The sequence below is a fragment of the Mercenaria mercenaria genome, chromosome 5, assembly GCF_021730395.1.
Source record: "Mercenaria mercenaria strain notata chromosome 5, MADL_Memer_1, whole genome shotgun sequence".
In the NCBI taxonomy this organism is placed as follows: Eukaryota; Metazoa; Mollusca; class Bivalvia; order Venerida; family Veneridae; genus Mercenaria; species Mercenaria mercenaria.
Window position 1 is genome coordinate 90,796,508 of NC_069365.1, and position 288,358 is coordinate 91,084,865.

The 288,358-nt window shown below is 34.3% G+C and overlaps 6 protein-coding genes and 1 long non-coding RNA gene across 16 annotated transcripts in view; 3 read left to right on the top strand and 4 right to left on the bottom strand.

Annotated features, from left to right (window-relative positions):
- LOC123557912 (uncharacterized) overlaps window positions 1-2,766 on the bottom strand; it is a 3,365-nt gene extending 599 nt beyond the window's left edge. The window contains exons 1-2 of one of the 3 annotated variants that reach the window (XR_008371127.1): window positions 2,402-2,766; window positions 302-495 (exon numbers count right to left, since the gene is read on the bottom strand). This is a non-coding gene — a long non-coding RNA (uncharacterized LOC123557912). Of the gene's footprint in view, window positions 1-301; window positions 496-2,174; window positions 2,330-2,385 lie in introns of those variants that run through there. The other 2 variants (XR_006687721.2, XR_006687720.2) reach the window with 2 other exon arrangements.
- Window positions 2,767-2,919: 153 nt separating this feature from the next.
- Window positions 2,920-19,889, top strand: LOC123557911 (complement receptor type 2-like). 4 transcript variants are annotated; one of them, XM_045349694.2, is made up of 9 exons: window positions 2,920-3,051; window positions 7,922-8,062; window positions 9,625-9,740; window positions 10,129-10,164; window positions 11,777-11,959; window positions 13,256-13,435; window positions 15,645-15,869; window positions 16,222-16,587; window positions 16,735-19,889. In XM_045349694.2, the coding sequence occupies exons 1-8, from the start codon at window positions 3,032-3,034 to the stop codon at window positions 16,233-16,235; spliced, it is 915 nt and encodes a 304-aa protein (XP_045205629.2). In that variant the 5' UTR covers window positions 2,920-3,031; the 3' UTR covers window positions 16,236-16,587; window positions 16,735-19,889. The 4 variants fall into 4 exon arrangements, with proteins under 4 accessions (XP_045205629.2, XP_045205632.2, XP_045205630.2 ...); XM_045349695.2 differs by lacking the exon at window positions 2,920-3,051 and adding an exon at window positions 4,026-4,180; XM_045349696.2 differs by lacking the exon at window positions 2,920-3,051 and adding an exon at window positions 5,756-5,909.
- A 24,475-nt stretch (window positions 19,890-44,364) lies between these two features.
- LOC123558638 (multiple epidermal growth factor-like domains protein 10) lies at window positions 44,365-59,098 on the bottom strand. Its single transcript, XM_053544763.1, has 17 exons — window positions 58,858-59,098; window positions 58,180-58,284; window positions 57,392-57,541; window positions 56,870-57,007; window positions 56,436-56,513; window positions 55,918-56,058; window positions 55,045-55,188; window positions 54,397-54,540; window positions 52,672-52,815; window positions 52,055-52,192; window positions 50,741-50,872; window positions 50,279-50,416; window positions 49,172-49,309; window positions 47,997-48,128; window positions 47,342-47,479; window positions 46,943-47,080; window positions 44,365-44,444 (listed from the first exon to the last, which is right to left on the bottom strand). Exons 1-17 carry the CDS (start codon window positions 59,096-59,098, stop codon window positions 44,365-44,367), a joined length of 2,319 nt encoding a protein of 772 aa, XP_053400738.1.
- An 11,551-nt stretch (window positions 59,099-70,649) lies between these two features.
- On the bottom strand, window positions 70,650-96,031 carry LOC123559224 (uncharacterized). 3 transcript variants are annotated; one of them, XR_008371128.1, is made up of 13 exons: window positions 95,893-96,031; window positions 84,812-84,952; window positions 84,032-84,229; window positions 83,421-83,666; window positions 82,740-82,949; window positions 80,724-80,909; window positions 78,545-78,685; window positions 77,680-77,812; window positions 76,667-76,798; window positions 76,000-76,054; window positions 75,150-75,163; window positions 73,757-73,799; window positions 70,650-73,471 (listed from the first exon to the last, which is right to left on the bottom strand). XR_008371128.1 is itself a non-coding variant. In XM_053544274.1 (13 exons), the coding sequence occupies exons 1-13, from the start codon at window positions 95,960-95,962 to the stop codon at window positions 73,429-73,431; spliced, it is 1,599 nt and encodes a 532-aa protein (XP_053400249.1). In that variant the 5' UTR covers window positions 95,963-96,031; the 3' UTR covers window positions 70,650-73,428. The 3 variants fall into 3 exon arrangements, 2 of the variants coding, with proteins under 2 accessions (XP_053400249.1, XP_053400248.1); XM_053544274.1 differs by having other exon boundaries at window positions 76,677-76,795; XM_053544273.1 differs by having other exon boundaries at window positions 76,677-76,798.
- Window positions 96,032-105,847: 9,816 nt separating this feature from the next.
- On the top strand, window positions 105,848-157,998 carry LOC123557913 (uncharacterized). 3 transcript variants are annotated; one of them, XM_053544275.1, is made up of 34 exons: window positions 105,848-106,033; window positions 112,231-112,386; window positions 113,143-113,352; window positions 113,980-114,216; window positions 114,553-114,771; window positions 115,807-115,995; window positions 116,830-116,964; window positions 117,947-118,087; window positions 118,453-118,593; window positions 122,496-122,639; window positions 123,253-123,390; window positions 123,964-124,095; window positions 139,136-139,273; window positions 140,411-140,548; window positions 141,584-141,724; window positions 142,043-142,180; window positions 142,686-142,812; window positions 143,283-143,416; window positions 143,720-143,907; window positions 144,530-144,617; window positions 145,263-145,339; window positions 145,865-145,901; window positions 146,222-146,319; window positions 146,840-146,965; window positions 147,185-147,339; window positions 147,949-148,084; window positions 149,194-149,343; window positions 149,914-150,028; window positions 150,548-150,621; window positions 151,265-151,396; window positions 151,900-152,022; window positions 154,049-154,194; window positions 154,826-154,961; window positions 155,659-157,998. In XM_053544275.1, exons 1-34 carry the CDS (start codon window positions 105,970-105,972, stop codon window positions 155,728-155,730), a joined length of 4,575 nt encoding a protein of 1,524 aa, XP_053400250.1. In that variant the 5' UTR covers window positions 105,848-105,969; the 3' UTR covers window positions 155,731-157,998. The 3 variants fall into 3 exon arrangements, with proteins under 3 accessions (XP_053400250.1, XP_053400251.1, XP_045205634.2); XM_053544276.1 differs by having other exon boundaries at window positions 143,283-143,404; XM_045349699.2 differs by lacking the exon at window positions 114,553-114,771.
- Window positions 157,999-158,148: 150 nt separating this feature from the next.
- Window positions 158,149-226,440, top strand: LOC123543877 (receptor-type tyrosine-protein phosphatase mu-like). The gene is made up of 30 exons (XM_053544277.1): window positions 158,149-159,624; window positions 170,463-170,618; window positions 179,323-179,532; window positions 182,956-183,192; window positions 186,010-186,231; window positions 188,333-188,521; window positions 189,582-189,716; window positions 190,166-190,306; window positions 191,227-191,367; window positions 192,627-192,770; window positions 194,017-194,154; window positions 195,684-195,821; window positions 196,639-196,765; window positions 197,192-197,325; window positions 197,659-197,846; window positions 198,269-198,356; window positions 199,015-199,091; window positions 199,767-199,803; window positions 200,130-200,227; window positions 200,515-200,640; window positions 201,065-201,219; window positions 202,154-202,289; window positions 203,207-203,356; window positions 205,658-205,772; window positions 206,299-206,372; window positions 207,429-207,560; window positions 208,099-208,221; window positions 223,160-223,305; window positions 223,442-223,577; window positions 224,485-226,440. The coding sequence occupies exons 1-30, from the start codon at window positions 159,564-159,566 to the stop codon at window positions 224,554-224,556; spliced, it is 4,026 nt and encodes a 1,341-aa protein (XP_053400252.1). The 5' UTR covers window positions 158,149-159,563; the 3' UTR covers window positions 224,557-226,440.
- A 13,111-nt stretch (window positions 226,441-239,551) lies between these two features.
- LOC123557914 (WSCD family member CG9164-like) lies at window positions 239,552-250,547 on the bottom strand. The gene is made up of 3 exons (XM_045349700.2): window positions 249,978-250,547; window positions 249,052-249,348; window positions 239,552-242,671 (listed from the first exon to the last, which is right to left on the bottom strand). Exons 1-3 carry the CDS (start codon window positions 250,351-250,353, stop codon window positions 242,304-242,306), a joined length of 1,041 nt encoding a protein of 346 aa, XP_045205635.2. The 5' UTR covers window positions 250,354-250,547; the 3' UTR covers window positions 239,552-242,303.
- Window positions 250,548-288,358: the final 37,811 nt, after the last annotated feature.

The window sequence follows — 288,358 nt, forward strand, 5'->3', positions numbered from 1 at the left end:
AACTTTTCTTGATTCATAGTCTAGTGCTTTATATTCTGAGCTAGGCATGCAAATTATCATAAGTGAAAGTTTCAAACCAAAACCAATACTTGGTCAAAATCAGACAGATCCATTTCAAATGTTTGTAAATGAAGTGCCTCCATTCAGGGTATCAATTTGGTTTCTGTATATTTTGCAAGCATGATTTTATTTATTGTTCTCCTTTATTTCCTTTTGAGTAAAATTAAAATCTAGCATGGTTTGAATTATAATAGAGTTTGCAAATTTAGGAAACATTGAGACTAACTTAGTCAATACATACTATTATACTTGAAATCACAGGCCAGACACCAGTACACCTACTGCCTTCAGTTCCATCAGTGTTTTGAAACGTTGGTGAATGGTCCTAGAACAACTCAGAATGGATTATCCACTGTCATTAGCATCTTTTGAATAAGCACATAGCTCAAGCCTGACCTCTGTATAAGCTGAAGATCTTCATCAGCAGGCTGTGACCTGATATAAATTATATAAAATTGCTCTGTAACCAGGTTTAAATATACCTTATTCCATTTATAAGAAGGAATATCAATCTTTAAATTACACATTGTCAAAGAGTTTGATAATATAGAAAATCTTAAACACTTAATCTGAGCCTTAGGTATACAAGATCAATGGTTATTGGGTGTATGTACATAAGCTTATAATTATTAGCTACATAATTTTGATATCTACAAGAATCTTAATAAAATTGTGTGTGGGTATGTATTATATAAACCACATATAAAATATATAAACATATAAAATTAAATAGCATACTCTGAAACATATGCATTGACAATGAACATTTAAAACCATTATCAAAATCTGTGACACTTCAGGGATGCCTTACAATTGAAATAGCTTTTTCTTTCATAATGATTTTCAAAAAAACAACAACATATTTTAGCATTTTATTGAGGAATTTCATATTATGTCTCTATTTAGATCTACAATATACAGAAGTGTACAGAAAAAGAAGGAAAAGCTTTAATATACAAATATATATTCTACTGATTGGAAATTTCTCATCATAAAATGCTATTATACTGTCATACAGATTTTCAAACTTCTGTTTCAAAAATATATTTTGTTACCATGCTTGTGTCAAAAATAGTTTTTATATAGTCCTGTCTCAAGTTATGATATATTACAAACCTGCAACATTTAAAAACAGGAATAAGCTAGGCCTATATATGACACCTGTTGTTTGCATCTCAAGTGAGACTAATGTTTATACTATTGTCTAACATAACATATTGGTTATTCAGAAGTCTGGGGGGTGAAAGTGCTGGAAAAAGCTTCAGTAAGCATTAACCTGCTTTCCGCTTAATCCTTTTCATTTTTGTTATGTTCAATATTTTTTCATGTAGCTGTATATAGACGAATAAAATATGTTTAAACCAAAGTGCTGCAAAAATGTAATTTAAAAAAAATGGAACACATTTCAAACTGAAAGTGAAAGTAGAAAATTAATGAAAAGTAGAACTAGGATCATGTAAAGCTTTTTCTCGAGACCCCCTCATGTAAATTTTCATAAATGGAAATTATACCTGACAGACCAATAATATTCATAGCACATATAAACAAGTAACAGGTACTTTCTATAAAGGTCACCTTGTTTGGTTATACTTTGTATTTTGTCTTAAACACATGTACCTCTAACTGTCCACATTCTACCTTGTAGAAATGTCAATCTTTTTTTCAAACACATTTTTTCTCTAAATTTGTTTTTGTTGTGTGTCTAACATACTTATCTAGGTACTCTGGTTAATGAAATATAATTAACTTTTATATTTTTTGAAATGTTGCATTTTTTTTTCATTTTGACAGCTCTACCTACTTTCACTTTCATTTTGCATTTTCAAAACAATGTACATGGTTTGCAGCACTTTCAACTCACAGAGTACCTGGCGAAATACGTTAGACACAGACTTAATTTGTAATCATGACAGAAATGACAAAATGCTTTTGAAAAAGAAGCTTGATATTCTACAAAATAGAATATGAGTATCGTGAACAAATTGTGTTGTTCAAAGTTTTAAATGCCTACAGTAGAGAATGCATAGCTATGTATGTCCCTGCAATCATTAATATGAAAACACTAATTGCAGTAGCATAATTAATATGTGAATCACAAAACAATGTATACTTACGGCTGCATATCTGGATTCCCATAAACATATGCCCGATAACATAAAATTGTCACACGTAGTGTAACAACATATGGCTGTGTTTACCTAATCCCATATTTGGTAAAGAAAACACATGCAATATGACGTAGTACCCTCGACTGTGTGTCTGATTGGTTCAAAAGTGACAGGCTTGAGGCTGATTAATTTTAATTTTGAAAATACACTGCCATACCTTTGTACAAACATACAATTTGGATATATCCCGAAACTGTACATGTTGTTTATGAACATTTCTCAACGCTTCATTTCGTCTCAATAAATGAATAAATCCACTGCCCCCAACTATGCACTCGTGTTCGTGGGAAAGTTCACGCGGCTCCTTGGATGTTTGGCCGCTTATGTCTTAAAAAATTACGGCTCAGCTGAGAAAAATCTCAAGACTTGAGAAAAAGTTTAACGAAAGCCAACTTGAGAAATTTCTCAGCTGAGACAATTCTCAGACTATTCTGAGAAAATCTTGAGCTGAGAATTTTCTCACTTTGAGAACGTTAGTGAAAGCGGGGCCTGGCCTTTTAAATTATCTTCAGCGTTTGTTGTTCAGTCAAAATTTTGATTTAATGTTTGTAGGTATGACATTTTCTCATAGTGAGTGTTCAGTATGATTTGGACTTACGACGTTTTATTTTTTAATGCAGAACCCAAGTTTTGGACATACGACACTTCAGATTTAGCAATTCTTATCACGTGACAACATTCTGTTACTTGATTGGCTGATTGTAATAACATTCTGTTACTTGATTGGCTGATTGAGATAAGACATACTGTTTCGGAAAAGATGGTTAAAATATGGAGATACGACATTTTGATATTTTCAGTACATGAAAACTAGACCACCTAGGTAAGTAAGGGATGTGTCAGGACAAACAGCATTTCAGATTTTGAAAAAAAATGGAGATACGACAATCGTTTTTCAGCAGGCGATGTCATATTCCAATTAGGCACCGCTATAAAGTTACTTCTTCAAGTAGACACTCGTTTATATGACTGAACACAATGCGCGTGGTTATGTGTTGGGGGTTGAGAGGTGTTACATTTTATACTGTGTATTCTAAGCGGTATTTTGCAATTTCTAACAGTACGTAAAACATGGTATCTTCAGCTTTAAATCAAAAAAGCTAAATAGTTTTAACAAGAATTTGAAACAGAGTTACCAACGTCCCCGTCAAAACATATTGCATGTCTTCTAATTAAGGAGGACAACATACTAACAATGTATATAAATCATAACTATATAACATATAATTCATGACGAAGTTATGTAGTTTGAAAGTGTCTGGAAATCTATAATCATTATGGCGAATGCTTTTCAATGTAAATATCTGTATTTTTATTCTAATGTTATTGTATTTCTAAATATTGAAATATTTCATCATATTAAAAAGGGGGTAAGTTCGACATAAAAAAACTGAAGCTAGGGGTATGGGTCTTCATTTGTGGCATTTTGTTTTATATTTCAAAATTCCTTTATGGATGGAAGAGTTCTGACGGTGGACAGCGGGAAGGACGAACGGAAAGAAGGAAAAACAATGTCCATTTCTATGCCCCTTTTTTCTCCGAAAAAGGCGGGAAAAAATAAAGTGTATGTGCGTTGTACTTAAATACACTTTCTACAAATCGTCGTTGGTTTTCCAACATAAAATCACTTTTGACATTTTGGTACTCTGAAATCATGGGAGTCCATTCAATCTTAATTTAAAAAAGACCAGACTCTGCCAAAACGTGTTAGCTACTTGTTTGCTTGATTGGTTGACACAGTAGGAGGGTGACCAATTAAAATAGATAATAAAATACCATATGAGAATATACCATATTAGCTAATATATACTGAGACCTTATTGATTGATATTTGATAAAAATAAAATGGGATATAATTAGATAAATGATCTCAAAATTTGGAATTCCAAACTAGAAATAATATAGATACAGCACATACATATTTTGGAAACAATGGTCGATAGATGAGCGAGGTATTTTTTCTTACTAATTTCCGTAAATACTCTAATGTGGTGTGTGTATTTTAGAACCAGTTTGTTTGAACCTAAGAGTAATGATCACCGTTTTCTAAAACTCTATCATCGCACTTTACCAGCTTGACTTATTTCTTATAAATCATTTATTACGCTAGCTACAAAAACTTTCACTTTGTTTTCACTAGAAAGAATTATTGTTTCTTAATTCGGACATAAAACCTACGGCTTTCAGACACTGGTGATCTCTGTTCAGAGTCTTTTTTTAAGCAGAAGTTTGAATTTATGTTGTTTTTTTTTCTATAAAAACATATTATTTTCTGAGCACTCTGAGCACCTTGGTCACAACGTGACAGTCATCTAATTATTGAATAATTTGTAACAGTTTTCAGGGGTTCAGAAAGGGATTAAATACGTTTCAAATAAAAAAAAAATATATCAGTAGTTTTTTTTTAATATACTTTATCACCTATGTCATATCTTTGGAATACACAACAGATATTAATCTCGGCCAAATTCGGCTAACATGAGTATGAAAAAGCCTTTATCCTATAAATAATTTGTTATGTGTGGGGGTGCTAAATGTACTCTCTGAACTGATACGTTTATGTTCGTAAATAATGACAAACGGATATAAATAGATAAAATGTCATGATCACATGTTACGAAAATATAACATACGTAGTTGGGATTCCGAAAATTAATCATTAATGATATTTGTAAATAATTATAATTAGCTTCTTTCAGTCTGAAATTAGACAATTGAAATATGTTACCCTGTGATGTATCTATAATTATAGTAATTTTCATGTGATGAGTACAAAATATGGTTGAAAGTTTAACTCGCGAAAATTAGCTTTTTAATTTACTTTATTTAATTTTTCCCGTTTGTATGTCTCACGTTCTGCAATGACAGTCTAGTAATACATTCTATAGAAAAAAGACTCATTCATGTACATTTGTATGTACAGTATTGAAAGTAGAATAATTGAAAAGTCTATATATACTGTTTATTGATATAACTTCCAACCAAAAGGGCTTACGTCAAAATATGGAGTGAAGTCTTGGAGAGGAGTCATGGAGTGAGATTTTGGAGTGACTTTGGTGTGAAAAGTTAGAATGAGATTTTGGAGTCAAAATCATATGTATTCTTATTGTTTTTTTTTTCATATCAGATATATTGATTACATGATGAAAGCCATAAAGAAGGAAAGTGGTGGAAAGAGAATGTTGTTGGAAATAGTGCAGCTACTAATGATGATAATTATGATGATGATGTTAGTTTTTGTAGCATCATTTGAAAATCTCACTCCATGACTTCACTCCATGACCCCACTCCAAGACTTCACTCAATATTTTGTCGTATGCCAGATTATTTCGATATTATTTCAAAATTTGCAAAAAACTGACGACATGCCAGATATCGTTTAACCATGTCAGTCATGTTATATGATACGTACTGTAACATAGTATATCCAATATGCGTAACCGACAATTAGTAAACAATAGACACGCTGTAAAATGTATTTCATATTTTTTACGTAACGTTCGTTAGTAAACAAAAGGATTAAATTGTATTAAATTGAAAAACTTATAAACGAGCTGAGATAGTGTGACAAGCTTTTAATATATACTTTATTGATCAATGAGACGAGTATGTTTGTAACAGAAGTTAAAATGATTAACTTCAGGTGCCAATTTGAACAGATTCAGATGCACAGATTAAAAAGTATGATATATATAATTATCAGGTATTTTTTAAAATGTTATTCAATGACAGTAATTACATGAAAAACGAGCCTACCCTTTCAAAGATGACACGCAACCTTAAATATAGTATGTTCTGATTTTATTAATAGCGTATTAAAAATAACAAAATGTTTTGTTTTGCCATAGAAATGTCTTTTATTTGTAATGTATTATAACGTATACATGAATATACAAAGAACCAGCCGTGGCATAAAAATGATTAGACTCATAAGTAACTTTGATGTGTCTGCCTCTTTTCAATAAGATTTCCCATGGAAGTAAGTGTGACGGTGATGTATTATTATACATGTATGCATTAAATTGGGGTAGGTAGATGTTATTCGGACCAGTTTGAATGTCTCGCAACCACTATAAAGTAATGTCAGAATTTAATGTCGTATAACATTTGTTGAATCGACATTAATGAAGCATAAGTATAGGTTATAGATAATGTATTGAACTTCTAATGCAATTAAGTTTGCCGAAACGGAGCGTAGCGTAGTGATTGCAAAACTTAATGCATTTGAAGTTAAATAAGTGTATATATAACCGACTTTTAGTTAAAATGCCCCATTTCATTTTAATGACAGGTTAAAGAAACAAAAAGTTCTCTCTGAAGTTAACTAAACCACGCCTTCTTCAGTCTCTTGGAATTCATTGGCTAGTCTTATCTTCACTCATGATGGAGAAGTACTATAACTTGATACAATGTCATTTTAGTGCTAACCTTTAGCAAAACAGCGGTTGATCCAGTGCTGGAAGATTTAAATTTAGTTATTATAAATACATAGTAGACGGCTCACTTATAGAGTAGTTTGTAGAACACAGGATTACATGTATATTCTTATTCAATGAAAATATAATATGCAGGTTTATCTCGTAATGATCTAACAGTAAAATTTAAGCAATTACATGTATAAATAAAACAAGACAAAGTAAGTTCACCCTGATTTATTTTTAGACCAGTAGAGGTAATTGATTTAGAGTGAAAGGTGCAGAAAGGTCAAACTTGAACTATGAAAGTACAGCTTGCAGTAAAATGAAGCTAAACACACAATTTGATATTTATATATTTGGTTTGTTTATTACATAGACACATTATTTCTTGTATGCAGTCCCTGTTTTTGTAATTGCTCCGCCTCCATGAATGTTAGAAATTTATAGAAGGCGGAACAATGAATACTCATTAATTTTGAACTACTTCATGATTAAGTGGATCAAATTCTTCAGTTATGAAATAATATGGAAATAAGTTGGTTACATTTTTGAAAATCCATCGCTTGTCATTGGATAAAAACAATGTTTGAACTATAAATTTTGTAAAAAAAGTCATTCCTGCCTATAAAACATACAGTTCATTTTCACTGATTTCTTAAAGTGTAAGTAGATCTGCTGTTGTCCGCTGCTGAACTAGCAAGAAGTCAGTATATTTTGATCTTTAGACATTGAGGCACAACTATTCTACTGGAAGTACCGGCTACTTTGTTCTGTTTTGCACACCTGACCCATAAGCTCAAAAGGAACTATTAATAGAATGAAAAATTAAGTACAATATTTAATTTTTGTTCTCATGAACCTTTCGAAGGAAAATCACCAAACTTGGTATGTAGCATTCTGGTGCAGATCTTTCTCAAGTTTTGTAGTTTGTCGGCCTCTTTAAAAGGGCAACCAGAGATAAAAATAGAAACACCTTCAAAAACCGTTATCTCATTAACTGCCTCATTGATCACAGTTGACCTGAAACATCCTTTTAACAAATCTCTCTGAAGTTTGTAAAAATGGTTCCGGTTGACCCATTTAAAGGAGCCTCAATTTTAAAATATAAAACAATAATCAGTCACTGCTAAATAAAAAATAAATAAGTTTAAGGACTTTTTGTCATAATCCGCAAGGCATTAAAGATGGCCAGAAGGAACGTGAAAAGATATATGTGTGCGGGTGTTAGCTTGTTTACTTTGTCTTATTTTTGATTGTATAATTGCTCTTTTATAGATTTTACAAGATGGGAATGGGTGTTGATTTCATGGTATTGCTTGTGTTTGTCACAGCAGTTATAAGCACACTTTTACAGTACAACATTGTTGGTGCCTCTGATTCAAACAAGTTTTACTGTCACGGAGATTATTGCAGAACGTATGTCATATGATTTGTTTTTATCATTATAAGTACATTCTTTTAAGGTAGTTATGCACGTTCGGATCGATTTTTTTTCTACAATGTAGAATTTGATTAAACTCTGTTTTTTTTCAAACCTTCAGAATATACTTAGAAAATTTAGCAAATAAAAAGAGATAGGATCGTGTACTTGATTTTTTTTTTTTTTTTTTTTTTTTTTTTTTTTTTTTGCTAGACTGATTTGAAAAATTTGGACTTCACGCAGTTTTTTATTATGGGAGTCTATGGGAAAATCATAACTTTCATAACATGTTTGCGAATAGAAAATTTTCTACAATGTAGATTTAAACGGAACTTCTCACAATTCTAGATAAACATATTCCCCTTTAATGTGGTGAAATAAAATATATAGGTCCGTGTGCTGATTTTCAAAATATTTGACCACGGTAATTTTAAGACATTAATTTGAATTATATACGTGTCAGATGTTTTAATCATCATATTGTAACTTTAGAAAGATAGTAGCAGTGACATTGTAATGAATTTATTTACAGTTGCCATTAATTCACAAAACGATTTTCATTTCCGTACGCTGAATCCAGGCTTTATTCTACGTTTTCCGGATAAATGACGTTACGCCATCACTTCCGGTTTATCAAACGTGCAGAACTACCTTAAGTGTTCAGAACGCCAACCGTGAGACAAAGTATTTCGAATAGAATACATGGACAAACTTACCTTGCATCGCCTTTCCCACATCGGTCATGGCCTTTTTATTCTTCTATGACTTAACGTATAATTTACGCCATTTTTCTACTAATAATATATATAATCTTTATATACAGTGTAAATGTTTACATTTGTTGACGTGATTATTATACGAAGTCACTGTAACGGTCTAGTTTGGGTTTCCAGACGATATGTTAGGAAACTAAATCTATATTACCAGTAAAGTTGCGACAATAAAGCAGTTTATTATATACGTGCATACCTGCAAATTTTCCATTGCAGATCAAGGAACTGTTTATAATGTCCATTCTATATTAAACACATCCTAATAACCTTAGTGTACTCCACGGTTTGAGATATATCCAAAACTGGCTAAAATGTTTGTGTTTAGACAAAAAGATCAACCTCGGATGGGATTTTCCAATCCCTGGAAAAGCCAGTACTCATGTCACTTAAGAAAGTGTGGTCGTGACCCGAGTGGGTCTCGAACCTACAATCTTCGAATTTAGAGGCCAAAGCATTAACTACTAAACCAATACTGCACTTCACATTTACTTTGTCAGGAAAGAAGATAGTCTTAAACATCTCTTCAATTTATTTGTTATGAAACTTTTCTAGACTACGTGAATTGTCAACCATTTTGAAGATATAAAAATTACTTTTGTATCAAGGTTTTGATACAGAACGGCCATGTGATTTTAAACCCAATATTGTACAAATTGGGTAAAAGTCAAGTTTTAGTCTTTCAAATTCATACGTAAAATCAGTTCAATCTAGGTGTGATAAAATATTTATTTGCCAATGCCAAAATGTAAAATAGTTCTAAAATATAATTGTTTAATCATTTTTAGGGATGAACCGACTGAATTTTGCAGCGAAACTTACAGAATATGTCGACCTTGTACTGATATTTTAGATGACTGTTTATCTTCACAGTTACCTAGAAACTGCTCAAGTACTTGTATCAGTAGGTATTGCTTTGTTCTCTTTTGTTCTTGTCTCTATGTATGTTTTGCATGCGATGGCATTTTTTGGGTTTTTTTCCTGTACATTACGTAGAAAATCTAACACACGAGTTCACATAAATGTCACTCTGCCGTATTATTCTAGGTACCTGAATCTAATTTCTCTGCCTGTATAACTCATATATTAAATTCTAAGTAAGATCTAAGGAAAATTGACGAGTTTAAGGCATCTGCACTCTTAAACACACCTATATCATTCATGGTCAGGTGAAAATTACAAAAAATGCTTAAGTTCTGCAAATGAACTAATATTGCAGAAGAATAACTTGAAAATAAATTGTTACATGGGGCATTATGAATGTATGCATGCGTCTAAATTTTGTATTTTAGGGCATAAAGTAGAACAGCAGATGAAAGAATTACAAGGTATATACAATTAACTTACTTCAGTGTTGTTATATTTTCTTGTCCTTTGGGATCATGGAGTCCATTCAACCTATGCATAATAGTGGTCCGCTTAAGCCGGTGCTAGGAGGCGTGAGAGGTGTTGCACATTTCATTACCTCTCGTGAACAGACTCAGTCAAACCGGATCTGCTATTATTCTTCTTGGTTGCATTCGTTGCTTCCAAAGGATCTTTTTACAAATGTTATTCTTTAAAAACAAAACAAAGACAAATGCGTCATTCAAAGACCGCAGTCGCGCCACATAGCCCTCCATATAGACTTATGTACGTATTAACGTATACATGTGCACAGCTATACATAAACTCATCTCTGCAGTAAAAACATAGAAGTAACAAAAAGCCACAAACAGACGTAAAGATTCGCCTTAGAAATTCCGTACAAAAACACATGGTTATATTAGTTTACTAAGCCCATTCGTATTCCTGTTTCCTATTACAAGCTGTGTATATAAAACTCTTCCCGCCAGATGAATTACTTACATACGTAAAAGAGACCACAAAGTGTAAAACACGAATATAAATTTTGTATTTTCGTTTGTTTAATACCGTTACTTATGGGGAAATTTAAATCTAGAAGGACGCAATGACATTTGCATTGTAGGCCGTATCTTAACTGAACATCTCTAGGCCATGGGTGCAAAATACTGATTGTTCACGTTTAATATATCGAAATGATGTTGAGGCATTTGATGACGTCGCGATAAGCTCAACATAAGGCTTCTTTCAGCAGTATAAAAACAAATCTGCAACAAACAGAATGCACTAAACTCCAATTAGAATAGAAGTAACGTGTCGAACACATTAGACATATTCCAAACGCTGACACAAGTGCTTTCTAGTAAGGAGAGCGTCTCACAAACAACGCCAGAAAAAAACATGGATGTATACCCAACAAGAAATGCTACGTTTCTAACCAAGGCAATCCACAGCAGTGAACACATGGTTACCACACACACACGCACAAACACGCACGCATGCATGAACACAAACAAACAGACATCAAGGGCAAAACGACGCTCTGGAATGGTCAGTGGCAATGATACAACTCTAGTGCTTACACTTACACCAGTTCATGGTGCATACACAACAACACTGTAGGAATAATGTAGTAAAATGCTTTGTCATATTCAAAAGACATTAAGACAATCAGTTAACTTATATGGAAAGGTCAAATGTACTGATAAATCTTAATATTTTAATATTAGTTTTATTTAGAATGTCTCCGCAATTCTTAGTTGACTGGAACTGATCTCTCTCAGAATATTAATATATTTTTTATGATAATATTTTTACAAAAGTGTTTGACAGCAGAGAGAAACGGTGTTAAAAGTCAGTAAATTAGGACAAGGACATGGTATTCAGACTGATTACTTTTGACTTTTAAACATCGTCCATATATTACTACACGTTTCATTAACATTGTTAACAAAAATCAGTGAAAGCGTAATCTTATACTAGTATATTATTTTACGATATGCATCTATAATTCAATAGGCGCGAATCTTTTTTAAACCCTTTTCTAGGTTTTCATCTGCCCTGTCCTTAATTACTAGCTTTTCGGAATATTTTTAGGAACCGCATGCCCTGTTCTGACTGAAATAACCCATGGGAAACATAATGGTTCCCTGACGGATACTCATAAACCTGGGGAGGTCATCGAGTATACTTGTGACAAGGGATTCCGACTACACGGCGATGGCTATAGGGAATGCAGACAATATGGGTACTGGTCGAATGACATCCCAACATGTAAAGGTATGGAATTATGATTGCTATATCGGGAAAATAAAGTATTGTTTTTTTTATTGTCTGCAGAGTAATGTTTTACGATTGTCGGCAGTATCTCGACTAACCTGTAAAATTCATTACACCGGCTTGTAGCTCTACATGTTTATATCTACTGATCCACAGTTTCAATAACAAAGTGTTTCTCTTAATTTCTCTGCAGATACACGACAATAAACTTGAAGTTTATATTATTCTTAAGAATTGTTGGAGTGGTAATAAGATTTTTTATGTTTTTGAAACATCTTTATTGGTTATCATTAATAAAGGGTTTGAGAGACAACTTTCATTGAAACATTCAGTCATATAAAACATTCGGAATAACTTAACTTAATAGAAACAACATCCACATGTAAAATCATAACACTTGAAGACAAGCTATTTTTTTTTATATTTTTTTTATTGCCGAAACATAAACACATGGATTTTTCTAACATGTTCCCTGAACATATTTTCAAAATTCAAATGATTTAGATCTTTTATATACCTTGTACCAAGATTTGTAACATAAAGATAACTTAAAGAAGAAAAAGAGTAAGTAAATCATGTGGGTAATGACTGATTGCTTTAGTAACTATTTTGCTATGACGATTACTTTTAACCGGATCGTGCTATATCTGAAACACATATGAACAATTTACATATTTACATAACAGATTTTTCCATCAAAATTATTATCCCAATAATATTGCAAAATAAATAGCACACCATAAAATTATTTCTACGTTCAATGCCGTAAATAAGTGGACCTATTATTCTCGTTTCAAATGCATTAAATGCTTGAATTTTATATATACTAATACCCCTCCCCCTCTCCCCCACACACCATTCGAAAAATTTTGATGTTTTAAATTTGTATTTGTATGTTACATTTACCTGTTTCTCACTCACATTGTCAGTGTATATATATATCAGTTTTAAATTCTTATAGTGTTCGCTGTTATCTTTGTTGATGTGATGACATTTGGAAACATTGGTGCTTTATTTCATTTCACGTTGAATAGCCTTATTTATGCGTTCTAGCTTCGAGTTATTGATTTGATAATTTATTTTTTCAAAATAAAAATTCTGCCCAATTAGAAGTAATATGAACAAAATACTTTTGATTTGAACTTGGATTAATTTTTGTATCTGGATACTTTTCTAGTTTCAAGGTAAAGGACACTGAAAAGTGTTTATACATTTACTAATTTCATACTGTCAGCTTCTTTCGACTTAGTGATGGATTTTACGTATACAGTGAATACATGATTAAATCTATTGCAGAACCGGAATGTCAGATACTACCCAGTGTAGCAAATGGGATGCACAATGGGTCTTCAAACACTTGGACAACAGGAACGGTTGTTGTGACGTCGTGCGCGGTTGGGCATCAGATGCATGGTAAAAGCACAACGGTTTGCAATAGTGACGGTGTTTGGTCGAACTCTCTGCCTGTATGCAAAAGTAAGCTCTTTTATATTGATATATCCCTCTCTTGTATAACGCCATATACTCGAAGTTTGATAGAGTGTTAGGTATATGTATAGGTTTGACGTTAGACGTTGGAATCTGCTCTTCTCTGGAGTGTCTAATCTGGCGGAATGCTTGGATAAGTTGGTGTTCAAGGGAAAGAATAGCATCAGTCGATGCCTGTCCTGTAAATCAAGAAACTCTACTGACATCTTGAGGTGAGGTCTGTAGGACAGAAGAAAGCTATGCGCCATACTATAAACCATCATCAGCTTTGTGTCGTCATGGTTCTGTTGAAGTCCGGCCTAGACTATTTATCATCTGGCTAGATTACAGTTAATAATTTTGTTATTACGAAGTACCGATTCGTTTGTAAACACACACCAGCTTGTGGATATTACTTTCTTGGCTCTTTACTCATTGTAGTTTGCAGTTGCATTGTTGTTATTATAATCCTTTTGGAGAAGATTTTACACAGTGTAGTTTCTGGTCAAAAACTGTATACAGTATAACACTTGAGTTTAAAAGTGTCATGACATGATTGCTTGTGGTCTCTTATCGTGTTTGGTGAAGGGAAATGGAAGGTATGTCTAGGTCACAGTTATTTTCAGACTTAAAAATGTTTTGGGCTGATTGCTATAGGAGTTTATGATTAAACGTATTAATTAATGGGTCAGTAGGTACAATGTTAATGTAATCATAACCTCGAGACTAAAAATTCTAAAATACGAGAAATAAAAGAACACTTTGACCTCTTGTTGACAACCTTATAAGAATGATCGTCTATGATCAATAAATTACCGCTATTGTTCCGGAGTCAGTATATAAAATTCAAGGTCAAAGTATTGTTTAGATTAAAACAATATCCGATCAATGACCGAACAACATTTTGGCGTAAAGAACAAATATTCCATAGGATGACTGCCAATAGTTTATCGATATATTCATTCTTGAAGGGTTATAGGATAAAAGAATTAGGCATTAAGGCTTTGGTTTCAGTAACTCCGGAACGCTTTGAAATTTATACAGTGATACCCTACGGTTATTACATAACCCCTATTGTTGAGATTTTTTGTTTGTTTTTGTTTTTGATTTTGTTTTGTTTTCATTTTTGTGTGTGTGTGTGTGTGTGTGTGTGTGTGTGCGTGCGTGCGTGCACACCTTTTTATTTCCAACGGGTCACCATGAGGGCATATGTGTTTCACAAACAACTCTTTTTAAATGTATTGAAAAGCCGAAGTAGTTTCTTCTAGTTTTAACCTTTCGTGAAATACTAGTTTAAAGCTTTGAAAAGGTATGATTGAATTTATTCATTTACATGTCTATTAAACTGATGTTTATCAAAGTTTTACCTTGTTCCAGACCCCTCCCATACACATTGGGGTTAGGGTATATCTATCATTAGTATAAGAAAGGGTTGAAAACCATCAACATAATTATGCCTTATTTTGAATAGAAAGCAAACAAAACAATGTCTTGAATCTGCACATTTTGGAAAATATTTTGGCGATACTGCAGGTGGTGGGCGCCACTTTTCAACAGTGTTTCAGTTATGTTATGGTAGGCATTCTCCTAGATTCTTCATCAGTGCTAACATTTTCTCGGCAGTTAACTTCCAACTTCGCTAAATGAATGAGAGGTGGAGCACGAATGATTCAGACACAAAGTAACTGTGTTCCTTTGTTTGTTCGTTTTGTCCTCATGTGTTGGCTTTGTGTGTGTGTGCGTGTATGTGTATGTGTGTTTGTGGTGTGCACGTCTGCGTGCAGTAGGTTTCGTTTTGGGGAGGCTGCGAGTTTGGTACGTGGCGTTCCCTGTTTGATATTTGTCTTTGTTTTTTATCAGTCGTTACGGAGAACATTTTCTCACCAGGAGATCAAACATACGATCCATGGACCTGTGCTCTTCTTACTTTGCTTAGCAAGAGGATGAGTTATTGTAATTATGTAGACAGATAAAGGGTAACATTAAACTCTCTTTTAGAATTGATATAATTGAAGGTACTGGCCTAGTATCGACTTGACAGAAGATTTTGCTTTGTGTGTCGTGTTATTACTGGGAATACGCAGAATGTAAACTTTGTGCCGATAAAATACGTTAGGTGAAACACATTACAGAGCCATTGCGGTGTCAGACTTGTTATCAAACCATTTCAATATATTCTAGTATATGCTTAATCTATAACTGTCATTTGTTGTTTTAGGGATTACGTGTATGCAGCAGCATCCAATTCGAAATGGCATATGGCTTTATTCACACAAAGCTTTAAGGCGGTATGTGTCGGGACATATATTACGGGCAGAGTGTGAGCAAGGATATGTAATGGACGGGCAACCTGAATGGAATTGTACCGACGAAGGTTATTGGGAAAGCAGTGGTAGTCTATACATGCCTGTGTGTTTTCTTAAGGGCAAATTAGCCACAGTCCGTAAGTTATTTCGCACCATACAAATTTTACAAATGAACTTATCGTAACACATTATGTCATTACGTTTCAATACCATTTTATATATATTAAATGCTTAGCAAAAACAACATAATTGTAATATATTTTTAGTCTCCGTTGTTATTAAATATAGAGATACTGATTTTTTAACTTGACAAATGAAACAGGACATTATTTTTCTCAAAATGAAGAAAAATATGAAGACAGTTTAATGTTCGGCAATTTATTTCAATGTTTGACTGTAGTAGCGGGACATGATACTTTTCCAGTTTTAAAGATTTGAAAAGAATCTAAGAAATTGTATATTGAGTTATAAAGCACTATCTAATTTCAGAAAGTATTGCATAGTATATTATAATAGCGCTTGGAGTGGCACTGTTTGTAAGCGTTTCGTCAAATGTTGGATGTCTTTACCTGTTGTTTCGGAAACGATTGATATGTTGTTTTAAACAACAAATGTATGAGAATATGGTACCCCAACAGAAAAATAGTGACATTGATATTGAAACATTTAATGTCAATGAAGAAAGTAGACGGTTACTTGATAAAGAGGTAATTTCACTGCGTGATCAAAAACAACCTAGAGAAAAAGTCGTTTTATCTGGAGAGAGCGACATACCAGCACCAAATACATATAACAGCCAAAGCAAGGAGCCCCCTGGCTCCTCTAGCAACACAGATACACCACAGAGAACCCCGGGTATGACTTGCATTTTATTTATGTCAGCTATATTTTGGTGTACAATGTATAGTAATTAGTCAACAATAATTGAAATGCAAATACTAAAATGTTTTAGTCCTTAGTTGTTGAAGTAATGTACATAAATACATATGTTATATTTTACAGAAAATGTTACTGTTAATATTTTTAACAACAACAACAACAACAACACTGTTCAAAACAGAACGATCTTTGATAGCGCAGATCAACAGACAACACCAAAAACCATACCTACCGCCGATGACACATCACGAACAACCCAAACAGCACCGCCAAAGACAGCCCAGGACGACAAAGCGCCTGTGGAAGAGTCCGGGATATCATGCATACCGAGCCAACCGGAATCATCTGGTGGAACTCTACCGAATCAGTCGGAATTATCTGAAGACATGCTTCCAAATCAGTCGGAAACATCTAGTGGCGCTCTTCAGAATCAGTCGGAATCGTCTGGTGGCAATTTTCAGAATCAGTCTGGATCTGCAGGTGGCACTTTTCCGAATCAGTCGGAATTATCTAATGGCACTCTTCCGAGACAGACGGGATCATCTGGGGGCACTTTACAGAGTCAGTCGGAAACATCTAATGGTATTCTACTTAGTCATCAGGACTTTGGTGCCACTGTTCGGAGTCAGAACAAATCATTGGATGATACAGATGATATTATGCAGCAAATGTCAACGGTAACTGATGCTCCGGATGATAACGAAGAAAGAAATGCTACAACGCCTTTTTTAACAGACAATAGACAATAGGCATGTCCTCGGCCAAAATGTAGTTATTCAATATAGTGAAATTGACGCTGGTGATACAGATGTCTAATGAATGTTTATATTATTTAAAGGGTCTGAATAGGGAAATGGGAATATTTCAAAGTTTCCAATACGGGAATTGCAACTCTTTTTTCCTGTTTGTACATATTACATTTAACAGTATACATCTTTTAATGTTAAATACATTATTCACAATTTTAAGCTGGAAAATCTGTTTGAGATACAAACGAGTACTTCAAATATTTCTATTTGACTTTCAATGATCATCAGTTTCTGCTAAAGTCCCTAAGGGTTTCAGGTTTTAACGGTATCTTTTCCGTAAATGTACCTTCATTGCTTGAAATGGTTCCACTAAAGTTGTAACTTGGGCTGAAAGAGTTACATCTGTGTTCTTGGGAGACATAACTAAACAGAACGTCAACTGTTGTTCAATGTTTTGTTATTTATATCGAAAACTTCGTTATTATTATTCTGTATGTTAATATTCACATTGTACATTATATGATCATTGTTATTGTAAAAGCCATTTAATTTATTGTTATTCTATGTTTCGTTATTGTTATTGTGTGTTTGTTACTGTTACTCAATGTTTCGTTATCATGGTTATTCATGTTGTTAAAAGCACATAACACACTTATAAGAATGTTTAAGATTACAATATGTATTGCTTTTTTTAGGTTGAAATAATTTTGTGCATATAGTGTACGGTTATATTTTGAAGATAAAACATTTTTTAAATGTTTAATGTACACAGTACTATGAGCGTTGACAGTTTAGCAATTCCTACTCAAGATCGAGCGTTAAGCACAATATCTTAAAGATTATATTGCAATACTAAATATCATCTTACAAAGGAAATATTAGTTTTACAATACCCTAAAGGAAACAAGAGTAACCTTTTTCAAAATATGCTTCTCATACATTAATACATCCAAAGAAATATTACAGTACTTCAGTCTGATTATGTAACTATGTAATATATATAGAGACTTACCCTAAGCCTTCTTTACACAAGGGAAACAATCTGTTTATATAGTGAAATTGTTGAGTGAACACCGTTTGTAACCCTAATCCTGTACATGTTATATCAGTACAAAGGAAAAGTAAACTATCTATGTTAAATGCCAAGCATGATAACACAGTTATGCATCTAGCAGTTCTGAAATTGATTTCTTCAATTTTCTCATATTTCTAGATATTTTCCCATACTTTGACGCATATGTATGAGTAGTTGAGATTGTTCTCTTTCCAGCAGTAGCCTTACCAACATACTTCACCATGTGAAATTCTGGGGGTTTTGACTTTTAAAAAAAAATCGTCTGTTTGTTGACAAATTTCATCACAGGGAATGTCCCACTTTCACCAGGGCAATCAATTATTTGATCTTTATATAGTTTTGTATTCAGGTTGCTAATCCATGTGGCAAATATGCATGCTTTTTCCATGCATAGAGGTAAAAAGGGCATAGTTTGCATGAGGTTCTAGGTCAATAGCCACCTAAGCCTATCATAAAGTCTAAACAGAGTTGTGTCCATTTTTTCCAAATATTTTACCCGGGATCATTTTTTTTCAGCTCAAATAACTCTTTTTCAGGAAATGATGTATTAATAATTTTTTCAGTCCTTGTATTTTGATGCAGGTAACTACACATATATCTAATATAGACAGCTCCTACTTGAAGTTTATATTTTTAGTTACAATGCCTAATATATATATTAAGCTATGATACAGATATATATCCAACATTGATTTTACTTATGTACATGATTCATAATCAGATTTTTAGATATGAGTATGCTATGCACTTGCCATGTATTACAATTGAATGATTGTGTGTGTTGCGTTTACTGCTAGGCATGTTGCCTTTGTATGAGTATAAACGTCAATCTCTCTATATTGGCAGTTAACCAATGATCTGCCGTGCATTATTCATTATTTATGTTCCAACCTCCTAAATAACGAAGACAATAGCTATCACATGGCACTGTAGGAACAATTATGTTTTTATTTTTCATGGAAATCACTGACATTCTATCAAGTGTAAGAGAGGGGGTACATGCATGCCATCCCAAACTGTATATATTTATGACATTGTATTATATTTTGATATTAATATCTATATTTATGAACGTATTTTTGCATTATTTGTCTATTGTTCACTGGTTGATTATATGAGCAACACCATGAGAAAACCAACATAGTGCATCCGCGCAGTCTAGTCAGAGGCCATGCGGTTCGCTTTCAAAGCCAATTGCAATTAGAGAAACCATTAGCGAACAACATGGATCCTGACGAGACTGCGCAGATGCGCAGGCTGGTCTGGATCCATGCTGGTCGCAAATGCACTATGTTGGTTTTCTCATGGCGTGGCTCATAGGTTGTATTTAAGTTGGCCATTTTTTTACTTTGATCTCGCTAGTAGAATTTTGAGAGAATATGCATAATAACATGGTAACTACTTTCAATTTTGTACATTCTGATTAATAAAGGGAGTTAATCATAAACAGTGAATTCAATAAAAGCTTATTTATCTGCCCTATAATTAGCATCTGGAATATCTGACATAACCATCATTGAACATGGGAAATAACGAGAAATAACATGAACATTATCATATGTATTGCATATACATAACAAACGATTTCTCTGACATATTATAAACAAAGCCAAACGTAGTCAAATGCATTTGTTATTATATACCTGAGGAAATTATCCATTTGAAAGACAATAACAGATATTTTACAGATGCTATGATAATAGCAGCGGCCTGAAAATCATAACAACGTTTTAAGATGTTTGTAAATATATTGATGCTATACCATAGCCATGTATAAGAATTTGATGTCTTTGTCTGCTGCGTTTACTGCTTAATGATTTTAAAGGGTCTTCCCGTGTTAGACGCAGTATTGTCATATTTTCTGGTCGTTTCGGATAAGGGAGAACATTCATTCTTACTTTTATACAAATACACTCAAACCAGATCTTATGTAGGGTGTGAAGGGCCTGCACTGTTCATTACTTATGATATGTAAACTCGATCAAACCGTGTCTATTATCTTGCTCTTCTTAACTATTTTTCACAGATTTTATCACCACAGCAGTTTTAAGTGACGTGAGGCGGTTGTAAAAACTCTCCCCGTACTAGGACTCTGTGTTGTTATATTTTCTTGTCCTTTGGGGAGGACATTTCATTTTTGCTGTAAGAGAATTCTTATTAAGCTGGTGAGAAAAAGAGCACTATAGAGACTATGACAGATACGATTTTGCTTCTGTGGGATCATGTGCATGTGTAATAGGATCCCACTTAAAGTAGTGCCGAAGGCGGGGACTGGGAAGGGTGTGTGATGTTGCACATTCCATTTCTTGTCTTGAATAAACTCGAACAATCCAAGTTTGCTTTTTGTTTGTTTGGTTGAGTTCTATGCATCCAAGAACCTTGGACTGAAATTGTTTGACAGTGGTGTTACTTTGAAATTAACGGTAAACAGATCATTTTGTAGAATTTACAATCAGCTGTAACAAAATTGTTCTGTTTATTAAGAATAATCTATTTAATATCCAGAACAATTTACGTATCTTGCTTACAGCAAACAAACGTTCGCACTGTCGGTATGACAGTCAATGAAAACGTTCATGTTGTGAAAATGGTGTTAAGATACAGTTCCAAAATAAATAGTTGTGTAATATGAATAAATTGTTTTGTTATCGGATAATCTTACCAAATAGTCGTCAGTCCAGTGTACTTAATTTTTTCCTGTATTTATTGAAACGCTCAATGATCAGCCTTAGTTGTAATGTCTAATACATTGAGTCTTGTCGCATTTTATATCTAGAATATAAGATTGTGTCTGAAGTCATTCGTCTTCAATATCTGATTCATGTGGGGAAGTTGGTAGGTACTTGCGGAGAATAGGTTTGTACTGGTACAGAATCAAGGAGCACTGGTTAGGTTAACTGCACGCCGTTACATCACTGAAATAATGTTAAAAAACGACGATAAACCCAAAACAAACAAGAGTTTGTAACAGATTTGCGAACATTTCCCGCCTAAGGCTTTTTTTCCCACAAAACATACTGCATGTCAATACAGCATCTTGGCATGAACAAAAAGTTACAAGAGTGTCAGAATGTCACAATATATGCCCGTCATGTAGATGTTACAGTAAAACATATTCTGTATAATGACATATCTAATTCTAACAACCAGTTTAAAAAGTTTCAAGAATAAGCTATTTATAGTAGCAACAAGACCACAAAAAACTCCTTACCAGGACGAGATACCTTAAAATACACCTAAAATTTGAAAGTAACGTCTATGTTGTACCACAGAAAAGTGGTCTTGATTTTTCCCTATGGTCAATTATAAAAAAGTTACAAAGAAAAGAAAGAAACATTCTAAGTCGACTCAATAACCCTTACCAGGTAGCGTTGTGTCAAAATACACCTAAAAATTGGATGTAACATGCATGTTGTACTACAGAAAAGTGGTCTCGATTTTTCTCTACGACCAGTAATAAAAAAGTTACAATATAAGCTATTTATAGTAACAACAAAGGGAAGTAATTCTGATTTAGTGACCTGGTTCTTGCGCATGACACTCCGTCTCATGATGTGAACAACTGTGCATCAAAATCCCTCCATGCATGAAGAAGAAATGCTCCGGAAAATGTAATTCTTGGATCTGACCTTTGACATCTAAGTATGACCCTGACCTTAGCCTGGATCTTATGCATAGCACGTCGTCTCATTATGGGAAACATTTGTACCAAGTAATTTCAAAATCCTTTGATGAATGGCAGTCATGAACGGGACACGAAGCAGACGGTGTTAATCTGTGACCTCTAAGTGTGACCTTGACCTTGGAGGTAGGGGTCTTGGTCTTGCGCATGACACGTCGTCTCATTATGGTGAACATTTATACGAGGTGTGACGGACTGAATGAAGGACAGAAGGACGGACGGACAGAAGGACGGAAGGACGCAGCCTATTTCTATGCCCCCATTTTTTTCTTCGAAAAAAGGCGGGGGACAACAAACAAACAAAGACCATTAGAGATGTGCCGCCACCATTGGCGTTTTTATAACCACATGTTTACAGCTTAACATTAGATATATCTGTCAGTGTCAAACGAAACTACCGGAAATCATGGCCGTGAATGGACATTTGCTTGATGAAAACATACATCCAGTATGAAGTGTACATGAGGAATGAATAATGTATCTGTCAATTAGCTGGAAAGGGCACAAGCTGATGATCTTGCTTTATTACCTATTTTTAGTTCGAAAGGATTGTTTTAACTTTGATAATTAGCACTATTTTCATGTTGGTTTTTATGAAAGTTATTACTATTGCTTTGCATAATGCAAAGGATGTAATTTCGCGAAACGATATTGTGTAATATAAATAAACATTGAAGGCCAAACTCCAGTAAAACGAGTGTTTAAATTTAACTTTGAACTCTCGTTGTAAATAAGATTTTGGAAAAGTTTCTTGTGTACTTAACAAACGTTCGTCCACTCATGCTCTTGCGGTCAAGACAGACCTTGCTAAAACAGCCACAAAAACATTACAGGAAACCTGTCCTAGAATATTGTAATTATTCTGGAAAATTGGCAAATCTGTTGAGATGAAAATGGTCAAGATTTAGATTAGATATCATTGCCTCTGTCAGACAAACTTGAAAGGTCTTGTCGGTGAACGGACATTCAAAAGATATATAAATGTAGCTTAGTGAAATATCTTGTGCCGAAATCTTTGAAAGTGGATGTAAATAAAGACCGTGGTCCCCTCTTCAATCCTTTCTAGAAAACTGAGTTAGTTTGTAATAGAATATATTTTTCAGTTCTGAAGGTCTTATTAATTCAAAGTATTAGCTTTAAATTTTATAGTGTCAAGTCATCCAGTGCACTATATCAAGCAACAAAATTACGAGATGTAATACTTGAGGAAAAATGAAATAGCATAATATCTTAATCTTTTTTTTAATATATAAAAAAAATAAAAATGTCACATAAATGAACATTACACAGAAGATTGTTAGGTTTGCATTTAATGTTACATCGAGTGGGTAGTTCATTAACCATTACCAAAAAATCATACTGATTGCCTTACTGAAAACCTCAGATACTTAATATTCTTCTGAATTCATTAATATGTTCCTTAATGGATCGAATGTTGAAATGTAGATATTCGTTCGATGATAATTGTTCGATCATAATGGCTAATAATGTGTTTTAAATGCATTGCCAATATTATCCAGTTACACTAAAATATTTACCTACTGACAAAAGTTATTGACAGTATGCCAATTCTTATTAAGATTTTGAATATGTATCATCAATATCAAGTAGAATTTGTTAAAAGTCATTCCGGTATAAAACATGAATCGGAGAGAATTTGAGGACCTTAGATTGTCTGCCCTATCAATGCTTAATTCTGATATCATCATCAAACAGCACGTGGACGTACATTAACCTATTAAGTGAAGTCTATATGGAGTAGTGGAGAAGGATTAATCAAAACTCCATGGCTTATAAGGGTTTATAATTTTCAGTGAAATAATGCTAATTGAGGAAGGAGCGTACTTTATTCACTGTAGATCCTTAAGGCAATTAGTGCCTTATCTAAATTCTGCTTTGCTATAGAAACATTTGATGAATTAATCGATAAAATTAAAGAACTTTAACATCTGTAATACTTCAAGAATGGCTTTTATTGAGGCATATTAAAATGTCATGCAACATGCTTTTAGTCATATTTAATGGGAATTATTTCTAGTTTTAAGTCTGGATTTATGCTCTATGCAAATGTGTTGTGTTGATAAGTTTTATTTACTCCAAGCCTGGTTAAGGTATCTTTTTAATAAAACCACTATTTAGAAACGTAAATATATTAAAAACTTTTCAAACGATCATAGCGTTAACATAAGAAATAAATAAAGTAAGGGGATTTACTACTGAATGCTAACACCTTTGGCGTCTTTAATTAAACATCATATTTGTTAATTTTCCCTCTTACTGATTCGGTAAAATCTATCGTATTAAAATAGTGCAAAGAATCAAATGTCATCTCTATGAAGCTTGGTTTATATAGCCTGATTACTATCAAATCAAATGTAAGCCTACACAGGTCTAGGCACAAGTATATCCATATATAAATAGTCCTTTTTCTTTCCTTTTGCATGCTCTATCGAAATAGCATCGTGTTTTCTTTTCAGGAAGTATTGAAAGCATTGTATGGAAATCTCAATGCTCCTATTGCATACAAAATAAAACTTTTAGAAAATATAATGTACGAAGGTATTTAATGAATCGTGTCTTTCTTACTTAACAGTTAACACCCTTTTATTTTTCTATTATTCAAAAGCGACATAGTTGTTTAAGGAACATAGCATTTTCACGTAATAATACAATGTTTGACAAGTTAACGCCACATATTGACATAGTAACATGGCTCAGTTTTGACAAGTTAACATCACGCGCTGACATGATCACAAAAATTGTCCCGATATTGACACCTGCAAAGATCCATATTGGAGGGTATTGCACTTTTTATTACCTCTCATTAACAGACTCGGTTGCGACCTATGCTTCAAACAATATTTTCACAGAGGTTTCGTATCCAAGTATCTGATCAATATTGCAATTCTTACCACTAACAAGGATATGATATCCGAGTGAATTGTTTGACAGAAATAATACTTTGCTGTCTTTACTTCTCTACAATGTGCCATCGGCTCATGGTGAACGGCATATTTAATATCTATCTGTTGAGGTTATGAGGTTATTACATTTCCGACCGCATTTTGCCGCGGACCTCTGTTAGCTTTCATTGCTAACAAAGGGTTAAACGTCATAGGAGGAAAGAAGAAATGAGATTAGATATGTAATCAAAATCAGTTTATTGGTTATTAAGGTCTAGATCAATAATATTAATATCTTGACAACATGAAAACCGAGATAATTTGAACCGTTTGACAGAAAGTCTGCTATCAGTAGTCCTTTAAATTACCTTGCGGCACTAAATGTATTATATGTTTGCTCATCAGAGGAACTTTCTACTTGATAGTATTACCATGGCATGTCCTAATATGTCTCAGAAATGACGAGGGCAACTGAGGTACGAATGAGTATTTTTTGTCTTAAAACATGTTAACTATTACTTTAATGCATGTATTGAGCATAACAACCTGTTATTGTCCAATTTATTTGACCTGTCAAAAAATGGACCCGGCTTTCATTATATTCTGTTCGAGCCTATATAAGATTAACATGAAAGCCGGGAACATGTTTTGACAGATCAATTAAATAGTAAATGAATGGAGCAAAATAATGGTTAATGCTTTCTGAACCTAATGTCTATCAGCTGTTTAATAAAGTTTTGTCTTCGTTGTCTGTGTATTTTTCTGTGCGCGCGTACCTATGTACACTGGCCATTCATAAACCTGTGTGTGCATACATTTGTGTGTTTGTCATGCGCAAGCTTATTTGTGCCGTGCTGTTTTTTGCGCCGTGGGGAGGCTGCGTTCTTAGAATATGACTTTATGGATATTCATTTATTTACCAACTTGTACTTTTTGTAAATACGTACGTGTGTATTACACATTGTCCAGAAGGATATTTACATTTAATACTTCATTTTCGGCAATGTTGGAAAGACGATTTTTTTCTTTAGATCAAACATTTATAAGTCGTTTCTGTGATCTATTTGTTTTAATTTGATAATATTAATCTTACACACAATAATAACATGTGATAATGTAATAATAATAAAGTTATTACTAGTATAAAACAAAGGACATGACTTAAAACAACATTTCATGAACAAACATAAACTAATCCTGAGTGGCATACACAATATGCAGTAGTATGAAAGGAGTGTAACTTCTAGACAATATCAATGGCTAAAAGTTTGTACAAATGCATGTATTGAGCATAATGGTTAAAGAATAGTTATTTTTTAATCCTTGCACCAAAACCCATATATAAGAAAAGGACAGGAATGCGTTGGAATTCCCGATTACATTTTAGAAGTTACAATTAGGTATTAAGTTTAGTATATATTTGTTTATTTTTCTAATCTTAACTGATTGTATTAAGAAAAATTGAGATGTGTTATATTCTTATTTTTAGTCGCCTTTAAGTTTAGAGGAAATAATTGCAGGAACTTAACTGAACGTTCCTCTATGAAAACAAACTTCAGCCATTGTATTCGCAACAATCAGATGAACAATATTTACCTTGATGGGGATTTTAAATACTATGTTACGATCAAATAAATGTATCACTTGAACAATTGACTATGTTTTACCGTGTTATTGAACAAAAGTCTTTCTAAAATATGGAAAATGTTTGAATGTTACCGATTAAGGATTATGTTTAATTCTGGTTATTCCTGCCTATCACTAGAGTTTCATAGCCTCTCCAATATAAAAGGAACTCCGGAATTAGCAGTCTTTACATGACGAGGACGTTTGCCTCTAACACAGATATTTATCAGTGATAATGTCCGTGAACGGACAAACAGACCCCTTCACCAACACAATCTATCTTACCCCCATTTTAATACTCGTGTTTGATCATTTTATGACTCAGTCTGGAGAGCGATGTACAAAACATTATCAGATCGAACATGTATCGAAATAGTATCTTAAATAACCAAAGGTGCAATAAAGCCTGATATTGTTAAAACTGCGTCTACAAGTCTAGTATTAAGGTAGATAATGCATCAGGGACTATGCAGTCTGAATAATTGAAAGTATTTACATTAAAGACGACTATTTTCGCGAGAAGCATTATTGAATTTCTTGAGTTTTGGCCTCTTTGATTTCCTTTAAATGCAATGCATACACTTTCCTCTTACGAGTTCTCATTTATTTTGTTCATAGTGCAAATTGATAGACATTTTGCTTTTAACAAGTAATGCGATTTCGAATGCACCGAGCGATGACAGATAGGGAGGTTTCGTGGCAGATGCGGTGCCGAAATTAAATTTGCAGTGCAATTTTTCTTATTCCTGGAGGTAAGACAGTCACTTGTAAGATTCTATAAGGTAAACACGTAGAGTTATATTAAAAACGAAAACCTTAGTAGTTAATCTTTTTAGTCATGAAATATTACGTTTATGTAATTGTTTATATCGGTGGCATTAAAATGTAACCAAAAGTAAACGATTCATTTTCAATCAAGTCATCTCTATTGAAATTTGCTCTGTCCTACTCTATATCAGCATGATCAAATACTTAACTGCGGTTATCCTTACCGTACATAACAAAAGAAACTAAACAGATCATGAATCATTATTTCGGCTCTATGCTCTAGAGTCTGCTAGCGGCGGCTTTTTTATTACATTATGTAGTTAAAGTATAACAATGCTGTTATATATCAGATATTTTTTCTATCGGATAATGTTGTCACATATGGTCTTCCAGTTTCGAATAAGGCAATTATAGTAAAACGTTACTGGAATCTTTCCGCAAATGATTTCTTTGCTCTTTGTAGTGAATTCTAACAATCGAGACTGTTACAAAAGTTAAGACATGCAATTTGGGATTATGATTTAGAGAAACTTTTAAGGGCTTGTTTTAGGGTCAATATACTGTTGTTTGGAATAATGAAGCGTTTATATAACAGCACGAAGTGCAACTTCGAAAATTATAGCACTTATGACCCAGTACAAATGCATGATGCATAAATTTAATACATTTCAATTTGCCTCTTCGTGGTAGTGGGCGTATTCTCCATTTAGCATTTGCAATCAAATCTGTTTTAACACCAAATTGAGTTTTGCCATTCTATCCATATTATAAGAGACGGCAATGAAAGATTAAAATATTCCGTGGTAGCTGTACTACGTCATACTGGAACATTTTTATCCTTTATATTTCTTTTGAGGAAATATGGTCATTTTTTATCAAAGTGGACAAATGTAGTTAAAACAGAATGGCATAGTGCTCCTAGCGTTAGCGGAGGATCACAATAGATATATGACCTTGCAAGTACCGTTTCCTGCCATTCTTTTGTATTGCACTTGAGTTAGCTTAGTACAATGTCATCGACTTTTGTCTATTTAATTAAGAGTAATAATAATGTCATATCAATATGGCAACAAGAAGAATTTTTCGAAGAAAGTCAGTTGAAATTTGTTTTACAGATAGCTTTTTAAACATAAAATATGCCAGTTGCTTCTTATTGTGATAATCTAGCTAAATACAAGTTAATCCAATATTAATCCTGGAACTTTCGCCAAGTGTCATTGAGCACATGAAAATGCTCAAAGATCAGTCAAATATATGTTAGCTCAGTTTTTATGGCTTGCGAGAAAAGGGCTGACGATATTGTCTGCATATTGAGATAAAACCTGTTAACAGCATGAGGTTAAATATATTTGTCAGTTCCAGACATAATTATCAGAGATCATGGCCGTGAATGAACATTAATTAGACGGAAGCAAACACCCGTTTATATATTTATTTCAGTTTGACAGGACTAAGTTAGCCTGGTGTAGTAAACGGTATCAGTTTCCCTCTGCTCTGTCATTTTATGATTACTGTTTTCTATGATGCCTGTGGTACAATAAGACAATAGTGTAGAACTTTACATACGTACAAATATTTAATATTTTCATTCCGTATGATTGATTTATGGCATTTGTTCGACAGAGAAAAAGGGTCCATATTCATTTATGAGAAAGCTGATACAAAAACTATAAAGATTTCTGCAGTCAAAACTACTGTGTACAATAAATGTCCTCGCGTTTCAGCAGTTAAATAAAAGTACACAAGAATTTTGATTTAGGAATGTCAGTAAGTCTGTTTTATTGCTGGAAATACATTATTTCATTTCTTTCTGCTGAAATGTTTACTGTTTTTAATCCCTTTATAGTGTTCGAGATTAATTTCTTGTTTTACTGTCTATTTGAAATTGGGTGTATAAATATTAACTCAGAATATTACAAACGTTTACTAACACAGAATGAATTGAAGTATCTTCTATTTCCCTAATATACAAACTGAAACATACCTTTAATTCAAGAATGATATAGTTAAACACATTATCGTTTCCATTTTTCACTAAACAAGCAGTTTACCTGTTGCTTTGCTGAACTTGAAGTCTTTAGTAAATTTATTAAATAACGACTATTTGACTAGGTGACCAGGAAAAGATATATTTATTGAATAAAAATAAAGAAAAGAAAAATAACACACAAACTTAAAATAAGTCTAAATAAAATACATTTACTTAGAGTACATAATTAATCCAGAAAATAATATCAAAAATAATCTGTGTATAGAAAATCAGTAAAAGTTAAAACCAAAATACATACATTTTATATTATATGCTAACGTGTTTTATATCAATTTACATTTTTACCGTCCGTGAACTACAAGAACAAATAACCAACAGTTTTCATCTTTTCTAATTTTTAAGACTGGAAGACTCAGATTACCACGAAAAGGTTTTGCTTTACAAATATGACATATAAAATTCTTCCAAATTCTTTTGATATTTCATCTATGATATACTGAAATACTGAAGCAGAACATTGATAGAGACATATGATTTACCAAAAACAGATATTGCTTTTACTAACTATTTCGTTAACTTACAAATTTAAGTACATTCTACATTTCGAAAAATGACAGACAGTTTGATGCATTTTGTATCTTCTAGTTTCTGAAAATTGCAGACAATTGTTCTTATAATATAACTGAACTCAAACATTTCCATTAGTTCAGTGACAGTATGAGTGTTTGACATTTTTTCATGAAATTTTATTTGGTATTTTCACTAGCACAAGGTTACTGATTGTGAAATAAAACTTATTTCTTGCCGAATTTTAGCGTAAATTTAAATTTAATTTAAAGACACTTCTAGTAGTTTTTCTCCATCGGAATGAAACGCGATAATTTAAGATAACCCAAAGTTGCCATTCACTACCTCTACGCTTACCTTCAAAACAACTACGTTGCAGTAATAGAAATAATTTGTCATTTGTAAAAAAATGTTTTTGTTTAAACAGATATTACGATATCTAAACCATTACCATAGTCATACTACAGCATTAAACTAACACTTGAATAGAGTTTTCAAGCTTCAATGACAAAATGTTTGTGCGATGTCGTAGCATGCATTTTAAAATAGAAACATTTTTTGGTCCAATATCTGTTACAATGTGCGGCTCATTCAACATTTAGTTTGAGAAAACTGATTAATTATGCACAAATGTTTGCGAAGGTCGACATATAACGTCCTGTATCTGGGTACATTTCGAGCACTGAACTTCCTACTAGTCTTGTCATCGTTAACGGCAATAGTAGAATGAACCATCTTTGTTTTGATCACATTTAAGATATATGTCTCGTCAACCATAGCCTAGAAATTGATCGACACTGACAACAATGACGACATCGTCGTGGATTCTTATTAATACCAAACAAAAGCTAGAAGTATAAATCTTTTATTCTGCATGTAACAAGACAAAATGTGTTTTCCATCTGTTGTCTTTTTGCTGCAAACACTGAAGCAGCAAAAGATTATTCCTCTTTTTTTCCACCATCATGTAAAAACCAGCTATTACCGAATAAATAGGTCATGCAACGAAATTCACGCGAAAGTGTAGTCCTTGTACAAATGCAGTAATGCACACAATTATTTGATTATTTTTGTCTTCTAATTTTGTAGTGAAGTGCACGCATTTCCCTTTCAACAAATCTTATTTAAAAGCAAATTGAATTTTGACATTTGATGTTTTCACCAGAAACAAGATTGTAAGAGACACACATGTAGTCATAGGAATGATTTATCAAGTGTTCAAAGGTAGTTGTGATAAGTTATATCGGAACATTGTTACCCTTTTAATATCTAATTATTGTTATATACATGTCTTTCCCCCTCATCCTTCACTTCAGTATATCTCTACATTGATGACTCGTCGTTTACTGTAAAGCTGTCCTAGTTTTGAAACATCATGTGTGATAAAAAGTTATTTATATTCTATGGTTTTCTGTCACAAATGGGAGTCTCCTTGACCGTGTGGTTAAGGACAATGGCTTCAAATCACTTGCCCCTCATCGATGTGGGTTCGAGACTTACTCGGGGCGTTGAATTTTGCATGTGAGGAAGCCATCCAGCTGGCTTACGGAAGGTCGGTGGTTCTACCCAGGTGCCCGCTCGTGCTGAAATAATGCACGGAGGGGCACCTTGGGTCTTTCTCCACCATCAAAGCTGGAAAGTCGCCATATAACCAATAATTGTGTCGGTGTAACGTTAAACCCAACAAAATTAATAAAAAATATATATCACAAATAGTGATAAACAGGGTGTTAACATTATAATAAAAGTTTGGATTATTCTACTAATTTTCCAGTTTCTTCTTTTTCTCCTGGTGATACATGTAATCGCTGGAACCTTCCACGAAGCTGTCTGAGGACATGGCAGAACCAAAATATCTTACTGAAAATGTTTCCTTTTAAATACTAAATATTACCAGTTTGGACATTTAACATTTGATGGATTGACATCAACATTGTGGATCTTTAAAAAGAGGAATTATATTCTGTAGGTATACTAAATTCAGTTTGAATTCTGTGTGAGAAACTTGGAATCAATACTGATTGGATTTAAATTTGACCAAGACAGGACCTGGACTATTTCATATTATAATTACGCCTAGTTAACATTTTCAAGCACCTGAATTGTTACTTTTCAAAATAAATTTGTTACTGCTAATAGTCGTTTGTTTCTTTTTCTGTTACGGTAACCTTTACTATTTTAAGTAATAACAAGTAAGCGTACCCTTGTAATGGTCATTGTGTGCAAGACTGTAGAAGACTGTAAGTGTGGGAATCTTCAAAGTGAATGTTTTTATAACGAACTGTTTTATAACGATTCAATTGTTTTAAAAAAGTTTGTTCAGAGAATCAGAAAAACCAAAATGGGATCTAAACAACACTGGGTGTATTTGCATGTGTTATATTATTTTACAAACTAAACTTATATCTGCCGGATATTCACACAATTCATGATCTTTGTACTATTTATTTTATAACACATTCTCTTGCTACAGTCATTCTGTTAAACTATTAGACTGTTAGACTGTCCTTTAACTTTCGAGCCTGTTGACGTTCATAACTTCACAGTTATGTTTTGTCTCCGGCCTACATGTGTCATTACTAAGTGTCTTTTATCCTCGTTGTCTATTTCTGTAGTTTTGTCCGTCATATACACAGACACTTATACTCTGCTGTAGAATTTTATTTTTGAGTGCATTTTTGAGTCGTAGCTATACGTCTATCTTCAGAATCTGCTCTTTCAATATCTTGCATACTGATCTAACTATATTCTAATGTGTTTTGATAATTCATGGAACGGCATAAAATAATTTACGTTAGATGACTGGAAATTGATTAGAAGTAGTAAAGTAGAAATCAAAAGGCAGATCAAATGCAGGCAATGCAAAATAATGTTTGCAGAGAATAATCATAGAAAAAAATATAACATTATTAATTGTATTTATCGCATTGCATTGCATGCGATAAAGAAATACAAATAGCAAGAACAGAAATTATACATGTATAGAAAAAAATATATATCTTCGCAATATTTCTGAAATTTTTATTTATAAACACCATAAGCATTTTTCCTTTGCAATATTGTCAACTAGAGTAAAATACTGATTTCGCGAGCAAATGTGAATCGTTTGACAGAATTATCAGTCTGTTGGCATCAAATCCCTGCAGTTTGTCCGCTGTGACTCTTTCATAGCACTTAGTCTAGCTATCGTTGGAATTACTAAGTGTCAATCAACGTCATCATATCATTCTTTACATATTTCGTTTAAAAAGGCTGGTTGAGTGAAACCACGAACCGAAATAAGAGTATTTGTATCTGCACTTAATGCATTGACTAAAATGAAGATCGCTGTGCTGTTTTCTTCCTTTCTAACAACATGTTTAAGAAATGTTGCGTGTTAGATAATTGATTAGACACGTAATCACACAGAGGCTTAATCAGAGTCTCATCATAAAACTTTTATTTAAATGACACCTTCCAGGAATAATGTTCTGTCGGAGATCTTAGGTCAGTAACTGGGATATAGAATTCCTCGCTCAAACTGTGTGGGAATTTTAGTATGTCAAATAATAAGATAAATATACGCAAATGTTACAGTCTATGTTAGTTAAAACGTCCATAATGATAAAACACGGATTACACATTATGTAAATAGCTCCAGAAAATGTGTCCCATTTACATCAGTGAAGAATTTAAAATTATATTGAAAGAAGTGTGACTCCGTTAATGATTAAAGCTGTTGACCATTCATTGTACACGCACATATTATGCACGTAGTGAGAAATATGTCAAAACTGTTTGTTTCCTGTAAGTGGGGGGATAAACATGTGCATCGGTGAAGTGGTGTGTTCAGTCGTATTTTCCAAGGACATGAAAGAGGGCCCATAAGTGGGAATTCGTTTGTAAACTTATACGTGTATCAAGTCTAAAATGTGTATTACCTTAAAACAGAAGTACGAACAAACATTGTTTGCTATTTTATCAAATAAACTAGTTATCAGCTATTTACATAATTCCTTCCAGCATAAACTAAATATGACGTAAGTGAAATATCAGTAGAGCTAACTCTTGTCTCCACATTTAAAATTATAGTTAACACAAAGATGAATGCAAAATAATCACGGTATACTCATCCAAAGACATACGAATTAAACATTTAACATACGTAAGATAGGACCAAATATACATACCGATTGTGAACCAAACTAAATTGACATATTGCGAACAGAGCTGTGTGCAAATACTCCAGAAACAGAACGAAATCTTTATCACTGGTTTGGGCATCTATATCACTTGACAACAATTGCGTTTGCGATGGTGGAGTAAATTTAACTAGATGGTCGAAGGGAGGCAATTAATACCAGAATTTATATTCCAAGCTAGAACAATATTACTTCGGTGACATTGTTGGGCATGTCATCAATATACATATCTTTATTTTTAGTTTTTTTTCTATTTGCATACGCACATAATTTTCCATTCTCATGCGAAATACTTGCTTAAATTTGTGCTTCTAAATCTTTCAATTATATTATACGTTGCGTGTTAATAGTACATTACAGTGTCAGCAAAATATCACTTGTTTTCAATCAGTTGATGTTTGATTAAATCACTCTTCTCTATTTTACCGGAAGCAACAGATGGCATGAGTTAAGCCTATAATTTCACCAGATTTGATAGTATAGACACTCTTGACAGCTGATGTGATTTAATTCTCAGCAGTTATGACGACATTAAATTGTCATTTAAAGCTGTTAATAGTGTACCCTTATAAGTTTGGCTAGAAAGTGGTCTACTCTAAGTTACAAAATACATTCTGTTAGATGCAGCTCCTGAAGACTATACAGCACTGTGAAAATTAAAATGTATTTGTTTCACAGTGATTTTGCTTTTGATATGTACATTTACTAAGAAATATATCGAGCTGAAAAAGAACAGCTCACTTTTCGTAAGATGTCTTCTCTTTCAGCAATATAAATATAGCTGTCAGGTGTAATATTGAGTGTTATTTGCATTTTTATTGAATACGCTTGTAAGTTTTCGTATAAATTACATTTTGCTTATTGGATACGATATATTCCGTATTGGTCGATGGATCAACTTTGGTTCGAGTCCCAATATTAACTTAACGGTAAACCCTGTTAAACGATAGATGTACATGCATGTTTTTCGACACCATTACTCGTTTTACATAATGTTTCCGTACATTTTTAAGTTATTTTAAAACCAGATGAATTGAATTCATGCCTGCTTGTATTGCTATCTCTTTTACTGAGTAAAATAGCATCGATTTGTCAAATATGTTTGTTTGAATGTGAACCCTTCATGATATGTCACCTTATTGTACAGAAAAAAATGTTAAATAACCTAAAACATTTAACTACTTGATGTTCTCATATCTGAAGGGGTGCTACACCAAACAATATAATAACCAATGAAAAGACAGCTACAAATAATTTACCAGAGGACAAGCATCCTTCTAATGAAAATTGATATGGATGTATTACATAGTTTGTGTTTACGTTTTATTTTTTTAGGCGGGTTAATGTGTACACGTGCTAAGTGGCTAGGTACGTGTATACATTAACGCGTACGGTCCTTTTATTTCGATGGGCGTCCGCATTATTTGGATATGGACTTTTGTACTATTTTATTGTTTAAGATCCCTAGACAAAAGGGTGATGTATTTTTGTTGCAATTATTTGTAATAATTAAACTGAAATCAATACTATGTAGTAAATGTTCTTGTATTGGAATACAAAAATAGATCTGTTGACTTTGCATCCACCATAAAAACTACCGCTAACATTCTAAGTGGGCTTCAATGGCCGCCGACTACCAGTCTCTTCAACCACACCGCTGTGAGTGCAAAACGGCGCTTTGGTATAGAGATCTTTATGTGTGAAGCAATCCTGCTGACTTACGGAAGTTCTGTGATGTAAAGCAGATGCCTATTTGTGTCTCAAAAATGACAAGAAGGGCACAAGTCTTCCTTTAATGCCAAAATAGTAGTCATAGGACCTAAACTATGTCAGTGTGACTCAAAATCTAATAAAACAAATAATATTCTGACAAAATCTTAAGAGTTTTTTAAAGAAACGAATGTTATAACAATGGGAGGAATACATAAAATGCCGGTTCTTTCGGTCATATAGTTTCAAGACAACCAAACAACTTAAGGTGCCACATTGCATATATAATGCAACTTGAATTCACAAATTTCACATCAAAATAATAGCCTCCCTGCCTCGATGTAAATGCAGTAAAGCACGCACTGTTTACTTACGTTTTGGATTTCTTATTTAAAATATGAATCCTTTCCTTATGTTAAGACAATGCACGCATTTCCGTTCAGGAAATTAATGATATATCTTATGTGAAAGCAACTAGAATTTTGACATTTTGTTCTTGCAGAACAGTCAAGTTTGCATGTACAAATCGATCACCAAAACCGACACGTTGATGATAGATCTGAAGTGATCGTGCGAAGTTTTGAGTATCAGATATTTTTACTTCCTCTGGTTCACTGGCGCCAGATCAGAACTGAGAAAGAAAATGCCTCTGTACATGTTATACCCTACCCCTAGGTATTCTATAAGAACCATGGTCATGAAGGGGAAAATTTACTAACCCGTTTCAATCGCGCATTTCATACTTAAAACACGCAGTTCGGTAAATGTGTACTATGGATATCAAACATGTGGTGATTTATCTTCCATTGTGTCCCGGTCACACTTTTTCAATACATCTTATCTTAGAAAAACAACACAAAGTTTATAGTGATTTCAACGTTACACAAAAAACTTGTTTGACCTTCCCTGTGAAGCTCCATTCTAGATTACATAACCATTCTGATCGGCTGTTGTGAAAATGTATGTCAATCGTCATTTTACTACACGTGTTCGCTAAAATGTTAAAATGCAGCATAAATGTGCAAAATGAATAAAATAAACAGAAAAGATGCAGACTAATGTACGATTTCAAGTTAAAGATCATATACAAGATGAATTTCATTCATCATTTCCAGTTTTAGTGTAAAATTGTATTTTTTTAAATTCTGTTTTTGTTTGTTTACATTTCCCCAAACATGTGCACACTGCCGTGACCTCTAGACCGGATGTTCATTAGGGAAGGTCAAGCAAGTTTTTTCTGTAACGTTGACGAAAGCATAAAATATGTTGATAATCTCAGCAATCTGGAATATTGAGACAAGGTGACTGGTGCACGATGGAAGATAAATTATCGCTTGTTCAATATATTAGGTACCCATTCACCGAACTGCCCGTTTAAGATGAGAAATTTATGATTGAAACGGGATAGTATATTTTTCCGTTCATGACCACGGTTCTTATAGAATACCTAGAGGGGTAAGGTATAACATGTACAGAGGCATTTTCTTTCTGTTATGGTGCCAGTGATCTGGTTCAACGGAAAGTTTGCCATAAAAGTAGCAGATGGCAGAGTGAATGATGATCTTAAGCAAGCTTCAGAATATAGCAGTTGGTATACAACAACAAAACTAACTATATTAATAGATCTCTCAGGAATTTAGTATTACAGAAAACGTTATTATACACAGACTACTATTTAGAACAATTTTACTTAATTGTTATTTTTTTATCTCAGACGCACAGAGTTAAATAAAATGTTTCATAATTTAATTAACCGATATAGTTATAAGAGCAATCAGAATGTGAAGAATGCACCCAAGATATTATTTTTAAATAGAAAAAGTGGAAAATCCACAGGTCTCTCAACCCGACTAAAACGAAAATGTTGCAGACTTGGTTTGCAGGCTCGTTAATTAAAGACTGTTTTGCAAGCCAGTAAATGCCTTAGATGAAAAAAGTCTTTTTATTCTTACCATGGCATTTAACTTAAGTATATGGAATCATTTCCGATGTTATTAATCTTTATGTGTATTTTCATTACCCTTGTCCGATGATTTCTGATTAGTGCTGTCAGTTTTCATGGTTCTTCCAATATAAATGTGGCGCCGAAATTGACCATGTTTATATGGCGAGAACATGTTTACGACCAGAGGTTAAATATTTGTCTTTCTGTCAGACGAACTTATCAGAGATCATGTTCAGGAACGGACATGTGTTAGAAAAACAAAATTTGTTCAATGCAATACAAATAACCTTGAGTAATGATAAATATTGTAAAATTTTATTTATACACTAAATTAAGCAGATCCAATTAGCTCACTTTGATACACAAATTGTTCAATGACTGTGACCAAATTCTGTATTTTTGGTAGATTTTCTCCTAGTGAAAAACGTATTTGATATTTGTCACTTTCATATTATATGAAATACATTTATTGTACAGTAATATACCAATAATTTATTCTATTCTAAATCATGTAATAAAAACTTCAGAAAGATTTGGATCGCTTCCGAGGCATGTGTTGTTGTTTTTTGTTTTGTTTTGTTTTTATTTTGTTTTTTTTTTTGTGGGGATTGTTAGATTCGGATCCCAGTCAAGGCGTTGTTTTCTGTAACATTCTGGTCACAAGTGGTGCATATGTATTCTTTGAGACTCGGATCCCAAGCGAGGCATATAAAATTCTGTGAAATTGGGATCATAAGTGAGGCATATGTATTCCCTGAGGCTCGGATCCCAAGCGAGGCATATAAATTCTCTGAAACTCAAATCATAAGTGAGGCATATGTATTCTTTGAGACTCGGATCCCAAGCGAGACATATGTTTTCTGTGAGTTTCGGATCCCATGCGAGGCATATTGTATCTGTGAGATTTGGATGCCAAGTGAGGCATATGCTTTTTTTTTGTGAGATTCGGATGCCAAGCGAGGCATATGTTATCTGTGGGATTCGGATGCCAAGCGAGGCACGTTTTCTATGAGATTCGGATGCCAAGCGAGGCATATGTTTTCTGTAAGATTCGGATCCCAAGCGAGGGCGAGTATTCTGTGATGACTGACAGATGGTCATACGTCCGATACCTCTGACCCCTAGTTAATATCAGACAGCAGGGTACTACTGGCTGACCGATCGCCGAATATAACCGAAATTCACTTGAAAATAAAACAAAAAATAACATATACACATTCTAATTCAAACTGTTCCGAATATGTAAAATGTCATCAGGAATAGGTTCTTAATTAGTGAACCATTTAGTATCAGTAGAAAAATGGATAGGCCGCTCGTGATGAAATAATGCACGGAGGGGCACCTGGCGTCTGGCGTCTTTCTCCACAATCAAAGCTGGAAAGTCGCTATATGACCTATAATTGTGTCGGTGCAACGTTAAACCCAACAAAAACAAAACAAAAAGATATGGTTACTGGCGAGCAGTACCATTACATCCGACTTTTTCTTTTCATGGCAATTGTTTAGCTTTCAAAATTTTGCATTGAAAATACTGCATGCATCACATACTTTAGTTATAAATAAATGTTCTCGATAAAACGTGCACTATCGTAGTTCCACACCCAACTTAATATCTATATACAGTTTCGGAAAATCACATAACAAATTGACAAATCAAAGGGGTCAATGACAGATACTGTTCTCGCAATATCATAGTTTGATATGACTTTAACTAGTATTTCATCCCGTTAACTCGATTAGAAATGATAAATGACGTCCGCCTTGGGTCACATTAAATTGATTATATACAGGATTTCGCCACTTCAGCAGTCAGTGTTACATCAAGCTGGTCAAAACGATTTGTTTGGCAATATACATTACGAGGAATTAGTTTTATTATCCGCTTGGTACAAAAACAAAGGCGCCTTAGTCTGAGTTGTCAATATGGTGATACATGTATCAGTTACAGGTAATATCTTAATGGATGAAATGTTGCAGTGGGCATCTTCATTTGTGCCAATAATGGCTAATAAGGGCAAACAACAAAAGGTATTCATTCATTGAGTGTAATATACATAATAAGGTTTCCGAATCGCAGTCACATTTATGATCATTGTGTATAGATGTAAGTGTATTTCTATGTACAGTTATACATTAAGGAGGTAGGTTACCTTCGCATGTCCAACCGGAAGCTAACGTGACGATTTACGACGACGTTTACGACAAACTAAATGTGTTTGTATATTCATTCTTCTGAAAACAAATCATGAACCTGTCTTCGATCTGATGCTTTATGGTTTAATAATGCAGAAATAATGAATAAATTGCCGCAGAAACGCTTCAAAACAATGTTGCCTTAAAATGACGTCATTGACGTCATGACGTTACGTGTCAGTTACCGCGCAAAATTAATAGCTTTTATCTTGAAAGTACGTAATTCTGTGCATTTTCTCTTAATTTTAACTATTTTCAAATAACCATTATTTGCTGAAATATTTTTATGAGTCTTTTGCTCTGAATAACAATCAATATTTTGCTTGTTTTATGTAGTTATATTGAAATGTTATGCGAAATGTAACAAAATGGATGATGGTAACCAATGTTATTTGGAATATAGTTGGGTGAAAGGTTACTTGTTACGGCCATTTTCAAATAAAAAAATCTAGCAGTTTGATTTGTAATATCTATTTTTCAGGTTCCATTGATAATTTGTTACTTATATACTAAAACTAAGATCTAAAATTGTTCAAATTTCAGTAGAAAATTGTGTTTTCTTGAATTGAATTGATGTTACCATGGAAACGAAGCCCGTGACCTATGTATCTAAATGTAAAATTCAAAAGCGTTGACACTGGTCTATTTAAGGAACACAGCTTCGGCTTTTTATTTTCATTTCAACAATATCCATGAGAATAATAGCAGCATGCTGAACGATTTTTCCATGAAAAATGCTACACGAGGGGCACTGCTATAAGTATTCTAAGCTGTGAAATTTGTTTGAATCAATGCAAATAACACGAAAATATAACTAACGTTAGAAATAATATGTTTTAAAGCTACATTAACTAGAAAGATAATCCAATTCAATATTTTTTATAAGAAATTACAACAAAAAGCAAGATATAAGCTATTTTAAACATCTCTGTTGCCATGGTTACTTTAAACTTTAAGAAAAATAGGATACCATGTAAAGTGCTTGGTATTTTGCTAATAATATTGCCCAAATATTCCATGTTGGTCATTAACAGAATGGCACTGAAGTTTTCGAAAACCCCTATTTTTATACATAATTGTTTAAAAATAAGAGAAAATGCGTTACCATGGAAACACGAGCCACGCGACATATACATTTTAAGCTTATATTAGAGAGCTAACGTGCATACTAGTAAAATTATCAATTATGCAGACTTCTACGGATATCAATGAAACTAAAATACACTGAAAAGTGTTAAATATCCGTATTTTCCTTCTTTTTTCAATATTAAATACCTTTGGAGGGTCATGTTCTTCAAACCTGGATAAAAATTGAACTTGAAGGGACAGAGACAAACGAAATTGAGATTGTAGCAGTTAAAACTTCATATTACACGAAGTACAAAAAAATGCTGCGGTTCAACTAATTTGAATTTACCCTTGTAACAAGGTAACCTACCTCCTTAAGTTGAGAAGTAGCACACAAAAACACACAAAAATAAATTAATTGATTTAGTTCACATCATTGTACATCTTGAATATATTAACATTCTGCAAACACATTTTGTTAAAATTTGATTAGAAAATATTAAAAGTAAATAATCAAACACACACATTTAACGCTGATTTAGACACGATGCAATGAAATATGTAAAAAGATCCACTGGAAACATATGATGCAACCAAGCAAAACCCTGATAGCAGACACGGTTTGATGAAGTCTGTTTATGGTTTGATTAAGTCTGTTTATGAGAGGTAATGAATCATGCAACAACCCTCAGGCCCCCTAGCAACAGCTTAAGGGGAACTCTATACGAGTATGAATCACATTGAGACCTCTTGCAAATCCATCAATGGTGCAAGCGATTCTTAAACGATTTGCAAGAAATTCGTACATGGTTAATACTTTTTTAATTTTTAAACGCACAAAAATAGCACTCAATCCTTATATTTACTTTTTTACAGTAGTTTGCTAGGAAAATAAGTGGTGTGCTTTGCTTGACAATCAGGAAGCAAAACAATTATGTCAGGGTATCAATCTTATGAATATCTAAATAGAACAACCGAAAAGAACCGCCTACCTTCAATAGTAATACGCCTTTCGTTAAAAATACACTTCTTTGGTTTTAATCTAAAATATCGTTTAATCCAGTAAAATCATCAAGTCGTGTCGATATGATTTTGATTTTGATCTTAACCGTCAGAAAACGAATAATTTCATCTTATTTAATTTTCTTTATAACTTGTAGGGTTTTTAATATGTTAAGCTAAAGTTTTGAGTGTTCATTACCCAATAGTACTTTTCCCTCTATTGCTTATTGTTTCCTGCTTGCAAAGGTTGACAAGTTTACACAACTTTTGTAAAGACTGACGCTTTTACACCACTCCCGGGAAAGACTGACGATTTTACAGAACTTCCACTGTAGCGTTTTATAGTTTCTGGTAAGGAGGTAAGGATTGTAATGATAAATTCAGATGCTCGCCAAACTCCTCAGTACCTGAAATAATATAAAACAGGTTTTGCATAGATGTGCAGATAAACACCTAAACCGAACAATGCATATATACACTTGTCGAAATTAATAAACCGCTAGTTATATATGATTATAATAAAATATTCATTTATATAAATTCGCATAGCGAAATAAATATAAATGTTTTGCCAGAGAAATATAAATAAGGGCAACCCTTTAAATAGGATAGAAATATACGATCACAGAAACGAACATAACGACGCGCTTCGAAAAGCTTGTTTGCCACGAAAGTTGTTAAATTGATTAAAAACCAAACGAGCAAAGTAATTATAACACCTCGCATATATCTTGCGTTAAATAAACCTAAAGAAGTTTAGCTTTAAACTTCATTATCCAATCCATTACCGTTATCTGCTCCAATAATGTCCTCCGCTATCCCGTAATTATGACCTTCACCTGTATTATCATCGGGATTTGTAGTCTCTGAAAAACACACGGGCTTTAAAATATCTAAATTATAATGTACTTTAATGTTTAATCTGTGTCATCTATGCCATCACCATTTATTCATTGTAATCATTCACTGTCGTCATCATCCTTATTCATCATCGTTCATTAATCATCATTTTGTTAATCATTATTCATCCAATCATCAGCATTCTTAGATAGCATACACATTATAATCCTCTTCAGTCATTATCATAAGCATTTTCCGTAATCATCATCGTTCCCCTATTAACATTCAGTGTCATCTTTCCCATCATTACACTTTTCATCGTTCCTCATCATCACTCATCATACAAACATTCATCATAAGTAATATTCCATCATCATCATTATCATCATCATCATCATTTTTATCACTCATCATTCAAACATTCTATCATCCCAGCATCATAATAAATATTCAATTATCATCATCATCATCATCATCATTTTTTCATAATTCTTATCAATATTGTCATAATTTATCATCACTCATTATGCATTTATCATCATAAACGTTCTTATTGGCATCCCTCGCCATCATTCATAAAATCATCATTCATTACCTCTTTTATTCATTTTCTCCATTTATTTTCATTACCATCATCAGTCATTATCATACTCATTCATCATCATCATCATCTCTTCCTTCATACAATAAAATAACTATAGACTAGTAGGCCATAGAATATCATCTGATATTTACAGGCAGAATTTTTTTTTATTGATCTTGGATTCGCCTCAATTAAGTTTCTGGTTGTGAATATCAGGTCAACCATATGGCTCACAAGTCAATAATCGTGCAATATTTAATTTTTACAGATTGAAGATCTTGCAATATTGCAGTTTTAAAACACAGGTATAAAACATCAAGGTCTATGTCCTACCTGATGTTGCAGGATCAAGATACGACACTGCCATCTCATTTACCAGTACTTCCTTGTCAGCATGCCTTTGAAAGATGAATTGGCAGAAGTAATATTTTATATCAGTTCATACATGTCATATTTTCGTTTGTTTAAATGTATTAAACTGGTAATATTGCCGAATAAGCATTTGTTTGATCTGATTCGGGCCGTATTTCAGTACTTTTTTGCAAAATTACGCTAGTGCTAACACGTTTTCACAATGTGAATAATGTGAAAATGAAATGAGTGTATTCGCTAAGGGAAATAACTATACTTTGTACAATGAAAATCAGATAATAACACACATATGTAATTACGAAGCAAGAATTAACTTTTGCTGTTTTTCAGTCGATTGTAAAGAAAGCTTTAAGTGTATTGGTACATTGTATTGCTCTAAAAGCTGCCTCCTGCAAAGCTGTTAATAATGTCGTAGGAGAACTCATCGTTGTATATGATAGTGATTATTGAAATACTTGCCATGTATGTTTTCTCCTGATTATGAACACTACCGCCAAGATCACGACTGCACAACGCCTAAGACACCGCCTACAATTCCGCCCACTTGTGACTGAGATTTTTGAGAGACCGCCACCGAAACTTACAAAGAAATATAGAATTAAGGTAAAGCAGTATAAAATAAAATTGATATCAAATTCTGGAAATGTTAAAATGGCTCACTCAATCAAAGACGACAACCAAAACAAAAGTCTGTAGGTCATATTCTTGTATTAAGCAATGACGATCTGTTTAAGGTCTATTCATAAAATTATGTTTATCGCATATTTACTAAGACGAATAAACTGTTTCTCGACTGTGTATTTATTTGAAAAATAGTGATGAGACGTCTTTATAACGTCAAGTACGCCAAAATGACATATAACTGAGCGTCTCCTCGTTATAATAGGAAGCATCTTGTCTATTGTACACAATAAGGGCCAAGTAAACAACTCTCCTTGACGTAATTACAATCAATATGGTACCAGACTGTTTACCTATTTTTATACTGCCATCATAATAATTCTTATGTTGAAACATCTAGTAATAAAAATAATCAGCAACTATAAGTTTGAAAAATAGTCTTACCCGCTCTTTACTCTATTGTGAAACAGTCACCTTTCTGATTTTCCCACAGCTGTTTAAATATTTTACCTAATATACTGGTGCTCCCTCCATATCCTTTCATACACTTAGAGCATTGTCTATCAGTTTTATTGCAAAAGGTAACATTCTCACAATTAGGGCTACACTGCCCCAAGCAATTCAAACCATACCAACTATCAGGACATTCTGACAATGGAATAAATTATTTATTTTTCTATTTCTTTTCCCTACAAAATTATATGTTTAAGTCTTAACTCAGGCCATACCAAATTGATTAACAGTTCTTCGGAAATTTTTCAAAAAATATGGGAGCGACCGAGCGAGCGAATTTTTTTTTTTTCTCAATTTTGATATTTTCAGAGGCGGGTGGATTTTCAATGGAGCGAGCGGATATTTTTCCCCGCTTGGGCCCTAGAGGAGGCGGTTATGATACACATGAAGTTAACATTTCTTTAAGAATAACACAGAAATCAAGTATTTACAGTGTGACTAACACAGTAGATAGCTTTTCTATATGTTTTAAAGACTACGTGAATGATTTTGAAAATAAATTCTTGCCAAAACTCACTTACTAAGGGATGAGTGTCTTATTTTTAATTATGATTGTTCTACATTAATCTGAAGGCGTGCCCATTTAACGGCAGAGGACGAGGAATATTTAAGACAAAACGGGCACCCGAGTGGAATAACATATCTTCTGAAACCCAATTAGATGGCTCCGACACATGAGCAACTTTGTGCCCCTAGTGAAAGTCCAAACGGTAATGGAGAGGGGAAAGTAATAAATCACTTGACCAATGAGACCAAACGGGCACACAAATGCTTCGACATTGCTCGAATCCCATTGGAAATTTATTTTTAACAGACCAGGCTAGCTTAAGTTTTTGTGGTAGAGGTTCATTTCAGTCAAAAACAGACGGACAAAGAATCATCCCAATATGGCCACTCTGAAAAGTACTGTTATTTGTTGTGCTTTGATTGACCCAGAATTTTGAGTTGGGAAGGTCTGTTTTTTCAGTTTCTTTCTTTCAAACAATTCGCAGCCAATTAATATACAAACAGGGAAATTGGGGTTACAATTAGAAAAGAAATTATTTTTATATCTACACTACTTATTTGAAAAGTTAACCATTTTTTAAATATATGCATTTTGATAGAATATCTGACTGCCGTACTAAAGAAGTTACGTTCAAAACGATTTGGGCCCGATACAATTTATGTGATGGATCGGTCAGGATCTGTGAACAAACTTTTTTTAAGACAGCACTCGGCTTTGGCTCTAGATCTAACATACTGAACTAAACAACTGATTACAAATGGTTTGAAAATTTTATCTGAACGATATTTCTATGTTTAATCCAAATATTTTTAATTGAATCCCCGTGCACGTCTTACAAGTCGGTCTTTGTTCTTTTCACTTTATTGAACAATCGTAGAACATACCTTCTTCATCACCTACCGGCACATCGAAGGCCATGTGTGGCACTAGCACAGATACTCCAGATTTAAAACAAATGATGAACAACACCATAATTCCTGACCTTTTGAGTTTGGGTCATTAGCTACATGTATAACGGACGCACGAATTCCGACCAATATCACTTTGACGCATTAAAACAGCGACAAAACCTGTTTTGCCGTTATCATTCCGGACCGCGTAATCAGAAAAAACAAATTCGGAGATTTTTATGTACGTGCGGGCGGGTGATTTTTTTTTCTTTTTCTCGGGAATGAAATTATTGATTCGGTAGTTCCGACGAACGACAAATCAATTCGGTATGGCCTTAATGTATAAAATTGTGTTTTAGTATCTGGCAGTAATGTCATGAAAACAACCTAATATGTACATAATAATTCGCATGTATAAGAAAATGATACTTTGAAGTTATTGTTTTTGTGTCTATGGCAATATATGGTTGTCGTGAAACTTTAGAATCAGTGTATTACATTTTGTATTTTGAATATGTCATGTAAACAGACTGGTGTATTCATACCCTGATCGCAGTGGATTCCAATCCAACCTGGCATACAGTCAGTACACTGTCTGTCAAATTTACTACATAAGATCATGTTCCCACAGTGTTGCCTACACTGTCCTCTGCAGTTAACTCCGTACCAGCCAAACTCACATTCTAGAAATAAAAGCAGGAACATCTATAATTTACTAGTAACAAAAAAACATCCAAAACTTTTGATGCTGCCACTAAGGTTGCAGTGTAAATACCATACTTTACTGAAATTATTAAGAACGTCTGTGGTGAAATTCATTCTATGCGTAAACCTGAGGACATCATATATTTATCTTGCTATTGATATAAAATGTTGCACATACTTATATCGTATGTCAAACCGAATTTTAGGTATCTAACGACAACTTGATCATTTAAAAGTACCTTCGTCACAACGGGTTCTTTGCCAGCCAGGTTTACACTCCTCGCAATGTCCATCTACTTTACGACAAGAAGTTTCATTCGAACAGTAAGGACTACAAATATGTGAACAGTTTACACCATACTGACCGTCTGGACACACTGAAAATGGTCAAATTTAACTAAACATTGTACACAAACAAATCACATGAGAGAAAACGTGTGTTAACAGAGAGATTCTCGTGTTCCGTGGCAAAACGTGAACGTATTACGGCCCCAAAACGGATAATTCAAAAAGAAATGACGTCAACGTGAAAAAACAACGTAGACTTTACGGCGCATTTCATGGAATTTAATGACGTTGAGGGACAATATTTTCATTTACTTAGTTTTTATGCGTTTCATGCTAGAATAGCGTTAGCACATGCTCTTTTCGTGTTATAACATCTTCAGAATCCCTCGGGTACCAACAAATTCCTTGGGATTCTGCAGAACGTGAGTTATAAAACATGCGTTATCCCTACATCAGAAATAACGCCACGCACTCGATATGAAATTTGAACGTTAATATGGTAAAATATTAACGTTTCACGTTCCGTCGAAACTTAAAATGGGTATGTAAGAATGTTATTTGATAAATATTAAATGAACATTTTCCATTCAATGTGTTAGAAAGTACCTAGTTCACATGAAAGCCCTGTCCACCCAGGTTTACACTGTTGGCATTGCCCATTTATCTTACTACATACGTTTTCGCAGTTTTGACTGCAAACTCCCAAGCACTTTTCTCCAAACCTTCCAACTTCACATTCTATCAAAATATTTAATAATATGTAATTGAAACATGAGGACTAAACAATCCACAATGTATAGAAATATTAACATACAGTCAAACATGTATAATTATAAGGACAATGCTTGGGAGAGCCAAACTGCAGTCTTTATTTACAGGTGCTCTGTATTTAAATGTTAAAATGAACTGTAGATGCTTAACTCCAAGAACTGAAACTGTTGGTCATTACAGAAAGGTGATCTTTAACAGATGTTTGACTGTAAAATGATTGATACTTCGGTGGTATTTTGACGAAACACTCATACTTGTTTTTAGATTGAATAATCGCGAGCGCTCAAGATAATATGCCGTATACTCGAGATAAGGTGTCGTTCGATCTGAGTTTGAACTATCTGTTCAAAAAGAAGATTGTCAAAGTGTCAATAGCAAAATGTTATTCCGTTTATAGTGGAGAAGACAAAATTACAATTGTAGAAACTCATTTCAGAAATTTTCTGACAAATAACATAGCTTGAAACTTCTTTCCGATCTTAGAATAATTACACACAATGATATTATTGTTCTTTTTGTGTCCCGCTATCAAACTAAATGACATTTTGATGCGTAAATATATGGCCGCCATGGCCATAATTTATTGTTTCTATACGTATTTTCACAATACTATATTGCAAATGTTTCTTCATGGAAGTGTTTTACCTACTATTTACTGTTCACACTACTTGACTTGTGAATAGACGTGGCCATCAACGACCGTGACTTTCGTCAACATGTGTACTTGCATCTGTCTGAGCTGTGAAACTCAGGTGAACGACCAAGAACCATCATGACTCTCTCGCTTTAAGATAAACTTATTTTGAGCGTTTTACTTATTATCTCGAGCGCACCACATCTTATATCGAGTTCACGGCATTTAATTTCAAGAGTGCGACCTCCTTTCCAGAGCGCACAGCATCTTATCTCGTGTTAATAATGGATCTGTTTGCTTGTGGGCTTAATAGCTGACACGTCTTTGAAATAAACCTGTTTGCATAGAAAGTGAAAATGAAGTCAATGTCTCCTACCATTTTTACATGCACTACCCTTCCAACCTGGCTCACATGTCCCGCAGTGACCGTCTGTTGTACTACACAACGTGGTATTGATACAATGCGGACTACATTCATCTAAACAGTTAACACCATACCGTCCAATTTCGCATTCTGTCAATTTGAAAATATTAGTTATAGCTGACAATGAAATCAGCTTCAAACCTTGCTTAACGAGCAGAATACTTTCATTTAAGGAATTTATCCAGCTTGCTTGCGAAAGATAAATGATTCTTCCTAATATGTGCCCACTTGTTTCTAATATAATGCCTGGAGGCGGGCTTGGTGTCTTTCTCCATCATCAACAACTAGAAAGTCGCTTTATTACATATCACTGCTCCGGTATGACGTTTAACCATTAAAAATTACTATAAACCCTAGCAGTTTTCAATTCAATCCACTTGTCTTGGTATTTGTATTGTATGTATGTTATATGTATGTATGTTATATGTAATGTATATCTTGATAAATAAAAATGTTTAGACCAAAACACTTGTGAAAATCAGTGCACTAATGTCCTTCATAAATTTCGATTCTACTCGCACTAAATGTTACTAACTTATAATCTAGCTAATAAAATATGAATAAAATCTGTGTTGATTATAATTTTAGTGATTTTTATCAATCATAAATTAAATATAAATAATACAGATAATGTGTACTAAGTTTTCAAAAAAAATATCGATACACATCAATACATTCATGTGCTAGAAAAGATTTATATCAGTCTCATTCAGACGACCACGCACGCCCGCTTAGCTCACTAGGGACAGCGCAGATCTACGGATCGCGGGGTCGTATGTTCTCCGTAACGATATGATAAAAGACATTCTGCCCAAGATCATTCGTCCTCCACCTCTGATTCATGTGAGGAAGTTGTCAGTTACTTGCGGAGAACAGGTTTGTACTGGAACAGAATCCAGGAACACTGGTTAGGTTAACTGCCCACCGTTACATAACTGAAATACTGTTGAAAAACGGCGTTAAACCCAAAACAACATCATTTAAACGACCACTTTCACTAATACCTTATTACAGTCTGTCTGATCACAATTAATGCAGAAAAAAGGACTGCGCCATTACCTTCATTACAAAGACCACGGGGTTGAAACCCTGGCTGACAATCCCCCTCACATGTTCCGTTGAATCTGTCACATGTGTCATTATTACATTTTCCGCATTTTATTTTGCAATTTTCCCCGTATGTCCCATTTTGACATTCTGTAAAATTACAATAGGGCTCAATATGTATATATGAGATGGGAAAGTTCTCTAAATCTGATATAAAACATGAACAAAGGCCCAATAAGAATATGCATTTTCTAGGAATGCAGCATCTCCAAAACAAAACCCACACCTCATATTAAAAACACACTCGTATCAAAGCATTATCAGTATAATTGTATTTATATTTCAATTTATATACGCAGGGTTTCTATACTTAATTACGTTAACAATTTCACAGACACGTTAACATATAGAGGGGTAAACGAGAAAGAGGTCTAGGTGCATATACAGCTAAGAAAAGTACTAAGCTATATTTACCGGTTTCACAAGAACGTCCGTTCCAACCTGCTTTGCACAGTTTGCAGTTACCATTACTTTTATTACAAACATCTTGGCAGTTGTCACTACAAACACTAGCGCAGTTCATACCATATGTTCCATTGTCACATTCTGAAATGAAATAAATTATATGGTAAATGATAATAGCATTCAACAAGGTATTAGGAAATACGTTTTAGTGTGCTTGCTTATTTAATAACATAAATTGTGCTGGTCAAGTTAAGGTAGTTCTACACAAATACTGTTCCACAACGTAGAAATTTATCACAGAATCATTGTACGCAAAGGAAATTCAGTCAATAAAATCTGATAGAGCCGTGTTCTTAATTTTTTGGTTAATGCGACTTGAAAATATCTTCTTTGGGAATATTGCACTTTAATGACATTTTCGCATATAGAAAAAGTTTCTTCATATAGATTATTAATGAAACGTTTCATAGTTGTAGATTTACCTATTTTCAATTATATGATCAAATAAGTCTTAGCTTTTTCGCATTTTGCCACATATCAGTTGTAGTGCTTACATTTCGAATATGCTTATTTTTGTTATTATTTTGACTTTTTTTACATCAAAACAATTAGCCTTGAGAAAAACAGTTAAGCCTACTGTTTAACATTTGATATATGACACATGACAGATTCACGGCAACATTTATACTAACAGACATTACTCTATGAGTTCTGGTTAATCAAACGTGTAGAAAAATCTTAACCCTTACCCTGCTGAATTTCTATAATGCACTTGTCCATCTTTCAATCTGGGCGGTACTATTAACTGTTAAAAGGGGTGCTTACCAAAAGATGCTGACTGAATGGCAAACAGTGCAGATCTTGATCAGGCAGAATCAAACATGTCCAGCATGGTAAGGGTTAATACAAAACAGCTCTGGTACTTGATATCTAATTTTTATTGCTTTTGTGTTATATTTAACTTTTTTTCTTAAAGTGCTCCCCTTTATATATGTGTGAGATTGTGTTTCGGTGTACATAATCGCACTGTTTAACTTTTTCTGTGTTTTCAAACGGACGTTAATTTTATTACAGAAACTTGGTGATACCCAGCGAACACAAAAATAACACTTTTACATACCTACATAGACATACATCGAAAACAAACGAACTTTATAGTATATTTGCGTGTTTGAAATAAAACATCTCCCATGCCTTCCCGATATAGCTTGGCATCCAGAGCATGAAAAGGAATCTGGCGTTTGAAAGTTAATAAGGCGTCGAAGTTGTAGAAATTATTTCAAGATCAACCAGTTGTAAATTAGAACAAAGTAGCTCCCTTACTTTCATCACACAGCGCTGTTTGTTTATACCCAGCAATGCATCCTTTGTAACAAACTCCGTCTGTATGTTGGCACGTTTTTAAGAGGCAGTTGTCACAAGTGTTAGTGCAATTCAAGCCCCATTGACCACTTAGGCATACTGCAATGAAATCATTTCATTTCGCTACCTAGTGTATCAACTTTGTTTATACTAAAACTTTACATAGCCATTGCGGTTTTGGTGTATATCAGGTATATAGAAAATGCTAAGAAAGATGTGGATAAAGTTGGATTGTTCTACAACAGACAAAAAAAAATTAATATGCAAATGAAAAACGGATAAAAACCACATTCAAACAACGCAGCTGTGCGTACTGTACCCCGCATGAAAATGAGGGTACAAATAAATGTGTACACGTACACAGCGCTGTTCTGGTGAAATAACTTTTGAAATAACCCAATCTGCATCGAATACCCAGTGCTTACTATTACATGGACTAACAAACATAGTTACTACATAGACATGTTATTATATAAGGAAATAAGGTACGAGTATTCACTGCTTGGGAAATAAGATTGTGCTATTTAAGACTTTAATAAGAGTTCTGCTGCTATGCATATCTATCAAACATATCCTACTCTTGTCACACGAGTTCCCTATCCATCCCGCAACGCATCCGTACAAACAGGTACCAGTCTCCTTGTCGCAATTACCGACTCCTCCCTTACAATTACCGCTGCATTCATGTTGACAGTTTTCACCATGATACCCTTCCGAACAATCTGAAATAAATAGCACTCAAAACATAATATAGAGGATATTTGTTTGTTTGCAGTGTGATATCGAAATATATCTTCACCGATAAGGGAGACAATTGAATATTTTCACGAAGGAGGAGCCTGAGTGAAAATATCAGAATTGTCTCCCTTATCAGTGAAAATATATTTTGTTATCACACTGCAAACAAACAAATTTTCTTTTTATTTCATGCTAATTGGTGAATATCAACGAATTTTCTGTTTATTACATGCTTACAAGACCAATACTTCATGATTATATTAGGATTTATTTAGGCTACCGTGTTACATATGATGCATCCGCTAAATTACCATGGACACTCAGGCACATTATTATCGAATATTGTTGATTAGGTCCGTTAAATCAACATGGGCGCCATTTTGTTTTTGAAAACAACTACATTTAACATATTTTGTTAAAAATGCACAATCCGCGGCCAACAGACAGAAGTTAAGTACCGGTAAGCAACTTTTCGGTCAATGCCGTCAGTTCGTTGAATAACCGGAAGCTTGCTTTGTTTACAAACGCTGAAGGTCAGATTAAAAAACAACTCGAAAAACGTAAACAACTGGGGAATATCCGAAAGTCCTTGGAAAATCAAGCTGCAGAATTAAATATCAGCATGGAATTAATGAAAATATTGGTCTAGGAGCTGTATAGCATTATAACGAATAGGGATGGAATTTGGAACACAACTGGCTGGGTGGGGAAGAATTTTGACGAAAATGCTGGCATATTACGTAAGGTTGAGTTGATGTCTTGTGATAATAAGCTAAGACAACAACCAACTAAATGTGCTGTCGCCAGTAAAATCTACCATACGATAGTGAGGAACCGATGTAAAGTGGAGGAAAGACGTATCAATAGCTACATAATTTAATGGCAAGGCCAAGCAACCAAGGTAACATTTCTAGAGCATTACTACTGTTATTTCTTTTGTAAAGTTTATTATAGCTAGCTTGCCCTATATAGGACTATCTAGCTGTACATGTCTCCTGTATGGCTTGAATGTTATGATAATAATAGGATACCAGCAATTATTAAGGCAACAAAGGGAGTTAATTATAGAATATATTTCAAGGGAGATAATTTTATCTGAAAAAAAAAGAAGTTCGGCACTGTGAGTGATATAGAGAAATATCACACTGATATTTTTCAGTATTTCACCAGTAAGCATAAAATAAATAGAATGTAAGTATTTCTTAATTAAATAAATGAAAACCTTATCTCCAATTTTATAGATAATTTGCTGTACAATATATTGTACTTTAAGTAGTAAATAATCTAATTAAATAATTGAATTCGATTGTTTATTGGTTTTTCTGCCATTAGTGTTTTTATTTTTCTTTATTCAGATATTATTTGATGGTCAAAATGGCATCTGAAGCGTAGCAATAGTATTTTCTATTTCATATATTTTATTTAAGCTCTAATAATTTCGTATTTGTAAATGACTTATAGTTACGTGAATTATATTAATAATGAACTATATCTCGCATATATTTCGATTATTATGTTATATTGTAGTTAACGACCTTATACCTACGCTAGTATTTAAGATATACCTTCATCACACCTGGTTCCCGTCCAGCCGGCGCTGCAACCGAAGACGCAAGAACCGTTCACTTTGTTACAGTTCGCAAGTCCTCCATAACAGTGTGAGCTGCATTGTATCTGGCAATTGTTCCCGTAAAGCCCCTCTTTACATGCTTAATACATGCAAAATAATTCGTTGTGAAACTAATGTAAACAAGAAAATGCGTAGAAAACTAGCGAATGAAACTTAATATGTGATAGTAATCATTAAAGGTAAACTTTTATCACTTACATTTTCTTTTCTTCTAGCTGTTCAACCGAAGGAAAAAGAATCTTGGATGATTTGAAAATTTGTTCTTCCTCCATAACAGTGCGAAATACATTGATTTTGACAAAAGTTTCCGTATTTGTTTTATAAAAATGCTAGAACTGAAAACAATTCAAGTTCTTAAGTTCGAACTACACATTCAGTTTCCTAAACACACTACGCATAGCTTATCTTAACATTGCCATATTCTTTAGTCAGGTTGAACTATATTCAGTTTGCCAATGTTTCCCGTTTAACCCACCTTCAAACTTTAAATAACAAGGAAACATTTGCGAAACTAATGAAAGAAGAAATTGAGAATTAAGGAGTAAGCATGTAATTTGAATAGAGATAGTCTTTGAAAACATACTTTCGTTACACATGTTTCCCGTCCATCCAGCAGAGCAGCCTAAGATGCAAGAACCATTAACTTTGTTGCAATTCGTAAATCCTCCATCACAGTTAGAACTACACTGTGATTGGCAGTTTTCTCCATAAAACCCTTCCGAACATGCTAAAAGCATTAACATAAAAATATGCAAGGAGATATCAAATCCCAAGATTTCTTATTAACAAACAACAACACACTAAGTCTTATAGTTATTTGTCATCAAAAGGTTTATACAGCTAATAATTTTTGTATATATAGAAAATGTTATAAACCTGAAATAATGAAGTAAATCAGTAATAACAAAAAAATGAAGAGAAATGTAAGCTAAAATTTTCTGCTATCAACAAAAATAGATCAGCGTCATTTACAATTTCGATATTGTTCAGTCCAATACAGAGATATTGTGTTCGAATACGAACATTGGTTACAACTGTCGCCAATATAGTCAGGGTTACAACCAGTCGTACAAACGCCGTCCGTGTGTCTGCATGCAGTATTGTCCTTACAGTTGACGCTACACGTAAACTGGCAATCTTGTCCGAACAATCCCACCTCACAGTCTATAATATAATTCAAACCGACTTTCATGAAGTCTCATGGCAGTTAAAATAAAAACCCAGATATATGATATTCATCAAAATGAACATTTTGTAAAACATTCTCTCAAATCAATGAAGTCGTGTTATATGTGATGTTTAAATAAGGAGAAACATCTTACCAAAGAACGGACAAGTATTTTACAAGACACGGCACAAAATAATCAAGCAAGCAGAGTTATAGAAATTACTTTTTAATCTGTTTACTAATAGCGAAAAGGACAATAGCAATACATTTTTGAGTTAGAAAACAAACCATTATCACATATTTCACCGGTGTATCCCGGAACGCAACCATCTGTGCAATAACCATTTGTCCTATTACAGACATATCCTGTCTTGCAGTTCTGGCTGCAATTCAATAAACAGCCTGGTCCGTATGTATCATCATTACATTCTGAAATCATTAAGTTTCATAATCACACTTTGTATAATTAAAGCAAGGATAAAAGTTCAACACGAAACTTTCCATTCAAAGAATGCTGCCGCCGGAACAACACTCCACATGGAAATAGGGTTACAGCCCTGTAAATTTAGACTGATCGTTCCAAGGCGGTGCCCTACTGTATTCCTTTATTTGTGTGTTTATCCTTGTTGTCTCTGTTTTTGTCAATATGAACTTATGTATGTTTATCATGTACAATGATTTGCATGATAAATGCTCTTACTTTAACAGATAAAGAATACGAGCCGTTATTGAGCGCAATAACGCTAACAACAGCAGTATAGCCGCAAGATTTTTTTGAAAAGTATAATGCTATTAACTACACACACCTTTATCACATATATTGCCAAAGAATCCCGGCACGCAACCACCCGTGCAGTAGCCATCTGTCTTTCTACATACAGACCCTGCCTGGCACTTCGGCTACAATCCAATGAACAACCTAATCCATATTTACCGTCATCACATTCTGTATAACGCAAACAATATCTTGCAAGTATTATTATCTTTTCCATGTTTTCCGTAATAATCTATTACCCGTAGCACATAACAATATTACTAAATCAACGATACGTAAGACAGAATTTCACGCTTCTCGTCTTGTGTTCTTAGGAAATGCAAGCTTTGTTCTAGCAGAGGTATGAATATAGTCAAGTGCATTTAATTAAGTAGATAAAATGTTTAATGTTTAATTTGTATCAAATTTCGTTTATCAAATTCCTTGGTAAGATATGACGTTAGAAAAACTGTAGACAAGATATACCTCTGATACATTTAGGGCTCTTATAACCAGGCATACAACCACTAGGACAGTCACCAGATATAACGTCACATGAGTCCTGGTTCGAACAAAAGCCACAAGTCTTCTCGCACTGATCTCCCCATTGAGTTGAATTGCATTCTACAGAATTTATATATATGATTAAAACTTTCCCACAACTTTCACTATGCAATTTTCAATCTGACGACAAATTGGTTTCGGCGTTAGACAATTGTTATGCTACGTTCATCGCATATAAATTAGCCTGCATCACCTATTAAGAATGATGCGTTGCATATCAAATATAGATTTTTGTCGCAAATTAAAACACCTCGAGAAATAATCAGTTGAATGGAACAACATTTTAAGTAAAAAAAGTCATATCAAAACATTACGATGCAAAATAATATTTAAATGAAGTTTATAAAATATGTATTGCTTTAAATTTAATATATTCTTAACAACGTAATATAAAAAGAATAAATACACCAGTTTAAAAGTTTATGATAAGTATAAAGGGCTTACCATTGTTACACGTGCCATTTGCACCTGTCCATCTTCCAAGGCATCCAAATGGGCAGATACCTGACATTCTGTCTGATAGTGTCACTTGTGTCATATTTTGACACTGACACGGTGTAGCACAGTCAAACCCGCAGTCGTAGTCAAGGCAATCTGTATGTTTAGTCAAAACTCAAAAGATACATTTGATAACAGCAAACGTTTCCATATATTATTTCTTATCAACTGCATACTGCACATAAAAAATAACACGATAGTATTCCATGTTTCAAAACTTAAGAAAGAGAATACAAACCTTTCATAATCCTGACTTTATTATTCATAATACAAAATAAAACGAAGTGAATTATCATCAATATACGCATACTTCGTTTTTCAACAGTACTTCAGTTATGCGGGCAGTTAACATAATCAGTGTTCCTGGATTCTGTACCAGTACAAACCTGTTCAAGTAACTGCTAAATTCTCCACATGAATCAGATGTGGAGGACGAAATGACTTCAGACACAATAGCTTGTATCAAATCGTCTGGGATTGAACTTGCGACCCCGCCGTTTGTAGATCTGTCTTCTGTGTATTGAGCTTAGCGGGTGGACTCACAAAATCCAGATTTTATATCCATAATACAAAAAACAAAAAAACAAATGATCATCGATATGCGTACATGTATACAGTAAATTTGAAATTCATTTAACGAGGGTCGTATACATTACCACAAAAAAGCTGAACTTCGCACAGAACTAATCTCCCCAATTTCGGAAGGCTTATATTGAAGGAGTTTGCAGTAATACTGGTCCTGAATTCCGTGACTGGGGGATTGATTCCCTTATCATCATGTACCATTTCCCAATCTGACGAATCGTTGGAAGCCCAGAATTGGTAGGCACGAATATAAACTGATAAAATAACAGTTATGTAAAATATCAGGACTGGTAGTAAAGTTCATAAATTCAACATTATTTCAGTCAATGATTTTAAAATAAGGTGTTTAAACTTTAGCCTGCTGGCGGCAAGTGATTCTGTCCTTGCGACCAGTGCACACCAAGATCAGCCTGCACGAATCATGGGCTGCACTGTTCGCTAGGCAGTAATCTTTTAGTGAACACGCCTTCAAATAATAAATGGTTCTGCCCAAATTGAATGATGGACCAGTCCGTTTTGGAAATTTGGCAGGCTTGTTGTTAATTTACCGCAAACTTTAATTGCTTGACTATTCTGTCGAGGAATTTTCTACCTATAAAACGAACTACACGTGTATTTATAGGTATATACATTGCTTTACCAGCAAATGAAATGATTTAATCAGGAGTCAAGTTATATCTTTGTTCAAGCAGCGATTACCTCCCCTTGTGGTACAGATTTGCGATTTAACTTTTTAACTCTGCAATTTAAATACATAATGAAAGCAAAATTTTTCTTGTGGGAAATTTAAGTACTGTTTTGCGTAATTTCATTTTTAATTGTCTTACCCTTGTATAATTCAAGGATGTCAACGTAGTCAATCTTTTTCATCTTGCCAATGTTTAAAGTCCACCACGGAGTATTAGAGACCCCGGTGGAAGTGCAGCGGTCCCACCTGTCTGTCTTAAATACACCATCAACTGCACTTGATGCCGAGTTGCTATCGCTGTTTCCAGAACTTTGGGATGCATTCTGTCCAAATGCTAGATTACGACCTGCATATTTGACAAGTTGTTTCAACCGAGACATAATTTGAAAAACCTAATGCACGTGTTACATACAAAACACAAACATAAGTTGTCTAAAACTAAACGCGCAAACATATGAAACGTGCTTGTAAGTAAAACTAGTAAACATGCGGTCGGAAATATATCTTATTTGCATTTCAATTTGTGTTAACACCTCCCACGGAATAGCAGTATGGTAACACTCTTTCTCGGCGCCTGTATGGCGCCAAATAATACATCGACGTGGCGTCAAATTTCCGCGTATTAACAGAAATGTGCACGAGTTTTTTGTATACGAATGTGATTTTCTTTATGCCATCTACACATTTCAGTTGTAAAGCGTTACGTTCACGAAACTTCTTTTTTCCACTATATGCTATTTCCTCCCTTTATTATAGTAAACTTGCCTTAAATATCCAAGAGTTAAAATGAGAGCAAAAACATAAGAGCCGCGCCATGAGAAAACCAACATAGTGGCTTTGCGAACAGCACGGATCCAGACCAGCTTTTGCATCCGCGCAGTCTGGTCAGTATCCATGCTGTTCGCTAACGGTTTCTCTAATTGCAAAAGGCTTTGAAAGCGAACAGCATGGATTCTAACCAGACTGCGCGGATGCGCAGGCTGGTCTGGATCAATGCTGGTCACAAAGCCACTATTTTGGTTTTCTCATGGCGTGGCTCAATTATTAAAAGATGAAGTGTATGAACAGTTACTTTACCTCTATATAGTCTGAAATCACAGAGAACTAGTTGTGTTGCAGGGCTTGCAAGTGTTATTCTAACTTGGTTTCCAACAAGACCTTTGTCGCATCTCACTCTTATGCGCTTATTTGCTGGTATGGTACCATTGCGCTGGAAACACATTTGCGCTCCGGCGGGGTAATAGCTCTTGTCGGTATTTCTCCACCATGGGACATACTCAACAGTAACCATAAACTCTTTGAAGTATTCTGTAGTAAAATGAATTAAAATACATCAAAATAAACACCATTTATTTCATAACGAACTGATAAATTAGATATCACCTTCCATATGTTTGAAAGTATATTTGAACTACCTCGTGCACGGTACATTCTTTGAAACTGCTGGTAATTGTAGTTATATTGTAGCGTTAAATTAATAATCACCTTTGTAATCTAGTTAGATATTTTTCTGAAAATAATCTTATCCCAATCTAAAAGGTTCATCAATGTATTCCCTGTTTCACATATTCAAAGCCGGTGTGGTACTTTTGTAGTAAGTTTAAGTAAATGCAAAGTGTCCGTGCAGTAAACATGTAAATGTTAACATTCAAAGGCAATATTATATCTTATGTTATGTAATTCCAATGTTAAACGTTCAAAGGTCTTATGGTACGTTAACATATTTTATAATGTTACTATTGATCCAATTTGTTGTGAATTTATATAATAGTTATAAGAATACATCAAAATTGATCTGAGCGAGTCATTGGTCCAGGATTAAGATGTCATGCTCTTCAGAAGACGGCTAAGAACCAACATTTGAAAGTGACTTCATTTTCTATAAACAGTTTAATATATAAAAGAAAATCATCATAGGGAAAAACTATCTACGTTTACATCGTACATGCAAATACTACGGGAAAAACAATTATAATAAATGTTTAATGAAGGATAGCAAGTTTTTTTTGAAATTATATACCACAAGGAAAACACTTGATATTTACTTGTGTAAAAGGTTACAGCTGTAACCAAAGTAAACTGGTTTATTTACAGATCATATAACAATTAATCTCGCTGTGTGTATGTAGTTCAGAGGTGGAGAATATATTTCATAACGATAATGAAACTCTTATAAAATATGATGTTCAAAAGAGGTTTGGTATATCATGTTATGTAAAAATCTAATAAAGCTTACACACCTAAACCATCATCATTTGTTAACAATTCTAGCTCAGCAACAGTCACGTTTTTCGGAAGCCATAATTTCCACCACGGACTAACTGTCCTGCGTGAGGTTGCATAGTTTGTGTAGCTACAGGTTGATAAGTCTCGGTCATTTGCTAAGAGAGAATACAAATTCTTAGGTAGGTTGTCTGTATGCCGAGACAGCTCTTCTATGGCTATGTTTTCTGAAAATGTGGAATGTGCATGACGATATTGCATAAATAACAAAATATTCTTTACTAAAGCGTAGATCTAGCGTCTAGTACTCTTATTAAAAAAATAGTCATTGAACAGTTCATTTGTTTCTAGCTTTGGAACTACCACCTAGTACTTTGTGTGAATGTTAAATGTCAATTTCACGGATCACTTTAACAATAAATTCCTTTCAAGCCATACAGTGTATGAACAGACTCAGTCATACCGTATATACCTCCAACGAATATTCTTATAAATTTTGTTGAGACACTGTGATTATTGCAAGTAGGTATACATACTGTATTGACAAGCAGGTCCTACCCAGTCAAAGCCACAGCCAGATTGGCATTCTCCAGTCACAAAGTCGCACTGCTCGTTGTCCATACAGTGACACATAAAGTCACAGTTGCTTCCAAAACGATAAACACCACTTTTGTCTTGGTTGCAGTCCGCATCTATATGAGGTTATTCTTACATCGGTTATATGAATATAAAGGGATATTATCCATTTAAGTTATGTGTTTTCTTAGTTTCACGGTTAAACATGTGAATTTCATGATACTTTCAGCTTTATACATATGAAGCTGTTTCAAAAGATTCGTTAAATAGGAAAATAGCAACAGTAGTAAGACGTAGCAAAAAAAACACGTGAAATTGGCAGTAGCAAACATATGAAAGTGGTAGTAGCAGTAGCAGCAGTTGCAATAGAAAAATCGTGCAGTTGGCAATAGCACTAACAGTAGTAGCAGTACCAAAATGTAAAATAGGCAGTAGCAGTAGTGGTTATAGCAAAAATGTGAAATTGACAGTAGCAGTAGCAGCACAGAAATAAGAAGTAGCAGTATCAGCAACATCAAAAACGTGAAACTGGCAGTAGTAGTGGCAGCAGTGGCAAAAATGAGATATTGTCAGGAGAACAGCAGTATAAACTTCCACTTGACTTTCCATTCCTTCCAACAATATATGAAAATAGATAGAGCACTTCAATGCCGCTGTTTGAAACATTGAACACACTTCATCACAACCTTGCTCTTCACCCCTATTTTTATCTTTTACATTACTAACAACTTTTCCTTTCCCTTTTATATTGGCCCGTTTTTCTTTTATTTTCTACTAACAATCTTTGTGGATTGACGTCCATGAAAGTGTCTACGTCCCTGTAAAGGGTTAGACAATATTGGAAGACAGACAGACAGACAGACAGTATCTGTAGCAATACTTTGAAGTTGACAGAAGCAACGGTAGCAGTAGAAATAAATTAGATTGGCAGCATTAGCAGAGCAATAGCAGCAGAACAAAACGCAGTATCAGCAAAAGCAGGAGCAATAGAAAAAGCATGAAATTGGCAGTAGCAGTAGTAAAATTGGCAGTAGAGTTATTAGCACTGTAACAACAGTAGTACTAGAAGAAGAAATAGTAGCAGTAGAGAAATAATGAAATTGGTAATAGCGGTAGCAGAAGTAGCAGTAACAACCACATGAAATTGGCAGTAAGAGTAGTATCAGTAACAGTTTAAGAATAAGCAGTAGCAGTAGCAACATTTTGAAATTGGCAGAAGCAGTAGCAGAAGTAGCAGTATTAAAAATGAAAGCTTGGCAGTAGCAGTAGCTGATACTATTTTTACTAATTCTGTTTCTACTGCTATGACCAATTTCAAGATTTTTCCACTGCTATAGCTGCTACTGCTTATTCTAGCAAAGCTATTACTACTACAAATTTCACATTTTTTGCCACAGGTGCTTTGCGACTAGATTTAAAGCCGCAATATTGCCTACCCACCGTGATTTGATCGATATTTTTCTTAATAGTATTTGAATTTCTTAACAGATATAGGCACCAAACAACTCACAACTCTCTACTTAAATGCTACTTTGAAATATTCAGAATTTGCTAATTACACGAAAATTTACGAGGCAGTTTTCTTGCCTTATTTCCAACCAACGGAAATGGATTAGGCCCGCGCACGTAGGGAACCTCGGTCGTTCTGCCTGTTTCGCAGAATATGTCGTTATCATTGCCAAACAATTGTTACTTTGCTCTACACATTTCACACACAAACCATTCCTTTTGCATTGTTTAAAGTAGTAGTGTGTAAATAAGTTTAATTCAAAAACATATATTGCGTTTTACTCGACCTGACGGGGCGGAGTCAATCTCTGGCTTATGCAAATAATGGTAATTCAAAAAACGAGCAAAACAGGTAGAGGTACAGTGGTTACAGTGTAAGGTAGATGGCCAGTGAATAAGAAATCAGGTTGCCGGATATATTACACATCCTGCACAATAATGCAGTGGACGTCACGAAACCACGTCCCGCTAGGTAGATTAAAATGCACTAGATTTAGTCAAAAATAAATAGAAATTCATTCTTTTGTTGGCATGTGATTTCTATTTACAAAACTTTAGTTAACATTAGTCGTATTGGTAAGCCAGTGAGTCCGTTCGTTTCATCCAAGTCGGGATACGTTGGTCACGTGAGCGTAAAGAACGAAAAACACTTTTTTTTAAATAAACGAACAATCCGGGATGCGTCGACCGCGTGAAAGTCTAGTTAAAGTTACAAAATTCTAATTTGTTATGATTTTCTTTTGTGGCTTGTTCTAAACAAGTTAGCGAAATATTTAATTTAGTATGATTTTACCTTTACTGGTACTAACTACAATTTTCCAAATGTTTCCCCGTATCTATATCGCGAAAATAAAGCCCATCTCGCAAGGCCGGCATTCGTCGGTGTACGCCAGATAGATCACGGCAGTGCTGGGTTGTAAAATGAATGTCTATTCCGCTGCAAGCGCCGCAAATGTGGAACGAATTGACCAATGTCACATTACCGCTATCGGATCTGAATATTAAACTTTAAACTAAAAAGTAATACTTTCAACAAAAACAAAGAGTAATTGGTTTTAACGTCTAGAAACTATGCTACACTTTTGTAACATTATGGATTTGAACTTGTAAACATGTCGAATATAATGGGTAGATGGTCAGAGATAAAACATTTTTTTCTTCAGCTGATTATATTCAAAACCTTAAAAATAAAGATCATAGACAATAAAAAATGTTGTGTCACCTCTGTCATTATCAGATTATACAAATATTCTACATATCCACATAACAAGCCCAATTTGTTTTTGACCTACTAGTGGTGTACCATGTCTCGGTTCGATTGCCATTTACACAAAGAAGATGTTCAAGCATTGTTTACTCTGCGAAAGACATTGACGCGCGGACCATAAAGAGAGCATTATGACGTCAATTATGAGGTCAGATTGCCACATGATGTCCAGTTCATTACTACTCGGATAGATAAAGCCCAGCATTATTTTTATTAAAATATTTCAATATACATTTGGCAATGAAAACAACCGGGCCTTGTGATTTGTCGCCTAATTTAGCACGGTTCATCGTTCAGATGCTTAGATATTAAACCACTGACTCGCGCTAACGCCCTCTTGGTTTAATTCCTGCTCATCTGACCTACGAACCGTAATGAATTAGACAACAGACCACACGAAGGTCTTGATTATTTGTTCATTATATACGAAAATAGGTCATTTGCACTTGAATAGAATAAAGCATAAAGTGATATATTATGGAGCACTTAAAGTCCGACGCTATGTACATGTTTAACCAAACTTCTAAGCAGTGATTTCCGTTGCCGCTACGCTCTCGTCAATGAGTGCGTAGCGGCAAGGGAGATCACTGCGTTGGAGTTTGGTGTTTAAGGCTATATACCAATAAAAGAAACTGTTCTTTGTTTTATATAAAATTCAGCTACTTCAGAACAATTTTGTTACAGTTTCTAGATTTTCACTCTGCCGTAGAGCTATTTTCCACAAGATATCCATACATTTGCTTCAAGAAAACGAAAAGAAAAAGGGGTGTTGAATAGTATGCAGTGAAATGCAAGTCAACTGAAGTCAGGTACCCTCATATTGCCGCATTTCAGAAAGCGGTCCGCAGAATAAACACCCTACTTTCGTTTTCAAGTAAACAACTCGAAAACATGCGAATATTAACATGAAAAGTGTCCTATTTTATGTAAAATTCATTCCACGAGTGAAATAATACCCATTTGGCCTCCGATTTACGCGCAAATGCGCGAAAAATGGAAAAATTAGGATCTATTTATTAGGGACTTCTTTCTACACCACGGAAGCACATTTTTGACCGAATTACTGCATTATAACCTTAACATGAAAAAGAGCGCTATACAAATCTGGTAAGATGTTAAAATGTATTACATCAATCTGTTTAAAGCTATATTGAACTCTTTTTATTTTTTTCGCTCAAAATGAACTTTTACCAGTCCGAAAATTATGCTTACAACTGCTCGGCCTAGTGAACAAAGTCGTTCTACATTATTTTTAAGTTAAAAATATTTTTGTAATCTTTGACATTGTTTTGAAAAAGTAAACAAAAGGTCGCCCTTAGTAATGCGACGATTCAAGGTCAGTGAAGCGAGCGGCAGTGTTACCTGTATCATTATTTACATAAGCGACGTTATTTTTCGTGACGTAACTGATTGAGGCATTATTTATCATTCTCCTGAAGATATTTGACAATAATGAAACGGATTGTACTAAACATTATTAAACCATATAACACTAAAACGTCATCTCCTTTTATCCGTATTCCTTTTTGTACCTTTTGGATAAAAACATATGTATGATTAGTTTTCAAAACACGAAGCATTTTGCTAATTAATTCATTTTTCATGCGCATAGTTATAAAAGTTCCCACTTTAAGTACATTTATCTAAACATATCTCAATCATGGTGAAAATTGTGCAACACACACAAGTCAAAACTTTTCAGTTGATCTTTTTGTATTTTATACTGTTCAGTTATTTCTTATCACATGTCGTATACGTCACTTCAGAACGGAGAAGAAAATGTCTGTCACGTCAGTTGAGTTTGGTGATATGGAAATCATAATTATAACTGAATTGGTTTGAGAAATGTCAAAATATGAGATGAAACCTCGTTTTCATGCTGAAAGGCGAATTGCTATGCTGTTTAAAGAATGATGTTTAAGGGATTCGCCCTCAAGATTAAAGTTTTCAAAACATATAAAAATGACTGTTGTGTATTACCATTCATTTATCAGTATCATTTAATATCAATTAACCATATGGTAAATCTGGCGTACTAACGCACGTACTGTGAGTTTTACGTCAATAAGGTCGACACAATTTTCTCCTTCTGGCCCAAACAGGGTCTTCTGGGCCAATATCAGATCTCTTACATTTGATTGGTAAATACACTCGGCATGGCTGGATTGAACCAGTTATTCAAACTTAACCCTGTTTTGTCATTTACTACTCTGATCTGCATACAAATTACACATTTAAACTGTTAAACATGTTCAATTTTACCTCTGACTGCTAAAAATTAGCAATATTTAGGCTACAAAAATACAGTTTTTGAAAAAAATACACCCAAAACATTGAACATGTGATATTTTTGTGTTTTAGCGAAATTGCAATATTTTATTTTCATTTTCTATCAAATTCTAATCAAAGTAGCCCATTTCCATCCTCATCTTTTTACCAAGGATCCCTTATAGGTTACAACACACTAAATAGCTGTATAAAACTGACATATTTCCGATGGCTGCAGCACACATCAGGATCCAATTTAAATATCTGTAATTTACATTTTCTTGAAGATTATTGTCAGTGCTGAATAGAGATCAAAAGAAAGGTTAGGGCCATTTTGGTGCAAGAAAAATATTTTCAGTCAAACACACAAACTGCAAAATCAGCTAAAAATGAGACCCAAAATTGTAGTGGTGGTGTATGACCTAAGATTCCATGACAAAGTCTGTAATGCTGTCATTTCATTATGAAAATGCTTCCAAAATGTCAAGCATAGATTTGTCATGTGATTTCAGCAAAAAATTGCAAAGAAAATAAGGAAACTTGCTCTACAGAGCAACGAGGACTATTTGAATCCGCCATTAAGATATAATATACCATTTTTTCGCGCCATTTTCCTACTTTCCTACTTCGCGTCTGTATGCTTTCATAGTAAAACAAGAAATATCTTTAAAAATGATGGTCGGCGAATTGTAATAAGGAAAGAAGTTTATAAATTTTTCATCTAACATTCATCTTTCATCTAACATTTTTTAAATTGCAAAACTAAACACCGCACTTTAACAATTTAAATGGTTCTCTTAATTTTTCGCAAAGGTTTCGTAGGGTTGCAATTTTGTTTCGTTTATCCTTAGACGAATAATTACAGCAGTAGTTTGATGAAGATTCATGAAGCGGTTCCTGAGAAGAGGTCATTAAACGTGTTTATATTTTTAGCTAAATTGGTCCCTATCCCCATTTGTAACAAAATAGCAGGAGAACTTGCGATATTGTTACACAAAATCCATTACATTTTAGTGGTTAATGCGAAGAAAGGCAAATCTACTTTTAGCTATAGTGGTCCCTAATAGGGCCCAAGTTTCTATATAAATAAATTTGGAAGAGGACCTTATAATGATGCTACAGACCAAGTATGACAAAGATCCACCAAGCTGTTCATGAGACGCTGTATAAAAGTATTTCTAGTTTTAGCTCTAGCAGCCCCTAAAAGGGGTTAAATGTCCCAGCTGAACAAAGTTGGCTGCGGGCCTAATAAAGATGCTACAAATCAATGGTTAGAATACATGAGAAAAAATCAGTTAAAGGATTTTTTTATTTATTATTTTTATTTATTTCTAAAATAGGCCAACTGATCCCGCTTTAACAAATGCACATTCGCTATTCATGAATCTTTGGACAATGACGTCACACCTATAAAAAAGTGAAGGTCAAGCAAAACATACAATTGTAATTATTTCAATATTTGTGTTTCATAAGCAAAGTTTGACCGTAGTCATATCACATAGATAAACTGTATGCAGCGTACCTTCATTTCAGTGTAATGAGATTCAGTTATTATATAGCATATATATAATAAAACAGATTTCAACTGAGTTCAATATTTGCATACCATACTAAAGAAAAATATTCATATATAATAAATCAGTTAAATAATTTATAACAAATATATCAAAGCAAACAAGTACTCATTTTAATATGCAATCTGAATAAGTCACAAAAGCAAGAAACCTTTTCATATACAGACAACCATTGTAACAAGGAAAATCTTTTAAAAAGCACTTCTCTACATAAAAGACTCTTATCACACCCTTATTCATGTGATACGCAGACCGTATTCAGCTCTTTCTTTAATTTGATATATGTTGGTATTTGAACAGGTTTTATCATATTTATTAAACTTACTTATCATTTTGAGATATATCAATATTCTTGCTAAATATACTGAGCCAAAGTTAGCTTTAAAACTGCGAACAGCGTCGTTTAGGATAAACGCTTTGTCTACATTTCACTCAGCGTAGCACAATCAACAGAGTGAGAGAAATTGACACTCCCGTCCAATCAGGCAGAGTGTTGCATAAAGCTTCCATTTTGATAAATTATCTATAATGCGTTATCAAGTAGTTTGATTTGCAAACAGAAGTCACGTGGCATAGGTAACGAAAACGAATTTAGACGGCGTCGCCGAAAAAAGGCACACTCTTGAATTTTCAAGGTTTCGTACACACCTACATAACCTGACAGATATTATTTGTTTAACGAATACAGATGGCGAGTCATTTAGTCAACAGTGACATGTCAAAATTAATTTAACTAATGAAAACGGAAATGATCTGATACATATGCTCCCATCAGTCTTGTTGAATAAATGGATATGAATAATTAAGACTGTCGATGAATTTAAATTGTGCTGGCCGGGGGATTTAGTATCAGGTATAACAGGTATGTATGTGCCTTGTCAAATTGAACCAGATGTTGCGTTTACTCAGTCGTGGAAGGGTTCACGATTGAAACTTCATGAACTTAACATTTTGCAGCAATGTTTTTCATCACGTAGAAGACAAGTTGTACATAAATTGCATAACCAACGAGTTAGAAAGACAGTGGTTTTAATATATTTTACTGACAACGAGAAGAGAACGTTTTGTAAACAGTTATTGCTTAGGAAGCACTCAAGCATGTTCGTTTACTTTTTAATAACTACTAGCAAAAGAAAAAAAAACAATTTTTAAATTCAAAAAGTGTCAAAGAGATAAGTAGAACGTTCAAATCCGGGTTCGAGCGATCCGCACATTGAAGCATTCAGTGAAAAGTCCGGAGGCCGCATGAACTACTAGCAAGCTGGGAGTTCGAGTGATGTTTCACTACTATATTTAAATTAAAATCTCGTTCTCGCGAGACTGAAAAGTTACGTCTAATCAAAAATCAGAATGTCTTACAACAACAACAACAACAACATTACCTTTATTAAACTCAAATCACAAAGTGACACAAGAGTATACATGTTGGCTGATAAATACACGCTAACATGAAGCTGTACATCAGAAGGCTAAAACAAATATCCATTGCTGAAACCATTTTATAACTAATGTCATATCCTTAGTGTTTACAAGAAGCCTTTATGATTCTCGTTATATAATATATATCTATTGTTAGTATTGCCTCAGAACAAATGCATCGGAAACATTACCATAGTTCATTTAAAGTAGTATCTATATATAAGGTATGTAGGTGTTGTTTATATATCTTATGACTTTGTTAAAATGCAATGTTTATATATATTTCAGTTGTTTATATTGTTTTCAAAACAAAAAGCAAAGTGCTAATGCAGCAAAATAGAGAAAAAACACGACTTTTTTGCACTATAACTACCTTGGTATATTCGGACTTTTCAAGATTTTGAAACTGTCTTTTTATCAAAACGTTTTTGAAAGTTTGAAATAAATGGGACATGTTCTTGTAGTATAAATAACGATAAAAGAAACAGAGTTACTTTGACTCAAACTAAATCGAACAGCAAAAGAAACTATCCAGTTTTATAACTGGGGTATTTTTTTATTAAAAAGCTTTAATTTATCAATCACTTGTGTTTTTCATATCACATTACACTTGAAGAACTTCACTTGTAAAATTTTAAAAAAATCAATCAACCGTGAAGTCAGATTCCCACAATAGCCGTTTTGCACGAAATTTACGTGCGCCTGTAATTAAAAATTTTCTTTGTGAAATTTTATTGTCATTGGAAATATTGATCATTGACTAACTCGAAAAACAGCAAAAAGTTTAAAAAATATTGTTGATTGCACCACAAGACTGAATCAAATTTAGCGCGAGCGCCCAATTTGGATGTTACAATGCAACTGACGCGCAGAAGATATAGCCTTTCAAACGGCTATTGTGGGACTACTGACTTCACGGTTGATTATTTTTTTTTTTAATTTATCAAGTGAAGATCTTCAAATGTAATTTTGGTATGAAGAAACAATTCAGATTTGAAAAATTATCTTTTTATTTCAAAATATACCAGTTATACATGATAGTTTCTTTTGCTGTTCAGTATAATTTCAGTGTAAGAGAAATGAAAATAACGGAAATTCAGTTCAAATTTATTGATACATGAAGCTTCTACATATCTGCAAAATTTATCCGAGTTTCGTGTGCTTACACTATTTAAGTCGATTTGCCGTATTATGCTTTTTTACACTTGAAATAATGAATATTTAAGATGTTTGTATACTTTTCCTTAGATTTTTATACAACTGATGTACACTATTACCAAAGAATGCTGAAACTCAAAGCAAGAACATTTCACTAGGTGGCAACACTCAATACTGAGTTATAATATATCACGTCAGAACATGAATTTCCCCTAACTTGTCCGCGGAAGGCGACGATTTTATTGTTTCAGATATTTATTACTTTAAAAGCATGCAATACAAATGTAAAACGAAAATACAAAACTGTAAATAAACTCTGATTATATAGTTACCATCTGTATATTGAGAACAAAATGTAAGTGTAGATTTCCCGGAAGCACAGAACACCCCAAACACAGTCATAGAGCCATGCATCGCAAAGTCGGCCCACAATTAAAAGAAGCTGTAACGGAAAAAATTGTACACGGGTTGCTTCAAAACTCCAAAAACAAGTACATTATAGATATATGCCAAATACAGAAAAAATAGGGTGGGTGGTAAGGGGTAGATAAAAGGGTCGGCTGTTGGGGGAAGTGGGGGAAGGGGGAGCAAGGATGAATATTCAACAGGAAAAGTCACGTTCCTTAAACGCAGTATTCCTACAACATCGCAGATACGCACAAAAGACAAATACTCCCCCCCCCCCCACCCCTCAACACACACACAACTAACACACAGAGAAAAACTGACAAGTAAGAAAAAACAACACTGTAGTGCACCGCCCAAGACAAACACACACTTACACGCACACATTCACATACATAAGCAGGAAAAAAAAACAGTCGGGCACCACCCAAGGACGGACGTCGGACAAAATAATGGTGGGCACGATAACTTACTTGTGGTAAATAGAGAGGCAGCAAAAGCAAGGAAGCGTAAATGCAAGGGAAAGGGATGGGATGGGGCGAGGGGGGTAATAGGGGTAGTGAGGAGAAAGAGAAAAGAAACACTAACAAGAAAGAAGGAAACTTACGCAACACAAAGTACGAGACGGACAGAAAACAAGTCTAAAATAGGAACACCGCCTTGGAACGGTCAGTAACTTATGAAAAGGAAACTGGGGGTTTAAACGCGTTTAGGGCATCCACTCTATCCGTCCGTTTTTGTATGATTTAGGAGAAAAGCATCAAGGAGTCTTACACTTTATTAGTAATCGCACCATCAAATAGGAAAGCGTTGCGATCAACTGAAGAGGGGTCAATCACCAAACATGCACTGTGCTTCACGATTTTCGTATTGTATCCTCTTTTGAAAAATTGTTTGACACATTTTACAAATATTTGATTAAATAAGCATTATGTTTAAGTTTTCGAATTTTAAAAACTACATCTACATAGCATACCGGGTGTGTAAGACCAAGTTTTAGAAGTATTATAAGGTTTGTGTTATATTTCTTTAAAAGTTCGGACGATCTGTAGTAAAATTTAGTGAAAACCTTCCGTAGTGTATAATTATCGGTAACCCTGTTGTAATAATTATTTGGTAATATGTAGATTTCTATCATTAAAATCCTCTTACTTTGAGCAAGCTCATGCAAAGTTGCGAAATATAGACACCGTACTCTCCTCCGTACACTTTCAATAGCCAAATATATTACTACGTAACTATAAATTAGTTCGCAAAGTTAAACCAATAATCTAAAATGATTAAACAAAAAGGCCAATACAATACATCAGTCACAAAAAAAGTACATCAGTAGATAAAAATAATAGAGTAAAAATAAAACTGCTAAATCCTCCTTAAAAAGAAAACCATGACTTTACAAAAATAAGAGCTTTGTTACATGCGCTGGCAGATCAAGGATAAAAATAAAACGACAATGATAACAAATATTATCATAAAGAGATAAATTGATACTAGTATGTACATTTTATCAGTACTTTTTATTGTAAGAGTGCTAATATACATGTATCACTTATAGGTACGAAGGTAGTAATTCGCTGGATGTCCACTCGAATGTTGTCCCAATTAATATACAACGTCATTTTCCCGCCCAGTAAAGGCCATTTTCATGCCAGATGAAAGCTTTAATGTCTGCGAATGAAGTTACATCGAAGCTGTTGGGTAAAATGAAGGTGAAAGTAAGTATTTCCTGATCTCTACTTTCGCCATTTTATCGTTTTCATCACGTGTCTCAGTCACGTGGCCATGATTTCATTGCATTATAGTAAACGCCATATCTTTTTGGTATGTTTTGAATGCCTTATGACAGACCTTCAACACAAGGGTAGAAGTGAAAGGCTAGAAATGCTGATAAAACATGTTATAAATTGATATTTATATAGAAAATAGCAGTGGAGGCATTTAATACATTCTAACCTATACTCGATGACAATGATTGTCAAATCTGAACACAACGTCACAAGCGTAGAGACTAGCACGACCTCAGGATCACAAGTTAAACGTTTGCACCAGGTATGTTTAACTTAATATGAATAAAGATCACCTTTGAATAAAAACACATTTCGGCTTTCCTGTGCACGGTTTTATAGATTTTTAAATTGGTTTTGTAAATAGTTACGTTCTTCATATCATGTAAAATTGTGATGTTTGACAACGAAGTTTCTGTAGTTGTAAAGTTCACAGTTCCTTCAGTAACTATTAAGTGGTTGGTGAGTAATGTCCCTTTATAGTTGACACATTTACAATCACTAATCGTAACACGTAACGGCATTGTTTAAGAAATGGGATGTAGTTTGTTTTTTGTAGCTTTTATGGCACTGAAATAAACGGAAGGTGAAATAGATTATTATATTTAACAGTGCATCACCTTATTTACACGATGAAATCAATTTCGGTTATGCTTTTCTAAATAGCTAAAGAACAAAAGATAACAAATAATTTATTTGCCTGAAATATTACCAGTTATCAAAACATATAAGAAAAGTTAAATTACAACAAAACATGTACTAATATTATGTCACAATGTGACAAAACAACGTTTGAAGACACCTGCGATTTGTAAACACTAATAAAAAATGAATTTACATAAAGGTTAACGCTACCTTTTTTGAAGCTTGGAATAACTCTCTAGCTGTGCACTAATTCCTGCAAGTAAATGATTTTATTTTTTTAGTCTGAGTTGCATTTGTCATTTTAAAAGTTCTGCTAACTATTGTAATAGCCCAAATCGGAAGTAGTCATTTTCAAACTATTTAGTTTTGAAATAATGTTACATTTCTATTAAGTCAGCTGCATCCAAAATTATCATTTGTAACAACATTTATAAAAACTTATCGCAATAAGGAATCAGAATTTAACTGTAGGATATGTTTATAAGTGAAACAACATCCAACATTTTTTAAATTTCATGTAACAATTTCTAGAACCAAACCACCTGACAAAAGTGCAGTTCAGCAAAATATGTAAAGTATGTAATAATGTTCATCAAAAACAGCTTTGTATTTATAGTTACGCTGGTTTTATAGCCCTTTCGTATCGTATGTGCTAACATTTTGTAACGAACTGGCATGGCTATAACGTCACGTAAAGCTTGGCTATTAAATAGGTCAAAATTCTCGACTGGTTACGATGGTTTGCATACGTCGTATCGTCATATGAGACATGTTTTTTTCTGGGCGTTACGCACGAAAAGTGTATTTTGTGACACGAAATAAAAACACAATAGGGGAGATCTACTGAATACTGGCTATCTTTCTATAAAGTTTGACATCTGTAGAAAACAATTAATTTCAAATCACTGTAACCTTGACCATTGATCTACCGACCCCTAAAATAATAGGGGTCATCTACTGACCGCAGACAGTCATTCCGTAAGTTTTGGCAGTTAAGCTAATGCATGCAACAACAATTGATGGGAAACTGTTTTCGGTCTGATGGTCACTGTGACTTTCACCTTTGACCTACTGATCCTTAAACTAACAGAAGCCATTTACAGGTAGTCGTATGAAGTTTGACAACTGAGGGTCGTAGCATTTCTTAATCACTGATAAGAAACCGTGTTCAATCGGAACGCTACTATGACCTTGACCTTTGACCTTCTGACTTCCAAAACAGTAGGGGTCATCTAGTAACGAGGCAATCATCCTATTAAGCATCTTTTTTAGTATTTAGTAACTGGTCGGAAACCAAATGATCAAAAGACGGATGAACCGACCGACAGACAGACAAAGAGCACACTTCTTCGAAGGGACATAACTAGAAGATATCGCAGTTAAGTATTCTCTGCTTGTGTACAGAAAACATGGATATGTTTAAAGTATACGCGGAGGCCTTATGTCCAGCCTTATACACTTTATACCCAGAGGTTAACCGTTAGTATAGAAAATGATAAATTTCACTATGCCGATCGTATACTCTTTTTTAAAACCACTGTCATGACAAAACTTTAATATCGTTAATCCATCTAAGTTTTATTGTTTGGAAAGCCCTTCTTACCTTGCTTTCTTGAACTGAAATTAGAAATATAAACGTTAAAGTAATTATTTTAATGAACAGTGTACTTAACCATGTTAACTATAAGTGGTATACATGTGAAGGTCAGAATCAATTAATGTCTTTTAAACAATTATTTATACATGTATATGAAAAAAAAACAGTATTTTCCTCTCATCAGTTATCATTTCTGTATGATCATGATGACTTAGTATTTACATTCACTATCATGTAATTTGTATTATATATATGATAAGCAAAAAGGGTGTATTTTCGTATAAACAATGTTGGTAAAATAATATAAAAGATGACTCTTTCCGCGAGATTGCACGAGCAATCTGAAACGACAAAGATCAAAACTGAATCGACACGAATATATATGCTTTTTTACCGTATTTAACATTATTTAAGACAAATGCCAGGAACTATATGATTAACGGAAGTCAAATTTCTATTGAACTGGGGTGTGTCTTTCCGACTGTTCTGTGTCCTGATATTTATTTTCGGATACTCGTTGAAAAAAAAAACAACATTGTTAGTACGCTACTGTAAAAATGTAAGGATTGAACGATATTTTCTCTGCCATTATACGGGTATACTATAAAAGATAAAATGCAAGGGTACAGAGCACCCCACATACAGCCATAGAGTCATATTGGGAATTACGTGGATTTGCAAAAGGTCCCAATGTGGTTTATACCCATATAAACGCACATAAATGGAAGTTAATTCTTAAATAGATACCCAAACGCGTTTTTAATTACATTGACTTAATTCATTTATCAATTACTAAATTTAAAATTTAAAATAAAAAGTATCAATTTCAAAAGAGATAACAACAGAATAATATTACAGTGTATCAAGTTCCATATAACCCTCAAGTTCTTGGTCCGGTTCAGGATCGGTCTCTGAAATTTATTTACAAAATACAATAAGTAATAGTACTTATACCAGAGCATTAAATATTGATATTGTATTGGTATCATTTTTATGGAATTGAATTCCGATTGCATACAGGTCTAGCATTTACTGAGTATTAAGTCAACATGATAAGCTTTAAGTCTTCTGATCAATCATTTTTGTGATTATATTCAATATTGATACATATTAGTGTTGTTTTTGTAGGGTTTAAGGTAAGTAAGTAGTGTTTAAACAACAAGAGCTCTCCGTAAGACAGTCCATGCTCGACTATTTGAATTGTTGTCCCAGAAGCAGGAATATTACCCTAAATGTTAAAAAAAAATCTATAGAGTTTCAATCCAGTGTCTGCATTAGTTTTGGAGATAGTAGCTTGCATGCAAAACTTTAACCAGAAGTTTTAAGTTCAAAAGGGGACATAAATTGGCCCACCTGCCTGTCAGAGTAACGGTACTTGATGCTGTCACCTACTTTTATATCCACATATGATCTAATGCTGTTTATATGTATATGATACGGAAATATGCCTCAAAATTATTTTGTATGATAAAGTAATTATCTAAACGAGTACTTATTTAATATCAGTTTACAAATGTTCTAACCTAAACATACTTTTCGGCCTAAGATTAGTATTGTAATATACATCAAGCACCCTCTTTTTAAGTCTGTTCAACTGTCCTGGTCGGGTCTGATCTGCCTGTTTTTTTCCGGAACTGTTCTTCGAAGTATCACTGCTGAAAAAAAAGAATGTTTGAAAGTTGTGGACTGAATCTGATAGTATGACAGTGAAAATACCAAGCTAGCATAACATTGCTGTTATAGTCATTTTCAATGGGTATTCGGAAAGGAGAAAACCAGTCTTAATAAGAGAATGATCACGTGCTTTTAAAACACTTTCTTCTAAGTATGCGCGTTTCATGGCGAAACGATAACTCATTAAGGCTTTATTACACCGACAAAATTGTCATTTAATTAGGCTTTGTACACATGTTATGTAGACCAGCCAATCCGTCGGTTTTCTGCAGATGCTGTAACACGAAAAAACATATGGTGTCATTTCGTCGGCACGTAACGCAGTTTAAACACGAAAGAATATGAATTATAAGATATCGGAACTAAAATACGATTTAGAAAAAAATAAAACGGCATAAGTCATATATACGACCTTTTATTATCAGCGCTCAATGAATGGGGTCACACACGTGATTTTACATTCAGGTTATGACCTTTCGAAGATAGTTCCCGAAAATGTATAGGTCATAATTCACAGATATTTGTTGTTAAGGGCGAACTCCTTTCAACACCAAGAACGATGTTTTGTTTCGATATGGCGTCAATAGTTCGAAATTAAAAAGATATTTGCTCATTGGATTAAGTTAATTAATATTTTTAGTCATGCTCTAACATTCTACTGGAATAGTGTTCTAAATTATTGTTATTACAATTCAGAAAATAAATCGACTAATCCTCAATATTCAGATGAAGTGAGAAAGTGACAATGTCAAAAAGCTTTTATATTACCTAACTGGAATAACCACTAACATGGAACATACATATAAACGCTTCTCTTTATACATTTCTTGTTTATGATGAAAACCAAACTTAAATATCCTACCTTGTTTGTCTTCTTTTCATAACAAATATGGTGATACAAACACTTCCGACAATTAGAGCAATGGCTCCGATTGATGTTAATGCAACTGCTACAGCTGACATGTAGATACCAGAAGGTTCAGTACAAGATGAAGCTGCAAACATAATCACGAGACTTTCGTTCGCCATGCTCCGTCAGTGATAAACCTATTGCAATTCTATTGTTTCGTTTAATTTTATCATTCTTTTTGTGATTTATTGACATATAGTAAGAACATTTTTGTTCTGTAAAGCAGTATACGGTCCCCGGTGTGGACTCGCGGGATAACCGAAATTCTTACAATGAATAGAAATAAAATAACAATTGATAAAAACTAGACTGCTTGTACATTTTCTAATCTTTGTTGTTGTTGTTGTTGTTTTTTAAATAGAAATCATGATGCACTCATTTTAAACAACTTTTTTGTTTTACACGCTACGCCTAGACATACGTAAAATTACGTCGTATATTTTCGGGATTTGAAAACACTCGCATTTATTTTTAATCTGGAATGTATGGCATGGAAGATTGTACGGCTGTATCAAATTTTATGTCCATGCATTACAGGGTTGCTCACTCAATGACATCAAACAAAAACGCTTTCTCTGTATCTGTATACGAATCAGCTATGAAGAAGATTTATAAGGCAAGTAACTCTTACAGATCACAAACGTTTTATGTATTATTATAGCAAAAAAAAGAAACCAACACCAAAGCTAATGAAACCAAATATTTTGCAAAAGGCTGCAACTTACTAAATAAACATAATAAGACAATTTTTGTAACTATCACTTTTATGATAATCATCTTCACAAATATTGGCATTGAAGTTTATCGTAACATGTACCTCTGTCGCATTTCTTGCCTTCGCCTGTCCATTTGTCTTGACAGCCATTAGTACAGTTCCCAGACATTTTAATTTCTGAATTAGAATTCCTGCAGTGACAAACATCTACACAGTCAAACCCGCACACATCCGGGAGACAATCTGTGAAATCACATAGCAAAGTTTTTTTTATACTTCTCATAGCTAAACATGTGATAATCTACGTACTAGCATAAACAAACTGTATGACACATGACTAATTCTACTTTTGAATTCTGCTAAAGCTTGCTTAAAATGTGTAGAGAAACATTCATTGATACATCAGCTGATTGGTCAATTTTTACACGTTTTATGCTAGAATAGCGTTAGCGAATATAACATCTTCAGAATCACTCGGGAATCGTTGGTACGCTTGCCCTACCGGGCTCGGGCACCAACCAGTACCTCGGAATTCTGCAGATGTTATAACACGAAAACAAACATGTGTTATCTCTACATTATTTCTAATTTTGACGACATAAGTGCGCACTTTTCATTATGAGTAAAACAAATTCAAATTGCTATAAATTATACAATTATGTAATTTAATTTCATTTCTATTAGCAAGGTAAATCGTTGGAGGGCCATGTTTAGACCATTGATCGGATAACCTGTCACATGTTTTCGCGACGTCGAATATTGTCATATAGTGTCTATCATAGAAAGCTTTAATTCGATAAGACAGCCTCTTTCTGTTTCCTTTAATTGACTAATTTAGCCAACATAAATCATGGATCTATGGCTTATTATCTCTTTAAACCTCCGCTATATATCTAAATATATCGTTGATACACGGAGAGAATCATTGTACGCCCGTCACAGCAAATTTCTTTACTCTAGCACCTGTATTTGCAAATGGAATTTTAATTTTGTGGTTGTTTAGTAATATTCTTTTGTTTTTCTAAATCCACATAAAAACTCCTTACCAGGTAGGGATACCTTAAAATACACCTAAAATTTGAAAGTAACATCTATGTTGTACCACAGAAAAGTGGTCTTGGTTTTTCCCTACGGTCAATTATAAAAAAGTTAAATGTAAGTTATTTATAGTAACAACTAAGGGAAGTTAATCTTTAAAAAAAAGATTAAAAAAAATTGTAAGTCCATACATAAATCCTTACCAGGTAGAGATTGGTCAAAATACACCTCAAAATTGGATGTAACATCCATGTTGTACTATAGAAAAGTGGTCTAGATTTTTCCCTACGACTAGTAATGAAAAAGTTACAATATAAGCTATTTATAGTAACAACAAAGTGCAATTATTTTAAAGAAGGGACCTGCGCATGACACTTTGTCTCATGATGGTGTACAATTGTGCCATGTTACATCATGCATGAAGAAGAAATGCTTCGGACAAAGTCATTCTTGTATCTGACCTTTGGCCTCTAAGCGTGACCTTGACCTTAGACCTAGGGACCTGGTTTTTGCGCATGACACTCCGTTTTGTGTTGGTGAACATTTGTGCCAAGTTATATCAAAATCCCTCCATGCATGAAGAAGAAATGCTCCGGACAATGTTTTCATTCTTGTATCCTTTGACCTCTAAGTGTGACATTGACCTTAGACCTAGGGACCTGGTTCTTGCGCATGACACTCCGTCTCATGATGGTGAACAATTGTGCCAAGATTCATCAAAATCCCTCCATGCATGAAGAAGATATGCTCCGGACAAAGTTCTTGTTGAATTTGACATTTGACCTCTAAGTGTGACCTTGACCCTAGGGACCTGTTTCTTGCGCATGACACTCCGACTCATGATGGTGAACAACTGCGCCAAGTTTCATCAAAATCCCTCCATGCATGAAGAAGATATGCTCCGGACAAAGTCTGTGGACGCAGCCCGCCCGCCCATCCGCCCGCCAGGGGCGTTCCCATAATACGTCCCGTTTTTCAAACGGGCGTATAAAAACAGCAAAACAAATGTTACAATGTATCTCGTACAAAAGACAGTAAACGAAATACGATGTTTTCAAATGTTGTATCATAACACCAAATATATTGAACAGAACTTGTAAATTCCTATATTTGTCTAAAACTATCGATGCTTTACCTGGTGTCCTAATGCCTTGTCCCGCCAAAGCAGCTATTGAAAAGGGTTCAATATACCTTACCGTCATTTTCTTTTGAGGAATGCCAGCAGATGAAAACTACACCATACCTCCAAATATTTGGACTTCACAAAGGAGTAGCTGTCTGGTCTCATTTTCAAACGAGATCTTGATAAATCTTGCAACTACATCAACCGTGAAATCAGCCTTGCTGTTCTGCCCTCGTCCTTTATCGTTGTTTACACCAAGCCAAGCTAAAGAATCGTTAGAGGTAAAGAGGTGATATCCATCAATATCTGAAAGGAAAATCGATAAAAATGTTTGATTAATGTCTGAAGCGTGTTGGATTTTTTAATTTGACTCGGTAATTTCTTATCCGTAGGGACCATGGAGTTCATACATATAGTTAGGAGCCTCCGTGACCGGGTGGTTAAGGTCGCTGACTTCAAATCACTTGCCCCTCATCGATGTGGGTTCGAGCCTTACTCGGGGCATTGAATTCTTCATGTGAGGAAGCCATCCAGCTGGCTTACGGAAGCTCGGTGGTTCTACCCAGGTGCCCGCTTGTGATGAAATAATGCGACGGAGGGGCAGCTGGGGTCTTCCTCCACCATCAAAGCTGGGAAGTTGTCATATGACCTATAATTGTGACTGTGCGACGTTAAACCCAACAAAATAAATAAGTAAAATATAAAATAGTTCCGTTTGAAGCGGTTAGAAGAATGATGCATATTTTCAAATTAAAAATATTATTGTTCTGCTAGGTTGTGTTCAATGCCTCCAAAGAATCTTCCTATTTATAGATTTGTTTGCTCATGTAGGCCATATCTCTGATTTTATGAGAAGTTTGATTACAGCTTAAAATCTTTGAAAGAAGAAAATGAAAAAGTAAAAATTCGACAGGTAAGACAAAGGCAAAAATAGAAAGTTACAGGTTCGGTTTGATTAATGTGGCATTATGCGCATCTTACTGCACATAGTGTGTTTTTGGTGAATGTTCTGTAACAGCAGTATTTTCGTTCCTGTGCATTTAACTGTGTTAATCAAACGATAATGCCGCATAAGTTTTCGAAGTTGATGCTTTAGAAATAAAGAAATCGGACTAATAAAATAATAGTTCTTTTCTTCATTCCATGTCCAGAAATGAGACAGTGTTTTGAAGAGTATTGTCCCTTGATTATTAAGCCAAGTTGTTTAAATTTGATTGTTTCCCTTTATACCATTTTAACGCGAGTATCTCTCTTATCTTGATAATCTTGACTTTACACTGTTAATTAGGGGTATTGTAACGACATGGAATGAGCGGCGTTTATACCTTGCCCGAGGCTACTTGCTGTTCTACGCAGTGATCTTCCTTACCTATAGGTAAAGATTTATGTAGTTGAAGGGAAGCAACTCCTGCGTGCAGTTCGACTTTTCCAAAAAGACTGCCCCAGTCAAAATAAGAAAAGTCGTATCTGGAAACTTATTACTTCGTACTGGTAACAGGAAGAGTTTGGTATACAGGGTTGAAAGCTATAATATCCTCCATCCTTTTTACACACACATCTATTTTAGCTGGGTTTTTACTTGAAAAATGCGCATTTTCCCACTTTAAGTGTGAAAATTCTATGATTAGTACATTAGTATACTATTCGTATGAGAGACAAAACTGCTTCACCTTTCGACTGACACTCACAGCAAAATCAAATACATTTGGGGTATTATAAAAGGACTTTGATCTGCAATCTGCAATCATGTTGTATTTAGTTCAAGGAGATTTTGTTATGTCCCACGAGGCGCTTAAGTTAGAGTGTTATCCGGCCTTGTAAAATCCATGAAACCTGAATGCATCATTGTAGATCAAGATACTTTTTAATGAACCTTTTCTACTGTTGCACCAAAATTGCTGTTACGTTAGATAAAAAGACTGAAAATTCATCTGAAACGTGAACTTTATGACGCTTGGAACGTGAAGGCGCCATCATTACGTTATTTGTTACGTCGTATTTGACGACAAAACTAAATCAAGTAGTCCCGCCATTTAACATTTTCCGTATTCGCTGGAAGTAAAATTCAGGTTGTATTTCAAGCACAATATCCGTAGGTACACAATATATAAAGAGAGTATAACTGAATAAGAATACCATTTGTTCCAAATGGAGTGATGAGCACCCGATCGATCTTCATTACATGTGCTAGGTCAACGCTCCACCACGGATCCTTTTCTTTTTGTGTGACACTACAAGCATTCTTGTTGCCTGTTTGTGTAATACCATCTACAGCAGCAGATGCAGATTGTCCTTCTGCATTATGAGAACTCTGTATTGCCCGTCGCCTGTAAGCAATATTCCGCCCTACAATAAGAGTGCAATGTTTGAAGTTGCAGTGTAATATTTGTCTTTTTGATATTGGTCTATCATTGCAAACTGTTGTTCCAGTACCTTCGAGAAATATTGGCGGTGATTATGAACTACTTTTGTGTTTACCCTGCTACCTTATCAGACTACAGCGTCTTCGAAAGTGATGCAACTGTTAGGATGGGTAATCGGGTATATATACATCTCACTAGCCTCATTCCAAACTCATATTAAGTACAAACAATTGGAATTGGCTATATTCGATTTGAAAATAAAGTTAATTCTAACTTGGTCAATCAATTTGCTGTTAAACATCTACGACATTTAGCGTAAATCCCATTTTTGCCTTTAAGAATCCTTGGTCATTTACCTTAAATTTTTACTGTTTACTTAATAGTGAAGCAAACTTGAAAGACAAAAGTGAGTAACAATTTTGTTAATTAATAGAATGTTAACTCTTAGAGTTACCTTCAAATATCCTGAAGTCGCAGATCACAAGCTGGGTCCCAGGTTTTTCTAGCTGTATTCGAACTTGATTCCCCGTTAGAGCTCTATTACATACCACATTAATGACTTTGTCCGATACCTTTCGCTTGTTTTCATAACAAATGTCTTGTATTGGTTGTATATACAAACCATAGGAATCATAATTGTCCAGTTTTGCAAAGTCCTTTGGTACATACTCAACCGTTACTTTAAACTCTGTAAAATGGTCTGAAAGAAACACTTTGTGATGAGTAACGTGTTAAACATTTTGTATCATGTATTGTTTAAATGCTCTTTGACTTACAGGGACATATGTCAGTTCTGCCATTGGTTAATAAATAAAAGAAGATTTGCAGATTCTCATGAGGAAGTGGTCCAGTAAATAATATATTGGCCGACCACTATCGGGATCGTAGGTTCGAATACCACCTTGACCGCGACCAAGAACCTTTTTATATCACTGGGAATATTTGCAATAGTTTCAAGAATCTTTTTAAAGGACATTAAATTTAACCAAGGTTTTTCAAGGTTGACAATGTGGCCGCTACAGACATATATCAACTCGTGCGTAAACAAAAGTTCCACCATCATACCTTTAAAGGTATCAGTAGTTACAAATTCAAGTTCTGTTATAGTGTGATTGTTTGTCAGCCAGATCCTCCAAAATGGTTTGGTACTTCTTGTATTGTCGTTTTTCGGGACTGCGCATGTTGATATATCCCCATCTACTGCAAGACTTGAATTGGAAATTTCATCTAAATGTCGAATAAAAGCATCAACTGCGATGTTCCCTGTAAAAATAAGAGTTTGTATAATTCTGTTATAAAACAAATGCATTTGTTTACCACTTATGGTTATAACTTATGGTTATTAAATGATCAGTCTACCTTAAAATGTGTTATGCGTGACAACTTGTATTGAAAAGGGGGCTAGTGGGCGTGGAAGGTATCTTGCGTTCCACTACCGTCCATGATCAGTCTCACCGAGCCTGAAACATTTTCATTTATGTCGTGTTGGGTGAATCGTAGTTTTCCACATTTTCTATTAATAGGTTATATGAATTATATGTACTAGTAAATGACAGGCAATCAAAAAGTTTCACCTAGCTTGATATGAACAGGCCTGTGTGTTTTCCGTTCTTTAAAAAACTGTATGCGTTTTCAAACACTCGTAAAAGTAAATACACACAGGCGTTTCGCTGCATATACTGAAGATGTATTTTATATGCAAGATATAAAATACATCTTCAGTATATGCAGCGAAACGCAAGGTGTGTGAATTGAAAGTCTTTCAAAAACACCTGTACTGTCAGTGCTTTAAACGTAATTTTGATCAGCTAAATACAACCCAAAGAAAACTTTTGTTTCGCTTACTATACTGACAGCTTGGTCCTGCCCAATATTTGTCACATCCTGAAGGACATTTGCCATTAAAATCATCGCAAGATTCGTTGTTTTTGCAGTGGCACTCAAATCTGCAACCGACTCCAAAAAGGGTTGGCGCACACTGAGCGTCTGAAAAACGAAAGTTTATTTATTACTGAACGCCATACAATCTTGTTTCAGTTAAAAGTTAGCATGTATTTGAAAGCAAAACTATTAGTGCTCGTGCCATGTATACACACTCACCTGCATAGATGAGCGTTTACATTGAATGTCTTTTGTTCCTGACTTCTTTTATACTGGGACAATGTTATCATACTACTTTAACAAATACGCAGCAATTGAATTGAAACGTATTTAAAATACATTTAAAATCTAACATTCACAATTTACTTAAAGGTCCAATACTAAGAAAAGTGAACATTTTAATTTCTTTTAAAAAGCACAGAAACTATTTCATTTTATTGGAAAATGAAAGTTGGTATGTAGAAATTCGAAATAAATCGCAGTATATGTACAATTATTTTTCTATGAAGTATGAAGAAAGTTAAAAAGACCTGGGGGGGGGGGGGGGGGGGGGGGCATTCTGTCGATTCATTGAAATTTCAACATAATACACATACATTTCTTTGAGTTCCAAAGACCTTCTGTAAATTTTGACCTGCCAATCTTCATTATTTAGTGTCTTGCAGAAGTCTATGCACTGGCTATGAAAAAAAATGCCAACTCACTTTCCCTTAGTAATGGACCTTTAAGCCACTTTGAATTTAAATTTCTTTTGCAATATTTGTTTCATTGTACGTATTTTGATCCTGAGATTCTGAAGACTTTATAATACGAAATGAACATGCATAAACGCTATTCTGTCGTAAAATGTGTAGAAACTAATAAATGAATATGTTGTGGCCAAACGTCATTAAATTTCCCTGAAAAGCGCGGGAATGTTTGCGTTGTTTTATCACATTGACGTCATTTCCTTTTGGATTATCCGTTTTGGGGCCGTAATACGTTTACGCGTTGCCACGAAAGTGCATACATAAAAGTGTTTTAACAGCACGTGAGGCTGAAGGTCAGTAATTCAAATCCTTCTTTGTTTCATATATAAAAAACGAAAACTTCAGGTTGTCTTTACGTATCTTTATAGAACATCACTTTCTCCTACACCTATTTTTCATGAAAGTTCTATCACAAATTAACGGAAAAATGAAAAGAAAATAGGCGGTTGAATAGTTCCTAGTGAAATGCCAGTCGGTTGTGGTCCGCTACCCAAAAAATGGCGCATATTTGCTATTGTCCGCGCAATATATACCTACTTCCGGTTTCGATCTGCAAAACTTGCCATGTGGGGTGTATAAACATGAAAACCGTCTCATTTCATGCAGAATGTATTCTGGTAGTAAAAAATTGTGATTAAAGCAATCATTCTACACGAATTTGCGTAAAAAATGGGAAAATTAGGATCTATTTATTATGGACATCTTCCGACTACACCACGGAAGCACATTTTCGACCGAATTACTGACCTTATTCCTTGAGCGCGAGAATTTCTGTGTTAACACACGTTTACGCTCTTATTAAAACACGCCGGGAAAGTGGCAAGAACTGCAGTTTTATGCTAGGATATACAGAAAAAGAAGCATTTTTGCATAAAGTTAGACTTTATTGGGAGAACTTCATGATCATAATATCAGCAGCTTGCTCTTTGAAGTTGTTTTTAGCTCATGAGGAGTTTGCCAGGCATACTTACACGAATTGTGAATGCGCCGATCGAGTGTGATCGAGTCAGTTAAAATACATGAGAGCCTGATCATGCTGCTGTTATAATAACCCTTTTATTACATTCCTCCGCTCATTCTGACTTTATTTCATCACTAAATAATTATAAAGATTTCTGAACTAAACCTGGTCATTACCATGAATGAAAACAGACATGATACGGAATCGGATTTCCACCTAATAGATCTACATTTGTGAATTACGAACCGTCTTTTACAGAATCAAATATTTAATAAAAGACAATTATAACCTCAATAATGGCACTTAACCTAGCTCCCTGGCTGCCTGGTTATCTTTTTTAAATACTGCAAACAATTTATAAGTAAATTATAAGTCTCTAAAATAGCACCTTTTTATAAAAATGTTAATACAGAAACTATGCGAAATCTTACAGTAGGGACAGGAGCAAGTCTAAATGGCTTTTTCATGACCCTCGTAACTATTCATCTCTTAAAAAGTTGACATTAATACATGAACATACACGTAAAATTTTAATGCAGAGTATCAAGTCGCCGGAGAACTGAATTTATCATGTTTTGATAGATCCCATAATTTGCCGCTACCCTCCATTTGGGAATCCTCCAAACCCGTTACAAAGTGGTACACAACAATAATTAAACATATTGTTTCTTATGGGATACGAACTGGTCCAAAACTCTCAGAAACCGCATCTTGCTGTTTAAAAGCGCATCATGCGGTTTATAAACCGCAATATGCGGTGCCTAAAACGCAAGATGCGCTGGAACAGTTTTGAACCGTTTGTGCGTGAAATACTAAACCGCATTATGCGGTTTACCCGGCTTTAACCGGATGCAGTATAGTACGGTAGGGTATTGGTTTTCTATCGACCAATGAGAAAGCTCGTTATTCATTTGAGCGCGATTTGCAAAAGACTGAAAAAAAAAACAAAAAAGAAAACAAACAAAAAACAAAAAAAAAAACAGCCAACTAATATCAAATAATGACAAATTAAAGTAATGGACATCGAAAACTCCCTTGAGCGAGTTCGAGTTGTAATGGGATCGATCAATAGGTCACTAGAAGTGTCACAGTCTCAAGATGCTTTAGACAGCGCCATTGTCCGGTTGGACGCGTTAGTCCCGGATTAGTCCAAATAATTGTACTCGAGAGTTGAATATCGTTATACATTTTTGACCGGTCGATATCCCCCTCCTATAGGTAGCCAACGTGAAATATTAGAATGTAAAATCGGTCTACCCGAGGTCTCATTATTCAGACTAATCCCGCGTGTGCAAATATTTTGACCGACTTGTCAGAAGCCATGGAAGTAGTACAAGAGTTAAAAAGGTTTGTAGATTATAATTGTTTTTTCTGTCAAACTGAATACATGGTGACCAGTAAGAAACCCCCTCAAAAATGCCACCGGCGTACTGGGCAGGCTAGAGGTCCGGTAATCAATATACATGTACTTTTATAAACTGTTATACAGTACCAGCGTATAAGGTAATTGCTGGTAAAAGTTATGATTAGTTGTCATAAAGTTGCCTTTATTACGTTTATTTTTGTAAATATTTTATGTATAATTAGCTCTCACTCGAGTTCGATACATATTGAATATGAAATATTAACAGCGATTTTCGGTAGTCACCGTTATTTATTTCTTCTGACTGTTGTGCGTTTTGAAAAAGTAGCTAAAAATCCTATATGACAATGGAAAAATCGGAGTCTTCTATGACAAAGTGTTATCACTTGCAAAGGCCGTGCAGTCTGTAGTTCAAAGCTCAAATTATGATGTCAAAGAAGTAATCTTGAAACGTTATGAGCGTGTTCCTGAGGCAAATAGTACCAAATGACCCATGCTGAATTTGCCCGAGTTAAAGTCGCAACTAGGGGGGTCCAGGGGCATGCTCCCCCTGAAAATTTTGAAAATAATGGATCCTTCTGATGCATTCAGGGCGTTCTAAGGTATTTTATTAAGTATTTTAAAAAGGACAGGTTTTGTGACAAAATCAACCCAAATAACATGCTAATTATATTCCAAGTTTTATGATTTACCAGACTTATTCTTGCGTAAGTATCTCAGAATGGAATTTCTCAGCCCGAATGGATTTCTAAGGATTTTTTTATGGGGAGTGGTTACCAAGGGCTATTAGCATTTTGTACAAATGGTAAAGAGCATTATAGGAGCTCATGCAAACTTTGTTGGATTTTTTTTGTGCGAGCGTAGCTTTTTTTAACAAAGAATTAAAGACAAATTACCTATGCGAGCGTAGCGAGAGAGAAATCAAAGGCCTGAATGGCCTGAGTCGGCTAATGATTGATGTACTGACAGTATAGTCTACCAGTTTCAGTTTGTTTTTAGTTTTTTTCTTAAAATTTCATAACACAGCTCGATATTTACCCAAAATATTATATCCGGATACGATTACACTTTTCTCCAGTTTGAACAATATATTTTACAAATTGTGATGATACGACGACATTTATCAGCAATTGGCAGTATCTGACATTGAAGTTTACGGTTAATTTACCTCTTATTTAAATCTTTTCATAAAATGTTGTTTCGTTTCGCCAAACATAGACGATCTACTTTCGATTTCAAAAACTACAAGAAAATACAATTTAATGTTTCGCCGATTTGTTTATTTCTCGAAAAATAAGAATTAAAATCATTTTTAATATCAGTAGTAACTAAACAAACCAGTAAGAGCTTCTTCTTCCGATAGTTTATCCGTTTACTGACTGCAAAATTCAACCCACGCAAAGTTTATAGAAATCATACGATGCGTGTTTACGTTCAATGTGGGAGAATTAAGGCTGATCGGCTATGTTACCTAACGCATCCAGACGATTCAGATTTTGTTTTTAAAAAAGCATTGTGTGCGTTTCTGTAATTTTATATACGTTTTTATACGCTTAGAAATTATTAGACATGCGTATTTGCATTATTTCTATACGTAATTTACGCTAATACGCATCTTATCTGGAGCCCTGCTGAAACTATTTTTTTGTCTTTCGCTGGATGTTACCCAAGCTTTGTAAGCCTGCGCAATTCTTAAAATGCACATTTATGCTTAATGAGTTACATTCGAGAATTGCACAATTACAAGTCATAAATATGACAGATTACATCGTATATTGGTCATAGCAAAGGGAATTGACACAACTCAACTTCATTCATGCAATGAACTGCTTGAAGTTTGAGAAATCTAATGGAACTACATCCCTTCACTGTGTTATTTGGTCCATCTAGAGAATCGTTGGATAGCAAGGACTCGTCAAAAGGCTTTCAGCCTTTAGCCGACTCAAAAATACATATTTTTCACCCAGAACAAAAGACAAATATCTATGCAAGCGTAACGAGCGAGAAAAATGCATATTTTGCAGTTGTTTTTTTTTCACCCAGACCAAAGATAAATACTTATGCGAGCGTAGCGAGCGAGAAAAAAATGCATATTTTGCTGTTTTTTTTTCACCCAGAACAAAAGATAAATACCTATGCGAGCGTAGCGAGCGAGAAAAAATGCATATTTTGCGCTATGTTTTACCCTGAACAAAAGATTAATACCTATGCGAGCGTAGCGAGCGAGAAGAAATGCATATTTTGCACTTTTTTCACCCAGAACAAAAGACAAATTACCTATGCTCCGGTGATTTTAGGGGGCGCGCGCCGGGTGCGCCCCCCACCCTGGATCCGCCCTTGGGAGGTGCAAAATTGTTGCACAAATTCTAGCACTTAAAGGTCCACGCATACAAATATACATGCACATACGCACGCACGCGCACGCAGAGCAAAGCAAGACGGTGCCCAACTAGTTTGTTCTTTGTGCCCACTTGTTTCATTTTTTTGTTTACCGCTTTGTTTATGTGTTTCTTGATTATTAGATCCTAAGGTGTGAGATTGTTCACTGTTCAAGGTTTCTGACCATTTCTAAACGATGTTCCCATTTTTCAGCGTGCCTTTTGTCCGTAGAGGTTTATATGTTATGTATATGTATATTGTATTGTGGTGTGCACTGGTATACCGACTCCACGTTTACATACTGAATTAATTTTAGATATTATTAAACATTTAAATTTGAACATTTGGTAAATTTCGTTTAATTCGGGACCAAAGGAGTAATAACGACTAAGCCGTTTTAATTGCCACGTTTTCATCAACAGGCGAAAGACGAATCCAAAGCCAGTCGTAAACAGGCGTAACCTGGTTATAACAATGAGTACAAGTTGTCAAACAATATACATATTTCTAAAGTAGAAATCAATATATTTTGCTAGAATGTATTTTGTATAATGATTTATGTGAAAAATCTTAAGCCGTATTTTTATAAAAAAAAAAAAAAAAAAAAAAAAAAGACCGAACATACACAAATCAACTGAATTGAAAAAATCTGAAAACAAAACTTAGGTCATTAGAAATATATAGCGACGTTGAAAACAAAAAGTCTTATGTTTTATTGTTTAACCCACGATGAGTAGTCTCAATTCAAATTTCATATTTTTTCTTTGTAATTGCACTTCTAACGTACTAGAACTAAAATACATAGTCTCCTGTCACAACTTTGCATTTGTTAGGAAAACTTTTGTGAGACTAAATACTAAAACAGCGAAACTATTTGACACAGCGAGGTTTATTTCTCATGAATGTACCCTTTAAGCGTATATCCGCCGTCGACAATCATTTTCAGAATGTTTTGATAATTGTCAAGTTCAAATATATTATGTAACGGGTATAATTATGACTGAATATTGAATAAATTTCTGTCTGCCCATATTATAGTAGTCGCAACTTGACCGCGATGGTTGACCTTCGGCTGATTATTCATACCGGTTATTTCATTGTAGAAATAAAGGGTGATTAGGGTAGCCATGTATATTTATATGAAATTAGTTTGTTTACAGTGCAGTATCAAAGTATGCATACTTACATTTGATCAGTTAAAATTTCTAATACATTAATTTATAATTACATAAATTCATATTTCCACTTTCTCATGCAGCTCGTGTTTTACGTACACTCCTTTTCAATAATAGGTTGTGCCTCATTATGTATTGTAATACAAAGGTCAACCATCGGGGTCAAGTTGCGTCCACTATACATTTCGGCCCGTATAAGTAAACAAATTGCACGGACGGTTGTTTTAATTGTTAAAATGTCCTTTTTCGGCGACTGCCGTCTAAATTCGTTTTCGTTACCTATGCCACGTGACTTCAGTTTGCAAATCAAACTACTTGATAACGCATTACAGATAATTTATCAAAATGGAACATTTATGCAACACTCTGCCTGATTAGACGAGAGGGTCAATTTCTTTCACTCTGTTGATTGTGCTACGCTGAGTGAAATGTAGACAAAGCGTTTATCCTAAACGACGCTGTTCACAGTTTTAAAGCTAACTTTGGCTCAGTATATTTAGCAAAATATTGATATATCTCAAAATGATAAGTAAGTTTAATAAATATGATAAAAACCTGTTCAAATACAAACATATATCAAATTAAAGAAAGAGCTGAATACGGTCTGCGTATCACATGAATAAGGGTGTGATAAGAGTCTTTTTTGTAGAGAATTGCTTTTTAAAAGATTTTCTTGTTTTGTTACAATTGTCGTCTGTATATGAAAAGGTTTCTTGCTTTTGTGACTTATTCAGATTGCATATTAAAATGAGTACTTGTTTGCGTTGATATATTTGTTATAAATTATTTAACTGATTTATTATATATGAATATTTTTCTTTAGTATGGTATGTAAATATTGAACTCAGTTGAAATCTGTTTTATTATATATATGCTATATAAGGACTGAATCTCATTACACTGAAATGAAGGTACGCTGCATACAGTTTATCTATGTGATATGACTACGGTCAAACTTTGTTTATGAAACAGAAATATTGAAATAATTACAATTGTATGTTTTGCTTGACCTTCACTTTTTATAGGTGTGACGTCATTGTCCCAAGATTCATGAATAGCGAATATGCATTTGTTAAAGCGGGATCAGTTGGCCTATTTTAGAAATAAATAAAAATAATAAATAAAAAAATCCTTTAATTGATTTTTTCTCTTTATTAGGCCCGCAGCCAACTTTGTTCAGCTGGGACATTTGACCCCTTTTATGGGTGGGCTGCTAGAGCTAAAACTAGAAATGCCTTTATACAGCGTCTCATGAAAAGCTTGGTGCATCTTTGTCATACTTGGTCTGGAGCATCATTATAAGGTCCTCTTCCAAATTTATTTATATAGGAACTTGGGCTCTAATAGGGACCACTATAGCCAAAAGTAGATATGCCTTTCTTCGCATTAACCACTAAAATGTAATGGATTTTTATCAAACTCGATGTGTAACAATATCGTAAGGTCTCCTGCTATTTTGTTACAAATGGGGATAGGGACCAATTTAGCTAAAAATATAAACACGTTTAATGACCTCTTCTCATGAACCGCTTCATGAATCTTCATCAAACTACTGCTGTAATTATTCGTCTAAGGATAAACGAAACAAAATTGCAACCCTACGAAACCTTTGCGAAAATTTAAAAGAGAACCATTTAAATTGTTAAAGTGCGGTGTTTAGTTTTGTAATTTGAAAAATGTTAGATGAAAGATGAATGTTAGATGAAAAATTCATAAACGTCTTTCCTTATTACAATTCGCCGACCATCATTTTTTAAGATATTTCTTGTTTATCGATTAAAATCACAGCATCCGGGATCATTAACTCTGTATCCGGGATCATTAACTCTTTTTGTTCACTTCATTGAAAACAGAAACTTTTGTAAACGCATCTACCCACTCGGTTGCAAACGACCTTTAGAACATATTTTATTTTGTTTTCCCATACAAATCACAATATATTTTACTGACGCATGTAATTTAGAAATATTATATATTTACGGATAAACGCTGAATAGAATCTCTATTTTGCAAATGCGTCTACCCGGATGAAATTTTATTAATTTTAATTCATATTTACCGGTTTCTATAGCTTAATTAAAGTGTCTTGCAAACTATGCAAAACCTGCAATAGCTGTATCATGTAATGGATCTTGAGTATACATGCAATGATTAAAACAAATATAGGCTGTAATCCTGGTTGAATGAAATATTTTAGAAGAACCTTTGCAAGCAAAGAAAATAATACCAGACTCGATTTAATTAAGTCTAATAATGGGAGGTAATGAAATATATAACACCCCTCATGCCCCCTCATACTGGCTTAATCGGAGTTTACATTGAATGGAATCCGCAACACTGAAGTAAATTACTGATACTTGATGTATAAATTGTTAACCTAATTACTTCTGCAACAAAGATAAGGTCAGTTTATTCAATACACACTTCACATAATCTTCCATTGAAAGTGTACTGTAAATAATCTCGGAATACCTCTTATTTGACAGGGCAGCGAAGAGTAACACTACCTGGATTAATAATTAACTTGAAACTGACCCGTTTAATGATATATAAGGATAAGTTATTTATACATTTTTCCTATTTTCTTGTAAAGCTATCTTTTGAAATAGTAAAAATCTTATGCAATTTTCAGCTCCTTATTCCTTTATGTAAGTCTTTCATTAACTGCCTTATTTTTGTTTTATTTACGATATAATTTTTGATTGACACATTTTTATGACTTCTCCTACTAACTGAAGAATCCGAAAGCGTATCAAATATAGTCGCCGACTAATAAAAGGGAAAACATTTCACAGGCAATATTTTGTAAAAGAACAAAATAAATGCCTATCGCAATATCATCGTCGAATAAATATGTCAAAACTCAAAAGCAAGTTTTAAACAAGACGCACTTCAGTTATGAATTGATTGTTCGTCTTTGTGTAATTGTTAAGTATGCGATTTTTAATTGATAACATTCACGACAGGAAATTTAAACTATTTTAAATAACAGCCAACCGGGTAGCATGTTTTCATATATCTTTTGTATTATGATGGTCTGTTTGTGCTTGAAGCAAAAGTGATATATAATACTTCCTGTTCTATCTGTAGTAAACAGTTTGCTAATCGTATAAAGAGGATTTTTCAAATGAATGTAGGGATAACGCATGATTTTTTTGTTATAATGTCTGCAGAATATCGAGGTTCCCTAGCCAGGTAGGAAGGATTCAGCAAATGTTATATCACGAAACGAGAGTGCGTTAACGCTATTCTAGCGTAAAACGTGCAAAACGCTAAGAATGAATATAGTGCCTGTCCATGTCATAAAATGTTCATGAAATGCGCGGGAATGTCAGCGTTGTTGGTTTACGTTGACGGCATTTCCTTATCCGTTATAAAGCCACACTTTTAGTTAGCCGTTATAGGGCCACAATACGTTTATGCTTCGCCACGGAATGCGCATATATAAACATTTGTTTAAACGGCGCGTGAGCTCGAGTATCTCTCTGTTAACACACGTTTACTTTTCTGTTAAATTTGCACCGGAAAGTGATAAGAACAACAGTTTTATGCTAGAATAATTGTTTTCTTAGGTATATACGCTGGTTAGATACCTAAATCCAAACAGTGCAATTTCAGTGTATTCAAAAATAATAATTATTTGTGCTTGACGTAACAGATGTATACGCTTTTGTTTTAATATATCGTATCAGTTGAAATAAATATTGAATTAGAACGTATTGAAACATTTAAATAATGCATGATTAAAACATACTTTCAACTTTTCAACTTTTATTTCAATACTTAGGCTCATACATAATGAACAGCAAAGCATCACAGTAAAGAAAAACATTTCAAACAATATCAATGGCGGTAACATACAACACTGGCCATTTGCAATATATTTACATTTGGCCATTTACAAGAGAACGTATGACATAGACATGCATACAACTGAAAGCAAACATATTGACAAATGATGAAGAAAAAACTGAACAAGATTGTACGAACTGAAGATCTTTGAAGCAATAACTAACTTACCAAAACACAACTGGACTAAGTATTAGAAGAAGAGTAAAACATCCACAAAAGAAAAAAATGTTCAAAGATTTTCTTCCTTCAAATTATTATCATTCAACATATCAACTATCTTCATTAGTTTCTTACAGTTTCTAAAACGTTTAAATTGATACATTTTCAAGATATTATAAACTAGAAATACTGTATAATACGTGCAGTATATTTCATAATTTTCCTACAAAATCGCAATATATCTGTAAATGTAAACGCCAACAAAAAAGATAGTGGTGTGCGTCATTTGTGAAAGTCCCGATGCAAGCATACCCTCACCCCACCCACAAAAAAGAACTTGTACATGAAAATATATTTTTTCGCAAATATAACAATTGGTATACTGTAGATGTTTAATGTCTCCTTACCTGTATGGTAAACGATACAGAAAATTAATATCAACAATATATTTAAACTATTTCCAAATTTATCCATCATATTGCATGCGGAAGTACAACCGAAACATAGAAAATTACAAAGGGAAGTGCAATTAGTAAAATATTTGTGTAACTTATCCTACTACTCTATGTATAGAGGAAATAGCAAAATATATGTTTAACTTTCCTATAAGAAGTCTAACAACAAATGCTAGCGCTATCCTGCCCCAAAAAGGGGCCTTCTACAACGATATACTCATTATTTAGAACTAAATATTTATCATGCGTTTTCGTACATAAATGAGTTGACATCAAAATCACTAGCTTTTTTAAATCTTGCTGCCTGTCAACGAAATCTCTGCAAGGCGTTCTGAACGATAAACTTTTTCGAGTTTTATATTAAATCATTCATTTAAAGATATAGGGGATCTATATCATGTATTCTAATATACTTGTTTCTTTTTTTGTTACGCTAAAATGACGTCACGCTAACGTGCGATGACGTCAATGTTTTTGTTGCGACCAAGAAAGAGCGCTACTATGTTTTATCTACTGTTTTAGATTAAGGGCACATTAGAATCGAAATGAGTATAGGTTATAGATCATTTATTGACATTCTAACACAATTAAGTTTGCCAAAACGTAGCGCAGCGTAGTGAAGGCAAAACTTAATGTGTGTGTGTGTGTGTGTGTTCGGGTTTAACGTCTTTTTCAACAAAACTTAATGTATTAGAATGTCAATAAGTGTATCTATAACCGATTTATAGTTAAAACACCCCTTTTCATCAATCAACATCTCCGTCTCAAGTAAACTAAACCACACAGGGAACCCTTCTTTGAAATTACCTTAAATCAGTAGAAAGGCATTTTCTAAATTGGTACATTTGTAGATTGTGACTTTTTACAAATCTGATTCTGTTTTATTTTGCAAAGGCCAGTGACTGTGAGCAAAAAGTGTAAGCCTGCCAAAAGAAAATTTGAACTTGAATTTCCCTGGGAGGTGTGGCCAACATTGTTTCTACAAAAAATCATGCGGATATAAATATAAATACATGTATATGCAGGTTTAACTCATACTAATCTAACAGTTCTGTTTATGTAACTATAACATTTCAGAACTTAATCAAAAATAAAACAAGACAAAGTACGAGTAATAACCACTCTCGGCTATCAACTGTTGTAAGCGCAGTCTGGTTTATTTTTAGACGAGTAGAGGTATGTTTATGCAGTCCCTGTTTTGGTAGTTGCTCAGCCTCCCTGAATGGGGGAAATGCATAGTAGGCGGAACAATGAACTCATTAATTTTGCACCACTTCGTGATTAAGTGGATCAATTTTTTTCAGATATGAAAAAATACGAAAATATGTTGGTTACTTTTTTGAAAATCCTTCGCTTGTCATTGGATAAAAAAGATGTTTGAACTATAATGTATAGCAAAATCGTGTTTTACCTAAATTAATACACTCAAAATCGGATATACGTCGCCAGAATAATTCACTCGGGCTACGCCCTCGTGAAATTATTCCGCGGACGTATTACCTCTTTCCGTGTATTAATAACGTTAAAACACGGTTTTTCTATACATTATTTTTTAACTAATAGACATATTTCGCTCCCCGCTCCTTCAACTAAACTTACTATTACTGGGATAAGAATCACGTGTATGTGGTCAGAGACCACCAATTCCAAAAAATACAGGGAACTTACTGGGAATAAGGTAAGTGTTTACCTGAGAATAAGGTAACGTCTGTGCGTTCTGATTGGTCAGTCATGTAAACAAACCCAGGAAGTGATTATTTTTTCAAAATTGATATTTTTTCACTGCATTTACAGTATTTTATTATACATTTTGACAAAATTTGCTACATTTTATGTGTATTGAAAAAAAGTTTTATCAAACGAATTTCTCCCGCCATGTCAATGATGTAAACAGGGGGTCATCTCATTCACACGAAAATTACTTAAATAAAGTATCACTATTCATATGTTTTTCGTCCGATATTTTGGTAGAACTAAGATAGTTCTTGAAAAACTTGTAATTAGATATACATGTTTCGATGTATGGAGGGCCGTACACGCCATAATGTTACAATGTAAGTCTATGGGAAAACAATTGGTGGTCTCTGACCTATAATGGAGCTAAAACATGACTTTCGTCGGAAGTCATCACAGGTAATGTAAATGGCCACAAATCTGTTATAAGTGATGTAGAAAGACGTTTTCGTGCAAAAATAAGCGTGAAATTTGATTTTTTAAAAAAAAATTGGCCTCTTTTTTTAACAGGTGTGCCCATTTTTATCTGGGCTTTTTGGCCAAAAAGGATCATTTTTATCTCTGTAATGTTAGAGAATGATCAAAATTATTAGACCTTATTTCTATTTTTTACGGAATGAATCGTATTTCAGCTTCCAAGTCAAATCAAAAGTAGACAACTGAAATTTTCACGAAAAATTGCAATCTCACGACGACAGGGACCGAGTCTGGGCATATAAATCGACAGGGGGTGACCTCAGTAAACTGTCCATATCTTTCTTAAAACTGTTCATTTCTTGATGAAACTTTGTAAGACATTTGGTATTGGATCATGTTTCACAATATCACTGTAAAATTGGAAAATGTGATACGAAACATTCATCTATAGGTCAGAGACCACCAATTCCAAAAAGTACAGGGAACTTACTGGGAATAAGGTAAGTGTTTACCTGGGAATAAGGTAACGTCTGTGCGTTCTGGTTGGTCAGTCATGTAAACAAACCCAGGAAGTGATTATTTTTTCAAAATTGATATTTTTTCACTGCATTTACAGTATTTTATTATACATTTTGACAAAATTTGCTACATTTTATGTGTATTGAAAAAAAGTTTTATCAAACGAATTTCTCCCGCCATGTCAATGATGTAAACAGGGGGTCATCTCATTCACACGAAAATTACTTAAATAAAGTATCACTATTCATATGTTTTTCGTCCGATATTTTGGTAGAACTAAGATAGTTCTTGAAAAACTTGTAATTAGATATACATGTTTCGATGTATGGAGGGCCGTACACGCCATAATGTTACAATGTAAGTCTATGGGAAAACAATTGGTGGTCTCTGACCTATAATGGAGCTAAAACATGACTTTCGTCGGAAGTCATCACAGGTAATGTAAATGGCCACAAATCTGTTATAAATGATGTAGAAAGACGTTTTCGTGCAAAAATAAGCGTGAAATTTGATTTTTTAAAAAAAAATTGGCCTCTTTTTTTAACAGGTGTGCCCATTTTTATCTGGGCTTTTTGGCCAAAAAGGATCATTTTTATCTCTGTAATGTTAGAGAATGATCAAAATTATTAGACCTTATTTCTATTTTTTACGGAATGAATCGTATTTCAGCTTCCAAGTCAAATCAAAAGTAGACAACTGAAATTTTCACGAAAAATTGCAATCTCACGACGACAGGGACCGAGTCTGGGCATATAAATCGACAGGGGGTGACCTCAGTAAACTGTCCATATCTTTCTTAAAACTGTTCATTTCTTGATGAAACTTTGTAAGACATTTGGTATTGGATCATGTTTCACAATATCACTGTAAAATTGGAAAATGTGATACGAAACATTCATCTATAGGTCAGAGACCACCAATTCCAAAAAGTACAGGGAACTTACTGGGAATAAGGTAAGTGTTTACCTGGAATAAGGTAACGTCTGTGCGTTCTGGTTGGTCAGTCTGTAAACAAACCCAGGAAGTGATTTTTTTCAAAATTGATATTTTTTCACTGCATTTACAGTATTTTATTATACATTTGACAAAATTGCTACATTTTATGTGTATTGAAAAAAGTTTATCAAACGAATTTCTCCCGCCATGTCAATGATGTAAACAGGGGTCATCTCATTCACACGAAAATTACTTAAATAAAGTATCACTATTCATATGTTTTTCGTCCGATATTTGGTAGAACTAAGATAGTTCTTGAAAAACTTGTAATTAGATATACATTTTCGATGTATGGAGGGCCGTACACGCCATAATGTTACAATGTAAGTCTATGGGAAAACAATTGGTGGTCTCTGACCTATAATGGAGCTAAAACATGACTTTCGTCGGAAGTCATCACAGTTAATGTAAATGGCCACAAATCTGTTATAAATGATGTAGAAAGACGTTTTCGTGCAAAATAAGCGTGAAATTTGATTTTTAAAAAAAAATTGGCCTCTTTTTTAACAGGTGTGCCCATTTTTATCTGGGCTTTTTGGCCAAAAGGATCATTTTATCTCTGTAATGTTAGAGAATGATCAAAATTATTAGACCTTATTTCTATTTTTACGGAATGAATCGTATTCAGCTTCCAAGTCAAATCAAAGTAGACAACTGAAATTTTCACGAAAAATTGCATCTCACGACGACAGGGACCGAGTCTGGGCATATAAATCGACAGGGGGTGACCTCAGTAAACTGTCCATATCTTTCTTAAAACTGTTCATTTCTTGATGAAACTTTGTAAGACATTTGGTATTGGATCATGTTTCACAATATCACTGTAAAATTGGAAAATGTGATACGAAACATTCATCTATAGGTCAGAGACCACCAATTCCAAAAAGTACAGGGAACTTACTGGGAATAAGGTAAGTGTTTACCTGGGAATAAGGTAACGTCTGTGCGTTCTGATTGGTCAGTCATGTAAACAAACCCGGGAAGTGATTATTTTTTCAAAATTGATATTTTTTCACTGCATTTACAGTATTTTATTATACATTTTGACAAAATTTGCTACATTTTATGTGTATTGAAAAAAAGTTTTATCAAACGAATTTCTCCCGCCATGTCAATGATGTAAACAGGGGATCATCTCATTCACACGAAAATTACTTAAATAAAGTATCACTATTCATATGTTTTTCGTCCGATATTTTATTTTGGTAGAACTAAGATAGTTCTTGAAAAACTTGTAATTAGATATACATGTTTCGATGTATGGAGGGCCGTACACGCCATAATGTTACAATGTAAGTCTATGGGAAAACAATTGGTGGTCTCTGACCATGTGAGTTTTATACCTGGCAAGCTAAAGGACCGCAGAAACTTCAGAGATCGGGCGTCTTCTGTATCTTGCACTATCTTTTTACTAAAATTACTAAGACTATAAATAAGTATAAATACAAACAAACGCTCTTTGTCCCATACTTTACGAAAACTATCCGTCACGTAACTATTCATAGGAGAGAATGCAACATGTATCAATATATTTGTGTTATGTTTTACAAATATGAAAACTAGGAGAATATCAAATCAATTTGAAACTTTGAAAACTGATTTTATCAACCGTCCCAGGCCAAAGTATATGCTCTACCTCTAGATAGTAATTTTGATACGAAATGGACCAATATAAGGAGTATTGGGTAAAAGGCCGTCAAACCTACTATATACTAGTGGGTTTATTTGTCCATACAGATTATTGATACGTATTTAATCTATCTAGTAATTCAAGTCTCGTGTGCTGTCAGTTGTTCTTAGTACAGTTGATTTCATTCTATCGCGCACGGGTAATGTCCGATATTATATAAATTATATATGTATATGTATGTATGTATGTATGTATGTATGTATGTATGTATATACAATGTATTTGTTTGGTCACTTCATTTACGGACAATGCCGAATACTTGTTTCGTCCAGTTGCTAAGTGTCACGACAAATTATATTACATTTATGCTTCTTCAACGATAATCAAGCGAGAAAAGTGCATAAATTTCCTCGATGTCACGTGTCTCAAGAGTAGCTTGGGCTCTGCATTAGGGCTGCTTTCATTTTGTGTTGTTTTCATTTTGTGTCTTATTGCATTACCATTTTTAAAAGTATCTTAAACAAATGAAGCAAGGTCATTGTCACGTGACACGATTGTGATACCCTCTTGTGATAGTTCTTCTAGTGAACTAATCACACTGTCGGTTTTCGTTATTTATTACTGTCTCATCAATGTACAGTAAACATGAAATAAAAACATGTTCAAATATATTTTATTGAAACTGGAAGCCCATATTTGGTGTGCGCAAGAATATATTTCTTTTACAAACTGGTGCCTATAACAGACAAATGCATGTTTGTATTTAAAATATACATAAAACCAAAGCACATCGCCATTCATAACTGAACTATTAGAGTAGAGATTTACCCTAAGCCTTTTTTACGCAAGGGAAACAATCTATATATATAGTGAAATTTTTGAGTGAACACCGTTTCTTAATCCTAATCCTGCCTATGTTATATCAGTGCAAAGGAAAAGTAACCTATCTATGATAAATGCCATGTATAATTACACAGTTATGCATCTAACAGTCTTGAAATTGATTTATTCGATTTTTTCATATTTCTAGATATTTTTCCCAGACTTTGACGCATATGTATGGGTAGTTGAGATTGTTCTCTTTCTAGCAGTAGCCTTTTCAACATATTTCACCTTGTCAAATTCTGTGGGTTTTGACTTTTTTAAGAAAATCGTCTGCTTGTTGACAAATGTCACCACAAAAACGTCCTACTTTTCCCCAGGGCAATCAATTATTTGATCTTTACATAGTTTTGTATTGAGGTTGCTAATCCATGTGGCAAATGTGCATGCTTTTTTCATGGTTAGAGGTAAACAGTGGGTAGTTTGGATGAGGTACTAGGTCAATTGTCGCCTAAGCTTATCATAAAGTCTTTGCGGAGTTGTCTCCATTTTTTCCAAATATTTCATCCGGGATCATTTTTTCAGCTCAAATAACTCTTTTTCAGGAAATGATATTTTAATAATTTTTTCAGTCCTTGTATTCTGATGCAGTTAACTTCACATACATACAACATAGATAGCTCCTACTTGAAGTTTGTATTTTCAGTTACAATGCCTAATTAGAGCTCTAAAAATTTATAAAGCTCTATATAGTACTGTATGAATAACAGTCACATTTTATTGCAACCAATTGATTGTATACATACTCTAAACACTAGATTGTTATTGGTAATCCAAAGTTAAAATACTGCACTAAAATACTTATAATATAGAATAAGACACTGAGAATAGAAATGGGCGCAAATGTGGGCTATGAACGGATAGCAAGCTTTTGTCCCATTCTCCCCTTATTTTGGCCCGCCTCGGCGGACCGATACTGCGGTAGGAATTTTATATGAAAATCTACGATAACGTCCGAAGATGTCGCTTATGGAGAAAAGAAACTTGATTAAAAGGTTCCCGCAAAGGAATAAATTATTTGCATCGGACCAGCAGCTGTGCTTAATTGTAATACGAAGACACTCTCTCAAGAATTAATTCTTTGCGTCGGACTAGCTGCTATGAAGACTGATGTTTGTTTTAAGATTCACCTTACATAATTAATGTAAAAATAGTATTTTTTTTATCAGATATAGGATCCGATATACTATTTATCGTGCTGATTACACATGTAAAGGGGAGCAACCGACTGACATGTAATCGATCAGCTTCGATAAATATTTCTGGAAAAATCAAGCAAATTCTTATACCATAAAATTACATTTGAACGAATTTTCTAAAAGATTAAGTAACTATTTTTACGAAATTAAATCGACAACGGGCCGCATACTAGCCTTTTTACAAAACTAAGCTTATCCTCAGATAATTTGAAATGCTACTATAACAAATATTGTATTTGACCTACAAGAACTGAAATTCTTATGTATTTGATGATCTACGTTGTAAAAGTCAAAATAAATAGAGGATATTTGTTTGTTTTGAGTGAATATGGAATATATCTCACTGAGAAGTGAGAAAATTTCAAATATTTTCACGAGCGCGTAGCGCGAGTGAAAATGTGAAAATTTTCTCACTTCGAGGTGAGATATATTCCATATTCACGAAAACAAACAAATTTTCTTTTTATTTTATGCTCAACATTTTATTTTATTTTTTGCTGCATAACGTTATGAAATTCTCTTTAAGTAAAATAATTTGAATCGAGAAATAAACTATAAAGAACAAAGTGCGACTGCAATTTCCATCCTGTTTTAAGCAAATAATTTAAAATTCATACACAATGTAATGAGGGGGTGGAGCTATATCTCTCACGGTGTGAAAATATAGATTTCATATTTTCACAGTGTGAGTGATGAAATGTGATAATATTTAACTGATATAACACAGTATTTCATTAGTTAGCATAAAATAAATTCTATTTATTTTATGCTAACTAATGAAATACTGTATTCTATCAGTTAAATATTTATATCTCTCAGTGTGAAAATATGAATATAGCTCCGCCCCCTCATACAGCGTGTATGAATTTTAAATCATTTGCTTAAAACAGGATGAAAATTGTAGTTGCACATTGTTCTTTATAGCATATTTCTCGATTCAAATTATTTTACTTAATGAGAATTTCATAACGTTATGCAGCAAAAAATAAAATAAAATGGAACTTTATGTTGTTTGCGTCTTTTTAAGGTCACAACACGCCTGACGTCATGTCTGTTTACGCGCGTCTGTGTCCCGCGCTGAGATTAAAAATTGTTGCAAAATGCACATCTTAACGCCCTTTTTGACTTAGAAATCTGGGTTAAGTTTTTCGTACCAGTTCATATTTTGACAAAGTCTTTGAAGATAAAGCTTTGAAACTTTCAACACCTGTTTACCATCACCATGTCCAGTTATAGGCAAGAGTACATAACTTCATCAAGGATTTTGGCTGAATTATGCCCCCTTTTGACTTAGAAATCTTGGTTAAGTTTTTCGTACCAGTTATTATTTTGTGTAAAGTGTTTGACATATGGCTTTGAAACTTTTATCACTTGTTCAGTATAATAGTTTCTATCTGTAGGAAAGAGTACATAACTCTGTCGTATATTTTGGCTGAATTATTGCCCTTTTTGGACTTGGAAATTGGTTCTGATTTCATACAAGTCCATGTTTTGTCAAAACTATTTGACATATGGCTTTTAAACTTTGAACACTTGTTTATCATCATGATTTCCATCTGTAGGCAAGAGTACATAACTGTGACAACTATTTTTGCTGAATAATGGCCCTTTTTGGACTTTGAAATTGGTTCACACATTGCCATTCAGTGCAAGACTTATCGAAATCCACAAATACAGGAACATTGTTTGTCTAATGTATTTTTTTCTTTGGTCTGAATATCTGTAGAAATAATTATTTTGACCCCATTCTTCAATCAATTCTTCGAATAGTCGAGCGCGCTGTCATCCGACAGCTCTTGTTATTATTATTTATTGTCAATTGTCAAGGTGAAAGGGAAGTAAGGCCTGTGTTAATAAAATATAGTAAATAGGGATTTATCCCCCACTGTCTTGTTGTTTTAAGTATGTAGTATATACAATAAGATATACACGTATGCAGCTAACGCAGCAATAACAATTTAAAGTTTGACCTTTTATCTTGTTTTTGTATGCTATTTGTTTACTATAAAAGCTGATGTGCTTCATGTTTAACGTCACGCTATAGTAACCACAGTATATCCGGTTGTATATACAGATCACAACTCTATTAAACACTCAACATCTTTATCTTCATTTGTTGTTTTGATTGTGAATCAAAATACAAAGTACGAGTGTTTCTGCCGCTGTTACAATAATGAGAAAGGCTATTCATCTGAAAGACCTGGGCATATTCATGTCATGCAAAACTTGTAAAATCAGTTAAGATATATTGACAATAAAGTTAGTCAACCTCAACATAATAAATTCAACACACTTATTTACTTTATAAAACACATAATACACGCCGTCCTATCAAAAATACAAACGACATTAGCGGGATTTTTTTTTCTTTTGCAGATGTTTAAACCGTCAAAGAAGTCAGTTTTGTGTTACAACTTTAAACTTCTTTTAAATTCTATTTACATTTTTGAAGACCTTTACATGAACTTCCTTCAACCTACAATCAACAATGTCCATTTTGCTTATTTAACTGGAGTGTTATTCTAAACCTCTTAAGCTCTTAAGAAGACCTGATCCGAATCGGTCAAGCGAATACAGAAATTTTTACTTCCTCTTTTGCGGTGTAAAATATTTTGATGTTTCAAATTGACTGGCGGATTAGAAACAACAGTAATGATGTTAGGACAGTTATTTTGTGTTATGAATATTTTCTTAATTCGTTATATTCAAGAGTCAGGTAATGGCTTACATTTCATCTATATATATTTGTACTTATTAATATTTTTATTCTTATATTGTTTTTTATATATATTATGATAGTGTAATTAGTGCTTATAATTATCCTAACTCAGTATTGTACATTTATACATTAAGAGATATTAAGTATATATACGAAACTATAAACACAGCCGTTTGATCTGTGTCGGTTAGTTTAAAGCATATTACCTATAACTACTTCTGTCATCAATGTGAAATTGTTCAAAGAATATGTTTAGACTATTTAAATTGTTTCAAATAAACCTAAATGACCACACGTTCATCCAGGCAAATCAAATTCTATTTATACACGTATACGGTGTTGTTTATATTGTCAGTAGGCATAGGAAATAGAGATCAATATAATTGCACCTTTACTAATCCTACCAGGTGTTCTGTATTACAAAAGTGGATCTATTGTGACATTTTGATACAAGCAAAACTGTATTATCTGCACTATTATTTACCTACTGGTACTTCGTTTTATTATTGGCTTGTTAAAAGTTAATTTTTTACCATATGTAAGTTGACAGAATCATAGGAACCATGTCTTGAGGGGTAAATCAAACACAAATGAATAAATCCTTAATGATTTTGTTGTGCAAAAAAGTATGATATTGTGTCTTTCATTTTCCACTCAATTGTGTAATTGCAAGGGAAGTAAACTAATAGATCTCTACTTATAAGTACTAGCCCAAGGCAAGAGTTGTCATTCTTTGTGGATCACAACTTTAAATTAAAGAATAAAACTTCTGTTATTGATATTAACAAAACTATCATAAACTTCACATTTGTGAAATCATTTTTGGTTATTTCAAGGACTTGGAAATTAATTTCTAGACTTTATTTAATGTAATTCTATCACTGAAAATTTTAAGGCCTATCTCTATATTGTGTTAAAGAATTGTGATATGTAAAATACGAGAAACTTGGTTAGAGTTGTGTAAAAAACACTAATCTGTTTTGTTCTGTTTTCTTCTGTACTATACATTTTTAGTTGTATTTTTTCCCGATATATTATATAAATGTACAGTTTATGATGCTAATTCTTATTACTAATACCTTGTAGATAATCATCATTTTAGATATACTATCCAATTATGTAATATATGATGGCAACGACACAGCCGAACAATTATATAAAACATATAGCACAGCGAAACAGAGGTATGTAACTGCAGGTGGCGTTTTATTATATTATTATTATTATTATTATATATCACATGGTCTTCTAATGCTTAAACAGAATATTATACTATAGTGGTGTTATGACAAATCAACTGAATAAGGAAAAAAGTTTATGCATGAGGCGAGACGTACGGTGTTTTCCCCAATATTCACATGAACTTAAAAACACAGGACTTCACGTCTCACTTGCATTGGTGTAGATCTATATGATTTAAAAGATTAACGATAGTGAATGAGGAAAAACACACTAAATAAATGTACATTTTACATATTAGTACGCCAGTTTCTTTTTCCAATTTGATGTCGAACTACAAGTATCTTTTTATAAAGACGGGGATTTTTTTCACTGCATGTTTTAAATAAATAGCTTTAACAGTATTAATTAAGACTCATACAGGAAAATATGAAGGTCGTGATCGGTGTGTATTTGATGCAAGCGTCCCGATTCATATGTCAAGTAGTCAACTTAACACGCCAGAAAAAAAAAAGAAGTACGTTTTACACTGTTAAGTGTCTATAGTTTGTTCGTATTTCTATTTTCTGATATTTTCAGTAGATAAAATGCAGGTGCATGTTAATAAATATACAATTATTAGATCTCATCCTCTCCCGCCATGCGGCAGTCAAAACATATTTTCAATATAATAACAGAAAATGTTACATTACAGTCTGTAGCTAACAATCAATATATCATTTTGCCAACACGGACGCTTAAAGTATTTTTAACTGATAGTATAAGATCTATTCTAGTTTTACTTATATATGAATAAATGGCAACATGGCATTAATAGATACACCCTTTTTATGTTTAATATTTCTACGCGGAAAACTGTCAAAATTGTGATTTTTCCACAGGCTCCCGCTATAAAACCAAATAATTAGTTTCAAATACACCAAAAAATAAACAAGTTCTGTAGAACATTAAGCGTACTGCTGTATCATCATTATTTGCCATGCATTTTTCGAAAATGTTGCTCTTCAATAAATTATCATGTCACCGTTTTTGAACGCGACATACAGAAGCGGAAGACAAAATAGAAGAAAAAGACAAAATAGAGTTGATTCTTGTGTGGGATTAAATGCCTTCACGCAGAGAATGTTTGGTGTCAAAAGTTTTATTAATACTTTTATTTAATTTTAGTCCAATGTTCTTTATAGACGCGTATTTTATAGCTTGTTCACCTCCCAAATATCAAATCAATGAAAAGTGAATTCAGCTAGATATAAGGAAACGTTGATATCCTTTAGTGTAAAGTCTGAATGAGATTATCACAACTTCTTACTATAGCTTTTACATTTGATACAATTTAAGGTAGTAGACCCGTTATGACAATCGGTTATTTCCGTGCGATTACGTATTCTCCCTATGCGATTTCGGCACCCCTCGGTCATAAACAAAAAACGTACAGAAAATACGTAAACGAAATATTTTCCACGGCCAGCTTATGATGAGAAATATCGAGTTTTCTCTCCCTTGATTATCGATTGTTTTAAAGCAGTTCCCCTGATTGGATTGTCTCCCTTACATTAGCTAAAGTCGTATATTAATAATTCTGCATTGATCGTGTTATTGCTTTGAGCAATACATTGAAATAAAGCTATAACTTCTGTTACTAAATAGATTCATATAGAAATATTATCTCTGTAAAAGCATAAATACGGTGTTCCGTTAGGGTCAGTGCTTGCTCCCCGTGAACGCGAAGCGCGAAGGTACGACGGTACGATGGCGAAGCGCGACAGTACGATGGTGACAACACGACAGTGCGATGGCGAAGCACGACAGTATTATGTTGACAGGCCGTCATACTGTCGCGCTTCGCCATCGTACTGTTGCGCTTCACCATCGTAGTGTCGCGCTTCGCCATCGCACTGTCGCTCTTCACCATCTTAGTGTCACCACCGTACTGTCGCGCTTCACCATCGTACTGTCGCGCTTCGCCATCGCACTGTCGCGCTTCACCATCATAGTGTCACCATCGTACTGCCGCGCGTCGCCATCGTACTGTCACGCTTCACTATCGTACTGTCGCGCTTCACCATAGTAGTGGAGCCGACTTTAATTAAACTCTGTATTGTATAGTATTGTCAACTCTGTCCAGTGATCAAATAATTGGAACGCTTTTCGGCACGGATATTATTGAAATGAATATCACCAGACCTGATGTTATTCAAATGAAAAATTCCCCGGCAGAGTGTCACTCAAATGAATATCATCTGGCATGATGACATAAAAAAAAATTATACTTTAATATTGTTTGAAATGTACTATTCCAAAATAGGTTCCGTTGGTCTATGGCTTTTTTACATTGTTTACTTGAGGGATAATAAAAACGAATATCACCCAACCGAGTGTTATCTATGAACAAAATAACATTGCATTCAAAATTAACCTCTCTTTGGAAAAATAAATGATAATGTATTTACATGTTATTAATTGTTTTGTGAGAAAATGTTGTTTAATCAGTTCATATATTTCAAGCCATGAAACGTTGAAAGTATATATTGTCAGCTAAAACTAATAAAAATACACTTTTGTATAAATTTTCTTATAAAGCTTTTGGATAAATTTTATTCAAAAGTGTTATTAGGTTTAGAATACAGTTGTTTGTTTCCGCTTACCCGACCGACCCTGTCTTTTATCACTGACCCTAACGTTTTAGTTGAAGAAACGTATCGGATAAAAATGTAGATTTATGTTAAACAAGATTATTAGTAAGTAAATCAAAAGCACGTCCCTCCGTCTGACCATACAATTCTATACATTAAAGTCGGCCCTTAAGTGAACAGAGAAAAGTTGGTGAAGCGCGACAGTGCGATGGCGAAGCGCGACAGAACGATGGTGAAGCGCGACAGTACGATGGTGACACTACGATGGTGAAGCGCGACAGTGCGATGACGAAGCGCGACAGTACGATGGCGAAGCGCGACTGTACGATGGTACGATGGTGACACTACGACGGTGAAGCGCGACAGTGCGATGGCGAAGCGCGACATTACGATGGTGAAACACGACACTACGATGGCGAAGCTCGACAGTACGACGGACTGTCACCATCGTACTGCCGCGCTTCGCCATCATTCTGTCGCGTGATTTTCACTATATTCTTAATGTAAGTGATGATGATACTTTTAAAACAAAATTGGAAGTAAGAAGATATTCAGTTAGAATAAATATTTTACATCAAATTGAAGAGGAGAAATTGATGTATAATGTCATATCTGCTAAAACATTCACAAATGTAAAGAAATATTTTAAATTAAGCATTAAAATAGTTTCCCAATATAATCTATTGCTCAAAGTTTTATTCAATCGGAAAACGGGTTACTTTTAAGGGGGACAACCTACTATGATATGCCGGTTGAAATTTAATAGAAGCTGGGAATGCGTTCGATTACGTATTATTTGTGTGCAAAATCGCCAGTCTTTGGTTGTTATGACCGAAGGATGCCGAAATCTTGTATGGAGAATACGTAATCACACGGAAATTGCCGATTGTAATAATGAGTCTACTAGGCTGAACACCACTAAATCCGGCTGTTCTTTATTTCATATAAAATCCACTACCTTTTTAATGGTTATAGACATTTTCTAGCGTATCAGGTTTTCAGAGTTCACAAAGAACTAAATCGCTACACTAGAAAAACAAAAAGAAAAATGTTAATTTTTATATAGTAATTAAGAAAACTACAGTTCGTTAAATAAAACCCGTTGAATTTACTCCTACCACTTCTTTCAATGACACTTTTCGAGACACAAAATTCTTACGCCGCCATTTTTATCTAGCATGTGATAGGAACATGCCGATTTTGATAGAATGCTACACATACATACTGAAACACGGTAGAGTAAAAGAAAACACGGATGCTTTTGAGAAAGGCACGAGAAAAGGAAGAAAGATTAACACTAATTATATTTGGACCACTTGTGACTAGACCTTCGGAGGCTTACATTTGATTTTTAATTAGAACACTACAATTAAAAGCGTGCATATTCATTGTTAACTGATTTACATACAACACAGAATGAAAAATATAAACAGAATAGACAGGATGGACAAATTGGAAACATAATGCAAAACCTTAAAGGTTAAAATGTTACGATAATGCTTTGTGGTGGTTACTATGAATTATTTCTTGCATACCAGACTGTGATTTCTGGTGATTTCAGCGGTGCTTACATCCCGGGGTGTAAGATGATTCTCGTGCAGTAAATGGCGTATAAAGAACTACATCTGTATTAGTAGAATTACGTAGTAGTATGTAATAACTGTGTTTTACGTAAAACGGGATAAAAATCAAATACCTTGATAGTTTCTCTTTGTTCCTTATAACATATTTCTCGATTCAAAAAACGTCATTTAACGGAAAAACATAACGTTTCACTGCAGATGATAAAACAAAACCGGAACTATTTCATTGTTTTTGTCTTTGTAACGTCATGACGTACTTCCTGTTTACGGACGTAAAGTTCCCGCTCTTGTTTATACTCTACTGTAAGAAAAAGTGCTATAAAAGTCATTTGTTTGAATTCATTTTTACTGTTATTCGTTGAACATGACATGCAAGAAATAGATTCAGTCATTGGTGGTAATGCAGATGGAAATATCCGGCTCTCAGGTAACTGTTTAAGCAGTAACTCGGCAGAGCCTGGTTACCCCAAAAAAAAAACAGTTACCCCCAGCCGAATATCCCCATCTGCACCTACAAACAGTGAAGAATCTTATAACCCTACTAGACATGAAAACTCAGCTGTGTAGGAAACAGTTTGCTCCCAACAGAGGTTGCATTGAGGCAAAATAAGCGCAGTTTCTATTTGAAACAGTAACATTATCATTCATAATTACACCTTTAACAGAAGTGGTAGAAGCAGTAATCATCGTTCTCCCAATGCATTCTTGTCAAAAATTCACATTTTCTTTGACAAAATACGTTGTCTGCTGACAATTTTGTTTTCCATCAATTTGTTTTAAATATTCTCTTTTTTCCAAGGTGCCACATGTACGGCAAATTCTGGAGGAGTGTATACGTTTGGTCCAAATTGTGAATATATGTGTCATTGTAAATATGGCGGGGCCTGTGACAGTAACACTGGAGACTGTTCGAACGGATGTGACACCAAATGGTTTGGTCCAGGCTGTCAGTTTAGTAAGTTGATATTGACATATTCTAATACTTTCTTAATTATATATTGTATATCTTATTTCAAGAAATATTCATGAATTATATATAGTACCTTTTCAGTATTAAGGAGGCCTCTTGACTAGTGAATTATTTTCATGCTTTTCCTCGTTACTAGCCGTAAGCAATAAGTAAAGAGAATGTGAATCAGTGTTACTTCTACACAGCCTGAATTATTTTCTTTTGCAAATTGTCATGGTTGCATCTAGCGTGTTGATCACGCAGTCAATTGCAGAATGGCAATTATTTAGTAGTTTACAGCAAACTTAACTTTCATCGACTTAAAGGTATGCTAGACCGAAATGTAATATTTGAAAACTTGAATTAATACTACATATAGTTTATGTATACATGTATAAAAAGAACAAGATTATGTGTATTCACAGTACCTTGCATTAGGTTAAAGACAGTACACACTGTGTACATGTATAGATTAACACGGTATAAATGTGTACTACCACTAAAAAACTGGAAGTTTTTTTAGAAAGTCGACTGTGTTACTGAATAAAATTAGTATTTAGATTATGATTGTCGTTGTTCAAACACAATTAATTAATTTATATAATTAGTTAACTTAAATATATCTGATGAGGATTATCTACATTTGAAGTAAATACCTAAATACTTAAATATTAGATGTTTTAGTGAAGAGTAGCCATTAGATATCTCTAAACTGGCGTCAAATAGACATTAAAGTTAACTGCACGTATTTGCTACTTTTAGGGGATTTAGCAGAAAATGAAGAATCACGGCATCTAGACAATTTGAAAAATTACAAATATGCAAGCAGAGCAAATGATGGTAGTATGGAAACATGTAGTTATACAAATGCGGCAACGGCCGCAAGAACAATAAAACCTTGGTGGCGGGTGCAGTTCCCACAGAAAGAAACAATCCAGAGCATGGTGTTTGTAACAACAGAAGGAAAACTGCGTAAGTACAAACGATATTTTTATATCTTGCTTAGTATTTTGTATCAATGCCCGTGGTTTCAACTGCCGTCTTAATATTGTCTGAATTTGTTATGCGTAAATCAAACAAGCATAGTACATCTACTTTGATATAACACGTTTAAGGTTCTTTTTTCAGCCACTGAGCATCTCTTTTCTTACCGTCTTCTAGCGTATGCGCATGAAATATTGTTATTTTGTAGCATCTAAATGCGCAAAACTTGAATTCATGTCAATTCCTACCGCGAATATTCTTCTTCTTACTGTAGTGTTTGCATTTACAAAAATTGTTTTATGAACGTTTAAGTCGTGGGACTACATCACAAATTTAGATTTTGAAAACAGAGAAAAATGTTTATGAAATATCATACAAAAAAATTCACGTGATTAAATTTCATATTTCACGAGTATGCATAACGAAGTCCATCTGTTTTACATCAATGTTTCACTATCGGTAACTGTAAATCTTTGCTATTTTTAATTTTATTTTATAAAAATTTATCATTTCGGATGCAGGTGTCTTAGTTATAACAGCAGACCGAAAATACTTTGGGTAGTATTTACACGTACGCGTACAGACATCATAACCTCCATTTATATCGTTATACAGATAACTTCAAAGGATTTAAAGTTACAGTAGAAAACGCCCCGGCAAACAAGGCTACCGACGGAGGGTACTATCCTCCCGCATCAAATGTACAGTTGTGCTACCAACACAGTAATTATGCCCCTTCCAACATGAGCATCCATGTCACATGTGATAAACCACTTGAAGGCAACCTGGTCAGAATACAGCTAGCTAAAACAGACACACAGCTTGTGCTTTGTGACGTCAGAATAAACGGTGGTAAGATATATGAGTAAATAATTTAAATAAATAATAACAAGCTACGGCTTTCAAATCTTTAAGGTCTTTGAATAAGAACTGTAGGTCTTGTATACTTTTCGAAAAGTGTTCTGGAGTAGACTATACAAATTCAATGTATATCTCTTCCTTACTTAGAGACAATAAATAAACTTGTGAAGTAAACATTTTCAGTCGCTAAATTTTTGTTAATGTTGATATTGGCGTGATTCCACTAGCTAATTCGATATTGTTCTTTGGTATAAATAGTTTTAAATTCTTTATTGGATGCATATTGTCTGGATTAAGAATTAATTCATCCATGTTTAATTCATACAGGTCGAAATTTGGCATTTATGAAAAATTTAGAATTTAGTTCACCGTTTGATGAAAACCGTTATCCATCTACAAATGCAGTTGACGGAGTATTGAGAAATAATGCATGGGATTATTGTTTTGCTCTTGAACACAGTTCATCCCAAACAGCTGACTGGTTAACTGTGAACTTAGGGCACCTGTCGTTTATAAAACATATAAGTATAACAAAATTCAACGACAGTAAGTAGTTTTTATTTTGATTTGTCAACCCCACCAAATGTATCTTACAATAGTATGGAACGCCTTTATTGCTTTTGCTTGATAATTATCAGTTCGTCATGTGACATTTCCAATATATTCTGTACAAATCTTTAGTGAATTTACCAGTATATTCGGTGCAAATCATAATTTGTTATGTAGATAAAGTAGTTTGTCGTATACATTTACTAGTTCGTCTGGTACACTTTTATCTGCATAACAGATTATGATTTGTACCGAATATATTGGAAAATGCACATGACGATCTATTAATTGTACAGCACAAACTAGTGAATGCACAGCACAAACAAAAATATGTACAGTCCAAACTAATAAATATACATAAAAAACTGCTTTATCTGCATAACAAATTATGAGTTGTACCGAATATATTGGAAAATGCACATGGAGAACTATTAATTGTACAGCACAAACTAGTCAATTCACAGCACAAACTAAAATATGTACAGGACAAACTTGTAAATATACATAACAAACTATTTTATCTACAAAAGAAATTATGATTTGTACCGAATATATTTGAAAATGCACATGACGAACTATTAATTGTACAGCACAAACTAAATATGTACAGGACAAACTAGCAAATGTACAAACTATCTGCTTTATCTACACAACAATTTATGATTTGTACAGAATATATTGGAAATAGCACATGACGAACTAATAAATATCATGCAAAGGCAGTTTAGGCGTTCCATACAACAGTGTCTGATCCACTTTAATGCTGGGAATTTGATGTACACTTGTTTTGTTTAGCATCTTATTTGAGATCGTTAATGATACCTTAACTGATGGATTTAACTAACAAAATGATTGTAAAGTATCATTACTAAATTGTTGATTCTTCATTTGAATTGTAACGCATAAATGGTGAAAAATACATAATTAATAGACACAGTAATGTAAACAAAGCGATGACTCATGGGTTATTAAAACGCACACAGTTTTCTCAGAAATCATTGTTCATAAATTGTTTTACTTTTCTGAGTGCAGACCGTATCAGGTACTACCAGTTAAATATTTCGAACACCACGGGGGACGCCGATGCTGATGTTGTTCACGATGATACTGGTAACAACAACCCAAATCTCAAAGTAACCCTGCAGGCGACAGGACAGTTTGTAAAGTTTAAAAGATCTTCTGGATCTCCAACAGTTATCTGCGAATTGGAAATTTACGGAGGTAAGGCCGTTAAAGAAACAACTTGTATCACATTTAGTTCGACATATATTATGAACTGATACAATGAAAAATCTTTTAGAATGAAATCATTGTAGAAATATCACAGTGCTTGATTTAAGATGACAATTATAACTGGAGCAGGCGAATGAGATAATTATTTATGTGTTTGCCAAAATACACCGGTCTTGCGGTGGCGAAAAAAAAACAACATATTTTTCTTTTTGTCTGGTTCTGTCGCTCCCGCCACAGCAACGGAACGAAAGAAACCGATATTTGAGTCTGTACTTAAGTGTCGTTCTTTTGTTCGGTCGATGCATTTCTCTTTCTGTTGTTTCTGTGGTGTCAACAAAACGAGACTGGCAATTCAAAATTAACAAAACATTTTATTTTATTGTGGTTGGTACCACAAAACGAGAGGACGAGTTTGTCAAATATCAGACAACACAAAGGATATAATTACAACTGAATGTGGTTATTGTGTAGCCCAAATGTGTAATATAAAGCATGTTAAGTAAAGTGCATACTCAGGTGGAATGATTTTACCTTTTGTATACAGCCATTAGACGGTCAGTTAGAATATTCAGCATTACCAGCAATTCAAACATAAAACTCGTCAGTATTCGTTGAAATTGCGATCACACAAATAAGACATTTCTCTGTTCTATGCATGAAGTGGTGATACCTAAGGGATAACTGACGAAGGATATGAGCTACCGCACCATTGCGTATACAACTGGTGAGATTTCTGCCGATAAAAAATGAAAGTATATCTCGCGCTTTAATCCAAGTTCCGAATACTTTTTTTTTGTCAGTCAAAGCTTTCATTTATTTTAGATTGCACGGCGGGGAAATGTGGCTATGACTGCTCAAAAGAATGTCGCTGCAAGACGATAGAAGATAAAGTATCAGGAGTGTGCACTTCCGGCTGCGAAGGGAGATGGACCGGCCCAGGAGACGAGTGCATTAACAGTATGTATGAACAACAGCAGAAGTACTTTCTTAGACTTTTTCAGAGACTTCAAGATACTTAGATATCAGTAATAAAACCAAATAGGAAAGATCGCCGTGCCGTCACGCATTAATATCTGTTTATCTGGTGATGGGCAAAAACAATGCTTTTACATCGTTTGTATGTGGGATCGCAATTTTTAATTTTCGCTCATTTATGGATTTCTAAAATTTAAAAAGTTTTGAAATACTTACAATTTTCCTGTTTTCATATTCAAATATCTTTTTAAAAATGAATAACCGGTTTAAATGACATACAATTTTAATAGCGGAGTAATGATGTTAAAAAACTTTTCAAAAAAACACTGTAAGTTAAGCGTTCATAATAAATCCATTTTATTTCGAAATGATAATTAAAAGTAAATTGCTCGTTTTATAACCTTTCAATTGATCAAAAAAAAAATGATATAGAGCTAATTAGTGTTTTAAAAAAGTTTAGGACGTTCGGCGTCTGCCCACCCGATCTCTGTCTTATCAGTTCTAAAAATAGAAAATATAACGGATTTTTATACATACACGATCTCTCCTATTGGACAGTGACACTTTGAAAGAAAATTTATGACCAATAATGGAGATATTTTCAAAAATCCTTTTGATTGTTGTAGAAATTCATTTTGCATTTCTAATTGACAGGCGTATTTAAGAGTACTCGTATATAGAAATATTGATAAAACAATGTTATGCAAAAGAGGATCTAAAATTATTTTACTATTAACGCTAATATGACGTGCATTATGCTTGAACATTAATACCGGAGAGGTGCCGATTTTATTGCACATTTACTTGTTGTTGTTGTTATTGTGTCAGAGTAATTCTTTAAATGAAACAACTAAACCAAATTATACGGAATGAAAAAACATGCGATTTTTTAACTTTGTCCCGGAATATGACGTAGCTAATGTTTAGCTTAAAACTTTTAATTTAAAAGCTGTTAATTTTACAGACTGTGCAGAATTTCAATGGGGTGAATATTGTACAAATCAATGTGGTCAGTGCAGGAATTCCCAGTCGTGTGATGTAGTAACCGGATATTGTCCATCCGGATGTCGGGATGGATACATGGACACTCGGCTCTGTAATACTGGTATATATATATAAAATATACTGCAATAGATATACTGCAATAGATATAAATTAAAATAAAATATATAGAGGAGGATTCTAATAACTAAAATAACATTAAAAAGCTGTCTGCGCCTTTTTATAATCGCATGCTTTTTACTAAAGTGAAACAACATTAAGAAGCAGCGCCTGGAAAATGCGTAAAATGAGAAGTCATTGTAAACATCAATATATTTTAGATTTTTATTTATTGGGTTATGTTTATTTGTTAAATTATCAATGACGTTCACTGAAATGGAAATAATTTCAATAGTCGTATTTTCAAATTGTAAGGCGCAAAAATGTGCATGTTATAGTATTTTTCACGATAAGATGTATTATACATAGAATGTCTGGATGGTACATATGGCAGAGAATGTTCGCTCGACTGCAGTGGTAACTGTAAAGATGGAGATGTTTGTCGAAAATCTGACGGATATTGCGAAAGAGGATGCAGTGATGGGTATCAAGGAAACAAATGCGACGAAGGTATATTGTATTTTTTGCTCACCTGAATCGAAATTATGAGCTGTTAGTATCATGGTTCTGTTTCAAAAATAGAAAACGTGGAAAATCCACAGGTCGCTCAACACGACAAAAAAGAAAATGTTGCAGGCTCGGTTTGATTAGGCCTGTTCATGGACGGTAGTTGAAGTCTCAGTAGGGGTTATTTGGCCCCTTTCAGGGACAAGTAGAGCTAAACAGAGAAAAACCTTTAAACGACTTCTTCTTATGAACGCCTTCAAATATCTTTATTAAACTTTGTCTGTAGCCTCATTATAAGAGTTTCTATAAAAGTTCAATAAATGGTAGCTCTTGACCTAAAAAAAAGAAATAAAACATTTAAGCGACTTTTTTTCATGAACCGCTTGATGGATCTTCATCACACTAGGTCACTGAAAAGTCCTCTCTCTAGTTCATTAATTCTCTAGTGGTTTAAATGGCCGCTAGAGCAAAAATATAAAACCTTTAAATGACTTCATCTCATATGCAGGTTGATGGATTTTTATTGAACTTGGTCAATAGCATAGTTATAAGGTCCTCTTCAAAATTTGTTGTAATGGGGACGCTTAACCCTTTTGTTGAAACAATAGGCTAAATTTTCCTCCGACCAGCCCGGAAACGTTGTAGAAATATATCCTGAATAGTAAATTGGACTGTTTTCTAAAATACAGGTGTGAATTTTTTCATATTTGGATTAATAATGAACTCGGATGCAATTTCTGGTGTTTGTAAATTTTGCGACGTTATCATTACTGGTTCAATAAAATCTGTAAAAAGATCATTTGGAAGCAAAGAATGCAACCAAGAAGAATAATAGCAAGCTCGGATTGATTGAGTCTGTTCGCGAGAGGTAATGAAATGTGCGACACCTCTCATGCCCACTAGCACAGGCTTAAGCGGAACTCTATTACACATTATGTTGAACAGACTCCTCCATGATCCCGAAGGACCAGAAAATATAACAACATTGAATCCAAGTACGGGGAGATTTTTTTACCAGTTTCGGAGGCTATAGGCTATAGGCTCCGCGTTTTTCCGTCTGTTATTCCGTCCGACTGCAATTTCGTTTTCAGTCCATTACTATGTCGTCCATCAAGAGATTTTAATATTACTTGGCACAAATGTTCTCCATAATGAGACAATGTGTCATGCGCAAGACCCGGGCACCTAGCTCTAAGGTCTAGGAGGTCAGATGTCAAGAAGACATCTATCACTATGTCAGACATGAAGAAATTCTAATATTTATTAGCACAAATGTATCCCAAATGATATGTCATACACAAACCCAGACCCCTAGCCTAAAGGTCATGGTCACACTCAGAAGTCAAAAGACTTCTTTCTGTCCGGCGAATAGCTGTGTCATCCATCAAGGGATTTTAACATTACTTGACTTCAATGTTTACAATAATAATACCTAATTTAAATCTCAACGTCACACTTGAAGGTCAAAGTTCAATAGTTTTTTTTCCTCTGCGGTCCGTATCTTTGCTATCCATCAATGGATTTTAATGTTTTTTGCCACAAATATTCCCAATAAAGAGATAACTTTCCATACAAAACACCAAGACCCCTTGCTCAAGAATTGATCAAGGTCACATTCGGAGGTCATAGGTCAAACGATATTTCCCTATCCGGTCTATAACTCTGTCATCAATTAGAAATTTTACATACTTTTTAGCACACATTTTCACCGTAATGAGACAGTATGTTATGCACAAGACCCAGACCCCATGCTCAAAGGTCAATGTCATACTTTGAGGTCAAAGACAACATCGAGTTTTTCCTGTTTAGTCTGTAAACTATTTTAGGTCACTTTTCTTGTGTTGCCTTTTCCAATTTGCATGAATATTAAAAGCAAATAATCAGCTACACAATTCTGTATCGCCATGACTCAGATGAAATTGTAACGAGGCTGTAAAGTGCCTTTTATATGTTATGTCTGTACGTACGTTTCTGCAAGTTAGATTTCCATCGTTATTACTACATGCTAACACGTAGAGCACTTGATCAAAGTCACATACAAAGTATATGACATTGTAGACTTATGCAAACACTCAAAGGAACAGCGAGATTACAAACGCAAAGACAACCCCTTTAAGGTAATAACTGTTAAAAAAAGAGTTATATTTTTCAGCCAAACATCATCAAAGTAAACCTCAAAATTTCAAAGAAGGCAAAGTATAATTTTGGCATAATTTGTGCATCCCGATTGATAGTTTAGCGTTAACGCAAGTGTTGACAGCATGTCATCGCGATATTGATACCTTGTGCTGGAATTCAAAAGATAATAGGTAAGGGTAGATTTCTCGGAAGCACAGAGCACCACAAAACACAGCCTCAGAGCCACGCATTTAGCGTATTTTATTCTTTACAGTAAAATCGATTAATTATGTGGAACAAAAAATTTTCTCCTTTCATAATCAAGTAGTTCTTATTGTTGTGCCAATTTATTTGGTTGGTCAACGGATTATTTAAATTTTAAATTGATTGGTTATTAGGATTATTGTAATCCCTATTTTGATAGGTTGTTCACAGGTAAATATATAGATTTCTCTGGATTTGGCGCTTCATTCTGTTTTTTTTCTATTAGTTTGATCACGTCAAAATTTCTTTTCTCCCACCCTCCCTTAAGAATTGAATCCCTATTAAAAAATTTTGTCTTTAAAGTTAACATTTAAGCTAATACCCGAGGTTTAATAGTTTGTAATAATAGATCTACAATGTCATTTGTTATTGTATGTGATTTATCAATTAGATCTATGTTTAATTAATTTCTGGTATATGAAACATTGTATTTTATTTATTGTGGTGTTTCGTATAGATATTTATTTAGAAAACACCAAGTGTGTCGTTATATTGAATATTGATAATGATTATGCTGTTGGATACTTAACAGTATGTCTTGTTATTATCATTGAAACAATATTGGTTATAACGTGATCAATTTAATCCTAATTAAATATTTCATATGTCAGCTTTGTTTTATTTTGTTTTCAAACAAAAATAGAAATTTTAAGTGAACACTTAATTTGCAAAGTAGGCCCACAACAAAACGAAGCTTTAACGGAAAAATATAACAGACGGGTTCCTTAAAAAATCCAACAAGTACATTTTAATTTTATGCAAAATATAGATAGAGGGGGAGGAAGTGGTAAGGGGTAGAAAGGGGATAGGGGAGGGGGTTGAAAGGGAAAGTAGAACAAGGATGAATATACAAAGGGAACGCCACGTTCCTTAATCACAGTTGCACTACAACGTAAACCACAGTACAGCAGACATTCATGTACCAAAGACAAATACATCCACACCCACACACAACTAACTAACACTGATAAACAGACAATTAAGAACAACACTGTAGGACACCGCCCAAGACACACAGACGCACAAGCACACAAACGCACACATATAAGCAGGAAAAAACAACAATCGGGCACCGCCTTAGGATTCCGACAGCCAATATTAAGGTGGGCACGATAACTTAGAAAAGGGGGAGGGAACGCCAAAGCAAGGGAGTGCAATTGAAAGGATTGGGGCGATAGAGGAAGTGGGGAGAAAGAGGAAAAAACCGCTAACAACAAACAAGACAACATACGCAACACAAAATACAAGACAGACAGAAAACAAGTTGAAAATAGGGGCACCGCCTTGGAACGGTCAGTTACCTATATAAAGGAAATTGGAGGTTTAAACGCGTTTAGGATATGCCAACCTCGCACTTGCCCTATTCCCAACGAGTTAGACAAGACAATGCTAATAAAATGCATACAACAAACAAGACTACATACGCAACACAAAATACGAGATGGACAGTTAATAAAATGCCAACAACAAACAAGACTAGATACCCAACACAAAATACCACCAAAGTCTGATCTTCTTTGTAGAATGCACATCTGGCAGGTACGGGGTAAGCTGCACACTTTCATGTAGTGTAAACTGTTATGGAGGATTTACCAACTGTCATCATGTTAACGGGACATGTTTACTTGGATGTGCGACAGGGTTCGAAGGGAACACGTGTGATAAAGGTAATCGATTTGGACATATATTATTATACCTCTGTTTTTAAATGACCTGTTACCTATGCTTCCTATGTTGTAGCTCGATTCTGATAACATGTTCAGTATACACATTAGTTTTATTATACTTTTGTTGCAAGTGTATATCACCTACTATACAGTGCACTCGTCGGGCCGACTGCTTTTAGAAAAGACGGTACATTTACAAAATACTCTTGCCAGTCACACAAACACACGAACACATATGATTAATTTCAGATTAGGATTGCATTTATTGTTAAAAGTCCCTTTATTAAAACCATGCATGGTAATATTTATAACAACGTGTGTTAATACCAAAAGGAGATCAAAAGGGAGATGTTTGAACAATTGAAATCGAAAAAGACTAGAAAATCCATATCATCGTGTGATATGTAGTTTGTATGTAGCACTTTTGAACGTTTATTTTATAGATGAAAAGAGCGCTATAAAAATCTAGTAAATAATAATAATAATAATAATAATAATAAAATAACATGGGTAAGTCATATGTAATGCTTGAAACTGATTTAACGGATCCTGTTAATTAACCAGTATACATTTGCATTTTAATGTTAATTTTATTTATATTGTTGTCTTTTAGAGTGTGATAATGGGTTTTGGAATAGAAATTGCGAGACAAAGTGTGGCAAATGTCTCTCTGGTACATGCAGTAAGACGACTGGTTTTTGTGAAGGGGGTTGTTTAGCGGGATACAAATATACTTCTAGATGCACACAAGGTATACGTATATTCAGGTCTATCTTATTCTATTCTATCTATTACAAGTGACTGAAAAAAAAAATGATTGATTGCTTGTTCGGTTAATTTATTTAATCATTCATATATATATTAACTGATTGGGAGTTTTCAGCATTATTTTAGTTGTGTGATTGCGGGAAGTTAACAATATCTTAAGAAATGAAATGATGAAACGTGAAGGGTCGGTTACCATAAAACGGATACTCATGTCTGAATGGAAGTAAATGTAGTATAAAGACATGTTAATTATTAGGTTTGCGGGTCAGTATGGTTAATGGGGGTCGAGGCGTTTGCCGAGTCCCTCTATTGGTCAAACTGACACTACATATTTTCGTGGAGGGTCACTAACAAACCCTATAATTGATTTGATTTACCGACCACATATTTTTATTCTAGAATGACATGGAAATCTACTGACCCTCCACAGAAATACAGGGGGTCACCACTTGAACAAAATTGTTTCTTTTGGATTTTGGGAATCCGTGTAATAAAAATTCAAACATTTTGCCTTACTTTTTTACATACGACCTGTTTTATCTTACAATAAACACAGAATGCGATGATTATACATTTGGAATAAACTGCGGAAGTTTATGCAATCCAAACTGCGTAGATATATGTGATAAAGTCAATGGAACATGTGGCAACTGCACGTCAGGTTGGAAGGGAGACACATGCAGTCAAGGTAAGCCTAAGGAAAGATTAAAGTTTCTTCATTTGATAAAGTTTCCGAGATAAGAAAATTACTGCTTTCGTTATAGTAAATGTTGTCTAGCTTGACAAACATCTTTGAGATTAAGAATTTACTAATTGTAGTGACCATCAGCGTCATTACTTATTAATATTGCTGATTAATATTCTGTCCCTACATTCTCTTCAAGTCAGCCGTTCTCATTTAAAGTGACCGTCGAGCAAATCCCTTATAAGATACAATATATTCCATATTGGACGACGAAAAATCTTAGGTTCAAATCTCCATGTTTTTTATCTGAACAACAAATTAAAGCGGTTGACCGAAAAAGTATTTGCATGAAATTCAACATCAGTAACCGCTTGACGCGCTGTTTCTGTATATGTCACTTTCTTTTTACTGAAACACACACACACAACTAAGAAACTTATACAACCTGCCTAGAATAACATATGTCCTCATCTCTTATTTTGTAATACAAATGTATTAACTTCTGAAAGAAAAAAAAATAAATTCATATTTTACGGATTTAAAAATTCATCTGCTCCTGAAACATCTGAACGAAACAATATGGCAGCCAATTTGATTTCAACTTGGACAATGCTTATTGACTTTCTGATATTCTTATAGAAACTAAAAATATAATAGACTCTTACCTGCGCAAAATAATAAAATCATCCTCTTGAATAAATCAGAACATGCTTTATTTCTACACTTTTAACATTTGACTCGGGCAACTATACATCATATTCAATTAACATTGAAAATTTCAGTTCCAGCTCTGGACACAGTAACAAAGAATTTAAAGATTTTAAAATCACTAAATTTACATTGTACTTAGAATTATAATTAAAACAATCATTTTTGTTTCAACTTAATAAAGATAAATGCCTTATATAAGGAATAAATCAAGAATAAGTTTAGTTTCAAGTGTATCATTATCCTTTCCAAGAACCGATCCATGTTTGATGATGCAAACATTGTGATGACATGATGAACGTTACATAATAGCGTCTTTACGAACTACTATCTGCCTGATGAAAGTGGAGACAGGCATAGTTAACTTACCAGTTGAGGTTAAATAATCTGTTTAGAAAAAAAGCTATGCAAAACCTAAAACTGGACTCTGTAATACTGAATTCAATCTGAAAGGACACTGACGTGAAAACTAGTCCGTCAATATAGGAGGAGCTTGATTTTGATATCAGGTCAATGGACTGATATAAAAAATATCAGGCAAGTGATATTAGGCACTTTGCATGGTAGTTGCATGACAAAAAAAAGAACGACTTGCACTAACCGAATTATGAGGTGTGGAAGTCACAAACAACTAGGAATGACAATTTTATAATTTCCAAACCCATTATTTTTAAATACAAATGGAAGACAGATTAGAATGTATAAAACAAATATTGTATATCAGTGGGAATACATGTATATGCCATGCTGCTTTTTTTTCACAATTGCAGTAAAGCTAAGATAAGATAAGATATGTTTATTATAGTCTCACTCTGCATGAATAGAAATATAACACAGTTGCATTTACACATAAAAAATCATGCAAACCTTTCTTAAAAGAAGTACTCGTTGAATAAAAATAATAAAATGCGAGGCTCCGCCGAGCATTTTATCAATTTTATTCAACGAGTTTAATATATTCAATGTGGAAAGTCACAAAATTAATGTAATATTCTTTTTATCACAGGTTAGCTTTTGCTGCCGAAACATCTATAATTCTACTTTCTTTAACTATTATATACAAGTCTATTTGACCAACGTCCTCTACAGTTTAAACGACGTCGACGTCAAAGCTTTATTACACTAGTTTATTTTATGCTAACTAATGAAATACTGTATTCTATCAGTTAAATATTTTCATATCTCATCGCTCACACTGTGAAAATATGAAATCTATATTTTCACACTGTGAGAGATATGAGCTCCGCCCCTTATACATTCAGTATGAATTTTAAATTATTTGCTTAAAACAGGATGAAAATTGTAGTCGCACTTTGTTCTTTATAGTATATTTCTCGATTCAAATTTTTTACTTAAAGAGAATTTCATACCGTTATGCAGCAAAATATAAAATAAAATGGAACTTTATGTTGCATGCGTCTTTATAACGTCACATCACGTCTGACGTCATGTCTGTATACGCGCGTCTGTTTCCCGCGCTGAGTTTAAAACAGTTGCAAAATGCTTTTCTCAACGTAATTGAGCATAAAATAAAAAGAAAATTTGTTTGTTTTTCGTGAATATGGAATATATCTCACCTCGAAGTGAGCAAATTTTCACATTTTCACTCGCGCTACGCGCTCGTGAAAATATTTGAAATTTTCTCACTTCTCAGTGAGATATATTCCATATTAACTCAAAACAAACAAATATCCTCTATGTATTATTAATTTTAAGTAATAGCTTTATTTCACTCCCGCACGTCAAACATGTAATAGCAGAGCTACCGGCGCCGCGAAGCGGCGCCGACAGCGTCGCATTACGGTTACACGTATGAACAAGAAAAAGAATAGAGAGATCTAACTGTGTATACTATCGAGTTGAAAATTCGTGGTACTTTTCTGGAATCGGTGTTGTTCGGATTTTTTCATGTGCTCTATGCACATAGTAATTAATCAGTAAAGACGTCAGTAGACGCTTACTGTTTACGGTTGATAAAAGCGTCTCACTTACTGCTTTGAATATTGAATAAAAAATGTAAATGCGGGTTTGATAATAAAAATTTAGAGCTAAATACATTTTGTACGAAGAAAAAAGAAATAAAATACAATATTTTCATTTTGAAACGACTTTCCTCACGTTGCCATGACCAAACTTTATCATATATACTTATGTTTGTCATTATGACGTCATAATTCCACATTGGTGTAGTGGTTAACGAGTTCGCGTTGAAAACCAGAGGTCGTGCGTTCGAATCTCACCTGGACCAGATTTTTTTTTCAATTCCTTTTTTTATTTCAGTTTTTTTTCTATTATTATCAGTTTTGAAAATATTGTATAACTAAAGTCATTCATGTGAAATTTAACAAGTGTTTAGTTTTGATGTCAGGCTCCAGTGTAGTGCCTGTGCAGTAGTCAGTAGACATAACTTTAAAAACAAAAACAGCTTTAGAATCAAAATAACAGGCATTGAACTGTGAAAAGCAAATAATGATCTTCTCCCCGTTCGCATATATTTCATCCATTAGCGTTAAAAACAAGTTTAGTTTCAATTTTATTCAAACAAATGTTAAGTCCCACTTATGTGGGCAGCATTAACACTGACCAGAGTTTACCTAAAAAACAAAAACTATTGGCGATCAATTAGATCTATCAATAAACATCAAAAAGGTTCTTACTACCATCCCTGTTTTATAGTGCCAAAAGATTAACCATAAAAAGCCATAGAAATGTTAACTTAGAAGTTTAGTAAATAAACAGGGTTTTTCAAGAATTTCGGCATACTCTGTTTTTCTCAGGTAAAATTCTGATCATTAACTTTTAAAAATTGCTAGTCTTTGGGTTTAAAACAAGCTTTGTACAGTCATGTAAATGATTGTAATTTCCCCATACCAGGCGTCTATTATAGCAGTATTTTTGACTGAAAGTAAGACACAATCATTCTTCCTTTCAGAAAGAACCAAAATTTGACAATAATGACATTTTAAAGAATTACAATAGTCATTTCCAGGAGTACATAAATTGTAATTTCTACTAACTTTGGAATTGAAACATTAACTTTTTACATTAAGTCCTTATTGCCAAACATTTACATTCTTTATCTTGGTGCAGATTTTAATCTATATCGAACTTTCATTTAATTATATACAGAATAGGAGAGATCGCCGTGACGTCACGCGTTAACATCTGTTTATCTGGTGGTTGGCAAAACAAATGTTTTTTAACACCGTTTGCGTATTGAATCAGAATTTTTAATTTTTAATAACTTTTTTGCTCATTTATGGATTTTCAAAATTCAAAAAGATTTGAAATACTAACGATCTTCATATTTTTGTATCCAAATATCTTTTTTCAAATAATAACCGTTTTAAATGACATATAATTTTAAAAGCGGCGTAGTGATTTTCACAACGTTTAGAAAAACAGTGTAAGTTAAGCCTTCATAATTAATCCATTTTATTTCGAAATAACAATTACGAATATTTCACATGTCAAGAATTAAATTTGATGCAGTCTAAAACATGCATTTAGAAAAATCATATTTTCGGATCTTATAATTTTAATAGATCTAATAGAACATAAACTTCCTAAACGAATCCTTAGTTCCAGACAATTCCAACACCACTCCTTCAATTTCAAAGGGGCACTGTGATTTTTCAGGGAGCTCTGCCTTTTAGGTAGCACCTAATTTCATATTAATTTAAAATATTAATACTTTAAAATTATTTTATACAATTCACAGTCAAATAAGAACAATATGTAGATATTACACATTATATACACACACACATACCTTTAGCATGGATACTGACAGACTGTATCAGGGAAAAAAACACCTGAAGACTGATGCTATGCCTAAATGCCTAAGCAGACCTTAAACAAACTAAACTATATTCTTTAAAATGATCTAGGACCTTGTCACACAATATAGGTTATCACCTTATGCTTAAATTCTTAATAAACAGATGCTACTAGACAAAGTGGAATTTGTGACAAAATGGTCGTCCAACGGAGTAGAGTAAACTAAAGTATGTACTGAGTGAAACATCGAGTGAGTGTAGTGGATTGCACTGAAACGTTTGATGAAGCAGTGTATTTGGCTGACGTGAGATATTGAGTGAAAATTTAATGAGAGCAAAAGTAAAAAGGCAAACAATTTCTACGAATATTAAACATTAAATGTGATACAGTATATAATGTTTCCAAGGACAAAATGCATCATTGCTTTAAGTTCAACTATACCGTACTATTTTCCTTGTGTTTAGGATGTTAAAACAGGTTTTGGCACTTAAACATACAAGTTTGTGATTGAGAGTAAATACCCAAATCTATCAGTATCAGTTAGGTCTATAAAATTTGTATTCAAGTTTGAAGCTGTTTGTATCAGTCCTGCTCGAAAAGAACTATACAACGGACAATGTAATAGAACAAATATTTTATCCTCAACAGAATCTCTACAGTGAAAAGAAGGTTCGTTCCTCCGTCGGTATACCATTATATCGTCCTAGCTCAATACCAATTGGGGCTGGGCCACATCTGAATTTGGTCAGTGCACCCCTGTATGTTCTTGCATACCAGACGGGGATTTCCGGTATTTTTACCGGTGCTAAAAAATCATGGCTCTCGTGCTTTAAATGACGTATTACGAACTACATATATGTAGAAGATTTATGTAGTTATTTATATTTCATTTCGAAAAACGAAATAAAAATCCAATACCTTGACAGTTCCTCTTTGTTCCTAATAGTAAATTTCTCGATTCAAAGTACGTTATTTTATCAAAAATTCATAACGTTACGCTGGAAGTGATAAAACAAAACCGGAACTAATCATTGTTATTTGTCTTTCAAACGTCATGACGTCTTTCCTGTTTACGGACGTTGATTTCTTGCGCTTTGTTTAAATACGCTGCTATAAGAAATAGTTCTAAAAAGAAAGCCGTTCGACTGATTTTATTTTTATTATTATATCTTGATATCGGTATGCAAGAAAAAGATTCTGTCACTGGTTATAGGTGCAGATGGGAATATCCGGCTTTCGGGTAACTGTTTAGGCGGTAACTCGGTGGGAACCTCGTTACCGCATAAACAGTTACCCTCGAGGCCGGAAATTCCCATCTGCAACTATAACCAGTGAAAGAATCTTATAATCTATTAAAGACTGTTGTACAATATTGCTCTGAATAAAAATTTTACTTGAATGTTTTAATGTTTTCTATAGTCTAAGCTTATTTCTTCCTATTCAAATCCATGCAGTATCACGGTTAACGTCTCTACTCCTAGGTAGCATGTTACTTAATACATCAACTTTATGAAATGCTGTTTCAATATTACATAATATATCACAGCCGTTCTGTTTAAACTTTTGACCGACTTTTAATTCCAATTCTTACATTTATTATTTGACATTCTGTCTGACCAAACAAATATATTCTTATTCAATCTTGACTGAATTATACATGTACTACTAAGTCTACACCAATTAGCAAACACAGATTTCCAACAGTTATAAAAAAAATTGGCGTCCAAACTATATCACCACAAACTGCAGCATTTGGAGTGTACCTACCTACATTTAGGAAATACCTTGTAACTCTATTTTGTACTACAGTGATGCATGAAAAAGTATCATACCCCATACGGATGGTGCACAAGTTATTACTGGAACAACTGTGGCCTCGTACATTTTCGTAAAAGCTTCATACGGTATACCTCTAAATGCTTTGGTTCGGGCTGTAGCGTAATGGCCTCTGAAAGCCACATGGCTCCAGTGTTACCAGACTTGTAAAACCTGTTGTAGAACTTTCACACACATATATAAGATTGAAAACACAATAGTTCGTATTGATGTTTATTTAATTTCAGGTAGTTAAATAAAGTATTTTAGAACAAGTAATTTTATTGTCTCAGTGTCCATCTTTCAAATAATATTTAGCTACTGTAAAATGTTAAGAACTAATTATGTTTGAGTTGTCTTTCATGAAATCTACATATTTGGAAGGTAACCTAACTAGGCATAATAGTATTTTTGACTTACGTTGGCAGAACCACGGTTGGTGGCTCTGCCGCCTTGCCTCCTCGAATGTCTAGTACATAAATCTTTTATATGCACCGGCCAGACTGTTGATTACCAAATTAAGATGTAGTTTTCCTGGTGTTATGTCTTAACCTGCCTAGAGCTACGATAACTTGTCAGTTTTATATTTCAACATTTTTAAAGGTAAAGAGTATGAATATATTTTCTCCAAGACATTGAATAATCTAGTCTTTTAAAACAATAGTCTAGCACCCTTTTTTGAAATTACATTATTACATTACAAATTCCTTCATTTCTTCACGAAAAAAAACAATAAAAAAAAGGTATTTTACTATCCTCGGAAACTTTTGAATGTTATAAATTGTAATGCAAAAATAGGTGTTTGAACACATATGCTTGTTTCTTATTGGTAATATCAGCCGTTTTTGCCGACAAATATACAGATTTAAAACAAAAATTGATGGACACAGAGCTAACAAAAATTCAAAACGCGATGGGTTAATATTTGAAATGGTAATACAATTGTACATAAAATTCCACGCGACTATTTATTCTGTGTTTCGTCGTTGCCCAGTGGTATTACGTGCAGACATCGTCATGTTGTAGGCTGTGTCATCAAGCGGCATGTACTGTGTAACCTCATCGGTGAATTATTATATACTGAAATTGACTAAAAGTATGATCAGCAAATGTCATGTTGTTATTGAATTTCGACAGTTAATTCCCAATGGCATTTATATGTTCGGCTGTGATCTTGAAAGAGTTTCTCCGTCTAAAACTAAAATTGTCAGGTCATGCTTATATGTCCATCAAGACGCATGTTATAAATTTATAAAGATTTTATTATATTGTCACCATGATTGTTGTAAAACATTCATTGTTTCTATGGATTTATTTTCCATGGAGTTTTTAATTCGAAGGCTAGTCCATGTGAAAACGACTATTTGCATTCTCCTTGTCATGAGCTCGAAGAAATCCCCAATCTGAATATGAATTATTTTCTTCTTTTTTCACAGAATTTCCGTTGTGGCTTTGCATTTTATTTATTTTTTCCATGATGACTTCTGATTTTTCACAAATTTGCACAGCATTTTTATGCACATAGCAAGTGTCTTCGCCCATTTTTCTTTTCCCTTACGTGTTTTTGAAATTTTGAACAAAATAGTTGCACCCAATTTATTACTTCCTTAACATTAATATTATATAATTTATATTTAGATCTATACGGTTTCAATACAAGAGGACATGACATACCAACTTTCTGACAGCTGGAGAAAGGCCTTAATAAAAACATTTTTGCCCTTAAGAAAAATATTGATATTAATCATCTTCTATTTTCATTTACATTTATTTTACCATGCGTTTTAAATTCTATTTTGATGAACTGTATCATTTCAGCAAATTGTGGTCTTATCTTTTTTTACGAATAATTTTTAACTTTTCATATGTATAACTTGTGCACATCAAAGATATATTCTCTATATATCTATTAAGTTTTAATAATGTTCCACACTACTTGTCAACTTGTACACATGCAACAAGCTCGGTTAACATAAAAAGTTATCAATTGTGTCAATTTGATAAATATATCAACATATTAATTCAAAACAAAACGTTGACAAAATGCACGTATATTGTTCACTGCTAATAAAAATATATGTTCGTCACGTAGACATACTTATCTACTATTCCGTAGGTATATTCTATAGGTTTCCCATGCTTCTGTTTGCACGGCCTTTATACCTAAAATAACACTAATCTAGTGTTCTTTGTGAGTCACTGCTCACAGGTCATCATCAAACACATTTCCTGTGTCTACCGTGGTCTTAGTTTCTGCCACGTTACATTTACTATAATCACAATATTACATTCAAAGTCAGAAATATATACAACATCTATTTACAAAATCCGAACCCTTATTTTTTTTGAAACAGTAAACCCCATACAAACATTTTATCTAAATAATGCTCCAAAAAAATATGATGACAGAATACTTTTAAAACAAGTATAGTCTGAATTATGAATTTCAAATTGAATACAGGTATGTTAAAATATAGTTTGACATGCGAACTGCCAGAAGCAAATTTGACCAGTTACCTACATGTTAACTAATATTTGACAGGTGTAATCTAAATTTTATAACATAAATGACATTTCCCACACGTTACTTTGACAACTGAACTTGCTTTTAATTTTATCATAACATACAACTTGTAATTTTAATAAAAATCCTCAGACAGATAAACTGCCAGCAGCATAATTTGTTTTCGTGTACTTTACATTTGTAATTTTATTTTATTCTCTTTTTTGGGGGTATTTTTCTTCTTTATTTGTAAACAGTTTAGTTTACTCTACTGTTCATCTTAAATCTTTCTTGTTAGGCATCGCTTTGTTAATGCATACCTTTTGAAAAAAATCATATATTAGGTTTGTCAAAATCAAACAACCTAAAAACCCTATGACGATATCTTTGTAAAGTAATATTTCAATTGTTTTATAACTATGATATATTGACAGCTTTCGTCTGCCCGATTTAGCTAATTTACAGAGTTTTCAAATTTTATATATTTTAGTGTTTTGCTTCATTTTGCTTTATTTAATTTTCGCCTACCCTACAAGATTTGTAAATATTTCTATACATAAATCTGATATGATACATAATTTTATGAAGGCAAACTTTTCAGTAACAGTTTTAATTTTGAATTGCATTTCGTGCTAGATTGAATTCAACTATTTTTTCTCCCAAAATATGCCCAAAAACTTTTAAAAGGAAAATAGACATTTCTACTTGCGTTTTCGAAGATCTATTGGCTCGTGTCGTCTTCCCAGTTCGGCGTGATGTATAGTGGCAGAGTACTTCGTGTAATACGTGGCCGCAACAATCTCGCAGAGAACATCCTGGTCATCGGATACCAAAAATCGCCTTGTAGCGTAATGATCTCTAAAAGCCACATGGCTCCAGTGTTACCAGACTTGTAAAACCTGTTGTAGAACTTTCACACACATATATAAGATTGAAAACACAATAGTTCGTATTGATGTTTATTTAATTTCAGGTAGTTAAATAAAGTATTTTAGAACAAGTAATTTTATTGTCTCAGTGTCCATCTTTCAAATAATATTTAGCTACTGTAAAATGTTAAGAACTAATTATGTTTGAGTTGTCTTTCATGAAATCTACATATTTGGAAGGTAACCTAACTAGGCATAATAGTATTTTTGACTTACGTTGGCAGAACCACGGTTGGTGGCTCTGCCGCCTTGCCTCCTCGAATGTCTAGTACATAAATCTTTTATATGCACCGGCCAGACTGTTGATTACCAAATTAAGATGTAGTTTTCCTGGTGTTATGTCTTAACCTGCCTAGAGCTACGATAACTTGTCAGTTTTATATTTCAACATTTTTAAAGGTAAAGAGTATGAATATATTTTCTCCAAGACATTGAATAATCTAGTCTTTTAAAACAATAGTCTAGCACCCTTTTTTGAAGTTACATTATTACATTACAGGGCAATTAACATACCTAAAGCTCTATTTGCAGACTGTGCAACAGTGTTTACAGTTATTGCATAATCGAAATGTTGAGTTAATAATACACCTATTAAATACTTATACTGTGTTACATAATTAAGAGTTGTGTTACAAATTCTAAACATAAATTCTGACTGATTCACTGACGGATTACCAAAGACTTTAATGGGTTTACATTCATTACATTTCTGACACACCATAAGTTCAGTACATTTAACATACACTGTAGGTCATTTTCTGTAGGTCAATATCAGCATACAACAGTATAGGAACATTTCCACCATCAATGTTAATTCCAGTATATTTAGCTTTACGTTTTAAAGCTAGATCATTTATATAAAGGTTAAATAATAAAGGTGACAATGAACATCATTGTTTTAATCCAGTGTTGACAGCAAACCAATCTGTATTGAAATGTTTTAGTTTCACAGAATACAAAACATTTTAATAGAATTACTTAGCCTTTAGCCTGCTGGCGGCAAGTGGTTTTGCCTTTGCGACCAGTGCAGACCATGATCAGCCTGCACAGATGTGCAGTCTGATCATGGTCTGCACTGTTCGCTATTCAGTCAGTAAATTTCCAGTGAACACCCCTTTGAATAATAAGTAGTACTGCCAAAATTGAATGATGGACTTGTCCATTTTAGAAATATAGCAAGGTAAAGGTTAATAGCATTGATTAATTTTGTACGAAAACAAAGTTTGGTCAATTTGGTGTACAGCAGTTCTCTATTTATAGTGTCGAATGCATTTTTAAAATCAATGAAAGCACAAAAGGTTGACAATTTACATTTTTTTCTTGTATCAATAATACTAGTTAATGACTGAATGCGATCAACTGTGCTACGGCCTTTTCTAAAACCATTCTGACCCTCATAGATAATATTATTCTCTTCTGTCCAAGATGTTATTCTATTATTAAGCAAGGTACAATAAATTTTATGAACTACATGTCTAATAGCTATACAACGACATGAAAGAGGGTCCCTTGGATTACTTGTAGAACACTTAGGGATAGGGATTGGCCTTTTAAAAGTCCTACCCCATAACTGTGGCTATAAGATATAAGCTATAAGACTTTACCTGTTTGCGTTTATAAGAATTTAAGACTGTTTGATAAATTAGTTATTCTCGCTGCTCGCAAATGTATGTGAAAAATAGAACCATTTGTTTAAATACTACAGTGTTTGAAATTACAATAAAATAGACTCACATACAATTCAATTTCAAAAGAATAGAATGATACTATAATATAATGGTAAAATATCTGGAGTTTGCACTTCAGCAGAGCTTCTAGTGTAATATTTCTATCAAAATAACTTGTATTTGTTTTTGAACAGGACCATTCACTGACGACAGCTTTATATCTTGTCAAAGACTTAAACATTGAATTTGGTGGGGGACAATCATATGCATTACCCACGACGAGATATATATCCATATTTTATAACAGTCTGAGTCAAACAGTCATTTTGATCTTTGAACGTCTGCTATGAATAACTAGAGCCACACAAATGAATATATTTATGTGTAAATTTCATTGAATTACGTTTTGACTTGATTGGTCAAATCTTTCGTCATCATAAGTATAAATAAAAGCACTTTGCAGGATTTTTCTTTCATATTTGTTTTGGATTATAACTTTACTACAATATAAGACAGATAGATAGATAAATAGATAGATGTTTATTCAATTTACACAAATTTAAGCTAAAATATCCAGTAGCTGGGTAACTAAAAAGTTATAGTTTCACATAAATAAAACACATATTAACTAGTTAACTAAGATCACAATGTAATTTGTATCACAGCTAGGCTTTTTAATACTATGTGTACCTTTATATTATAGAAACAAATGTTAATTAGACTAAGATAGTTTAAATTGGAAGCAACATGTATATATTATAGCAGTGTGTAGTAACCTAGGATGGCCCATAAAAGCTAGAAAGCTTATATCCAATGGGGTCATTGGCTAAATATACTTACTATAATGAAAACATACATATTTAACACATCAAAGACAAAAAAATTAAAAAAGACTTTGGGATTTGGAAGCTATGAAACTAAAACTGTTTCTATAATATATTTGTAGATCCTAAACACAATTAACTAGCCAATGTGATTAAAACACAAAACTATGTATTGGACCATGTCAACAATGCACACTGTTTCTCAAATCTAAATCTAAAAGATGTTTCTTCACAGAAAGTTTGAATTGATTCAATTTAGTTAATTTCTTCAGATCGTCTGGAAGTGAATTCCAATCCTTTATTGCACTAAAACTGAAAGATATATTTTCTTTCCCAAATGATTTAGGTAGAACAAAGTTGTACATATTGGCCCTTCTAGAATAAGAGTGAACAGTTCTGACAGGTACAAGATTTTCTATCATGTATGAAGGGCATTTGTCGTGGACAATTTTAAACACATGGTTCAAACGTAACTGCTTATTTCTATTTTAGACATTCAACAATGACATTTTAGTCAGGCTAAATTGATTTTCGCTTTCCCTCGGTTCCATGCCATTTATGAATCTAACAATCTTGTTTTGACAAATTTGTAACTTATCTGTAAGACCCTTATTTAAGTTTGGATACCTGGAAGTACAAGCATAATCTAAATGACATTGAATCAAAGCAGAGCATAAAATACTTTCTAGTATTAAAGTCTAAACATTTAGCTTGTCGATACAAAAATCTAAGACGTGAATTTACCTTACTTATTATATTATTAACAATGCTTTCTCCTGATAATGAGCTGTCAATAGTGACACCTAAATATTTTACAGACTCAGAGGTCTCAATCTTATATCCATTACAAACAATGTTAAATTTATTTACTGGTTTTAATTTGCATTTTGAGCCAAAGATAATGCATTCAGTTTTGCCAAGATGAAGAGATAGTTTGTTATCCACCAGCCAGTTTGAACAAGACTCTAAAACTTTCCCTAATTTTAAAGAAATTACCTTTGGATCTTTATGCGCAAACAATATAGCACTATCATCAGCATATAAAATTAATTTACATTCGGGGTCAATACTGATAACCATATCATTGACATAACATAGGAAAAGAAGAGGGCCTAAAATCCTGCCCTGAGGTACACCACATGTAACAGGTTTGTATTCTGAGAAAACACTTTGACACATATAGTTTGTTTTCTACCAGACAGATATGACATAAACCAGTCAGTGCTTTTGACACCCAATAATTTCAACTTGCCACATAGAATTTCATGATCATCAGTGTCAAAGGTTTTCTGTAAATCTAACATGACCATACCTGTGAATAGGCCTTTGGCATTATTACCTCTAATGTGATCCATTAAGTGAATTAGACAAGTATCTGTAGAATATGAGTTTCTAAAACCAGACTGCATCTCATAAAACATACTGCTTTCAACTAAAAAAAATTTAAAGTTGTGTATACACTGATTTTTCTAAGATTTTTGACACAATACTTAAAATACTAACTGGCCTGTAATTACCAACTTCCAAATTGCTATTTTTCTTGTACAAAGGTTTTACCCTAGCTACTTTCATGTCATCAGGTGCACAGTTTTCAGAAATAGACATATTAACAATAAAAGTAACAGGAATTTTAAAAAATACAGCAGCATCTTTCATAAATCTGGCAGGTTTTTATCTAAACCAGTACTCTTTGATGCTTTCAGGTTCTTAAATTCTTTTAAGACAAAGGACTCAGACACATGTTTTAAGACAAAAACACTGTTATGAGGATTTCTAACATTATAAAAATCAATCAGAGCTTCAGAATCTAAATCAAATAATTGACTAGGACATGGTAATTTATCAACAAGTTTGGATGCAACAGTTGTGAAGAATTCATTGAAATGATCTGCAATTTTTCTAGGACTATGACAACTTTCACCATCAATATTTAACACATGTCAACATTTTCATTAGCACCTTTAAAAGATTTGTATCCTAGCTGTTTTAAGTTTTGCCACAAACTTTTAGGTTTATTTCTGTTTTCAGCAATTTCTTCAGAAAAAAAGAAGATTTTGCACTTCTAACTTCCCTTTGAACAATATTTCTGTATTAACAATACATTGAATAGTCCTCATGTATGCCATGCTTTCTAAATTTATAAAGATAAGAATCCCTGAGCTTTATGGAATGTAAAATCTCAACTCACATCCAAGGTTCAGTTCTCTGTTTGAGTCTGACTTCTTTAACAGGAGCAACTGAATTCAGAACTAACATAAAAATATCTTTAAAAGCTATCCAAGCACTATTTACATTTTCAGAAATCAGCCTTTTCTAAATGTTCAATGAATAATTCCTTACTGTAATTCTTAATACACTTAACTTTTGAAAAATAATGTTTTGAAAAAATTGGGTTGGTAATTTTCCTTGTACAAAATGTCATGAAATGATCACTAAGGCCTATAGAAATTGTACCATACTGACTCAATCTGTCCTTTGAATTTGTTAAAATATTATCAATAATACTGCTGGAATTAGAAATTCTAGTTGCTTCACTGATACTTTGTTGAAGATCAAATATTCTCAGAATGTTGGAGTAACACTTTGTAGATTAGCTTAATATACTTTAGTTTCATTATTTGTTAAACGCTAATAAACGAGTGAATAGTTATTAACGAGTGAATAATATAATTTATGCACTTTGTTTGTATAAAAACATTTTAGACAGCTTTGAAATGGTTAGAAAAAAATGTTATATAAACAGTTCATTAGAGTTATGAGCTACACCAGTGAAACTGGTATCCCTTAATATTTCAATTATTATTTCTTTTATTACAGCATGTGGTACAAACACATGGGGAGAAAACTGCGAGAGAACATGTGGATTTTGCTTAAGCGGAACATGTAATCGCTTCACCGGCCGATGCACAGGAGGATGTCTTCCTGGATATAAAACAACAAGCATGTGCAATGAAAGTATGCTCGTTTTATATTTATAGTAATTTTGAAAAAGATACTAAAGAACCACCTTCTGCCTGTAACTTATTAGTGATATTTTTATAAAACAAAACGTATTTGTAGAATGTCGAAGAAGCATGACAAAACGTTCTTGCATTTTTATACACCCGTTTTGGAATAAGGACGTATAATGTTATGGCGAGTCCGTTAGATCGTCTAATTTCATGTCCAAAGCATACCTCAATAGCTGTTTGGCTTGTAGGTAAGTGAAATTGAGACGATGTGCAGAGTACATGAACCTTGTCTGTAGGTCAAAGGTGAAGGTCTGAGAATGGAGCTCAAATGTCAAATCTGACCGTCATAATTCGTGTTCGGAGCATAACTTAACAACCATTCAAGGTATTGACTTAAAACTTGGCATATAGATAGGTGGCGATGAGACAATTTTCAGAGCGCATACACGTCACGAAAGGAGCTCAGATGTCAAATGTTCCTTCAATCGCCTTCGTAGAAGAATTTTATAACCATTCAAGATATTGAATAAATTCTTAGCAAATAAGTAGATGGTAGATTAGGGAATGTGCAGTGTGCACGAACAAGGTCTGTAGGTCAAAGGTAATGGTCACAGCAAGAGCAAACGTGTCAGTCATATTTTGTGTCCAAAGCATTAATTAATTTTCATTCAAAGAACTTTTACTTCAAACTTGGCATATAAAAAAGGTAGCAATAAGATTATATGCAGAGCGCATGGACTGTATTGACTTAAAACTAGAGATATTGATGAGTGATGAAAAGATGATTTAAGGAGTGCAACAATTCACATTACCTCCTACCCGAAACTACAAATTTTACTTCCTTCACTTTTGATCAAGAGCTTCTGGCGTATATTGCACCGCTTTGCGGAGTTCTTCATTCGGCGTTTGTTTAAATCCTGATAATCTGTTGAGCTGACTGATGATGCCCTCTTGTAATAAATTTCATGTGGTCACTCATTATCAGTCTTAATGCTTTGAGACAAATTATAACGATTAACATTGCGTTGTAATCTTAAATGTTTTGCTTTTTTTATAATACTAGTATTATATACTGTGAAGCATGAAAACACTTATTTTTATTTCCAACTTTGAATGAACTTTCAATGTTGATGTTTGACAGAATGTCCAGTCGGGACATACGGACCCGGTTGCTCAGGCACTTGCAGTACAAGTTGTAAAGTTCCTGGACAATGTAATAATGTGAATGGACACTGTGAATCTTGTGGAGCTGGGAAGCAAGGTGACTACTGTGAAAAAGGTAGGTCTGATGTCAAGTAACTGCTAGTATGTAATAGATTTTGGAATTATTTTAGGTGTCATATCAAAGACTGACATCATAGAATAACTCACTACAAATTATAACTTAAAGTGAGAATATGAAATAAGGTATATCATATCGTGAGCCTTTAAAGCGTAAAATGTGTGACTTTTTCTTAATCTTAATGCAATCAAATACGTGCTAAAATCAAAATAACAGCTAAACAGAGTTGATAGTTTTAATCTTTACCAGACTGAGTGCCTACATCAATGCCACAAACCAGCTGTGATATCATCACATGAAATAATTTGTTTTATTTTTTACTTGAATTCGAACAAAACAAGTAAATAAAAGAATTTTCTAAACAGAGTAGTTAAAAAAGAGGTTGTCTTCTTATACATGTCGTTGTAATTTAGTTTATTTAAGAAATAGTTTATAGCAAAAGAGTGTTTTATCACTGTTTATGCACGATGGGCGGTTATACGTCGGGCGTAATAATATTACGAGGGCGCAGCACGAGTGAAATTATTTGTACGACGCATTACCGCCCGAGTGTATAAATAGTGTTAAAACACGGTTTTGTTATAAATTATTTCGATTCTTATATACCCTTAATAAAAAAAAATAGATAAAATATAGAAGCGCTCTTTCTTTGTCGCAACAAAATCTTTGACGTCACCGCACGTTAGCGTGACGTCATTCTAGCGTAAAAGTGTTTTAACAGAGGCAGGCATATTTTGTTTGTTTGTTTGTTTTGGGTTTAACACCATTTTTCAACAGTATTTCAGTTATGTAACGGCGGGCAGTTAACCTAACCAGTTTTCCTGGATTCTGTACCAGTACATTAAAAATGTTATTGAGACACAACGTTTGTGTGTTAGAACAATTTATTCAGTTTAATTTCTTAGATTACAGAAATGGAATCTCTGTCATGTATGCGGAAACAGGAGTCTACGAACTGAAATATTTAGTTTCAAGTACATAATGTTATCATATTATTATTTTGCATAAATGATATCCGAAATTTATTCACAGATTGCGACAACAGAAGTTATGGAGATGATTGTTCGAAAGAGTGTGGCGCATGCGCGAATAACGAAACATGTAACAGCGTATCCGGACATTGCAAGTTTGGTTGTAACAAAGGGTTCAAACATTCTCTTCTATGTCAGGATGGTGAGTGATTGCTTGATTGTATAAAAGGTAGAGCTCACTCGATATTTAATCATTTATCAATTTATGTAGTTACCTAAGTGATATGAATAAAATTTCGTAGAGACGAAACAAAGTTGAATACTGATTATATTTAATTTGATATGAGTGTTATTCAACAGGGAAAGGCTTGTGTCTCAAAACATATGGATCTTTCTAAATCGCTTTTTCTTCCGTAATACATACGAGTTCATTTTTCAGTAATTGTGTTAACATCATTTATGCCACACTTTAAGTAAATCTGTATCAAATATCAAAGGAAAAAATGAATTTGTTTGATAGAATGTGATGACGGTTCACATGGTAAAAACTGCACTGGTGTATGTGGTAGTTGTAAGCCAGGAACTGTTTGTGACAAAGTCACTGGAGTATGTCATTATGGATGTTCAGACAAATTCACTGGCGCCATATGTGTTGAAGGTAATGAAATTTCAATTACACAAAAATAACTATTCTTCCTTTGCTGATTTTCTCACTGTCGTGCCCAATTTCAATTGTTGTAACAGGCAGTTAAAGCGATAACCATTTCCAATGTCAAAAGATAATTTAGTAATTTGTAGACTTTTCTAGTTGTAGAATTTGAAATATAATTATTAAAATATTCAATTTGATAAAAGTCCGATGCGTCAGGGTTTATCTAATATCGAAATATTTTGTGACTTTGTATCTTGACGCAACATGAGCAAGATTATGTTAGAAGTAAAATACAAAGCGGTTTATAACTATTGGAATCATCTTTTGATGCACAAAATAACTTATTTTAATCTTAAGAAAATCATGTAATATGAAGCTACCTGTTGTGTCCCCGCCCACAAAGTTGTAATTCCAAATGTCAACAAACGTAAATTAAAGTCATATATTTCAGTAACTCTATGGGTATTTCAATAATACGTGACAAATAGTACTGATTAAAACTATTTTTCAGCATTGACACAGGAGAGCAAAGAATTTCCGATTGGCGGCGTTGTTGGTGGCGTGGTAGCAGTCGTTGTTGTCATAGCAACTGTGGTTTTGGTGTTTTTATTCTTGAGGCGGAGGAAGGCGCAACTAAAGTAAATTGCACTTTACATAAATTTATTGATATACCATATAATCTTGGTTAGCCAAATAGTGAACTGTTTCAAAGAAATGATACAGTGAAAAGACATGAGAACGCATTTGGTTCATATAGTGTTTATAGTTCTTACAAATATGTTAAAATGTAACAAAAAGCTCTTACAAGTTTGATTAACGTTAGTGTGCTCTTTTGTAGGTGCCTTTAAATTATTTCATAGAAAAGTCAGCTATGAATACTGTTATCAATTCACGACAAGACAAGTATTTATATATGTATGAACAATAACCTGGAATTGGTGGAAAAAATCTGTATATTGATCCCTCCATAGAGTACATGTTTCAAAGCGTTGCAGTTAGAGACGAGAGTGTTGTTTTATTGCACAAACATAATAAATTTAAACAAATTTTAAGTATGCACATTAAGTTGCTTAAGATAAATGCATGTTGTATGGTAAATCTCTTCCAGGAGTAAGTCGACCAGTCAAATAGGTTTTGATACTGTTCTTAATCAAGAGAAAGAAGAGAATGCTGGAAGTGTTAAAAGGAACAATATTTATGAGAATTCATCAGAAATATTGGCGGAATTAGGCAAGTCAAGGGGTAAATGATTATCTTGAATATTTCTTAATAAAATGTATATTTTCTCTGGAGTTCCGAGTCTGATCAATAATTGTAGCGTTTGCATTTTAAAAGAAAATAGTATACTTATTCACAGAGCTTCAATTATAATTTATACATTTACCTAAGTTACAACTACAAAACAGTATGTGCTGCTAGAATGTCGTGAATTGTAGCCAGTCCCGCAAACCTTTTCAGTATTTGCTTTGCCTAAGTAGCGTTCTCGTATTTCAAATGAGGCTTTTGTAAATCAGAGATAACATAATATTGTCCCTATATGTTCAGCTTCTCAAAACCCCTCAAACGTAAAAAACGAAGTTCCTGCACCGATTGATGAAGAAACAACCGACATTTATTACAATGAAGGACCTCTTGCCAAACGGCGGTCAGAGCATTCCATCTTTGTAACAGATCTGAAAGACTACGTAAAAAGGAGGACAGCGAATGCGGAATACTTTGTTCAAGAATTTCAGGTAGATATTATGTATGACGCCTACTAAGGGATCTATGTAGAATAAATTATATCCATTTATCCGATGTCACGTTGCGGAATTAAAAATAAAAGTAAGTCTGTTCAAATAGTCAAATTATGGATAACTCAGTGAAATAAACTCGACAGAAGAAGCCATGATTAATAAGAATTCTAATATGACTGACAATGCTTTTAAAATCATCACAACAATATTATGTTGACGTCACGTCAACGTGATATTTAGCGCCGTGTACGCATCAAGAAATAGCGCCCTCGTGAATTTATTACGCCCGACGTATAACCGCCCATCGTGTATAAATAGTGATAATTTAAAAGCACTGTTTTGCTATAAATTATTTCTTAATTATAACACGGCCCGAAATATTTTCCAGTTCACAAGAGAAGACTGTGTGTTATTATACAACTCATGCACTGTTTGTACGTCACACATATTACGTCATATATAGCGAACACAAAACAAGCAAATTTATAGTTAACAAATTTTGTCATTCTGATCCTGTTGATTAACCTGACGATTTTAAAATATTAAATATGAACCATTCACTTGGTATTGTTATGAAAAACCAAAGTAAAAACAGCACGAAATTATTTCTTTTTTACAGAAATTACCAAGCGGGTTACAACACCCTACCTCAATCGCCAAGAAAGCAGGAAACGCTGGGAAAAATAGGTACAAGGTGATGTATGCATGTGAGTATGCAGTTATTTTCAACATTACTTTAAATGCTTATTCAGAAATGACAACAAAATGAAAACAACGTCATAAAATACATTTGAAACTCAACCAATCAAATAGAGATTACTTTAAATGAAAGACTTTACAGTTACAAAGAAGTAGTGCTAGGATAGTACTGCCCGGAAGTATTGACATGTTATATCCTGTATCGTTTAGAACTATACTGAACAAATCTTCTAACCAACACATTACAACCAATATCTGAAATGGTAGTTTTCGTTGAATCTATAAATAAACCAAGCAACATATTAGCGGACTAGATTGTGATTCTACTACAAATTTTGGATCAATTCGTTAATAGCGTTGAATTTAGAAAACTCACTATGCACGCCACTCTCAATATGTTCTATGTAACACTTTTTTTAATTCAATGCACTGGTATTTTGCGGTTGTTTCAAAATGGACCGAGGTGTTTAAATGAATGTTATAGTTGATTTCCTACGAGACTTTTTAATGAGAAACGTTTTATTGTTAACGATATTGTTTTCTTAATGGGGTTAAGGTTTCAAAAGTGTGCAATAAGTTATTTGTAAGTTATGGGATAACTTTTAAAGTGTACGCACAGACGGAAAAACTATCTTTAAAGAGTTTTTTTCCAGATGACCATTCTAGAGTTGTTTTGAAGACCTTGCCAGGAAATCCGGACAGTGATTATATCAACGCTGCATTTATAAAGGTAAACAGACATTTTCATTACTGCTTAAATCATACAATCTCTTATAGTACATTACAATTATCTATTCGGTTAGAAGAAAATACATGTTACTGAGGTAATGTGACAGTATGTTTGTACACGTGCAGATATTAATCAAAACATAGAGAGTATAACCACGTATATACCAAGAATTGCATATAAAGATAAGATGTGTTTGTGCTAATTCTCCATCATCGATGTGGGTTGGAGATTCACTCTGGACGTTGAATTCTTCATGTGAGGAAGCCATCCAGCTGGTTTAAGGAAGGTCGATTGTTCTACCCAGATGCCCGCTCGTGATGAAAGAAGGCACGAATGGTACCTGGGGTCTTCTTTTACCATCAAAGCTGGAAAATTGCCATATGACCTATAATTGTGTTGATGCGGCGTTAAACCTAACAAAATAAATGTGCTAATTCTAATTGCTTTAATAGTCTTAAACTACATAAACACGTGAATTCTTTCAATAGGTATTCAAGTTATTACACCTTATATCGTATGTTGTAGGGTCATTTCAAGGACAATGCATATATTGCTGCTCAAGGTGAGAGAATTTGTTATGTATTTTGTTCCAGTGTTTGTCATTCCTACGCGAAGTTAGTCTGATTACAATGTAAATAGTCTAATACTTTGAATATTTATTGTAACAGATTTAATCAAGCAAAATTACACAGAAGTTTTAAATTAATAATTAACAATCAAAGAATTTACCATTCTGTAAGAAAACCACAAAAGAATAGGTCTTTTACAAAGTTGTTGTTGCTATTTACCGGCAATGACATTTTGATATTGATGACAATTCAGTTAGTTTCTAGACCATGAGATTTTTAAACTGATGCCTTTTTATCGTTTCTATTTCTTAAGGTCCGATAGATTTCACTTTGGATGACTTTTGGAGAATGATATGGGAAAAGGATGTTTATACTATTGTTATGGCCACAAGACTTGTAGAAGAGACCAAGGTATTTACAGTCAGTCGGTTAATTAAAATGTGCATGATATATAAGCCGCACCATGAGAAAACCAACATATTGGCTTTGCGACCAGCATTGATCCAGACCAGCCTGCGCATCCGTGCAGTCTGGTCAGGATCCATGCTGTTCGCTTTCAAAGCCTTTTGGAATTAGAGAAACTGTTAGCAAACAGCATGGATCCGCACCAGACTGCGCGGATGCGCAGGCTGGTCTGGATCCATGCTGGTCGCAGAGCCACTATGTTGGTTTTCTCAAGGCGCGGCTCAAATGCGCATGATATATTGTGTTTAATGAAGGAACACGGAGTTAGGTCCATTGCTGTTTCTTTTTGAAAAAAAGTTACTTCAGTTAAAAAATCTCTAGGAAGACTATATCTCACACACTATTGGAAAACACTGCGACTGCCTATCATATAACATTACAGTAGGTTAGAATTTACAGAAGCTCATAGTCATATGATACATACATTACAAGTTAATTGAAACTTGAACTACTTTTCACTCTGCAGATGAAATGTGTTCAGTATTGGGCGGAAGCGGAAGACGACGTTCAGTATGGAGAAATTAATGTTCTGACTGAATCGGTGGATATATTTGCGGAATTTACTATAAGGCATATAAAGGTTTCCCATCAGGTATATTCATATAACCTTTTGTTGCTAAGATTAAACCATTATAACGTTTTTAAAATTGAATAGATTTGTGTTCTAAAGTTAAATTCATCATACTAGCACTGACTGAGGTATTGATTTATTGTAAGTACGAATGTCAGTATGTTGTACAACTGATGTTAAGGATACATGATTTGTGTTTCGTGTGGACGTAATTTAGTTTCATACGTGTTTTTGCTTTAGGACAATCCAGACAATGTAAGAAATGTAACACAGTTTCACTATACCGCCTGGCCTGATAAAGATGTTCCCCGGAGTACCACAAGTTTGTTACACTTCTGGTATCAAGTTAGAAAACATGACGGGCAAAAGAATCATCCTTGGCTGGTCCACTGCAGGTAAAGGTTCAGATACGTTTGAAAAAGCACACGCGAAACGTTCCTTTTGCGCACATGTCGCCTGTCCCTCAAATGTACTTTTGCTACAGCTTAAAAGTGTTGAACCAGCTGTTTAAATCGAGTATTGACTGATGACAAAGCGAGAATATTAAAGCTAAATATATATATTGACCATGTATTATTTTTTGTCCAGTCTTTAGGACTTTAAATGTTGCACATGTCTGTCTGTTTCTGATGTAGATGTCATGTCATGTTTATGCAAGAAAATTCGATAATGTGTACAAAACTTTAAACGTGGGACGACTTCTCGACACGAAACATTGAAAAAGCACGATTAAGTTAACCTATCAGATATGCATAGTACCCATTTTACAAACTGTGCTTTATAGGTGAGACATGCGCTATTAAAATAAGCTAGTAACTATGCCTGTCATACTAAACATTGGGCATGACATCTGTCTCTAAGATGTGCCTTAAAAGGACGTGACTAGTAAGTAAGTCGTATGTCATAGACTGTAACAGCAGTTTTTGTCATCCTAAAATGATATCTAACCAGCTCAAAACAATGTATGACATGCTATTACATAAACTTCTATGTTTTACATATAGCGCTGGCGTTGGACGAACTGGTACCTTCATAGCATTGGATATACTTTATGATCAAGGCAAGGATCAGGGTTTTGTTGATGTGTTCGGATGTGTGAGAGACCTCAGGGATCAAAGGGTCAGCATGGTACAGACAAAGGTCAATAACTAGTACATTTTAGTTCACATCTAACTACAATATTTATTCTCCTTATTAGCTGACATGGATTTCATTGAATAATGATAAACCAAATGAAGCGGTATTTTCTTCGCTTTTTGGCAGTATTTACTCCATACATTGACGGACAATACTGAAGGATAATACAATGTATAAGAACCATAACTCTTTCTTGATTTTCATGTATGTATGTATGCAACCATAATAATTTTTATTCGGCGCAGATCTATCTTATTGTTCTGTTATAACTTTACTCAGTGTCAGAGGCCAATGAAAGAAATTAAAGTGTACATTTTCTTCACACAACTTTGCTACATTAAGGTATAACTCTTTTTAAGTGTTGAAGGGATTTTATTCTTTTTTTTTGGTTGGGTTTAACGTCGCACCGACACAATTATAGGTCATATGACGACTTTCCAGCTTTGATGATGGAGGTGGATCTCAGGTGCCCCTCCTTGCATTATTTCATCACGAGCGGGCACCTGGGTAGAACCGCCGACCTTCCGTAAGCCAGTCTGATGGCTTCCTCACATGAAGAATTCAACGCCCCGATTGAGGCTCGAACCCACATCGATGAGGGGCAAGTGATTTGAAGTCAGCGACCTTAGCCACTCGGCAACGGAGGCCCCTGGGAATTTAATCAAACTACATACAAAGATAGATGCTGTTGAAGGCAAAATGCAGTGTACAAACAAAAGATAACTTTTCATTGCTTACCTGTTCATTTAATTTATTAATAGCACTTTGTCCGGGGCATAAATTTTTCACAATGACAGAGTACAGTAAATAGTGCACTGTACAAGAACAATGGCTGAAGTTTTGTTTTTTTAAACATCTTCCTTCAATTAATCTTGAACCTTTTGACGGAAATTTAAATTTCACGAACGGAGTGAAAAACAATTGCATACATATTTTTACAGTAGTTCTTAAAAATACTCTTTCTTCTAAAACTGATATACATACGGTATTTCCTCTCCTTGTCAAACAATGAACATTGTACTTGTTGGACTTAAATTACTTTTATTTAAATTTCACCCTCAGAAAAAGGCACTATAATCTATTTTACAAATTTAATACTTTTTGAAAAACAGGAACAATATAGATACTTGCACAATATGTTGGTTGAGATCCTGGTATTACCATCAAAACCTGTGCACATCGATGAACTCCCAGCTGTGTATAGTGATTTACAAGAAATAGATCCGACGACGGGAAAAACAAAACTCCTGTTACAATATGAGGTAAATAATTTTACAAATCATTAGATATAGTCTTGCATGTTTGTACGTCGTTATTTTTTCTATATTTCAAATAATCAATGCCTTCGCCTAGTTATCGTCTGAAATTGAACCACGAGGACGTTAGCCCGAGATGTTAAATATTCAAGAACATTTAAATTTTGAACCGTGGTAAATCAGGCGATACACTTCACGAAGACACTGTTTATTTTCATCGTAACATGCATATTAAAACACGATGTTAAAAAGACAGTAAACTTCTGTCACTCAACAAGAAATGAACCGGACGCCAAGTGGCTTCCTTTTTTTAAAACGACAGGATAAAATCGAGCCATTTTAAAATATTCATTTTCAAATGACGCGGAAAAAAAACGATTTATTTATTGTTAGTATTGCATAATTATGTCTCAATATAACATAAGTTTACCATTTTGTTTTGGCATTTAGTTTTGCAATAAATAACTCTTAACTTTAATATAAATTCTTATTTCGTTAAGAGTACTTCTTCTTTTTTGAACGGTTGATATGACAATTTGGCTCTAGATTCCAAGACATCATTTCGTTGTTTTGCAGACATTACTTGATGACACAGATAGTGGAAGTGAGTCTGAAGATACTGACGAAATGTACACATCGGCTAAACAAACAGATAATAGAAATAAAAACAGACATTACAACATTCTTGCAGGTAATGAATTGCTTCAAAACCTTTAACTTACTGACGTATAATATAATACACTTTTTGATTAAATTGAGAACATTAACAGTAGTAAACATTGTAATTGGCGGTAACTGGACTATTAAAATATAATAAATGATTCAAGTAAGTATTCTATAAAGTTAGCTATCTTTCTTTCAGGCTGAGTAAATCTAACTAAATGTGCAACCATAATACAGATAAATCTGAACTCTTGGGATTGAACTGATTACGCCTGATCATAAGATCATTTGTATAGATATCATTTGTATAGACATTTTGCCACTAGCTGATCCAAGATTTTGTCCCGTTATGTGTCTCGTCCAAGTATAATTGTTTTAATTTTGTATGTAATTTTATCAATACATGCGCTGCTGTAATGTATCATTTTTGGATCGGCTTGTAAAGTGGCTATCCATGTTGGATATATTAAGGGAAACAGTACCGATCAATGTTATAGTACTATTCTGCTTTTGTTGTTTCCTTATTATCTTTAACTTTTATTTTCAGCCAATGAATACCGCCCATATTTGTTCACGCAAGTCAAAGGGTGTACAAACTATATTAACGCTGTATACATACCGGTAAGTTGTACGTCAGTTAGACATAAAAGATCTAAAATATATTAAAAAGCTTCTTATGGTTAACCATGATATATTTACTTGTTTCATTCAACCATCGTAAAACTGCTGTGTTATTTTGTGTTTTTTGCTTGTTTTAACGGGCGTCACTTACGTTTCTTAGTAGTGACGACTTACCTTTTCCACACCTGAATCAGAGGTGTATAACAAATGACGAATTGCCCATTTCTCAAATCAGTCATACGAGAGAGCACATGGCTTGTCCAATATTCGAATTTTCGACTTTCAATTTGGAAATATTCGTGTTCTACCTAATTATCATTAAGATTTAACCAAGAATGAGACAAACATAAATTTAACTGATCTTACGTTTTATCATGAGTAAAAAAAATATGTCCATGTGTTTTTGAGATATTTAAACATAGTGCATTTTTCTATGTCTTAGTGTATATTTTAATTGTTTTTTTTTATATCTATATTGTTTTTAAACTTGCGTGTCGCCTTATAATTATCGCAAGTGAATAATGAGTATACCATCTATCTTAATCATTAATTATATAATTGTTTAAACTGAATGCAAAACAATGTAACTTGTTATTGATCTTTTGCTTTTGCAAGTTTTTTTCTGTTTTCAAAATAATTGCAGGGCTATTGCGATACCCACGGATATATTATAACACAAACACCGTTAGTGAACACCGCCATCGACTGCTGTCGCTTAGTGTTTGAACAAGATGTGAAGGTCATTGTCACATTTGCGGAGAGTTGCGATGAAGAAGTGAGTTTTTCATATGTCTGCTGTTTAGCTTTTGATGTCTGTTTACTTATATTTGCGTCGCCTTTATCAGATATCCTGTATGTTGCACATAGCATGAACCGTGTTTAAATACAAGCGTCACCTTGCCATTTCTATTTTCTCTTCGTCAGATCTATGTTCTGTTCTTCTGGAATCTTTATGCATAATACATTCTCATTATGGTTTTGTATTAACGTCCAGAGGTATAGATAATTTTCGATATTTTAGATAGTACTTTCGATTGTTAATAATTTTGAATGAAACAAAAAATTTGCAAGTTTCCGTAGCAAAAATACAAATGCACGCATGCGTCTTGTTCGTAAAGTAAGTGGGAACCGTATTTAATGAGCTATTTATGCCGTGTACCGGTATTCAGTGTAACATATAAAGAGAAAATTCTTTGATATAGTTTTCATAATGTTTTTGCTTTGCTTTACCGCAAAATTTATTACAGACATGTACTTAATATTTTTTCTTCAACACAGACAGGGGTTTACTTACCGGACAGCGGATCAATAAAGCATGGTCCCTTTACGATTACATTGGTGTCCGAACAAGACAAAGGAGATTATATATCAAAAGTCCATAAGTTAGAGTTCGATTCAAACGTGAGTAGTTTATATTTAACATATACTTTAACAGGTGATTAACTGTTTACTTGTTAGTCCCCTACTGGTTAAAAACCAGTTTCGGGGACTATAGGAATGCGCTTTTCCGTCCGTCATTCCGTCCGTCTTTCCGTCCTTCCTTCCGTCCGTCCGCAATTTCGTGTCCGGTCCATAACTCTGTCATCCATGAAGGGATTTTAATATTACTTGGCACAAATGTTCCCCATGATGAGACGACGTGTCTTGCGCAAAACCCGGACCCCTAGCTTAAAGGTCAAGGTCACAATTTGAGGTCAAAGTCAATAGAGCTTTTTTCCTGTCCGGTCCATAACTCTGCCATCCATGAAGGTATTTTAATATTACTTGGCACAAATGTTCCCCATGATGAGATGATGTGTCATGCGCAAAACCCTGACCCCTATCTCAAAGGTCAAGGTCACAATTGGAGGTCAAAGGTCAATAGGGATTTTTCCTGTCCGGTCCAGAACTCTGACATCTATCAAGGGATTTTAATATTACTTGGCATAAATGTTCCCCATGATGAAACGACGTGTCGTGTGCAACACCCAGAACCCTAGCTTACAGGTCAAGGTCACACTTGGAGATCAAAGGTTAATGGGACATTTTTCCTGTCCGGTGTATAACTTTTTCATGCAAAACAGGATTTGAATATTACTTGGCACAAATGTTCACCACTATGAGAGGGAGTGTCATGCACAAGAATCTGGTCCCTAGGTCGAAGGTCAAGGTCACACTCAGATGCCAAACGTCAGATACAAGAATGACTTTGTCTGGAAAACTTCTTCTTCATGCATGGAGGGATTTTGATGTAACTTGACATAAATGTTCACTATCATGAGAAAGATTGTTGTGCGCAAGAACCAGGTCCCTAGGTCTAAGGTCAAGGTCATGCTTAGAGGTCAAATGCCAAATTCAAGAATGACTTTGTCCGGAGCATTTCTTCTTTATGCATGGAGGGATTTTGATGTAACTTGGCACAAATGTTCATCACCATGAGGCACTCTCGTTTTTTAGAGTTATTTCCCTTTGTTTTACTATAAATAGCTTATATTGTAACTTACTTATTACAGGCCGTAGGGAAAATTCGAGACCAGTTTTCTGTGGTACAACATACATGTTACATCCAATAATCGGCCAAATATGCTACATGAAAACAACTATAGGGTTTTATATATACAAATTTTAATCCAAGTCTTTTGTTTATAGCATACTGTATAATAGTACAATATTGTTTATACATCATTGACAGATACCAGTTCATTATGCTATACTGCAGTAGAGAAAATAGGTGCATTACAGTAGGGGACATTGTTTTGCATGGCAATACTTCATTCACTTGTTAATGTTGTGTCTAGCGCTGTTTTCAACATAATTTCAACAATGTAACGTCGGGCGTTTTCTTAGTTAGTGTGTCTTGATGTCCTAGTAGTACTAACTTGTTCTCTGCAAGCAACTGGCAACTTCTCGAATTGAATAAGAAGTGGAGGGCGAAGTTACTTCAGACACAAGCCCTTTTAATAAATAGTCACGAACCTGTGGCCTTATTTAGCTGAACAACAACGATACTTTGCAATATATATATATATATATATATATATATATATATATATATATATATATATATATATATATATATATATATATATATATATATGCGCAGAATTTCATGGACAAAACAAAGTGAAAACATCAGTGAAATAATAGTATTGTTACAGCGTTTACATTAAATTGCGTAAAAAAGGATGTTCTAATTAATTGACAGAAAACAATAAATATACGCAGTAGATATATATGTATATATAATAGTTCCTCGAAACCCAAATGCAAGTCGTCAGATATGTTTCTCTTAAACTGGTATATTACAGTAACTATTATTGTTTTTAGATAACACGACGAATGTTAATATTTCTTTCATTTGAGCGATATGACAAGATTTAAATGTTATTGTCACAAATCAATACGAATACTCGGAAATTAACTTTGTTTTATATGACATTCACTTTAGGAACACTTGTTCACACAGTTGGTTTGTAAGCAATGGCCGTCGGGAAAGATAACACCAGATGATCCGCATAAGATGTTGTCATTTCTACAAGATCTTGAATGTATTCAGAGACAAACTGAAAATAAGCCTGTGGTTGCCCAATGTCTGTAAGTTTTCCAGTGTAAAAAATAAACTGAAAATAAGCCTGTGGTTGCCCAATGTCTGTAAGTTTTCCAGTGTAAAAATAAACTGAAAATAACCATGTGGTTGCCCAATGTCTGCAAGTTTTCCAGTGTAAAGAAATAAACTGAAAATAAGCCTGTGGTTGCCAAATGTCTGTTTCCAAGTGTAATATGTAAACTTTGCTTTTCCGTTTGAATCCTGGTAAAATATTTTACTAATAAAGAAAACTGACAAAACAACAAAAATGTGAAGGCACATAAACATAGTCTTCATAGAGGGTGAAACTGATACATGGTCTGCTTGTTTTTTGAAATAGCTTTGTAGTTATTCACGGCCTGTTAGAATTAACGAGCCGCTCTGTTCGTTCTATTCGAGAATGTTATGATATATAAGGTAATGCACTAGAATGAGGTATATAATTGTTTCTGTAATATACAAGACATGCCATACTCTTTGGGAACTCAAAATTGCGAATGGACAAATCATAAGATAAAGATGTGCATATGATTCAAAATATACATGGCAAAATTGTCAGACTTACTGCATGTAACTTGTTGTTTTATGTAAAATAGTAATCTGTATGTTGGTAATACACATTTGTTTTAAACGTTTTAGAAACGGGGCAGAGCGCAGTGGTCTCATTGTGGTACTGATGAACATCATGGAGCGTGTGAGATTTGATTGTGAGGTTTCCATTCCACAAGTAATCCGTCAACTGCAATTCAGACGACAGCAAATTATTCCCAATTTTGTAAGTTGTAATTTTTTGTTAAGTTTGTAAACCTATGTTTCAAATCAAGACAAGCAGAATAGCTTTAATGGCTAAATTATTTTTTTATCTACATTGCGTCATAAGAAAGCTTTCATGCTATTTGCTAGGAAACTACCGAACACTTTTTATGACTCAAAATGTTGTTAAATTATGCTGGCTTGCTTTGTAACATAATTAAAACAGTACTATGTAAATGAAATTTGAACTATCCCCTTCTAAACAAGTTCAACCAAACTTTATTGTAATGTCACTTGGGTGATAATCTATCAATTTGTTCAAAGAAATCTACTCCATGTAGAATTCTGGTAGCCGTGACATCAGAAAGGAAAGTTGGCAGAATATTTCTAGGTATTCCTATTCAAACTCTGAATCTCTCTGGTGGGCGATGAAGGGTTACCATACACTCTCAACATAAAAATGTAGTCTTCACTAAGTTTACAGTTTTGATGTATATTTATGCTCTGCAAAGGTATCGAGAGCATATACTCGCTATCTTGTCGATCTGTCCGTCTGTATGCCCGAGCTAACATTTGCATACTTATGTGGCTATAGGAACAATAGGTATCCAAATCTAGGTTTTGATCAAAGTTATCTGTATAAATAAAGTAATCTGATTTTACAAATTTGCAGAACTCATTGAATGTTCATGAATATACCGTTTCATTTTCTTTTTCAGGAACAATTTGAGTTTTGCTTCTGTGTGTTAAAAGCTCATGCGGACAGCAACGCAACGTATGCAAATGTATAAATTGACAGACACTAAAGTTTGAAAAACTTGTAATATTTATTTAGTATTCAGTAGGCAGCATACTATTACTACTTACATACTCGACGCTTGCATTGCCCAGCAAAGTGTCACAGGCAACAGTTTGCTTTCTTTGACGCATTAGGCTGTATTATGTGTTTTGTTCATGCCTCTTGTTATGATGTTTTAATTACGATGTTTATCTTTAGTATTCAAGGTTTTCTCAACATGCATTATTTCATACATTTACACTGATGATAATTGCTGCCAACGTGCTTGTTTACTTGTTTATATTATACATTTTATATACATACATAATCTCAAAATGGTTATGATAGAATGGGGCATTTTATATAATAGTGTGTACTAGCTTGCTCGTTTACTATTGTATATATTACGTTTCTTATGCATGCACAAATGCACAATACTCATGGAACGTGGTATTCAAACTGATATCAACTCGCTTGTTTACACGTTTATATTTTAAGATTTTTTAGCATACAGGGTTTCAAAATAATAATCACGGAACGCGGCATTTAAAATTATTGTAGCTATTAATAAATTACTTGTTTGCTCAAGGCCTTGTATATATCACGATTCTTAAGCATACGTTGTCTGATTGGTCTCAATATAGTTTTGCTCTTGTACGAGTATATAGAATATAAGGTCTCAGTACAGTACTCCTTGAACTTTGCACTTGAAATGATCGTAACTAATAAAAATATGCTTGTTTTCGCTAACATATTTCAAGTTTCTTTAGCATACATGGTCCCAAAATAATATTGATGGAACGTGTCTTTTATACTGATGGTAACTTATAAGTACTTGTTTGTTAATGCTTGTATATTTCACTTTTATAGCATACATGATCTCTAATTACAATACTCATGGAACGTGACTTTTATACTGATGGTAACATATAAGAACTTGCTTGTTAACTCTTGTATTTTTCACTTTTCTTTAGTAGACATGGTCTCTAAATATAATACTCATGGAACATGATTTTTATACTAATGGTAACTTGTAAATACCTTCATGTTAACTGTGAAATATTTCACGTTATTTTAGTTAGCAAACATGATTTCACATTAAATTTTATACTCATAGATGTAAAATGCATAATTTTAACCAATGATAACTGATAACATCTTCCTTGTTTACTCTTGCGCATTGAAGATTGTCCAGTTTATTCCAACTTAAATATAATAAATTGGTCCTCTATATATTTACTAGCTATCTACTTCAATTGTAAAGTTTCACAAGGCTTTAAATTTTATGTTAAAAACAAACGAAACAGCTGTTCACATATTTAATGCACAATTATATGATCAGAAAAGCACTACTTTTTGTGCTTTACATGAACGTTTACAGATGCAATAAAGGATACCAAAACCAATAAATTAAAAAAAAACATTTTATCATGTTCATTAATATTAAAACCTTTGACAAATTTAAAATAAAAAAGTTACCAAAAAATAGGATTTAAAAACATATTAATAGTTTTCGTATTCATGGCGGAAAATATGGCATCCACATTCAAAAAAAGCATTATGAGTCTTTAGTGGATTTTGACCGCATATACTCTAATACAGTTTTACTTGATTTACCCATTACATTTGGCATTATAGGACTTAACATATCTTTGCAAAAAGTTTTCAATATCGGAACAGCAAAGTTAATGTTTTAAGCAGACGATGAATATTCTCCTCTTTCCTTCTCTACCACCAACAACTTGACCTATATTGTGAGATCCACGGATGAAACGAAGAACGTTTCCTTTAAACAAGCGATAACGAACCTCCCAAGCATTTTACGATTCATGTCTCACATAATGCTTTGAAATAGAAAAGGTGAAAGCTCCACAGGTTGCTCAACACGTCAAAAATGAAAATGTTGTAGGCTCGGTTTGATTGAACTGAACATTTACACATGCTACAAGTACAAAAAAGAGACATCCGCAGATGTGTACATACGACGGTGCACATGGAACCTTCAATGATACACTAGCGTGTAATTCCATGAAAAACGTCGTATGGTCCCCAGTTAAAATAATAAAATGATCTGAATCTAGAAAAATAAGAAAGGGTGTATTGTTTATTGTAATTGTTTTCTATCATCAAGTAACACCATCTTTTATATGAATACTAATTACCACATTCCTTTGAATTTTCTAAAACATACTTTTACCAAGAATTCGGTCGTGTCGCTGCTTTCAACGGTATCTCTACTATATGATTCTGTTATAAATGGTTCCAATAAAAAAAAATTGTCTCCATTTGTTGTTTTGATCACACTACAACGTATGAATGTTTCTGTCACAGTAACAGTGATAAAAAAAGATAGTTATATTGCTGAGCTGCGTTACTCCTCTGCCATAAAGGCCTGGGCCTATTCATGTCAATCAGTTAAAATATATATCGTTTTAAAACATGGAGAACGAAATTAGTCAACTACTATATATATACTATCATATCAAATTAAACACATACATTTACTTTATATAACATCCTTAACCTTTAGCCAGCTAGCAGCAAGTGCTTCTGCTTTTGCGACCCTTGCAGACCAAGATCAGTCTTCACATCCATGCAGACTGATCTTGGTCTGCACTGTTTGCTATTCAGTCAGTATTTTTTTTGTGAATACCCCTTCGAATAATATTTTGTTCTGCCTAAACTCAATGATAAACCAGTCCATTTCAGAACTTTTACAGGGAAATGGTTTGTTAGAAACCTACCTACCAAAACGACATCAGGTGCCGATCATTTAATATTTGCGGAGGGTGGAGACTTTTTAAGAAAATCCTTTCTTTGGTTTTGCTTGTTAATATTCTGGTTTCAATATATTAAAAAAATCTGATTCCAAAATCACTGGAAAAGATCAGGCTCAAAGTAATATTTCCATTACTCTGAAAGCTGTATTCTTAAGGTATAGGTCCATGTTTCGGAGAAAAAAAGTTCGAACATCATCAAATCATAGAAAGAAAGCATTGTTTTACATGAAAATTCAACAGCGTATAAAACATTTATATTATTTTACAAAACCATTGTCAATTTACGCATATATTTATTGAATTCCGGAAAGGGACTGCTTGAAGGGGCCACACTTCTGGACAGTTCAGCGCCTTTAAAAACACACCATTTTTAAAAAGCTGTTGCATGTCTTCGTTTTGATGCATTTGCAACATCGTGCGAGAGTTTAAACTTTACATAAGTACGTAATACATCGTTTTTGACAATTGTTTACATTTATTTCTTTACAAATGGCATTCTTATTTACAGGGGGGACAACACATTTTGAATAATTTTAGTATCCAACTCTGTGGGACAGAACAGTAAAACATGTATTGGACAGATAAGTTGTGTGTCAAGATGCTGTTCATTTACTAAAAAATCTGTTGTTTTGTGATATACTGCTAAACCTTAATTTTGGTTCGAAACTGCTTTTAGGTTTAATGTTTTAGAAAAAAAACTTCTGGCATTTAAGTTCTGATTTCCATAAAAGGCAAAAAGTAAACTCCCAGCCCCCCCCCCCCCCCCCCCCCCCCCCCCCCCCTCGTCCCTCCGACACACACATACACGCATACACACAGAGAGAAACTCAAAAGGTCGACCCCTTAGTGGAAGATTTCTTTTTCTTCCTAAGATGTTTTTACCGTCAAAGAGGTATGTTTTCATGCTACAACTTCAAACGTCTTTTGAAATTTAGTTTACGTATGAACTTCCTTCATATCTGGATCAGCCAACCGAAAACATAACTTTTTACTTCCTGTTTCGCTATGTAAATTATTTTGATATTATCGAGTTGACTCGTGGATTGTAAAAAAAGAAACAGTTGCGATGTTAGGACAGTTATTTTGTGTTTTAATTATTTTCTTAATTGGTTATATTCATGAGACAGGTAATTTCTAATTTTCATCTATATATATTTGTACTTATCATAGTATAATTAGTACTTATAATTTTCATTACGCATTAGTATTCATTTATACATTAAGTATTGAAGTTGTTCGAAATAAACCTCAGCGTTCATCCATGCAAATAAAATTCAGGCTTTCTTTTTATTCACGTATACAGTGTTATATTCTAACATACGTCTTCTTTATAATGTTTTAAGCCGTATGATATGTAAAAATTGTATTAAGCTATACCTCGACGGCTAAGTGGTTAAGGTATCTGACTTCAAATCACATGCTCCTAACCGATTTGGGTTCAAGCCTCGCTTGGTACACAGACTTCTTCATGAAAGCAAGCCATCCTGCTGGCTAACGGAAGGTCGATGACTCTATCCATGTGCAAAGGTTTAGGGGTTATGCAAAAATTTTTTTTCTGTTCTCTTCCATATAATATTTTTGTTTCCGATATCATATAAATTTACAGTTTATGATGCTAATACTTATTACTAATACCGTGGAGATAATCCCATTATGTAATATAATAATAATTATGACAATAATCAAATACAGTCAGATCTGTACAGTGTGTATTTAGAGGTTATTAGCTTTGTATCCGGAAATATACAGGAATTTTGCAGCAGAAATATTACGCGACTTTCGGAGCATTATATTATTCCACTAAAGAACGAGTGCATATTTCTCGATGCAAAGCTTATTATCTTTTTATCACATGCGCATCTACACGTATTATATATTATATAATTATTATAAATTTGTTCAATATCTTGAAAAAAATGACAATACTGGTGTATTAAGACCAAATATCACAACGATATATTAAAATTACGTCTCGCACCCGATATTAAATTCAGGCGTCAAATTGAATATGGAAAAATATTGACGTTTCCGGTTCCATAGTAACTTAACGTAGAGTAAAAACGAGTATGTAATAAAAGAATCACATAAAGTTTAGACAAGCATTGGTCTGTAACTGCAGATGGTATCTATGCACAGGTGTTTTTACTCTGCAAATGTTTAGAGAGGAAATTAAACTATAGTTTGACAGCCGGTGGCTTTTGGTATACAGGAGGTCTTTAACACAGGTCTTACTGTTGTGCAGTCTTACATTTTATAAATATTGCTCTGTTAAATGTTTAATTTCAGTAAATGAGACTTCTTTTTACTTTGATTGGGGTCATATCAAACATTTGTAAACATAACAGTTGAAAATATACACCTAAATTTTGAAAACTAGATATGTTTTATTGAAAACTTAAGTGTATTAAGGCAATGCACACAAATTACTAAACGCAGATCGACTGCCCAGATTAATTTGATAATTTGAATTAGGGAGATTTATTTCAAAATTGCTTTAAACTTTAAATATTAATGGTACCTTTATATCTTATCTATTTTGCCATCTTTACTGTTTAAGTATAAAAGCAAAAACATTTGTGAATGAGACTGGGCTAACACGTTCTGCTTGCGAAAACATGCGAAAACGCTATTGAATAAGGACCAATACACTCATGTTCATTTTACGCTTAAGTACGCTAGTTTCTTACAATTTCCCAATTGATGTTAAATAACTAGTATAAAGTTATAAACTTCCTGATTTCATTAACTCCATTTTTCAATTAAGAAGCTTTAACAGTGTCAAGAAGCGCTAGACTTAGTCACATATTTCAATAAAATACTTGAAAATGTTAAGCCCCCGATCGTGACGCACATATGGTAGTGATTTAAGGGCCGTACAAGCAATAGGCTGCTAAAAGTGTCAAATTAACTACATTTAACATCAAGCGCCTGCCATAAAATGTGGGATTACCTACTCGTATTGTAGTAAGCAGCTGCACTAAAAGTCGAATAAGTTTCACGTAACAGCAAGCAGCTGCACTAAAAGTTGAATTAGCTACATTTATGAGCGAGTGGTTCTATCGATGTTGAACTTGCTATATGCAGTAGCAAGCGGTATAAATGTCGAGATAATATTTATGTCGAAATTAGCTACATGCGGTTTCTAGCGGCTGCTATAAATGTCGAGTTAAATACATGTAGTAACAATAAGCTGCTATAAATGTCGCATTGGTTATACGTAGCAGCAAGCGGCTGTAAGCTATACGTAGTAGCAAGTGGCTGCTATAAATGTCGAATTAGCTACATGTAGTAGCGGCTGCTGTCAATTAAGAAAGGAAATGATGTTTTCGGTTTTCATGCGAAATGAACGACAGGATAGGATCAGCAAATCATGAATCGCGCAAGCGATTCATGTTTAATTTGCCGATCCCATTCTGTCGTTCATTTCGCATGAACACCGAAACAAATAGTTTCATTTCTTCTATTTGCATTTCCTTCCCATTTGTAAACTATATAACATTATGAGTTGCATATAATTTGCAGCATTTAACATTAAAATCAGCTTCCCGGCCATTCTGTTCACCATACGGAACAACTGCGACGTCATCTAAGGAACGTTCTCCCTGACTACGCGAACGTCGTCACTAAACAGCGATGACGTAACTTTCGCGCCTTTCCTTTTGCTGTTCATACGAAATGAACGTCAAAAAATTCAATGGAAAAGAATGGGGCGAATGTAAATATAGTCATATAACCTGTACGTAGTAGCAAGCGGCAGCCGTCAGATTGAATTAGCTACACGTAGTAGTAAGCGGCTGCAATTATTTAAGAAATAATTTATAGCAAAAGAGTGCCTTAACATTATTTATGCACGATAGGCGGTTATACGTCTGGCGTAATAATTTCACGAGGGCGCAGCCCGAGTGAAATTATTTGTACGACGTATTACCGCCCGAGTGCATAAATAGTGTTAAAACACGGTTTTGGTATAAACTATTCCGATTCTAATATGCGCTTAAGGAGGTAGGTGACCTTGTTACAAGGGTAAATTCAAGTTAGTTTAACCACAGCATTTGTTTATATTTCGTGTAATATGAAGTTTTACCTGCTACAATCTCAATTTCGTTTGTCTCTGTCCCTTCGAATTCAATTTTTATCCAGGTTTGAAGAACATGACCCTCTAAAGGTATTTCATATTGAAAGAAGAAGGAAAATACGGATATTTAACACTTTTCAGTGTATTTTAGTTTCATTGATATCCGTAGAAGTCTGCATAATTGATAATTTTACTAGTATGCACGTTAGCTTTCTAATATAAGCTTTAAATGTATATGTCGCGGGGCTCGTGTTTCCATGGTAACGCATTTTTTTCTCATTTTTAAACAACTATGTATAAAAATAGGGGTTTTCGACGGCTTAAGTGGCATTCTGTTAATGACCAACATGGAATATTTGGGAAATATTATAAGCAAAATACCAAGCACTTTACATGGTACCCTATTTTTCTTAAAGTTTACAGTAACCATGGCAACAGAGATGTTTAAAATAGCTTATATCTTGCTTTTTGTCGTAATTTCTTATGAAAAATATTGAATAAGATTATCTTTCTAGTTAATGTAGCTTTAAAACATATTATTTTTAACGTAAGTTATATTTTCTTGTTATTTGAATTGATTCAAACAAATTTCACAGCTTAGAATACATACGGCAGTACCCTCGTCTGGCATTTTTCATGGAAAAATCGTTCAGCATGCTGCTATTATTCTCATGGATATTGTTGAAATGAAAATAAAAAGCCGAAGCTGTGTTTCTTAAATAGACCAGTGTCAACGCTTTTGAATTTTACATTTAGATACATAGGTCACGGGCTTCGTTTCCATGGTAACATCAATTAAATTCAAGAAACCACATTTTTTTACTGAAATTTGAACAATTTTAGATCTTAGTTTTAGTATATAAGTAACAAATTATCAACGGAACCTGAAAAATAGGTATTACAAATCAAACTGCTAGATTTTTTATTTGAAAATGGCCGTTACAAGTAACCTTTCATCCAACTATATTCCAAATAACATTGGTTACCATCATCCATTTTCTTACAATCCGCATAACGTCTCAATATAACTACATAAAAGAAGCAAAATATTGATGATTATTCAGAGCAAAAGATTCATAACAAATATTTCAGCAAATATTGGTTATTTGAAAATAGTTAAAATAAAGAAAATGCACAGAATTACGTACTTTCAAGATAAAAGCTATTACTTTTGCGCGGTAACTGACACGTAACGTCATGACGTCAATGACGTCATTTTAAGGCAACATTGTTTTGAAGCGTTTCTGCGGCAATTGATTCATTATTTCTGCATTATTAAACCATAAAGTATTAGATCGGAGGCAGGTACATGATTTGTTTTCAGGAGAATGAATATACAAACACATTTAATTTGTCGTAAACGTCGTCGTAAATCGTCACGTTAGCTTCCGGTTGGACATGCGCACATACAAATATGAAGGTAACCTACCTCCTTAATCTAAAAAAGAGGAGAAAATATAATAGCGCTCTTTTTGGTCGCAACAACAGCATTGACGTCACCGCACGTTAACGTGACGTCATTCTAGCGTAAGAGTGTTTTAACAGAGAAAAGCATATTAGAATTTCTAACTGAACACATGTAGTAGCGACTGCTGTCAATTTCATATACTAGTAACCTGTACGTAGTAGCAAGCGGCTGCTTTTGAAGTCGAATTAGCTACACGTAGAAGTAAGCCGCTGCTATTAATATTGAATTAGCTACACTTAGTTGCTCTCAAAGTCGAATATGCTACACGTAGTAGCAAGCCGCTCCTATTAATATCGAATTATCTACATGCAGTAGCAAGCCGCTGCTATTAACAGAGAATAGGCTACATGAAGTAGCGGGCGGCTGCCCTCGAAGTTGAATTAGCTACACGTGGAGCATGAAGATTAGCTACACGTAGTAACACAAGTGGCTGCTCTCAAAGTCGAATTAGCTATACGTAGAGCATGACGATTAGCTATACGTAGTAACGCAAGTTGCTGCTATCTGAAAATCGAATTAGCTACATGTAGTAGCAAGCAACATCTATTTATATCGAATCAGCTACATGCAGCTTCTATAAATGTCAAATTAGCAAGTAGCAAACGGCTGCCCTCAAAGTCAATTTAACTACATATAGTAACTGTTGTAATTGCTGAATTACCTTCACATAGTAGCAAATGACTGTTACTAATGGCGAATGGGTTACACATAGAAGCAAATGGCTGCTAAAAAAGTCGAGTTACCAACACATCGAATTAGCTACACATGGTAACAAGTGGCTGCTATTAAACACGAATTAGCTACATATAGTATAAAGTGGCTGCTACAAATGTCAAATTAGTTACACACGATGGCAAGCAGCCACTGCAAAAGTCGAAATAGCTACTGCTTGGTTTACTGGCTGCACTTAAGTTTACATGTCAGAAAGTAGAAATGTTTCATATTGTTCAGGGTCTATATTTTGTTGATATTTTAAATTCCTAATTTCTTGATTAGAAAGCAGTCAAAACACATATTTTAACATTCATATGATACAACGTAAGGTCTGTAGATAATGTTCAACACACAAAAAAGTTCGAGTTGTTACTGTAAGCTCTGCTCACTTACTTGTATATAAATTCAAAACAAACTAAACACTGAAATTGACAAGACTAAAAGGCAACTCGATTATTAAAAAAATATACCCAAAGCAGTAATATTTCGTTGAATATTGTTTGTGTGTGTTCAGATTGAAATGAATAATTTCAGGATATTGAAATACGCATGTGAAAGACAAATAATGGTATATTCAGCAGCAAATCACTCTTTGAGGTATATTATTTCGATTATTTCACGCGACGAAGAATTATTGTTTACATTTTTGAAGATGTTCTCCAAATATTTGTCTGTTTCGGGTGGTTTTCTTTTCTCGCGTGCTGCTTTGACGTTAAAAGTTTCACGGTAAACAGTGTATATGTCGTGTAATAACAGGCTACTGTCTTCTTTGTTTAATAGGGAAATAAATTGGGGGTTATTGGAGTAATAGATTATTTCTAATATTTAAAAAATGTAAAAAAAAGTCATCAAAGTTTAGACCTTGAGGATCTCTTTAAACTTTTGCATATATCTCACAATTTGACGAACTTGTTTGAAATAGGTACGAAGATTATATTCATCTATTTTTTCAGTGATTATTGAAACTACAACGGTAGATATGACTGTTTCAAATTTTATAATTTTCGTGTTATGCACCAGCAGATCAATAAAGATACAGAAATATTTAGATTACCTATAAAATCATACAGATGTGCAGCCTGTAAATGTATTACGAAATCTGAAAAAAAATATTAAAAAAATATGGTTTTTTTCCCCACTATTACTATTGTTACGGTAGAATCTTATGACTTGCGTGCGCGCGTAAAATTGGTAAAAAACTTTAAAACAGTTACGAATTCAAGTGGAAATACGTTTGGTTTCATGATGTAAGTTCGAAATATCTTTCGTTCGTGAACACCAGATTAAGAGTTTTCATTCATGGAGAAAATATTGCAGCTGATGTTCGCTCTGTGAAAGATACACTGATGCAAACAAAAGTATTCTATGACTTCTACAATGTATTTCCCTATATTGTTTTCTACGTGGAATACGAGTCGAAACTGTAACTTCAGGATTCCACCATGAAAGCCTGTCAAGTTTTTAATAAATCAAGGAAAACATATAAGATCCTCTAGCGTAATTTTTTATATGCCGATTTGTTTTTTCATTATACTAACGTTTTAGAAATTATTAATTTTAAACCGATCTTAAACTACATTATAAAGAGGATTATGATTGCAAAAATACTGAGATGATAATAATTTCTTTTTCAGCTGTCGCTCATTAGATCATTAGCGTTTTTCATTTATTTTTTATTTTAATAGAAAAAGTGGAAACTCCATAGGTCGCTCAACACGACAAAAACGAAAATGATGCAGGCTCGGTTTGATTGGAGCCTGTTCATGGTCATTTGCGTTCGGTTACATGTGTACATATTTATTATAAAGAGAACAGGAAGAAAATAAAACATGAATTCAAATGGGATTATTAATTTTGTCTTTCCGCGTGAAGACAGTTTAAAATATTAATTCATTTCAGTCCAATGCATCTCTATAGACGCTGTTGAAATCGTTGACTGTTCAGTGAATCATAACACTAAAGGTTTTAGATACATCACAGCATGCTTATAAACCATTCCCACTATAAATTTATATTTTTGTTGTCAAGGGAATCAATGACATGTTCCTGTTTTATATTATAAAGAAATTCTATTTTTACAACAACCATTCTATAAATTTTGAAACAAGTCATTGTACATATCCCTGTTTAGACCTTGGTGATTTTTCATAAGCTCCACTATCTGAAATGTTTCAAATATGTTACGGAAACGATTGTCGTGTTTTAGCAATGAAAGGTAAAAAGAAAAAAAAACATCGAAGTTCAGTTTCTAACACTAAGTTTCTAACAGGTAAGAAAATAGTTAACGTGTTTTAAATAAGAAACAATATTACCATTTAGTTTTTATTTACCGCCGACAGAATTTAGCGTAGTTTAAGTAAGTCGATCAATATCTTCGGCTGAACGCGAAACTATTGTATCTCGTTCTCTTTTTTACTGTTCCAATAGCTTCGCACTCAGCCCTCGTTATGGTAAAAAATATAAATACAATGAATTGATAATTATGCAAAAGCACGAATGCTCGTCGCACTCATTATATTGTATATAATAACAGATCTTTTTGCAAAGATACCTACTGATGTATATCTTCTGTTAAAGATTTTCTTCAACATTTAAACCTGTATATAATTATGTAAAATACATGATAGTCTCGTTGACCTAAATTAAAGCAACAGATATTGATTTTACGAAAACTTCGAAAATTAACGTAAATGTACGGAAGATGACGATAAAACTACAAGATTTTTTTTCAAATAAGGCTTATCAGCTGTCGCGTTTAGAACAGAATGTTTTCCAAATGTTTTCCATTGGATTTTTACATATTTAAATGATTTATTAAAAATGGAAAGAAATATAAAGTAAATAAAAGAAACGAAATTACGTTTCTTTCAGGGAAGGCGACACAGAACTATTTTCTATTTGGCTTTACAGTTATACATTTTATACAATTCTGTCTCTACAATAAAGTTATTTTAGAAACAGTATACCCGAATAAGTGGTTTATCATTGTCGTCCAATGGGTTGATTTACAGTCATCTGAACTGCCGGGTCGGGTGTGGTAGAAAATCGGTATCCCCTATCTGTCAGACTGTGTAAACTTTGTCGTCTATATGACTGCTTTTATATAGAATAGGACAATCAGAGATCAAGAAACTGTATATTTGCATCGCATAATTGGTGTTCATAAATTGCCAGGTTTTTGTACTCCCCGAACAACGAAGTTGAAAGGGGGTTATACTGGTTTCAGGTTGTCTGTCTCTCCGCCGACACAATCTTGTGCGCACCATCTCCCCAGATCCCCTTGACACAATTTAATGAAGCTTCACACAAGTGATCAGTGCCAGTACCAACCCTAGATGTGCATGGTGCACGTTAGGTTCTTTCAAAAAAACAAATCTGCACAGTTATGGGATTTTGTTTTTTGTTAATATACTATATACATACAGTCTGCATATGCAATCTTGTGCGCGTCTAATCTCCTGAACCCTTGCACACAATTTAACGAAACTTCACACAAGGGATCTGTACTAGTTGTGCATAGTGCATGTTACTATCTTTTAGATAATATTCTGTAGAGTTATGGGACTTTGTTTTGTTACTATACTATATACATAGAGTTTGCATATGCAATCTTGTGCGCGTCTAATCTCCCGAACCATTGCACATAATTTAATGAAACTTCACGCAAGAGATCAGTACCAACCTTACTTGTGCATGGTGCATGTTAGGTTCTTTCAGATAACATTCTTCAGAGTTATGGTACTTTGATTTTTGTTACTATACTATATTACATAGAGTCTATATACATACAGTGCACACAATTGTGCAATTTTGTGTGCGTCAAGTTGCAATGTACAGTGTCAGTGTATGCAGGGGGTACATTCACCACCTTCAGTGATAGCTCTAGTTTTTGTTGTTGTTTGTTTCATGGGGGTGGGGGTGTTGTTTTCTTTTTTGTTTTATTGTCAAATCTTTAACCTCGTCAGATCTGTGGTATTTCAAATTGGGTTAACTCACTCATTAACACGCGCTACTTTGTTTTCCAATGTTCAATTTACACAGGACTTGTACACAGTCATCGCGTACCGGACACACTGGGTGTGAACTCTCAATATCATCAACAGTTATGGGCGAGGTGATATTCATTTTGTTGTAAAGTACATACATTACGATCAGATCAGTGTCAGGGCTATTAACGGTTTTATTGTCATGTTGAGGATTTTAATTGTGGCAGTATATTTGTAGATTCCCTGTGTTTGCATCGAGACATTTTGGAAGCTTAGGGAAGTCACAACTAGTCTGTTTCAAACTTTTTTTCCAGGAAATCATAATGTTTTCAGCCCCGGTCAAATGTAATCTCAATCTTCGAGTTTTGAATTCCAGTAATGTAATACTTTTGTTCTGCTTTTCACATTTATCGGTTACGTTGTCATGCCTTTGCATTTTGCATAGAGGTTTTTATTTGATGCTTGTAGTGTTTTTCAAACATAAATGAAAGAGGCGGAACTGTAACAGCATAAATATATTAAATAACTAAAGAAACGAGTACCATGTATTAATTGTGTAGAATGTTCGCTTTAAGTATTGTACTTCAACAAAGATCATAGAATTCTAGCTAAGGAACAACATAATATCAGACTCGGTTTGATTAAGTCTGCACAACATCACTCATTGCCGCTAGCACCGGTCAAACGAAATTCTGTTGAATAAAACATTTGAAAACATTGCCTTCTTTACATGTTTTATATATATACGGCTCAATGATAAGTTGTTGTTTCTTAATTCATATTTGGTCAGTAGACTGATAGAAACGGTCATCATTTACTGAATCAAGTGACTGGTGCTTGTTCCTGTAGAATTTTACCAGGCATTTGAAAGTAATTTATAACTAAACTAAAGTACAAGTCACTATATCAATTTATAGGAAGCAACATTTTTACCATTCTGGAGGTCTCGTTTCCACCTTGTCTTCAATACACCTAATTGGAATGTTATTTCAATGAAATTAAGGTCAAGTTTGAAACTCCGTTATGTGGGGACAAAATCTTTGCTACTAGATTAAATCCTAGAAAAGGCTTAATACTACATAGAAGCCACATTCTACTTGATCTAAATCCGGACAAAATACATGTAAATGCCTTTTCATATTCTGTGTCATGCTTTAAACTTTGATTTCTGACATACAAACCCTAGCAACGAGGACAAATAATAGAAAGACCTTCGGAAATCGCTTTATACTAAATATTCTACCTGATGTATATGAAACATGGTAACAACGTTTGTCTTGTCACATGTTGATCAGGATTGAAACTTGGTAACACTCTATAGACCAATTAATCTGTTGTAAATGCATTAATGTCTGCAAAGTAGTAAGAGCATCATTTCAAAAAAAAAATACATATAACATACAAAATAGATTAAGTGTGGCCGACAACAGCAGAGTAACTAAGAATTGTTACTGTATGATATGTTTCCGCAGCAGAAATAATCGTCTGGCATTTTACATGGAAAAATCGTTCAGCATACTGCTATTATTCTCAAGCGAAATAATTTAATTGGCCACTAACTTGGCGTTATCGTCTAAAATTCATATACAATAAACACCTTAACACCGAAAATGTGTTCTGAGGTATGTCAAAAAGTGAACAGATATCTCCATTTTGACCTTTCGCACTTTTAACAGAAGATAACAAAATACGTCCGACTTCTTGTGATTGGTTCTTTTTTAGGTTCCTCATGTGCTACAAAGTCTGAAGGAGTACACACGTTCGGTCTAAAGTGTGAATACATGTGCCATTGTAACAATAGCGTTGCCTGTAATAGCAGTACTGGAGACTGTCCGAATGGTTGTGATACCAAATGGTTTGGTCCAGGCTGTCAGTTTAGTAAGTATATCGTAAATAAATACAATTCTCTACCTTTCTACTTTTACATTATATTGTGCACAATATTAAAGCTACATGCTCACAGTTTTCAATGAAAAATGATAAAGTGGGTGAAAATAACAGTTAAATATTGTAGAATGTAAATGTTCTGCATTATTTCACGTTGCACGGTTTACTGCCTTCTGCACAATATTTTGGTTGTTTATAGGAATACATTTTAAAATCAAATCTAATGTTAATAAGTTTGTAACACTAGTCTTTTTCAGAGTACTCACTTTTTGTGGATTTTGAGAGATATTATTTTTTGCCTAAAATGTAGTCAGTACCTTTTAAGAAATATTACGACAAAGCTCGTAATAAAATTATGAGATGTGAATTATAAAATGTTCTAAAGTTTTAATCCTTTATACGTTTGTAAAGTATATCTACTGTTGCACGTCACTGATTTTAATATTAAATTAAGTGGTCCCCATCATTCATTATCATCATTCTTAGGTCTTTTGATTATTAGTTATTAGCCTTTTTCTTAAAGTGGGAGGTCATTTAATATGCGGTTGTAATAATTTGTTGTTTTACTGTTTGATAGCTAGGGGATAAGTCCTAGAGTTAAGGTCTAATGTAGATTAGCCGGACAAAAGCACCAAACTTTCCACAGTGTACTTTATGCATTGTAGAAAAGTTTTAAAAGGGTTTTAAAAAGTCCAATGGCAAAAATGTCTGTTTGAAGCCATTCTAAATTGGCCGCTATAAAGTATCTTATATATTTTTATACTCCACGAAGGGGAAGCATAATCTCTCCGCTTCCTCTGGAGCACTGGTTGGAATTCAGCTAAACGTCAAAAGATTCTTCACTATTAGGCCACATCTAACTGATTATCTGTTGGTCGGATTTCCCGCACCAACTTGACGTTGTTTTTTTTTTTTTGTCAAAATCAGTAGGAACGAGAAAAAAGAGGAAATTCCGAAGTGTAAGAACGCACCTTGTTTGTAATTTATCGGAACATCGGAAAAACATGTTCTCTGATACAGCCACCGATTCAAATACGTAGTCTCCCTAACCCATAGAAGGAGTACCTACCCCGGTAGTATCAGTTTATTTGATTATTTTTTTTTTTGTAATATTCGATTGCTTTAATATCGGGCATAAAAAATGGCAGATCCCTATGTCTTTGTTGTCTCAACAAACGGAAAGTATTTCAAGCAACAGCTTGTTACAGATTTGTTTATGTCTGCTTCGCTATACAATAACTTTAAAGATGAATCTTTCCACATATACAGTCGTGTTAAACCCGCCGGGGGCATGTGTGTTTCTCAGGCGCAGGTTTTTGTTGATTGTTGTTACATTCTTTGGTTTGGAAGAAATATGATACATGATTATACATCTGGAATTCTAGACATTTGCTTATATGTCACTCAAAAGTGTCAACATTTGTTTTTGTATACTTTGTATAGTCAAACCCTCAACGTTTTGGATTTTCATTTCATTTCTGACAGTAAAACGCAGCCTGCTGACTTAGAACCGAATAGTACAACCTCAGATTAGCAGGTTCAGTTGAGTGCTGTGTGATCTGCATTTGCACGTATTACCTCCATGGTAACAGATATGTTGTCCAGCACTTCAAGGGTTAAGAGGTCTAATGTCACGAACAGAGAAAATTGTTAAGTGATATAAGATAAATAAGACACTCTAGAATGATAATAGCGCTGATATGTTTCTTAATTTTTATTGTATGTCATTCAATACTCCGAAGACAATGCTGCCTAAATGTTACTCCACAAACTTTTGTCTAAAAATCTTGCTTATGAACAGAAACACACTTGATCTGGTGTTAAACACGAAACAAGTGATTATTTACTCTTTTTTTATTTTATCGCTCTTTGCTTACTTCAGTAAATGATCATTTGAAAACATTTTTTTCGCTCGATAGCCTCAAATATCTTTGAAAAAGATCCGAAGAACAATACATCAATTTTGGTGTGGCGTTAGGAGGAAATGCGCATGTTGTTTTTGTGTTCCGGTCAAATAATTTTTCACTGGGTTATTGCCCTTTGATTATTTAACAGTAATATACATAAGTACAATTCTCAGCAACTACTGGTTTAAATTTAGCGAAACCTCATGACAAGTATTGTCTTCGTATTCCGGTAGTATGATCGTTAACGGAGTTATTGTCCTGTGACTATTCAACAGTAGCACTTTAGTACAATTTTTATCTGTAGCATTCTCAGCAACAATTTGTTGTCATTTAGCTAAACTTAAAAGGAGGCTTTACTATTAAGAGTGGAAGCGCATATTGTTTCGTGTTCTTGTAGGATGATTTTTCACCGTGATATTTTCCTTTGATTATTCAACAGAGGTAAACCATAGAACAATTCTTATCTGGAGTATTTCTCAGCAACTACTGGTTGGAATTTATCAAAACTTCAAAAGAAGTTTAACTATTAAGTGCATATGCGTATACTGTCTTCGTGCTTCGGTCGAATGTTTTTACCGAGTTATATTTTCTTTGATTATTCAACAATAGTATGCTAAAGTACAATCCTTGTCACAGTATTTCTTAGCAACCACTGGTTGTAAATTAGCCAAACTTCATAGGAAGCCTTACTGTCAAGAAGAGAGGTGCATTTTATCATTCTGTTCCGATCGAAAGTTATCGCCTTTTCTTAGTTCGATATTAGTATGCTGGCGTCTATTTTTTGTCCGATGTATTTCTCAGAAACCATTCGAGAGAATTTTTAAAACTTCATGGAAAGCTTCACACCCAAGAAAAGATACACGTATTATTTTATGTTCTGGTAGGATGATTTTTCACTGGGTGATTGCCCTTTAGTATTCAACATAGTATACTATATGTTGTACCATGTTTGTCTGGATATACCTCAGCAACCAGTAGCTATAACTCATAAAGACTTAGGGAACCTCACTCCTAAGACGAAATGCGCATGTTTGATTGGATGATATTCACTGAGTTATTGTCCTTTAATTATTGAACATTAGTGAACTATAGTTCTATCTTACTTAAGAGTATTTCTGAGCTGAGCAACTGCTGGCTGGAATTTATCAACTAAAAATCATAGGATACTTCACTCTCTCTCAGTAGGACTTTTGGTATATTTTCTTCATGTTCTGCCGGAATGATTTTTCAATGAGATACATGTATTGCCCTTTGGTTATTCAACATTAGTGAACTATATGCGCCAAGCCAGTGAATTCCACTTTTGTTCTTTTAATATGCCAGAATTAATTTCGGAAGCACCCATTGGTTATACCAATATTTTCTTGTCATACTTTAAACTGCCGAATTTAGTCGAAAGTCTAGCAAGTGGTAGATGAACCGCCTTACATGTTCTGTTTACTAAATGAATGGTTAAAACAGATGAAACAATTTTGATGTCTAGCTCCAGTAGTGTAGATCAGTTCTTGCACGGCATATGACGCCAGTAATTCTCTGCTGAAATGCCATCTTGCACAGGTGATGGGAGAGAGTTTTACGCCACCGTGGTTGCCTCGATAATAGAAATTTTGTTCACAACATCTCTAGCGCTGCTGCTAAATATTGTTTGCTAGGGAGTCCCATGTACTAACGGAATCGGTGGCTGGTGCCTCGGAATTTCAACAAGTTGGTGAAATATTTTAAAGAACATCAACACTGTTTAAGCATTCTCTAAGCCTTCAGTCTAATCATCATGTTTTTGTTACTGCCAGGGTATCTGTTATAAAGCCACATGTGGCGAATATGACTGCTTTGCCATAGACATTTGTAAGAAGTTGGACTTAATGTATGTGACGATAATCTCACACTGATGGCACTTATTCAAAGTGCGTTGTGTACCTGTGGTGTCTTGATGCGTTACATTCTGCATTAGAGATACAACGGATTTACTGCGTAGTTGATGTGGCCTCGTCATGACAGATCTTCTCTAATGTACACGCTAAAGTATTTGTCGCCACGTATCATGTCTTAATTATTACCATGTTAAAAGTAGTTGACCTCAGCAGGATCTCTCTTTTTACGTTACTATGATTATTACGAGTTATTGATCATCGATTAGCCACATTTCAAATTTCAAAATACCTTTTTTAGAGGTTTAGCTGTATTAATATCTAAGCTGAGTATTTTGTAAATGAGACAAACGTTCGCAAAGAGCCTCAGCGGTGAGCTAAAATGACTGAAGTTATTAATGAACACTGAAAAGAAAAGTAAACCCGCAAATTCTTAATTAGCGACATCTGCTTGCTTGCCTTCAGAGAATCTTCTTACTAAGTTTGGATTTTAGTTATGGTGTTTCGTGAAGCACAGTGCATGTTTAGTGATTGACCCCTCTACAGTTAATTGCTACACTTTCCTATTTGATGGTGCGATGACTAATAAAGTGTAGGACTCCATAATGCTTTTCTCCTAAATCTTACATACAACGGACGGAGGGAGTTGATTTTTGTCTTACAGTTTTCTTAGTCGTGCCCTTAAAAGTTAGGCTCTTGTTGCTCTGACTTCAGACAAGTTGTTGAGTACATTGGTGTAATTGTACCTTAAATTTACCTTAATTTCATGTTTCTCTTTATTTATCTCTTATTTTTGCAATAATGTTAGAGCCTTTCTCAGCGGGGATTTTATTTACATTGTGTTGTTTCGCTTGTTGAAAATAGGGTAAGTGCGAGGTTGGCATGCCCTAAACGCGTTTAAACCCCCAGTTTCCTTTATTTAGGTTACTGACCGTTCCAAGCCGATGCCCCTATTTTCAACAGGTTGTTTTGTCTGTCTTGTATTGTGTGTTGCGTATGTTTTCTTGTTTGTTGTAAGCGTTTTTCCTCCACCCCACTCCACCTTTTGCCCTCTCCTTTCCCTTGCATTTACGCTACTTTTTGCATCACCTCCCCCTTTACTTTTAGTAAGTTTTCGTGGCTCCTCTTTGTTTTGGCAGCCGAATCCCAAGACGGTAATTGATTGTTTTTTCCTACTTGTGTGGGTGTCCTGCTGTTTTCTTATGTGTTGCTCGTTCGTTTTTCTATGTTATTCAGTTGATCGTCGTTGTATGTTTATCTCTGGTACATGAGTGTCTGCGCTATTGTGGTTTACGTTGTAGTGTGACTGTTTTTAAAGAACATGGCGTTCCCTTGTATATTCGTCCTTGTTAACTTTCCCCCTTCGGATTCCTCCCCCACCCCAGACCCTATTCCGCCCCTTACCATTTCATTCCCCTTTATCAATATTTAGCTTTGAAGCAACCCGTCTGAAATATTTTTCCATTACAGCTTCTTTTTGTTGTGGGCCTACTATGTAAATGCGTGGCTCTGGGGCTGTGTTTTTTGTGCTCTGTGCTTCCGAGAAATCTACCCTTACCTATTATCTTTTGAGAGTCTATTTGATGATCTATCTAAGACGTGTTCCTTGATGTAAGAATGAAGGGTTGTTTCGCCTAAATTATCAATGGAAGTAAGACAGACAGGTCAAAAGTTAATTGCTGTACTATTGTCATTCTTCTTAAATACTGAAACAAAGTCGGTTATATGCCAATCATTTGGGACTTTAGTAAATGGAGGTTTGATATATAAAAATGAATCAGAGAGGAATCTCCGCTTTTACTTCGTGACTATTCCTTCGAAAATAATAGTGGAATAATACCTTGAGCAACTGCCTTGTGTGGCTGAATGTTTCTTAAATTTTCTTTTACACCAGACTGCAAGTATGCAGTTGCGATATCTTGGATAGATGCATATTACGTCGGTCATTTTAGGTAATTAATAAAAGGTTTTTGAATGAAGAGTGCCTTGAAATGATAGTTAATCTTTAGTGCCTGCGTTCGTCCGAGCGTAAATGGAAAAGTGTCGTATTTTTGCGACATTAGGTACGACTTGCATCTTGCTTTTTCCCCATTATAAAGACCGGATTTGTGCTTCTTAGATTATGATGTTACTGGTGTTATTTGTTGTTTGGTGGATGATTCTTCGGCAAGAAGATTTCAGCTACTAGTATCATTTGGTAGCCTTATCGCTGGTTGATGATATAACCATTTTGAAAGTTCTGTCATTCTCCTTGTCAGTCGTCTTGATGTTGAATTCATCTAGAGGTAATTAGGGTGGGCCGATGGTCTAGTGGTAACGCGCTTGACTGTCAGACCAGAGGTCCGGGGTTTGAATGCCGGCCCACTTGAAATTTCTGAATAATGACATCCCCTATTTGACAACTCAGTCATTCCTTAAAAGCAGAGAAAATCTCCTATATAAGTGCCCCCCCTCCCCACTCCCCCTCCCCCTCCCCCTAAAAGACAGACACTTTAATCCCCAATAAACAGGATCCTGTCTGGACCAGTCTGATAAGGGTCCATAAAACCGCTGTAGACTTGACATGTAGTCCATGTCAGAGGATCATAAATTTTTTTGATATGTAAAGCTAATTGGTTATTTCCAGTGCTATACATTTCACTGATCGAAATGCAGATTTTTTTCAGATTATGCACAAAATTATTTTAATTGATAATATACTAATTGTAATTGCTTATTCTTGTTGAGTAATGTCCTGACGAATTAAATTATAATTCTTACATCAAGACAATTCTCACCATTTTAGAAAAGTCTCATATTTCATGAAAAAAATAAATATATAATTATTTAAAACTCAATAAGAGAAATGACAAACATTTTTTCTCAATTATTAATTAATTATGATCTTTTTATCTAAGTAACAAAATGAAAACAGAAAAATTGAATATTGCTGGATTTTGATATTAGAAATTAAGGAAGCGCTCAGTTGCATTTTCAATAAATGAAAAAAATATGGACTTTCATGATAAAATCCAGCAATAAACAGATATCATAGTTCAAAATACAGATGATTTATTTATAGATGAATTCTTCATTCTTTTTAAAAAAGTGCCTGATTGCATTTTCCTTATTTAATTTCTTTTATAAAAATCAAGCAATAATGAGATATAATTCTTTATAAAGCTTGATTAATTGAAAAATTGATATGCTGTTGTATTTTATCACTTTGTTTGTTTAGTCCCAATTTAATCAGGCTTTCTAAACTCGTTATAGAAGTGAGAACTGGTTTGCTATAAAGGTGAAAAATATCACATGCAATCTATGCACTGCACAGAAGCTATACAGTAGATTAATATGATAAACGGAAGCAAGTCTATCAATCGTCCAGTTTTACTGCCAATACGCGGACCCTAGGCCACTTACCTTGCATACCAGAATCAGTGTCTTTAACGTTTTACATTCAACGTGGTAATACTTGGAATGAAATATACTCTGCCATTCTTGTATCTGCACCAGGGATAATATCTGAATATACCCTTATCAGTTTCATGTCATTTTTGATGCTCTTGTAGATAATAGTTTTGCACAGAGTAGCCTGCGCGATTTCCTTGAAAGATGTCCGTGGTTTGCTAGCTGATAATGTAGCAATAAAAGGATAAAGTGTTACAAAATAAGATTGCATTTGGTGGATGTATACGCAAAACGTTTTATCTTCAAAATTTGAATCAAGACTTTTATGTGTTTTGGTGTGATACAAACATAAACATGTTTAGGATATTGTTATGTGCTGCTGACATAGCCACCCAATATATATTTACGACTTGCCTTCTGCCCCACGTCAGTACTCTTGAGAATATCAAACATAGAAACGTGAACTGACAAGAATTTGTACCAAGATGGTTACTCAAGGACAAGAGTATCCCGGATATGTTTTAATAATGAACATATGGAGAAATACTCATTTGACATTTTGATACAGGGATGGAAATTTTAATATATATTGTTCCAGATACTTACTTATGAGATCGTACTCAGTTTTTGTATTTATGATTGTTATAATTTATTTTAATACATCACACGAGGATGCACATAACATGTTCCGAAGAAAGGCAGAATTCACTTTCTATGTAGCTGTCTTCAACCATTTTGAACACAAAAAGCATGGCCGCCAATTTATATTGCTAAAGCTTATGCTGATTGTTACATTTAGGTAAATACATACTGCACAATCGATGAAATAGGATATGCTTAAGTTACTTAACATCTTATATTAAAACACAACAGATAAGGCCCACATGAAAGATTGGGAAACCAAATGTGTAGCCTCATTAAATAAAGTCTTTACTTACTTACTTACTTACTTACTATAATGCATGAATGTTCATTTTAAGAATTTTAGGGCGGCCTTTATTAAATACGTTCAACGTAGTAACATAATTTTCTGCAACCATGGTACCCTTTACAAGTGTGTTTTGCTAAATTTAAAGAAGAAAAGTGTGCAAGTATCCTTCGCTCAATTGGTAAGACAAAATCTATACGTTTATTTATATGTCATATCTTAATTGTTTTAACATGACAGCCATCCTTAGTTCTAAAATATCAAACTAATTATGTATGACCTCGTTATCGCTTTTTATCGTTTAGTAATGATTTAAACCATTTTGTAGAAATAAAGTCAAATAAAGTCACAAGCAGCGTTATTGAAATATACTAAAAGTTGCCAAATTGATGCAACATTCTTTCCTAAGAGAAAAACAAAAGTCCGAAAATCAAAAAAAAAAGAAGTTTGTTTTATGATTGTAACCCGTCGAAGTTGCTGTTAAAACATTTTTGTACAATATGTAGTCTGATTTATGTTCCGTGAGCAGACATCTCGTGCAACTAACTTTTATCATAGTCTTATTTTCAGATTTTTGTATCTTTGCAATTTGTGACATTCAGGAAATGTAGCAGAAAATGGAGTGGCCAGACATTTAGATAACATTCCAGAGGGGTCTGGGGCACACAGAGCAAATGACGGGAGTACGGAATCTTGTAGTTTCACAAACGTACCGACAGGCAACAGAAGTAGAAGCCCTTGGTGGAGGGTGCAACTACCACATAATGAAACAATTCAGAGTATGGAATTTGTCACGAAAGACGAATATTTGGGTAAGTACAAACTGATTTAGCGCATGAAAAGTATGCAGCCTGTTACAGATAAAACTTAGGGCAGATTTTGTATTAGTTCAGATGAACGACCATTTGATATTAGTAACAAAAGACGAACTATAAGTGTATCCTCTACGTTTGGTGTGTCGTTTACATGTACAAAAGATAATAGGAAAGGGTAAATTTCTCGGAAGCACAGAGCACCAAAAAACAGCCCCAGAGTAAAGATAAAAATCATATTATTATAATAATTACTATTTAGAATTAAACTTGCGCCAGAAGAATAGCAGTCTTATTGTACCCCCGACAACAAAGTTGTAAGGGGGTGTATACTGGTTTCAGGTTGTCTGTCTGTCCGTCTGTCTGTCCGGAGTCACAATCTTGTGCGCACCATCTCTCCTCAACCCCTTGACACAATTTTATGAAACTTCACACAAGTGATCAGTAACAACAGTAGTTGTGCATGGGGCATGTTAGGTTCTTTCAAAAGAAAATGCAGAGTTACGGGACTTTGTTTTTTGTTACTATACTATATACATAGACACAATCTTGTGCGCACCATCTCCCCTCATCCCCACTTGACACAATTTAATGAAACTTCACACAAGTGATCAGTAACAACAGTAGTTGTGCATGGGACATATTAGGTTCTTTCAGGAAAAAAAAATGCAAAGTTACGGGACTTTGTTTTTTGTTACTTTACTATATACATAGACACAATCGTATGCGCACCATCTCTCCTCATCCCCTTGACACATTTTAATGAAACTTCACACAAGAGATCAGTAACAGCAGTAGGTGTGCATGGGGTGCGTTTGGTTCTTTCAGAAAAACTATTAGCAGAGTTACGGGACTTTGTTTTTTATATACATAGACACAGTCTTGTGCACATCATCTCTCCTTATCCCCTTGACACAATTTAATGAAACTTCACACAAGTGATCAGTAACAACAGTAGTTGTGCATGGGACATGTTAGGTTCTTTCAACAACAAAAAATGTATAGAGTTGTGGGACTTTGTTTCTTGTTAACATACTATGTACAGTCTGCGTATGCAATCTTGTGCGCGCCTAATCTTCCGAACCCTTGCACACAATTTAATGAAACTTCACACAAGTGATCAGTACCAACCCTAGTTGTGCATGGTGCATGTTACGTTCTTTTAGATAAATATTCTGCATAGTTATGGCACTTTGTTTTTCGTTACTATACTGTATACATACAGTCTATATACGTACAGTCCACATAATTATGCAATCTTGTGTGCGTCAAATTGCAATGTATTGTGTCAGTGCATGCGGGGGGTACTTTCATCACCTTTAGTGATAGCTCTAGTTTCTTCGGTATAAGTTTTATTTTTCTTTATTCTGTTTGTCTTTTAGAGGCATGCCTATACACATGAACGAGCATTTGATAATAAGTGTGAGTGCACCGTTAGGCGAAAACAGTTTAAACGCTTATATGATATTGTCTTTACACTATTTAACAGATACTTTTAATACAGTGTACGACTTTTTCTGTTGATGTTATTCTGCTGTCATTTTTGAAAGTTGTGATTTGAATGAGGAGTCACATGTAAGTATTTTTCTTGGTCAAATAAAAAAATGTTGTGATAGCATTGTCAAATGATCGGAAATTTGGACACGTCGACTTCATGTTAATTTAGTCAAATAAGCCAATGTTTTGATATTAAAAGCTAGAACAATCTGACTAAAGTACTTGGTCTTTCTAAACGAAGATCTGAGAATGACCCATTCACATTCGTCTTCTGTATATTTTGGATTTCCAATATTGTTTTTTTATTTTTGCAAATCTATTTTATTTTAACCAATCAGACGACTTGTTCGAATGTCAAAGAGTAAGAAAAATGTGCAGTCAATTCTGGGCTCGAACGCGAGACCCCTCGCTTACAGAGCATACAGACTGAGCTAACCGGCTATCTGACACATTACGACACGAATTGTAAATATCAAGGCCAACTATAGATTTGCAAAATGTTGTAAGTTAAGCTCTGATTGGCTAGTGAAAGGGTCGTGAGAACGAAGCTATCAATAGCTCTTTCTCAGATCCTAAGCGTAGCGTAATAGGAGATGTACTTTAGTCAGATTGAAGCTAGATATAACTTATCTTCATATTATATATTATTCCTCGCTTACATGTATGTGATTTAATCATATGGATTCATGTTGATTCTATGCAATTATATATGGAATTATAGATGTTTATATCCCATTACCTACACAAAAAAGTATATAAAAAAATAAATAAAAGGAAAACAACATTTTTTTTTTTGAATTGTGACACATTCCTAAAACAGAGATCAGTGCACAAAATGCTTGTAAAACTTTACCAGTATGGAGATTCTGCTAAAAAAAAGTCTTGTCCAACCCTGGACTTTGGTAAAATATTTATTCCTATTAATGTTTTTGTGGTCTTAAGCAATATAGTTCGTTTTGCTTTTGACTCAGTTTCAGACTTGTTAGAATAACAGATTCAATTCAGACTTTATAAATAATAGAGTTTCGCTTAAGACGATGCTAGGGGACATCGGGAGGTGGTGTAGTTCACTGACTCAGTAAAATGAGTCTGTTTCTATTTTGCTTCGATGTATTTATTTGCTGCAGATTATACATTAGATATTGAAAATGGCTTTCTAAAAATGCTTAGGTTTATAAACTGTCTAAATGTAATAAAAAGTCACACCTTTGACGATTTTTATCTTCGATTTCCTTTAAATATGTTTTAACTTCCGTTTTGTATTATTGTATCCATTTGTTTTTATTGACATGCATGCTGTCGAAGTGCCCGTATATACATATACGAATACCCTTTCACGTGCAGAATGCTTTTTGGAGCCTGCGTTCTTTAAAGTAGATTTTCATGTCAGAGTTTTGTTACACGTTTGTTGTTGTGTTGGTATATATAGTAAGCAATTCCATAAGTTATCGTTGTGGTAATTTCTGACGTGAATAATTATTGTGCTTGTTAAAATAAATCTATAACGGCACTTTACATTTTGAATATCATTATTCTTCTGTTTTATTTTACCAAAATTGCATATAGAATTTACATCATTTTCATTGTTTGAAAAACATTTGACGTCCTGAAATAATGCCACTAAACTAAACCAAATCTATAAAAAGAATGCATTTGCAAAAAGTATACAGAAGTTTGTGACATGATTTCCACTACGACATAATTGTAACAATTGATAGTTAGTGTTCAGAATTACCCAAATTACTGAAAGTATGTTTAACTTATTGCCTGAATTTAAACGTTAAGTCTTTTAGTCTTAATTTGTTCTGAGGTTCATCGTCCTGATTAATCAACGGTCACACATTTTTTTTTGTAATTGAAGCAGACCATTGAGTCTGATTCTCAACACTAGAATTTATGCTTACAAGTCTATTGTCTCATTTACAGGTTATTTCAAAGGATTTAAAGTTACAGTTGAGAATGTTCCAGCAAGCAAGGATACTGATGTAGCATACTACCCTCCTGCTTCTCAAGTACAATTGTGTTACCAGCATAGTAATTTTGCTCCCACCAACAGGAAGATTTATGTCACCTGCCATAAACCTCTTGAGGGAAACTTGGTGAGGTTACATCTTGCAAAGACAAACACGCAACTTGTGCTTTGTGACGTCAAAATAAACGGCGGTAAGATATTTAGAAATAAAGTTTATTACTACATTTTGGAATGTGTTTTAAATGGATTTGTTACATTGCAATACAAAATAAAGTGATACGATTCGTACCAAAGTACAAAAACGACTGATTTTTTGTATCTGTTCTGTTATTAATAAAGTGACTGTCTTAGATGATAAAAACGCTTGATTTCACTGTATTGCACAACTTCATTCTGGTTGGCCAGATAACCGCACTTTATAGACATTGTTACATGATATTTAATGGTATTTACTTCCCTACTGAAAAGTGAACTTACATTTACGACATTGCATAATTACTAAAACAGCTGTCAATTTGAAAATTACAAATCAATTTGTAATAATAATAATAATAATAATAATTATAATGATAATATTAATAATAATGATAGTAACAACAACAATAATAATAACAATAACATATAATTGTCTAACATAATATAAATTTAAATATTCTTAAGCATAACAAACCAATCAACAGGAAACACACATATACAAATGAAACGACATACATGTAAGCGCCCGTAGTCTGAGAAAAAAGAAACACATATATTTTTAAATGCAATAAGTTGTTAGCGAATTGCTGCCGAAGGAATGTAATAGGTGCACATGATTAATTGGTAGAAACAATAAAATTGGAGCACGGATATCTTATATTGGTATAACACTGATCGGAATGTTAAGTTACTTTGAAAACGGTTACACTAAGGTCAAACTGTACCTTTTTCTTAAAAGAGACCATCTTTATATACCAGCTAATTCAGTAATCAGTGAACTCTTACAATAATGTGCAGTCAGATTTTAAATAACCAACTTCGAAGTTTAGAATACACACCAATTTCAGTACGAAAATTACGTTCATTTTTGAAAATTACATTTACGAAAATGCATATTTTTTGTTCTATAGTAATCTAATAATAGTATTTGGTAAATATATATGTTGTTTTGTTGCGTGAACAGTAAAATAAAAGAAACATGATGTTTTTGTGCCTCAAGAAGTTAATGCACCAGTTTAAACAGTATTAAACTATTATTATTAATATATCAATTCTGCGCTTTCTCCGTTCACATAAGATCCAGAATGGTTACTGACACAATCAAGCTTTAACTGCCCTATCACGCGCCGTAATTAGGTCACTTATCAAAGGAATCATGCACTGATCACGCAGCGTTTCCATAAAATCTTCACACCGTGATAAATAGCATCCGACTAAATGGGATGTAAATAGGCTGATCACTACCAAATAGAATGTAAGCCTCCGCAGGTCTAGTCACAAGTAGTCCAAATATAAATAGTACTAATCTTTTTTCCTTTCCTAGTGCATTTTCTCGGCAGCAACGTGCTTACTTTTACCCTACCGCGTTTCAGTATGTATCACTTTGCATTGTAATGAAATCGGCATGTTCCTATCGCATGCTAGATAAAAATGGCGGCGTAAGAATTTAATGTCACGAAAAGAGAAATTGAAAGAAGCGAAAAGTAGTAAATTCAGCAGGTTGTATTTAACGAACTGTAGTTTTCTTATATAAAAGTTAACAGCCCCTTTTCTTTTTGTTTTTCTAAAGTAGCGATCTAGTTCTTTATGGGAATATAAGTCTCTGAAAATCTGATATGCTAGAAAATGTCGAAACACCGTTATGAAGTGAGTGGATTTTATATGAAATAAAGAACAGCTGGATTTAGTGGTGTTCAGCCTATAAGGGGCAATACATGTTATTTTCTGAAAGCCCTCGAAAATGATTGGAAATGCCATTAATCTATTCTTTATGATGTAAAACGGTAACAAATGGCTGAAAACGCTTAAATTTCTTGTGTTTTTGGAATTTAGATCGAATTTTCGACCAGGTGGCACTATTTTGGTTCGTTTTAGGACCTAGTAAATGTCTTTTCTCGCATTTTAGCACTTCAGTTGTCTAAATAATATTGAAAATTAGCATGTTTCTGAATGAAAATGACAAACATCGTAACGATTAAATGGATGGTAAATGTAAATTCCACGAATAAGGTAAAATTAATTGAAATATTGCTTGCACAGGGCTAAATTTTGCATATTTTTGGGGATGGGGGTGACCTGTAATGAATTGTCATTTCTCTACATTTTCTCAATATTTTGTACCAAAACAAAGTAGAATCATTGTGAAATAGGTGTACCTTGAGAATGAATGCAAATTCATGGAAAAATAAGACAAAAATTTTCTCTTATAGGCTGATCACTACCAAATAGAATGTAAGCCTCCGCAGGTCTAGTCACAAGTAGTCCAAATATAAATAGTACTAATCTTTTTTCCTTTCCTAGTGCATTTTCTCGGCAGCAACGTGCTTACTTTTACCCTACCGCGTTTCAGTATGTATCACTTTGCATTGTAATGAAATCGGCATGTTCCTATCGCATGCTAGATAAAAATGGCGGCGTAAGAATTTAATGTCACGAAAAGAGAAATTGAAAGAAGCGAAAAGTAGTAAATTCAGCAGGTTGTATTTAACGAACTGTAGTTTTCTTATATAAAAGTTAACAGCCCCTTTTCTTTTTGTTTTTCTAAAGTAGCGATCTAGTTCTTTATGGGAATATAAGTCTCTGAAAATCTGATATGCTAGAAAATGTCGAAACACCGTTATGAAGTGAGTGGATTTTATATGAAATAAAGAACAGCTGGATTTAGTGGTGTTCAGCCTAAAGACAGCAGCAGGTACACAAGAACAAGACGTTTTACACATTCAGTAGTTCTGAATAGGCTTTTTTAATTATGATAACTTCGACAACATGTCGACATTTTATACATACACAAAATGAACCGTTTTGTTTTGCAGGTAGAAATTTGGCGTTTCGGAGAAATGTCACATTCAGTTCAGCATTGAACGAGATTAATTATCCATCTACAAATGCAGTGGACGGCGTATTTAAAGACATCTGGCCGTTTTGTTTTGCACTTGATGATAATTGGATACGAACGACTCACTGGTTAACTATAGATTTGGGTCACTTGTCGTTTATTACCCTCTCACGTATTACCAAGTTCTCAAGGACAGATGGTTTGCAATTTTCTATCTAAATCTAAACGTAGTTTATATTGTCGTTCCTTCCCCTCCATCAATATTTAGCACAATTTTATATGTACTTGTTGGATGTTTGAAGCAACCCGTCTGAAATATTTTTCCATTACTGTAACAGCTTCTTTTTGTTGTGGGCCTACTATGCAAATGCGTGGTTCTGGGGCTGTGCTTTTGGTGCTCTGTGCTTCCGAGAAATCTACCCTTACCTGTTATCTTTCGTCTCTCAGTTGCATGTTATAATAGTAAATTGTCACTCACATTTGAATTGTATGAATTAATGTTAAAAACAAATAATAAAATTACTCTTGAAATTTTATATAACTTCTTAAACTAAGAGAGAAGTTCATATCGATACCCTTCTTTTAATATTTCGGTTTTATACATTTCCAAACTCAAAATGGAGAGATAGATAAGATTAAACAAAAGAAAAATAATACCTTTAAATAATTTAATTAAATGGTATTAAACACGAAAGTGCTACTAAAATATTAAATACCAGTAAAAGGGAATATTACCTTTTAACAAGCTAACCTAATCATATCACAATAAAACTTTGAACTAAATAATACATTGTTCGTACGTTTTCACGTTTTTATTATAAATTAAAGGTCCTTCATCGTCAGAATTGCTATCAATTAATATATTGTGAGTAAAGTTCACATTCTTGTCTGGTATATTTTACATATTCTAAACTTATTTAAAGACGAAACATCACAGTAAAATAAATGTGACACTTTCTCTACGATACATTTTAGATATAAAAAATAACTGGAAGAGAATTCTTACAGCGTCTTACTATGACGCCTCTCTTGTGTACCATATGCAATTTATAATAGTGACAGCTGCCCCACTCACCCGGGCGTCGGCTTTGGAAATAAATGAGATAGTCGCTATCTCATGAATACTATGTGTAAAGTACTGGATTGAAACTTCCTTTCACAGTTATTAGAATTACTGAAATAACCAAGTACGATAACTAATAGTTGCATGTAATACATAACACATTTTCGAATTAGAAGTTGCCTGTCTTGCCAAGTTTCCCTTGTGTAATTGAGAAAATGTCGAATTTATTTATTTCTATTAATAAACCCAATTTATAAAGCGTGCTATGATAAAAACGTTCAAAGGCGCTTCACAAAGAACAAAGGCAGCCAATCAGGTCATATATCTCGTCCTCTACTAGTACAAGTACAGAGTGATCTGACCAGAGGGACAGAGCGAGACAAATCCTCCAGAACTGTCCGGCTAACTTAACCTAGTTCTTTACGAATAGACAGTTTAATTTTCAACGTGCCCGATGTAAATAGAGTCTGTAAAAAGATCTTTTGAAGCATAGCATGCAATCGTGAAGAATGATAGCAAGCTCAGTTTGATTGGGTCTGTTCATGAGATGTAATGAAATGTGCAACACTTCTCACGTCTGCTAGCACCGACATTAGCTGAACTCTATCATACATCCACTGAATGAATTCTATGATCCAAAAGGAACAGAAAATATAACAATACTGAACACAAGTACGGGGAGACTTGTAAAAGAGCCGATCGATAAACGTCTTTCCTAGAAAGAACCAGCACTACCCTCTTAGTCAGTTGGGAGACACTGAATAAAAGTCTCAGACCAAGATATAGAGAGAACTGTCTTACGGATAGCTCTTACTAATGATACGCTTTTGTTCTAGTGCTTCGGTGTACACCTTTCATTTCTTTTGCTGCTTAAACTCCTAGAAATGAGAACATAAACAAACAAATGCTATGCATGAAATAGGGCGAACACATGTTTCAAATAAGTTGAGATTACTCGTGAATGTAATAAGAATTTTTGCCTAAATAAACACGAATTTCGTCACTGAATTGAATTCACTGAATTGAATTGATATGAAAAAACGTTACATGGTTGACAGCCACATTAACACATGGACAGAAAAACTTTGCTTTCCTATTTTGATTAGAACGATTTATATACTGTTAAATTAAATTAAATTTAGAATTTGCTTAAAATTTATTGATATGGGATTCGGCAATTTTTATATAGATCGATATTATTTATTAACAATGTCACTTATTACTTAACATTTTTCAGATCGTATCAGGAATTATCTGTTATATGTATCAAACACAACAACAGAAGCTGATGCTGTAAATGTCTATAACGATACAGGGAACAAACCACCAAATTTAAAAGTAACCCTAAATGTAATAGGACGTTATGTTACAATAAAGCGACTTTCTGCACATAGAACACTAGTCTGTGAAATGGAAATATATGGAGGTAAAAAGATAATGTATTTTTGTTCATGCGTTTCGGAGCTTTATCTACAAAGGATGTAATAATTATCAGTTAAACAATTTCATGGCATGGAAATACAAATGATCGCTATAACTGATAAAAATATACGGAAATATTTTACTGCATGTAAATGTTTACTTAAAAAGAAAACTCTTTCTTCCAAGGTTACTCAAAATTACTGAAAGAATAAGTTTCTTTCAAACTGGAAAAAAGGTTAAGTTGATTTCTTTTGTGTAAACAATACATTACATTCCTTATGCTCACTCGATGATGTGAATTAGATATTCCGACGCAACAAATGTTTAATTATTGAATATGATATTTCTGCGTAAGCTCTAAAATGAGAGGTGTGCGTTTCTTTTTCATGAGATACTTACGGAAACAACGTGGTATCATGTGGTCACTTGGCCACGATAATTTATCTAGTTTTCACGGGCTAGCATCTAGTGGGAATAAGATAATGAATTTTTAGTACTAAATAGTATCTGGTCCCATGAGTAAGGCTTCAAGATAAAAAAAATCGCACCAATATTTCGTTGTCGTGAGATAAAAAGCATAAACGTGTCACCTCGGAGCTGCCGTAGATTTCTGTATGCCTAAATGACACATTAAGATATTCGTATTGCATGTAAACAAAGTGACGACAATAAACAGAACAATTTTACATGAACACGGACTAAAAAGATATTGTGGCTCTTATTACCCGTCCACTTTCTGAAAATAAAATATCTTGATATTACTTTTACCAAAATGAGAGAAATGTCAAAATACAACACACAAAATGCAATACACTCTTGATAAATGTTCCAAGTCTACCTACATTTGTCAGGGTATTTTCAGTGTAACTTTCATTAACTGCGAGTCGCCATCAAACATATCTATCTTGCATGTTGCTCTGAACTTTCCTAACGGAAACAATGAAAGGGATAAAGATGAAATAGAAGATTTATGACAATTCATACCTACAAACATTATATGAAGCTATTTTGTCTTTAATGAAATTCAGCCATGGAATCATGCGATCGTTTTCCTTTTGATATAGACTGCATGGCGGGAAAATGTGGTTATGACTGTTCGGTGGAATGTCGGTGTAAGACTATAGAAGACAAAATATCAGGAGTATGTACCTCTGGTTGTGAGGGTAGATGGACCGGTCCAGGCTCACAGTGTGTTAACGGTGTGTATATAATAACTTTATACTTCTTGAAAATGAGAAATAAATATCAGAACTCCAGGGATAACGTACAGATTAAATCAGTCTTTGTTTAGTGAATTAAAATTTAATTGTTTCTCAGTCAATATTACTTTTGTAAATCAGAGAAACATGTAATTGGTATTTCACATATCACTTTGTCAAATACATTTATGTAAGTTTTCAAATATTCATCATGAAAACTTGAATGAAATATTTTTCATATAAGATAGGAAAATTTTCTTCGTAAATAAATTCTTTCTCTTTTTTTACTTTCAAAATAAAACAAATTTTACATAAATGAAAAAATGCCGAACTTAAAAAAATGTAGTATGTTGTGATCCAACTCACATTGCTTTAATTACACTTTATGAATGTGCTTGGTGTTATAAAATGTTAAAGACATTAAAATATTGTCAGGCTATTCTTTGCAGAATGCGGAACGTTTCAATGGGGTCAAAATTGCACAAACCCGTGCGGTAAATGCAAAAATTCCCAATCATGTGATGTGATAAACGGATATTGTCCATTCGGTTGTCAAGACGGATATGTTGATAGTCCACTGTGTGGCACTGGTATGTATAAAATGCACTGCATGCACGGGTGTAAATTTAAGACATAATGTTTTCTGAACAGTGATTATGATTTTTAACGAAGTCATTGATTGTAGTTCAGATTTGTAGGAATTATACAAAGAGGACACAGTCCGAGTGGTACAACGATACGCACCTAAAAGAAAAAAATGATTCTGTTGAACATGAATTGGTGTTTTGTTCTTTCGAGTTTGGCATAACATCCACCACAAAGAGCGTCTGGTTTGTCTCGTATTCATTTTTACAGCGCCACAACGCTCTAACGAATTTATGTCAGGGTTAGATTTATGCGCTAGATATTCTTTGATAATTTGGCTAAAGTCCTGATGTGGTTAATACCATTATAAGTGTACAGAAATAACATTCAGTCATTTCTTTGCATTTTAAAAAGTAGCAAGGGCCATCGATCTTTACAACATCAAGGTAGAACAGACAAAAAGGCCGATGCACTTTAAGTTGTAATTTGCCATCTGATAAAATGCATATAAAATATCTTCAAATCCAGTAATAAATTTTTAGTCGTTGTTTTTTATAATGCAAAACGCTTTCATATGTGCCTTTGAAGTGATGAAAACATTGACAGGTTGACTTAATGCGAGGTTTCCAATATCCAAGTCTTCCTGGATATACTTTCGGTGTCACCATCGATCCTTTAACACTTGTGGCGTAACTATGATTTAAACCCCAACCACATTTGTACATCTGACATTTAGAAATAACCGCAACTGTAAAACCGTTATTGAATATAAGTTTTATATATCATGTGAAAAGCTATATTGAATATTATTTTTTAATGGTTTGAAATACGCCGAAGCGTTTTAATACTTGAAACTTTGCGTGTCCATAAATTAAACATAAAATATTTTAACTATTTAAACGTAAGTACGCATTATTTTATTGAGAATGTCCGGATGGCACATATGGTGGAAACTGTTCGCTCGACTGCAGTGGTAATTGTTTCGACAGAGATGCATGCAGAAAATCTGACGGATATTGCGAGAGAGGATGCAGTCCAGGTTATACAGGCGACAAATGCAATCGAGGTAAAAGATCGTTTCTTTTGTAATACATGTGAAATGTATAGATGTTTTATCATCTACTCATAACACAAAAAGCATTGCTGAGTAAAACGTTATTGCAAAAAGAAAAACGAAAAAAAAAAACACAATTTAATTTTCTATTGCAAATGGCTGTCTATAGCTTAAGAGCCAGTTCATACCTGTATCTATAATTCACCTCTATGTATGGTTACAGGGCACCTTGTATTTGTTTAATAAACGGACGACGCTGGGGCCGTGTATCTTTGTCGAAACCTCTGTCTGTCATCCCTGTGTATGGCTACAGGACACTTTGTATTTGTACAGATAAAACGGGCGTCACTAGGCCTACTGTCACTCGTGTGCATGGTTTTAAAGCGCCATGTTTTTTAACGACGTTGGGCCCCGTGATCAGCCGAACCTTCCTCAACCCGTATACATGGCTTCTGCGCACCTTGTTTAAAAACATAAAAAAACATGGTTATTGTGATCAACCTAACATCCTCACATGCTACCCAGAGCAGCATTTTTTAAAATAATTATAATTTTTTCTGTATACAGTTGTCAAATTCTAACCAAACTAAGAATCCTTTCAGTTGTGTACAATGATGGTCTCCTATATCCGCGTAGTTTAAAGGTCCAATACTAAGGAAAGTGAACATTTTAATTTCTTTTAAAAAGCACAGAAACTATTTCATTTTATTGGAAAATGAAAGTTGGTATGTAAAAATTCGAAATAAATCGCAGTATATATACAATTATTTTTCTATGAAGTATGAAGAAAGTTAAAAAGACCTGGGGGGTCATTCTGTCGATTCATTGAAATTTCAACATAATACGCATACATTTCTTTGAGTTCCAAAGACCTTCTGTAAATTTTGACCTGCCAATCTTCATTATTTAGTGTCTTGCAGAAGTCTATGCACTGGCTATGAAAAAAATTGCCAACTCACTTTCCCTTAGTAATGGACCTTTAATTTGTCACCCGGATTTTAATTGGGAAATGAATGGGCTGTAATGATAGTGCCATCGCAAGAGTCAGTGATAACGTGTTAATATGTGGTCGGTCCCAGATTCCTGCCTGAAATATGACCAAATTCGATATTTCTATGATTGTCCGCCAAAAGATTTAACCGGTAATGATTAAATTGTGACAAATTTGATATTTCTAAGTTATATCGCCCTATGGGGATAGTGATTAAAGACAATACAGCGGCTTTCAAAATAATTGATATGCATATACCTGAATATTTGCTTCTTTACAGAATGCACTTCTGGCTTGTATGGAATAAACTGCACGTTACGTTGTAGTGTAAACTGTGATAATGTAACCTTAGATTGTCATCATGTGAATGGAACATGTTTAAGTGGATGTGTCGCCGGATGGAAAGGACAAATGTGTGACAAAGGTAAACGCTGTATATCTAAATTACAACATAAAATTAGTTTGTTTGCCTTTCATTTTAGCTGTTTTGTAACGAAAGAAAACTATCGTGAAAACGTTAACATTGCTTACATAGGGTAGGTGTATTTATCTGTGTGTTGAGTAATGCTTATACTAGTGTATATGGTAATACAAATGAACATGACTGTATAGTCTTGCATACATGGTAGAACATACATATAATGACAGTACGAAAAATACTATTTCTGTTATGACAAAAATTGGAGGGCCTGGTACGGTACAACCATATTTGGGCCAAATCCATTAAAACTGTACGACAAAGATTTTAGGGTGGACTGACTGACAGACGGACGGTTGAAGTTACAAGGCGGCAACTATGAGCTTACTTTTGTATATCATTTTCAACAGAAACATAAGAATATTTCATTCCCTTAAGGACCAATCTGACTAAAGTACCTGATCTGAGAATGACCCATTCACATTCGTCTTCTGAATATTTTGGATTTCCAATACTATTGTCTTTATTTTCATAAATCTATTTTTATTCTCATCAATCAGACGACTTGTTCGGATGTCAGAGTAAGAAAAATGTGCAGTTAGTCAATTGCTCGAACCTGGGACCCTTCGCTTACAGAGCAAGTGTCTCATGGACTGAGCTAACCGGCTATCTGACACTTTATGGCACAAGAATTGTAAATATCAAAAACCAAGGCTAAATATAGATTTTCTTAGCTTGCAAAATAATGTAAGTAAGCCTTGATTGACTAGCGGAAGGGTTGTTAGAACGAGGCTATCAATAGCTCGTCTTCAGATCCTAAACGTAGCGTAATAGGAGATGTACTTTAGTCAGATTGCTTTAGGACTTGTTTCATTTTAAAGTCATGAGCTGTGTAATAAATTTTGCTTTGTCTATTTAGAGAGTTAAAGACCTTTCCAAAAATCTTTAGGTTCATATACTTTCAAAACGAAAGAAACCTGTAAGAATGAAACTGTTTAAGCGTTGTGTGGCATTTTGAATTTTTTTCTCAATACAGTTTTCTCAGAGTTATCTGAAAGGTTGTTTCAGATTTGCATTCAATGTTTCGTATAAAAATAATAGCTACATTTTTGGAAAAGAATCTTTCGTTTGTTTGTTTGTAAAAATAATGTAAATAGATTTACTAGGTTTAAAACAGCGGGTTAGCTATTCTGCTCAGCATGATGCAAGTACAACTTCTATAATACTTTAAACTTTAATTTTCTGATAACAGTATGTGATAAAAGTACATGGGGAGAAAACTGCGAGAAAACATGTGGATTTTGTTTGAGTGGATCATGTGATCGTTTCAACGGTCGGTGTGTAGGAGAATGCCTTCCCGGATACAAAACAACAAACATGTGCATTGAAGGTATGCGATTGTGAATAATTACTATTTAGTTCCTTTTCTGAAGTCTTCTTATAATACGAGGGTTGATAGGGAAGTTCGAAGACTGTTGCTAGAAAAACAAAATGCAACTCTGTATACCTTAAAATGACATATATTTTAAAGGTTATTATATTTTTCAACGATATATAAATATTAGGTAAAAATATTCAAAATAAGTAAGCTACAGCATATTACAATAACACATTAAGGCGTACAAGGAGTACGCCAGCGTACAACAAGTAATATAATGTCAAAATAACATTAAAGTTTCAGTTACATATTTTTAACGTAATCACCGCGGATTTGGGGGAATTTTTTATGTCTCTGTAACTATTTAGCGTAGGTTTAGATGAGCCTGTCATTGTCGTATGACGAAACACCATTTTGCTTATGCATGCGAAACTCACTGGCGTCTTCAAATCGAACGCCTCGTAACACTACCTTGGTCTCCGGAAAAACACTAAAGTCAAAGGGGGCAAGAGCTAAACTGAAGGATGGATGCTGAAGATTTTTTTTAATCGAGCGAGATGATTTCATTATAAGTATAAGTAATTACGTGTTTACGTTTCAGGTATTATTTATTACGTATGCATGTATAAGCTATTTTAGGCCTCTTAGTAACACTTGGAGGGTTTAACGTTACTGCGGGACGATTATAGATCATAAGGCGAGTAGGTGTCCCTCTGAACATTATTTCATCTAGGTAGAGAAACGACCTGATGCAAGCCGGCTTGATAGCTTTCTCACATGAGAAAATCCTACACCCAAACTGAAATTTCAAGAACATGTGATTCGAATCAGCGACGTTTACCGCTCGGCCACGTAGGGCTTTCACGTAATAAATCACTACGTATTCATAGAATATATATTGCCCGTTTAAAATTGTTTGTAAAATATATACACAATCCTATGAAAATCTTGCGAAATTATACATCAACTCTATATTTCTTTTGAAAGCATATCTAAAAAAGTCTTTTCACAAGAAGTAAGGGAAAATGTAAAACTTTGCGGGTTTTAAGTAAATTCATGCGATTTAATGACTTGCAAAATAGAAATAAAATAAAAAACGAGGGAAGTAAATAAATGCAACACTATAGGGAAAATTACGTATGCATCCATTTCGAAGACTTTTATTCCAGTTTACGTAAACCTATAATGTAAAATAATAGATCAGTTTGTGAACAACGAAAACATTTGTCATACTGATTGAAATGTCAAAAAAATGGCCTCGACATAAATATAAAATATACATACGTGTTTTCTACCATTTCGAATGGTAGTTTGGTGTTGAGACTTTGCAACACTGTATTTGAGATGCTGTCACATACGTGTATTTTCTGTTACTTTTTATTTTGGCGGTCAACACGTGGTATTGTTGCATTTCTTCATTCTTTGTTACAAAGATTCTTGATTCTTAAACATTTAAATGCATTAAAATATGCATTAAGCAGGACATGGAAATCTTGTTATTTAATATATTAAATGGTTAAAAGGTGTTGATAATTTGACAGAATGCACAGCAGGGACATTTGGAGCCGGTTGCTCTGGTATGTGTAGTACAAAGTGTAAAGTTCCTGGACAATGTAATAATGTAAATGGACACTGTGAATCATGTGTAGCTGGGAAGCAGGGTGCCTACTGTGATAAAGGTAGGTCTAATATTGATAAACGACAGGCATGTATTAGATCTCAGAATGATTGTCAGATGATTCATCAAAGATTGACACCGGTAAAAATTCATTTTAAACTATGAAATAAAATGCGATGTAAAATATGTAAAGATGAAAGAGAAAAATGGGACACTTCACAGGTCGCTCAATACGACAAAAACGAATATGTTTCAGGCCTGTTTCGATTGATCCTGTCAGAACGGTAGTGGAAATGCATGCTGCCGTCCACACTCTATAGCCCCGGGTTGAGCAGAACTGAACATCTACACATGCTAAAAGTACAAGAAGCAATTTGCCTTTAATTTACGTTCATTTATGTTTGAAGTCTTAAGTTTTTAAAGCGTTAAATATGTTATTTTCCCATAATGTAATAAATCTAATACTAACACATTAACATATAAGTTTCACCCAGGCTTGCGCCGGTGCATGCAAAAGTAATGTTTAAACGTAACTTTGTTGTGGAATTCAATGATACTGAAGTCCGATGCGCCATGGTTTTTTCACTTAGCAAAATCTTTTGACGCAGTCTGCAAAATATTCACTTGCTTGCAGTAATGTGAAAGTTAAGAAGACAGCGGTTTAAAAATATTGGTATCCTCGTTTTGCGTACAAAATCTTGTCTTTTTTTTTTAAAGAAGCCATGTAATATAAAACTACGCTTCGTGCTCCTGTCCACTTAATTTACTTCTACATAAATGAACGTAAATTAAAGTCAAAGATTTCAGTACCTCTCTTGTAGATAGATATTTTAATAACAAGTGACTAGTAGTGTAGTAGTGACTAAATCGGTTTTCAGGATTGACACAGGAGAGTAAAGTATTTCCGATGGGCGGTGTTGTTGGTGGCGTGGTAGCAGTGGTTGTTGTCATAGCAACTGTGGTCTTGGTGTTTTTATTCTTGAGGCGGAGAAAGGCGCAATTACAGTAAATTGAAGTTTTTTTATTAATTCATTGACATTCTATATAACTGTGATGAGGTAAGTAATGAACGGATTTAAAATGATATATAGGGTAAATTAAAAAGTCATAGGAAGAACCGGTGTTTTATGTCTTGTTTAAAAGTGTTGTAGATATGTTAAATTGCAAATGAACTCTTAACGGTTTGACTCTCCTTCCTTGGGAAAGTCAGTTATCAGAACTCTTTAATTTTCAAGTTCAAAGATAACCTTGAGTTTGAGGTCAACATATCGATATATTGATCCCCTTTGTAGTGCACATGATTCAAGGCGTTGCAATTACAATGACACCCCTCATTTGATTACATGAGCATATGTTACATTATCAATTTTATGTATACATTCTAATATGTTGCTTAAAATAACGGCACAATATACGGTAAATCTTTTGCAGGAGTATGTCGACCAGCCAAATAGGTTTTGACACTATTCTAAACCAAGAGAAAATAGAGTATGGTGGAAGTATTAAAAGGAACAATATTTATGAGAATTCATCAGAAATATTGGCGGAATTGGGCAAGTTAAAAGGTATTTCTGAAAAGATTATCTTGAATATTTCTTTACAAACTGTATATTTTCTCCGGAGTTCCAAGTCTGATCAATAATTGTAGCAATTGCATTTTAAAATAGTTTGGTATACCCATTCATAGATCTTCAGTTATGACTGAGACATTTACATGAGTTACAACTACAAAACAGTGTTTATATTTTGTTTATATTGTGTTTTGTGCTGTCAGAATGTCATGGATTGTAGCCAATCCCACAGACTCTTCAATTTTGGCTTTACCTAAGTAGCTTTCTCGATAATCAAAGAGGCTTTTATAAATCAGAGATAAGATAATAGTGTCCCTATATTTTCAGCTTCTCCAAACTCCTCAGACGTGAAAAACGAAGTTCCTGCACTGCTTGATGAAGAAACAAGCGACATTTATTATAACGAAGGACTTCTTGCCAAACGGCGATCAGAGCATTCCGTCTTTATAACAGATCTTAAAGAATACGTTAGAAAGAGAACCGCGAATGTGGAATATCTTGTTCAAGAATTCCAGGTATATATGTTTGATGTCTGCCGTGTAAGATCTAAATATATTCATTCTTACTATGTCACGTATTTAAATAGTAAATCTATTACGATAGTCAGGTTGCGGTTTTGTCAGTGAGATATTATGGAATTATGACTAATAGGAATCATAACATAACCCGAATATGTTTTCCTGTTAAACAAAGAAGACTGATCCTGTGTTTAATTTTACAACACATGCATTGTTTGTATGTCACAGTTATTACGTCATAGCGTCAGACGTCATTGTAGTGTGCTGTTAAAGACGACTACACAAAACAAGTAAAAGTTAAAATGTCATTCTCATTTTGTTAAAAAATCTTACGTTTTTAAACACGAAGCATGAACACAAAGGTAATGTTATAAAAAGAACAAAGTGAAAATGGCACCATATTGTTTCTCTCAATACAGAAATTACCAAGCAGGTTGCAACACCCAACCTCATTTGCCAAGAAACCAGGAAACGCTGGGAAATCTAGGTACAAGGTGATGTATGCATGTGAGTATGCAGCTTTTATAAATATTGAATTAAAATGCCAAAAGCGACACGCTCATCCAGAAATGACACAAAATAAAGAAAATGTCATTATTTACATTTGAAATTTTACCAGTCAAAAGAGAAATGACTTCAAACTTAGGAATTAACATTAACAAAACACTAATTGCCTCTACTGACTGGAAGTATTCCAACACCTGGTTGACATCTTGTATCCTGTATTGTTTTGAATTCGGAAGTAATGGACGCAACCATGCAGCGGACTAGGTCTGTGATTTGTTTACAAATTGTGGACGGGGTGTGTTAACGAGGTTTAATTTCTAAAAGTCTTGTCGGAATATCTAACTACTCCTGTCACTCTGAGAATGTTTTAGGGAACTCTTTTTTAATCAACTATAATATACTTACAGACTGATTGTTCCAAAATGGACCGAGATGTAAAAATAATGAATATTATAGATGATTGCACAATGCCAGTTTTCTTTAATTTAGAGACGCAATATTTTTCTAAATGGATTTAAACTTTCAGAAGTGTGCATAAAGTAATTTGTGAGGTACGGAAAACATAGCGTTGCGTTAGAATACTTGTAAAGTGTATGTAAAGACGGAAATATCTTTAAAGATATTTGCGATTTACTCTGGATTGTTTTGTTTTTTTCAGATGACCATTCTAGAGTTGTTTTGAAGACCTTGCCAGGACAACCGGACAGTGATTATATTAATGCTGCATTTATAAGGGTAAACATACATTTTCATTACACGTTCAATATTTTTATGCCCCCAAAGGTGGGCAAATCAAAATCGCACTGTCCGTCCGTGTGTGCGTCTGTGTAAATTCTTATCCGGTATGTAACTCTGCCATTCATGAAGGGATTTTAAAATAACTTGGCATAAATGTTTCCCATAACAAGTCAGCACGTCATGAGCAAGATCCACCCCCTAGCCCTAAGGTCAACGTCACACTTAGAAGTTAAAGGTTAACATGGTCTGTTTTTTGTCTGGTCCATAATTCTGCCATTTATCAAGGGATTTGAAAATAATTTGACAAAAATGTTACCCATATTGAGACAGCGTGTTGCTCTTATGACCTTGGTCTCTCAGATCACGGTCAAGGTCACAAAATGATTCATACCTAAACTATTCTGGCATATTTTTCACAGACAGCTGTAGCATTCTTGGGTACGCTTTTGGAACTAATAGTGACAGCTCTTGTTGAATCTTGCAATCAGCTAATAGTATACAGCAATTAAAAACGGAGAGAATAACAACGTATATACATAGTGTTGCATGTGCATTTAAGAATACACAAACAAGATCTGTTTGTACTAATTTTAGTTGCTGTAATAGTTTTAAGTAACATAGTTACACCCATTGCATCATTCAAATAATTACACCTTACACCGTATTTTTCAGGGTCATTTCAAGGACAATGCATATATTGCTGCTCAAGGTAAGGGGATCCGTTATATATTTTGTCTCAATGTTTCTCTTTCCAATGCGAAGTCAGTCTATTAACATGTCAATACATTAAATACCTGGAATATTGTAACATATTTCATGCCAATTTACACTGAAGTTGTGACTTAATGATAAACAATTAAAGAATTTACCATTGTGTAAGACATGTAAAAAGAATCAAAAGAATAGATCCTCTTAAATATTTTTGATATTTCACGGCGATGGCATTATGAAATTGATGGCTATTCATATATGTTTAATATTTAAATACCAAGAAATTACAATGCTGATGCGATTTTATCTTTTTTGTATTTTCAGGTCCAATAGATTTCACTTTAGATGACTTTTGGAGAATGATATGGGAAAAGGATGTTTATACTATTGTTATGGTCACAAGACTTGTTGAAGAGACCAAGGTATTTACAGTCAGACGGTTAATTAAAATGTACATGATATTCTGTGTTTAACGAAGGAACTTGGAGCAGCCGTCTATTGTTGTTGCATTAAATGATGGTTACTTAGGTAAAACATTTCTAAAAATACTACAGATTTAATAATTATATCTCACACACTATTGTAAAACACTTTGCGACTGCCTATTTTTGTGATCATATTACATTACAGTTGATTAGAATTTACGCAAGCTTATATGATACATACATTACAAGTTATTTGAAACTTTGAAATACTTTTCACTCTGCAGATGAAATGTGTTCAATACTGGCCGGAAGCGGAAGACAGCATTAAATATGGAGAAATTAATATTCTGACAGAATCAGTAGATATATTTGCGGAATTTACTATAAGGCATATAAAGGTTTCACATAAGGTATATATCCGTATAATATTTTACTTTAATCACTAATAGCTTTTTGTTCTGGAGTTAAACCCGCACTTGAACAAGTTTAGGTCATGTGGCGACTTTTCCAGTTTTTGACGGTGGAAGAAGACCCCAGGTGCCCCTCCGGATATCATTTCAGCGGGCACCTCGGTTGAACCACCGATCTACAGTCAGCTAGTTTGATGGTTTCAACGCATGAAAAAATCTACTCCCCAAACGCGGTTTTGTACACACCTCGATAAGGGACAATTCATTCAAGAAGCGACCATAAGCTCTCGGTCACTATGGTCCTTTACAGACATTTGCATTGTGTGATGAAAGCATAAATTTCAAAATGTTGTGCAACTGATGTAAAGCATTAACATGTTTTTCGTGTGAACATAATTCAGTTTAAAAAGTATTTTTTCTTTAGGACAATCCAGACAATGTAAGAAATGTAACCCAGTTTCACTATACCGCCTGGCCTGATAAAGATGTTCCCAGGAGTACGACAAGTTTGTTACACTTCTGGTATCAAGTTAGGAAACATGACGGGCAAAAGAATCATCCGTGGCTGGTCCACTGCAGGTAAAGGCTCATAATCGTTTGAAAAAGCAGATGTGAAACATTCCTTATGAGCGCATATCGCATTTCCCTTAAATGAACTTTTGCTACGGCTTAAAAGTGTTGAGTCAGCTTGTTAATTTAAGTATTCGTATTTTATATGACTTACGAAAAATGTAAGAGTAACAAAGCTTCAAATACATGTTGAACATGTATTTATTTTTTTTACCAGTCTTAGAACACTAAATTAATAATATTGGAAATATCTGTCTGATCTTGCGTCTGAAATCATTAGTCCTCCACGTCTGATTCAATGAAGTTGGCAGTTACCTGTGAAAACAGGTTTGTACTGGTACAGAATCCAGGAACACTGGTTAGGTTAACTGCCCGCCGTTATATGACTGAAATATTGTTGAAAAACGGCGTTAAATCCAAAACAACAAACAAAACAAACTGATCTTGAGGTAAAGGTCATGTTTCTTTTAAGCAAGAAAAAACGATAACGTGTACAAAAAAAAAAAAAAACAACGTGGAACGACTTCGCGACACGAAATATTGAGAAAACACGATTAAAGTTAACCCATCAGTTATGCATAGTACCCATTCGATAGGTGAGAAATGCGCTATTGAAATGGGCTAGTAGAGTTGAACAATGTCTGTCATACTATATATAGTAGTATCATTTAATTCTTGGTAACAGTGCCACAAACTATCATTTTATTGTTGATTATTTCATACGTTTAGCTTCAGTATTCAGGAAAGTTATAAGAACATCTGTCTCTAAGAAAGAAACTAACCGACTGAGCTGTGCCTTTAAATGACGCGACTAGTAATAAGTAAGTCGTATGTAAAAAAACTCATAGACTTTTACAGGCGTTTTCGTCATCCTTGAATGATCCGGCCAACTCCGAATAATGTAAGACACACTATAACATTAACTTCTATGTCTTGCATATAGCGCTGGCGTTGGACGTACTGGTACCTTCATAGCACTAGACATACTTTATGATCAAGGCAAGGATAAGGGTTTTGTTGATGTGTTTGGATGTGTGAGAGACCTCAGGGATCAAAGGGTCAGCATGGTGCAGACAAAGGTTAATAACTAGTACACAGTGCAGTTTAATCTACATATAGCTACAGTAATAATTTTTCTTAGGCATAATCGAGTTAGCTGAAAAGGATTTCGTTGAATAATGATAAACCCAATGCAGCAGACTTTCTTCCTTTGATTTGTATAATTTAACGTATATAGTGATAACAATAACAATGCATTGAATTACTGATACATTAATATGTTCACTGATAACGTATATAAGCGTGCGTACTTTAGTCAGGAGCATAATTCCGAAATTACTGAAGGTATTTAAAAAAAGCACTTCATACACTGACAGAATACTGATGTGTAAAATAGTATTATATTATATAAGAGCCATAACTCTTCCTTTCTAAACTTTTAATTATCTTACGCCTTTGAAAGATAATGCTGTGTACATTTACTTGTACTTAACACAGCTTCGCTATATTAAAGCATAATTCTTTCAAAAGTTGAAGGGATTTTATTCAAATTACATACATGAACAAAGATGGATGACAGAAGAGGAAAATACTGTGTACAAAAAAATCATAACTTTACATTGCTCTTTTTTTTTTAAATCCTGTTCATTTAATTTATTCAAAACGCTGTACGGAGCATAAATCCAAAAATATTGATCGGATTCTTTATAGAGTGTTCACACTGGAAGAGGACAGTAAAACAAGTGTACTGTACAAGAACCGTAGCTTTACTTTTCTCTTTTTCTAGTTGCATGCATATTTTTGCAGTTGTTCCTGTCAATAATCTTTCTACCAAAACGTATATACATGCGGTGCATTATTACAAAAAATTTCCTTTTCTTGTCTAACAATGAACATGGTTCTTGTTGGCTTAAAAATAACTGGTATTTAAATTTCTTCATCAAATAAAGGTATTATAAAATTCTATTTTACAAATATGTTTCCTTTTGAAAAACAGGAACAATATAGATACTTGCACAATATGTTGGTTGAGGTCCTGGTATTACCATCAAAACCTGTGCACATTGATGAATTTCCAGCTGTGTATAGTGATTTACAAGAAATAGATCCGAAGACGGGAAAAACAAAACTCCTGTTACAGTACGAGGTAAATAATTTTATAGATCACTGTATATAAAATACTAGTAGAAAAAGCGGAAACTCCATAGGCCGCTCAACACGACAAAAATGAAATTGTTGAAGGCTCAGTTTGATTGGACGTGTTCACATGTTTTCAGATCAATATATTTTTCGATGTATTTAATAACCAATGTCTTTGTGCAGTTTATCGTCTGAAATTAAATCACGAGGGCATTATCTCGAGATGTTAAATACTTAAGTACTAAAGTTCATCTGAACTTAGAACCGTGGTAAATCAGGCGATAAACTTTATAAAGACGTTGTTTATTTTCATTTTAACATGCTTATTAAAACATGACTTAAAACAATAACAGTGAACTTCCGTCACTCAAGAAGAAATGAATCGGACGTCAAAGGATTTTTTGACACCATTATCATATTGATGTTTCTCAGCTGTCCTCGCGTAATTCGTTTGAGTCGCTTCTTTTTTAACCGGAAGAAAAAAATCAAATCTAGCCATTTCAAAATACACATTTGAAAAGGACGCGAAACTAAGTGATTTATTTATTAGTGCTATTGCATATGTCCAATCGTCTGTTTCTTGGTATCACATAACCTTACTATTTTGTTTTTCTCATTTTGATTTGTGATAAGTAATTCTTAAAAAGACAAATATTATTATTTTGGGTAATTCAAAATCAATTCTTATTACTACGGTGTTCCGTTAGGGCTGGAACCTGCTCCCTGTGAACGCGAAGGTACGACAGTACGATGGTGAAGCGCAACAGCACAATGTTGACAGCACGACAGTTCGATGGCGAAGCGCGAAAGTACAATGGCAAAGCGCAACAGTAAGATCGTGCAGTCTGTCGTGATATCGCGATTTTCAATTGAACTGCCGCGCTTCACCATCGTAGTGACGCGCTTCACCATCGCACTATCGCACTCCACCATCGTTGTGTAACCATCGTCGTACTGTTGCGATTCACCATTGTACTGTCGTGCTTCACCATCGCACTGCCGCTCTTCACCATCGCTCTGTCGTGCTTTGCCATCGTACTGTCGCGCTTCACCATCGTACTGTCGCGCTTCACCATCGTAGTGTGACCATCGTACTGTCGCGATTCGCCATTGTACTGTTGTGCTTCACCATCGAACTGTCGCTCTTCACCATCGCCCTGTCGTGCTTCACAATCGTACTGCCGCGCTTTGCTATCGTTCCTAACGCGCTTCAACATTTTTTTACTGTTTACTGGTGAGCCAGTTTTTATATATAGAATTGTACGATCAGAGGGAGGGACGTCCTTTTGATTTACTTACCAATAATCTTGTTTAACATAAATCTACATTTTTATCCTATTCGTTCTTCGGTAAAAAAAAGAGTCGGCCGGGTAAGCAGAAACAAACAGATAAAAGATAGTGAAACACGACAGTACGATTGTGAAGCGTGACAGTACGATGGTAAAACTACGATGGTGAAGTGCGCCTGTCACAGTGCGATGGCGAAGCGCGACAGTTCGATGATGAAGCACGTCATAATGATCTTGACACTACGATGGTGAAGCACGACAGTGCGATGGCGAACCGCGACAGTACGATGGTCACACTACGATGGTGAAGTGCAAAATTGCGATGGCGAACCGCGACAATGAGATGGTGAAGTGCGACAGTACGATGGCGAAGCACCACAGCATGACGGACTGGTCGTCATGTCGCACTTCACCCTCGTCCTGTCGAGCATCGCCATACGCGTTCACAGGTAGCGGGCGCTGGCTCTAGGTTAAAGGTCAGTAATTCGAATCCTTCTGTGTTTCATATAAAAAACGACAACTTCAGGTCGTCTTTACGTATCTTTAGAGAACATCACTTTTTCCTACACCTATTTTTCATGAAAGTTCTATCACAAATTAACGAAAAAATGAAAAGAAAATAGGGGGTTATGTAGTTCCTAGTGAAATGCCAGTCAGTTGTGGTCTGCTACCCTAAAAATGGCGCATATTTACTCTCGTCCGCGCAATAAACACCTACTTCCGGTTTCGATCTGCAAAACTTGACATGTGGGGTGTATGAACATGAAAACCGTCTCATTTCATGCAGAATGTCTTCTAGTAGTGAAAAACGGTGATTAAAGCACTCGTTCTACACGAATTTGCACAAAAAATGGGAAAATTAGGATCTATTTATTATGGACTTCTTTCGACTACACCACGGAAGCACATTTTCGACCGAATTACTGACCTTATTCCTCTAACGGAGCACCGTACATTTCTAAGCGGTTATTAAAATCACTGTGCTAAAGACTCTTAGACATTTTACCAATGTTTTTCAGACATTACTTGATGATATAGATGGTAGAAGTGAGTCTGAAGATACTGACGAAATGTACACTTCGGCTAAACAAACAGATAATAGAAATAAAAACAGATACGACAACATTCTTGCAGGTAATAAATCGCTTCAAAACCTCTGACTTACTGACGTAAAATGTACATGTATTTCACTTTTTGTTTAGATTTAGAACAGTAAAGGTAATGAGCGTCATGATTAGTAACTGGACTATCAAAATATAATAAATGATTCAAGTAAGTATTTTATAAGTAAGATATCTTTCTTTTAGGCATATTAAACCTTATTGAATATGAAGCCAAATTAATTATAGATATATCTGAGCTCTTCGGATAATAACTGATTGCGCCTGATCATAATATCATTTGTATAGTTTTTGCCACCAGCTGATACAAAAAGTGTCCCATTATTTGTCTCGTCCATGTTTAGTTTACTTTTGTATACATTTTCTGCTGTTGCAAATGTTGACAATCTGCACATTAATACGTCATGCACTGCTGTAATATTTCGTTTTTTCGTGTAGGCTGTATTCTAGTAAAGTGGCTATTCTTGTTTGATATAAGTAGGGAAACAATACCGATCAATGTTACATTCTGCTTTTATTATTTTTTTGTTTATTTTCAGCCAATGAGTATCGTCCGTATTTGTTCACGAAGGTCAAAGGGTGTACAAACTACATTAACGCTGTATACATACCGGTTAGTTGTTGACGTTAAGAAATTGAAATATATCAATAAGCTATATTTGCTAGTTTCATTCGACCGTCATAAAGTTGCTGTTATATTGTGTTTGTTTAAACGGCGTCACTTACCTTATTAGTTGTGCATTGTTTTCGACACGCAACGGACAACTTCTATACATGAATCAGAGGTGTAGGACAAATGATGAGCTATCTATTTTCCAGTCAGTCATACGAGAGAGCATATGGCTTGCCCGATTCTCGAACCTTCGACTCCTAGATTGGAAGTATTCGTGTTGCACCCGCAATTTTTTTCTAGAACGGAGACAACCATTAATTTCATTTAATCTTAGGTTTTATCATGGGTCCAAAAATAAAGCCAATGTATTTTTGAGATATTTATGCAGATTTCATTTTCTATGTATAAGTATATATTTTAGTTAATATTTATTTCTTTGCCCGCCCGCATAGCTCAGAAGGGAGAGCGTTAGTCTACGGATCGCGGGATCGCGAGTTCGATCCCCAAGCGGGGCGTATGTTCTCCGTGATGATTTGATAAAAGACATCGTGTTTTAAATCATTCGTCCTCCACCTCTGATAATTCATGAGGGGAAGTTGGCTGCAACTTGCGGAGAACAAGTTTGTACTGGTACAGAATCCAGGAACACTGGTTAGGTTAACTTCCCGCCGTATATGTCTGAAATACTGTTGAAAAACGGCATTTAACCAAAAACAAACAAACAAATTTATTTCTTCACCACAGTCAAACCTGTCTATAAAGACCACCATTAGGAGAGCCAAAATATGGTCTCTATTGGGAGGTGGTCTTTATTCACAGGTTAATACACCGTAAATGTTAAAATGGGGAACAGCACATGTGGTCTTTAGAGTCAGGCGGTCTCTGTTCAGAGGTGGTCTTTAACACAGGTTTGACTGTATTTATAAACTGGCATGTCACCTTCGTAAAGGCAGTTACGGGCATTTCAACTATTTTGATTTTTAAGTGTATATTATTTCATTCAAAAACACTTTTTTATCTTTTTTTAATATTTTCTTTATTTTAAAACTGATGCAGAGCTATTGCGATACTCACGGATACATTATAACACAGACACCGTTAGCGAACACCGCCATCGACTGCTGTCGCTTAGTGTGCGAACATGAGGTGAAGGTCATTGTCACATTTGAGGAGGGTAGTGATGAAGAAGTGAGTTTTTTTTATACGTTTGCTCTTTATCTTTTGATTTCTGTTTTCATATATTTGCATTGGCTTTATGAGATATCCAGTATAGTGGAAATAGCATTATCCGTGTTTAACTGCATACGTCACCTTGTCATTTCTATATTCGCCTTTTAAAATCGACTTTTATGTTCTGTTCGCCTGCATCTTCACGTATAATATATACTCATTAGCTGTCTTTGTATTTTAAGTTACACACTTCCAGATGTACGGCTTATATTATATTTCGAAATTTAGATTGTACTTTCGATTGTTAGTAAGTTTGAATAACAGCTATTTGAAGTTTCCGTGGCAAAAATACATATGCACGCACGTGTCTCATATGTAAAATACGTGGAACTTCTATTTACTGAGCTATTCTTGCAGCGTACCGGAACTGAATGTAACATACATCAAGAAAATTCTAAATACACCCTTCTTTGATATAATTTACATAATTTATAAGTTTTTCTGTACAGCAAAATTTTTTACAGACACATACTTCATATCTTTTACTTCAACACAGACAGGGGTCTACTTACCAGACAGTGGATCGATAAAGCATGGTCCCTTCACGATAACATTGGTGTCCGAACAAGACAAGGGAGTTTATATATCCAAAGTCCATAAGCTAGAGTTCGATTCAAATGTGAGTAGTTTACCTTTGACATATTCTTTAACAGGTTATGAAAAGTTTGTTTGTTAATTTTGGGTTCAGCGCTGTTTTCAACATTATTTAAACAATGTAACGGCGGGCAGTTTTCCTAGCTAGTGTGTCTGGATGATATAATGGTACTAACCTGTTGTCAGCAAGCAACTGGCAACTTCTCGAAATGAATAAGAGGTGGAGGACAAAGTCACTTCTTAATAAGTCCTTACGGATAACATATACACGGCCTGTAAACACTGGCTCGTCCTCTTTGAGGAGATGAGTTGAAAAAAGAGCCAATGATACTTCCGAGGAGGCGCTAATGACCGGAACTTTATGCAGAATGTAAACAAAGGAGAAGGGTGAGTTGATTTTTTCCTTTCTCACATAAATGCCAGGCCCTATTTCAAAAAATAGCCAATGTAGTTCCACTCAGACATGATTATACCTTTTATATATGCAGGCCATTTTGCAAGGTAATTGCATTCCTTGACGTGAGAACTTTTAAAAGTTGGAAAATAGAGCAAGTTCAAACCGAAAGTAGATATTTTCCCATATATTTCGCCCTAATTTACACAAATTTAAGATTTTATAATCACTGCATCAATCTTGCTGAAAAGCATATCTTACTACTGCATGACTTATGTGATATATTAGCGTGTTTATTGCATATATGTGCATTTACCACCATGTGGAGGAGCCACCGCCGCAGAGGAGGCGCTAAGAACCGGAGTTGGAGCCAAAGCACCTTGAAACTGAGATATTTTAATGTATCAGACATTCTCACATACATTGTGAGAAACATCTGATGGCTGATATTGTAACAAGATACTATCCTAATAATGTATTCCGATATATTTACACTTCTCTTTTCTTTTGAACTTGTGTAATGATGGGCTATCATGGCGTTATAAATTGTATAATTATGATATTTTTATGAAAGGGACATTTCCTAGACTATAACGGTTTTCGTATCTAATGCAAGTAGTGTTAACTTTGTGGTAGTCTTGAAATGCAATTGCAATATGTGCTTCACTGGGTACTTACAAATGCTAGGTAAATGTTTTTGTCTACTTGTAAATTGTCTTATGCGATTACGTATATATGAAAATGCTAAAACTCAAACTACTTCTCCCAGATGTTCTAATGATAACCATGAAACTGAAAACGTTTTTTATTTCCTGGTTGAACCGCAAGTATTATATTGGTTTTTTCTTATCCTTGTCCGTTTGCCAATCGTTCTATGTACAGTGAAAGTCATATTAAGTTATTAATAGTATTTACTATAAGTATTGGGAGTTGTAAATAGGCTGTCATCTGTTGAGGCAATATTTGCTGTCAGACTTTGTTTTTCATTAATGTTACGTAGTAAGAATGGTTATTGATCGTTAATGAGCTTACAGTTTCAAAATTATAAATACAGTTTTCTAATTTTACTTAAATAACCTTTGTAAGGAAGCATGTATGTTGATACAGCCCATCGTGTATAAATAATGTTCAAATACTGTGGCTATAAAAGTTGCTCTTTTTAACCAAATATAAGACGTTTAAACATTACGCGATTGCAAGTAATTAATGTAATTTGAAAACTTTACTTCCAATAAGATTAAGCATTATTTCAGAAATTTAGATCTATATAAACTCTAAAAAAAAGGCCAATACTGTCGCTATAAAAAATAAGAATTGCATCCCTTAGAAATGTGACCGCCGTTTGCAGCGTTGCGTGTTTACATATTGTTTGTTTTGAGATTGCACTGTTACGTTTGTTAAGGTTTCGATGGAGGCCTTGAGAAACAAAAATCAAACAACACCAAATCATACAAAGAATGAGTTGTTTGACCTGAAAATTGAACAGCATGTAAAACATGTATATTACTTTACGAAACAAGTGTCGGTATACTGATATAAATATTGAATTCCGGAAAAGGGCTGCCTAAAGGGGCTCCACTTCCGGACAGTTAAACGCCTTTAAAAACTCACCATTTTCAAAGAACTGTTACACATGTTCGTTTTGATGCATTTGCAATAGCGTGCGAGTGGTGAAATTTCGCATAACAAGGTGGAACACAGTTTTCAGCAATTGTTTATCATTATTTCTTTACATATGGCATTCATTTTCAAAGGGAGACAACTGTTCCCGATTATTTTAAGTACAAATGGCATTCATTTTCAAAGGGAAACAACTTTTTCCGATTATTTTAAGTAATCTTTGAGAAAAAGTTGTCTCCCTTTGAAAATGAATGCCATTTGTAAAGAAAAAAGGATAAACAATTGCTGAAAACTATGTTCCACCTTGTTACGTGAAATTTCACCACTCGCACGCTATTGCAAATGCATCAAAACGAACATGTGTAACAGTTCTTTGAAAATGGTGAGTTTTTAAAGGCGTTTAACTGTCCGGAAGTGGAGCCCCTTTAGGCAGCCCTTTTCCGGAATTCAATGTTTATATCAGTATACTGACACTTGTTTCGTAAAGTAATATACATGTTTTACATGCTGTTCAATTTTCATGTCAAACAACTCTTTCTTTCTATGATTTGGTGTTGTTTGATTTTTGTTTCTCAAGGCCTCCATCGAAACCTTAATGCAGGTAATCCTTTTCCTTTGAAAGATTTGACGCGTATAAAAGTATGTTCTGGGCATTTAAGAACTCCCTTAACAGCGGCTGTTATAAACGTTTGAGTTCGCCAAACCAAATGTGTCGATGTCGTGTAAACAGAACAGAAAAAAGTTGACCACTTGGAATCCCCTCCCCTTATTAATATTTAATAATAAGTACACACTATTTTTTCATTTCACAAAAAAATATTATAGGTGTAGAATGATGAAGTAATGGCAACATTTTATGTCTTAAAATAGTAGTTGGTAAAATGTCAACTAGTTTATTTCTTCTCCCTTTACATTATCGTATTATTCAGATCTGCGGCTACCTACATACTGAGGAGGACCAATCACTGTGTATTATTATTTACTGATAATGGTACATATATACCTGGGGCGTGAGGGGGGGGGGGGGGAAACCAACTTTTTATCCCCCGCCTGACAAAGTCGGGACGATGGTATTGAAATGGCGTTGTCCGTCCGTTAGTGCGTGCGTCCGTCTGTCCGCAGACATTTCTCAGTAACTGGCAGGTAGAATTTCACGAAACTTGAAATAAACGTAAACCAAAATACTGCGATGATGGCCGTCATCTTTTTTGGAATTAGTTAATTTCCCTTAGAGTTATTGCCCTTGATTTGATAAAAATGCCAAAAAATGTCCGTACGCAACCATTTCTCAGTAACTATCAGGTAGAATTTCATAAAACTTGAAATAAACATGCACCAACATATCGTGATGATGCCCGTCAATAGTTTTTGATTGGTCAATTTCCCTCAGAGTTACTGCCCTTGATTTAATAAAAAATCCTCGTCTGCAGACATTTCTCAGTAACAAGCTGGTAGAATTTCATGAAACTTGAAATAAATATTAACCAAACTAATTAGATGATGCCTGTCTTTTGATTTAAATTGGTCAATTTTCCTTAGAGTTATTGCCTTTTAATTCTTTAAACATGTACAGATTTGTTCATAACACACCTACCACCTTGCCCCCCCCCCCCCCCCCCCCCCCCCCCCGCACCAAAAAAAAATTCATTCCTTTTCATTATTTATTTTTTCAGACCTTTCTTAGATATTTATCAACATGCAAAGTTGAATTGTTCCCCCACATCACTCCTCCACCCCGCTGAGTCATGCCCACCACCCCGATCATACATTACCCCCACCACCACCACCACCGCCACCCATTTTTTTCTTTCGTTTTTAATTTTCAATCAATATTTATAATCAACATGTGATGTTTTGTACCCTCACCCGGTCAACCTCGCCCCCCCCCCCCACCTCCACCCCAACAAAAAAACCACATTCATTTTCTGTTGATTTTGACTATTGAAATTATTTGCTACTTAGTAGCATTCTAAACTTTTTGCCAGATATATTTTTTCCCATTCCTCACCACAAAACCTTTATGCGGGGAGTACCAATTCATCGAATTTGCTTGTTAAATTTTCTACGACTTATGACCCCTATTTTACCTTCTCCGGATAACTGCTCCGATACAATATGGAGGTATTTACACCAAACCCTTGCTTTGTCTTATTTTTAACAGTGTTTGCACTACTTGCTGATTGTATAAAATTATTCTGATTTTCACAAAACCTCACGAGTGATTACAGTTTGTCGTAGTTCATAGCGCTGGAATTTCGCCAAAATTTAAAGGATTTAAAAGTATCAAGCTTAGTTGTGCATATCGTTAAAATGTTATGGTTGAGTGATATTCCTTGGAACCATGTCCCTTAATTTGTAGACTTTCGTAATTTCCGCATGTGTGTGTGCGTGCGTGCGTGCGTGTGTGTGCGTATGAGTGGGAGACGTTTTTCCTGAAATAAAATGTTCAATTTTTAATATTGTTGCTTATTCGAGTAGCCCCCACTAACAAAACAGTTAAAATTACAAAAAAACCAATCTCTCACCACCACAACCCTTTATTAAACTTTTCGTCTTTTACGCCGATCTTCATTACAAGTCTGCTGACAGATCTTGTTATTGTTGTTTACATGTTTGTGTCGTTTGTCAACATTAAACCCCTTTCATCCAAGAGTGTAAATTTCTTTGTCCGTCACTGATGACTTTTTTTTCTTTTGCAGAATCATGGAATGCAATCAGGGGACAAAAAAGGAGTACACGTGTGATACATGCGGAAAGTCATATAGTTCAAAGAGTAGACTTACATTTCACATCGGAAATATACACGAACATACAACACGAAGAACAGTGTGCCTTGTTTGCAACCGGCGTTGCAGCAGTGTTTACGGTTTGAAGGTGCATCAAAGGAATGTTCATATGGACGTTCAAAAGAGTCAAAATTGTACAGAATGTGAAAAAACATTTCTATCAAAAAGAGATTTACAGGATCACAAACGCCAGTGCCATGGTGAAGACAAGTTAAGGTGTGAGGTTTGTCAAGCAAAATTCGCATACGCAAGAAATTTAAATCGCCATAAAGTAACATGTGGTAAACCTGACAGCAAAGATCACAAGTGCTTACTGTGTGCAAAACACTCAGGAAACCAATACCAATGTCAAGTTTGCGGAAAATTGTTCAACAGGAGGTATTCATTAACTCGTCACGTGAAGAATGTTCACAAAGATTACTAAAAGTAAAATACTTTATACAGAAGTTATCAAATTTATATTATTAATGGAGACATTTATTTTAAAAAACTATTTAAATTCATGTAGTACATGTATATTGTGGAACTGTTTGATACTGTCTCTTACTAGCCTATGTCATCATTCAACAAAATTGTTTCTGGGCAACATTAAACCCAACAAAAATATCCAAATGTCTTACCCAATCTGCAATCCATTCCTATGCACACGCGCGCGCGCACACACACACGCGCGTGCGCAAATTATCTACCCGTTTTCAGCTGCAGGATAATTTGAAGACATTATTGTCAGATGGATGAGCAATTCTTCAAAAATATTTCATACATTCTCCTTGCATAGTCATCTACCAAAGCTGTTCAAGCAAGCAGCGTAACTCAGATGAGCAATGTATGTCCACCACGGCCCTCTTGCTTTCGAGTAAGAGTGACATATTGTCATGGGACATTTTTATTTTAATTGTCCTTTAAGCTAATATGTATTGTTATAACCACAGTCTATTTTATAAATTATGTATACGTAGAACAGCATGCATATTGACATAATTATTTTTTTAGATATATTTTTCTTGTTTCGGTCAATTACATTTTGTTATCTTAAATAGCGTCCTGGTGCCAACAGAGAAATCTAAATATGTCTTCCGTACGACTTAGTATCTCGTACGTAGGACATAATATTTTCTACATAGGACTAAGTATCTCCTACGCAGGAGTTAGTTTATCATATGTATGACTCAGTATCTCCTACGTAGAACTTACTATCTTACACGTAGAAGTTAGTATCTCCTATGTAGTACTTAGTATCTCCCTTGTAGGACTAACTATCTCCTACATAAGACTTATTACCTTCTACATATTACATAGGACATGCTAACAGTTACATAAGATTTCGTTTCTCCTAGATAGGACTTATTAGCTTCTACGTAGGACTTAGTATCTCCTACGTAGGATTTAGTATCATTTCCTACGTAGGACTTAATATATCCTATGCAGGACTTAGTATCTCCTACATAGCAGATCATAAAACTATGTAGGAGATACTAAGTCCTACGTAGGAGATACTTAGTCCTACGTAGAAGATATTAAGTCAGCGGTAGGAGTTACTAGGTCCAAATTTAGAGATAATTAAAAGAGATAGTATGTCGTACGTAGGAGATACTATGTCCTATGTTGGAGATTCTTACACCTACGTAGTAGATAATAAGTACTATGTCAGAGATTATATGTCCTATATAGGAGATAATAAGTCCTTCGTATGAGATACTAAGTAGTATTTAACATAAAGTGAAATCCCTGCTTGCACCAGAACGCTGCAATATATATCTACTGTATACCGATTTTAATATTGTTATTGAAAATTCGTTAATTGAGGTTAAATGCTTGGCATGTTAAATCTCATTTGGGTAGAACTGTATTACATTTATCTTCCATGTTTAGCTCGACTATTCAAAGAATATGAAAAGCTATTGGACTCATCCATGCGTCGGCGTCAGCGTGGACGTCCGGATTTGGTTAAGTGTTTTATGTAAGCTGGTATCTCAGTAACTACCTGTGGGAATGGATTGAAACTTCAAATACCTATTCAGTGTGATAAACTGAGTAATTTTGCAAAGGTTCCATAACTCAGTTTTGAATTTTTTACAAAATTATGGACCTTTCTCTGAAAGTTTTAGTTAAGGTTTAGTATGTAAGTTGGTATCTCAGTACCTATTAATAGAAATGAATTTAAAATTCACACATTTGTCCATTGTCATGAGCTGACATGCGTTATACAGGTTCGTAAAGCCTGTGTTGCAATTTTATAAAAACATGCCCGTTTTTGGACTTTAATATTGATTCAATTGACTAGGCTTTTGAATAGTCGAGCGTTGCTGTCCTCCGACAGTTCTTGCCTTATTTGCACTTATATTATATAGGGATTATTTTGATATAACATTTATTCTACATTGAAACAATTTTTCATGTTATTGTTGATCATGTTTTACTTATATTACATGTTTTGTTATTATGCTAAGAAGCATTTTCCTGTTATTGATTGGCTGATAGCAACAATAAAAGTAGGAATTAATTCAGCATTTTTATTCTGTTGTATACAATAGTAATAAGTGAAGAGTGATAAACTAAATATCATCACACAATTTATTTTAAAATTATAATGATTATCCAAATAGTTTATGGAATGATAGTCGCTTTCAAAACCGATTTATCTTGCAATGGCTTTATTTTCCGACTTGTATCATAAAAAAAACACAACATTCGCTGAATCAAGGCAGTCATTGGAAAAAGATATATATACATGTATATATATTTAAGTTAGACATAATAGAAGTATTTACATGTACTTTATATGTACTTAATACTGAGTTATAGCTAGCTATTACATTCGTTATAAAACGTTTTATATTTCTTGCTGAGTTACAAAATATCATTGTCCGTTAAAGATTCTATTGCCATACGCTTGGAAGGCAACATTCTGGCTTCGTTTATCTTGTATCCATATTGTGCGCGAATTGGTTGTTCGCCTCGAAAAGTTCCGGACGTACTTGGCTTGTATATTTGTTCTTTTTTCTGTACTCTTGCTCGAGCCGCTGTGTCAAAAAAATGGTTCCTGAAAAAAAAATAAAGCAAGTCTATTGAAAAGATTTGTTACAAGTCGATATTTTGATAATTAATTATTTTTGGTATAACATTTATCACTCAAAATTTTCTTACAGTAAACATGTTTCATGTAAAACATAAAAAGGTTTATAATATAATTTCTTAAGTTAGGTCATTGAAGGAATCAAAGGAAGATGTATATGTGATGTAAGAAAAAAGCTCAAACTCTGGCATGGAAGAAATTTATCATAAGTTACTTTTTACTGTTTTAGTAACCATTATCATATAGCCTTCATATTGGAATAAATCAATAGCACCGCAATGAGGAGCATATACACCCGAAGGTATAAACTTTCACCCCTAAATGTGATCTTGACCTTGAAGTGAGTCATCCAGAACATGCGCACTGCAACTTGTCTTAGTGTGGTGAATACTTGTGGCAAGTTTCTTAAAAATCCTTCAAACAGTTAGACTTACACAGCAGACAGGAAACATTGACATATCACCTAGATGTTTTGAATATGTGTATCAAGTTTCTTCTAGATCCTTCAAAAGGTTCAATACTTACAGAGCGGACACGAAATTGCTTACGGACGGACTAGCGGACAGACAGACATAGAGGACGGACATCGGCGTGATAACCTAATAGGTTCCTTTGGTCGTATAATAAACTGGATATACTACCATTGGTTTTATTTTAATCAAATAATGTACATATGTACATTGAAATTACCTTGGTATAATGCACTGGATAAATTTATTTTTCCGGCATTCACAAACGATATTCCGCTGCATACTGACTTGTCCTTTAGCGTCGTCTGGCTTCTGCACTGTCGGGTTAGGATAAGCTGTGTCACTTTTAGTCTTTATATGTATGTTTCTATATTAAATTAAGAAAACAAACTAACAGCTAGAAAAGTAATATCCGGGCCTATATGTAAAAATAGTATCTATAAATTGAAAGCACATAGGTGTGTCATGGCAGATCTTTCTATATAATGAAATATCAATGCGTAACGTAAGTTTGTTTGAAAGTGTTTCAAAACATCATTTAATTGAGAAATGATTGCTTAAGACATCAAAGATATAGCTGCACCTTTGAAAACTCTAATAGATAAAATTTAAAACGAGGTTTTGAATACAAAGATGACAATAACGACAAGTTATTGTCTTGAAAAGGAATTAAAGCAATTGTAAATTGATCACATATTTTGCTACATGTAACCGCTAGCACAAATTGCTCATGTAATAACAAATTACCTGGTGTCGTCCATTTTCATGGCTGTAATTGTTGTAAAGTCTGCAAGATGCTTTTGCACTCCGCTGGCACTTAGGATTCCCTGACCCCAAGGATCAGTTTCTTGCATGGAACCAAAGAAAGATTCACTGCACAGAGTGTTCGGTGCTCTTACACAGTATGTTCTAGAGTTTGCTAGGGCATAAAGATACATCTTTCCCTCTTGACTTGCACGTAATCCTTCATATAGAATGTGAGACATTCCTAGTATATAGCTTTCGTAAGGCGGAAAGTTGCCAAAATTGACTTCTTTGTCTAACCATTTTATAAGTGCTAAACGTCTCTTGCACCTTTCGAATGCCGGTATCCCTGGCATATCGTCAGCTTCGTATAAACCTTCTCGTATTACTTTACAAAATACAGCTTCCTCAGTGAAACCTCCTGCTGACATCTCTTCTTCTACTGCCTTACTCATCATATTTCTTGAAAGTTTCTCCTTCATCTGATCTAGTATCTTTCCTTCAGTGACTTCGATGATTGAAGGGTGCAATATGTCAGGGTTTTTCATGGATACATATTTCCATGCCTTCAATGAGATGCCTTTAACCCTATCTAAGCATATTGCCTTTCTAAGGTTTGTACCCAGATGTGTCTTGTCATACGTGAATATTCTAAATTCATTACTATCTTCATCGAATTCCGGGATATAATAAGGTTCAAAAAACACATCATCTTCTTCTCTTTCCCCAAACACCTTAACTCGCTCTGCAGTTTTCCCATTTGCCTGCCATTCCTTTACTTTGTTTGGCCAGACGTAAGCAGAATACGAAATGTTGAGGACCTGTTTTGGAAAGCTTGGTTTTGAGAGAACTGACGTTGCTAGGACCTGTAAAATCTTTGGCTGTTTTACTCGTTTCTGTATTTTTGGTTGCGTCTGTTCTACTCTAGACCCAAGGAGATTTGCTAGTTGTTGAAGTAAGACGTGTTTCGTTACATTTTTAACCTTGAGTTCTTTCTCTGTTCCAATTAACTTTAGGTTCAAATACTTTGACACGTCTAAAAGCTCATCTTGAAGTAATGTCTTTGGCTTAGTCAATAGCTTATTGATCATCTCTTCGGGCGTTATTTCCTTCCACTTTGAAGGTTTCCGCTTATTCAGCAAATAACAAATATCCTGTGCTTCTTGTATACTCAACACCGACTCTTGTGGTTTCTCGTGTTCTTGTTCTTGTAACAACTCTTCAAAATCGTACGAGATGGTCTCATTAAGATCATGGTCCGTAGAAGTGGCACTGTCTAACCTATCATCATTTAAGTTATAGTTGGTCCAAGACTGTACATGCGGGTGGCATGGGACATCTGTGTTTACACTCTCAGTGGTTTCATGTTCCAGAATGTCATTGACCTTAGCTTTAGATGTTATTTTCTTTTTCCATCCATGTGTAGGTGTTCTAATGTTGAATCCACCATCTGTGCTTTCAAGTGATACCTTCCCAATGCTGTCAGAGTAAGTTCTGTGTGTTTTGTTGATACTTTTCAATTCTTTTATTATTTCATTTTTCTTCATCTTGCATACTTCTGACCAAACTCGCTTACTCAGCTGATGCTTTGTCAGCGGTTGACCTGATTTGTCCTGTACCATCAATGGTATGAACTCTCCATCCGAGGATACAACAGCCACATGTAATCCTATCTGAACACAAGCTTTAATGCTATGTTCCAGTAGCTTCCTTGCCACATCCATTGGAAAGCTATATCCCCTGTAACAAAACATTACAGGAACCGCATGCGGCATTTCTGGTTTCCATAGCCGATCAAGATCGGCAAGTAAGTATACGAGAACTTGTGATGCATATACCCTTCTTAAACTGTACACATCTTTCAATGTTTGTATAGCCTTGAGAAGTGCTCTTGTTAATTCTTGATAAGAATACATACTGCTATTGTTTGCTTCATCTGTAGTTGTGTCTTCTATGTTGATTCCATATAAAGACGGAAACTCGCCTAAAAACTCACATTGTGTAGCGTGGTATTTCATGTCTTCCTTAAGTTTCTTAATTGCAGATGGAATTCTTGTTGGACGTTTAGGTACTTCATCTGTGTATACATCTTTAATGATATTGTCCACTGAAGAGCATACAGACTCACTGCCCGGGACTCTGAACAATGTTGTGCTGTCATGCGTCCAGCACAAATATATTGTGCCTTTCTCGGAATTCATGAACTTAGATTCAAACAATGTCTGGGGGATATATCTAACTGGTACACTGTAATATTGCAGGCATTTCATATTTATTTCATTGCATGGGGCTTTACCTTCAAATGCAAAATACATCTTTGATCCCGATTTGTCTCGGAGACTGCCGTCAGCCGATACCAGCATATTATTTTCAATATAGTATCCTTCTTCACAATATACCATATCTGGGAATAAGAAGGGCATTATAATGCCTGAAAGAGTGGCAATTTCATGCACTTCAGATTCTGTTCCATGCTCCATTGCTTTTCTCTGTGATTCATTCGGGGTATCTTTGTGTACACCACTAACAACACTGTCGAAATGCGAATGAAGACATTTCAACCCATCGCAACCAATAGCTGAGTATTTAGTGCTTCCAGTAATCTTCATTTGCTGTCTATCATTATACCATCTCTCTGTCCGTTGTTTGACTAGTTCTGTAGGTAAGGAGTCAATATTGTCGTCATGAAGTAGTTTCACATTTGGCTGTTTACTTATATTGATCTCTTCGCCTCTTTGTCTCGGGAAGAATGTTAAACAACCATTTATGTATGCTCTTGTATTGCACAGTACAAACTGGACATCTAGCAGACTTGATACACTTTTATCTATCAAGTATGATGCCGTTCGACAAGAATCCATCGCATACTCTAAAGATTTAGCGAGTGCTGGATCTTTCAATATTCTCTCCTTATATTTACTCATTGCCATTTCTTTAGTTTTTCTCATTTGCCGCAATTCCATAAGGTACCGAGAGAAAATTTTGAAACATGTTAGTAGTTCATGAAACAGCTCTGCAGTTAGATTACGATCAATTGTTTGACCATTTTCCTTCAGTACATCTAAATATTTTGCCTTTTTCAGTGCATTTGAAACTTCCTGCATGTCAGCATCAAACTTTAACTTTCTTTCTGACGCTGGCTCTTTTTCAAATCCAAGAAGATCCATATCTGCACCACGCTTTATCTTCTTGCCGTCAAACATCAGGACATAGGAAACTTGTTCATTATTATTTTCTGCTACTAAGTCTATCATTGATTCAATTAATCCAGGGCCATTTTCAAAAGATAACTCAAAGCCAAGAGGGTTGAACTGGGATAAAACTGCATTGCTAGGGCATGCAAAGTTGATCTTCGAAGAAGACGGCGACAAGCGAGTATTCCCTTGCAAAAGACATGTTTCATTTTTGGACCACCCATGAAGCGTAAAAAACGCCCTCCAAATAAGCGCTTCCCCAACCAAAAGAACTTCATTGATGTGTCATTATATCGAACTGACCTTACATCTTCACTGTCGAACCATTTTACAACATCTAAGAAAAGCTGAAAAGCTACATTGTCTAATGGAAACTTTCTTAGGGACACTAGCTTTAAGAATGTAACTATTTCAATATCGAGATTGTTTTCTTTCAAAATCTTCATGGCATCGGTAAACAAATTCTTCAAAGTTTCATCTTCAGTGTCTACAGTCATATTCTTCCTTGAATCGCTGGCGCATGACGCTGTTGAATCTTTATTTAAAGTGTCATTTAAAAGGCCAGAGTGGAAGACGTTTCCTTTTATGCTCGCAGTAACGGATGTAGAGCATGGTTCAAACTCCGAGGAAATTTTAGTATTTTCTTCGGAATATAAGAATGTTTCTTCAAAGACGTCAGAGTCATGTTCAACTGAATTAATACTGTCCCTAGATATACTTAATTCGTTTTCACATTTGAAGTCTATGCATTTTCTGGGTGTGTTGTGAGGATGTTTAGTTGCATTGAACCAGTGAACAATCGGTGATAATACTTTACATTTCTTGTGCAAAGGAGACTTTATTTTATTACTGTTGGCAGCCGTTCGCTTGCGCTTCTGTTTATTTGGGGTGCTTGTAGTAACATTTTTAAACTGTTTGTCTAAATCTGATGTATTGTGTAGTGTTTCATTTTCACTTCTTTTACATTTATATTTTATGTAGTTCTTTTTCATTGTCAACAGTAACCCTTTTCTGCGTTTTCCTTTAAACAGACCCATCTGGAACGAACAAATTTAATATTCAATATCATACAGAATTGGGAATCCTTTCTTTGCAAACATTTTAAATAAAATTGACCATTTAACATTTAAATGTGTAGCCGTCGCATTGATACAAACACAAATATTTTTATGTTAGGTAGAATATGTGCAATTGGGTAGTATAATACAATTTCAAGCATCGAATTAAATTAGATAACACTAAACCGAGATAAATATCACATTGCGAGAACTGAAATGCTTTATACGAGGAAAGAGCTTTATACACTCAGAAAAAGAACTGGTCAGTGGCTCCGACTCTGGTTCTTAGCGCCTCCTCCAAGGCTTTGGCTCCTCCTCGTAGCCAAAATTGAGCATAGAGAGGTAAAACTCGCCATTAAAACACATAAATCATTCATTTTTAATATACGATTATGGGAAAAATTGGTACAATGTATGTTTACTCTTATCTGTGTACATTACGGCGAAATATATTGGAAAATGTCTACTTTTGGTTTAGACTTGCTCTATTTTCCAACTTTCAAAAGTTCTCACGTCAAGGAATGCAATTACCTTGCAAAATGGCCTGCATATATAAAAAGTATAATCATTTCTGAGTGGAACTACATTGGCTATTTTTTGAAATAGGGCCTGGCATTTATGTGAGAAAGGAAAAAATCAACTCACCCTTCTCCTTTGTTTACATTCTGCATAAAGTTCCGGTCATTAGCGCCTCCTCGGAAGTATCATTGGCTCTTTTTTCAACTCATCTCCTCAAAGAGGACGAGCCAGTGTTTACAGGCCGTGATATACCTCGTCCGGTGACGAACTTGCGACATCATCATTTTTAGATCTGATCTCGCCTCATTTAACTAAGAGGACACATAGTAATCATTCAAAATTTGAAATATTCAAACAAAAGATACTTCCAATGTATATACTGAACAGAAAGAACTATCGATGTTACTGGATATGTTGAAAAATACTTAGATTTATAAGTTTGACTTGTTTTCTTCATACCATATTACACTTGAAGAAGAACTTCAGGTGTTAAATTTGAAAAAAAAATCAATCTACTGTGAAGTCAGTAATGTCAGTTTTCACGAAAGTCTGGCTATATCTTCTGTGCGACAGTTGCATTGTAACATACCAATTGCGCGCTCACGCTGGATTTGATTCAGTCGTGCTATGCAACCAACAATATTTCTTTTAAGATTTTGCTGTTTTTCAAGTGAGTCAGTCATCAATGTTTTCAATGACAATAAAATAAAATCGTAAATTACAAGCGCACGTGAATTTCGTGCGAAACGGCTATTATGGGACTACTGACTTCACGGTTGATTGATATTTTTAATTTATCACGTGAAGTTCTTCAAATGTAATGTGGTATGAAGAAAACAAGTCAAATTTATAAATTTAAGAATTTTATCCCAGTTATATTTCTGGATAATATATATATGGAGAATTTCATGGACAAATCAAAGAGAATACCGAAATGAAGTAATAGAATTTTTACAATTGTTGAATTTATTGACATGTGAAAAAAAAATCTTTAAGAGTAACTTATATTTTGTGAGCGATATGACAAGATTTTAATGCTATTATCAGGAATACATACATACATTGTGAAATTAACATTGTTTTTATTTGACATTCATTTTAGGAACACATGTTCACACAGTTTGTTTGTAAACAATGGCCGCCGGGAAAGATAACACCACATGATCCATATAAGATGTTGTCATTTCTACAAGATCTTGAATGTATCCAGAGACAGACTGAAAATAAGCCTGTGGTTGCCCAATGTCTGTAAGTTTTCCAGTGCAAATGATTTAAAATATACGTGGCATAATCGTGGGACTTATTGTGTGTAACTTGTTGTTTTATGTAAAATAGTAAAATGTACGAGTATTTTAGTAATATACATTTGTCTAAAACGTTCTAGAAACGGGGCAGAGCGCAGTGGTCTGATTGTGGTACTGATGAACATCATGGAGCGTGTGAGATTCGATGGTGAGGTTTCCATTCCACAAGTTATCCGTCAACTGCATATCAGGCGACAGCAAATTATTCCCAATTTTGTAAGTTGTAATGTTTTCGTTAAGCTTCACATTAACGGAAGCAGAATAGCTTTAATGGTTAACTAATTTTTCATTTGCATCGCCTCATAACAAGCTTTCATGCAATTGTTTAGGAAACTATGGAGCTCTTTTAATACATCAGTGCTGTTGTTGGTGTTGGCTTGCAATGTAAGATACATGTTTGTAATTAAAACAATGTACATGAAGTTTAAACTACCTCCTTCCTAACAATTTTGACCAAACTTCATTGGACTTTCATGTCCACGATGTCGAAAGCCTGAGCGGCATACTGTGTTTGAACTGCCCGTCAGTCCTTCAGCCCGTCTGTCTGTCACACTTTCTTGTATAAACAAGGTCTCATATCGTTTCCATCCAATTGAAATATGAGGATTTGACTTCCCTGTCCAATTATTTTTCTCAAGATGCGGCTCTTTTTGAACAATTTTATAAGAATTTGCACTACATTTCCATCGAACTGAAATGAAACTCGGTATACATGATCGACATGAAGTGGACAAGCGCTTATTACCAGCTCTTTTCAGATTATTGTCCATTAAGTGGATACGTACATAATTATTGCCGGGACTTCCATGTGCGATTATTTGTTTCTGGAGTTACAGCCCTGCTGTCGATTTTATTTGTTAGTCTAACAAGCATTTGTATGGGACAATTACATACAATACTGACACCACTAAAAGTGACTTTGGCGGTTTTATAAATGTACAAACTAGTTGCAATTTATTCATGGCATGACTTTTGTGTCCGTTTATCAGATTTTGACTTTAATCAAAGTTTTCTAGGTAAATAATTTGAAAGTAATCCGGCTTACCAAATTTGCAGAATTCCTTAAGTTTGTATAAGAACATTGAAGATCCATAAATATATACGGTTTAATTTTTTTTTTCAGGAACAGTTTGAATTTTGCTATTGTGTGCTAAAAGCTCATGCGGACAGCAGTGCAACGTATGAAAACGTATAAACGTACAGACATTGAAGTTCGGAAAACATTTTATATCTATCTAGTTTTCAGTGAACATTACACTACCTACTTACATATTGTTTCAGAACAATTGTATTCTTACATTGTCCAACAAAGTGCAAGAGGCAAAAATGTTAGCTTTCTTTGATGCAAACATGCAAGACAATGTTTTTGTTCTTGCTCATGCTTCGTGTTATATTGTTTTGATAACTGGTTTTCTCTTAAGTATACAAAGTTTTCTCAACATTCATTTTTTTAAAATTAATATTATTGGAAGGTTGCTTTGATAGTGATCATAATTACTACCAAATCTTTTGCTTACTTGTTTATATTTAATGTTTCATTTGTATACAGAGTCTCAAACAAATCATTTTGTATGACGATAACTTGTACCAACTCGCTTGTTAACTATTGTATTGTATTTCTATAGCACGCACGGTTGCACAATAATATCCGTGGAACGCGGCATTTGAATTGATACCAACTTGCTTGTTTAACTCGTTAATATTTTTAGTTTATTTAACATACAGATTCTGAAAGGAATACTCATGGAACCTGGCATTTAAACTAATGGTAGCACTATCAAGTTACTTGTTGATATTACGATTCTTCAGCACATTTGTTCTGATTGGTCCTAATATAATTTTGCTCTTGTATATAGCATACATGATCTCAGTATAGAAAATTCACATTTTTAGCATAAATGGTCCCAAAATAATACTGATGGAAAGTATCTTTTATACTGATGGTAATTCATTGCTTGTTAAATGCTTGTTTATTTTACTTTTTACCATACATTGTCTCTAAATATAAATCTCAAGGAACTTTTATACTGATGGTAACTCATAAGACCTGTCTTGTTAACTCTTGTGTATTTCACCTTTCTCTAGCGTCACTTTTCTCTAGCGTTACAGTACTCATCGAACGTGATTTTTGTAGTGATGAGAGCGTGTAAAATCTTATTTGTTTGCTATGTTATATTTTACGTTGTTTTAGCATACATGATTTCGCAATTATACTCATAGATGTCAAACGCTTGATTCAAACCGATGATAACTAATAACAACTCGAAATTTTGCCTTGCTTAATCGAAATGTCAACTTACTTACTCAAAGTTTTGACTTACCAACAACCTAGCGTCGACGTTGGGTATATTATTTCTTAAACAACATTTAAATCATGAAATATATATAATTAACAACCCAACCACCTCCGAAAAAAGAAACTGTCATATCTTTTCAAGGAAGAAAACCTAGCGTCGAAGGGGTATTGAACCCGTACCGCAGGTATCTTGCAATCATAACTCTAATTTGAGAAATTATTACAGGAAGTCTGTCTAATTAAAATAAAGTGAGAAAATCTTCTAATCCACAAACACGTCTATACAACAAACCATATCTGTTGTTGAGTAATGGCAATATCGCGCTGAGCCTCTTAACTTAAAGTACGCGAAATATTTAGCATTTCATTTCATTTCACTACATTATCAAAACCACAGAACTACTTAGTTAATATACTGACAAGATAAAGAAACGTTGGCGTTATTTTCGTTGCGTAGTTTGAATAAATTTGGCAATGCCACGTAGATACCGTACCAGAGCTTTTCGCATACTTTTCAAAATATAGTGGTAGTTACAATTAAAAATGTAAACAACGAAGTCTGTCTATGAATCATTAGAATGAATGAATTGCAGACGAGGTCCTGGGTTGGAGTCCTGGTCAGAGATTAAATGTTTTCATTCTGCTACAGTATGTTTTTGCTGTTTTTAGACTGTTCAAGATGTTCCGTATTTTTAGCGAACAGTATCATGGATCATTATTTAGCAATCCAGATCACAGCTGAATGTTAAAAGAAATGCACCAAAATAGAAAATATTCAATATATTATGTCTCCTTGATGCTTTTGCTCTCCATGTTCAAGAAAAGTTACATTTCCTTGAAACATCAAATTATAAATGCTCATAACTCTATGCTTCTGGTTAAAATAATGTCAATATATCTAGTTTAGAGAACAATATGGACATTTGCTTTCATTTCAAAGCTTTTTAACTTCATACCTATGAAATGAAAAAATATGAACTATTTCTACAAAGTGTGACAGTACGATTCGACGCTCAGCATTTTGAAGGTCGAAATGTCGCCTGTCGTATGACAAGCCGACATTTACCATTTCCCAAACAGATTTCATAATGTTGCAGTGTCTTCTGTCAAATAATAAGGAAAACAAAGCGCCCCTGAATCGAACTCACGACATCTTTTTTCAAAGTTTTGTGGTCAACTTACTGAGCTAGCCTGAAGGATTGACGGGTAAAGCAATGAGGTTACATTACTCTTGTGCGAATTTTATTATTTTTTGTATTTGGTAATGTGTGTGTGTGTGTCTGGATTTAGCGGCTTTTTCAAAATGTTTCAGTCGTATAAACGACAGTATCTTCTTGTAGCAGTGAGAGCCATGCCCAACTTTATAGTGCTGCCTTAGTAGAATATAACGCCATAAACATGGGACATACCCCACCCAGTCACATTATACTGACACCGGGCTTACCAGTCAAAGTACTATCCTGTTCAGGAGAATGTAAAGCTTTTGAGACAACCCTCGGGTAAATTTTCATTTTAGAAATTATATCTGACAGAACCATAATATACTCGAACGCAAAAGAAAGTGTGCACTCAGGTTTTTGTCAACTGAAGTAGATTATGTTGTCCGAAGTAAATAATTTTGTCTAAAGGTATGTGATATGTTTGGTACCAAAAGTTAGTGCAGTTTATGGCCAATTTGATGTGTTTTTATTATTTTCAAAATTTTGACATTTATGAGGATTCTGGGCTATTCAAAGCCAACAGGTGTCAAAAACGGAAGTTGTAAATCTTTTTTCTTGTCATATGATAAAAAGCTGCCTATTCCTCAAACATTATTTTGTTTAACTATCGTGTGTAACCAACTCTAATATTTTTGTAAAGCATTGATATGGCAACGCTTAGGCCTAACGTAACAGTAGAATGACGTCACGAGGAATTTTCTTCAATTCTTGAGTAGCGGTTGTCACCCGAGGTCTGATGGATCTATGGCGTACAGCAACCCGACTAGTGTGCTGAAATTGTTGGTGCAAAAGACCTTTGACTTACTTTGGCACCCAAACGTGCTGACGTAAATAACGTTGTCATCCCGTTGAAGCTTTGTTAGTGCTTCAATTCGCTGAGTGTCACTAAGTCGTGACATTTTATTACAGCACAGATTTGAAATCTAATGTGTTTTTCCTTTCACCAAAGGTATAAAAAATACTGACAAAACAAGTTTTTATAGACATGTACATTGCCGATGGGCAGCACGTGCAAATCGTGCAAAAATCCCTTATCGCTAGTTATCTTGACTTTACCCAGTTTTAATCGTAAAACTGAAGGAAGATCAATAGTACAGACTTCGATCAATCAAAGTATGTTGCAAATTGTAGACGAATACCTCTTTTAGAACTGAGAATATTCAAATTTAAAAAGTGCACATTTTCTTTTGCGTTTGAGTATATTTATAACATATATATTTGGAATAGTTCAGAAGAAGCAGAAAATAATTTCTATTAAGGTCATCTTGTTCGGTGTTCGGTGATATGTATATTTTCTTGCCTACCTAGCGGGGAAAGTAGGCCTATACATTTATTCGAGCACGCGCCGGGGATAGATATTCCTGTCTTTCCCTACGGAAAAACCTTGTCTAAAATAGCGTGCACTAAGGTGACGTCACATAGTACTGGTACCATTGTCACGTCATAAACTTTATAAATAATGTCAGGAAATACCAAAACCTATTTATCTCCACGATCTATTTTGAACATGATAGGCAAGAAAAATGATCTAACATGTCTGCCTGTGTAGGACAGCTGTTTTCCCTACCCTCGGGACAGCATGGATATAAAACCTCGCTAACGCTCGGTTTTCCATTCCACACTGTCCCTCGGGTAGGGAAAATCCCGTCTTACACAGGCAGGCATGTAAGATCCTTATACTAGTCTTTTGACTGTCCATGCTTTACTTTGAAGAAAATATCAAACTTCTTTTTCAAACATATTTTCCCCTATATTTTGTTTTTGTTGTTTGTCTGACATACTTATCTTGGTACTCCGGGAAAATGAAATAAAATAAAATGAAGTAACTTTAGTATTTTTTTTCTCATTTTGACAGCTCTACTTTCATTTTCCAAATTCTGCATTTTTTTAAATGTAAATGGTTCGTCACATTTTCAACTCCGGGGGTACCTGGAGAAATATGTTAGATACACAATTGTCATAAAAGTAAAAACAAAATACTTTTGAAAAAGAAGCTTGATAGCTTCTACTAAACAGAACATGAACAGTCGAAGAAAATGTGATACAGGACAAAATGTATTGTTTAATAGAGAATGACCTTTTTTGAAAGTTTCTTCGTCATCATCTTGAGTAATTGCCTCCCTCCGAATGCAGTATATTTGCAACTGGATAAAATTATATAACGCATGCGCAGCGGACAGGACTGTCTTCTTCCACATAAAAGTTCCTCTATATACAGTAGGATAAAAATTCATAAAAACATCTCAAAGAGACTAGTAGTTGTATTGGTTGGCCAGAACCAGTTGAAAACCTTCTACTGTTGTCTGGACAACAGCAGTTTGAGGCAGCTTGTTCCATAGGATGATGATGACAGAGAAGAAGCTGTTCTGATAGATTTTTGTTCATGCAAGAATTCGGCAGTAACGCTGGTTATAGCCTCTGGTAGTCTTGGCCCCACGAAGTGATGGGTCGGGAGTTATGTCGATAAGGTTGTTCCTGATCTTGTAGTTGTAGTCTCATAGTAGTCCTTGAGGAGGTGCGTCGATCTTGTAGGGTGTCCCACCTCAGTTCACAGAGCATGTTGGTAACGCTACTAGTTCGGTCTTAGTTATTCTTCAAAAATCTAGCAGCTCTCCGTTGGACTATCTCAAGTTGGTTGATTTGACTTTCGGAGTGAGGGGACCAGAATGATTAGGCATACTCCAAAGTTGGACTGATTTAGGTGTTGAACGCATTGGACTTGGCACTCTGGGGACTAAAACGGATATTTCTCTTGATAAAGGACATGGTGGATTTGCCTTTATAGTGATGTTGTCAATGTGCTTTTTCCAGGAGAGGTCATTTGATATGACAACAGAAGATATTTTGCGTTGTTTTGAATGCTGTAGGGAGCGATTTCAGGGTGTCTCCTTGTGGTTATGTGTATAACTTCGCATTTGTCAGGATTGAATGCCTTCTGCCAATCATGCTCCCACGATGCAAGGTTGTCAATGTATTTTTGCAGCTGGTGGGTATCTTCGTTGGTGTTGATGATCCTGTTTAAAAGGCAGTCACCCGCAAACAATCGAGCTGTGGACTTAACTTTGGACGGAAGGTCATTGATGTAAACCAGGAAGAGAAGAGGGCCAAGAATACTGCCCTGGGGAACACCGGCAGTGTCTGAGGACTCCGAGGTAGCTGAACTGGAGCCCTCAAGAACAATCTTCCGGGTTCTTGATGACAAAAAGTCTTTGATCCATGAGTAGATGCTTCCGCGGACACAGTAGTGATCTAGTTTCTGTAATAGAAACGAGTGTAAACCTTTGTCGAAAGCTTTGGAGAAATCAAGTAATACGGCGTTAATCTGATGGTTGTTGTCTATGCCTTTGGCGAGATCACTGATGGTGGTGATAAGTTCGGTTTCAAAGGAACGCTACGCTTTTTGCGGAAACCATGTTGGCTGTCCGTGAGGATATGGTGTATGTCAAAACGGTATATGATGTTGCTTTGAATGATGTGTTCAAGAACTTTGAACAGTTTAGTATATTCCTATGATAAATCAAGGCCTATGAGGCATAAAAACTTAATCAAAATTTCTCCCGAGGGAAGGTTTCAAAAGGCTTTACAAGAATATTAATGCTGAGCGTCACATGAGGAAGCTGCTAGTACCATTTTCACGTCTTTTGGTAAGACACGACTAGGGATCGAGCCCACGACGTATCGCACTCAAGGCGGATGCTCCACCACTAAACTACCGAAGGACTATAACATTGGTAAAGACTTGTACAAGTAGCAGTCATAACCATGGATAATCAGCTTGACTTCAACATAAATATGTTTTTTATCAAACTGACTGCTGCAAATGATAAATTCAAAGCTATTTTATTCATGCCACAACCTCCAACGACCCATCTGTATGATGCATATTTGTAATGTACTCGACCTTGCGGTAAATCAGATATTGAGCCTCAGAGTCGGTATGCAAATAATCTACACTTAGGCATATTTTGGTTTTTCATTATTTTCAATCAATATTTCAATGCTCTCCTTTTCATGATAACAGATAATGGAAAACGACCAAGTTCTCAAAAAAACCCAGCCAAACTTGGGGTTTGATTACGCATAAGACATATTTACAAAATCTTAAATGTATTTTATCGACTTCTTTAAAGTCGTATATTCCCCGAATACAGCAGAATAGGTGCAACCAATGTATCTAAAAATGATAATTTCGTTCTAACATCTAGATTTATCCTACTAAATAGAGACAGCAAATTGCTCTTGGTCGGAGAAATTCTTTACAGCGTTTTTCATATTACCAGTGTATGTAAAGTTTACACCAAGAAAGCAAAACTTATCGACAATTTCTAATTTCTTACTATTAGCATACCATTCAAATGCATGATTTTGTTTTCGTTTTTCAAAAATGCAGACTTTGATCTTCCTAACATTAATATTAAAGCCCCATTTAATAGAATATTGATAAGTTCAATCTAGCTGTGCTATTTTCTGTGAATAAAACGATGCCATCCGCAAATATTAACATAAACATTGATAACTGATTTCAATCATTCTCTGTTAATCTATACAAATACTTATACCGTTTAAAAATAGGCATTATTTATCATTACCTGGATATTATTAGCTCGATATTTTGTTTAGCTCGGTGGGATTTTTCAGTCCCGCCATCTTACCTGTACTGTTTCTAAACCTGTTTTTGTCGATATCACAGCCTGTCATTTGGTTTTGTTTTATTCAATTTTTATTTGTTTACGCTGCGTTGCTATGGCCGTTTCCAGCCAAAATAATCAATTGTAGGCCCAGTGAAATTTTAATTTTGAGACCTGATATCAAATACAGATCGATGCCTGGATACATTCGAATTAGTAATAGATGTATTGTGTGTGAAAGGGGGCCTTAATAAAAGGCCCAGGTGTTATTTTAGGACATGTCTGGGTACTTGTGGAGTTGTTTTAATTTTGTTTTTGTAGTGTTTCTGCTGTTATTTTCCAATTAACTTTACTGAATTACTAAAGGTTAAATAAATAAAATAATGCCAAATGTATAAAGTTGAGCTTTAGTATTTTTGTTAATAGACACATCTATAAAGAGACCCGCGGTTCCCCTCCTGACTTATACTTTTCGTTATCGAAACACAGTCAAAATGATAACTCAACAAGGAACATTATCGCTGCATTGCTAATGTTTACATGTAAAATATAAAACAAGTTTTATGTATGTACCAATGAAAAAAGATGTTTTTATTTGTCAATAAAATTAAGATCGTATTTACGTTTATATTATTTATTTCCCCTTTTAAACCCTCTACAAGTAGATAATAGCTGACGCATCTTGCGACATTCCTACAAGGCCGGACACATGGTTACAACAATTTACCTTCTGACTGATGGGTTCCTCACATGAGTGAACTCTATATATCTTGCGAGGTTTCGAACCAGTTACGGTGAGCAAAACATTATCCTAATTCAGTGACATCAGCCACGGAAATCCTTTCATGTGAACATTTTCATATGATTCAGATATGGTTGATTTCAGAATTCAAATTGTCATAAATTAATGCCTCTTTCGAAGTTGTAACTCGTGACTTTGTTAAAACATTATTACAACAAATCTGCGGTAATTACATTTGTGGCAATATTAAATGTTATGATGTTGTGATTCACAAATCTGCTGAATGGTGTAAAAGTATCGAACGCATGCTGCAGATACCAGCTTCTAAATAAATTTCTTATGATATAAATTACTCTCTCTTAGGATGCACATGATGACTACCGCTGAAGATATTTAAATATGATTTAATCATATTTTATTGCTTCTAATTTAAATACAAATACACAAATCAAACAATGAAAACGGCATGATCATTTTAACAAATTAATAACAGTAGGATTAATTCAACTTACATAAAAGCAAAACGGTTGGGCCACAAGTTTTGCCAACAGTAGAGGTTGGCCCTTCCCATTTGTCGCATTAAATTTAACAAAATGAGCATCATTTTCTTTGTATTTCATAGTAATGTAAATGATTAAGAGAAAAACTATCTGAAGATATTTAAAGCGATATTCCTCAAAAAAAGGATATTATGTTCTAGTATAATTTTAACAAATAAACAAATAACAGCGTATCTAAAAACCAAACACAAAAAGACAAAACAACAACACGATATTGATATTTTGCATTCATGATTTTAAGTAAAGCTAAACTCGCTTTTACAGATAAGTTCTATTGAGTGACATACACTGATAGAACGTTTCTATGCTATGGTAATAAACTTGAAGCGCAGAAGAAACCGTTGTAACGACATCAAGAAATAATCAATACACCTTTTGTTTAACGAAGTAGGAGCATTAAAATAGTTCAGATTTATTTGCTTTATTCAAGCGGATGTTACGAGCTGTAACGCAAAACAAATGATACACAAACAGAACAGAACAGAACTTTATTCATAATAATATGACTTGAACATAAAACGTTCTCGTCATCGTCGTTTCAATCAAACAAATAATTTAAATTATCATTTCTCATTTTAAATGATTCATTACAATATATAGCCAACCTATTTAAAATTTTCAAATTAGATGTGCTTAAAAGTTCTATGAATTTATACATACTTGGATGGTTGTAATAGTTACGTGGTATATACCTGTTTCTTAACCTAGAATAAACAGGGCATATTAGTACAAAGTGATATTCATCTTCCAAATCATTGTGTTCACATAAAATACATTTTCTTTCAGATCTCAATATATTTCTACGTCTTCCAGTTTCAATATTTAAATGATGAGGCGACATTCTTAATTTGGTAATACTATTTCGCAGTTTAACACAATTCATTTTTTTAGGTATTCAGATATTCCAAATGTCAACTTAAGTTTTTTAAACAAACAAGAGAAGATTTGTTATGCATGCCCTGTCTCCAGTTGCTGATGTACAGATCAAATAATCTTGTTCGTAATATTGGAATAAACATTTTGATATCAACTGATTTTTGATATAACCATACATCATTAAAACAAGATTCTTGTAATAAATGTTTGACTTTAGAAGCCCAGTTGACCACATTCTTATGTCTATCAGTATCATATCTAAGCGAGCTAAATATAGTTGTTAACAAACAATTATTACTTTTCTCTAAATGTAATTTCAAATAATATTTAACTATTTTTATTTTGTCTAATTACAGAGAATGGGAATCTGCCCGTTTCACCATACAACGCGGCGTTGCATGTTGACATTTTTACATTGAGAAACCATTTTAAAAGATTTTTGTGTACCATTTCTAACTGTTCAGATTTTGTAAAACTCATAACATTACACGAAAAGTTAAGAATGGATGCTACATAGGTATCAAATAGACTAAACATTATTTTGGTAGGTATTGCTAATGATCTTGTGACTGAAAATAGTGAGCTCGTCGCTTTTAATGCTTTTCCAGACAATGTTTTTGTGGCGTTCATAAATGACCCGCCACTAGAAAAAAACAATACCTAGATAATTAAAGTTACTAACAATTTCAATATCTTCCCAGTCATATTTAAAAACATTTCTAGTGTTACCATAAGCTCCACCTTTTTTAAATATCATTATCTCCGTTTTTGTTATATTAACTCTAAGTTCCCATTTATCACACTCAATATGTTTTAAAATTATCCTAAGATTTTTGTAAGCCTTCTGCTGTTTCTGAAAAAATAACTGCATCGTCAGCAAAAATAATGAATAAATTGAGAGTTGTTTTAAAGTGATACGTGCACTTTGATCTTGTTGTAAATGTAGTTCGACATCATTTATGAACAAAGAAAATAACAAAGGGAACATTATATCCCCTTGTAACAATCCTATATTCAATCGAATTTAACACATAGTTTAACTTCATTATAAAGTGAACGTATAACATTAAACAATCTACCATTAACTCCATTTCTAATGAGTTTGAACCAAAGGTCATTTCTATAAATGGTATCAAAACATTTTTTGAGATCAATAAAACAACAGTAAAGCTTGGATCTTTGTCTAAGTTGCTTTTCTATAAAAGCATTTAGTAGAAATATAGCAACAATGGTGCTGTAGTTCGCCTTAAAACCAAACTGTGCATCGGTAATAACATCATTTGCTATAGACCATTTCTTCAGCCTTTCATTTTTAACAATTGTAAATAATTTTGCGAAACAGCTGATCAGCGTAATACCTCTGTAGTTGTTAACATCTGAATTATCTCCTTTTTTAAATACGAGAATAATAACACCTTTTTAACCAAAACTTTGGAAAACACTGTTGATCAGGAATATAATTAAATAAAATTTCTAGTAGCTGAACAGGTACATCTATACCTTTTAAAGTACTCGTACTCTAAAATAGTACCTAAAGAACATGCTTTATCTCTGCCTAATAGTTTGATAGCTTGACGAATTTCTTCAACTGTAAAGGCTACATCTAATTCCTGAAACGTTGAGTTCCTCGAATGTTGTGAATCAAAATCATGTAAAAAAATCTTTACACTCTATGTTACCTTCAATTTTAAATTCTGATGTTAACTTTTTAAAATGGGCATAAAAATCTTCAATGCTTATATTTTCACCTTCAATTTTTGACTTTTTTATTCTAAACATTCCATTTTCTTTAGGCGTCCTATTTTTCATTTCTTCCATTTCTAATTTCAACACTTCTGTCTAAATTAAAGTGTAAATGTGCTTCTTTATATTTTTCTTTTGTTTTCTCTCCGCATTCTTCATTAAACCATTTACTTTGTTTTAATGAATTTTGATTATCATTAAAATACGTACAGGGTTTCTTTTTACGATGTATTTCAAAACAACTTTTACCCCTTGAGGTGAGAAATTCAAAAAAGTAGTTAACCATGGTAACGGGATCAAGACCGGTTTGTTTGCACGAGTTTAGATTACAACACAATTCATCAACATCTCGCGATATGTCATTCAGAAAAGCAGTTTTATGCTCAGTGTTCCATTTTTGAAACACGCGCTCATATATTTTGTTGTTTTGTTTTTTTTGTCACGCGATACTGTGCATCAATGGAAAGAAAACGAAACGGGTTCGTGATTTGAATACAAATAAAACAAACAAATGAATCCAGTATTAATTATAACCTTCTGAGACGACCAATAACACCAATAGGTTTCTATTGATTTCGTCTCAAACATGAATTTCTCTGTTTAACTGAGGTGCTAGACATGTTTGTGATAATTAGAAATACATGTGTAAATCAACTAGCTTAATTATCTTGAAGTTTATTGCACGCGTTACACGTGTTTTATTTCCATATGAAAAGTGCTTGAATTTCGATTTTTAAACTTCTATTTTCTGTTTTATTTCCCCTCTCGTTTTGACTTCAATTTGATTTGATTGCCAGGAATGCGACATCAGATATTTTACCCTTTTATTGGAAATATTTGAAGACAGACGCAGCAACAACCTCACCCACTTTCGAAGTAAAGTTACAGATTTCTAATCATGATGGTAAGTTTGAACTGTACGAATGAAACAAATCAAAATGAAACGTTTCATATCAACATTTGAAGCTTTCATTTTCTTAACTGCTTTAACCGATGAGAATCATGAGGAAGAATTGACCTCTAGACCGATAGATAGAAAATCGATATCAAAGATGTCTCGAAAATCGAGACAAGCGTTGGATCGGTAAGGCCACCAGGCTCTACGCCGCTAGGCTGCTTGACTTCTCCGTAGCAAAATTGCTAGAGTGCTACGCTCTAAAATGGATTTATGACTTGATTTGAACGTTTATACTGCATTAAAATCGGGAAGGATGACTCGTGTAAGGACAGATTGATATGTGCAAGGCTGTGCGAAAAACAGCCGTGCAGTTTGATTTTGCTAATACATCTCTCTGGCGCGGCAGTGACTTCAAGTGGACAAAATAATGTATAGGCTGCTAGGCCGCTAGGCTGTTAACTTCATGCTGCTAGGCCGCCAGACTGCTAACCTTCGCGCAATGTATATATTGTAAAGGTGGCCATTGGTAGTAATGATGTCATAGGGTATTGTCGCATAAATGACTGCTGTGCTATTTCAATTAAAAGAAGATGCTTTTCGTAAGAAATTAAACAAACATAATTTGAGTGGCTTATCACTTTGAAATAAAGATTTTAATATTTACAACAAAAGTCATGATCTTATTACATACCGTAAATTCTACGCGTTTCCTCTTTAAAAATATATATAATTATATATAATGTTTTAACACAAATAAGTTGTAGGAAACTATGAAGTACAAAAAGATATTCATTAAAAAGTTTAATTTTGCCTGAAAAGGTAGTATTCTTTGCAATAAAATTTACTATGGACGTACACATTTCTAAAACATTTTATTGTATTGTTTTAAACAAATATCATTTTTTTTAGATTACATTCCATAGACCTTGAAGAAATACTGAACTTGACGCGACAATACCAGTGTTTGCAATGGCATATGCATTTCTTGACTATAACTTTTTAGACATAGACTGTCTCAGTAACTTTTTTATTTTTTGCTTGTTTTCTAAGTTTTGTTGCAATTCCTAATCCATACATTTTCTGTTTCATTATCGACAGTTAGATCATTAGCATCACAAATAGAAATGATCGTTTTCCGGTAGGAAGAGTCTGCTTCTATAATGTCATTTTGGATTTTGCATTTTACAGTATAACTTTTCTCGATTTTTCACGACTCTGGTATTATTCAACTGCTTTTTAATACTTTTTCTTTCTTCGATTGAGCTTTTAATGTCCTTACCCAATTCTTGTTTCGCACCAAAAAGGCGTCTTTTGTTGCATCAAGTGTTTTATTTGACTTTGCGTGATGGGTGTTTTTCACATCATTAGATTTTTCAACACCTTGACCACTGAATTTTGACAAACTTCTACGTTTGAGGAAATAGCGTATATGATATAGGCGAGCATGCAAAAACGGCGTAATGTTTACAGACACCGATGATGAAAATTAAAAACCTTCTTATTATGGCTGATTTGTGCCACTACAGTATTTGGCTGTGTCGCTGCACCACAACGACAGAGGCAGTTATGGCCCCAAGCTGAACGTCACTCCGGCAAACTGTCGCCCCGTCAAATGTTGCCCAAAGAGAGTCGCCAAAATGTCATACAGTCGAATGGCGCCTCAACAAACGTTATCCCGCCGAGCGCCCTAGTTTGTTGCGTCCTTTTGCTGATGGGGCAACAATCGTCCCCAACATAGTAGCATTCAGTTTCTCCTCCCCGTTGACATGCGCAGTTAACTTACACTTACGCAGTTTCCAATAATGGAGTTAGATGAAAAGGAGCACACGCCGCTTACCACCGTATTGAGACAGTGCCGTATTCTTTTTATTTTATTCAGTGCGGTAAACAATGTTATTTTCTATTGCTATCACGTGGGGGAAGCGGACATTTAGGCGGTCAAATAGGCCATTCTACGCATGTCATAGGGAAGGCGAGAAAACGACAAAATAATTGGTATTGTCGTCGTGTTGTCGCATGGCAACCTCGCTATCACGAGGGCACGACAAACTGGGGCGCCAACACGACATAAAAATGTTCGTGTTTTTCCTCTATTTTTACTGTATCCTACTGAACGAGTCAATGAAAGAACAGAAAAAAAACAGCACCATATGTAGCAGATACATTTTCAACCAAGCAGAATAATACATGTCATCAAAAAGTAAAGTATATAATTGTCTTTCGTCATTGTATAACACTGCTGTTGTGTTTCGAAATGTATAGCATGATTTCACTGTTGCCTTAAGAACTCACTGAGGAATACCACTGTCGATATCTCACAAAGGGAAATTAAAAAATAAACACGTAAACTGGATAAAATTCTGGACTGATTTATATGTTTTGTTTTTTGCTCTGGTTTAGATCAAGTGCTGACGCAAACAGTTTTCTTTCTACAACTTAAATAGTGCAGTTTATATTTGTGTTTATGCACACAGCTTTTGTGACTTGCAAAGTACAAATAACTAAATAGATTCGGAGCACATGATATACCTTTGTTATATGTAATGTTCAACTTACCTCGAATTCCTACTTTTTGGATGTAATTCGGAAAGTCACAAATCATCCTACCTACTCCGTGAGCTGTTGGTCCGAGAGCTCACGGACTTTTATTGCAACAAGTAAGGCCAAAAGGAAGTGTATACATTTTTGGAAACAATATTTCATATCCTCCATGAAAACCCATTTCTTAATTGTCAAAGCCGTGCTTATCTATATCTCAATTGTAAAACTTTAGGGGGTAGAGTAAAGTTTACATCTACCAGTTCTTTTCACTGTTTAATTACAGTAACTATCTGACTGTCAATAAAAGCCAAACTATGTATATTTTGCTATAAACAACGATTGACGCGTGGATCCGTAGGAGAGTATTATGACTTCATACTGTCGTATTACATCCGCTTCATTACTACTTGGATAAATGAAGCCTAACATGGTTTTTATCGAACTGTTTAAATGAGCATGTAAGAATAAAAACAATAAAGGCCGTCTTGTGGTTTATCGTCTAGTTTACCACGGTTCATCGTTTTTGTGATTAATATATTTAACCACAAGAGCTAACGAGGTTCAATTCCTGCACATCTAAACTCTGAACTATGATAACCAGGCGACAAATCATTCAAAGACATTGATTATTTGATAAATACATCGGGTGGATTTATAACTAAACGCAGAAGTAGCATGTTCTTTTATAAAAAATTCGAAAAAGTACAAAAGAAATACACATTACAATTATCAGTAAGAGTAATATAAAAATATATATAGATATTAACATTTATAAGGCATTAGATATATTTCTATTAATCTCTAGTTTTCACCTATAACATACAAAGCGTTAGTCTATAAAGGGGACATAATATGCATATTTATTACATACCTATATAAATTCTGTAAAAACATCGGTTTGTATTTCACAATTTAATATGAACAGGCAGAAAAAAAATCCGTATTGTACCTTTTAAATTCCCTGTTTTACCTTTTGTACTGTATGCTGTCGGACTACTTTCATTAATATGTATGACCTGACACAGTTCTATAAATAGCACATAAAAAAAATAATGTCGCGTCCCCCAAAGTATAGTCCCAAAACCAGGGCGATGGGATCGTAAGTAAGTTCTCGTCTGGGATGGGCTGCAATGCACAAAAAGGCACTGAAACTTAGAAAAATGTGCTAAAATGTTGTACAAGAAACCACAACACGAGACTTGCGTCTTTCACTGCTGTTATTCTGTCTGATAGGCATTCTATTCAATATTTCAATACAACCTACACAATACAAAGAATATTAATTTATTACCTGCGATGCACAAAAAGGCACAAAAACTTAGAAACATGTGCAAGAAGTTGCACAGAAAACTAAAACACGAGTCTTGCGTCTTTCGCTGCTATTATCATCTGAAGTGCGCATGCGCTGGTGAATCACCCGAGAAGCCAGTCATCAAAATATAAGCAGGTGAATGAATGTATGAATGTTGCGTGAAATGAATCAACAGTTAGAATGACTGATTGAATGAATGGATGATAGATGAATGAATAACCGACTGTAATTATGTTATGACTTCATCTCAGTGTTTTTATATGTTCTGGTCCTTCGGGATCATTGATTTCAACTCATTTAGATTTGAAAATTGAATACTGCTTAAGCCGGTGCTAGGGGGCGTGGGCAGTGTTGCATTTCCCATTACTGCTCATGAACAGACTCAATCAAACCGAGTCTGAAATTTTCATTGTTTGCATTGTTCTCGGTGATTCCAAGGGATCTACTTTCCAGATTATTTTACAAAGTGGGACTTCTCAGGCTTTCAAGTGGCCCTAAAATTACTAAAAAATCCTAATTTTTTAGGCCTCCCTAAAATTCCTAAAAAAAACACTAAAAAAGGGCCAGATTCCTAAAAAAGCCCTTATTTTTTCAGATTGTCCCTAATTTTTTGTAAAGTTGCACCCAACCGTATATTTTCTAAAACTTTAGGCCCAAAAACGCAAAAGAGGCCACCATTTCATACCTTTATTTCAGAATTTTCCAGGGGGAAAACCCCCCTGACCCCCTTCAAATGAGGGGAGTACCCCTCTAGTACCTCAAAATTTAGATAAAAAATGCATTAGAGACCACCATTTCATACTTTTATTTAAAAAAATTTCCAGATGGAGAGTCCCCTCACCCCCCTAAAATTATAGGGATACCCCCTCCCACACACCAAAATTTAGACCAAACAATGTACTACAATCCAGCATTGCATACCTGTCTTTCAAAATTGTCTAGGGGCGGGGGGGGGGGTGAAACTGCCCCCTGACCTCCCTAAAATTAGGGGACAGTGAATACACCCTCCTGTAACTCAAATTTAGAACAAAAATACACCAGCGCCCACCATTTCATACCTGTATTTCAAAATGTTCCAGGGGGAGAGCCCCCTGACTACCCCACCTCCACCCCTCCCCTGAATTGAGAAGAGTACCCCTCAAATACTTCAGCATTTAGACCAGAAAATACAACAGTGGGCACCATTTCATACCTGTATATCAAAAACTTTCAGGTAGAGACCCTACTCTTCCCAACACAGACAGAGGCCCCTCTCCCATACCTACCCCCTCTTGGCGTTATGCACTTTGCCATGACGATTCGGGTCTGGTGATGATGAAAAGCAACACTATATATGGTCAAAGGGCTGGCTCGACATGTTGCCCGTTGGCATTTAGTCCTAATGTAGCCCTTATTTTTGGCAAAAATAGCCCTAATTTTAGCCCTAATTTTTTGCCAAATAATGCTTGAAAGCCTGACTTCTAAATAAATGAATATTGGAATAGGAATTTTTATAGGATGTCTATTACATATACAAAATATTACAAAAATACAATTACAGAGTATAAGGACATTACAAAACATGTACACAATAATTAGACATAAATAGACATATTGACATAAATCAGACATAGATAGACATAATGACATGAATAAGACATAAGTAGACATATTGACATGAAACAGACATAATGACCCTAACACATAAATAGACACAACTCAGAGATAATGACCCTGTGACACTAGTATCGGTAAACATTGAAGATTTCGTTCAAAAACAAAACAATAAACTTGCGCACCTCGTGAGATCCGATCTGGCAAAATCCATTCGAGCCGAATACAGCATCTCCGATCGAGCTAGTGTTATAATAATCCTATTTTATAATTATAGCAACACCACAAAAAAAACTATGAACATATTACTTGTTGAAAAAAAACTACATAAGACTATATTATTTAAACTGATTTAACCATTAGCCTGCTAAATTTCTAAAATGGACTAGTCCATCCTTCAATTTATGCAATACCATTTATTATCTGAAAAAGTGTTCAATGAAAATTTACTGATTGAATAGCGAACAGTGCAGACCATGTCGATATTTTGGTCTACACTGGTCGCAAAGGCAGAATCACTTGCCGACAGCAGGTTAATCAAAGGGTAAAAGATAGGAATGTAATATATCCGTTATGTTCATCCTTGAGCCCACTTTCGCGTTGACATTTTCTATTATTGTATTAACTTTTTTACTCAAAACTTTGTTGTAGAGCTTTTCTTTTGTCATCCACTTTGGTTTAACTCTGTGATATTTACCAGTTGTGTTGCTTGAAAGACAATATAAAGAATTGAAAGGCACATCAATGTTAAGGAATTTCGTCAAATTGTACATTTCAGAAAGTGTATTTTCTCTCAGTCTTTCATATACAAGCACGTGCACTGGTCTTCCATATTTTTCTAACCAATAGAGTGTCATATCTTTCCATACGTTTACTTCCTTCATGACAAACTGCCTCCATTCTGAAATAAAATTGTATGTATAAATAGCCGTAACAAAGTAACCGTATGGCGGAAAATCAGATTATCTATCAACCTTGATGCAATTTCGTTTTATTGATTGTTGCGTACTTTATCAAAAATTAGATCAACAGTTACTGATAAAACATAAATATATTGATTAATACAGAACTCAGTATTCAATATTTGACATATAGAGCAATATACTTACAAATGTTTATTTTGTATTTTAAAAATACCTGGAATTAACTGTTAAAATTATTGTATATAAGTATGTTTAAATTGTTTAACATACGCATATGTTTCGAAACTGCACTACATGTTTGAAATTCTCATATATAAATTAGATTGATACTTAAGTTGTGATCACATCATACCGAAGGCGTTGTCGATGTAAAAGAAATGTGAGTTTGCTCGGTTTGGCTCATTCAATGAGAACTTATTTTCTTTGTCTGAACTGTTCTAGTAGATAAAACCCAGTAATTTGTAATGTCATTCAAATGTTATGAAGCATAAAAGAAAAAATAATAATTTACATCGGTTTACCTTCGGAAAACTATATATAAGTTATTGATTTTGTTTTTGTTGGACGTAACGTCGCACCGACACAATTATAGGTCATGTGGCGACTTTCCAGCTTTGACAATGGCAGGAGACCCCAGATGCCCCGCCGCGCATCATTTCATCACGGGCGGGCACCTGGGTAGAACTACCGACCTTCCGAAAGCCAGCTAGATGGCATTCTCACACACGAATACGTCTTAGGTTTGTCTGATTAGAAGGGTCACACTCGTTATATATAATTATTGATTTGTATGTTATATATTATGCATGTATGTGAATGAGACTTAAGTAAAGATTGAAACTGAATAATTCAACGCCCCGAATGAGGCTCGAACCCACATCGCTGAGGAGCAAGTGAGTAGAAGTTAGCGAAATAATAACCACTTGGAAACCGAGGATACAGTTCTTAAGCTCATCTATAGAGTTCAGGTAATGGCGCTAAGAGACTGAACGACTACAATGTATTGTTTGAATCTGGTGTTTCCATGCTTGGAAAATAATTAAAATAAGTTGATCGCAACTACAAGGTATTAAGAATTGCCCTTCAAAATATCATGATGCCAAAACATGTCTCAGTTTAATTCTACTTTCTATCGATGTTTTTGCCATAAACAGGAATTGAAAACATTCGAGACGGTTTAATACGATTAAGTTGTATATTTTGCGACAAAACAATATATAGTAATTATTACGGATTGCATTATTGCTGTTGGCTTTTCCTACGCTAAACAGCAGTATAATTTTTCGTTTTAACTAGAAACATTTTTTGATAAAATCACGGCTAGGTTTTAATGTTTTTCGCAATCAAAATTGGTAATTAATAAATGTGATCTTATCTATTGATCAATGGTCATTAATTTAACCGACACTGAACACCAGTTACTTGTAGAATAGCATCGTTAGTTTGACTACATAGGTAACAGGGTCCAAAAACACGTTGAACGATAAAATCAGTCTATATTTACCGTTCAATGTTCGAAAATATCTAAAAGTAATGAAAGGTATGACTTTACATAATATGCTCCAAATGACGATCTTGTCATAAACTTTGCACTTCGAGCTTTCATGTATTATTATTATTATTATTTTTTTTTTTTTGAAAGACTGTGACCACGAACACACATGATTCAAAATCTGACATAGACAGAAAATTTGAAGCATAATCACTCTTATATCACATGTAAAATTGCTTACAGGCAATGGGAACATTCATAACATAACATGACATGACATGACATGACATGACATGACATGACAAGACAAGACAAGACAAGACAAGACATGACATGACATGACCGTGATGACATATAGTTTATTCGACATAAAATTGTACATTCAACTCATAGTCGATAACTAAAGTTTCTAGTACAAAGTATGAAGCGTGAGAAATTTTCCCAAAGAAATATTGCATGTTTTATCGTCAACATTATTTAGATATATCAATATTTGACATTCCTTTACCTCGGAAACATTAATAATAGTAAATAAATGTGATGACAATGTAGAAAAACGTACATTGTATAGTTGTTTTGAACAATGAGTGAATGAATGAATTGGCAAAACATATACTTATTCAAAGTGGTAGTGAATAATATCTAAAATGGATTCGTAATGAAAATGCAAAGTCACAATCGTTGTTAAAGTGCATAGTACAAGTATTGTGCTACATTGATCAATACTTTATTATTTGTAGCGGACATGAGGGTTTTGAATTTCTATAGACCTTTTTACTCCGTACTAATTCCTTAGCAACGGGAAACAATTTTCGCGCATGCGCACTCTATGTAGGGCAAAAAGACATGACTGCACAATATAAATTACGTTAGAGATATCAATATCAATATATTCGACCAATAATGAGTTTGTTTTATTGTAAATATCCACTGAAAGACAAAGGAAAATTTATGTAGATCTTTGCAAACCCACAGCTGATTTATGCGCATTATCTTTGATGATTTTGGAATAATAAACATTTTTTCAGCAAGGTTGTTCTCGACAAATTCAGGTCAAGAAAAATTAAAAAAAAAAACAACGGTATTTTCCATGAATTAATAAAGTTTTTGTTCTATTTCCTAACATGATCTCACATAACTTACAACCTGTCGCAGTTAGCTTACATGATACTTAAAATATAATTAAATGTCGCAGTTGAAAATAACAAAGTTCAGCCTTTGATTTTTTATCCAATCATACTGATCAATTCAAAGAAAAAAATAAAATGAATAAATAAAAATCATAAATATAATAATAATAATTTCAAAACTGTTATTTTTTATTTCTATTGATTCCTCGAGTTTGAAAGTTTTTATATGACACTATCGAATTGGTTCATACGCGGTCAGATTTAATAGAGAGGGTGCGTGTATCGGGGAGGGGTGTTCTACATTTACATTCTTTATCTGTTCTATTTTTTGCGAATTCAAGTTTATCATAATTATTCTATTCAATTATGAATAATGACTTCTGTTCACGATACATTTTCGATATGAAAATGATCTAGCATGTAAACATAAGAAATAAAATAATAAGAGATTTATATTAAGTGTTTTCTTTCAGTGTGTAGTTATAGTCCTGGATTTGATTCATATCTTACGAATTTAGATTTTTTGTAACTACACTTTTATAGTTTTAAATGAAAATGTCCATTAAAGTTCCAAAATATATTCTTATAGAACTTAAAATACTAGGTACCACGTTAAATTTTTATTTTTGATTCAAAAAACGGCTCCGCCACGTGATATATTAATCCGAGTGCGTTCCTATTTTATGGCATTGATTACTGGATCACATCAAAGCCATCTTATATGCTTCAGTAAATTTTATGATCCGCTCTAATCAGGGGACACCCCTGAAAGGATCTTTATTACCACGATGTCCTATGTTTTATCATGTCACTTGCATAATAGTTACGCAACGATTTCCGGTAGATCAATTAAAACAGCAGACCCAAGTATGTAGATATCATTCAGGTCGGAGAAAGATATTTACAACAACTGTTTGAAGTTGTGGGAAAAATAGATATAATGAAAATTATGACATTTTTAAATGTATGGAACAAGTTTTATATTAGTATGATGTGTGGAAATGGACTGGAAATGTTTGTTCTTTTATGACGAAAATAGGAATAAAGCAGGCTTTTCAAGTAAGATATGATTAAAAACATACATGTGTTTATTCAAAGCATACTGTATAATAAATTATTTGACTGAAGTCAACCTTATAGTGGCAAAACAATTCGTAATAAAATGATGATTTTGTGTAGGTTTTCTTATCGTTGAAAGTTTTTTTGCCACACGTAAAGAGCGCATGCGCGTTAAAATCAAAACATCCGTGGAATTTGCATAGTTACCGTAGTTTGGGTAAAAAGGTCTATACATCTGCAAAAATACGGTTTGAAGAATTTTCGACACAACTGACAATATTTTGGACATACCAATGAATCGTCCTCTGTCAAATTCATGGAACAGTTTTGGTACTTTCTCATTTCTCTTAAAACATTTTCATGCCTAGCTTTCTCTTTTTCAAAATTATGAGACGACAAACGGAATTTACTTAGCGCTATTCTATATTTGTTGATATTTATAGTATTTAAATAATTGTCTTGTTCAAATTCGTGTTTAAATATGCTATATGATGACAATTTGCTTGACTTATTCATGTTTGAATACCAGCTTTGTCTCTATATGCCAAGTATTCTTTGTTTTAAAACTTGTAAATTAACACGCATATTGTTTTGTTTAAGCCATTATTTTTGTCATTTCTATTTCGTCTAATACGAATTTTACCATATACACCAAATTTTTACAATTTTATGAAAGGTTATTTTTTGCATCTTCTTTTAACATGGTATAAATTTTCTTTAACAGACAGTTGTCATCTAATTTTAATATTTTTATCCAACATTTAATCATTATCATTTTTCGGTGTATTTTTGTCGGATATCTACCAAAATCTCCATATATATAAACCGTCCAAGTTGGTGGATTTTCTGACACAGAGTATTTTCCTTGAACATTTTCCTTTACAATATCCATGGATTTTCGCGCCATAATAATTTACATTGATCTGGTACTTCTAATTGATTTAATACTGTAAATAAGTTTCTCAATGCAAATAATGAATGCTGAGCAAGATGATTTTGAGTTCTAAACCAGTGACGTTTCTTTTTTAAGAAATATATTCCTAGATATTTAAGAGTTGACAATGTCTAAAATTTGTCCATTAAAACTAAGTTGTAAGTTGAGTGTCTACCCTGTTCAAATATCATAATTTTTGTTTTAGTGGTATTAATATTTAGTTTTCATGTGTCGCATTAAGCAGATAGATCATACAGCAATGACTATAGGGCTTCTGGTTATGTGCAAATAAGACAGTATCACCTGCGAATAAAAGCATCATCTTTATTTTATGCTAACCAATGAAATACTGTATTCTATCATTTAAATATTTCAATTAAGAAATAATATATCTCATCCAGTGATTTGTCGTTGAATAAATCATTGTTTGGAGTTCAGATGCGAAGGAATTATATCACGAGGGCGCAGCCCGAGTGATATAATACCTACGCATCTGAACGACAAACAATGATTTATTCAAAAGCAAATCACTAAATGAGATATATTATTTCGATTCTAACACGTTACCAATGATTTTTAAATACATCCTTGCCAACATTCATTAAATATTTGCCCGTTTTCAATCGGTTTCTTTTCCAGCGCGCCGCTATGCCATTTGACGCCATGACGTTATAACTGTGACGTCAGAGCAGTGATTTGTTGTAAAATAATTCACTGTTTTCTGCCTTCTTTGTTTAATAGGAAAATTAATCTGATCGTGTTAGAATATTTCATCACTCACACTGTGAAAATATGAATTCTATATTTTCACACTGTGAGAGATATAGCTACACCCCCTCATTACATTGTGTATAAATTTTGAATTATTTGCTTAAAACAGGATGAAAACTGTAGTCGCACTTTGTTCTTTATAGTTTATTTCTCGATTCAAATTATTTTACTTAAAGAGAATTTCATAACGTTATGCAGCAAAAAATAAAATAAAATGGTACTTTATGTTTGTTCGTCTTTATAACGTCACAGCACGTCTGACGTCATGTCTGTTTACGCGCGTCTGTTTCCCGCGCTGAGATTAAAAATAGTGGCAAAATGCAAATTTCAACGTAATTGAGCATAAAATAAAAAGAAAATTTGTTTGTTCTGAGTGAATATGGAATATATCTCACTTCTCGGTGAGACATATTCCATATTCACTCAAAACAAACAAATATCCTCGATATATTGATCATATTATCGATATTCCCGTTAATATTTCTGATAAAATCATTCACAAAGAATAAAAATGAAAGGCTAAAGCTAGGGTATCCCTGTTTTACAACATTATTTGAATCGAAACTGGGTTTCATAATGTATCACATATTTGTAGGCTAGATAGTTTATATTATATTATAGTTGGTGTGTTGTGACATATATGTGCAAATGTTTAGACATTTACTTGCAACTGCTTTTTAAATTTAAGCAGCATTGATATCAAACTTTTTCAAAACACCGGAAAATACGCTTCCGATCGGAACTTCAATTCCAACGGGCATATAACCGAATCAGAATTATTCTGACGTTGTTGCCAAATTTCAGATCAGAACATTTTTATGAAATACAGGAAACTGATAATATCTTTTTTACGTGTAAACTGTATAAGAACGGTTTTTGCTGTAAATGTGAAAATTGATCTTATAAATATTTACTGTATACTGTACATTGTTTAAATATATGTAATGTTAAAACAATTGAAACATAACTTACTTTCACTTCCGAACAAGTTTATTGGAGCAAGGCTTTCTCCCGCGTTGAAAAAAGATGTGCCTGGTAGTTTTATCGCATTCTGTCGATTAAACTCAGCAAGTAATGCATTGTAAGGATTTCGAAGGATGAATATTGCTTTGGAGTAATTCAAATTTGACACGCCCATCGTCGCACAATCCGGATGATGTGTAATATTACTCTGAAGGTGCGTTTTTACTATGAATATTTTTCCCCGCGTTGGACATATCTTAGAACCTTCAAAGTTCCAGTCTGTGTAGATACTTCCCGTGTGTAATCCTGCAAATAGGATATAATCATAATGAAACAAGTTATTCGTGGTTGGGTACTACATAAATGAAATCAAAACCACCCCAATGGCATGGCCGTATCTATGTGTAAACGTCTAAGAGGCGAACGACATTTGCTAAAGACTGAAGTATTGGAGAACTGACTGTCATCTTTAACTATATCAGCAGCTCAAATTCGAAGCCGCAATATCTAACTCTGTATTTATAATTATAGATTTTCATGACATCAAATTTTCATTAATAACAATAAATGTTATTGTTTTATATTTTCGTTAAAAAGAAGAGAAACTGCAATGTAGCAGTGTATCTATGTAATTTTCATCACCGGAATAAATACACAGCTTATTCCGAATAAAGTATGTTCTTATTTCAAGATACATAAATGTAGCACCTTTGATTGGTTTTTATACAATTAAACGTACTAAGAACGCAAATCACCAAGACACTATTTAGATATAATTTACTTTACAGCAAAGTTAAAAAATCTTTATAATGAAGAAAACACGATCCGAACGGTCTGAACCAAATACATATAAATTGCAGAGTTAAGGTACGATTGTGTTATAGAATTTATCAGTTTGCATAAGATAATAAAATGAAATAAGACCTATCGTGTACCTGTCGTTGTCTCTATAAGTTCTCTTGTCCAAGTATTCCCTGATCCGGGGTAGCTAGCTAGAGCTACAAGTGGTTTTGGAACTCTCAAATATTCCCATGATTGACTACAACTAAATCCCATCAAATTGCGTTTCAAATAATCAAACTTAAATCTATTGTCACTGAGATTAATTCCATTTTCCATACACGTTTTTACTAATCCTTTCAATGAATTTCCATTCACTTTTTTAAACTGGTATGCAGTCACTGCTTCCTTGCAGCTCCAATTACCTCTTGTAATTATTTCACTAACGCGACCGAAAACGAGATAACAAAGAACGAGACTGCCGAATAACAGTACAACCATTCCATGTTTTGTAATCCGCCTCGACATCATTGCACTTAATGTAGAAAGAGATAAGCTGGTCACGTTGCTATAGTTGTTTCTCTATCCTCATTTCTTTCGTTAGTGAAAAATATGGAACGTGAACCTTATCTTTAATTGTCAATCGATATACGCAGTCTCAGGTGAGTTATATTGTTCATAGAAGCAACGCGTCAGTGACTTGATTGAAAACTATTGTGACGAATCTATAACTACATAAAAATTATGAGAGAAATTAGCATGATACAAGTGCCACATGCAGTTTACAAAACCAAAGATTTATTAATTCATACTATCTGTTGAAACAATTACTATCGAGAGAACTTAAGCGTAGAAATCATATCATTATCATGATGTTTACATATTTCATAATGTTTAGCAACAAAGTATTTCTTAAAAGGAAATATGCAACATGGTAGATTAATTCTAGTTAGAAAGAGCTGGTCGAACATTAAAACTGATGAATAAACTTTTAAAAATGAGCTGCAAACAAACAATAGTGTACAACTCGAATAGTATTTTATAATGTCATTTTGGGCATAGTGACGTCATCGATATTCCTTACACATATTACTATATATGTTCAATAAGTAACAACTGTAATATTCATATTTGTTTGTCATAATAAATAACAAATCTAAGTGTACTGGTTTAAGGAGGTAGGTTACCTTCATATTTGTATGTGCACATGTCAAACCGGAAGCTAACGTGACGATTTACGACGACGTTTACGACAAACTAAATGTGTTTGTATATTCATTCTTCTAAAAACAAATCATGAACCTGTCTTCGATCTGATGCTTTGTGGTTTAATAATTAAGAAATAATGAATAAATTGCCGCAGAAACGCTTCAAAACAATGTTGCCTAAAAATGACGTCACTGACGTCATGACGTTACGTGTCAGTTACCGCGCAAAATTAATAGTTTTTATCTTGAAAGTACGTAATTCTGTGCATTCTTTTTATTTTAACTATTTTCAAATAACCATTATTTCCTGAAATATTTTTACGAGTCTTTTGCTCTGAATAAAAATCAATATTTTGCTTCTTTTATGTAGTTATATCGAAATGTTATGCGGAATGTAAGAAAATGGATGATGGTAACCAATGTTATTTGGAATATAGTTGGATGAAAGGTTACTTGTTACGACCATTTTAAAATAAAAAATCTAGCAGTTTGATTTGTAATACCTATTTTTCAGGTTCCTTTGATAATTTGTTACTTATATACTAAAACTAAGATCTAAAATTGTTCAAATTTCGGTAGAAAAATGTGGTTTCCTGAATTGAATTGATGTTACCATGGAAACGAAGCCCGTGACCTATGTATCTAAATGTAAAATTCAAAAGCGTTGACACTGGTCTATTTAAGAAACACAGCTTCGGCTTTTTATTTTCATTTCAACAATATCCATGAGAATAATAGCAGCATGCTGAACGATATTTCCATGAAAAATGCCAGACGAGGGGTACTGCTGTAAGTATTCTAAGCTGTGAAATTTGTTCGAATCAATGCAAATAACAAGAAAATATAACTTACGTTAGAAATAATATGTTTTATAGCTACATTAACTAGAAAGATAATCTTATTCAATATTTTTTATAAGAAACTACGACAAAAAGCAAGATATAAGCTATTTTAAACATCTCTGTTGCCATGGTTACTTTAAACTTTAAGAAAAATAGGGTACCATGTAAAGTGCTTGGTATTTTGCTAATAATATTACCCAAATATTCCATGTTGGTCATTAACAGAATGGCACTGAAGCCGTCGAAAACACCTATTTTTATACATAGTTGTTTAAAAATGAGAGAAAATGCGTTACCATGGAAACACGAGCCCCGCGACATATACATTTTAAGCTTTTATTAGAAAGATAACGTGCATACTAGTAAAATTATCAATTATGCAGACTTCTACGGATATCAGTGAAACTAAAATACACTGAAAAGTGTAAAATATCCGTATTTTCCTTCTTCTTTCAATATGAAATACCTTTGGAGGGTCATGTTCTTCAAACCTGGTTAAAAATTGAACTTGAAGGGACAGAGACAAACGAAATTGAGATTGTAGCAGTTAAAACTTCATATTACACGAAATACAAAAATGTGCTGCGGTTCAACTAATTTGAATTTATCCTTGTAACAAGGTAACCTACCTCCTTAAGTAAATTTCGCGAATTCAAGTCCACACACCATTGTGACGAAAATAACTTACTTTGCAAAACCTTTAAAGATCAATAATGAAGAGTCAAGAATCAACTGCATGATTAATAATGATAACTTAATTTAAAGATTCTTTGATATGGTCATCTAAGTATTTATCTTCAGTAAAAACTGTTCGTTATACTTGGGTGAGACAAAACTAAATACGTCAGATGCCGTATTTACAAACATGGCTAATTAAGAGTAAAGGTAATACTGTAATCTGATTGGACAAAATGGTAAGTGTCCATGTTTGCATTTTATTTTTTGAAACAGTACCAAACAAATACTTACAATATTTGAAAATAAGTTTCCATAATCCTTAAAAGCATTCCTTGCATTGAATATTGTAAATAGTTTGTACAATCACAGTTTTATCTTGTGAGATTCCTACGCTGGTTCAGTATCATTTTCTGGGTTAAAGATCACACGAAAAGTAAAATAATAAATCATTCTTATTTATCTATTTAAACCGGTACTCTTTTGTTTAACAGGATGTAGAAAACTGTCCACTTTTTTATAATGCAGTCCTATTATTGATACATTTATATATGTACATGTGCACCGAACATTATTTTTTATTGAAAGTCCGAATTGTTCCAAATCTCATGTATTATGTATATAATCATTATGCCTCAAAAGGTTATATTTATTTTGTGAAATTGTAAAGCGCGTATTAAAAAAGCGTGTAAAGGAAATACTCAACATGATCATTGCTTAGAGATCGTTTTTGCGTGGATTAGTTTCGTTTGATGTGCTATTATGAAAGGCAATACGACTATCTGTTATTTGCATCATTGCACCATGTGTCATGTAATTAATCTGTCTGAGCGTTATCGAACCTGAAGGTAAATACACGTATATGATTTGGTTTTAGATTTTTTTTTTATTCGAGTTAAACGCTGTATCAGGCCAGGAAATGGCCTACTCGACGTTCAAATCAAGTATATTATCATAGCCAACAAGAAATATTACTCTCCGAACAAACAAATTCAGACTAAAACATTTTTTGCTATGTATATGAACTTTGTTGTGATAAAAGTCAGATAGTTACCGTGTTATATCAAAGCATACGTGTACATTCCCTATGAATTTCCAATAGAACTTGCCACTACGTACTGTAACCAGCATAAACTAACTGTCGATTCTGAGATAATTGCGTAAATAGTCTTCACAAAACATTTTATATTTCTAAATATGCAGTACCTAAGTCTACCCAATTCTTTTTTCTTCTTGTTTGTTTGTTGTTACATTGCTTGAAGTTGTTCAAATTCATGTTTACCTTAGAAAAGTTAGAAAACATCCCAATAAGTGTTAGGTTTCCATTAGGTCAAAACTCAGCGAAAATGATAGATTAATTTTCTTAATGGTATAATCATTTTTATGGTTTATAATTTATAATTCATCATTTAACCAGGCATTAGTTTCTATTGATATCTTTATTCCAAATCTCCAAGGTTGACTAACTCAAAGGTCACTTAAGTTCTAAGGACCTTCTCTTGCTCGTAGGGATTTTTTTTATTAACTCTTCTCGTAAGACACGAGATACCTTAAGTAATGCCGTATTTGAAAGTCTAATAATTGTTATTTATAATCCATTTTTTTTAATTAGTCAACCCATATAAAGTTACCCTAATACAGGTATTGAGCAATCGCATTTTTTCAGTAAAACAGAAAAAAGAGATACGAGTATTAAAGAATATTTGCAAAGATCTTCAAATGAACGCAAAACATGAAAGTCACTGTTTTGAATTGATGGTACAAACCTTCCAATGTTCATCAAAACATTTTTTTAAATCTGAACGTGTATAGAATATTGAATATTTTCAGTCAATATTATGTAAATTGATAGTACGTATGTTAGCTATATAATACTCATAATTTCCTTTCTTATTATGTCATGTATTTTGCTGTGTGATTAACGCATCTATTTTGGATTTCTACTTAGAGAGAACAGAAGAAATATCAGATCTTGACGTTTCAGTCGTTCAGTTAACATGTTCCACTTTTTAATGTAATGTTTTAGCTAGTTCAGTGATTGATATAAACATTTCTGTTGCATATGCAAATCTACGGTCAAAATAAATGTTCTTGTCTAATGCAGATTCCGGTACTTCTAGTCAGTATAAAACATACAGTTTAGTAAATATTTCACAACTGCCATTCATATGATAATTTATTTTTTATTTTTTTTTTATTGTCGAAAAATAACGATATGCCTGTGCGTATGTTAGTGTGCTGTGCTACGTGCCTGTCATGTACGCAGGTCATACTAGCCAGTCGCTTTTACCGGAAAAAGCTACAAGTTCTCTTTCTATTCCCAGAATCTTTACCCGTGGGGAGATTCAACTGACACGGACAAACGAAAGAGGACTCCTCTTTTTACATCGTCCCACTGATTAGCTTCAGAATTGGTTGCGCTACGCCCTGACTCCCATACATGTAATAAAATAGGCGTGTTAAAACCCACGAAATAGCTATTTCCAAACATTCGCAAGGATTGCATTTTTCATTCGAGTAAACTTTTGATCCGAATTGAAATTCGCACCTCTCCCATTTCGTACTTTGGAACTTATAACCGGAGCAATAATTTACGGAAATTCGGAATTGGGAGTTTGGAGGGTGATTACATCCTTCACCAGAAAAGTTGACATAGCAACGTTTTCTGGCTATTTTATCCATTTTATCCAAACCTAATCTGATTTCAAAGTAAGATTAAGATTCAAAATAAACCGATGAATTTGTCGGTGCCAAAAACAAAACCATTCAAAACGTAATGAATTATCATTATAGTTTATATGAACTTAATTTCAATCAAAATATCATTAATGGAAACGGGGCGGTTAGTTTTCACTTATCTTGAGCAGTATTAAGCGCGAAGTTGCTTTTGAGCGTCATATGCAGACAATAGGTAATGCCGCGTAAACATGTGGTTGCATGATCAATAGATGAAACTTCACATATGCTATAATTATTATGTTCTTTCCAACTTAATGAAATTTCATTTTAATTCTACGTCGCAAATAATGTATTAAAACGCGTTCTGCTCTTATCTCTGTAGTGAGTTAGACTGATATCCAGTCTTTTAGCAGCATCTTTGTCATTGTATAAAAAAGAACTGTTTTCATTGAAAACTAGTGTCCTTTACAGCATGAGAGCAACAGTAGACGGAACTGTGATTGTAGTGAAAAATTTGAACGTTTTCACATTTTATTTTATCCGTATGAGATAAATCAGGAACTCTGTGTAGAGGAATATTATATATACATCTCTTAAGAAGTAGGTCCCGTGTTGCATTCCAGACCTTCATCGCAAGAGAGACACATCACATACGAACCATAAATAAATATTAGTATCCGGGGTAAAACACTGATTGGAAAGGGTATTTTTCTCTTTTACATAAAAAACAGCACACAAAAGTGTGTTTTTCATATCATATATCCTATTTCTTCTTTTATGGGGAGCCCCCACGCAAACCCTCCTATGGGGCGGGTGGGACACAACCTCCCTAACTAACCCCTGTCGGCGAGATTGTATGAAAATATGCCGACCGTCCTAAGGGTATGGTGTTATGCAAAAGTAACAACAATAAGATATTTACTTACGAACGTCGTTCGTTTCCATCCTTCAAGATTTAATAAGTGTTTTCTGATTGCTTTAGTTAAACCAAATCAACAACTAAATAAAGGAAATAATTACAGGTTGTTATATATCCTTTTCTATCAAGACAGAACAATTATACAAATGTGAAAGATTCCCGTTTCATTTTTATACACTTTTTTTACATTCACGTCATCGTAAGTCAGGCTCAACATACGAGGTTAATAAGGTATGCTTTGAGATCGAAATAGCGTTACCTTAGTGTTGCGTTAACAATGTCGTGAATAACCTCGTAAATTCAGCGATATCGCAAGTTTCGAGTTAGCCACACAAATACCTGAACAATAAGTTATGTTTATGTATAGGGCGGCTTGACACATAAAGTATGTGCTCTTCACCACTGTACCTATGAGTCGTGCAACATCAAGTTGTAAAAATGAAATGAATGAACTGGCACGCAGAAAAGCGCCATTCAAATATTCCACATGACACTGCAGACACAACCAGCCGTGTCCAACTGTATAAAAACAGTTTGGTTAATTCCGAATGATATGTATCAACACATCCCGACATGATACTGCGACCATATTTGATTAAATCTGAACAGAAATTCCTTTTAAATGTCACTTTACTCCATTGGATACGTTTTTGTGTGTTTGTTTCATAGAGTTGACATAATATGCTGCAGATGGCGCAGCTACGAGTGACAACAAAATGAGCCGTGCCATGGGAAAACCAACATAGTGGCTTTGCATCCGCTCAGTCTGGTCAGGATCCATGCTGTTTGCTAATGGTTTCTCTAATTGCTATAGGCTTTGAAAGCGAACAACATGGATCCTGACCAGACTGCGCGGATGCGCAGGCTGGTCTGGATCCATGCTGGTCGCAAAGCCACTATGTTGGTTTTATCATGGCGCGGCTCAAATAGCTTCAAGGTTTTATCGAATCAGATTTCTTATTCACCTACTCAACGTTGTAGTTCTGTATATGAGGAATTCCGTATGAGAGCGATTACATTTGATATATTATAAATCGAACGCCTGCCTTGCTTTTAGTACAAGCAATTTAGCTAACTCAGTTGAGAATGAAACAGAGATAGAAACATCTGTTTCTACAGTGGTACAGAATAAAACATGCTGTTACATTTCACAGGATGAAAGGTTTATATATTTCCAGGTATTAGTAGCCTGTAGCCTCACGGTGCGTTGACATATGTGCTAACCATAATTGTTCATTTTGAAAATGTCACGAATCATTTCTGAGGCCATACCAAATTGATTAATAGTTCTTCGGAAAATTTTCAAAAAAAATGGGAGCGGGCGAGCGAATTTTTTTTTTTCTCAATTTTGATTTTTTCAGAGGCGGGTAGCAATTACATGGTGCGAGCGGGTATTTTTCTTTTTTTTTTTTTTTTTTTTTTGCAGTTATGATTATACATGAAGTTAACATTTCTTTAAGAATAACACAGAACTTAAACATTTACAGTGTGACTAAGACAGTAGATAGCGTTTCTGTATGTTTTAAAGACTACTTGAATGGTTTTGCAAATAAATTCTTGCTAAAACTCACTGAATCACTTTGTTTTTATTTTGTATTTATAATTACTGAGGGATGAGTGTCTTATTTTTAATTTTGATTGTTCTACATTAATCTGAAGGCGTGCCCATTTAACGGCAGAGGATGAGGAATATTTAAGACAAAACTGGCACCCAAGTGGAATAACATATCTTCTGAAACCCAGTTAGATGGCTTCGACACATGAGCAATTTTGTGCCCCTAGTGAAACTCCAAACGGTAAAGGTGAGGGGAAAGTAATAAATCACATGACCAATGAAACCAAACAGAGTTGGGCACACAAATGCTTCGACATTGCTCGAATCCATTGGAATAATTTCTTAACAGATAAGCTTCGTGGTAGAGGTTCATTTCAGTCAAAAATGATAACAGACGGACAAAAAAATGATCCCAATATGGCCACTCTTTAAAAGTGTTATTTGTTGTGCTTTGATTGACCAAGAAATGTTGAGTTGGGAAGGTCTGTTTTTTCAGATTCTTTCTTTCAATCAATTCACAGCCAATTAATATACAAACAGGGAAAATTGGGGTTACAATACGACAGAAATTATTTTTTTATATTTACCAACTTATTTGAAAAACTAAACATTTTTTAAAAATGAATATATGTATTTTGATAGAATATCTGACTGCCGTACTAAAGAAGTTACGTTCAAAACGATTTGGGCCCAAGACAATTAATGTGATGGATCAGTCAGGATCTGTGAGCAAACTTTTTTTCAAGAAAGCACTGGCTTTGGCTCTAGATCTAAAATATTTAACTAAACACACTGATAACAAATGGTTTGAAAACTTTATCTGAACAATATTTCTGTGTTTAATCCAAATATTTTCAATTTGAATCCCCGTGGCCGTGCACGTTTTACAAGTCGGGCTTTGTCCTTTTCACAGATAATTTGAACAATCGTAGAACGTGCCTACTTCATCACCTACCGGCACATCGAAGGCCATGTGTGGCACTAGCACAGACACTTCAGATTTAAAACGAATGATGAACAACACCATAATTCCTGATTTTTTGAGTTTGTGTCATCAGCTCCATGTATTACGAACGCATGGATTCCGATTAGTATCACTTTGACGCATTAATACGGCGATAAAACCTGTTTACCGTTATCATTCCGGACTGCGTAATCAGAAAAAAAAAATTTTTTCGGCGATTTTTATGTACGTGCGGGCGGGTGAATTTTTTTTCTTTTTCTCGGGAATGAAATCATTGATGCGCTAGTTCCGACGAACGACAAATCAATTTGGTATGGCCTGATGGACATGTGGATCATATCATTATATATGAAAAGTATAATATTTAAGACTTAGTCACTAATATTCTATTCTTCAAAGACCAACTTTAATAAAAAATCAACAATATCAAGCACCAATTAAGATTTACCGTTCTATGATCAATAATAAAAAGAAATTAAAATATCAGAACAATAGATAAAATTGAAAACTTTGTTCTGTTGACATTTAAAAACTTATATGATCATACCGGCTAAAATAATTATTGTCAAAAACACACTTTTTTAAATAAATACATTAAAAACATGAAATGTACAGAATTTACTAAAAAATCTGCTCCAGTGAATTCATTGGTTTACATTGAATATAAATTACAACAAAATGTTGATCCACTGAATAAAGCAGTTACAGAAAGGCTCTCTTTCGGACAGAGCTACCTCTTTCAGAGGTAACGGTAACAGAGCTACCTCTTTCAGAGATATACGGTACCAGAGCTATCTCTTTTGGACAGAGGTACCTCTTTCAGAGGTATACGGTAACAGAGCTACTTCTTTCAGAGGTATACGGTAACAGAGCTACGTATGTTAGAGGTGTAGAGTAAAAATTCTGTCGCAACCTCCGAGCTAGTACAAGTCGTGAGAAAAAAAGCCAATAAAATGTCATCATATGTTTTGCGTATTAGGTGATCATTTGGATTTATCCTCTTTCTTTTAACGACCTTATCCCTCTAAGGTTACTTTAAATACTTTTTGCACCAGCGTAAAACCATCAATGTAAGATACAGAATGTTTTATAGTATTATTTTGCATTACACTGCGTTTTCCTTGCTACACATTATGTGAAAGTGTGCTTCGTTTGTTTTAATCTCTTTAAATGTTGCCAAATTTCGACCATCTCTATAAAGACAAAATCATAAATTATACTGCAGCGTAGCTTTCTTAAAAAAACACTTGCTATCTTTCCATGCTTATCACTATTTCATTGCTTTGTCAATAACACTTTTGAGGATATTGGTACAAATAAACATTCTTCTTCTTGATTTAACTTTAAAGACAACTTAAATTTGGCAAATTGATTTTAGATTTAAAGTCTTGGCTATATCTACCAGCAAGCTAATTTAGCGGTGAACTGGACTTACAGCGTTTTGAATATTAAGCTGTAACAAATGTGCAGGCTGATCATGATCTACATTGGTCGCAAAGGAAGAATCAACCGCGGCCTGCATGGTTAGGGTTAACTCTTATGCATCGATAAACGTGTGTTGCATTTTGCATGTGTGATACTGATCGTATGTCAAAATGTGTAGGCCTTTAATAATGTAACATATTTTCGAATGTTATTTTGTTGTTGAAAATGAAAGTAAATAAGAGAAGGGTTTAATCTTGATAAACAACTAAATACACAGTCAATGGTTTAAATATGGATTATACTGTTAACTGACTGATTCTGAGTTGTGGTAATTAACATTCGTGTTTTCATTTGTGACGAAGACCTTCTTCTATTTCTCTATTTGACTGGTTTTAACTGTTTCCGTTAAGTCGACATTTGTCAGTATTCAGAAAGAAACAGCTATGAAGATGTGAATTTACCGTACACCTCTGCATGAATTACTCAAAAAGATACTCAGGTATGCTCTCTGTCACTGAACAATGATGCCCATTTAGTTTTAACACTCTGTTGAAACAGTGTCATATAACATTCAATTTTAACACGATCCACTCTGTTTTCCAATTAAACAAAGAAGACTGAAAACTGAGTTATTAAACAATTATTCATTTTTCTACATCGCAATTCTTAATTAATAGCGTCAAACGGCATTGCGCCGTGCTGGAAAAGAAACCCTCAGAAGACAGACAAGTGTTTAATGGATATCGTCCGGGATGTACTTTAAAATACTTGGTCACGCCTTAGAATCGAAATAATATTATCTCATTTAGTGATTTGCTCTTGAACAAAATTATTGATTGTCGTTAATGGGCCCTCGTTTATTAATAATCTCAAAACAATGAAAGAAATTGAAAAGCACATAGCATTAAAAAAGAATAGAATAACCAGCTATAACAAAAAATGGGATCGGCTGCCGCTATAAATTGCGACATTCCAACATTTTTACTGTTACTATACTGTTACTTTCTTCGGACCATTTTAGTTGCCTTTTTCCTTGATTAATCTCTTTCCAACTCGTACTCTAACTCTCAGACGCCTTTAGACTCTTATCTCATAAAAACCATCATACTTTACACGCCGAAATTCGAATCATCATACGATCATAATATATTGAACTACGTACTGATGTACATATTTGAATGTTCTTTTAGTTTTTTGTTTATAATCATATTATATATAATATATAATATATTATATTGAATTACGTACTGATGTATATTTGAATGATTGTTTTTTTCTCTGTTCACTGATCTATTCAGAAGTATGTATCTATATATGTATAAAATAAACGGGCTATATTCTTTGTAGCTCAAAAAAAAAAAAAAAAAAAAAAAAATAATAATAATTTCTCCGCATCCAATACATTTTCATAGTAAATAGTTCAGTCATGTAACGGCGGGCAGTTAACCTAACCAGTGTTCCTGGATTCTGTACCAGTACAAACTTGTTCCCCACAAGTAACTGCCAGCTTTCCCACATGAGTCATCAGAGGTAGAGGACGAATGATTTTAGACACAATGTCTATTATCAAATCGTCACAGAGAACATACGCCCCGCCCGGGGATCGAACCCGCGACCCCACGACCCCACGATCCGTAGACCAACGCTCTCCCTACTAAGCTAAGCAGGCTAAGGATGGAAACATAAAAACACAACATATGAATGTATATAAACATTGGTATTGAATGGTTCATCAAATTTACTACCAACTAGATTTTTATTAACCACTGTAGAATTGTTATTCATTTATAAATCAGTAGTTAGCCTTATCTAGAAACGATCTAAAAGCAGTTATGTTTGCCACAAAGGTATTGACATGTTTCAGTAATTACAATTTCAGAAGTATGCAAACATGAGCAATGAAGCAAACTAAAATATAAAAAAGATAATCGCAAGAATCAATAATAACTGTACACTTCCATAGATGTGTTACTTGTAACTAATTAATGTTTGATCTAGCCTCGCGATTCTGGGCTTTGAATTGATATTAGCTCAACAATATTCTTCCAAAGGAAAATGTATTCATAAAGATTTTAATAAAGTCACTGATGATTTTTGTTTAAATTTTGTATAGACTATGTATTACTATTAGCCTGCTAGTATTTCAACGACACATTCGCCTAGAATGCATGCATAAAAGTATTGATTCACCTGCGGCACACCACCTGCGGCAGCAGTTATTTTTTTTTACAGTTTAATTAGTTGTATGAAATACACATGTGTTTCTAAATTTCAAATGTATACTAATAAGTTTCTTTGGTGTTGGAAAGTGATTATAGCTTAAATCATATAGATATACTGTACGGTAGATTCCTTTTCTTAGGGGGTGGGGGAGGTCAGGTTTTTATATGTTTAATGGAATATTTCTTTAACGGGGCACAACTATGACCGAAACCATATAACGTTAATGATAGCCGCCTTCAAGCTATTTGGTGGACATTAAATCATAAACTTGAAAGATATGACAACTAACTTTATGTCTTATATCGAATAGAAAATTGGACAGACTGATAGCTGAAACACCGGAGAAACTATTTTTGAGTGAAAAAAAATCAAGTCTATAGCCAGCACATGATCCCGTTGAAAATTATTCGAACGTCAAACTAAATACCCGACCCTTTACGCCTCTGAATATGTGTACATCTACAATAGCTTTGCTTGCAATTTATTATTTTTATAACAAATATATTCGCTTTATATTTTCATATAAAAGTATGTTTATTTTTTGTGTGCTCATAGAATTTTATTATTAATATATCATGTCACTTCATTTGTATTAGCAATAGGGTAAGTATGAGGCTTGTTAGTGTGCTATGTATTTGTTACTTGCCTTTCCAAGGCGGTGCCCCTATTTTCCAATTGCTTTTTTGTTCTTTTCGTTTTATATGTTTTGTATATTGTCGTTTCTTAGTCCTGTTACTTCCCTTCCCATCTCACGCCTTACTTTTACGCCCCACCTCTTCTTTTACTGTGAGTGACGTGAGGTACCTACCCATTCATCTGTGGAAAGTCTGTGTTTTTATAGCATCGGCTATATCTTTCATCTACAGTTTTATTTATTTCAATCTTGGCTCTAATCATGGTTGCTGTGCTCTTTGCTACCCTTACATTTGACTTACAACGAGTTTTTTTGAATGACTTGCTTTGGTGACAAAGCCAGGCGTTGTTTTCATGGAGTTTTAATGGAAGTTAGGCAATATACGCAGCGTTAACTACGCTTGACTTTGCGTCTTCGTTTTGAGTTTGGGAAAATTTCCGTTACAAATCTTCCATTTAAACGATAATATTTCAAAAGATAAGTGAATGTCTTGAAAACCTTAAGTATTACAACGTTTTTCGATTTTTCAATACGCATATTATAACAAACAAATGCGGAAAAAACTCATCGTGTTTTAAGCCTAGATAATCAAGGAATCACCTCCTGTAACGTAAGATTTATCGCATTTATTCATACTACTTTTACAGTTACATCTGTCTTTATTCATTTAAACCATATTCCATTTATTTGTTATAAATCAAAAAATTTTCTACTATCTATAAAGAATGCACTCACCTTTTCCTTTCATGTTTATTAATCCCCCGCCGTGGCGGAGGGATTAAAGGAATGGTCTGCGTCCGTCCTTCCGTCTGTCCTTCCGTCCGTAACAAAATCGTGTCCGGTCCATATCTCCTAAACCCCTTGAAGGATTTTCATGAAACTTGGGTCAAATGATCACCTCATCAAGACGATGTGCAGAACCCATAAGTCAGCCTTGTCGGTTCAAGGTCAAGGTCACAACTCAAGGTCAAAGGTTTGAGCCTGCCATTTTGTGTCCGCTTTATATCTCATAAACCCCTTGAAGGAATTTTATAAAACTTGGGTCAAATGCTCACCTCATCAAGACGATGTACAGAACCTATGGGTCAGCCTTGTCGGCTCAAGGTCAAGGTCACAACTCAAGGTCAAAGGTTTGAGCCTTCCATTTTGTGTCCGCTCTATATCTCCTAAACCCCTTGAAGGAATTTTATCAAACTTGGGTCAAATGATCACCTCATCAAGACGATGTGCAGAACCCATGAGTCAGTCATGCCGGCTCAAGGTCAATGTCACAAATTAGGGTCAAAGGTTTTAGCCTTCCATTTTGTGTCCGCTCTATATCTCCTAAACTCCTTGAAGGATTTTCATCAAACTTGGGTCAAACGATCACCTCATCAAGGCGATGTGCAGAACTTATGAGTCAGCCATGTCGGCTCAAGGTCAAGGTCACAACTGAAGGTCAAAGGTTTGAGCCTTCCATTTTGTGTCCGCTAAACCCCTTTAAGGAATTTTATAAAACTTGGGTAAAATGATTACCTCATCAAAACGATGTGCAGAAATTATGAGTCAACCATGCCAGCTCAAGGTCAAGGTCACAACTAAGGGTCGAAGGTTTGAGCCTTCCATTTTGTGTCCACTCTGTATCTCCTAAACCCCTTGAAGGATTTTCATCAAACTTGGGTCAAAGGATCACCTCATCAAGAACTCATGAGTCAGCCATGTCAACTCAAGGTCAAGGTCACAACTGAAGGTCAAAGGTTTCAGCTCTGTATCTCCTAAACCCCTTGAAGGATTTTCATGAAACTTGGGTCAAATGATCACCTCATCAAGACGTTGTGCAGAATTCATGATTCAGCCATGTCAGTTCAAGGTCAAGATCACAGCTAAAATCAAAGGTTTACCCTTTCACTATCCATAGCAGTGGCGGGGGATTTAGCTGTCCTTCAGACTGCCTTGTTATATATTTATGTCAACATCGTACTTACGACCAACGCTATTATGCGACATTTTTATCAAACGACAAGTCAAAATCCCTCCCAAACGTTTTCAGCACATAAATTCATTTCATTAAACGGCTTTTTTATTAAACTACTAGCGACCACATCAATGTTGTCCCATCAGGTAAAATATTTGACTAAAGAATAACTACTAAGTAACCGGTGTGCCCTATTCCACCGGGCATTTTTTTCACCTGTGGAATTAACGAGTATGTTTTGCACCTGACTGAATGCAATTACCCTATGTAACAGTCGAACTGACGAACAATCCAGCTATAATTTTCACGGTTTGTGGACTTATAAAAGTGTTCACGATGTACAAGTATACATTTTGACATACCTATATGTTCACAATTAATACACTTAATACAGTAGCAGTTAAATATAACTTTTCTCTTCACCTGACTGAAATTCATTAAGAGACCATTCCATTAAGAGACCACTTTTTAGCAGTCCATTGGGTGGACTTTAAATCCAATATCAACTGTAGTTTATTATAGTATTGATCAAGGAACTTACAATCAATGGTAATTTTATCTTTTATGAAACGATCCTTGAATTCATTCTTCATTGTTTGACTGAAAATCGTTAATAGTTGTTAGTGCACCATTCCCTTGTATTAAATAAGAGCAGTCCGTTAGACAGCGCGCTCGACTTTTCTCAATGCCTGACTCTGAATTAGAGCTTTGCCAGTAAAAACAAGAGGTGTCACAAATAGTGACAAATGCCCCCGCTACGCCTTGACCTTTGACGTGGTAACCCCAAAGTCAAAAGCAGTCGTGTAGTCAATAAGTACTATTAGCATGTGAAGTTTGATGGTCCCGAGTACAGTGGTTCGCGAGTAAAGTGCCTTCATGCAAAAAGTTAACATTGGTCCCTGTGACCTTGACCTTTGACGTGGTGCCCCCAAAGTCTGTAGGATTCATGTACTTAATAAGTAGTATCAGTATGTGAAGTTTAAAGGTCCTGGATGCAGTGCTTCGCGAGTAAAGTGCCTTCATGCAAAAAGTTAACGTTGCGACGAACGAAGAAACGAACGAACGAACGGACGGACGGACAGTTGAAAACTAATATGCCTCCCTTCGGGGGCATAAAAAAATCCAAGTTAAAAAGGGACATAACTCTGTTAAAATTCAAATTATAGTTATGAGAATTATGTCTCCTGGTGTAGACTTTGATAGTAAATAACTATTTTGAGTTTCAAGTCAAAAGCTTTAATAGTAACAGAGATATTTGACTTTATCAAAAACTTTAACTAAAATTCTAAATTATAAAGGGGCGTAATTCTGTCAAAATTCAAACCAGAGTTATGGGAATTGTGTCTCCTGGTGTAGATTTTGATAGTTAATAACTATTTTGAGTTTCAAATCAAAAGCTTTAATAGTAACAGAGATATTTGACTTTATCAAAAACTTTAACTAAAAGTTCTAAGTTAAAAAGGGGCATAATTCTGTCAAAGTTCAATTCAGTGTTATGGGGATTGTTGTTTCCCCTCATGTAGACTTTGATAGTAAATAAGTATTTTAAGTTTCAAGTTAATAGCTTTGATAGTAACAGAGATATTTGACTTTATCAAAAACTTTAACCAAAAATTCTAAGTTAAAAAGGGACGTAATTCTGTCAAAATTCAAATCAGAGTTATGGAGATTGTTTCTCCTGGTGTAAACTTTGATAGTAAATAACTCGTTTAAGTTTCAAGTCAATAGCTTTGATAGTTACAGAGATACTTGACTTTATCAAAATTTTTAACCAACGCCGACGCCGGGGTGAGTGCAATAGCTCTACATTTTCTTCGAAAAGTAGAGGTAATGACTGTGATTGCATCGGCTGAGCTCACAGTTCTTTCACATCATAATAAAATACCTAGAACTACCTAGTTAAAGCCGCAATAAAGGTCCAGAGTAGGATTTATACTTGTCCAAAACGCGCTAATATATGTCTCGAAAGTTATCATGGTCATTACGAATAAATCTAATTAATTAAATTATTTTCATTGAGAATATTATAATGTCAAATAATTCAACCTATTGTTTACTTCAAAAATGACCTTTCCCACAAGGACCTGTAAGTAAGGAATTTCATTTAAGAAAGGGGAGCGTGATGTTTCTTCATATGTATGAATATAATTGCTAACAATAAAACATGCCGTCTACCTATTGTTCAATATAGGTGTCGGCACAGTGTATTCATTGCTGTATAGTAAAACAAGCACTTTTGGACATGGACTGTGAATTTCACAACGCAACTGCAGCATTGACAGCTCTGTATTTTTGAAAACACTATCATCAACCATGAACATTTTTGCTACACACTAAAGTATTTAATCCATGTTTAAATTTTCCAATGACATCTGTCATGGCCGCCAGTCTGGTGAAGGGTTTTAATTCTTCCGCAAAGAAATGTTGTCCTGAAAAACACTGATAAAACTGTAAAAATCAGAAATGACAAAAAATGTACACAGTGTCAATAAATACATTTGGAATTAACATGTCAAAGTAGGGATAGCTTCAAATCGGGAACTTCAAAATTTCATAGAACTACTCCTTAGGATACAACGACCCGGAAGTACTTCAATACCGGGGTGACACCATATAATACATGTACATGTCCAATAAATATGTTAACAATCTATGTTGTGAATATATAAATAAACACTATTAAAATTACTGGTCGACAAAAGCAAAAACTGAAACCTTTATTCCTCCAGCAAAGAATATTCTATAAGTACTTTGTGTGTAAATACCTGGGGACAATATTTTTAGGTCTAAATTGACTTCTGTATTTAATAAAGCTAGTATCTAATATTATAAAAGCTACGCTACCTTTACACACGGCATTTGCTGCTTTACTCGAATTTGATAGTCAAAATAAAGAGCTGGAGAGATGTAGGCGCACCTTCTGACAGAGCTTGTTGAAGAACCCTTTCCCCCATTTAGCTTATCTGATTGTTTAATGTCTAATAACTTTGATATCGTCGAGTCTACGATTTGCAAACACAGTCAGCTTAAAGCACTCAACACTCTTCCAGACGTACAAAACACAGACCTCGCTTTGATGAATTGTAAAATCCTCCATTGTTAATTAACATGTAATCTAAATGTGAACGTTTTCCTTAAATACCATGAATATTTACCACACATTTATTATGTACTTGCCACTATGCTCACCATTTAAAATGGAATGATCATTCTTCTTCATTTAAATTTTTCAAATTCTCTATTTATAATCATATATTTTTTCGACCAAGTGTTATCTTATAAAGTACAGTTGTTTTTGAGTGTGATAGATTTATTGAAGAATATCTTAATCGGCAAGAGAGACAACGCAATATATACATGAACATAAAATGCCAGAGAACTGTCACACTTACTGACTAGTATAGAGATGGCACTAAAACAAACATATTTTATGTTTATTTCATGCGGTTTTTTTTAAGTAAACGAATTTTCTATTTATCACATGCATAAAGATAGAAACAACACATAATTAATTTGAAATCTTATTTATCTTCAAATCACGTACCTCTCGCCATTTGTCATTTTCGCCGCAATTTAACATGTTAGCAACCAGCATAACACGTCTTTTTCGGGTACACGGGGTGTTAAAAGTGGTTGATCTTGGTCATAGATCGTAGATCAACCATCAGAAATGCGTTCAGAGTTAGTTGACCTGGGTCGTAGATCGTAGCTCAACCACTAGAAAAGTGTTTAAAATTGGTTGACCTGGTTCATAGATCGTAGTTTTGACGAGGAAACGTATTTGTAGAAACACAGACTGAAATGCCTACGTTTAATGACAGCTTTCCTTCTTTTGGAAGTACATTTTTCCGAATAGCAAAAAAGAACGTGACGAAACTGATGAAAGTAACACCTTCGCAGAAACACATACAGACATGCCTTACAATACAAATAACAAGCGTTCAAAGAAAACGAAAATAAAACCAAAAGAAAAACCTACAGTCGAAGAAACAGAGAAATATTTTAAGGATAAAAGGCGGATGCGACAACAGATCAGACATCTTCTACGCAAAAAGAAAAAAATATTTTTAAGTAAATTTCGCCCGAAAAAAAATAAAGAAAAACAGAGTGAGAAATTTGACGAAGAGAACTCATCTGTAGAAACACGTGCTGAAATACCCAAAACTATGAAAAGAGTTCAAACAAAATCAAAAGAAATTAAACATCTACAGTTGAAGAAACAGATGATCTGGTGAAGATAAATTTCACTCGAAAAAGAAGAGAAAACAACGTATGATGTTCGTATGATGTTTGATGACGAGAATGCATTTACAACTTCACATAATGTTGAAGACAGACATTCAACGGCAGGCCATTGTGAAGAAAACTATTATCAAACGAGAATTGTTGATACGGAGAACACAGGTAACGGAATGTTCAAATTTCGACTTAACGAGGATGAGTGGAATTTGATTAAACCAAATATTGAAGAGTATATTGAGATAAGAAACGGACCGTCAGACAGTTACAGAACGACGGGACCGACATCTTTGCATAGAATGCTACTATTGCACATCCTGGATGTGTAATGACGTTTAAATCGCACCACTGCAAAACTCCTAAACGTCGGAGATTATCGGGCGCATTCGTCACAGCAAAAGCGTTGATAGGGGATTGAATTGCTCAGGGAAGTTCGTATTTACACTCGAAAATGATAGCACTTTTGAACGGAAGATTGATGTTCACTATTCTGTTACAAAACATATTGAACATGACTTTCAGGAAGTGAACAGAAGGAATTCAAGTGGCCTAAGGAGAAACCAAATGAGACGGAAAATCCAAACAATAGCTTCAGCGATGACGTATTACGATCAGTTATTAATCAGGAACAAATGAGCCAAGGGAATTAAACCACCAAACAACCATTGCAGAACATCAGATGTTGAAAGACAACTATGAAAAGGAAAATGATCCTTACATCAGAGATATTGGCATTGATCCATTTACGCTAATTTTGTTTTCTGAAAGTCAGATACGAACAATTAAAACATTATCAGCTCAAAAAAAAATTGAACGTCTACATTGATGCCACTGGGTCAGTTTTATCCAAAATAACAGGTCAAAAACAACCGTATCTCTACTCAATAGTTGTTAAATCAGAATCAAGCTTACCTGGAGTCTCTGTTGCAGATATTATAACCACGCAGCATTCTATTCCAAGAATTGAACTGTTTTTAAACACTGTCAAACGATCGGCGAGTTTAACTGGGGCGTCAATTAAAATACAGAAAGTTGAAACTGATTACAGTTTTGCCTTGATTCAAGCATGCCTAAAGACGTTTAATAACCTCAATATTAAACATATCTTGTGAAATGTTCCGAAATAATGAAAACCGACGAAATGGATGAAAATTTAACAGTTCATCATCTTTGTTCATCGCACATACTTCAGGATTTTATTAAACAATTGAAATCAATTAAATCAACTATGAGAATACAAGTCAGGGAATTGTTATTGAAATCCTTTGCATTCCTGCAGAATGCTTCGTCATTGCAAGAGGCAGTAAATATAAATAAAGACATATGCTAAGTATTTTTGTCAGGAAGTGTCAATTCAAACATAAAACGTTCACTGGCGAATATCAACAAGCAATCCAAATCAGAAGGAATAAAAGAAGACGATTCTTAGACGAAAAAGAAGAACTTTTAACAGAAGATGGCAATGTTTAGCATCAAACTATCCTCTCTCTTCAAAAAAATCTTCCTGGAAATTACCAGAAGGGTTGTCAGAACAGGCTTCAATGGCAAATAATGATGCGAATGAGTTCCATTTTCCTGAAGAGCAGTACAATGTCTTCTGGAAAAGTTTATGCACATACTGCCATTGTGGATAGGTATCATTCTAAGCAAAGTAGTCCAGAATGAACAGTCGATGGCAAGAGATGACTGGATCAAGGTTGTTAAACATTATATTGTTCTTAAGTCAAGATCGAGGCCATCAAAGTTGGTAATAAATTTGAAGCAGCTTGTAAATGACAGGCTTCTTGAATCGCAGTTTCCAAATGCACGAAAGAAAAAAACGCACAGAAAGAGAAAGATTGAAGTAGAAAATACTGAAATAACGGAAGAAATATGGTCCAAACGTTCAGCAAAAAAGAAACCGAAATATATGCCAAAGGCAAAGATAAGACAACAAACGACCAGAGATAAACAACTACCAAGCGTTATGACCTGGGGAGGAGAGCATAAAGATATTCACTTGGATAATACATGTACAATAGATAACGGACTAACAATCCTACATTTGTTCGACATCCAAAATCCATCGTTTGCAAAATATCTATACGAGAGGAAAGATTACATCTGGAGAACATTACTGACAGTTTTTGAATTAATGAATGTCTGTAAATTCATTGAAGCCAAATTGGTGTTGGTAAATTACACAAGAAAAAACGTCCCGTTAGCAGCAGTTACGAATCTATATGATGGTGAAGCTGATATGTTCTTCTCTTATATAGACAGCGAATAAGAATCTGTAACCGAATCATTCTGTGTACCGTCTTGTCCCGAACCATTCAAGGGGACAAGAGAGACTCGCTGCATTACCACCAAGTAAGATACATGTTTTTACATATTATGATAATTTTTATACAAGATGTAATATAGATTTTCCCCAGAGTTATGTGGGACTGTTGGCTATCATTTTTGATTATTAAGGGTTACAAAGCAGTTCAGTAGATTATGATGTTTAAAATATATTTTGTGTATTTTTTGTTGTTGTTTTTTGCATACAATTGTGTCGAATTTAAGGAAACTATAAAATACCTCAGTAGATTATGTGTTATTTACACGAATACGGAAAAGGGCCTCCGTTGAAAATTGTAGAACTCCCATCGGAGCCCCCAGGAAGATGTCACCGAACTTTTTATAAACGATTTTCTTATGGCGGGCCACAGTAAAGACCCTTGTTGAATATGACAATTCAATTTTAATTTCAAGATCCGACTGCTACAACTACGTATCGACAACTGTAATGATATTTGGTAAGAAAAAAGTTCGTAACTATTGTGCGTAGTAACTTGTAAACAAGTACAAAACTAACAAATCAGAAAACAGTTTAGGAAACAACTAGTATGATGTCATGTGAAAACAAGGACCAATAGAAGAGAGCGTATTATTCTAATAATTAAATAATTTTGTTGTTGATAAAATGTAATATAAAATACCTCAGTGGATTATGTGTTATTTCCATTGTAGTCAACACGTTTACTTTCAAGCTTTTCCAGGAATTCGTTCAGTGTTTTCGGACACCTTAGAATAACTACCGACAGTTAGCTGAATGGCTTCATTACAATATAACATCTTTTTTTACAACTATTTAAAGTTAAAGTTATAATCCTGTTCAAAATCACCGTTAAAATAAAGCAAATAACTTTGTAGATTTGTAGAAAACAGTCTAATGAACAAATTCGCCGGTTAGTTACACTTGGATGGCCAGATATTGTTGAGGTACAAATGGATATAAAACCATAAAATATTTAATGACCAGCTGGTCACTAATTAACTCACAAAGCTTCGCCGATTTCCGTAAACCAACGAAGACAGTATCACGTGGCAAATATTTAAATAGGTAGAAAACAACAATGGCTGATTGGCCGTGATAGGATTTTGTGTAAAGACGGCGGATAAATGCAGAAATTTACAAATATTTTGCTTTTCTATGTCATTTCTACAAACAATATATTAATGTTATCAAATTAAGCCTGTTGTTCAATAAAAGGAAAGGCAGTTTACCAGAAAATGCGATACGAATGTGCTAGACATGTTGTTGTTGTGTTTCGTAAAATAGATTTAGCGTGGCTCATTGTACGGTTCCATACGAACAATCATTTAGCGCGGCTCGTTTTACGGTCCCGTACGAAAAATAAATTTGTCTACATCTGTACAGTAGTCCATAGCTAAAAAAATCAGCTCAGAGATGTTTATATGTTGTTACGGATCTCTGAGCTAAAACGAATCCCGTACTGAAACCTAAGCAGGAACCGTGCCAGAAGTCTGTCACGCTATAATTTTATCAAATGAAATGCAATGGACTCACCTTTTACTTTACAATATTTCTTATCCATTTTTCTTTTGATCTGGTATAAATGATCCATGCAACATAATTTGAACACAAGTTTCAAATTTGTACCCCTGTCTGCAATATTTTTTCCGTCATTGCAGTTGTCAACAACTGGTTACTCTTCATTTTGAAAAACCAATAGGCGGTATAGAATCGTTATTTATCGATATTTTCTGAGAACCTGTATGCTTTTATGGATTTTATTGAAAATGGTTATGATTAAATTAAATTCATTAATAGGTAAAATTTTGATACTGATTTTCAAAAATAACCACGTGCTCTGAACTGTTGCATGGCATCATGAGTTTCTCATGAGAGACTGTGCGAGATATTGCGGTTTGATACTGGTTAGTTAACCAAATGGGGTTTCGCCATAACTTAATGGATGCGACCATCACAAAAAGCGTCAGTGACGTTATGGTAGCCTTAACTAGATAGCCAATGACTGACTGTGACTGGGTGCTGACTGTCTGATCGACACTTTGATGATTAAGTCTTTATTGAAAACACAAATTAGTGTGCAATAATAAAGCCAGTACTATTATATTGTAAATTACAGGTTAAAAGATTATAAAAAAATTAATTTCATGTTAGAACATCAGTAATCTAGGCTACTCCTTAACTCATTAAGAGTAGCACTGGATTTTACATGATGTGATAGGTTGTTCTAGAATCTTATGGTTCTCGTAAAAAGATGAGTTCATGTGATAATGGGTACGAGAGGAGGGAATATAAAAGTGAAGGTCCCTAAAATAGAAAAAGTGGAAACTCCGCAGGTCGCTCAACACAACAAAAACGAAAATGTTGCAGGCTCGGTTTGATTGAGCCTGTTCATGGACGGTAGTGGAAATGCATGCTACCGTCCACGCCCTCTAGCCCCGGGTTGAGCAGAACTCAACATTTACACAAAATGTCATGCTAAAAGTACAAAAAACAATTTAGAGACATCCGCAGATGTGTTTTATACGGTGGTGCACATGGAACCTTCAATGCTACACTAGTGTGTAATTCCATGAAAAGCGGCGTATGGTCCCCAGTTAAAATAATGAGTTTGCCCTAAACGAGAAAACAATGAGCAGAACAAAACAAACTGGAATTTAGAAAGGGGATCTGAGGTTATGGAGCCTGCTTATCACAGGAACTGCCAAAAGACAAAATTAAAAAGCAGGCACCATATCCAAGGGGTGATTAAACAATACCCAAAGCTATGAAAGCGGGAGTATTGGAACCACCCAGGCCGAAATGTTTATGCTGACAAATTAAACAGTACCAGTAACACGACATAAAAGTCGTGCTGAACGATCTGAGAAGATCGAAATATAAGTCTAGCCGATACTGGTGAGCTACAAAAAACAATAACGGAATGATGGATTTTATATAAAGAAAATAGGAATGTGAAATTTTTCCTTGTTTCTATCGTTTGCCATTTAAGCACAGTTAACATTTCTGTGATGCTTCATCTACAGTCATGGTTGATTTCAGCAGCCTTCCTTACTCTTTCAATTTTATCTGTTAGACTTTATTGCCATGAATGCCAAACAGTCGAGCACTATATATTCCAATTATGGGTGAACATATGTTTTATACGGAGTTTCTTAGTTTGTACATTTAATGTTTGTTTGATCATTTCTTTTCATGTATTTCAGGGTTTTGTTTTTCTTGTTTGATACATTTTGAAAGTGATTTCACACTGATGGTTCGCTTAAATATTAAGCATTTTTATAGTTTTAAATTCATGGATATTTAGCTTATAGGGAAAAGCAATAATTTATTATTTCTTTTTTATATACCCTAATCACTTCGCATTATCATAATTAAACTCCATTGACCGGGTCTTTTCCAAAGTTCTAATTTATGGAGGTACTGCTGGAGCGTCTCACAATCATGCTTGATATTTATAGTGAGATAAACTACTGTATCATCAACAACGAGTCTTACGTTGCTTTTAAGTGAGTCTGGCAGGTGACTGATATGTTGAGAAAGGGCAAGGCCTAAGGACATACCCTTTGGGTACCCGTGGTATCACAGGTGGTGTATCTGATTGAAGCCCTTCAATTTATCTTCAATTGTGTACCGGTCACTTTTCTTCAGTGTTTCTTATCTGAGAGAAACAACGCGTAATTCATAGTTTTTTCAACGTTACACAAAAAACTTCGTTGAACTTCCCTTGTGAAGTTCCGGTCTAGATTATGAACACATTCTGATTGGCTGATGTGAAAATGTATGTCAGCCATGGTTCAACTACACGTGTTCGCTAATATGTGTATATGCAGCATAAATGTGCAATATGAATTAAATAAACAGTTAATTTGTTTGTTTTCGTTTTGGGTTTAACGCCGTTTATGAACAGTATTTCAGTCATGTAACGGCGGGCAGGTAACCTAACCAGTGTTCCTGGATTCTGTACCAGTACAAACCAGTTCTCCGCAAGTAACTGCTAACTTCCCCACATGAATCAGAGGAGGGGGACTAAAGATGAATTTCATTCTTCGAGCTTTATTGTTAAACTGTGAATATTTTGCATTCCGATTTTATTTGTTTACATTCCGCCTAATAAAATCTGTAAAAAGATCCCTTGGAAGCAAAGAATGCAACAAAGAAGAATAATAGCATGTGCACACTGCTGTGACCTCTAGACCGGATGTGATCAGGGAGGTTCATGCAAGTTTTTTTCTGTAATGTTAACGAAAGCATAAAATATGTGTAGTATCTCTGCAATATGAAATATTGATACAAAGTGACTAGTGTACGATGGAAGATGAATTACCGCTTGTTCAATATTTGGGTACCCATTCACCGAACTGCGCGTTTTAGCTATGAAATGCGCGATTGAAATGGGTAAGTGCATTTTCCCGTTCATGACCATGGTTCTTATAGAATACCGATTGGGTAGGGTATAATATGTACAGAAGCATTTTTTTCTGGTCTGGTGTCAGTGCTGTGCATTCTCAATTTGAATACTGTCGTAGCAATGCCCTATCCATGTTTCAAAATTCGAGTATGTACTGGCAAGAGACGAATTACACGCAAGATTCTGCACTACTCGCCGGTTCTGGTATTCCGTTTGTACGAGCATTGCCTTCATAATCGCATTGCAACGAATCAAGTATTAGAATCCAAACAAATTCATCTAGGAAATAGGTGTTACGCACTTGCTGGCATTACCTTGCATCGTGATTTACATTACTGTGCTATGCTGTTCTATATGGGCGACTTATTTTGGTACGATGGATTGTGGGGCCAACTTGAAGATTTACCAGATGATCTTGATGATTGGTTTCCATGTCATGCCGTTTTTGTCAGCAACAGACATACATGGATTACTCAGAACATGAAAGATGAAATACTTCTTTTATTTACCATGTTAAAGCTGTCGACATGACATTGTGTTGACTTATTACCATTTCCCAGTTGAACAGTTGCAAACTATTATGTTACATTTACTACATTTTAAGGTGCTTCTGTTGCATGCAATAGAACACACACTGTATTTTGTAATGGGGTTGGTGATCCCCTGTATATGTGTGATTTTGTTTAGTCTCTTGGTGTTTAAAAACAAAGACAAATATCAAACAGGGAATGCCACGTACCAAAATCGCAGCCTCCCCAAAACGAAACCTACAGCACGCAGACGTGCACACCACAAACACACACACATACACATACACGTGCACACACACAAAGCCAACACACGAGGACAAAACGAACAAAGGAACACACACACATACACGCGCACACACACAAAGCCTACACAAGAGGACAAAACGAACAAACAAAGGAACACAGTGGGGCGCCGCCTTGGAACGATCAGTGGCAAGTTTGATAGTGATCACACAAGACAATATTGTACCGGTATGTAAAGCTGTATGGCTCTTTTGTGTCACAGTGTATAAAATACATTTGGCTTTATTTGCTTTTTTTTTTTTTCATTTCGTTATAGTTATATTTAAATCTGTTACGCATAATGGTGAAATTATTGACTGAATATAACGATGTTGATGCATGGATCTCCACTTCAGGCAATAAAAACGACCAGGGCTAAAACAAAGATTTTATGTTAAACATTTATTGTTTTATGCTCAAAAATAAATAAGAAAGTTAGGAGAAGATGTATGAAAAAATTTACTTTTTAAATTTGAAAAATAAATCTGTTAAATCATTAGTTTATGAATTATGTATTTATGTGTCAAAAAGACTAACAGCACCAAGTTTTGATCTTTGACCACTAAGTATGACTTTCTAAACCCGTTTTTTATGAGGATGTGGTTTCACCTGGAGGGGATTACTTTTATTTACACTGTCCCATGTCTTTGGAACATGGTGGGGGTAAGAGTGAGGTTAGGTGCACCCGATAAACCGGTTTAAGCTCCCCAGTGGTGTTTTTGCCACTGACCGTTCCAAGGCGGTGCCCCACTGTGTTCCTTTGTTTGTTCGTTTTGTCCTGGTGTATTGGCTTTGTGTGTGTGCGCGTGTATGTGTGTGTGTTTGTGGTGTGCGCGTCTGCGTGCTGTGGGATTCGTTTTGGGGAGGCTGCGTTTTTGGTACGTGGCATTCCCTGTTTGATATTTGTCTTTGTTTTTTTTTTACCTTTGAGGTAGGGGTTTCTGTAAAGAAGTTTAGTTTCATCTAACTCTTTTTGTCTAAACATTATTATAATTTAAGTTATGTTTTTAACCAATGTGCACACCGGGACAGCAGCTACTAGCAACAAAAGGTATCAAAATGTAAAGTTTATTCCACTGCATCGCTGAAAAGAAACAGTAACTATGATAACTGTTATGTAAAAATAACTTTTATTCAGTTAGCAGGCGTTTTGAGATGTGAAATATAATAACTTGGTTATAATTTTTGCGAGGATCGAAAATCTTTCCGATTTAAGGTTTTAAATCATTAATATCAACTTCTGCAAATTTCGACCAAAAGCTTTACGGTGGTCATTCAGGAGATTATCCTTGATTGAATATTAGGGCTTTTCATCTCTATAATTTGTCATACACGCAGAGTAAAAAAACTGCTGTTAGAAATCTGATAAATTGGTGCTTATTTTGTAAAAGTCACACATTCTCCTTTCATTCCATCACAAAGAAAATTATTTTTCATTTAAATCAAAGTTATCACAGTAACTTTGAATCCAATGTTTGCAAAGTAAAGTCTCCAGATTTCGGCTAAAAATGATCTTTCTTTAATTGTTTAATTTGGTCATATTATGAACGTTAGAAAATGAGTTTTTGTTTCTAATCTATTTCAAAAATAAAAATAAAAACATCATTAAAATTTCCTTTTAATTTTGCCTTAATTACGTCTTAACACTTTATATTGTAGAACATATAATCCCTTTTCTAAATCTGAATCCATTGTTAAAATATACATTCTATCTATGTCCAACTTTAACTCAACAACATTCAATATCTGTTTGATATTATTCTTAAATATCATTCTTTTGTAACGCTTGCTGCTGACGATACATTGTTGAATATATTTACTAATTATGTTCTTACACATGGATAAAAATGAACGGTAATTGACTTCTTATCTTATTATGCACTGAACTATTAGGTAACAAACTGAATCTCAATCCATAAAGACGCGCTGACCACCTGCATGTTAACTAAATTTATCCACAGGAGAAATTTATTGCAGTGCCATGGTTCCCGGTAATAAATGTTTGTAAAGTAGTGGAGCAGATAAATTCAAAACCCAGTCTGTATAGACATGCATTCCTACATGTATTTTTGTTAGAGAGAAAGAATTTCAATCGCTAATTTTGCGCGAAGAAGATCATTTCAAATATTGTCTTACCTTATAAATATATTTACACTTTTTACTTAAGTTCTTTAACGATATGAAAATATGGGAAATTTACGGAAATATTCATCACATAAATCAAATAAAGTGTTTAAGAAGAGGACCCTTGACAAGTCTACAAAAATGGGGAAAAGTTCTTTTACGATTGTTGCTGACAATTTATTGTTACAATTATGATTATGTACCTGCATTAAAAAGAAATTGAATGATTTGAAAAATCAATTTAATTTTTTACTTTCAAGTTTTATTAAATTATTTCGTGCTATGTACAATTTTCATGTTCTAAACGTAACAGGTAATACAACAGCTGATCCTAAATTGATCACGTCATCTTCATAGGAGAATTTTTTAAGCCTACCTGCTGGAAGCCGCCTCCTGGCGCCTTCCAATATTCAACGCAATTTTAAATTTTAGAAGGTGATTCCACCATGCAGGACCAAAAGCAGCCAATGCTGAACGCATTTCTGATGTGATCTACAATCTACGACCCAGGTCAACCAATTTTAAATGCGTTTCTGATGGTTGATCTACGATCTACGACCCAGGTCAACCAATTTTAAATACTTTTCTAATGGTTGAGCTACGATCTACAACCCAGGTCAACCAATTCTGAACGCATTTCTGATGGTTGATCTACGACCCAGGTCAACCAACTCTGAACGCATTTCTGATGGTTGATCTACGACCGACCAAGACCAACCAATTTTAAACGCGTTTCTGATGGTTGATCTACGATCTATGACCCAGGTCAACCAATTCTGAACGCATTTCTGATGGTTAATCTACGATCTACAACCCAGGTCAACCAATTCTAAACGCATTTCTGATGGTTGATCTACGATCTACGACCTAGGTCAACCAACTCTGAACGCATTTATGATGGTTGATCTACGATCTACGACCCAGACCAACCAATTTTGAACGCGTTTCTGATGGTTGATCTACGATCTACAACCCATGGTTGAGCTACGATCTACGACCCAGGTCAACCAATCATAAACGCATTTCTGATCTACGATCTACGACCCAGGTCAACAAATTTAAAACACTTTTCTAATCTACAACCCAGATCAACCAATTTTAAACGAGTGTCTGATATTTGGTCTACGATCTAGGACCCAGATAAACCAATTTTAAATGCTTTTGTGCTGGTTAATCTACGATCTATGACCCAGGTTCACCAAATCTAAACACTTTTCTTATGGTTGAGCTACGATCTACCATCTACGATCCAGATCAACCAGCTCTGAAGCCCGCCCGCTTAGCTCAGTAGGTAAAGCGTCGGTCTACGGATCGCGGGGTCGTGAGTTCGATCCTCGGGCGGGGCGTATGTTCTCCGTGACTTTTTGATAAACGACATTGTGTCTGAAATCATTAGTCCTCCACCTCTGATTCGTGTGGGGAAGTTGGCAGTTACTTGCGGAGAACAGGTTTGTACCAGTACAGAATCCAGGAACACTGGTTAGGTTAACTGCCCGCCGTTACATGACTGAAATACTGTTGAAAAACGGCGTTAAACCCAAAACAAACAAACAAACCAGCTCTGAATGCATTTCTGATGGTTGATCTACGATCTACGGCCCAGGTCAACCAATTCTGAACGCATTTCTGATGGTTGATCTAATATCTACGACCCAGGTCACCAATTCTGGACGCATATCTGATGGTTGATCTAAGGTCTACGATCTACGACCCAGATCAACCAATTTTAAACGCGTTTCTGATGGTTGATCATTGATCTACAACCCATGGTTAAGCTACGATCTACGACCCAAGTCAACCAATTCTGAACGCATTTCTGATGGTTGATCTACGATCTACGACCCACGTCAACCAATAACGAACACTTTTCTAATGGTTGAGGTACGGTCTTCGACCCAGGTCACGTCACCAACTCTGAACGCATTTCTGATGGTTGATATACGATCTACGACACAGGTCAACCAATTTTAAACACTTTTCTAATGGTGTATCTACGATCTACGACCAAGATAAACCAATTTTAAACGCTTTTGTGATGGTTGATCTACGATCTACGATCCTGGTCAACCAATTTTAAAAACTTTTCTTATAGTTGAACTACGATCGACGATGGTCAACCAATTCTGAACGAATTTCTGACGGTTATTCTACGATCTACGACCCAGGTCATCCAATTTTAAAATGTTTTCTAATGGTTGATCTATGATCTACGACCAAGGTCAACAAATTTCAAACACTTTTCTAATGGTTGAGCTACGACCTACGACCCAGGTCAACCAATTATGAACTAATTTCTGATGGTGTATCTACGATCTACGACCCAATTCAACCAATTTTAACGCGTTTCTGATGGTTGATCTACGATCTACGATCCAGGTCAACCAATTTTAAACGCATTTGTAATGGCTGATCTACGATCTACGATTTTCGACCCAGATGAACCAATTTTAAACGCGTTTCTGATGGTTGATCTGTGATCTACAACCCATCTTATCTCAAGCGTACGACATCGTTTTTTCAATTAATTCTTTCTCTATAATATACATAATATACATTTACATACCTCGTGAATATGAAACATGAATTATAATACATGTATATATAGTCAGCAACTACAATATAACATTTATCTTCTTGAAATAATACATTTAATACCAAGTTATGGAAAAAAGGAAAACAAGTGCAATTAATGTGTTTGTCGTTGTGCGTGCGTGCATGCATGCGCGTGTATGTGGATTTATTGGTCGTCGTTGTGTTTGTGTGTGCTTACGTGGGTGCGTGCTTGCACATGCGTTCTTGCGTTTGTGTGCGTGCATATGCGTGTTGTTTGTGTGTATACAATTATTTTTAATGGGTGTGGTGCTGAGGTCGAAGTGAGACTACCGGTTATAAAAATGTAGATGTTTTGAAAATAAAAAATGCCTTCAAATTAGAAACTGACCACATTTTCCGTTGTAAACATTTACTTTATTTTTCGTTATAGTTATAAATATTAAAAAATGCACCGAAAATTCAGCGATGACACAAAGGAATAAATTTAAATCCTTGACAAAATAAAGATTAAGTATGTAGGCTTCGCCCATATATCAAAGAATTTCTCTATTTCCCCATTATTCATGCATCCAATTTTATAACTTTTCTGACAATGTGCGAATCAGTCAAACTGCATTTTTTTGCTATTCTAACATGCAGTAGCATGATTATGTTTTAATTTTGACGATAGAATGACCAATTATGTGCACTGCTCCCCCAAATGATGTGATAAACTTGTACTTGAGTTTAAGTTTATACTAATTTGTTTTAGCTCGATTGTAATGAAAACTTCAAGCTTATTGGAACCACTCTCGAGTCCGCATCCTGGAAAACCCAGTACTGGTGTCATATGAGAAATCATGGTCATGACCCCAATGGGGCTCGAACCCACGATCCCTGGATTGAGCGGCCGACACCTTATCCACTAGACCACCGCTCCCCTTTGTACTTGAGGAAAGCTTAAATAAAATCTGAATAGGCGGGACACTAATTATCTACTCGTCCATATATTTTCACTGATGACCTGAATACACAAAAAGGCCCTAATAAAATATAGATAAGATGTAGTGCGAACGAGATAAGATGTCGTGTGAACGAGATAAGATGTCATGCGCACGAGATAAGATGTCGTGCGCACGAAATAAGATTTCGCTCGCACGAGATAATATGTCGTTTGCACGAGATAAGATGTACAATTCACGAGATTTAATATCGAGTGCTCGGGATAAGATGTCGTGCGCACGAGATAAGATGTCTTGCACTGAGATAAGATGTCGTGCTCTCGAGATAAAGATGTCGTGCGCTCGAGATAATATGCATTAGTATTCCTGGATTCCTTACAAATACTCCCCCACATAATGCAGAGGTGGAAAATGAATGAACTTAGATGTATTGTCTTTAGCAAATCATCACGGAAACCATAAACGCCTGGCTCGGTATTCGAACCTACTTTGAGGTCTTGTGTTTTCTATCAATTAAGCTAGCATAGCCGGAAATGCGCGTGTAGCGTTCAGTATGAAAATCAATATATAGTCTTGTACAATGCAATTCCTTTCGATGTTAGGAATTCTATTGCTGACAGTCCGAAACATAATTCAGTCTCACCAGTTATTACAGTCCACGGGTAAATGTCTATGATACAGTAATTCCGTGATAGGATATTTCAACCATATTTGTGATATAAGTACCTCAAAGGATACAAAATATGTATGTAACGTGTATCGTACCGCGCTAAAATTTTCAATGTGACTTTAAGAAAATTAACTGTAGCGTTTGCGTTTTTTTCCAACACCATTTGACGTATAGCATCCGCCAGTAAATATAAACCGCAGTAACTGTCACAGTCGTAAAAGTCAACATTTAGTTGTACATTTTAAATTCTTATCAAAATACCCTCGGTGCCAATCACCAAAAAAATATTGTTACAGGTTGATTCCAACGGGGCCGTTTGAGCTAAAACACTCCTAACAATTCAAATGCCATGCAAACCTGACAAACCGTTAAAACGACAGCCCTGACGAACAAACGGACAAACGTTAATGTATTTCCTTCTCTGTGAAATAAAAAACTGTGCGTTTTATCTATAAAAACGGGCTGAAAGCACTAAATTTATTCATCTATATGAAATATATTCATGTTTGTTGACACAAACGAACGGAATGACAACTTCAATAAATATTTTTACGACAGTTTCAGCGTGGTACAATAAGAAAGAAACATATTCACCTTCAGACAGGCAGACATACATAAGATTTATACACTACGAGAACGTTATGGGGTGGATTTTTCTAGCCTTAACTTACGAGGACATTTACGAAGTGTCGTAAATTACGAGGCTTTTGAGATAGAGAAAATATCTGCTACGAATACCTTACGAACCCTTTACGAAGATCTTAGGACTTAAGGTGCGTTCGAGAAAGTGGCCCCAGGTCAACCAATTCTGAATGCATTTTTGATGGTTGATCTACGATCTACGACCCAGGTCAACCAATTTTGAACGCATTTTTGATGGTTGATCTACGATCTAAGACCCAGATCAACCAATTTTAAAAGCGTTTCTGATGGTTGATCTACGATCTACGACCCAGGTCAAAACAATTTAAACATTTTTGTAATGGCTGAGCTACGATCTACGACCCCGGTCAATTAATTCTGAATGAATTTCTGATGGTTGATCTACGATCTACGACCCAGGTCAACCAATTCTGAACGCATTTCTGATGGTTGATCTACGATCTATGACCCAGGTCAACCAATTTTAAACACTTTTCTAATGGTTGATCTACGCTCTACGACCCAGATCAACCAATTTTAAACATTTTTCTAATTGTTGAGCTACGATCTACGACACAGGTCAACCAATTCTGAACGCATTTCTGATGGTTGATCTACGACCCATATCAACAAAGTAGACTTTTTCTTGTTGATCTAGGATCATGAGCTACTTCAAAGACCTCTATAATTGGATAGTTAATATCGCTCTAGAGTTGTATAGCTCGTGTTGCATGTCTATTATATATGCGAGATTAAATAAAGCTTACCACTGTTATAAAATACGATATACGTTTTTGTATAACGAATAAAATTAAATGTAAAACTATTTCAGTATTTATTATTTTTCGTTATTGATTAACTGGTCACAAGTTATCAGAGTAAAATGATGATTAAACACGGTTTTATGAAAATGGCATGAAGGGTGTACAAGTGTACAAATGAAACATATGTCACAATTATAAGTATAACTTTCTGGAAGAAAAATAAAGTTACACTCACATTAAAGGCGTCAGATGGAAATATATTATACTTCCGTTTTCACTACATATAATGAAGTATTGCTTTACAAAAATATAAATTGGACGTAATATGCAATATAGTAGAACTATCGCAAATACACTTTGAACAATTGCAATTTATACGTTGATAAAAGATACAAAACGTCATAGCAGTTAGAATACTTTAGTCATCCTGTAAAAGATAGGAATGTAATACTTCCGTTAGATTCCTTCTCGAACCGACTTTCACGTTGACATTTTTTATTACTGTATTGACCATTTTACGCATTTTTTTATTATACAGTTTTTCTATTGTCATCCACTTTGGTTTAACTCTGTGATAATTTCCAGTCGTATTGCTCGAAAGACAATATAAAGAATTAAAAGGCACATTGATGTTAAGGAATTTCGTCAATTTGTAAACTTCTGATACTGTATTTTCCTTCAGTCTTTCATATACAAGCACGTGTACTGGTCTGTCAAATTTTTCTAGCCAGTAGAGAAACATATGTCCCCAGATATTGACATAATACTTTAAATACTCGTTCCACTCTGAAATAAAAAGGCATACAAAATGCATGTATATATAGACAGACACCTAGTATCCTCATCTAAACGAAGTTTCCACATTTCTAATATTTAAATGATCGGTACACTGTGTGATAATGTGCAATGTTTAAAATAATAATAATATGTGTTTAGATTAGTTGCTATCAACCGTCAAGGCCCGTTACTCTTTGCTATATATTATTAGTAGATGCTATATGCCAAATTCTAGTTTTGGAGATAACTATTGCTAATGAAGTATAGAAAATTTAAAATTTAACTACTTCTCGGGTTTATTTATAATTAACTTTGCACTAACATTATTATCTAGAGTATTGTCAAACTTTCACTTAATTTGGTTTTTACTTTGTATGTGATGTAAACGACCATTGATATATTCTTAAGAAAAGTGTCACGAGTAGTCATAGTATTTATTAGTATATATAGAGAGAAAGCTAAACTACATTTTTTTCAAGACAACTAACCTTTATGTAAAGACACGTCAAAGAATAATTGTATTCCTTTATATTTCCATGATGGTAATTATACATGATTTGCATGAAAAAAATGAGACATACAAATATCCACTAACAAACTGATAGTTGCATATAATTAGCCAAAACAATGTGTTTAATGTCTTAACATTTTATTAAATCAATGTAGCAATATGCAATATAATCAGTGTATTTAGTTAAATTTCGATCACATTTTGTTTCTACATTAATCTATGTTTTTAAAACGATGCTGAAAAGAGTTTGACTGAATAAGTTTGCACATAAGGTTGTGAAAAAACATTTGTTCAGAAAGAGCCTATATTGTCCACCTGCCAAATTGTAGACTATCCTTATATTACTTGTATTATCAGAATGATATCCATGAAAATTTTGTGGGAGAAAAAAAAGTAAGTCATTAAGATGTGGTGGGTCTTTTAATGTTTCAAGGATGGGGCACATCAACTGAGCTACAGTTCATATGAATTTCAAAGTACCTTCTGTTCGCCTTTCGTAAAATACAGGAAAAACGGAATGAATATTGCAAACAAAACCATCAAAGCTTTTCACCATTATCAATCGGGATATCTGTGTCGTGTATAGATACAGCAGTTTGAAGTAAAATGTTCATTGTAAATGTGAAAAATGCTTTGAATAACACATGAACAATGAAACTGTATGTACATGTAAACTGTATGTACATGTAAAATGTTTGTTATTTACTATTGTTTTAAGGTATTTAAAACATAACATACTTCCATTTCTGAACACCCTTGTAGGAGCAGTACCTTCTCCCCTGTTGAAGATTTTTTTGTCTGGTGGTTTCTGTGCATTCTGTCGATTGAACTCAGCAAGCATCGCATGGTAAGGATTCCGGAGAATATATATTGCTTTTGAGTAGTTTAAATGCGACACGCCCATCTTCGAACAGTCCGGGTGACCGGTTGTATCATTACTTCTAGAATGTGTTTTTACAATAAATATCTTTCCACGCGCCGGGCACAACTTTGAACCCACGAAATTCCAATCTTTGTAGACACTTCCGGTGTGTAATCCTGAAAATGAAATATGTTTTTCTTCTTTAACAAATGCGTATGTAAACGTCTTATTTGAGGACCACATGCATCGACACATTACACTTGGCCACTTTATCAGACCTTATTACCGCTACTTTATTCAAAGGTTTGAAGCAACAATATATTATGACATATAATCTTTTTGTGACAACATTTATGTTAATTGATAATATTGCTGTTTGACTGATTCACATGTTCGATATCCATGAGCCACCAACTATGTTTTTATCTCACACAGGTGCATGTAAGACGAAAACAAACCTCCAAGCATTCATGATAATAAAATATGGACACTTTAAATTATATGACACAGACTGTAATATACACCTTATAAGTTTGTAAGATTTCATAAGTGTAGTTGTATTGATAAGATATTAAAATGATTTAAAAAAAATACAAAGTATTCTGAAACTTCTTATTTACCTGTGGCTGTTTCTGTAAGTTCTCTCGTCCAAGTATTCCCTGATCCTGGGTAGCTAGCTAGAGCTACAAGTGGTCTCGGCACGCTCAAATATTTCCATGATTGAGGACAGTTTAAAGTCCACAAATGTCGGTTCAAGTAACTAAAGTTAAATCTAGTGTCAATGCAGCGTATACCTTCCTCGGAACATAAATTCATTATTTTTTCCAACAAACTATCGCTAACATATACATGTTGATAATTATTCAGCACCTGTTTGCAGCTCCAACTGTCAATCGTCACAAACGTTAGTCTACTAATTTTACCTGCTAGAAGACAGCCCAAGACAGGAATACCGAGCACTAGTAAAACTTTTATAAAGGTTTCAAATCGCCGGGTCATCATAGCTCCTAAAAACGAAAGACATAACATTGTCACACCCCTTGTGTTTAAATTGTATCACATTTCATACGACCAAGTGTATGTTAGTTAAATATTTCAGAACAAAATATTAAAACTAACATTTCTTAAACAGTTTTCCGAAAAAAATCAATATTTCGTGACAGAAATTAAACGTGTAACTAACTACAGTTCTTGAAATTTAACAAATGAAATTTCAAATGCTCTCACAATTAAAATCGAGGTGAATTGTAATATTATATCATGTTAAATTATTGCGAAATATCTAGCAATAAGTTTATGTCATTGTTAAATTACAAAATTGAAAATATGAGTTTACGTCGCGTCTAATAAATTATTTTCTTAGTTTATTGACAAGTTGAAACATAATCGTTTATACTAAACATACCTCGATAATGTGAATGATTATAACAAAATGTGAGCCGATTAATTTGTATTAAACTCAGTTTTGAATTATTTTCTGGACCTTTTGGATCATGTAGTGCATTCATTTTATTGTCATAGAATTCCGCTCAAACCGATGATATAAGGTGCATGTTGGGTTTTGCACATTTCATTACCTCTCGTGAAAATACTAAGTCAAACTGACGTTTGGTTGCGTATTAAGTTTCATATCACGACGGTAGTTTTTCAGTGCCGCGCGGTAGCTGTAAAACGTCTTCCGAACTTTGACTCTTGTAAGTTACATATAGCAGCGGTAACAGTCAACGTAGGTTCTCAGTGCCGCGCGGTAGCTTTGAAACGTCTCCCGAACTTTGACTCCAGAGTTCTTACATATAACAACGGTAAAAGTCAACGTAGTTTTTCAGTGCCGCACGGCGGCTGTAAAGCGT

Bases quoted from the DNA above. Each gene is read 5' to 3' on its own strand.
- LOC123557911 (XM_045349694.2), top strand. From the start codon at position 3,032: ATGAAAACTAGACCACCTAG. The intron at 10,165-11,776 runs GTATATACAATT...GAATATTTTTAG, and splicing joins GCAGATGAAAGAATTACAAG to GAACCGCATGCCCTGTTCTG. The intron at 13,436-15,644 runs GTAAGCTCTTTT...TTGTTGTTTTAG, and splicing joins CTCTCTGCCTGTATGCAAAA to GGATTACGTGTATGCAGCAG.
- LOC123543877 (XM_053544277.1), top strand. From the start codon at position 159,564: ATGTTAGGACAGTTATTTTGTGTTTTAATTATTTTCTTAATTGGTTAT. The intron at 191,368-192,626 runs GTAAAAGATCGT...GCTTCTTTACAG, and splicing joins AGGCGACAAATGCAATCGAG to AATGCACTTCTGGCTTGTAT. The intron at 194,155-195,683 runs GTATGCGATTGT...ATAATTTGACAG, and splicing joins AACAAACATGTGCATTGAAG to AATGCACAGCAGGGACATTT.
- LOC123558638 (XM_053544763.1), bottom strand. From the start codon at position 59,098: ATGTCTCGGTTGAAACAACTTGTCAAATATGCAGGTCGTAATCTAGCA. The intron at 56,059-56,435 runs GTGTGTGTAGTT...TAATGATTTCAG, and splicing joins TGGCAATATATGTGATAAAG to AATGTAATGATGATACATAC. The intron at 49,310-50,278 runs GTAATGGCGCAG...TCAAATTGACAG, and splicing joins CCGTGGTCTTTGTAATGAAG to AATGCGAAATTGGACGGTAT.
- LOC123557913 (XM_053544275.1), top strand. From the start codon at position 105,970: ATGATGTTAGGACAGTTATTTTGTGTTATGAATATTTTCTTAATTCGT. The intron at 146,320-146,839 runs GTATTTACAGTC...TTCACTCTGCAG, and splicing joins GACTTGTAGAAGAGACCAAG to ATGAAATGTGTTCAGTATTG. The intron at 151,397-151,899 runs GTGAGTTTTTCA...TCTTCAACACAG, and splicing joins CGGAGAGTTGCGATGAAGAA to ACAGGGGTTTACTTACCGGA.
- LOC123559224 (XM_053544273.1), bottom strand. From the start codon at position 95,962: ATGATGGATAAATTTGGAAATAGTTTAAATATATTGTTGATATTAATT. The intron at 82,950-83,420 runs GTAACTCTAAGA...CTCTTATTGTAG, and splicing joins CGACTTCAGGATATTTGAAG to GGCGGAATATTGCTTACAGG. The intron at 78,686-80,723 runs GTATGGTGTAGT...GTGATTTCACAG, and splicing joins TGAAGTCCAAATATTTGGAG to ATTGTCTCCCGGATGTGTGC.
- LOC123557914 (XM_045349700.2), bottom strand. From the start codon at position 250,353: ATGATGTCGAGGCGGATTACAAAACATGGAATGGTTGTACTGTTATTC. The intron at 249,349-249,977 runs GTACACGATAGG...TCCTATTTGCAG, and splicing joins ACTTATAGAGACAACGACAG to GATTACACACGGGAAGTATC. The intron at 242,672-249,051 runs GTAAGTTATGTT...ATTTTATTTCAG, and splicing joins AAACTTGTTCGGAAGTGAAA to AATGGAGGCAGTTTGTCATG.